Raw genomic sequence first — 278385 nt, forward strand, 5'->3', positions numbered from 1 at the left:
GTTCAAACACGAATGAGTCTCATGACACAAATAGTAGCGAAGATGAGCTCCAGATAGACGTTTATACAGATATGTTGGAAAGACTCTAGCTGTAGAAGGTTTTCTTCTACAGCTAGTCTGTCGTTTTGATAGCAGTGATAGTGATATCGTCCAAGCAACAAGGCGATGAGAGAAAGAGTTCGCATAGATAGCGATTACAACAACAAAACAAAATTATAAAACAAACAATAACAAAATTATAAAAAATAAAATATTGACTTTTTTGCAAATTTCTCGGTTTCAGCCAAATTCATATAAGTCCAATATCATTATAATATGTTAGTTAGTTCCAAAACCATACTAAATAATACGACGGTCTGTAAATGCCCGTTTCTGCCGAAAAGTGGCGCCGAGTAGCTGGTAGCCAACGTCCAGAATGGTTCGGAGTGCTAAGGGTTAATTGATTTCGAAGAGAACCAAGCGGCGCGATGGCGCTCGTCAAGATTGACAAACAAAACAAAAAGAAAAAAAAAGAAAGGAAAGCAGCTATGCGATGTGCTTGCGTCGCTAAAGTTTGATCGCGACACAAGATCTGAACAGCGCGATCGCGCTGCTTGGGACTCAAACGGTTAAGGTATCACGGACGCGCGAGAATTCGTGAACTTCGACGGTCTCTTCGGAACATTTTCGGAAGAGGTACCGCTGTGCAGCGTGACGAGTGTACCGATGGATTTACCGATGCTTGCCATAGTCCTTGACAGGATCAAGCAGAGTCGGCAGGCGGGTGCGTGGACGCGAGCACGCATCCGGCGACCCTGTTTACGTGTTATCGGTTCCCAGTGACCCGATCATATTCGAAATTGGCAAATATTTGCGAATCGCATGGTGCGCGACGTGTTAATTACGGGGCCGGCAACAACTGTCCGGGAAAGCGTTTAATGGCGCTCGTTAATATCGGCCGAAAAACAGGCCATCGCTCTTGGGTCGGGCCGGGCCGGCTCGGGTCGCGTCCCGCTCGCGAGAGTCAGCCGCGCGCGCGACTACACGCATACTTTCAATCTGCGCGTCGAGAGATGAATATTTGAAATGCCGGGGACAGCAGCCGGCGTTATTGTCCAAGCCTGGCCACTGGCCATTTGCGAGCGGGCCGCCGGGATTCGCGGCCGATACGCGTCGGAATGCCGTCGATCCGACGCGGCCCGCCGATAGATAATAAATACGATGAATGCGGGGGTGGTCTGGAGAACGAGAGAGAAAGAGATCGGTGCATGGAGATTCAGGACGGGGGGAGAGATCGGGGAAGAGAGGGAGAGAGAGAGAGAGAGAGAGAGAAAAAGAGAGGAGGAGAAAGCTCGTCGATTCGATGTCGGTCCGCGAAAAAGATCCCGCCCGCAGCCACGAGCAAACAATTCGACGGCTTCCAGTTGAATCGTATTAACTTGCCCGTATAAACAGCCCACCCCCGCTTCTTTGTACTCCTGGCTCGCGGTTTCCACCCCCGCCGATGATAACGCGGAAACGAGTTATTCGCGATGGGGATCTCCTTCTCGGAACGATGAAAAACGCGGCCGACGGAATGGAAAGCAATCAACCGCCGAAGGAAACCGTCGAACATATTGCGAACGCAGCTCTCTCCTCTTCCTCTCACTTTCCCTACTCTTTCTCTCTCTCTTCCTCTCTCGCTCTCTCTCTCTCTCTCTTCCTCTCTCGCTCTCTCTCTCTTCCTCTCCTCTCTCTTCCTCTCTCGCTCTCTCTCCCTCTCGCGCGCTGCGAGAACGCCTCGGCAAACGAGCTCCGGTTGTTAGAGATACGGATGTTTAGATCCACAATGGCGACGTGATTTCTTTGCCGCGTGGAAGATCGAGATTTTCGGCACGACTCCGCGAGGATCCGTCTCCTTTCCCGGACTTTTATGCGAGGGGATCAACGACGGTTCCGTTTTGCGATTACGTTTCGGGAAACAGGAGGGAATAATAAATTCCTCGAGGTTCCGTTCGCGAGACATCGCGATTAACCGTCGCACGGTACTCACTACTAGGCTGCGGATCTTTATGGGAAATACGAAATTGTGTCTGGATGAATTGCGAGAAACATGAGTTGGAGGAAAAGTGCCGTTTCTTATTTAATAAATGTAACAAGTAGAAAATAACGTAATAATATACCGGAACTCTTGTGATGCGTTTACAGTTCTGTATTTGATCTACGAATTTTTCTCGCAAATGCGTAAAATCCGCAGTGTCCACTCATTACGTGCGATGCGCTCGTAGAAAGCGCGACTAGTTGGACTGTAATAAAACGAATGTAATCGTAATTGTTAACTGTTCAAACAGCACAGGGACGTTGTGTAGAGACGAAGCGGAATTTTCGTTGAACCTCATGTTTGCAGGAGAGATTCGAGCTCTAGTTTGGAGATTAAAGGGGATTCAAGGTCTTCCTCCGTCTCTATAGCGATGAAATTGTAAACCTGAGCGTGAACAAACCCCTTGGATTTGTTTTTTAACATTTCAGCGCACGCGCCGGTCGTTCATAAGCCTGGAGGGAGATCGCTGAAGTCGCCGACTTTTTTCTGTCCTTAACATTTGTCCACCGTCGATCGAACACCGAGGAGATTCGGACAGAGTCAGCAATCGATGAATAATCTTGATTCGATAGATCGTTAATCACGAGCCGACGTTGATCGTTCCGAAGCAGTCGGTCAATTCGAGGAATAAATAAAACGGCTAATCGTGTTCCTATCGCGACAGGAAGTCTATCGCAACAGTCGCTTCGGGATCGCGGCAAGGAAGTAAAACGAAATCCACCGTTTAAACAGACAGTGGTCTCCGGTGAGAAAATAGATATTAAAGGGGGATATTCTAGTCTGAACATATTTTTAAGTAACCTTTTTTACCCGTTGACTGCAACGGTTATTAACCCTTCGCGCTTGAGTGGCAACTCCGAGGCGCCACTGAAACTGTTGTATCACGTTCGAAGATCATTTTTGTACGAACAAAGTTTAGATCTAGAGAACTGTTAAAAGCGTAGCTGTCACAACTGAGTCACAAGACCCAATTTCATACGCATAAAATGCCCTTTGTCATATAAGATAGAAATGGTATAAGTTAGAAAAATTGTTCTGGGTTTAGAAGTAAAACATCTTAGGGTGTAAATAGGTTAAAAAAACAAACATTTTTCTTAAAATCTTTCTACAAGTAAAAACCAAAACCAAGTTAGTAGTGCTTCGTTCTTCTAGGCCCTCGAGCCTCCGAGTGGTCGATCGAGAAGGGGATGAAGAGGGGGTGGCGGATGAAGTGGCTGCAACGAGTGATTCCACGACCGTTCACAACCGGGAGGATCGTTTCAATTAATCGCGTGCATATTAAGTGAAAAACTCTCGATGAAAGACGTCGCCGGGGATGCAACGACCCCTCGAGTGGATCTCCGCAGCGTAAAGTCCGCGCGTGCAGGATCGACTGTATCCACTCGGAGTCGCGGGGCGGAGACGAGGAGAGGGGTGCAACGATTAGCGAAACGAATGACATTCGTGACAAAGAAAGCCCGACGCGATAAAACGATTTGAAATTCGAATAGCTTTGATCTTGCCGGGAATACCGGCGGCGCAGGGCTCCCGGATAAGCTCCTTTCGCTAGCGCTAATAGTCTCGTTTGAATCCGCAGACGGTTCCCTACAAACAATTTGCCTGGAATTGCCGTACGTGCGCGATCCGCGGAAGATAAGCACTCGGGAGAGGGAGCGAGAGAACCGGAAACGGCCCTCTTGAGAGACGCGCAAGGCCGTCGTCCCGGTTGCGGCGAGCGTCTTACAAAAATTCTCCTCGAGCGCGTTACTTTGTACACTCGTAAAGCTGCCGGCTGGGAGGGGCGAGGGGAGAGAGAGAATGAGTGAGAAAGAGAGAAAGAGAGAAAAAGAGAGAGAGAAAAAAAAGAAAGAATGAGAAAGAGAGAGGGAGAGAGAGAGAGAGAAAGAGTCGCGAAAGCCGCGACCGTCTACTTAGCTTGGGAATCGTCGAATTATCATCTCCCGCGGCTGAAACGGCCGCGAGGGAGAGCCGATATTTTCACCGGTTTATTTTTCCGCGGTTTACCCGCTCCCTTGATGGGAGAGCAGTCTCTCGCCGGTACTCTCTCGCGCCCACTGCCGAGAGAGAGAGAGAGAGAGAGAGAGAGAGAGAGAGAGAGAGAGACCGCCGGACAAGTTTCAACAAGTACGTCCCCGCGGTTCGTCTCCTTTTCACCGGGCAACTTGCTATTGGGGTCGCGTCCGTTGTCGCTAAATGCCGGTCGAAAAGCACGATTAACCCCGTGGAGCGAAAAGGAAACGGGTCCCCGATTGTTTCCGGTCGCGGGCCCGAGGGCTGCCCGCCCACGCACGGGATCTTCGCTTTCAACCGCCTTCCCTTGGCCGACGACGATGCTCGCCGATTAATCATTCGCCGTCCCTACGGCAGGCCGGGGAGGGTTGGGTGGGCGACATAAATTTCGGAACAGTAGAAATTCATGGACGAGTTTCTCATAAAAAAGCACCGGTCGGTATTCGCCGTAACGCGGCTAAAAATTCCAGCTGCCTTTGAACCCGAGATAAACGCGTCTTTCTACAAAGAGAAATCCTAAAAGTTCTCCCGGTCTGGCCCGTGGCTCGGCTACCCGGCACCACCACCACCACCACCGCCGCCACTACCATCGGCGTTCCAACCACCGTTCTACCATCCACCTTCGTTCCTCGGTGGACGGAGAGTCGTGGAAACCGGCGCGGCGCGCCGGCGAACGCGAAGATTCGGGAACGAGAAGAAACCGGGGATGAGAAGAAATTGGCGAGGAGAGAAACAAGAAAAATAGGGGGAAAACGGGCCGACCGAGAGATGGTAACGACGGAGAATCGGCGAGGCCGAAAGGGGAGGATGGAAACGAAGCAGAGAAACGAGATACATTGGGAGATGAAGGGGCGAGAATGTTTGAGGATGCCGAGGTGTCGAGTCGAACGAGGAGAGAAGAAGTAGCGATGGCCTCGAGGCTTCGCGAGTATCCGATTCAAGAGAACCGGACGGGACGAAGTCCGTGCTTCCGTGACTTGTCTCGCAATCGATCGAGCGACGAGCGTGCTTAACTACACGTCAGAATGACGGATCACTAGTTTTTTAATATACGATTATCCAGGATGCAAAGATTTTGTACGTTTACGTGTATGTACGTTTATCATTTGCGGCATATATTACGATAACACTCGTCCAAAATCAGAATAAGTCTTTTATTGTTACTTTCATAAATTGTTAATATAAAGCAGCTGTTTTCAGTGCTTCGCAAATCTAGCGTTAACCGCTGGCTTATTATTTCTACCGTGAGTGGATCTAAAAGTTATTGCTTCGAGTACCTTTCCCTATCCTTGCCATCCCAACGTGTGCAATACATGTTATATTTATTTTCTGTGTAAAAATGAATATGACGTTCGTTTTATGAACAATATGTTTCAGCGATAATTGCCAGAAATTCGGATGTCCGCGGTTAAGGGTTAAAAAAGTAGAGATCTTCGAAATAAAACTTTTCGGGCGCGGTTCGCGTGATTGAAACTGTCCTCTTTGTAACAACGGTTCCATAATTCACCGATGGACAATATTCAATTAAATCGGGTTCTGTATTTAATTGTACTTCTCGCATACATATTTAATCTACAAGCATATAAATTCGTAATGCAATCGTGAATAATTGGATCATAATCTATCGCAGTGCCGACGGTTAATAACCTTGCAGTTCATGCGAGATGTAAAGCCTAATTTTATCCCCTCGGAACCGTCGGCACATTTAATTCGAATTCTATAAAAACTCGAATAACCAGACGCGCAGGTATTACTTTCATTCACATCCCTGAACCGCGTAAAATTTTGAATCAAATAGAGCGTGGATGAAACCGATGAACGACGAAATATTCGAAGCTATTTCAACAAGTTCGGGCCGATTGGGATTGTTCGAAAGCCAATTCGACGCGAGAAGAAAAAAAGCTGCAAAGAACGTACGATCGTCCCATTTCTTTCAAAAAGTTATCTTGGCGTAATGGAAAAAAAGTATACACCGAACTTCGGCAAGAGATTAAAGTCGCTTTGACTGTCCGATCGTTCTGTTGCTAAAGTATAATACCATGGTCGAATGTGGGTATCGGAAAACGGCCGGGCGAGCGGCTTAAAGGCACAGCTATTTACCGTCGGACGGGCTTTAAATTACGCATTAGTCGCTTTCAGCGCTGGGCCAGGCAAGAATCAGAAATCAAGCCCGCGAATTAAAAGCTCGATCATCGTATACATTGCGCAATCAGTCAACAGTTGAAACCAAATAGAAAGTTCCGGGGCTGCGGAGCGCTCGTTACTTTTAGATAAGCATCGGCCGTATAGAGTGCTCAGCTGCGTCCCGCTCGGTACTCCGAGGGTTAATTCGAGGATCAACGTTTTCAAATTACTTGCAGTAAAAAATCCCCGGGAATCGCTATCGCAGGAGTCCACCAACGAACGAAATAACGCGGCTGGGATCGAAACGACCCTAACTGCTACGGGTATTATCAATTAAAGAAATGCTGCGCCGGGAACTATTTATTAGAACGGTGTTCATTAAGCCGCCCCTATTCGACTACACGCAAGATACAGTCTGGCAATTTTATTCCTCAATTTAACCCCGGACAGCGAGTCGTAACTTTGAAGTCGCACACCGATTTGTCCATGTTCTTTAATCTCGTGAAATTTTTAGCCACAGCGCCCTATACACTTGTTCTGTTGTTTCTTCTTCGCGATCAAGAAGATCGTGCGTCGCAACTTTTCAACCCCTTTGCGGACGGATTTCGACATATCGACGACATCAGGATTGCAAATTGTGTTCCAGAAGTTGGAAGCGTGTAATTCGATTCAACATTATCGAAGCCTTCGATTCGTAATGTAGTTTCCCGAGTTGCACTCTGAAAAATCCTCGTTCACGAGTCTCGTTAAATCTTACTACTACACGCCATCGATTAAAAAAATATGTAGATTCGTTGCGAGTTCATATCTAACAACCGGGTTTCCGCATCCGTTAATTTAAGAACGATGATAAACGCGAAAAATTCCGCGCATTAACGAAAGCCAACGGCAAATTAATTTCCTGCTCGAGAAATTTTCCAGCTTCTCCTCTACCTCAGCCTTTTACGAAATAATCCTCGAAAACGGAGGCTCGCGGAATAAGAAGAGCCGCAATTGTTGAGAAACATGTAGACACAAAATTGAATCTCCTCGCCGATGCAGCGCGGGGTAAGTGCATTCTCGAAACTCTTGCTCGCCCGAAGACCACGTTCGGGAGACCGAGGACTGGATCAAAAAGCGTGGCACGACCGCAGAGCGGCATCAAAGAGGCAGAGGCCTTGCAGCAGCACAGGGTGCGGAGCATCGGGGCTAAACGCATAAGGGTTGAACAGGTCTGGCCGCGTCAGCCGTCAAGAATAGACAGTCGGTCGTCGATCACAAGGGCTCCCCCGGCCGCGGTTACCGGCATCGACTTCCGCCGTGCGACGAGAGAACAGCGGTTTTACTTGTCCATGGGGTGTCTTGGCTCCCCTTTGCACCGAATTGTCCAAGACCCGGCGTGCAGCCCGTGTGTGCCCATCGCTAGGGAAGAGAACAGCGGCGGCGGGTGCAGGCGGGTACGTCGAGTAGACAGACAGAGCGGCAGAGAGCAAGAAGTAGTATCGGCGGAGAAGGAGGGGGCGAGCGATAGAACAAGAGAGATAGAGAGAGAGAGAGATAGAGAAAGATAAAGAGAGAGAGCAGGGGAGGGTACGATGGAGAGAGAGTATGAGAGAAAGGGAGGGAGCGAAAAGGGGGTGAGAGAAGGAGGAGAACAGGCAGAAGGAGGAGGAGGAGGAGATGCCAGAAAAAGACGCGGAAGAGGAAAGCGCCGGAGAGAGACGGCGAAGGAGAAAGAGCCAGAGGAGAGGAGCTGATGGGAGTGAAAGAGAAGCCGCGAGAGAAGAGCGGAGAAGGGAGAGAGGAAAGCGGAGAGAGGTGAGTGGAGAGAGGAAGGGAGCGGGGCCGACCCTGCGCGCAGCCTCCCCAGTCCACCCCGAAGATTCAGTCGTCGTGCGGCAGAGGAGGACCGAGGAACGCCCGGTCGAAGCACGCTGCTCCTCTCTCTGGACCCGTTTCGCTCTCTCTCTCTCTCTCTCTTTCTCTATTCCTCTTTCTCTCTCTCTTTTTCTCAACCCTTCGACCCTTTGTCCCTCTCGCCCTCCCACCGACTGGCTCTCGATTCCTACCCTCTCCGGCTGGCGTCCCCACCTCTCCCTCCTCTCCCTCCGACGGTCGGACGCACGCTCGTTGCCTCCCTTCGGTCGGTGGTGCGTGGCACTACGCTGCGAGTGAAAACGGAGCCTGCGAGGCTGTCGGTGGTGTGTGTGCTCGGCGTCTCGGTCTACAGAGGGAATACTGGTGCGACCACGGTAAAATCACCGGCGAGAACCGAACTGCAACAGCAACCGGGTTGGCTATCGCGCGGAGGTTGCTGCGGCAGGAGACGAGGAGACACCGGGCCTCGAGGAAGCAAACTGTATTCGCCGGAGAGCGCACGGCGACCGTATTCGACGCCGATCCGAACGTCGCCGAACGTCGTCGCCGGTCTGGGGCTCTCTCTGGCTCGGCTTCCTCCTCCTCTCTTGCCCCGTCGATCTCCCCGTGTCTCTCCTCTCCTCTTTCCCTCTCTCTCTCTCTCTCTCGCTCTCTATCTCTTTTCTCTCTCTTTCTCTCTCCCTATCTCTTTACTCCCAACTGTCTCCTCTGCTATGCCTGTCTTTCGCCCACCCTCCGAGGCGACTCTTTACCTGCTCGGTACACCTCTGTCATAGTTTCTCTCTGTTTCGCGTCTCGTCACGGTGAAGGGTGGGTAACGATACGCCGCGGTCCTCGACGCAGTTGTGTGCTGCTGCTGCTGCTGCTGCTGCTGGTGGTGCTTGTGCTTTCCCGGCGGTGTCGGCGGTGCCAGTGGTGGTAGTGGTGTGTTGCCAGTGGTACAACAACGGTTCGGTGGTAGTGACGGTTTAAATTTCAGCCGCGTGCTCTCGGGTTCGCGTACGCGAGCCATTACACGGGTCCTCGGGCACTCTCTCGACGACCCGCCGCGCTCAACCCGCCAACCCTGGCTACACGACGCCGGTCACGGTCCACGGACCGAAATCTCGAGCCCGAATCTCCCACCGTCCCTATATTCTCGTCCCGCGGAAAACGCGCCGGAACGCTCTGGGTCGCGGCGGTTCGCGGCGGGTCGCGCCGGCCACGGATTCGCCGGTATTTTTCCGCGTGCGTGGCATCGGGCCGGCACCGTATAGATTTTATCCGGTCTACCTGCTGGCTGGAAGCTCGAGCCGGAAGCAAAGGGACCCAGCATCGGTCCCACGATCCCTCGAGGCGCCGCGAATCTCGGTCCAGACGCCGCGAGCCGGCCGACGGTTGTCCGATTTTGCTGCCTCTGGAAAATTATTCCGTGCTGTGGCACGAGCGATACGTTTAAATACCGTGAACGAGGCCTGGTGATTTCAGAAGATCGAAGCTACCGAACGTTATCGAATTTGAAACCGCTGTTTCCTGTTTATTACGTTTGAGTATCGTGCCCTGCAACGCGAGAGCAATAGGTCCAAATATCTCGGGATTAAACGATCTGAAAACGAATCTATTAAATCTGAATTGCTTACTTTGAAATGAATGTTCGTGACAAAAACTGGTGGCTGCAATCGAATCCTTTGACTGCGCCAACCGAAAGCCAAAAGCTTTTTGCAGCGCGATACTCGCAAGGCAATAATTCTGGCTGGCTAAAATTGCACGCGATCGAATCGTAGCCACGCTGAAAAAGTAACAATCGCGTTCTTAAGATCGGGAACGCGTCGATACTTCGGCTCAGCTGTTTCATTTTGTCGGAATAACTAACATCGATCAAAATTCTTTGTCCTGCAACTGAAATTTCTCGTTGAAACGCGAGAACATTAACGCTTCGACTGCCGCGTCGATCACATACGAACGACACGATTGTCTTAACAAACTTGGAACTCGACGTTTAGCGCAGTCTATTAAGTAAATCGAAATTAGATCGCATCTACAAGATTCGAGAGTACTTACGCAAGTAATTTCTCTAATAAACCTGGTCTCCTTTGTTCTTGCATTAGGAAATAGCCTGTTCCGACCTCGCGTGACTTTTCTAGACATCGCTGTGCCAGTCGATCGTGTTCGAACGATTTTCTATCGTGTCCACGATCGTTACGCACGCGGCGTGTCATCAGTCTTCCCGCTTTGAATGGACATTACGCACACCAGCTGCGCGATTAGCCTCGAACGAATCGAGAAAAGAAAGATATTGCCTGCCGTTTCTCGCAGCGGATAGGCAAAACTTTTCTATCGCGCGATGATCCGCTCGATCCACTGATCACAATATTCTCCGAGCAACTGTATCTGGCTCGCGCAGGATAAGCACTCGGTCCAGACGAAGGCAATTACCGGAGTGAACCCAGCAAAGCCCGGACGTGGCTTTAAGCCGCGAGCGCGGAGTACACGCGCGGAAAGACGCGACGGAATGGCCATCGCGGATAGAGAACGTCGGGATAACGGAGGCCGACGGTTCGCGGCGGAAGTTCGCGGAAGTATATAGGTAGGTTCGATCAAACTTCCGCCGAGGATGTTTCTGTTTGGCGATGAGCGAGAAGGGGACGGCTCGCGTCGGTTGTCCGAAGTTAGCGATCGCGGATCGTTGAATAGCCCGGTTGGTCCGGTGCCAACGTTTTAGATGAGAATCGTCATAGCTCGTAGGCACGGTCCGACGACCGGAGTGTTGATCTGCCGAGGAATCGGTATTCAACGGTTCCTGGACGGTCGTCCCAGGCTTTCCCGAAACGGCCGTGGAGCGACTCGCTCGCCAAGACACGTTTGCCATCGACGCGGCGCGGCGGGGCAAAGCTCTTTCCGGCTCGAATTGTTCTTTCTAGCTCGGCCTTTTTAGATCGTTCTCCCCGGATTGTTCTTTCCGACTCCTCCTTTCGTGAACGTTCGATTAGACGAAACAACGTGATCGATCACCCGTACGTGGCGGACACTTTCATCGACTTGGCCGGACGGCGTGCTCCCGTCCGAGGGGAAAAGCTCCGTTCGAAAAGCTCTGGGAAGAGAGTCTATCTTATTCGCGGACAGGCGAAACTACGCGAACGCGGTGCCGGATATGCGAGCCGGGTATACGTGGCCCGTTTGAAAGCTTGTTACATTAGATGGGAGTATGGTATCAGTGCTGCCGGTATCACTACCGCCAGCCCCTATCGCCCTCCAGCCATGGGGGAAACGTAAATACGCTATAAACGTTACCGATTCGCCGATAGCCGAACTCGGGCGCAGCTACTTTGCCCAGGGAAACAGGGAAACGAGGATGCGCGCAGGTATACCGGGTGGCCGATCTTCTGCGCGTCGAGATACCGGCGCGATACTCGGACATCTCGCGAAATTTCGTAAAATCTTGTAACCGGTTCCTCGAGGCTTCGCAGAATATAAAGCCCCGTTGGTTTAATAAAAAAATATCGATCCTTTGCGCGTCCTGGGACCGAATTCTCGTCGCAACGTATCCGCTTGAACCGAATTTCCATTGAATCGATCGAGCTTCGAAGAGCTGAACGGCTAATCGGCGGAATGAAGTTTAGCGCCGCAAATTAGCGTGATCTGGTGGAGTTTTTGCGGGCCGTCTCTTCAGGTAACGAGACTTTTCTTCGCGTCGAAGCTAATTTGGTCGTAATTAGACATTGCTTTATTAGCGAACTTTCGCGAACGGGAAACAGGTTAGAGCGCGTGGCACTTGTACACAATGATAATCAGAGCCCCGGTCGTAATGGGACGCATTCGTGGAACGTTGCAATGTCGTACGAATCTGGAAGAGCAACACAACTGGTTCACTGCCGACCGCGTTATGAAGATAAATGAATAAGATTTTCGTAATTGGTCGAGGAGTGGCTCCGTGACATTCTCGCGGCGATAATTGTGTTAGTTTCGTCGGGACTGTGCGCGATACGGTGGATAGATCGCGGGTTTCGTGCTTTCGCCACAGAAACGACCAGGTGACATTCGAGTCTTTAACGAGCTCCTGTTTCTCCGTAATCGATGCGGACAATTTTTATCGTGCTTAGAAATCGGCAGCCTTGGGTTCTTACGTTCCACGAAAGATTGTGGTTTTATTGGCCAAAGAGTAAAATGAATGTTCCGCAACGTTTCTCGCAGATGAATCGATCTCCTCTTCGCAGACTCGGCGAACTATCGTCCCTGAGTGTTGACGGCCGGAAATTAAGAAGTTGATGCAAACTCTTGACAATCTGGGTCGCTCTTGACCCGGCCATCACCGCTCGTTCATTAAAAATGATAGAAAAATGCGAGGCTGTGAGCTATCGCGCACAGATGCAGAGCAAATCGATTCTCTAGCGATACAACAGCTTCGAAAATGAAATTGTTGTTGGTCGATCGGCTTCTTATTGGAACGGAGAGACAATTCGAGGGTCGCCGATTGCACCACATTTCTGCGCAGCTTCTTTTTAATTATCCCCCGCGGTTGTTTTCGAAATTTCGCCGCCAACTTTTCCAATTTGTCCCGCAATTCTCGACTGCGCCGTCCTAATCTCCCGTTTATCAATCACAACCGGCCGGCGAACCGTTCAATCGAATGCAAATATTCGACCGGGGCCGTAAAAGGCCGGATACAATAACGATACCGCGCGGAAAAAAAGAACAGAGCGAATCATAAAATCGTCGGGAAATGAATATTTTCGCGGCGTTCTACAATAATGCGCGCGTACGTGGTATCGACGTTCCCCGTTAATCAACGTTGCTCGCGTTTTTCGGCAGCATAATATTTGTAGAACAGCGAGGAAAAAAGGCTGCACAAAGCTCCGAGGTATCTCGGTGAAATCAGCAAACATGTAAGTATCCGGATACTTTTGAACGCCCGGCGTGTGTTTGCATTTCGAAGTGTCGCCCGACTTTATCGATACAAGTCTGATGTTGACGCCCCATTGAATTTATTGTACGCCGAATTCAGTCGGCAGTTCGCCTGATTTCCGCGGATTTCCTTCGCTTCTGCATTGTCCGTGCAATTCTCTTTTTATTCTCAAAATTCGTCTCTCAATTGTCGCTGATGTTCACGATTTAAACCATCGTTTCAGCATTATAAACTACTCAAATGTCGCAAGTTAATAAAGATCCGCGGTCTATAGGTAAATGTAGGGTTTCTTTTCCAAATTGCTACAAAAAGAACCGTTCGATATTTCTCAAAGTCGTTTGCTTTATTAAAGAGAGTAATTATGGAACACCCGGCCGGTGCATAAACTGCTCGAACAAAAGGAATGGGAAGTCGTGGAACGGCCGGCAGACCTTTCGCTTAATCATTTGTCGGGACGCGAAAAATTCTCTATCGAAAGTGTTCCTCGGAACACGAATATCGCATTGATGTTTAATTAATTGGGTTAATTATCGACCCGCCGACGACGGTAGGAACGTTTTAATTAACACTGGAACCATGGATGCGGCGATCTGTTTGGCCGTGCTCGCACTTCGGCAAAAATAGTTAATTGATTATGAAACTATATTATTCAGTAATTGATTCTGAATGCCGCTCTCGACGAGACGTTGTTTAACGATAATGTTTGCTAAAAGCGTCCATAAAATCGAGCAAATCGAATGATTCCGGCGATGCGAGGAATGGAGTAGCTGGCTCCTGGGGTTCCGGTGGTAAACTGGCCGACGACGGAAAGCCAAGCAGTTATGCGAGCAACGGAATCGTTTCTAAGTCCCTGTTAAAGCTGTTTACCCGGACGCCAGAGAATTACTTTGTCAGATTTAGGTGTTGATTTATCGGGACACGAATATTTTTCAGCAACGCGTTCGCGATTTATTCGCGGAATCACTCTTTGTGTGGTTACAAGAGCAATTGCGCCGTGTGCCATGTAAAATTAAAATTTATCCGTCTAAATTACACGCATCGGCCGAATTGCCAAGATGTAATCGTGATACATTAAAACACAAATCCCGATAAAATCTACAATTTATTCAGGAAATCAAGGCGCAACAATACGCAATATAAGGACGATTATATCGGCAATACCGTAAATGCTGAAAATTTATGCATTTCGTTGGTCTAATTGTCGAATTTTAATCCTGATACATTAAAGTACTAGTATCGGTGTAATTTAAAGCCGAGATTTATTAGAACCCTCTGAAAATATTTGAACATATCGATACACCGCTGTCGATATATTGAGACGGAAACCGACTACGAGAAATTTCCAGTCGCAACAAGATCGTGTTCTCAAAGGAATGCGTCGCTTTCTTCTCGAATTGGCGTTAAGTCCAGAATTATTTACAGAAGACTACACCTTTAATTAATCATTCAACCGAAAGGGAAAATCCATCGATGCGTGCTTCCTCCGGTTAGTCGTCGTGTCAGTTTTTTATTTTTTTCATTTTGCGAAGTTTACGCTGAAAACCGCTTTATCGCGTGATTCGCGCGCCATTAATAATTTTCCTTGTCATGGCATCATATCGCGTCAATAGTCAAATCGGACAGTTTGTTCTGCGGATAGTGGTTGTCATTTCCGTCACTTTGTTCTTATTCGTCGGATATCCCGAACTTCGCGTGTATCACTCGCGAGAATTGTCGCCGTATCTGACATACGTGTTACCAAGTCGCGATCGTTATCATCGGATAATTAAATCGTTCGATCAAGGTTCCGGGTTTCACCAGTCACGCGCGACGCGTAATATCGGTCACAACCGATCCTTATTACGGCCGACACAAGGCCCATCAATATGCAGGCGTGGTCTATCAATACTTTATATCGAATAATAAAATTACACGGCTCGTCTCGTTAATAATTCACTGTTAGGGGGAACTCTATATTCGCTGTAAACGCGCGTTTAACACGGAAATTAAATATTCACAGCGGAACGGTGGGGATTCTACTTGGAATCGGACGGATTGAATAACATTTGTATTTATTAAATTCTGTTCGAAAACTATTCTGCGAGTTCGACGCGACGTTACGGCGCAGGAGGTTAATTCCGGCGTGAGGAGCAAGTGTCTGTATTATTACAAGACTGTTTGGAAAGGATCTGTATGCAAGATCAAAATTCCCTGCAGCAATAACATGGAACATGGAGGTGTTACGGTAGAAAATCATTTGTCCGTTTCAGGATTTTAATAAGACAAATATTTTCAACGACTCTTCGCGTTCCCCGCGTTAAATTATTTGAATAAGTCCGGAATAATTTTCACTATTTTCCGCGTGCACGATTTTGCGATAAATGCCCAACACCCGCAAGTTAATTATTATAACACCGTCGCGTCCGGCTGGCATACCCGATGGGTTATTAATAGACCCCGCTGAGATAATTTAGCGCAGATATCGGTGTTCGCGGCGTGTTTAAATATTTCGAAGGATCGAAATTTTTAAGAAGCTTCGCCATTTTCACCGTTCATCGTTGCAGATGGAACAATATTATTCGCGCGACCGTCCGATGTTGATGGATCACTGTATTTACCGTTTTCGCCGCACTCCGACCCGCCGGAGTTTAATAAAACCGAATACCAAAAATTGCTTCGAAATTTTCTTGTTTTTAACAGTACGATTCAGTATCAGTTACGCTGTAATCAGTCATGCGAATATCGCGCCGCAAAAAGCTGACGGCTCCGTGCCGGAGCGACGCAGTTAAAGGCTTGACATGTTGGCCGCCACGCGAATTTTCTGTTACACAGACGACCTGCGTTCGTTTTATTCGCAGCGGGAGACAAATGTTATTGGCAATTATTATCAATTATCGGATAGCCGATCTTTCGACTTACACCACTATTTAATTACACGGAAACCGTGCTTTATTACAGACCACTCTCATGCTAATTTCTAAAGTGGTTAAAGCCAATCCATTTACCTCCTCGTGCCATCGTTTCGCAGCTTTTCAAGCTCCCTTTAATGCGATATATTAATTTTAATCGATTAATTGTATTCCACTGTTATTATCTCGTCAGCAGTATTATGGAAAATTCCTGTGCTTTCACGTTATATTCCACCGTAACGACTTCGGACCACATCTTTCCCATCAGCCACCCTAGTATTTCTGCTGCTTTGAAGTCTTGCCGCCGGTAATGATATAAAAGTATGCAAATTTTCCAACTTTCTGTCGTTCTTTGCAAGCAAACAACAAGACCGGAAACACGATTAATCAGGTCGAAACGAATGCGCGATATTAAAAAGCGTTCCGACAGCCGAATAATCAGATCATATTAGATCAAAGAGCCAGCTATTACTTTCCACGAAGGTTCTGTCACTTGCGCGTGGCCGAATCTCTCGAAGCAACGCGGCGAGCGAACTGTAAATTAGACCGCAGAGAAAATGCGCAAACTTATGGCTGGTCGTCGAGCGACTGAAATAAAGTTGAATGTCTGGTTGGTTCGGAACGAGGCCATCGGACAACTAAACTAAGCAAACCTGGGTTGGTTCGCGGCCACGCCAGTGGATACGGCGGCCATAATCAGCCGGAATTCAGTAGATCACCCTGTAGACGGACAGGTGTGCGCGCCGCGGCGTGACGACAGTCGGCGTTGTTCCCCCTTTAATCAGCCCAGGAAACTTTGTTATCTTTTCTTCGGGCTTTTATATACGCACGCACACATCTTCACGGTCGAGAACCACGTCCCACACCGGCGCGCGAACGCCTATGTAAACCTACTCGGTCTACATAATATATACGTATACGTATACATCTCGGCAGTATTGCATTATGGAAATCCGCGAGACTTTACGAGTTTTCGAAGATATCGCGTGCATTTCCTTATCTCGGTTTAAAGCTCTCCGGGAAACGTTTATCTCGCCGGCGTAAAGAGGATAGATGGACTCCGTAAAATCAGCAATGATCTCGCCTCCGCGGCGGAACCGCGGCCGCGGCGATGAACCGTGCCGGGCGGTGCCGAGTCGAGCCGAGGGGAGCCGAGCCGAGGCTCCGGTTGAAATATTTACTCCGACAGGGAAAGGTCGAGAGTCGAGAGGAAGAGCGGATTTTTCGGTGGAACGGCAGGCGATAGGATTGTTACGGGCCGAGGACTCCGCGGCGCTCGTCGGCGCGGTGATCAGCCCCGGCCCGTGCTGGCCTGGCCCGACCTGGCCCGACCCGGCCCGAGCACGACCCGCGGCGCGGCTCCCGTGGCCGTGCAATACCGAACCGGGGGATGAATATCGGTAGCAGAGGGATGCGAACACTGAAGCGATTGTTCCACGTCGCGCACCGATGTTCCGCTGAATGGCAACGCGGGTCACTCGCGCACGGTTTCTCCTTTCACGAGCCCTTCGCTCCGAACCAAAGAATCCTCCAGATAAGACAGACCGCCGCTGGACCAACAGTGGGATAGTTTTCTGCTGGCTACACATTTCCGCGAATGAGCAACATCTCCTCGGCGAAACGCGATTAAAGAAACAACAAAGGAATTAACCCTTCGCGCTCGAATGGCCGCTCCGAGGCACCACGTTCCAAGATAATGTTCACGTTATCTTTGTTTACAGTCGGGAACAAATGTACGTGGACACCCTTTAAAACGGTATAACTTTTTTTTTCAAACTGAGCTAAATGACGTGAATCTTTTTGGACGCCTTTTATGAAATAAAAGACCCTTGGTTTTTAACTCTTTTTATCCGAGCCTACGCCGAAAATTTAAAGAATGTATTTTGTAGATCTTGACCGTGATACGATACGAGTAACAAAAGTAGCTCGAATGATTTTCCTTGTTAGAATGACACGATTGAATCTATTTCGATCTCTTACGACCTTTGTAAGATAACGAGCTCGAGTAAAGAAATTTATTACATTTTCCGTAGAAACATCCTTGTAACCTCGGTAACTATTCAATAAAAGATATAAAACGAATCGTTTAACCCCGGCACTGGTAGGTTTGGTGTTAAGACTGAATTTGAGAGATCTCGCAATGACGCGAGAAAAAAATGGAAAATATGAAATATATAATTTGGTAATGCCTGAAACGATATGCAAAGGGTATAGAAAAATCAACCGAACCATTAAAATTCTTGACATCGATGAAAATTTGAGGAGTTCAGTTATCAAAGATGCGTATCACTTTTTGTACGCATTGAACGAGCTGTTGGAAGATTTGCTTTGAAAATACATGTGGCGGGCTTTGAACGCAATGAAGAAGAATGCGAACTATTGAGAAAGAGAGAGAAAGAGAGAGAGAGAGAGTATCCATTTCAATTTTATTATGAAAACAATGGTCGGAAAATTATTGGCTCGTTACAGAAACTCGCGTTATCCAGGAGTCTGCTGCGCAAGAAAGTTCAAACAAATGAGAGACAGCTTCGTTTCGATTCCAGTATTTCGTATAAATTTTATTATGAAAACGTTGGTCGCGAAATGATTGGCTCGTTGTTGAAGCACGCGTTACGTAGGAGTCCGCTGCGCAAGAAAGCTCAAACGAACGAGAGACAGTTTCGTTCCGATGCCTGACCATTTCCGCTCGGCGTGTCCGCCTCACCCCGACCGCCTAAGTGCAGAAGGGTGCAGGGTCGCTGAAAGAGCGGGCGAGGAGTGGCTGAGAAAAATATGGCTCGCGTGCCGGGACGACGAGCTCGTTTTTCGCGCGCGGGTGTCCTGAGATCGTCGACCGTGTCGGATGTCGGTCACTGCAAATGAGATTCGGGGGTCCCCACCCCCGTTCGGGACCGAGACCCCCGTGGCCGCCCCCGCAACGGATTTCTCGCGAGGAACGGTGTTCGTGGCGCGAATGCAAAGCCGATGGAAACGGAGACGGAAGCCGTGGGAAAGAACGGGAGCGCGGCCGGGGAACAGGCTCGTTTGAATGTTTAGACTGCTCCCACGGAAACCCTTTTTTCCTTTCAAGTGGAGCTAGCTCGAGTCGATCGACCGCCGAAAAGGTCCAAAAGGTCCAAAAGGTTTGCGCTCCGGTTCGAGTGGCTCCAGATTTTTTAACGGATTTGCGCCACGGTTTCCAACGGGTTCCCAGAGCGGGAAGATGAACGGGGGTCGCAGCCCCATAGATACGGGGTGATAAGCGATTTTTGACGATTCCGTTCGCTGTCGGAGCTGCTCGTCGATTCTCTATACGGGAACAGATGCTGCGGATGCTCGTCTACGTGCGAACGGAGAGGAGGCTGTTTTCGGCTCGTGTGTATGTATGTGTGAATGGAGGATAAACGGGGTGCAAGTTCCCCCTCCTCGGAAATGGAATTCCATCGCAGCGTGTCGTGCGATAGCCGGATCACGGCGACGACAATACGCGGACGTATCTGGCCGACGATAATGAATTAGATGCTCGAACGAGCCCGAAAGCGCAGCGAAACTTCGAAAGGGGCTCTCGCGACCGCGAGACTATTCCGGATAGATAGCCGGGCGATAAATCCTCCTTCGGTAAATAAATTCGCTATATTAACCGGTCCCACTGCGCCGCCACCGACTCTCGGATATCTCCCGCTATCTTCTACGAGCATCGGATCACCTGGCGAACTTTCATTTTGGCGTTTTTTAATTGAATTTCGATTCATCCGCGGACTGCCTTGGTTACTAGCGTTATACCGGAACGTTTATGGGGTTCGTTCAGGTTGTATTTACAGCGGGACCTTTTATTCGACTGCTTCCGAAATCGTAAATCGGAAAGCGTATTACATTCGCACTTCCATTGCAGTTAACGATATTAGGAAATTGGTTGTACGAGACGGTATTCGATCGACTTGTTTACTCGGGCGCGTGCACAGTAGAACCTCGATTATCCGGATTAAGCAGAGTAACAAGAATGTTCGGATAATGAAACGGCTTTACTTCATTAACGGTGCCGGACTTCATCTTTATTAATTTGTACAGCGAATCGTTTTGCATACAGGTTGCCCCGGATGGAACTGATTACATGTGAAAGTGATTTCCATAATAGATAATTCTGACGTTCGATAATCGAGCTTCTACTGCATTATAATGGGAATCGCGCGAAGTTTTAAGTAAATCCTGTCACTGTTATAAGACAATATGCGTATACATGAGCAGCATTTACGTAATTATAACACTTCCAATTTGGCATATTATTTGAAATATTATTTGAAGGATGAGCGAAACAGTTTAGTGGTATACGAAATGAAAATTAATCCCGCAACGGAGGAGCGAAATTTTTGGCGAAATTGATATCGGTCGAATCGGTGGAATATTTGATTTTATTATACTTTGCACGGCTATAAATGCCATAAATGTATCAAATGTACATTCTGCGTAAAGAATTTTGTATGCGCTTTTATACATGCTAAGCCGGTTATTATTTACTGATGCATACGCGGCTGGTTATTATACCGAAAATCGTGCTGACGAAAGATAAAAAAGAAGCAAACAGTTTGGAACGTTATTACCAATTATCGATCGCGTGTGGGCGAGGACAAGCAATTTTCGTTCGTGAAACTGCAGTTTCAATAAGAGGGTGGTTCCGGCTTAACGAAGTGCCTTGTGTCCGCCAAGATGGGAATCAATTATTAATTTTTTCCGCAATGAGTGTCGATGTTATTACCAGGTAACACCGATAATCTCTGCGCAGAGAAAACTTAATCGCCTTAAATATTACACACCACAATTCTCGATGGAATCTGGATAATCCTGGCCGGATGAAAAAATCTTCGGTTGAATTTTAACGAGAGAGTAGTTTCATCCCAATAAGTAGACTGCAAACTTTTGCGCAAACGAAAAATTGTCCGCATTAATCCCTTGACACTGAATTAAATGAAATTTGCTGCGCTCGAAGATAATCAATTTTTATAAATCAAATATTGGCAGTACGCGGGAGCTGCTTTATTAATAAAATCCAATTATTCATTCATTGTTGATAAAACTCGAAATACCCGCGAGGGAAAAGTCCAATAGTTACAGCGTGGAGGACTATAGGGGATAAAAGATAAGCCCGGTAATAAATTTTGGTTCGCTAGCTGGAATTTCAACAAGACGGTGGACTTAACGTCTTGCACGCGGAGTTAGTAGTCAGTTATTAATTCCTCCGTGATGAACGACTAGTTATCGAGTGTCGACGCTTCCAAGAAAGCGCGGTACTTTGCAAAGAAGATGAAAGTTGCTTGAAGCATTAGATAAATCGATCTTATATGTATACTCGTACGTTATATGAAATCGGTCGATTTTATGCACGCCGGCGTGTAAAGCCGTAGCACGTACATAGAGCTTCCCGTAACTTTTGTCCGCTAAGTTGTTTTAACGTTTCATAAATTTGTACACCGTTCGGACAACGGTGACAAGCAACGAAGAAGACGGTGGTAAAATGCGAAAGAAATGATACGTCGATGTACTTCGAAGAATTCGGGTTTCAATAAACCGTCGATTGGCTTCGCTTCTCTCGAGAGAAACATTCCGAGTTCGCAGCGTTGGCAGTCTGCTAATTTCTCCGAAGCGACTGGTCATCGAGAGGGATTCGCGTGGGAGCGCTTAAAGCACCGCGAGCCGGGGGGAAAAAAACGAGCGTCCTCTACGTGGCAAGAAAAACAAGCCCGAAGTGTCCCGTAAGTGGTCGGTCGACTTTCGTCATCGAATCGAAGCCGGAGCCGCGTGTACGCGAGCTCTCCGACGTAGGCGGGACAAGCACGTGTTCGTCGAGCCAGGTGCGCGGCAAAAAGTTCCGGAAAGAAGCGCAACGTTTCTTGCCGACCCGATCGGTGATTTATCCGTTTCGAGCTGAAGTATTTACGACGCCCTATCGGACGGACCGTGAAGCGCCGCTTACGCGGGCACGTTCGCGAAACAAGATGTAACAATCCCGCGGAAGAATGGCCGGGCCGTGGCCGCGCACGCGAACACCAGCGAATTTCCAGAAAGCACGGGATTGTATGCCCATTCCGCAGAAAATCTGGCCGACCGCTGCGATATTTATTAATATTATGCTTGCGCCCGCGATGCTGCCTAAATACCAGGCCGCGCGGCCGCGCGTTTGCTTGCTCCAGATTGCAAACGCATCTATTTTTTATTTGAGTAATTCGCGATCGTTTCATAGCTGCCAGCGAGCGCGAACATCGTGTTTTACAGGGGCTCGTTCGGCCTCGTAATAATGGACACCTCGGCAAAGTTTTCTATATGAAGATCAGGATCGCGGGCGAGCACGAGCACCGTCGTCCGACAGCCGTCTTTTCACAACTGCTCGTTAATGGAGCTGATCATTTCATTTATTTATTAATTCATTTATTGGGTTGGCAACTAAGTAATTGCCGATTTGTTCAATGAAATAAAAAATTTTCTTTTTACTTGGAACGAAGTTTAATCTGTAATGTATTTTCCATTTTGTTCGATGACCTTCCGCCATCTCTCTGACAACTTGAAAATTCCACGCTCGTAGAAAGTCTGATCCTTTTCGGCCAAAAACTGAGTTAAGTGAGATTTTACAGCGTCATCGTCGTTAAAAGTTTTACCGCGAAGGGAGTTTGTCCAGGGATCGAAATAAGTGGTAATCCGATGGCGCGAGATCAGGGCTATATGGTGGGTGTAACATCAATTCCCAAGCAATATCCATCAATTTTTGTCGAGTGGAGAAAGACGTGTGTGGCCTAGCATTGTCCTGGTGGAAAATGACACCTTTACGATTGACCAATTCTGGTCGCTTTTCCTTCACCGCTGTGAAGGAAATAGGTGATAATAATAATAATAATAATAATTTTATAATATAACATTTACGGATATCATAAAAATGGGAGTGAGAGACATCTATAACTGAAATCGGCAATTACTTAGTTGCCAACCCAATAATTTGTACGGGAAATTACCTATTAGTTATAAAAGTACAGTGGTTTGGAATGATTTTGTACAGAGTATCAAATAAATAAAACAGAATGATAAGATAATCGCAGTTTCTTAAATTAATAAGATCAGTCTCTACGGACTAAAATAACGTTGCGAAATTGTATTGAGTAATACGACATAAATTCTGAGTCTGAAAGAGTGTAGTAGAAGATTGAAAGGATTTTTTAGTTCACCCACACGCGCACGAAAAAAAAACAGGGAAACGAACCTCGAGGTTTCGATCCGCCGTAGTCCTCGACGCGATTCGAGACCGTCTAATCCACTGCACGATTTCCGTTTCAGAGGTGTCTGTCACTGTGGCCGACGTTACGGGAAATGTTTCCAAAAACGAATATAATCGCCGGAATTTAACGAACTGCTTTTACAGAAAAATTCTATCGCGCCGCCGCAAAAGAATTTCGGTCTTCGATTTTGGTTCGCTTTCCGGAAACATCGTGTGTACACTGCCGACTGAATGCGGAAATCGCTTGCCGATTTTCACCGGAATCGTGTTTCTCTTCGCTCCCGGCTGATATTTTCCAAACTTTCGATCTTTTGGTCGCTGGAAAATTCCCGGCGCGCTCCAATATCACCGATTTCCATCTCTATATTTCCCGGAAAAATAAATCCACTCTGCCACTAAGTTCGATTGTATCTCTTCGCAACCTTTCGCTAACGATTAAGCCCTCGAGAAACAGTGAAAACAATTTTGACTATGTATACTTCTATTTCTCACGAAGTGTTCCGATACGCTCCTCGGATATCGTGGAAACGATATCAATGCCTATTTCATCGCATCCTGTACGATGCTCCATTCAAAATTGAGCTGTCGAAAAAATTGCAGAAACAATTATTTTCTGCATTAAGAATTCGAACATGATTCCCACGTCGCAGAAACGTTTCCGACGCCTATATTATTTATATCTTATGCAACCTTTCGCTTACAGTCATGTTCTCAAAATAACGCAGGAACCATTTTTCTTAGTTATTTTCTGCACGAAGAATTCCAATATGCTCCTCGTATCGTGGAAACGATGTGGATGCTTATTTTATTACGTCTTACGCAGAAGAGCAGTGCATGCACTCGCGTACAATATTTCCCGTGATGCATTCTACCGGTGATTCGCTGGGAGATTCGTCTCCGGTCCACGTTACATCGGATCGCTTTTTCCTACGACGATGTACTCGCTCGTATCTGGCGCATTGCTGCCGCTCGGACTCTTCATCAAGTCGCGGATCTTTTCTCCTCGGGACTGCATCTTTTCGGGAATAAACGCTGAAGGTTAACCCTTCCGGTCCGAAGGACTTGAGACAGAATGCGCCCGTTGCGAATGGAACCAAGTACACCACGCTGGCGGGCCAAGTGCTTCGCCGAGTTTCTTGTTCTATAAACTTTTTTATTATGTTCTATGAACTCGCTCGTCGCAGCCGGATCTAGTTCCTTAAATTACTCGATTCGCCGCGTTCTTTGAAACACCTACCATCGGGCCAGTCGGTGGCAAAAGTTTCCCTGCATCCGACGTGTATTGAACTAGATTCGGGAGTCTGACTGGCGATGATGTTTTCGGGCAAAATCTATTAAACATATCAACCCTTAAATGCATGATTTTTTGTTTTGAATTTTGAAAAATCGTTTTTTATAGGAATATAGTCATAGGTTACGTAAAAAGTAAATAAAAAGATCTAGGTAATAATATCGAGTATTTATTTCGAAAAGAAGTTGTATGTAGACTTTTGGCAACAATATGCGTTTATTACTAAAATTATTGTAGACGTAAACAAATGGTCATGTGTTTATATTATCTATTAGTATAGGAATTTCTACATTATTTATAAATGAAATGCAGCAAAGCAATTGCGATTTTTGTTGTGACACGAAGCAATTTTTAAACTCGAAAGAAGAAAATATCTCTCGCACATACTCAGGTTTTTGAATAAAATTAAGTGGAACTGGAATTGGCAACAATATGCATTTAAGGGTTAAATGCATTAAATACATTTTTTAAAGCCGACTCTTTCGATTCAAAGTCATTTGACTCCCGGCGAGGACGTTAATAAATGCCTATTTCGTTTGTCCTAACGATCTCATATTATATTTTATTCTCTTTAATTTCCTTCGTTTTCACATTATTTTAATAACTCGATCACTTACTTAATCTACCATTGTATCTTTTCTTTCATTGTATCACCTCCATTCCTTTTTCTTCGCTTCTTTTTGATACGCAACTTATTATTATTATTATAAATAAACTCGTGAGCCTTTATTGAACATTACACCAACCGAGCACTAAGAGTGACTGGCGCGTGACAACGACTACAAGACTGAATCTATTTAAACTATTCAACACGTTTATAACAACGTTCGGATTAAACGCTCGTTGCCGGTTGTGAACAACTATAAAAACGAGGCGCGAGGCCCGACTTATCCTATCTCCCCTTTCCAAATTGTCCATTTTTGTTTACAAGCTGGGAGGACAATTGGGAAGAGAATGCACTGTAATTCCAGCGACTATAAAATAAAGAACGCGAAACTGGTCGTTGCGAGCGGCTCGGTAGGTTTACTGTTCAAATAAAATATAAAGCAATCCGCGAGAAAGACCAACGACCTTGCCCAGAGTCAAAAAGGCCATATTCCCCGGGTGCATCGACGCGGCAAATATTTGCACTCCGTGTTCTACCGCGTACGCGAGTCGTCTATTTTTCGCGGACACGGCCGAGGTCCCGCAAGGGTCAAGGAACAGGCGAATCCCGCGCGGTATAGCGAGAGGGCTCGGCAAACACAGGAGCGACAGCTCTAATCCATCCCGTCAAGGCTCCATCAGTAGGAGCCGGGCGTTTTCCATTCGTTGGGTGGCAGGCCGTCGAGCGTCTGAGCCCCGCCCGAGACCCGTAGTCAGCTTGTCCGAACAGTGTAAACGTGCCCGGAGCCCAATCCCTGTCCTGTCCGTTGATTAAACCGCGCCGCGGAGTGAAAACGTTGGGGATGGTCGGTTTACACCTGTGCGCCTTGTGCGTGCCGTGCCGGTGTGTCCTTTCAGGAGGAAGCAACGCTCGGACAGGGAGAGGCGGCCAGGAAGCTCTAGGGCGGAGGAGATTGAGCCGGGCTACGTGCACGATGCTGCAGGCTGGCCCCGCGAACTTGTCGCAGCTTGAACAGTGCGCCAGCCCGTCGCAGGGCCGATATTCTCGGGAGTGCGGTTCGCTGTTACGGTTCCGCGCGCGAAAGTAGCGAGTCTGGGCCGAGCTACCGGGCCGTGTGTCGGTGTTTCCCCGGTGTCTTCCGACGCGAGCGAGGCCGGAAATCGAGAGCCGAGCGTGTCCAGGTGGATGTTGACGCTGGATCGCGGGAGAGGACGGTGCGGGGGCGTAGCGTCGGCACGTCGGAAATCAGCCAGACGCCGGGACAGTCGATCGTTCCTCGTGAAAACGCCGCGAGGCTCGCACTCGCGTTCGTGCTGTGCGTGACAAACGACGGCGACGCACCGGATCCAACGACGCCAGTGCCCGCGGACACGCCCGACGTCTTCCTGAAAACAGCTCGCCGTGATTCCCGTCACGTGGACCAGATATCCCCTAAGAGGACTGTCCCCGTCTCCCGTCTGCCCGGCCCGGCCCGGCCCGGTCCGGCCGTTTCCCGGGGCTCAGCTTCGCGGAGGAAACGCGGCCCGAGCTGAAACGAAAAGAGGATGCGGCACACCTTCGGCAAAAGGGAACACGACGTCCGGAGAGGAAGCCTAATGTTTCCAAACGACATGGGGCTGCTAATGTTCCTAGCTGTGACGGTATCCCTCTTGGGCTACTGCCAAACCGACGAAAAAGGTAATGTATGGACGTGCCTTTCGACGGTGACGAAAGAAATGCCAGATTCTGCTCTCTTTCTCTCTCTCTCTCTCTCTTTCACTCTCTATCTTTCTTTTACTGTCTTTTGTTCTCTCTTTCTCTGTCTCTCTGTGTGTGTGTGTCTTTCTCTCCCGTGCGGTCGCTCGTTCCCTTTTCGGACGGCCGTTAGTAAACGTAAATCTGAGAGGGCAGACGCACGTGCTGGAAAACCGGCGAGAACGCCGACAGAGATTAACTTTTATGGTCAGCGGAACGAGTGGCTCTCTCGTGAATGCGTTATACTTATAACGGCGACGCCGCCCTCCGCTCCCGATGATGCCCGCGACGATGGCCAGGCTTTAATAACGAATTGGCGGCGGGTCGTAAACCCGCTGCCGGACATTGTCCCGCCGCCGTCTGTCTACCGAAGCGTTTTCCTTCGCGTTCCGATCGATCCGCGACACTTGTCCTCCCGGCGACCGATGGACGGACGAATTATCAGGGAAAACGCGCACGAAAGTACATAAACGCCGTGCTGCTCCACCGCAGCCCGGCGCTTTTCAGGGAACTCTTAAAAGCGCCGCACCGCCAGACGACGACGTCGCCGTTGCTTCTAACGTCTGAAACGCGATAACGTTCCGCGGAAATCGCGTTACGCCTTGCTTCCGACGGCTTTCTACGCGAAACTCATTTTTACGTTCGGTTTCGTCCGATTCCGATTGCCGTGTCGCTGTTGCACCGCGTATAGGCCGCACGCGAAAGTTCACGCGGCTCAGCTCGGAATTCGGTCGCCGAATGCAACCGATTTTTTGCTCCATTCTCGCGTCGACGATGGGTAACGCGGCGAGAACGTTCAGATTTTATGTCGCTCTCTAAAATCGCATCGCTTAGCGTATTTAGCGAATTTATAACTTTTACGGAGGATACGTTTGCGTGCAACGGAACGAGGAAAATAAACGTAACCGTGCACTCGAAAGTTGGTTTCGTACGAAATCGAAAATACGTTTTCCGATGTACGGCATTTACATTTTACAGTGATATTCGCAGCTTGGACATATGGAATTGAACCTGTTGGAACAATACTAGCAGTTTGGTAGTAATTATTACTAGTAATAATTGCGAGTAATAATTACCAGTAATTATTTGGAAACGCGATATATGAAAGGGACCGATAGCAAACGATGTGCCGGAATGATTCTCTGCGATAAAACAATTCGGCGTAGTGAAGATTTGCGTGTACTTCGAACACTTGCAGTTTCCATGAATCTCGCGATCACTTGAAATCCGACATTACGCCAGTGATAACAATGAACTGCAAACATGAAACAGTGTACTATAATTGTAGCGAGCATGAAAAGCGGCAGATGTAAACGCGTTTATTTCCCATTACCATAAAGATTGCTCATTACGGGCGAACGGTTAATAAAAGCTGATGGCCGCCGGTTGAATTTCTATTGGCAATCGTTTGCTGTTTATTTGCCGATTTCTTGGCGCCTTGCAAAGGTTTTCCTTCGGTGTTGCGCGGGTTTTGTTGCGCTTGTCGCCGGATCGAGCGAAAACCGCGGAAAACCGGGTCTCCGTCGGCGAAGGAGAAAGATATTATTCTGCAGTTTCAACGAAGCTCGTATACCGAAATGGGACAGAAATAATTCATGCAGCCACTGACTCCACAACTTTTATTATATCGCCGTAAAATATCGCTATCTCCTTTCATTAACCGTGCAGAGTCCGTGCAGGCCGTGCAGAGTCCGTGCAGGCCGTGCAGATTATCGAGCACGCCGGTCACGAAAGAGTATGTTGTTCGTAGATTACGGATTTTTATACACGCGCAGCGTTTTGAAACTTTCTTCAACGTTAACGAGCTCTCCGCTCGATATTTCGCCGCGAGCGATCGTTCTCGAAAAAAGAAAATGTTGCCCTTATCACGGTTTTCTTCGAGTTTAACCCCTTGCCGTGCTTTGACCAATCTGACTCGCGACAGAGATTTCTAGCAATACCCTGTTAATTATGAAATGTTATTCCGTTCTTTTTAGTCGGAATAATATTTTGCCCTCTTGCCACGAGTATTTAAGTACTTAAGTAAATGTAGGCAAACGCGACAAACATAAATTTTCTTTTTCTTCTAAGAAATTTTATTTCTTGGAATATTTAAAATAATCGTAGAGGCTTCTAGTTAAAAACGCACTTTAACCTTGAACACACTTATGGTACTATAATACAATAATGGCACGCGAAGCTATCTAACAAGAATGGAGATTGCGATCGTTATGGTCACGCGTATATGTATAAACGTGTATAAGTAATTAGTAATATATGATTATGTATAAGTAATTATAAGTAATTAGCACGGTCGATAAATGTTGCGATTAGTATCATGTTTCAGCAATGATTACAATTGGAAAGGTGTGCTCATCGTTGTAACTCGGAAGAAAATGATACGGCGAGGGGTTAATCTTTCCGAAGACGAAAACTCGCATGCGCGTCGCTCTTCGGATCTCGAAACCGTTTGCTTTCCGTAAAATGTTTGTCAGAGACAGGTGTTCGAACGGAGGAAAGCGAATGTTATTTTCGCTGTAGGTTTACTTTGGAGATTAAATACCGGGACTAGAAAAAATATTGAGCTATCGGAAAAGTTGGAACTCTTTTTTTTCGAGTTTTTCAACCGGACCGCGCGGAGATTCCACGCCCGCGGAACAATGCCGCCTATCCGCAAGATGGCGAGGGATTATCCGTCGGAATGCCGCACATTTGTTTTCATTCTATTATCGGAAAGGTTTAAAATAAAGCTTCCGATAAACGCTCCGGAAGAGTTTGAAACTCTCGCGGCGACACAATGGTATTCAATTCGAACTCGAAAGGACCGAGTAATTGCCGCAAAGTGGCGCGGAATGAAATCCGGGGTACATAATCGGCGCAGGCCATATTTTCCTGCACCCTCGCGTTCGTTAATCAACGGCGGCCCACCGTTATCGCAATTCCTTGCGTGCCGTTGCTGAACTTAAAACTAGAACTGCCGGAGCGGTCGAAACGACGAAGTCGTCGACAACGATCAACCGAGACCGCCGTTTCCAAAATCTTGCAATTTTTCTCAAAAATCTGGGAAACCAACTTTTAGTGCTCGATGATGCCAGATGTTAACCAGTTAGCTGACGCGACCTCCTCGAAAAGCGTGCACGTAAAATGTGTCGCAATATGTAAATGATTGTAGCGACGACTAGCGCGGCATAGCATGTACGCACTCTGTTCACACTGTATACAATTTTTTCATAATAATTATTTCTGTTTTCTATTTGTTCGTTTTATTGTCCTGCAAATATTAAAAAAAAAATTACAAACATACTTTAGTTTCCATTAAAATTGCAATTTACACCGCAAATTCCCCCGCGCGACGAGTACACTTGTCCTAACACGAAATATCGTCATTGTTCCTTCGTGACAAGCATACTAGTCGAGAACAGTTGCGCAATTGGTTAAGAGGCAACGGGAAAGCTAACACAAAATAAATGTAAGACAATAAACGAGCGTTTAACTTGCGAGCGGAAAATAGCGAGCAGTGGTAAAATAAATTGAGAACACAAGAGGAGAACTTCTTTCGGTGAAATTAGCGTGTACAAGGAGAACGATAGCGTCACTTCGACATCGGGAACGTCGAGCAGAGGATCCACCTCGCCGTAAAATAGACTTCTGCCAGCGGGTTCGCCAAATATTTCCGTGAGTGCGCGTCGCGTCGCGTCGCGTCGTCTCGTCAGCATCGCAGGACGGTCGTTCGTAGAAACGTCCGAAAAAAGGAGCGGGCAGAAGAGGCAAAGAAACCTCGGAATGGTCTTTCGCGGGATCCTGTCGTCGGTGGGACGAGAAACCGGGCGAACTTTTTAAGCAAGCACCGAAATAATGAATTTCCACGGCGAAACTAAATTACCTCTCGGCGAACGATCGCGAGGCGCCTCGATCCGCGCTTGATCCACGTTCGCCGGCCCCGGTGTTTTCATTTCGCCGGCGATTCTGAAATTGTTGATTCAACCTATCGCGCGGGAAATAAATGAGGAAAGCAGATTCGGCACGGTCCAGGTCGTGTATTTCCGCCTGATTTTTAATTAGATTCGTATCAATCACCGGCCGGCGAAAGTATCGAGCGGCGGGGACCAGTAAATATCGAGAGGATAATTACAAAATCAACTTCTGACCGATTGACGACGAACAGCCGAAATAAATCGAACCGGAAAGGATTAATGTAGTAATACGAGACGCGGTTGCACCCGGCGCGGTGGGCTGAGCGCATCCGGTGCATCGCGGGTGCAGGAACCCGGCAGATATGCGCTCTCGATCATCTGTAATTGCGACGATACAGCCTCGCGATACCGCGCGCCATTTATTCTTCACAATGTCGTCTTTCCGTTTCACCTCTGCGCCCCGATGCACATGCACACATGCACGTTGCACATGCACCGGGACAGCAGATAGAGTCCGGATTTAACGATCCACCGCGGCGGAACGCATGCCAATTTATACGGCGGTATAGATCGGAACATGTTTCCCTTGAACGACGATAAAAACCGGACAGCGAAAACGAAAGAAACGACCGGAAACCGCCAACGCGACGGTTTCGTTGAAACGACGGCCTCTCATTCTCTCTCTCTCTCTCTCTCTCTCTCTCTCTCACGCTCTCTCTCTCTCTCTCCCTCTCTTTCTCCCTCTCTCTCTCTTCACCCGATAAAAGTCCCGACACCGCTTCGGGTCGAATAAAAAAATATTAGATCACCGATCGACGGCTCGTGCGTCTCTTGTCGGAGTCGATCATCGACGGCGTTGCGCGGCTGCTAATTAATCCGTGTCGATTTCGCGCGGCTCGACTCGATGGCCGACCGATAGCGATACCAACAATCGGGTTATCGATCGCGAAGAACCTGCCTTTTTAAAACGTTACACGGACGTGTATCGTGTTCTCGTCTAACCAACGATCGTAGGTAGTAATTAGCAGGTCCGGTTGCGCATTCGCTGTATAAAGTCTCCTTCCTCGGCACGCAAGTTGTTGCTTGGTTTCTCCGATGATTGTTCGGATATCGGTGGGCGGAGCTGATCGTAATTGTGGTTGCAATTAAATGTGCATTCTCCGCATACGTTTAGACCGCGCCGTGCTCAAACCGTTCATCGAAACGATCCGTTTCGAGATGTTCGTTCTCGAGTCGTTAAACACATTCTTCTCCAATCCGGTGTTCTTAACCTACCAAGCATTAATTCACGGCTCCGTAAGTCTTCAATTCTTACGATTCTTACGTTTCTTCTTCGATTCAGATTCTTACGAACTAAAAAACGACAAGATCGAACTCGGACCTTTTTATCACAATGTATGCTTTAAGAAATTGATTAAATCATTCATTATGGAAGAGTCGTTATAATTCCAACAATTGTAAAACAGAACATCCGGAAACCGATCATTTCGAGAAGCGCGGTAGATTTAACGTTAAATCGTTCCTACACCAGGTGTCTTTCATTTATGCGACAGATTTGAAAACGCAAATGCAACTCGGTCGTACAGTGTCCCACTTAGTCTCTGTCGCAAGTTATATTTTTCTTTCCTGTGTTCGTTTGATTTACAAAGATAGCGGTAGAATGGCAGCGAATTCGTACAATACTTCAACATGAATTTACCATAGGTCTCGAGGCAGCAGAAGCTGCACACAACATGCATTTTGCAGTTGATCTTTGAAACTACGAATTTACCTTTGAATGCATTTTTCAACAACCGCGGTCGAGTGTGTTGTCTTGGGCGCGTACTTTGATGTACCGAACGACCATGTACCAGACTTCAAAGTAACAAACTTCGATGTAACGAACTTCAACGTACCCAGACCTCGAATGTACCGAACTTCCGACCACTTACTCCCAAATGAGACCGTCGAAAAAGCTGATTTGCCGGCTGTACCGCGACGACATATGTAATCACGTTCATAGAAGGCGCTTAGCGGGAGCGTGGGATCGCGAGGACCTGATCCGGGGGACAAAGGAGTCGGCTCTTTTCAGCAAAGCCGTCTGATCCGCGGCGATACTTTTGTGCAGCAGTGCGACTGCATAAACATCCGCATAGTCGGCACCGGGAATCAGGGTCGGCAGCGTTGCGTGAACGTTGTTTCTGTATCGATACGGTCGCGTCGAGCTTTTCAGATCGAACGTCAAGCTTCGTTGGACCGTGAGAAGGAATAGGAAGGCGGGGGTAGCGGAGGAGGGCCAGGGTAATCAGTTTTTCATTCGGCCAGCCAATCCGTCGTTCAGCGGGCATATCGAGCGTCCATGATCGGATTACATCGAGTAGAAATCTTTCGGCGGAGGCTCGAAAACAAACAGGGATTACCTTTTTCGCAAATTTATCGGTACCGATTCTACATAAACCGTTCCTGATTCCACCTCCTCCTCTGCTCGCGTCCCCTCCTCCCGTCGTCTGCCCCCCCCCCCCACACGCGTCCCGTGTTCCAGCGATGCTCGAGCGTCGAGTGCAATCCAGACGAACGTCGAAATACCGCGGTGGAAATAGGCACCGGCAACGCGAGTATAATCAATTCCCCCTTTATCTCGCGTTCCATTTCTCTAATCCATCATTTCGTTCGCAAATTAATGCCGCGCGCTCTCCGGTAGCGGCACGGTGCGGAACGCGTTCCAAGAGAGAAACAGAGAAAGAGAGAGAGGGAGAGAGGGAGAGAGAGAGAAATAGAAAACCACCCCTTACACGCTCGACGGGGTTTTCCAGCGAAAAGGCGGCCACCAGCCAGATTGTGTTAATTAAACGCGGACCCCGCGTCGGCTTAATGGACGAATCGACGCGCCACGCAGCTTCGCCTCGCGTTGGCGAGAAGCGAAAATCTGGGCTCGCCCCCGGCCAAATATTCGGCCGTCGCACGTCGATCGCGGCATAATCGCCGACGCGAAGCCCGCTCCACCGCCTTACTAATGCGCGCCGATTTCGCGCGGCCGGAACACAGGAATCGCCCGCGGTCACTCGAATCAGCTCGGCGATTTTAATTTACCGATTGCAATCCAGTCGCCACGAAAATCTCCACGCCGCTGTCTCCGAAAATCTTTCTACCATTATGCACTTCGATGTCGTACCTACAACATCGAAGTCTCAAATATTTCGCAATTTTTCACGTTTATTTCCCAATATTTTACAATTGTTTGTCAACAATTTTCGTATATTTGCGTAAAATTTACTCGACTACGGCATTGTTACCAAATGACTAGAAAAAACAGCAAAATGTAAACACGTTCGAAAAGAATTTAATCGCATCGCTATTTTCAATTCAGTTTATCGAGATTATTAAAAGAACAAATATATTCTTATCTCATTTCTCTTTCTTACAATCGAGTTAAAAAGTTTTTATTTTGCACGAAGATCCGCAGTATATTTATAACACAGTCAATTTGGGGTTTCTACCCAAAAATCTATGTGGAGATAGTAGGTTTTGGAAACTATTCTACTTATTACTAAACGTAATTGCTAAACCGTAATCGCACGGCGAAGTCGTAAACCGTAATCCTTAAGCCGTGTTCGTTATATTATAATTCCGAATCGTAAACCGTAATTGTGGTCATGTTCGTATCCGTGTTCGTAATCGTAATCGTAATCGTGGTCGTAATCGTATTCGTGAGCATGATCGTAATTTGCATGTCGACGTTCGTCGCGTTCTGCCTCGTGCTCTGCGAGCGGCTCCTTTCATCGGCGCGCTGGCCAAACGTTACGAATCTTCTTTCGAATTTCGTTTCGTTCGACCAGCGTCCGACGACCGCCGATCATCCTAGCAGCGCCCGACTCTAGCCGATCGTCCTAGCAGCGGCCGACGACGGCCGATCGCCCTAGCAGCGGCCGACGCCCGCCGATCGTTCTAACAACACTAAACGCCCAGCGCCCGTCGATCGTTCTAGCAGCACTAAACGCCCGACAATCGTCCTTGCAGCGTTGCCAGTTTAGATCGCGACGCTCACGTACGCACGCACACGTACGCCGCATGGGGTAAACACAAGAGAATTAATGAGAGGTTTAACGCGAGCACCGATCGGCTGTGTGGTAATTTCGGTGGTCGCTCCGAAATCGTAACGCGCTCGCGGACTCTCCGGTCGTCAACCTTCGACTCCTGCATCTATGATGGTATAATATAAATGATTAAAAATTATTAATATCGATTATTAAATTCTATACGATATTAATAGAAATTGCCACTAACGAATGATTCGAACCGCGCATTCGTTTCGTATTGTTGCGTCGTACCTCTTTGGCGCGATGATGCGCAACAGCAACACGATACGGAGATAGGAATCGAATGAATAGGAAGCCTTGCAGGACGAATTTCATCAATGGAAAAAGAACAAACGGGAGAGGACATATTGCCCGCGCGTTTCAATTTGCTAGCGATTTTTAACGGTCTTCCATCGCTTCCGTTTTCGCTTATCGGAGAACGTTATTACAACGAGCGACTTCGTGACCCAACAGCGAGCTCGAATTTCGCAGAATTTGCAATAATGGCGTGCCGCAGGAAGGGAGCCGCGGAGTTTAGCAAGACGTTCGAACGGCCCCGGCGTTACGGGGCACTTGCACGACGAGCTAGGTTACGCGAACGACTCCCGCCCTCTATATACGTGTGCGTTTTCTGCGTCGGTTGGTAGTAAATCGCGGAAGTGGGATACGGAACCGGTGGTTGAGGCTTTACGAGTTAGGCAACAAAGGTGAGAGAAGGATCCCGGCCGCGTTGTTTTACGTTTAACCAACCGTCGAGTGGAAACGAAGGAACGCTCGTACTTGCGAACGTCATAACGAAAACGTAGGCAATTGTTTCGAATTTGTTACCCGATGCTGCTGCTGCTGCTGCTGCTTCGTTTCACTTTTTTCTTTCTTTTTTTTTTGCTGTTCGTTTGCGGTACCGCCGGCCGTAATACAAGGTTACTAACGAGCCAGAAGCGAGCGCCAGGATTCGCCGAGAATGTTTGGCCAAAGTTTAACCGTGCGGTCCACCGATCCTAACGCATCGTCGGCTCTGGCCGCGCGCGCTTTTCCATGAACAGAGTTCTCGAAAAAAGCAATTACGAAACTTCCATAATGATCATCTGGGGAGAACTGAAAAATAGTGGACCCGCGCTCGCGACCGCACCTGCGAACGCCTCGAAGGGAAACGCTCCCGCGACCCGGCCGCGTCGTTGAATATTATTTAATCGACGTTCTGCTAGCAGACCGCATCGAACGATCCCCAATTACGGCGAATCGCTCGCTAGGAAAGTAGTTGCCGCAATTATCGAACTTCCCGGAGAGATTCCGACCGGTGGTCCCGAATGCTCCGAGGATAGATCGACTTTAAGGTATCCTGTTTCTTTTTTACCCAGTTCAGGGGATCCTCGATATCCTCGCCGAGTCGCGTTTAACTCGGCAAACTGGAAAACTGGAGGAGATTTTCATCCCTCGAGTCATCTGTTTACCGACGGATACTAAATTATCATCGTTCGAATCGTTTGTTTCCAGAAGCTCTACAATTTTTAGACATCCCGCAATTTTCTGGTCGATTCTTTTTTTTCGGTTGGACATCGTCGCTTTTTTAACGGATATCGCATTGTATTTTCACAAGTTTCGCAATTTATTTTAACGACAGGATCATTTGGTGGGCTGCGAAATTGTTGCGTCGGGTCCCATCATTTTTCTGCGGGCTTTAAAGTGTACACAATAAATTCGACAATTTTTCTAGATGTCACTATTTTCATAAGTTTATGGGACGCGCAGTTTCTACGTCTTTTTTATAGGCTCTAAAGTGATTGTAACAGGTCCTACAAATTTCTGCCGGCTTTAACACGTCTGTAACGAGTCACATAATTTTTTTATTTGCTCCAAAATGGTTTTCTGGATCCGACGATGTTTCCATGGAGTCTAGGAATATTTTCAGCGAATTCGAACGTATCCTAACGGACTCCGAGCGTCGTGCGAATGCTGTTAATTGTACGGGGAATTTCGGGAAGAATCTCTCGGGTCCCGGGACCGCTAATGAAGCGTTAATGTAGACACTGGCCATCAAAGACTGATCGCTAATCCGCAAGATGTCCCGTCGCGCTATGCCAGACGCGCCAGGAATTTTCGAACGCGTTCGACCGTCAATGAGACGTCGCGTCGCGCCGTTTGCGTTGCTTGCCCTGCCAAAGGGATTGGTTTTGCTTTTGTGGAAGTTCCACCTTTTCACGTTCAGCTCTTTAACCCCGCTCGTGTAAAACCCCCGTTCGAGTGAATTTGCCGCGATAACAAAGCTTTGCTTGCCGTCGCATTCCCCGATGCGGAAATATAGGAATTAATGTAATACCGAACCGTTTATATCGCTGCATTAATGTCTTAATTGGATGTCAACTTTCATTCTGTTCCACGCAGCGAGCATTATCATTAATGCGACGATTACGCGAACACCGCGCGATGATCAAACAATCTGTTTTTACGAAGAACCGCCGCGGCATTATTGTTAATTACGCTAAATATCTGTTCTGTTTCCGTGATAATGGGTCGGATCTGAATGCACCTCGTTCTTACGCAACCTTGAATAGCCTGTCTGCTCATTGTGGTTCGTACAATGAAAGTTCTGGCCAATAAAGACGTTGTTTTAGCGACGATAATTAAAAGCCTCGGTTGCGTCTTCGCGCTCCTGTCCGGGGGCCTTTCACCGATGGCGCATTTTCTCTGGCCTGTCTCATAATCTCGATCGCGTTCCGCGAGGGGCATTTATCATTTTGATCGCTTCTGTACGAGCCTGACAATCGTAAAGATTCAGATCTGCCAACTGCATATTTCACCCATAAAACTTCTATTTTGTTAAACCGAGGATCGTACCGCTGGCCGCGCATGCTTTATTGGTCCGATCTAAAGGATGATACCATGGGAACTTATAGCTCGTCTATAAAACTCTGATTTTATCGCAAACACGGTTCTAAAACTGCGAATACTTTGTGGAATCGATTCTGTGCAAGACTATAACGATGCCCTGACCTGTGGAAGTTTCATTTCATTAAGACTGGCGTTTCAGTACCGTGGTTATTTTATGGGCTTGGTCAAACAGCCAAAGCGCTAAAAACCCAGAATCCTAGGATCGTTTGATCCGTTTAACCGGGTGCGCCGCGATAGAAAATGCCGGAACCGTGAACAAATTTTAACCCTTTCAACTCGAGTTTTCTCTATCGAGTTACTTTTCCGCTGGAGATCGACAATACCAAGCTGGGAATAACTACGTGTAAATTTTCGAAACTGTGCAACGATCTCGAAAATTGGAACTTACGTGTTCCATCGGTTTTTTTCTGTAACCCTTTAAATGCGAGGCCATGTTTGTCATATTGAACATTGCCAAGTTTGACGAAATGCACGGACTTTGTCAAATCTTTTTCGGAGATTCGATTTATAATCGAATGAAATTCGATCATTGCCTTGCAATTTAAAAAAACGGAAAACCGGCTGCGATCTTTTTTCGCAAAGTTACATCACTTTAAAGCGAACCTTGCATTTCATCGATAACTCCATGAAAAATCATCGTACGATAATGAAATTTTTCTTTAAATTCCCGTGCACATTCCCGTGCATAAATAAATAAATTACAGCTTGAAACCTGTACTTTAAGATAATGATTCTGGATTTGAAGTTTGACGCACCCTAATCACTGTAAACCATTGAGTTATGGTCGGTCAAAGTTGGCCAATTTTTATCCGAAATTTGTCTACGCTGTAATTTTTACAATGCTAATTTTGAGCAGTGTACATAGACATATAATATCTAGACATATATTAATAAATATATATTATATTATATTATAATATATAGACAGTATATAGACTTATCGCGAGCTGGCGGACACTGTAAAAATTTGCCGGCTCAGTGGCGCAGGCTGGGCGACGACGAAGTTCGGGCAGCACGTTTCCACGAGTAGTCAGTAAATCGGGACATCTGACGTCGGATCGTTAAGGAGGCCGTTTATCGGCGAGAGGCGGGTTCGGTCGATCTGCCCCGAGGCCGCCGCGCCGCGGCGTTTCAACCGTTTCAGTTCCCCATTATCTCGGTAATTAGCGACCGATGAACACTTCCGATAGCAGATTTTCAGCAGGTAATTGGATAAGAGCCGCGACACCGTTATTTCTAGGCCAGCACCCTTGCCGATAAACGGGAACCGCGAAAATAATGAACGCCGCGCCGCGCAGCGGTAACGGTACCGGTTACCGAAAGACACCGGATGCCCCGGGGCCAGTCTATGGCTCCACGCGATCGAATCACGTCGACGCTTCCCGCGATCCGATCTGCCCCGAACGCGTGTTTACCCTCGCTGGGGGTCGCGCACATCAACGCGCCACCCGTCGTCCCGTGCATACGCAAATATTATAATTTCTATGCTAATACTAATAGGGTGACGTCACCGACCGAAGACACGTTGCGGTATTGCTACCGGTCACGTTATCGCGCGTCAGCACCGACCATCCTTCGCAGTAGCAGTCCTTGGAGGAACAATTACTTTTCGGGAAATTATTATGCCCTAAAAAGGGAAATAGACAAATCAATTCCCCACCGTTCCATTTTTTACGTTCTTTGTTTATATCCGGTGAAATATTGAGGTAACAAAATATGTATATTTGTATAGATTGTTTCTTATTTTATTTATTTATATTTATCTCATTTTATCTTTTGCAGTATGCATTACTACAAAATTTAATGGAAATAATATTTCATTATTTTCGAAAATCATATTATTATTAAGAAAATGAAACTTCAAATGCCTTTTTCTTTAACCGTTTGAGTCCAAAGCAGCGCGATCGCGTTGTTCAGACCTTGTGTCGCGATCAAACTTTAGTGACGCACGTACACCGCATAGCTGCCTTTTTTTCATTTTTTTTTCTTTTCGTTTTGTTTGGCAATTTTGACGAGCGCTCTCTCTATCACGCCGCTTGGTTCTCTCACTTGTCTCAATTAAGACAAGCGCTATCACGCTGTTCGGCATTTATCGAGCGTGTTTTCTGAATAATCCCTGGGACTCGAACGGTTAAACTTTATTATTTCGATATATGGATCGTTTATTTTGAAAGTGGTGCAAGTCCACTTTCTTTCGTTTCGAGAAAATTGAATGTTAGCAGATCTGACAATTAAAAGATATAGGTTAATTGTGTGAAGTCTGGGAATGTTTGTACTAATTTATCAATACGTAATTTGATTATATAAATTTCTTTCAGGCGAATTTAACTAAAATAATATACAATTTCCAGGCTGCAAATGGACTTACACCACTTTCATAATTAGTCAATTGTAAATATTTAATATCAATTTTGAAATAACAAATATTATTTAAAATATATCTCATATTAATCCAATTTTGTTTATAAATAATAACAAGAAATAAAATAGGATTAGCATTTTTTATTTTGAACGCTAATTATATTTATATATTGTTAAACTTAACACAAGATATTGGTATTATTAATTATTTATGCTCTTCGTGTGGCAGTGTTTTGAAATATGCATGATGCACAGGAGGTATATAAGGTAATAGCTGCTGCATATCCTTGTATTTTTCGTATGTAATAGGCTTGGCATCGTGATGGAAATTGGACTTACACCACTTTCAATAATCAATGGTTATGCAATTTCTTTTACCGGCCAATTTTAAATTAAACAAAGCATTGGCATTTTTTAAGATATTAAATACTAACTAGTTATAAACAAAAAGTTTACACTAAATTAAGTATAAATTACGTCACATCTCATTTTTTAAAAAAAAAGGACTTACACCACTTTCAAAATAAACGGTCCATATCTCGGTATTGCATTAGAGCAGCGAAATGTCTCAATGAACCCTCCTGAAGCTTTTCCGTGATGCGTTAGGCTCGTACGACTGGCAATGGCGAACGCGCGAACCCATCCCCTGTTTTTCCCGACCGATGGCCGATCGATTGTTCAGATTCGTCCGTAGAATGAATCGTCGGGATCGGTTACATCGGCACGCGAACCACGTACGAACAGAAAGTTAAGTTCCAGGTTAAGTCGTCGGAACGAAGTACCGGAGGTTTCTTCCCTCCGGCGAGGCGAGGCGGCACCATGGACCGCGCAGCCCCCCGTTACGACCGCTCCTGGAATCCTGTGATTAGTTTCCACGGTGTAGTCATACTTTTTCCCCCAAGTTTCTCAATCCTCCGAGAGAGAAACATTTGACCGCGTCCCGACAATCGGAATCGCCGGGACAAACGACGATTTTCACGACAGCAGTTGCACGACGACCCGGCGTGAATCCCGTCGTTCACGTTTATTATTCGTGCTTACAATTATACAACTCGCCCTCATCGCGAACCTCTTTTTTCCTGCCGGAATTATGGTCGCATCGACGGTCCGGCTGTTTGCGACAACTCGGAAGACCCGAGGTTCACTGAACCGATAAATACTCGGCCCGCAGTCTTTTCTATATGCAAATCGGTTCAACTCGCTGGCCGAACGTAACGAAGTCGAGATGGCAATTTATATTTCAATTAGGAGAATTTCGCTGTTTTATGCGAAATCGGCGGTAGTAGTTTTGACGATCGAGGTTTATTACGGAAATACGGAAAAGAACGTCCATTTTCGAGCGTTACTTCTAAATTTCGCGGCACTTATATTGTTTGCACCAGATTGCCATATGTTAGGTCTACCGGAAAGTTCTGTCCGATAGCGTCACTTCAAGTTTCAATCCATATGCACATGTTAATTTGAGACATATACGACTATCTCTCCTTATCATTGCATTTACACACACATTTAGTCTCATGTCATTATTAACAGCGTGATTTTCTTCCTTCTCTTCACTTTCCTTTCTTTCTATTCCTGTTGAGGTTTCTAGACGCATCGATGGCTGAGCTATTTTTCAATTGGATCTAGTTAGGATTGCTGGAAATTAGAGTAAATTCCCCTTGATTTGCGCTCAGATTGTGCACAAAAGTGGACAATTTGGGAAGAGGAGGTACGATTATTAGAGCCTTGCGGTTCATTTTTATAATTACCGATTGTCAACAACTATGAGAACGAGCTGCGAGGTCTCGAATAATCGTATTTCTTTTTCCTAAATTGTCCATTTCTGGGTAAAATATGAGCGTCAATTGAGGGTCAATTAGGGAGAATTTGCTGTAGGTACTCGATGGTGTGCTCGACGTGCTTCCGATTTCACTTTTCACTTTTTAAACTGTCAATCATTCGGGACAAATGGAAATTGTAATCGTATTATTGCACAGTTTATATTAGGTCTACCGAAAAGTTCTGTCCGATAGTGTCACTTCAAGTTTCAATCCATATGCACATGTTGATTTGAGACATATACGGCTATCTATCTTTATCATTACATTTACACGCATGTACTCTCCTAAATAAACTGAAACAAAGATGTCTCATGTCATTATTAAGTGAGACGCGATCGTGAAAACATGGCTACCGACGATAATGCCAGACCACATGCTGCTTTGGCGACTCGTCAGAAAATCGCGGAGCTAGGCTGGGAAATTCTGTCGCATCCGCCATACTCCCCAGACCTAGCACCCTCCGATTATCACTTGTTTCTCTCTTTGCAAAACTTTTTACAGGGAAAAGATTCAAAACTGAAGCTGATGTCAACCAAGCACTAGTTGAGTTCTTCGCCTCTAAAAATAAATCATTTTTTAAAAATGGCATTTACAAGTTGCCATCGCGCTGGCAAGAAGTCGTAAGTAACGGTGGAAAGTATATTCTACAATAAATATTATTAAGTGTATGAAAATTGTGTTATATTTCAATTAAAAAACGGACAGAACTTTCCGGTAGACCTAATATTATTTGACATTTGACAAGCACAATCATTGAAAATGAAGAGATGTTCGATTCAACAACGCCTGATCATTGTCAAAAATGTATTACAAACTTGGTGAAAGCAGAAGTTGCAAGAAAATTTCGTACAGAATATGAAAGAGAAAACTGTCCATCGAACATGCAGATCAAAAGAATAATTTAAAAAATTTGAAGTAAGTGGTTCACTCGCAGATAAAGTTGGCGAACAACATGATCGTAGTGTTTTCTTCGTGGCTATTCAAGTGTACCGTTTGATCGCGAAGCGTGCAAGAAATACGATCAACGATATAGATCCGAGGGAAATTCGCAACAAGCAAGCGAGATCGACGGACGTTATTCGCGGTAGATGATATAATCCGATTGCGCCGGGAAAGCCGGTGAAAAATCACGTAAAATTTGCACGTTCGGAAACGGCGCGGCGATCGGACGCCTCCGTGGATGTCGGGGCCGTTAATGTCTTCCAGGCAGGGCCCCGGAACGGTATGGCTCGCGGAGGATCCTCCCGAAGTGAGATAGCCGGAGAAAAAGGGGATTGTTCGCGCCTAATGACCCGCACGGTTATTCCACGTACTCGAACGCGTTCTTAGATCATTTACACGCCGCTGGGAAATAAACTCCACGGAGAAGTTTGCTGGTGGCCGAAGGCGCTGCTAAAGAGAGAGAGAGAGGGAGGGAGAGAAAGAGAGAGAGAGAGAGAGAGAAGAGCGTGTTCCGATTTCTCGGTACAATTTGATGCGAGATCTCTCCTTCACCGGTCGTTTGAAGGAGTTGAAGTCGCTCATTCATCGGTCTCGCCGGGCTTTTCAATCGCCTTCTTCTCCGCGATTCTTTTTTTCCCTGCGCCTTCGCTTCCTCTTCGTCCCGTTCGCGATACCGCCGCCGGTTTTACACTCTCACTGGTTCCGAGATCCGCATCCGCTAATGAAAGATATTGTGATTCCGTAACGATCGCCATCGATTCGAAATTGTACCTCGCTCGACCGCGCATCTTGCCGATTGTTCTGCGCTTCGGTGCATCGGTTGACAACGATGAACGCGGCCACATAGACTAACGAGCTCGATGCTTTTCAGGGACAACCACTCTTCGGCGAATAACAGAAAATCATTACCGTTTCTTGCTGTAAATTCAAATGTAACCGAATCGACGAGCGAGAAGACGACCGCTCGTGTAACAGTACGTTCAACTCTTCGCAGTCGGTGCCAATTTAACTCGAAATCCAAAATAGCTTTTCCGATCTATAGTATTTCCATTGTGTATAAACCAGTGCATTATATATATATAATATAAATTATTATAATACTATATATATATTATTTAGTATATATATAATATATAATATAATATTATTATATATTAATATTTAATATTATTTTATTATTAATTTAATTTAATTATATTATTAATATTATTATATTAATATATATATAATATAAAATGCATATATATGAATTTTGCGACTCGTGCAACAATTACACTTTTAACAGATTTTTAAATATAAACAAAAATTCGATAATATTACAATTATTTTGAAACGTGATGTAACAGTTTTTAGCGGTGTCTCGGAGTCGCTGCGCGACTGCGAAGGGTTAATCAGATTCGACGCTGGATTAAATCTTTATTGATCTTTACGGTAGCCTTGTATTCGTACAGATCAATTATTTATTGTGAATATTTAAGCAAGGTCGTGTTTAGCATCGTTTGGAATAGAGATCTTTCAATATATCGAAACATGGTCGCGTTTAGTAGCATCGTAGCGACGTAGAACCATCGGCACCTTGACTCGAATAAAGCAGAGATCGGCGAGGGGAAGCTATAAATTCAGTTTACCGAAATTCTCGCGCAATTTGCCAGCAGAGCGTGGAAAGGGCGTTAAGGATGGCCGGGCGTCAACTATCGAGGCAGCCCGGTATCTTTTTTCGGACGGTCGATAGCTCGCAGAACACGGCGAAGCAGGCGCCGTAAATTACAAAGGCGGGTAGTTGATTTGACAATGCGCGCGGCGGAACGTTAACAACGGGGAATGTTTGATGGGCTTGTACGAGAGCGCGGCTCTGGAACTGTCGTCGCGCGGTATGTAATTCGTGCGGGAGGCAGGCGCGTTCATTAGAGGCAAGGAATTGCGGAAAAATGCGCGCGACCGCGAGGTCCCCCCGCGCCCCTGGCCCCTCGCAAAGGTAAGCAAATAAGGAGGCAGGCGAGCTCTCGCTCCGCCGCGGCGCGCCGTTATGGAGACACACGTAGGATTCGTTTCCGGATGCTCGCGTCCGTCCTCTGCGGTTAACGCGGCTCGTTTATCAAAGCCTTCGCCGCCCTGTTACGCGGAACAGCGCTAAAATTCATCTCGGGCTGCTCCGACAGCCCGCAGGTATGGCGCCAAATTACCTGTTTTCTGTATCACCGACGGCACGTGGCGTCGCACGCCTTGCCATAAGACATCGATGCTCCAAACGAAATGTTACCGTGCCTCCAACCGTATCCTGGACGTTAAACCCTTTCAGCGGGAATTACATACACCGGTCGCATAAACGCATTCCCTGCGCTAAACACGACAACCGTTTCAACCGTTTAATAGTCGCGTGTGTGCATAACTCGGCGTTAATAAAAAATTGTCCTCTCACATTTTGTGGATAGGGTCGATTACTGTGCTCTCCTCCGGGTTAACCGTGGCCTCGCAATAATTTTACTCGTATTTAAAAATAACGTTATCGAATTGAAGATACTGATTTTTTTGGAATTTTTGACCGATCGGCGTCTTTGGTTTGTTTTCGGGCATAATTAACTGCATATTTATCGAATAAGATGTATGGAATTGTTCGATTCAAAAATAAATAAAATAAAAGTCTACAAAAAAAATTGTTTTTCAAAAGTAAAAAAAATACAGGAATAAAAAACATTTAATACCTCTTATTCGATCAATATAGAGCTAATTATGGCCGTAAATAAACCAAAGGCACAGCAATTGGTCACCCTACAGTAATCGGCTACATTTTCCTAGTATAACAGGTGAATAAGGAATATATTGATATCGGGAGACTATCGCGAAACTATTCTCATAGTATTCTTTACACGCCATTTTAATTCATCGTAGAACAAAGCGTTTGTAATGCTAGAAAAACAGCAACGTTAAGCCTGTTTTTTACCAGCGGCTGTCGAAACCAGAAAACTCGGAATTTTTTGGAGCCGTGAGTGGTGGCGGACACTTCAAAAACGGCAGAAATACAACTCCGTGCCACCGAGGTGCGCGAATATCGTGCAAAACTTACTATTGCGCTCGGTGTACAGGCAAATAAAACACGCCGTTCGAGCCGAAACCATTGTGTTGCAGTTACAGAATCGTCGGTATGCAAACGTAAAGCTGTAGGTATTTCGTAGGGTTTACAAAAAAATCCGATCTACGACGGAATTAATTAGAGCAGAAAAGCTCATCTTTCGAATTACAGGAATCTCGTGGACGCGCGTTGTGCGTTCAAAGGATAAATGGACATCGCAGCGAAAATGGCAAGTTTTAAGTAAATTGGACGGCCGCTTTTTCAGACATCGTGTCATCCAATTAGAAAAATGTCGTTCGGTCGTGGACGCGTTTAAAATTTCAACGGACGGTATCAAAGTGCACGAGCGGCGCACGGAGACCTACGGAACTGCCAATATTTCGGCTTTATTTACAATACTTCGAAATTGCACGAGCACGGGGTTTCATAAAGCTGCGCGAAAAATGCGAGTAGCACTTTGAAGCCGCGTCGAGATGGAGAGCTCTTCGGAGAATCTTGGATTTCGGTGTGCGACGAGGACTTTGGCCGGCGGAGAACGGCGCGGCGCGGCGCCGGAATCGATAGGACCTTAAGGGTGCCGTCCTGGATGGCTCGAGGGATACTGTAAGAACGCCGTGAGCGTCCCATGAAAATTCCGATCACCCCGTTCCGCTGAATTTTTAAGTAACAGCTCCGATCGGATTTCGAGCGCGCGATACTCATTATCTTTCGGCGCGATCGCGATCGCCGTGAGGAAACAGGAATTCGGGGAAATTCTAATCCCATCTGGTCGCTCGTTATTTAAAGGATCTGCGCCGCCTTGAAACCTCGCGATTACTCCTTCTTCTTTTTTCGTTTGGAAAGTGGGCACGGCAAAAGGTCTCGTTACTTTACGCGCGGTCGGGCGACGCGACGCTTCAAAGGGACGAGCAAACCTGTATTTCACGCGTCGATGGCCCTGATGCGCGAGAGAATGCGAGAGAAAATGAGAATGTGTGTGTGTGTGTGTGTGTGTGTATGAAAGAGAAGGAGAGAAACCGCACGGAAGGAACAATAAATTTTTGAAATTTATTGCAGTGTCGTTCTACGGGGCGAGCTACATTCATCTCCCGGTCCAAGAAGCCAAGGGTGCGACCGATATCAGCTTCCGGTTCCGAACTCATCTCGCGGACGCTATGCTGCTGTTGGCCGCCGGCAAGACGGATTACTGCCTGATCAAACTCGAAGCCGGCAGATTGAAGGTTCGTTTGCCCCCAATGCTTGCTTCTATTAATAGGCTTTCTGTTTTCGGGGCCCGGCTTGGTCGTTAACCAACCGCACGTGACGCGCCACCAAGCCGGGACCGACTTGGATCGATCGCGATCCAACGATCCTGCGATACTTCCACCGTCGCGTCTCTCTTAGACCGCGAATATCTTGAGAGATCGCTTGCTGGATTGCTGTACGCGAAATCATTTACCTTCTGTACTTCATCTTTGTTGAGCGGTAGCAGTTTTCGTGAAACTGTTCGGACTGAGACGTCGATATAAATTCAAGCGGTTTTGATTTCATTCGCTTCAATTGTTGAACCTATTTCTATTTTACTCCGGTGTCTGGATAGTGAACTATGAAAATTCAGATTCGCAGCTACGATTTATTCGTCGCTGTGCAATCTCTTTGAAAATTGTGCACATTATTGTGATTATACACTTTAATGACATATAATATGTAATTCAGTAAGGATATCAGGGTATATATATCTTTTTTAATCAATCAGCTGTTTTTGACGAGTACACTCGTCAAGAAATGGCAACAATTTCTGTTATGACGAGTATACTCATCATGGAGAAATGGCGATAACAAAAAAATTTTTTGTTATGGCCAGTATACTCGTCAAAAGCAGAGTTAACTGGTTAATAAAGTGGCTACAAATCTTTCAAGTTTTATATTCATATTTTACTTTGAATATAATGTAGCCTCCTGATATTTTGCTTTTAATTACAGAATCGCATACGCTTTTGTGAAACCGAACGTTTCGTGTGCAGCAATCTAGCAAAATGAACGAAACCGAAGAAAAGTTGCATTATAAAATAACTATGAGAAGAATCTACGTACGCTATACATTTCGCTGCGTTTAAAGATTCCGAAGAGTTTCGAAAATCTTGCCAACATCCAGCGGAGATAACGAAATTTTTGAAGATCGGTCGTTGAATGCTCGACCTTGATCTTCGAAGTTAGTCTCGCGCAAACGAAATTTCCTGAAGCAACGACAAGCTGCGCGTTCATTGGTCGCGTCGTTGCCCTAAGCTCTCTGTCTGCTTCGGGTAGCTTCTGCAACGCTGTGCTCCAGTTTGAACTCGCGAAGTAACTCTATTCGTAAATTGCAGTTGCTCGTATTCGAAATGTACTGATTCAAATTCCGGCAAACAATGCGGCGAAGTGACTCGGTCACCGTGCAAGACGAAATTTTCTCGTCGCGGCGGTTGAATAAAGACAATAGCCGCAATCGCCTGCAATATGGAAAAAAAGTGGAAGAGGAATTTCCTGAATCTGACGTTCGGGGAATAACGGGAATTTCCATTACGTTTCCCAAGGAGACACGCGGGTGCATTGATGTGTGATTCTACATGCACATAATCATTTAGATAAACGAGCGAAATGAATAAATATGGCTGCAGCTATAACTGGGTCAAAACGAGTCCGCCGTCTGCTATAAGAGGGTCAAAGCGAAAAGACCATGCTCGCGCGGAACGTCTCGAGCGGGAATTCGTTCGGCTGGAATTCGCAATTTTTTTCATCCTCGAAAACCGCCGGCTTTCAGAACTAGATGAAAAAAGTAATTACTATATGTATAACACAGATGTTTGCATGCTCGAATCCCGTTCGGGCACAGGAATAAGTGGAACATTTATTACAGCAAAATTTCTCGCGGAGAGAGATACCGTGATATTTCTTAAACGTTTGCTCGCAGTTTAAAAATCTACGCACGTCGTAAATGCAAGAATGCCTACAGTCCAGTAATCACGAAACGCCACGGTTGAAAGACAGTGTCCCTAAAACGAAATATTGTGGCCACCGGCTGGTCTTTCAAAGACGGACCCATTGTAAGGGCTGCGTTTTCGTGCGAAGTAGCGCGCGCTGCCTCTTCTTTATATTGTAAAACATACAGACACTCGAGACATTTAAATAACATTCTTGTCGTCTTTGAAATACTACGACGCGTCTGCTAGAGAGAGAGAGAGAGAAATTCTTACTATTATAATTTGTATAGTTCTTTGAAACGTACCCTTTGCACACGTTATCGTCTCGTATCGGAAAATTTCTCGTCGCAAAAATCTCGAACAGAATCCTTAAATATTGTAACATTATTTTAATTACTATCGCGAATATTATTAATTCCTTTTACACCAAAATCAAATTCCATTACTTTCTTGCCAATATTTGATCATTGGATTAAATCTCAGCATACAATCGGTACAAATTTTCTCCCTCCAGATAATGTAAAAGCTTTTAAAAAAATTATTTTAAAACCTCTTTCTCCATAATATGTGTTGAAATGTGAATATTTTTGATATGCTTTATACCGAGATAACATCTCATTATTTTGTTGTCAATCTTTTAGTATTATAGTAAGATCAGAAGAGAAGCACAAATCATTGTAACCATGAAAATAGTCACAAGGGGAAGGATTGACCTTGCAGAACTACGAATTTAAGTAGAACCAGACAATCGTGGTCAGACAATGCACCGAGTCGACTATGTATCTCGAAAATAGTGCCATCTAGAAAAAGTTTCGTTTTCCATGCGATTTTGCTGAAAGAATCGCAAGGGTGCAAGATTTCTACCATTACCCCGTGTCACAGAGTTTGCGAAGCTTTTTTTCGGCAGCTCGATTGCCGAATCGAATGACCATTTTCGAGTGGCTTCTTTGAGTGGCGTCTTTGGAGTGTAACGAGCCTCGGCCACTGGAGAGCCGTATGATCAGCCCTCTCGGTGCTCGAATATCGGTTAACACTTATCGATGCGTATAAATCTTGATCCTGCTGCTAGTTACCGAGTCGTGGAGCCGCGCTCGCGAAGAAATTAGAGTCGCTTTGATACGTGGAAAGGGGTCGAGCGGGCGAGCTGCGGTTAAAGCACGCGACAACGAGTGCTCTAAAAAAGGAGAGAAAAGTGGAAAGTCGAGAGAGAGAGAAAGAGAGAGAGAGAGAGAGAGAGAGAGAAAGGGAGAAAGAGCGAGGGAGAGAGGGGGAGGTAGAGAAAGAGACGATTTCACGCACACGTGTAACGACGACATTCCGCCGGGCGGTTTTATAACTTCGATAAAAACCGTGTCTTGATTTTAACAACGTCACGTCGTTGCGCCGTTTTATTCGAGCCATTAAAACTCCGCGAGTAAAAGCATCTTATTTATGTGCGCCGTTGCCCCGGCGAAGGACCGCCGTGGGATGTGGGGAATGGTCGGGGGTGGCGAAGGGAAGCTAGGGGGTTGATCGATGCGTTTCATTTTACTAGAGAAAATCGAGTTTATCGAGAGAGCGGAAAGCCCGGAATGAAAGGAACGCTCGGCCGGATCGAATCGGATCGGCGTAACCCGTTCGTTCCGTTCTACCCCGGGCCTGTTTGTTTCATTAAATTGAAAGGCAGTCATAAAATTTATTCGCGGCGAGGTTAACGGCACCCTTTGATTCAGCGCGAGGCAATCTCGCGGTGTTAAGAGTTCCCTCGTAAATCACCGATCCGCGCGCTCCCGCATCTACCGCGGCGGCGAACCGTCAACCCAATAATAATGAGCTTCGCCGTGGCACCGTTGTTGTAGAAAATGAACGGGCTTGTGATGCGATACTCATCCGCCGCTAGACCGGCGCGGCGGACGTCTTTCGGGCTCACGAAACTTTCGATCTTGCACCCTTGAACGGCCTCCGACAAGACCCCCGTAATCCAACTTCCTCTGGGAAACTCGCAGCCCGTCAAACTTGCAACTTTTCTCGGCTTCCGCTTGTTTCGAACCTTAGACGTAAGGACGATGCTCTCGAGCGCGCTCTTAGGAAGACGGATTTTTTTTCATTCATTTTCAGGCGAATACTTGATCCATTGTACACCTAAATCAGGGCCCTCCGATTCGGTTAAATCGGCTGGTTTTGCTTTTGCGTTACGCGATGGTAACTTTCTATTTTCTGCATTAGGATTTTAGTATAGATTCGGTGCTTAAAGCGAATTATTAATTTTTCCTTCTAGACACTAGAATCTAGAGGGTCTTTTTGATCGGGTTCCGTACAAGGGGGTTCAAAGAGACGGTTGGTCTGGTTAATCAATTTTTAAGCGAATATTTTATGCATTGAGGAACTAGATTGTGACTTTCTGATTTAGTCAGACTATCAAGTCTTTCTTCCAGAGAGATTTTGATAGGGTTTTGAATAAGAGATTTAATCTCAAAACAGATCTGCCTTTACACTCGTTTGAAAAAATTGTTGTTCTAGTTAACCAATCTTTGCTTGCATATTTTTTCATTAACGAGCTTCATATTACTCTTTCAGTTATGTACTTTCAAGATTGTAAATCAGGGATGCATCTCTAAAATATAGAAAAGATGAATATTTTTTGAACTAGATAAAAATCAGTGCTCCTTCAAATTATATTATTATGAAGCAACCGTCGGGCAATGCGAAGAAACTAAAGCAAAGTGCAAGAAACTATGCAAAGAAAACTAAAGAACATCTTTATACATAAAAATGGGTTAACATCGAATAAGGAAGCTTGCTAAAAGAGTTCAGAATTCCTGTACCTTATCGAAGCAAATAGCTCTAAAGTATGTACGATTAGAAGCCCGAACAATTTGCAAAAGTTTTCCCAAAATTCTCGTCTTCGCAGATGCAGTTCGAACAGCAAACATGTCGGATCACTTTCACCCGTTCGCGATTCCCAATAAAGAGACCGCCACGGTATGAAATATTGTCCGAAGAATTCTCATGTAACTTTCATAAAAGCCGACGTATGCGGTGAACCCTTACGAGTTCCCTTCGATTTCGATAGGGCAACGAGCCGGGCTCGGGCAGTTTGAAAAATAAAATTATGGTAAAATCGGGATCCGGCGTTGGCCCGGCGCGGCGTGGAGGATCGCCTCGCGGGGACTGTTGGATCTCGCTTCGGGCTCGGTCGAAACGCGACGATACAGAGGAACGGGGGGGTTTAGAGAGGGAGGGAGAAAGCCCTGGATCGATATTCGCCGATTCTCTCTCGGTTGTCGCTCGTCTCAAAAATAAAACGCCATCGGACCGGACAGCAGCAGCGGCACACGGTGGCTGCTCGTTGGGTCGTCAGTCGGATCAGGTCGGGGTCGTTCGGGGGCCGGGCCGAGTATTTTTAATTGAATTAAACATGACGTGTTCAAATTTAACTTTCGCGGTGGCGCACGAAATAAAACATTGCAATTTAGTTGGCGCCCGTGCCGGCCGATCTCTCGATGGTTTTTCATTCGGTTCGCGCGGCTCGCGAAAAATGTATTCCCCGTGTTCATTTACATTGGACATCGGTGCGCGATTGAAGCCCCGCTTGTCGGACATACGCGAAATTGTCCGCGTTAGCTCATCGCGCTTGTAAAAACGAATAATAGCGGTATCGATTCCGCTTAAATACGCGTCGCGTTGTTCCGACAACGATCCCGCTATCCCTCTCGCACGCCTCTCTGCCGATCAACAGCCGGCGGCGTTCAAAACACCGTTTTGTCACGTATTAACTCGGGACCGTGTCCCTTCTACCGTTGACTTTTGCTCGTCGCCGCGCGCTTCCCAACGAACCACGGCAAACAACGCGCTATGCCAGCCAAACACGAAAAAGTCCGCGATGCTGATCGACCACCCTGCCAGAAACGCGACAATCTCTGCCGGCAAGATACGCCGCGGGGCCCCCGCTGAAACACTGCCGGATCAACCTCGGCCGCTAAAGTACATGTTCATCGAACGGTGAAACACAGATCTCGTTAACTCTTTACGTCCCGGAGATACTTTAACCCTTAAGTGATCGGGCGGTTTACGACGCGCGATTTCTATCCTCGGATTTAGTATGGTCGCTGGAACGGCGCTACTTATCTATCGTTAGGCGGAGATGCAACCGTCGTGTCCTTTGTCAAGATCCACGGTCTGGTAGGTGACTTTAAGGATAACTTCCCGAGCTTACGTTGCGCTGGCACCGTTTATACTGTTGTTGAGAAAGTAGAACTATCTTGGCGCTCATTTTTAACACGTTGAATGCCACGCCGGTTTTAAAAGAAATTGTCCGTGGCGCCACGATGAATTTTCTTTTATGTGATACATATAATGTTGAAATATTATCTGCAATAGATAAGTTACAGTGTATAACCATGTTTGACATGTTAACTCTTTGCACTCCGCTGTCCCCTCTCGTGGGACATCGTAATTCTAGCATATCACTCGGATGTCCCCTCTCGTGGGACATTAAAGTTTATTAGCGATTACGGGGAATTGAGTTGTTTCAGCGCAACTTTTTCAGACATGCATGTTTCTCTGATGTTGGCCTTGAAATGGCACAAGAAAACAAATCAAAATATAGTAAAATTACTAAGATATATACAAGAAATGTCAGCGGGTTTCGACGAGAACGTGAGAGGCGTGCTCACGACGGTCCGAGCACTTCAAAGGCGCCACTTGAAAAGAGCGATAAGGCAAGTTTGTAGAAGAAAGATCGGTATGCGAACATAGCACGCACTGTATAGTAAGATTTATAATCATAAAATCTGGAGGAAAAGATTTTCAAAGCTGAACTCAGTCTGGTTTAAAGCGTCGAGCGGTATAGATAGATCTAACGAGTGAGAAAATCGGAAAAGTGATTCTTCTCTTGGTAAATAAATTGTTTGGTAAAAGTTTTTTTGGTAAATATTATCTTGCGAGTTAGTAATAACAATTAGAAATTTTCAACCTACGTATTTATTCATATTTTTTATTAGAACAATGGCAAAACGTTCAAACACGAATGAGTCTCATGACACGAGTAGTAGTGAAGATGAGCTTCAGATAGACGTTTATACAGGTATGTTAGAAAGACTAACTGTAGAAGGTTTTCTTCTACAGTTAGTCTATCGTTTTGATAGCAGTGATAGTGATATCGTCCAAGCAACAAGGCGGCGAGAGAAAGAGTTCGCATAGATAGCGATTACAACAACAAAACAAAATTATAAAACAAACAATAACAAAATTATAAAAAATAAAATATTGATTTTTTTGCAAATTTCTCGGTTTCAGCCAAATTCATATAAGTCCAATATCATTATAATATGTTAGTTAGTTTCAAAACTATACTAAATAATACGAGGATCTGTAAATTCCCGTTTCTGCCGGAAAGCGCCGAGTAGCTGCTAGCCAACGTTCAGAATGGTGCGGAGTGCTAAGGGTTAATTGCGACGGGGGCCACTGTTTGAATTGACGATGGTAATAATACAAAATTTTAGATATTGACATTTGTTTGAAATTATATATATTTCTATCAATTTAGGCGCGCCGGTCATCGGTGGCCCCCATGGCATCACCGCCAAGTTAAGTGCCGGTCACCGGTGACCCCCGTGGCATTCAACGTGTTAATACTAAACCTACCGAACTCTAAAAGTACTTGACGTATGTTGCTTTATAACGATGAAAAGAGTGTGTTTAGTTAAACCTTTTGCCATTTTAATTATAGCGTCTGCTCGAATAAAGACATTGATTAAATCGTTTCTTCAAGAAAGAATTTTCTTAATTTCAACGATCTTAAAATAAAAAATGTGAAACCGGTCGTTTGATCAACGATGATAGATTTAGTGTTAAAGATGAGATCTACAGTGACCCACAAAAGTGTTCGAATACCGTTTAAAATGCAATAACTTCTTGAAAACTGAACTAAATAAACTGAATTTTTTTTTAAAAGGTAGAGGGACTAGTTTACTAGTAAATGGCTAAAAAGCTTTTTTCTTTAATTTTGCTATTACTTGGAACGACAAAAAAATAAAAATCTCTCGTTTTTTAGCTGAATACAAAATGCTGCCATTTTGGCGTAACGAGTGTACTCGTCGAAAACAGCTAACAGGTTAATATCGTTGTTTATTCGTAGATTCATAAGATGATAGACACGTTGTGTGGCCACAGGAGGATTAAGCTACCGATAGTGTCATCGCGAACCAACAGCGGTGCGGCACTCAGATTTTTTTTTCATATTGTAATCCAATTTAACTGAAACGACTGGTACACGCATTTATGTGCTAATCAAAATATATTTACGCACCGCGTAACTCACTGCGTTTGCAGTGAACGTGACGTATACGCAACGCCACGATCTCATGTTTCACACGTGAGACAGCCAAATTGTTTTTGCATGGCACTCCTTGTTATTTAATGTCGCAACTAATCTGCGGATTTTTATGTAAATTTCCATTATCACAGATTATATCATGCTAACCGGAATAATGGGAGAATTTATTTCTCCGCCTAAAAGAGCCCTTATGGTTGAAATGAGGTAGAAATGATATTAATGTTCCTTGGCCCGAACGTTTTATTGCGTTCTGCGATTTGCATAAAGGTCCGCCGGCACCGGGGTTTTTCGAATCCCGCGGCTATCCTTTGTTACATTTTTTCATACTTAACAAAGAGGGAGACGCGACCCGAGGAAAGTATTACGACGGTGGGCGTGGGGGGAAAACAAAACGGGGACATAAATCAGAGCCGGAAAGGTTTCGAGCTGTCGAATGACGTTCAAACTTATTCATCGATGCAAAATACATATTTCGCATTCGATTCCGGTCGAAATCATATTTCCCCGGCTCCGGTTGTCGATAACAAATATTTCCAATGTAGGACAAAATGACGAGGAGCAATTTTTACGGGCGGGAGAAGAGGTTCGATTCCGAAGCGAGACGAATTTTCGTATTACTATCACGATTTACGTAAGAAAGAACAAGTATTAGGGCCTCCCCAAGACGTTCGATAATGTTATGGAATCATATTGCACGATATTATCGGCGTTCCTCCCCCCCAAGCAATTCAATAAACGGCCCCCAGACGATCAATAACATTGTACAATCGCATTGTGCGAATCGAAAATCGAATTCTACGATAATTCAGTTGCCCGCAAAATGTAGAGTAACAAGTCGCTGGCGTTGCTTTGGCTTGCAGTCGCCGAGCAAACGGACTCCGCTCGGAAAACGCTCGAAGCGGATATAAGATGTTCAAGTTTTAATTTTAGCCACCATTTTCCAATTAACGACAGCTCAAAAGAGCACCGTAAAAATATTCAATCGAAAACTCGTTGCGTGAAAACTTCTACCGACCGATTCGCGGCGGACTACCGTATTAAACTCGCCGTATTAAAAGCTCGACCAATTTGTCGAACGAAATTTCGATCGTTGGTAAATTTTATGTTTTTAGACAGCTCCAATAATTTCCGCGTTGCCCGACCGAAAATCAGTTTCCTACAGGGACGATTTTCATCTTTAAACAACTATCCGCCGTTTATAATATCCTAAAATGTTTATAGATCGAACGATCAACGAATTTCACTGGAAATTAATAATTCGCACGTTTAAAAGCCGCCGGTGCTTTCGCGGTCGATCCAAAACCCGTAATTTTCTCGAACCGATTGGCGCGACGCGGCGCGGCGCGGCGAGAGTTTTTTAAAAACCGTGCAGTGTATCCGCGGAATCCGCAGAGTCCACCTGGCGCCGCAGTCGTTCGAAATATTTTTCCGTATCGTCCATACATTCCGAGATAAACTGGTCAGATTAAAGCGGGGACACTGGCTCGCGCACAATACATTCGAATTAGCGGTAACGAGGCTGGGCGCGGCGTATGAACCGAGGCGTTTTAATCGTTATGAAGCGGTGTGTATCCCGTGGGCGGTTCTTCTCGCCTCCGTCTCAGTTGCCGTCGCCGGTCGCGGTCGACGATTCTTCTCACGGAATCGTAATTTGTAACCGGGGCTCGTCGACGATTATTACCTAAGAGCAAAGTGGTCCTTCTGGGCCCCGTCCCGTCCCCGGCGCGTCGTTGTTCTTCGTAATGCAATACCCTCCACGCCGCCGGTTTAATTTCCAGCGCAACGAGTGTCCCCCGTTTGTACGGCCTCGTTAATAACGTCCTCGTTAATGCACGCGGGACACGCGCCGAGAGTTGCCTCGATCGCGATCCTTCCAACTCGGATCGATTGGCCGATCAATCTTCCGCAACTGCGCTGGGGAATTTGCTAAGCAACCGGTCCCTTTTCTGGGCAAATGTGCATCCAACCGCGGCGCAACAAGATTCGTAACCATTGTTGAACTGCTTTTTAAAGTTCTACATAGGCATCTGTTTTTTCATAATTTTAGTAAAGTGCAGGTCGTTTCGTCTACACGCAGTTCCCTTTTTATTGCACAGTAATATTACTATATTATTATATTAAAATGATATTACTATTATTATATTAATATAATATAATATAATATAATATAATAATAGTAATATCACTATCTAATATTATATATAATATATATAATATAATAATAATAATAATAATATAATATATATATTATATTATATTATTATTATATATTATATTAAGATAGTCAATAATAAGTAGTAAATTCTCCCCAATAGTTGCCGATTGTCAACAACTATAGAAACGAGCCGCGCGACTCGAATAATCGTATCCCCTCTTCCCAAGTAATCTATTTTTGTTTACAAACTGGGGGACGATTGAAAAGAATTTACTATATGCTGTAGTAACAACAACAACGTATCCGTTTATGCCTGTATCTCGCTCCCACTTGTCTGCAATCATAAATTTTGAACTCTGAATAAGATTCGCCCGACTCAGGCCCTCTAGCAGACAGAATAGAAGAGCAGATCGTGAAGCGAATACATGATGGAAACGACAACAATGATTCTTTTCGTATCAGAAACTTACCCTCACATATTTACAACTATAAATAAATCTAATGTTTGTACGATGCTCACTTGATTCAGACTCTCTAACAGACAGGACAGAAAAATAGATCCTTAAAGGTCAAGGCTACACGCCGTTTCTCCCGGCGTTTTGTTAGCAGCAGTCGATAATCGTGCATGACAAATGACGAAGAAAACGCAGCGTACGAAATGCTATCGCGATGAACGAGTTGTTTCATTACTAAAGGTCATACGTCCAGGGACGTAAACAAATTCTACTATTAACTACATAGTTGTCCATTTTGACTGGTTGAATCAAAAGGTGGAGGATGTTCCAAAATTGTGTTCCAAAGATGTTCCAAAGTTAATGGATGGATGTTCCAAAGTTAATGTTTAATTTAATTCAAATTCTGTTGCTGCAACTTACTAACAACTGCTAAACGTAATACATAGTTGTCCATTTTGACTGGTTGAATCAAAAGGTGGAGGATGTTCCAAAATTGTGTTCCAAAGATGTTCCAAAGTTAATGGATGAATGTTCCAAAGTTAATGTTTAATTTAATTCAAATTCTGTTGCAGCAACTTACCAATAACCGCTAAACATGATACATAGTTGTCCATTTTGACTGGTTGAACCAAGTGGTGGAGGATGTTCCACTTCTTTCTCAAATACACATTCTTTTCTGCGACTTCAATGTTCACAAACACTTCCACTTAGTCTAAACACTTAACCTGTTCACTGGAACTACTTTAATACATCGGTAACACAGTATCACACAGTATCTATTTTCATTAACACTCCAACATGTTGTTCTACTGGACACGTGACAAAAAAATTTCGCGGGAGAATGGTCAAGCTGAAGTTTTCGATCTGTTGACGTTACGTCACGTGTTCGGAGATTTGGTCAGTGCTCCTCGACTAAACAATGGAAATGTGTTAATTATCGCGTAATATCAAACTACCATCCCAGTGTTACGTTTGTATTAAGTGTGACGAAGAAGACAGCTGCTAGCGGAACGTGAACACGTTCAGAAAAAAGCAGCTTGCATCGTATCTATGGACAACTGTACATTGCTGTAACTGAACTTCAAGGTTTTTACAAACCACCGAAAGGTAATGTGTAAAATCTTCAACAATTTTGTATATAATATTAAAATCGTTAAAAAAACAACCATAGCAGCGTCCAACGATAACCTATATTATTTCTAACCTAACCGCAATATTTAATTCGCTCTTGAAAGACAAGAATTTTTAATTTAAAACTTGTTGAAGATTGTGCATTAGCTTTCGGTGGTCTCTAGAAAATTTGCAGTTCAGTTACAGCAATGTGCAGGTGTCCATAGTTGCGATGCAAGCTGCCTTCTTCTGACAACTCGATGTTCACATCCCGTTGGCAGCTGTCTTCTTTGTCACACTCGATACAAACATAACACTGGGAAGCCTAAATCACAGTAGTTTTACATTGCACGATAATTAACGCATTTTTATTGTTCAATCGAGGAGCACTAACTACCTGTTTCAGTTTCCAGTGCCTGCACAGCCATTTTGAAATCTCCTACCACGTGACGTAATATCGATAGATCGGAAACTTCAGCTTGACCTTCTTCCCGTGAAATTTTTGTCACGTATTCGGTAAAACAACATGGCGGAGTGTTAGCGAAAAGGGAATCTCGTGGGCCTCGATTAAGAGATAAAAGTATTTATATTGTGTTATAGGAGTGTCAAAGTATTAGGTCTACCGGAAAGTTCTGTCCGTTTTTTAATTGAAATATAACACAATTTTCATACACTTAATAATATTTATTGTAGAATATACTTTCCATCGTTACTTACGACTTCTTGCCAGCGTGATGGCAACTTGTAAATGCCATCTTTAAAAAATGATTTATTTTTAGAGGCGAAGAACTCGACTAGTGCTTGGTTGACATCAGCTTCAGTTTTGAATTTTTTTTCCTGTAAAAAGTTTTGCAAAGAGAGAAACAAGTGATAATCGGAGGGTGCTAGGTCTGGGGAGTATGGCGGATGCGACAGAATTTCCTAACCTAGCTCCGCGATTTTCTGACGATTCGCCAAAGCAGCATGTGGTCTGGCATTATCGTCGGTAGCCATGTTTTCACGATCGCGTCTCACTTAATAATGACATGAGACATCTTTGTTTCAGTTTATTTAGGAGAGTACATGTGTGTAAATGCAATGATAAAGAGAGATAGTCGTACATGTCTCAAATCAACGTGTGCATATGGATTGAAACTTGAAGTGACGCTATCGGACAGAACTTTCCGGTAGACCTAATAATTCCAGTAAACAGGTTAAGTGTTCGGAACAAGTGAAAGTGTTTGTGAACATTAAAGTCGTAGAATAAAATGGGTGTCTAAGAAAAAAGTAGAATTGATCCACCCAGCGAAAATGGAGATCTACATTACGTTTAGCGGTTATTGGTAAGTTACCGCAACAGAATTCTAATTAATAGTAGAATTTGGCTACGTTCCAAAATGTATGACTTAGTAATGAAACGGCCCATTTATCGCGGCAGCGTTTCGTACGCCGGGTTTTCTTCGTCATTTGTCACGCGCGATTATCGATTGTGGCGTACAGGACGCCGTAAAAGACGCCCGCGTAGTCACGGACCTAAGTAAACACCCTGCCGAAACAATAACAATAACATAGAACTTGAACCCTAAAATAGTGCTCGCACTCGTTGCAGCTGCTTTAGCAAACAGAAAAAATAGAGTAGATTATAGAGCCGACGTAGGACCAACGAATCCCTTATCCGTTCAATTCTGAACCTCGAGTCTTCGTTCGCACGCAACCATAGAAGCATTAATTTTTGCAAATTCCCGTTAGCCATGCAATATTTCCACGTAGTAACCCATCGCAATTTTTCCATGGCATTTACAGCGACTAACATTCAATTCTCGGCACTCGCGGCGTTAGTAAATCGAGTTAAGCGGCGGCATCATTTACGGTGCAAGCTCCATCGACGGCGAAACCGTGTCCCCTTTCCCGTCCGCGATCGCGAGTGGAAAAAGTTGCCGGTTTAATTGCAATAATTTCCGAACGAGCCCGCGGAGCCGCCGAAACGACTCGTCGCGACCCGGCCTGACCCAACGAGAACGAACGAACGAACTATGTATGTAGCTCGCTCGCGCAGATGATTTTTTCCCTGCAATTTTTCGAGCCGCTCGAAAAAATTGTGTTCCGCTGCAGCGACGCGACGCGACGCGACGCGGAAACTTGGTGCAGCCGAGATCTCGATATTTCATCGGGCCGGATTGGCTGGAGTTAATCGACCCGTTCGAACGTGAATCGATACCGTCGGAGCCGGAAGGTGCGCGGTTCGGAAAGAACGCCAATCACGCTAAACTAAGTCTTCGTTCCGGCCCGCTAGACAGATGATGTTTTACAAGTTAATCGCGCGAGAGTGTTCCACGGATCGCGAACGGTCGCCGCTCGTTTCCGATCGACCTGCGTACAACAAAAAGTGCGCCATTATGTATGCGGGCTCGGATTCGTTCGAGTTGATTTAAAAAGGCTCGAAGCACTTCCTCTATGGGAATGTTAAGCGTGACGCGACGCTTTACGAGAAGATCTGACATCGTCCTGGGTGTAGTGAATTATTAAAAGCAAAGCGAGCAGTTGGTATCGCGAGCGATCCGGCGCGCCGGCTGCTGGAAATTTCAGTATCTCCCTGATGCGTCGCTCGTCGCGTCGATATTAATATTTAACTCGGTCGAGTGTTTTATTAAATTCGACTCTTTATGCAATGTCGACGAAAAAGGAGAAAAAAGATTGGAACAGAGATTTCATCGGCACGGCGAGCGGGCGGGAGGAGACAGAGGCGCCAAATAAAAACGCGCGCGCGGATTAATTCGATTTCCTTCGAAATGCGGGGCGGTTGTCAGAAATTATCGACTTGTCGAAAGTCGGCGCGAGATTGACGATGAAACAAAGGTTTTAAAGTTGTCGGTTTCGAAAGTTTTGGTAGACGGAAGGACAGTTCGCGAAGTTCGCTAATTCCTAGCATTTTCGCTAAGAATCGATCGAGAACGGTCCGCGTTCTTCTAGGTTCGAACGACCGGGGACCGGGGTTATTTCGAGGACGGGAATGCGTTTCATTGTTCGGTAAGGGGATGTCGAACTCCTGGGGAAGAGGCATCGACGGGATTTGTACACCTGATAGAAATTCGGTCGTAATCTCTCGGAACTCGGCGAGAGTGGCGGCATCGCTTGATAATTCGTTCGCGTGGGTGCTGGTTCGGCGCGGAACTTCCGAGCTCCTTTTCGTTTGAACCCCGAGACGGTAACTCTCGTAATCCGGTGCCCTGATGCAACGCTCGAATACCGTCTGGTCTAAGTGCATTAGAGGGGGCGCAGGTCGCGGTGCGGCGGGAAGAAAGTGCCGTTTCCCGGTCGGCCGGCGCGAATCCGGTGTGAAAACCGCCCGAATCTAATTTCGCGATGGGCGAAGTCCACGAAGATTCGGATCGGGACAGAGGCGGCGGCAAGTGGTGCCGGTGTCGGAGCTTAATTAAATTTGTTAAGACGATCGTTAAAGAGGATGAGAACCGGATAAACGCCGCCACGGCAAAAAGTGCAACGGAGCGTCGTCAGTCTCTCGCAAAGGCCGAGCCGACCTCGCGTTTTTCTGCAGTTTTGTCCAGCTCCATTCTGGGACTGTTGCAACAGATTGATCACGCAAAGATTTTGCGAAGATCACGCAAAAACCGGGCACGTTCGTTTTAATTACACTATAACAGTACTTAATTTTATGGCGAAAAAATTTAACTTGATTTACATTTGTTCGTTATTCCCCCATTCTCCACGCGCGACTCAAATTCTCATTTTCATTAATCGTTGTCTAAATATATAAAAAAGAGAAAAGAAATCTCTTATAGCGAATAGAAAGTCCTTTACGGTGAACACGGTCTGGGGTCGTTTCTATCAGAGTGGCGCGATTGTTAAAAAAACTTTAATTCTTTTAAATTAAGATCATTAATTCTTTTAAATTAACAAGAATTAACAACTCTCGTTTCGCAAAACCTGTACTCAAGGCATTCTTCCACCAAATTCTATTAACATAAGAGCAATCAGCTCCGACGTTGCATCGTTTTATATTTTATCCGAAGCTTAACTTTGCTAACTTCCCAAATGGAAACGTTCGAGTCGCTGGTAGGAGATCTGAGAAGATTCACCGAGTAAAAGTGGCTGATAAAATTCCGGGATAACGGTAGAACTCTCTTGCGATCGATGCACAGAATGTATCGTTCGCGTAAAGATGCACGATCTACTTATAACGACGGAGAACGGCAAGTGCTCGTTTAACGAGATCCACCGCCAGCGGAAAGCTGCTGTTGACGCGGATCGGCGTCGGTTCGAGCATCGGTCAGCCGCGGAATGAAATATTATATATGTTTGTTTTGCCTTCTTTCGCGGCGTGGGCGTGACCAAAGCTCGTTTCATTCGGCTGGCCATTACACGGTGCCGCTTTATCGTCAAAAAATCCTCGGCGACGCGGTGTCAGCGTGAAACACGCCGTTTCCGTATCCGTCTCTGGCCGCGCCGCTCCGCGCCGGGGCTGAAAAAATGCGAGGTCGTCGCCGCGCGTTTTTCGCCGGTGTAACCGAACCAGTCGAATATTCGATCATTGCTCGCTTTCCAATCACCGGTGCATCGATAATGCACCGGGACGCGCGACCCGCCCCCGTTCCCCACCTGACCCCTCTCTTCTCTTTCTCTCGACCTTCGGAACGTATAGATTCGCGTTTACACTCGGCGAAGTGTCGTGTCTCTCGCGCTTATACATATTAATGGGCTTCTGCATAGTCATCGGACATCGCGCTACTAGCTACCGGCTGAACTTGCGACTGGCAAAAGCTCGCGCCTTTATTACAGGAGCGGATCGATCGCGCGCGGCGTGCGGGGGTGGTACGGACCCAAACCTCCGACACACACACACACACACACACACACACACACACACACACACACACAGAGAGAGAGAGAGAGAGAGAGAGAGAGAGAGAGAGAGAGACAGACAGACAGACAGACAGAGAGAGAGAGAGATGGACACAGGAAAACACGATCACACAGAGAGAAAGAAAGAGAGAGGGAGAGCGATCGTCGTCGTCGTACTCGGCGCCAATCGCGGCCACCGTAATTTCAACCCGTCCCCGCGAACGATCGACTTTTCATTAAGATACGACCACCTTGGTCGTCGACAACGTCGTCGACGTGGCTCGATCGTGTCTATACGAGATCAAGCGGGGTCGGGTCGTGGACGAAGGCAAACTACACGAAGACATCGTGCTATAAGTCTCCGGCGAGGCTCGATTTAGGTCGCGATTAAAGACTCTTTATCAGCAGGTCGAGGCTCGCCTCGGTGGAGCGTGTCGCGCGCACTATAACACCTACGTTAACTCGATAATGCATTACTTGTAGCCCGCCCTAACGGCCTTATAACGTCGAGAGGGGAAGAGAGAGAGCGAGTGAAAGAGAGAGAGAGAGAGAGAGAGAGAGAGAGAGAGAGAGAGAGACGGTCCAAGACGAGCCACCGCCAAAGGGAATAAAAAACCACGGCCGTATAATCCTCGGGCCGTTTCCAGCGACCCGTCGCGTTGCGAAAGACTCCGCGGATTAATAAAATGCACCGGCTACTTTTCCCTGTGACAACTGTTTCATTTTAACGGCGGTCCGGGATTACCGTGACCCCGGCCGCCGCTTTCTTTCCCGCTGCTCCTCTCGGACAGAATCGCCCGCTAAAACGGCGGAACGCCGCTTAAACGGATGCTAATTCTCCGTCTAATTCACTTAGGTCTACTTCGGCCGAACTCTTGCTCAAATAAGGCTAGGGATTAGACAACGACCGGCCTAGATATCTTTTGGGGGATTCGACTTTTTGGTTCACGGTGACCCGGAAAACTTTTCGGGAATCCGATTACCTTCTCCAGCCGGCTGACTAAGCGACTGATAAACGAGCAATCGATGACAGAGAGCGAAAGAGAGAGATCGATATTCGACGTATCCGGGTGCCTTCTCCTCGGCCGGGTTAGAAACCGTGGCGTTGGATCGTCGAGTGTCCCGGTCCCTCTGTCTCTATCTCTCACCGGCTCTCTTCGGGCTCGCTGAAAAATGCAGAAAATATCGTACGAACGAGCCGCAAAGCCCAAATCTTTCCATGGTAACGGTCCAACGCCAGCCGATAAGGATGCACTCGGAATTTCACACCGACCGCGCGGAAAATATCTCTCCATTGAAACCGCTGTCTCTGGCCGTCCCGTCGGTCCAAAGAATAATTACTTCTCGAAAAAGAGATGGTTTCGGGAGGGTAGCGCCGCCGGTAGCCGCGATTCGAAAAGTATTATCGCCGCCTTCAAAGCCCGCTGGAACTATTTGCCTCCGCTCGGATGATTTAAAGAGCCGGGGTTCCTACCGCTTCTCGTTCGCTTCCCCGGCTCTCGTTTTCCGCTTTTTGTCACTCTTCCCTTCGACTTCTCGTTCTGTCGTCTGTCCGCAGGTCCACATTAATCTGGGCGCCGGCGAGAGCGAGATGGCCAGCACCCCGGGCCTCACGCTGAACGACCTCAGCTGGCACGAGGTCAATCTGACCAGGAGAGAGGCGAACATCACGCTGAGGATCGACGTGATACACACGACCAAGTCATTGCTGCCGGGACGGTTCTTCGAGCTAAACATACACTACGGCGTCTTCATCGGGGGACAGGGTGACTTCAACGAGCTATTTCTAGGTAAGTTGAGTCCCCCCCCTCTCTCCCTCTCTCTCTCTCCCGCACTCTCTGTTCCTCTCGTTGCCCGCTACCAGCCTCTCTCACTGACGGCACTGACTCACCCGAATAAATCGTCCCGCCACGTGACCGCAGCTAGCTGCCTAACAAAAACCACGTGCGTCGACGCTTCACGCTTCGGCGGCCGTTTTTCTTCGGCACCGTGCTTTGATTCGCGACACTTCGCCGGCCTCGTGAACGGGGTGTTAAGAAACGTCCCGCAGATTCCTTCGACCTCGTCGAAACAGACTCGCCGAGCATTTTTTTTCCGAGGCACGAACCCTCCAATCTCCTTGCTAATCAATTCTCGTACACTGTATCCTTCGCGCTTGATCCGCAACAATCGTGCTTCCAAAAGGGGCACTTTTTTGCATCGCAGCTCCCGCATCATTCGTTAACCCCTCATCGCCGCGGTCGTACAAATACATCTAACCGCGGCCAAATAACGTACCGCAATCTATACCATTTAATAATAAATAATACCCTGTAACTGTTTTTACCGACGCATTTGTATATTTAGTAATGTTACGTAAATGTTGTATAATGTCATAATGTTAATGTTATTAAGATTATAACATTGTTTAGGGGTTGGAACGAGGGCAACCCTGTAATTGTTTGCCGACGCATTTGTATATCTAATAATGTTACGTTAATATTGTAAAATTAATGTTATTAAGATTATAACGTTGCATTAACGTATACAAAATGTATACGAATCCCGTCGTTGAGGGGTTGAAACCAGGACGATTTTGGTAGATCTTTATGGAAAATAGAAATTATACAAGACGATTTTATAAAACAGATACCGAATAGAAATAAATTGCTTCTTTTACTCATTTCCCCAAGCCGAAAATATAGTACAAATATTATTCAATTCTTCGTACGTCTTCACAATTTTATATTTCAGCTACACGTTTTTCGCATAAATGCATAACATTCGCAGACCAGTCGCGGCTCACCGCGATCGATCTCGACATGAAACAATTTAAAGAACGTTCAACTTTCTATTTATTCTTAGGATGGCAATTATAAAATTAAACAGTATCGACCTATTACAGAATACAGCCTAAAAGCAGACTCGCTAGAAAACTATTGGGATTATGGCTTGGATTATTTCTCAAATGAATATGATATTAATTCTTTTTCTTAAAAAGCTTTATTTTACTTTTATTTGTGAGAAGGTATGTGTACGAAATGACTGAGCGACCAAATTCAACTGAGAGACCGGCAACTTCTTTTTTTTTTGAGGTGGGGAGGCCCGTGCCTGCCAGAAGTTACCGGCTTACCGGGCAATCAAGGTGAATGTTGTCAACAACTTGAAGTGGGTACCCGTAAATGATGACATAGTCATGAGAGACCGGCAACTGAAAATCGCCTGCTTATATACCCTTTTTGGTGTCTTCTCCACCAATCATAGACGATCATTCATCGCGTCTTACATTGTATACGCGGTACTGGGGTCGCTAACAGTCAGAGCGCGGTGTGTTCTAACGACACCGGCGATGGTGTATCGCGGTATCTTTGACATACAGTTTATATCACCGTCGATGCGCGCTGACGGAACCGGCGGAAACGTAATCAGATATTTTCGAATCTCAGTCCAAAGTAAACTATAGATTAATTTTTGTCCGAGGCTAAAGTTTCTTTTTCAACAAAAACCATGTGCTTTTCGAACCGTAACGCTCAAGAAAAATGTAATGCATCATTTTCGTAGGAAACTAGCACAAAAGACGATTCAAGGGGGCGCGTCAGCGAAAGATCATTAGGAAAGCAAACAATTTGCCGCGGAAGCGAGCGAACACCGTTGAAAATAGCTTTCTTCCTCCGACGAGGTTACCCTCGGCAAATGGGCCGCGTACGCGAGTTTCTATATCAAAAATGAATTCCTCGGTATCCGGCTGGGGTCGCCGGACAGATCGTCCGCCTCTTTTCCCGTTCTTTATTCCGCAGCCATGGGAATTTAGCGGGGCTGCCGGGGTGACAGGAATTAATAAGAGGTTCTCGAGAGGCGGGGGAGGCAGCCCTATGTCGTACCATGGGGTACAAATGAATTGTCATGAATATGTAAATTGAATTTCGAGCTGGTCGCCGCGCCGAGCCGAGCCGAGCCGAGCGAGGTCGCGTGAGATGCTCGAAAGGGATAACGCCGGGCCGGGGAACGGGGCGTAACCGGCGCCCCACTGTTTGTACCGATGCTATTCAATTTGGTTCGCGTCACCTCGCTCACATTTCCGATGAGTTTTCTCGCTTTTTCTTCCGACGACCGTACACGCAGAAAATTATTGCTGGCCGCCCCCGTAACGAGGACTATGCTTCTCGTAAAGTCATCCTAATCGCACGTCCGGTCGCTGGACTTGTGAAATCGGTTGCTTGAACCCAGAGTCGGGTATCATTCGAATTTGTTTATTTAATTAATTATTCGAAGGAATTCTTTTCAGTCGATTATTTTATTCGATTACTCGTCGTAAATTATCTACGTACTTGTTCAAATAATCCTTTCGGAAAGAATTTTTGTCTAGGTAAATTTGTATTCGATTGGATGTTTATGCAATAGTATGTCGAATACAATTTTATTCGTTGGTCTTCGTCTCTTATCCGTATCAAATTTTGTCTGATTTTGTCCGAATCAAAGTTTGCTTGAAACAATCGTTGTTCCCTTCTAACGAGGAAATAATAAAAATAACTTTATACAGGGTGTGTTCCACAATTATTTTAACAGCCGAAAATGAGGGGTAGGTGAGGTCATTTGAAGTAACTTTTTCCTTTGGGAAAATGCAATCTGCGGCTTTGTTTACGAGTTATTAACGAAAAACATTGGCCAATGAGAGGTGATGGTGCGGGAGAGAGAGAATCCGCAGCACGAGGCTTTGACAGAAGGTCGGGACGGACTCGAGCCACGTTCGAAGTATTGAACAAGTTACGAAGCCTGAACTTCCCGGATTTTTTTTTACTCCGTAAAAGTGATATTTTTAAGAAATACGCTGTTCACCTTTACTTTAGAACGTCTGAAGAATATTTACTAATTTTTCGGAACCGAAATATATAAACGGTGTCGTACCCTTTGTTACAGTAAGTAATAATATGGTAGCAATCGCGCAAGGGCTGTGAGGTGTGTCAAGATTATTTCAAGTTTATATCAAGGTTATGTCAAAGGATATCTGCAACTGCTCACGGAGCCATCATTAAAATAATTGCAGCGTGTTCAATGAAAAAGGTAGAATATGCCACCAAAATTTTGCAGCAGAGTGTAAAATCATTGGATAGTTCACCCTGCATTCCTTACCGATTAAAATCGAGTTGGACTAGTGTAAACTATCCCCTTCTTTCAAGTCACAAAAAAGGTCAATAGAATACAAATTGTCCACTTAAATAGCAATATACAGATGTGAAATGATAATGTATCTCCTCCCCAACAGGATTAGTAGATTGGTGTTATCATAGTGTAGTAGATACCTCGATCGCTTTGTCTCGGGTCTCGCGAGTCTTCTTGATCGGTACCCTCGATTGGCAACGACGGCGACGCGGTACGAGGATCAAGAAAGTCACTCAAAGAAGGTCTCCAGAGATTCCTGAGGAACCAAAGTAGGTTCTCCGAGATCCCCAGACACCAGGAAGACCCTCGAAGGACTCGTAACAGTCTCTGGAGACACCGGAGGAGGCTGCTGAGAGGGCCTGGGAGATCTCCATCGTTCCTTAGAAATTCTCCAATAGCACCGAAAGATCTGCGAAGGACTAAGAACGCTTGAAAAGGGTAGCGAGAGGATTTCGGAGTGGCCAGCCGCAAAGGGCGCAACCGGGAACTCTTCCAAGTCCCAGAGAGTGGATCTCAAAGGAAGAAATCGAAAGAGACTGAAAATTCGCATTGGCCCGGCCGAACTCGGATAATTCCGAAGCCGAACAAATAGTTTAATCTGCTAACGGATCGCATTCGTTATTAATTCCATGCAAAGTGGGCCGTCGGTGAAGCTTCCCACAAATTTCATCTCTCTCTCTCGCCTCCTTCCTGTTTCTTTCCTTTTTTCAAAACTTTGAAACGTTTCATTATGTAGCCCCGGCCGAGGCGCGTTGTAATGAAGAGCGTAAACTAAAGCGAAGAAAACGCCGCGGAATTATTCAAGTCGGCGAAGTTTGGCTTCCTTATATAGAAGCAGCATGCTGCCGCGAACGATCGGTGATATCCGGCCTCGATCTCGGCGGCAAGTATCCGACAGCTCGTAAACGTTCGTACGTATCGAGCCGGCGAACGAAGGAGATCGATAATTGAACTGTCGATTGCTAGAAATTGGGTTTAGGAACGGCAGACCGGCCAGGAACATTGCGGACCTGTATCAGTGTATATACCCCGCGATAATCTAGCTCGATGACCGGCACCGGTGGTCCCGGCCCGGTGATGGATGGACCAAATATCTCCTCTGACACGCACTAAATAATACTTGGATGAGCCAAACGTCGAAGGTTGCCGCCGCACCAGGTGTAGTCAATCGATAGACGTTGCTCGCAAGTCATTCCGCCGGCTAACGATCGGCAAACAACTTTTTATCGCATAACTAATTCCACGGGCTTCCGTCGCGTAGCGTCGCTTCGTTTCGCGTCGCGGCGCGTCGCGTCGGGTCGCGTCGGCGGATCAAATAATCGCGTCGAGCACAGTGCCGCCCGCGCTAATTTGCGAGTCAACAATTTTTGCCGGCGAGGCGAAGAGTTTCTATTTATCAGAAAACCCGGCGACTCTTTTTCCAGAGCCGGGCGTTTCTTTTTATAAATATTTGCTGGGCACCCGGATCACCGTCTCCCCGTGATTCACCTCGTATTTTTACCCGGCATTTTCAACTGCCCTCTCTTTCTCTCCCTCTCTCTTTCTCTCAGGTTTCTCGGCTTTTGTAAAATTGTCGCAGGACTCGTTAGAGTGCACAGCGATCAGGGGAATCGAAAATACTTGAATTTCTGCAGATTCGATTGCACCAGCACACGGAATAATAAAGCGAAACATCGCGCCGACATCGAGCCCTCCCGCGGTCCACCCTCGTTCCCATTGTACGGGCGAGAAAATCCGGTCAATAAAGTGGGTGTTTCGTCGTAACAAAAACTAAACGAATATTCGATCCTCTTGTTGCGCCGAGATCGCGTAACGCGTGCCCTCACTGCTCCTATCTGCAATCCACGCGCTACGCTGTTGCGAAAACATGAATTTTTCTAGAAGCCCCCAGCGTACACCGATTCCACTCGAGGGCATTCCGATGAAATATTTCTCGTCGAGTGATCCGACATTGTTTTCCCGTTTCGATCAGCCTCGTTCCAAGGCTTGACGCGGATATCCGCCGAATCGTCCATCGTCCGATCGACGGGCCTTCAACTTTGCATCCACCGGTCGATCATTTCCTTATCCGCGAACGGGACAGGACAATCGACTGCCGTCGCTGTCATCCGCGGATCCGGCAACGTTTTTCTTGCGATTCGGGCATTCATTTTCGTATAACTGCACCGAGTCGAGCAGATTTTGCTCATAACAAGTTGAAGGGACGACGGTAATTGTTCATTATCACATAAACGCTGTCTTCTCTGTACCAAATTCTAAAGAAGATTCATAGATCTTATAATATCAGAATGATTATGCTGTTTGTATTGGAACAATGTAATATGAACTTGATTAGGTTGTTGGGAAAGTTCGTTCCACATTCCATGGAGTTCGTTTCATTGACCCCTTGCCGTACTTTCGACAAGTCCGACTCGCGATGAAAATGTCTAGTAACAGCTTTTAGAAAAATTTCGGAGCAAAAGTGGCCCGGAGCCACACACCTATTATTTTTAATTATCTCGAAAAATAAATTTCTTTAATTGTTTACAACTCGATATTTGTTCTTTAAAATTGAAATAAAATTCTAATAACATAAAAATTTAAGCATTCAGGTAAATTTAGGCACAGGATAAACAGCAATTCCCTTTCCCTTCTAAGAAATTATTGCGGTGGAAAAATTTCTGATCGCAGTAACTATGAAAAAAATGGTGCGTCAAGGGGTTAACACTAGGGAGGTACAACTAGCGATGGAACGATCAGCGTTGCGAACGCAACGGATCCGTTACGAGGTATTAGCGCAGCATCGAGACGCGAGAACGTTCGCGCGTTTCCGCGGAGAAAGGACCGAAAAGTGGCCTCTGGGTGACCGAAAACGTAAAATCCACTTAGCACGGTGGCGCGCGGTCTCTCCCGAACCCGTTTCCGTGCGAGGTAGCGCGGAGAAACGGTTGCCTCGCGTCAACTCGAATTCGCTGTGACTTGCTTGCGTTCCCCGACAAGAAACGGCACGGCATTACGCACGCGAACGTGAACGCGGATGATGGAATAGCTGCTGTCCTAATACTTTATGCGCGTTTCAACGTACGCGTTCCGCTAGGGACGGCGAGGAATTATGATGTAGCGCGTGTGCGCGTGTGGCTGGAAAAGTACTTGTCTTTGAAATCCCCGGCATAAGTTTCCTTTATCGAATGACGTTTCCACGACTACGCGGGAAACATAGAGAGCGAGAAACAAAGCGAGCGAGAGAAAGAGAGAAAAACAAAGGGTGAAAGAGAGAAACAGAAATAGAAGGGGAGGGAGAGAGAGTCCGTTGTCCCTGGTAGTAGGCACACAAACGTCGAGAGCCGGCCCCGAAATCAATAAAAGTATATACACGCGCGCACACAGGCGGCCGGAGACGTCGGTGTCAATGTTCTATCGCGGAACATTCGATCACGGTAACGTCCAAATAAATCGAAACGGTCTTGAAAGCGGCGACACGGGGAATTATTTATTTTATGACTCCGTTTCACGGTCGCGAATATCTGGAATAGTTCTCGTCGAACGTTTCCGATATTACTGCCGTCGCAGCGACGAAAAATCGCGATATTACAGGCGAAATATCTGTCGCGCGTCTGCACGCTTTCACGTGTTATCGACGTGATATCCGGCCGTCCAATCCGCGGATACAGCACCGTGCAGTTTCATTATATTAACGAAATCACTGTGGGGCTCCGTACCGCGGGATCGCAATTTTTCCGGTTTTCGGTTCGACCACGGTCGTAACAAAGAACAAGATAGTCCGTAGAAATAAACTTGCGAGTTCTGTTCCCCGCCATTGATCTCGCCGTGCTTCTCCCGGATAATGCCCGGTTAATAAACGCGTTATTATTCGCGTTATTCTGTTCTGCGCTTCGCTCGCGATACACGACGATATTGTGTTCCGTGCATTCGCGGCAAGAGATTTATAACAGTCTGGAAATATTAATTAAAACGAAAGTCTTCCAGAAGCATGTTTACCGTACAGGGAACGCTTGTTCGCGTTATTACGTGGTCAGCAAGCGGAAAACATGCGAATATTTTCAATAGTTCGTTGTTCGAACCTGCGTTACGGAGCCACGTATTCGTCCACGCAGTTTCCGAATGAAAGTAGCGCATCTGTCTCGGTTGTTAATCCCAACGTAGAACTTGAAACGCCGTATTTAGCCTCGAACGAATCGACGTGATGAAGTAGTACGTGAGTCTAGTTTATTCGATGGTTTAACTCGGCGCGAGTTTGCTGATGCAGAAGAAAATCTGACATCTAGAGATCGCACTACTGCCCGGCAACGTCAGTCGCGCGTTATCCGAAAACAACTTCCGAGGCATCCTAATATTATCTGTCATCGCTATTCGATTCCATCTCTCGCACATGCTTTAACCGATCGTTATTCGATGCAGACAACCACTCTGAATCGAATGCGACGTATAATACAATAACGAGCGTAACTGTGAATCGAATACGACGATAGTATAATACAATACCGACCGCAACTGTGAATCGCGGACAATGCGCGACACAATGATCGCATTAATTGAGGACAGAAAAGCGTGGAGTCTTCTCGAAAAAGCGACATGTTCGATCGGCGATTAGGTGCGGCGTATCGGTCGGTTCCGCAGGATTAAAGGGCGGACTAATGACGGGCGCGTGGGAGAACAAACCGTCATTTGTTTGGCATGTAGCTATCCTCGGAACGGTTTCCGGTCGGTGTGATTCGCACAGCGGGCACAGGGTTCCGGCGCGGCGTCGGGTCCTTAAAATCCCCGGGGATACGAGCATAGAGTTGTCGGGCGCTGGGACGTTCGGCGCGCGGTTTGGTCCGTTTAGCGGTTATCCGCAGTATCTTCGGTCGCTTAGGAAAAACCATGCTCGAAACTTCTCCAATTAATGTAATCGTGGCGCGCGCGGCCGGATCACGTAGAACGGTAGCTGTGGCGGGGTTTGCGGGATGAGCGATTCACCGCACTGTGAAACGGGCCCGGTTTATTGCGGCACCGCCGCGCCGGAAAACCGTCCTCACGATCCACGCCGTCTACGTAAACACGCCTCGATTTTCCCTTATGCGGCTCGCGTTACCTTGCCACAGGTGCGGCAGTGGCTCGTCTTCCATGGCCCGGCTCCGTACGGCCCCGCGACAGCCACTGATCCGTCATAGAAATACGATCAAGCCCGTCGGAGCAGCAGCAGTGCATGGAATTCCCTTTACAACGAGGAAACGAAACGTCTGCCGGAGTTGATACGTCGACGCGTCTTACCATCCGTCTCTCTCTCTCTCTCTCTCTCTCTCTCTCTCTTTCTCTCTCTTCCCCTCCTTCTCTCGTTCTCGTTCTCTCCCTTTTGCCACCCACAGGCTCACCGCCCACACCTGTCTGTTCGACGGAAACGTAATATGCCGGCGTAGAGTCCGCCACAGACGAATCCACGGCGGCCTCTTCCACGGAACTGTCTCGGATTAGATAACAGTTTGTTACGGGATTCTGCCCTGAGATTCCATTTTTGATCATGCCATGGCTCCCTCCCTCTCTCTCTCTCTCTCTCTCTCTCTCTCTCTCTCTCTCTCTCTCTCTCTCTCTCTCTCTCTCTCTCTCTCTCTCTCTCTGACACACCTTCAGCCGGAGTCTCTTTACCGATTCACGGCAGAGCAATTTCAGGTAGGACGCGACGAAAGTTGGGCATCAGAATTGTTACGCTTTCTTCGCCTTTACATTACCAAAGGTATTATATCCGAGTCCAAAGAAAGTCGGAAGTACGGTTGGCCTTGGTTGAACAGCGACTTCAGGAATCGAGGGAGCAGAAATTGCAGAGTTGAATAGAGTTTCACCGAGTTCCAGCCGCACAGTAGTGTGTCGAAACGGTGGGAGGAGGGCGTCGCGGGCTGATTAATCCCCAGCCAAGGCTAAGCGAAAAGTATATGCAGAAAGAAAACGCGATTGACACAGGGTTACACGGGTAGAAGGCTCCCGGCGCGGCGCGGCGGCAAGCGCGGTTGTTAATTGGGTGAAGTGGGAGTCGGTGGAATTTCAGATTGAAGATTTTCGAGGGCTGCCGGTTCACCGAGTTTCCACGGAGTTCGGAGCGAGGGATAGGAATAATAATAAGGAATTTAAGTTGGCGGCATATCATTGCCACGAGGCAACCCGCTAACTACGCCGGATCCAATCAGATAAATGAACTCGGGCGCGACGCGACGCGGCGAGGCCGGGTGCAGGCAGGCGTCTCGCAAATCACGGCACCGGGAGATTCGATAGCCTACTTTGCTCGTTGCCAGCCCCGAAACTGAGATTATCTGGCCATCAACCTCATCAAATGCGGTTTGCGACTGACGCTTTCATTACGGGGGCCGGGGCTCCGGCGAGGTCCCCCCGTCGGCAAACGACACCCGGAGGAAAACCCGTGCCAAAGCGTTCTCGCAACCCTCGGAGGGCTAAGAATCGTCCGGTCATCGGGGTTTAATATCCGCCGGTTCGTTATTTGCTCGCGCGAGAACTTCACTCGAAGGAAATTGCGACTCCCGAGAAGCATCGCGGATAACGGCTCGAATAAAACCGTTTATGGTATTGTTCGCGGATCAACGATTATCCCGTGAAGCTTCCTCCTCCTCCTCCTCCTCCTCCTCCTCCTCCTCCTCCCAGATCGATCTCGCCGCTGGCCGTTACGGGCCAGTCGATCCGCGAACGAACTTTCCAATAAAATCGCATCGAGGACACCCGGGGAGTAATATCTTCGATTGAAAAATTGCCCAATGCAAATAGCTCCGAGAATTTTCAACGCCCCATCCGCGATTTTCTCGCGCGACACGTACAACCTCCGGCTTCCTCGCAATCCGCGCTCGATCTTTCTTGATCGCTGGTCCGAAAGCATCCGGGAACCTCGCGTTTGATTTTCCTGCGAAAAGACGCCTGATAACGCGTCAAGTTAAAGGGATTCCTCGAATACTTTCTCGAACCTTTTTCCAGTTGTGTAACGGACGAATGTAATTCCAAAGCATGGCTGCAAGGAGAATTCAAGAGAACCTTGAAAATATCTGCAGAGATTCCAATATTTCTCAAAGCGGAGATGTTTCGGTTGGATATTGTCGATAGTTTCGAATTACTGTTCGATTTCGTTTCGCTGATAGTTACGTCTGTATACATATGTAGATCGAGGATTTTCTAGATTCGTGGAACTAATTTTGTCCTATCTAAGGGGCCCCACCGTAGGATCACCGTAACATTGCCGAAATACGTATTTTCAATAAAATGACCGCGTACTTTTCGAATATGTATCTAACTAATATCGAAATCGATCAGTTCAACGTAAGATTTTCCTAAAATCACTGTGTTTTCTCACTATTATGACAGTCCACCGATGCTTACAAAAGATCATTCTAGCCTAAACTAAATAGCCGATCGAAAAACATTTTGCATTGACTCGAACGATGAAAATATCTCCAATTTAAAACGAAATCAAGCCCTACCCGATGTTGACAATTGAGCAACAAAATAATGATGACATAACACTGAAGAAAAAACGATTGCGAAGGTATTCTACTCAGCCGCAAGTAGTTCTGAACTTCTTTACATGCTCGCGGGGACAAAGAAAACTCGGCGAACATTCCGCAGAAATTCCTGAGGATGACTTTATGGAGAGGAGTGTATCGCGGACGGGGAATAATTTGACTAACGCAGAAAACTATAGGCGTACACCTGCAGTCTCGTGGGATGGGTAGGAGCATGGAGTCGCTAAGAGGGTTGTAAACGTCGGATCCTTCGAGGATCGGTAGTACCGCGAATTCCACGAAGGGACGGGGTTAACAACGGTTCTGAACCGCCCCAAGAAATATTCGTGACACGGCACGGAATTCTCGGCTGTTCGCAGGGCACACGGACTACTTGAGGGGCTGCATGGCGGACATAATCTACAACGGTGCCAGAGTGATACAGTACGCAAAGTCGAGGAAGGGCCAGTCGGAGGTTACGGCGGTGACGTGGGGCTGCTCGCCGGAATTCGACGCGACCAGGAGCACGGAAGTCAGCTTCGTCGAAGACGGCGCGTTCACGGCGATCCCGAGGCCCATTCCCCGTTCTGGATCGAGGTACGTACACCTATGGCGCTCTTTTACCGACCCAATTATACACCCGAGTCACCTCCCCTCTCTCTCCAGCAATCCCACCACCACCAATCTTCTCTCCGTTGCCGAAAATTCTGTTAAAATTGCTCTCAACGTTTTGGAACGTTGTCCGATGCTAATGGAACTTTGGCGATTTCTTTTTATACCATTGTGGTGTTTATTTCTGTTCGCGATTTTTTTCGAACAGTTTTGCAAGTTAGCTGAAGGTGACAAAATTTGTGATCATGTTCTTTCGTTGGTAATGTTTCAAAAAATTGTCACCGCTAGGATGACCATCGGTGAAAGCTGACAAATGTTCTGAGATGGATCGAGAACTTTGGTTATTATTTTCGCATCCCGGCAAAGTTCCTTCCTGCTCGTAATCTTTTAACGAGATTGTTAACGACCTTCTTCCATTAGACAGTGTTATTAAAAATTCTTAGATTCCCAAAAATCGCGAATGCGCCGGCGAATGGAAAAATTGACTCCGCGCGACGAGGACCGACTAGAAAAATCGTTACGGGCCACCTAGAGTCACCGGTTAATAACCAAACGAATCAATAACTCCCGACAAAAGCGTCGTTACCATGTCGCCCAGCCGACCCAGTGTCAATCACACGTCGAAATAATCAAATTTCGCCGGCGGAAACTCCCGGAGGATTTTAACGAGCGACTACAGCCAGCCTTGGAGCCCGGCTATACTCCGCTCCGTAGGGTTCGTGCGACTATATCCAGCCTCGGTAAGGAAAGGGTTAACCGAGTTAATTGGTCCTCGCCGCGCTGATAACAGAAGCAGAATTGCTTCCCGTTGATTGCCACTCGATCCCGCGCAGCGTGGCGCCGCTGAAATTTATTACAACATCGTCCGCCGGCCGGTTAATGCGCGGCCATTGTTTGATCTTGCCGGCATGGCGCGATACGCTACATGAATTCAATGAAATTGTTGCGGCGCGGAATTAAAGTTTCTGGCCTCCGGCCCCGGGACCGGCCGCGCACCGGTTATACTTGTTAATGAAACTGTATTTAACGGGAGACGCGGCCGCGGAGCACGCGAATCGAGCGGGTCGCGGGACTGCGCGGGAGTGGCGGATTGAATTCGATGAAAGCCGCGCGAGCTCTGCGCGAGCTCTGCGCGTTCCTGCGACCGCTCGCAAGAATTTATCGAAACAACTAGCCAGCTAGAAATATAGAAAAACGAGGAGAGCAGGAGGGATTAAAGCTCGCGCTCCGCGCATCGTTTCCGGATCGCGTTCGAAACAAGGCCGCAGGATCGGAGCAGGATCGAAGTTGGATCCCGGCAGGATCCCGGCTGGTTTAACCGAGATCCTCGGTTATCGGCTCGCATTTGCAAAGAGCCCGGTTCCAAACAGTTCTTTAACCCCGCTAACGAACGTTGCTTCTCTTGAGCGCGGCTTCCAACGGCGGAATCCCGCGGGGGCCGTCGTTAAAACGGCGCGGGAAGGTCCGAAACAACAAGCGTAATCGCGTTACGACGGTAGACGCTCGCTAATGGTTACAACGAGCTCTCGTTACGTCCTCGACGGAAGCACTTTGATCCCACTTTTCAGAATAACAAAGACTTTCGGGGCAAGTCGTTCGATTGTCGGCCGGGAATCACAATGGTAAACCTACCGCGGCGTCGCGTTCTCACACCCGTCGTCTCTGCTTCCTACTTCCTCCTTCCTCCTTGCCCCCGGGCCCTTCCCTGTCACCGATAAAAAACGACGCTTGCGAAATTAATGCTGTTGAGAAGCGGAACCGCGAAGTGTCGGCTGAACCGAGTATTGAATAAATATTGAAAGTCGTGGCCGGGCGCTTTCAGGCATTGATCCAGCAAGCTTGATAATAAATTTCGATCCTCCGGATGGCCGCGGACAAATCGCAAACCGATTTTCATTGCTGGGAACTGCGGCGGTGTTTACGGCGGCCTTGATTTTGCACCGAGCCGATCTCGTATTTTGCTACTAATTATTATTATTATTATTATTTTGCTGTTAATTATTATATTAATATTTCCGATTTCTTCGTCGACAGCTCTTCAAATTATTGATACAATTTTCGCGAGACGTTACCGAATGAATTTCTCAATTGCAGCACAGATCGTAATCTTGTTGGTGCAACGTAATGCAAGCCAATCGCTTTCATACGTTATTAACGTGTCGTAAAAGTTTGTTCGGTTCGTAACTAACGAGCACAATGCACGATTAGAATAGTTTTCTAATCAGGCGAATGGTGTGTTTCAGTATGATTAACTGTACACCGATTTTCGCTAATGTATTGCAAGATAATTGCCGACGAACATTTTCTGGAACTTCTCCAACTTTTTCGCTAATTTTGACAGTTGTACTTTATGCTTTGTTTTACACTTATCTCGTAAATCTCGTCGATTGTTTATTTGTTAATCCTAGTGAAAACTCGCGAATCAGCGTCCATTCACATATTTCTAAGCATTCGTTTCTCTCTTCAACGATTGCATTTAGTTGTGCATTCTATGTATTATTTATGTATTTATCGCGCGTTCCTAGCGGGAGATCGCGAATTGCCGTGCAGACGATTAATATTCTCTTCGGCTTTCATTTATTACGTGCAGTCCATTCGTTCTAGTATCATCTTCATCTATTTTACCAATTCATTAAATTCGTTTGATGTATTCATTTTACTTGTTTTATCTATTTCCTTTTATACATGTATATCTTTATATACATATAAATTTAGTTTTGTATCGTCAATTTTGGTCTATCGTTGTTGCTCGTAACGGTAAATCCGAAAAGCGACAGTTGTTTTGCACAAAGGGGTTTGCAGCAAATCGAATCGAACCGTCGAACATTTCGACAACCGGCGAACACAGCGCACTCTCGAATCCATAATCGTGCTAGATTTATTCGCTACAAATGTATACGTTCCCGGTGAATATTTGTCTGATATCATTTTAACATGTAATGCATTTTTAATGATGCAAGAGAAAATTACATAAAGCACTGTAGATTCGTACGATTTTAATATTGGCCCGGCCGGGGGTTACATTATCATAATTCTTCGTTATTAAATCGCGGAAGGAACATGTGTGCGTTGTTCTGCAATTAACATATGTTGATTTATTTGTTCAACAACTTTATTATGCGTGAAAATTGATATTACCCTTTACGGGAATGTGGAATAAATTCCGGAAATCGATTCCCACGGAAACAAAGCTTTTGTGCAAGCAAACTTCAGCCGATTCTGATGAAACTTATATGTAATATGGAACTCGAACCGCCGTCAGCATTTAGCAGGCGAAAGAGGCTTCCGAAAATTAATGAAATATTAAACAATAGGTACAATATATATCCAGAAGTTTTTCTCTACCATTCATAATTCCTGAGTAACTACCTCAACCCCGAGAACTATTTTAATCGGTGATGAGCATTAAATAAAAATCAATTTCGTCGAAGTCCAAACGATTATTTATGAAACACTTTTTCCATCGGGTCGCTGCATACAAAAGCTGGAATTTCTTCTTGTCAACGAGACAATTTTAAAATAAAATCGAATACCATTTGTCGCACACTAACGTTGCTTCGGATTGTTAAAAAGTCAAAAGACTGTCTTCTGCGAATAGATATATAATATAAATTCGTGTAAAACCGTAATGCTTCCGAAGGCTTCGCTTCCGATTCGAGCCGATACACATTTTGGCGGCGGTTCTCGAGCAGTTCCAATTTTAATTGCTAGCCTTTTCGGGGCTGTATGAAAGGCGAAGAGCAAAAAATCAACGACGATTCCCGTATTATCAGAACTAATTGGACCACGATACGGTGCTCCGGAAACGATACGAACGCAAGAGCGAAAGAGAACAGGAAATCGAGAGAGACTAAAGGAGAGAGAAGGTGCGAGAGAGAGCGAGTGAGAGAGAGAGAACAGGGTGGATAGTCTCGGACAATGACAATGAATCGGCGAACAATGCTGGGATTAACAATTAATGCGCGCGATAATTGTGCCGGCGGAACGGCATCGATTATCAATAATAATTAATTACGATTAATCGTGTTCAAACGGTACATGCACAGATCTCGTTCGAGGGCCGGTGTTTCGCGGAAATCGAGCGTCGGCTTGAGCAGCTTTGGGATCATTGCGGCTTGGCCAGGCGAGAAATCGGCGCAGAATCGAGCGGAGTCCGACCCGACGACGCGACACCGAAAGTTCAACGTTAACCGCGGCGTTAATTATGGCAACGCGTACTTTTCGAAACTGCAATATCGCGGGGGCGGGAACGACTTTTCATAATCGGCCGGGCGACGAACTGCAAGCCCGTTACCCACGAGCACCAACTCCATTCCCGGGCTCAGGATAACGAGAGTTTGCTCGCCGCGTCCGTTCGGCTACGCCGCCTTTGTCCTTCGGAAATTAAAAGCCTCACCCTCCCAGATTCTTAATTCGAGGTTCGTTTCAGACACGGTAAACGCCGCCGCGAGGACCTGTTGCGTGCTCGCGGACCAATGTCGAAACAATGCGATCCTCCTCACCTTGACTACCGTTGCCTCCGCCGGCCTTCGAACATCGTTGAACGACCATGCACGCTTCGGGAACTCGGATCCAACGGCCTTGGCCACGGCAAACAGCCCGCTCGAGACGCGGCACCCTCGAAATTGTCCATCCAGGGACCTTCTCCGCAATCTCCTTTATCGCGAACTGCTTTCTCTTCAGCTTCCCCTTCGAAACGAAGGGACCTTCCCCGTTGTACAAATTCATTCGCGGTCCGGTCGCTCGATCGTGATCTTGTTTTAATGATTTCCGCAAGAAACGGTCCTTGGATTTCGATAAGAATCAATCCGGGAATTGACTTTCCGATGGACAATGTACTTCAATGTTCTTCGACCAAGATCGTCTGCATTTTATCGCGAATGTGTGCTTCGTTACGAGTCTTCCGAGCTTGGTTCTGGTTTCAAACAAAGGTACGTCGCAACTCGTATAGAACTTGTATGTCTTCGACTGAAACGATGAGTCAACGTCTTTTCTATAAAATTCCAGTTCCTTTTGTAAAACCGAGTTGCAGCGTATTTTATGCGAAAATCTACGCGAGAGAAGACGTCGTGGTACTATAGCATGGCTGTTCGAATCCGTGCGAGAGTACATACTTCGTCGCATCGGATTCCATTTAACACTGGATCTACTGGATTGCTTTATAACAAAATTACATTTACTCAGACTCAATGTTTGTTTCGATAGCGTAGTTTACTCACAGAATGTCCCCACGGAAATATTTCTATAATACCAATAATCGTGGAGGTGCAAGTCCGGTAGTTCAGATGTCGGTTCGTCCATCGAAGGGATGCAGTAACCTGATTCTTTTTAGGGAAGATCTAGTTGTATTCGTAACGCGTGTGCTGGCTCAGATGAACGATAGAGGTTCGACTCGGGCGTCCTTCATTCGTCGGGCATGCCGCGCCGCGGACGTGTAAACAAGACGTTAATCGCGATCAGAGCTGGCCGGGCAGAGCAGTTTTCGTGGTCCACCCCCGCAGTCGTCTGGAAGTTCGACGCTTGGCGACCATTAATCCGGGCCGAGCATGTTTTCGCAGCAGTTTTTCGCCACATTTGCGCCCCGGGGCCCCGGCCGTTACGTCTAATTACATGGTCCGCGAGTAACCGCCGGCTTTTTCTTCCACGGAAATCCGGAGCCATAGAGGTTTTCCGGGCCCTCGTTACAGTATGATTCATGCCGGAAGCTGGCCGCCTCCCGGGTCGCCTTTGTCCCTTTGACGGGCCGACCCTGAAACTGCTATTATCGGCCGCTATTACGCGGCTTGAATCGCGACCGGTGCCGACGATTTTCGAACTCCTAGGGAAATCGCGGCGTTCTGTGTCATCCCCGGTCAGTCGGTGGACGAAAGTGTTCGGACACGGAAGTTTCCCGACAATGGGGCCAATTCTCTCCAATTCTGGGAATTTCGTTCTGTTTGAACGGGAATCCCGGGAATCAATAGCTCCCACGGATTCGTTCGTAATTATTCAGACAGAGTTTTCAAACTTTCCTCCGCTTTTAGAAAACAATGATCGATGGAGTTATTTTCGTTTCGACCGTACTATCGCCGGATTTTACGCTCGCGACGATTTTACGGGGACCACACCTGTCCGGTGAATGAAAACTTGCGTTTGTTATGATTAAACTGCAGATTATCACGCGAAATAAACATTTTCTTGCTCGATTGCAGCAAATTGCAGTTAAGTAAACATTTAGTTTTATTCTTGACATTCTTAGTCGGTTGAACGTTTTTGGGTATTTGTATACGATCAACTCGCTTTTGTCATAAATGCATAAAATCCCCGGTCTAATAACGATCCTTCTTTGATCCCCTGAATAACGAACGACTTTCATTACCAAGTTGATACATCTCCATACACGGTTGTAGCATTTTTTGATAGCTGTAACTTTTTTGAAAAAGTCTAGCATAGGATTATATCACGCGTTTATTTATTTATTTTTTATTTATTATTTTGTGCAAACAAATTTATAGTATGTATAACAGAGCTACCGTATAAATTTTAATGCGAAAAGGGCATCGTAAACATTGATTTTTTATGTAACGCAGATAATATTCGTACACCAGGAGTGTTCATTCATTGGACAAATCACCGTAGCTTTTTCTGCTCTGAATTGATTTATCCAGATTGAAAGAGACGGGCTTAACGATCTTTTCTATGAAAATTAGCAAAAGGGAAGACGATTCTTAAATATCTCCCTTTGATTCGTTATTTAAACCTTTCGCGTAATTGGCTCTCTTTTCTGCAGACTTTTCGCAAAAGACCCGAAGTTTCTGAAAGCCATCAGGAAAGAATTCACCATCTTTCGCATTCAACCAGTTCCGTATTTTCCAAACTCGGACCGACCTTCTCGCAATTTCCTCTTTTTCCCCAAAATTGAAGGGACGTCTTCGAAACTGGCGGTTCGAAATCAATGAAGACTCGAGGAAGACCGTAGAGAAGTTGGTGAGCGCTCGGGATGATCAATTCTTCGATGACGGCATTCGAAAGCTCGTCTGCCGACGAGCAGAGAATGTGTGAAGTAGGGTGGGAATTACGTGGGGAAATGAAAATGTTGAATGGGTATGCGAGTAAGCGGAAACATTGGATCGCTTTACAGCGGGCTACATCATTAAACGCTAATTAACGACTAAATAAAAAGTCGCACAATTTAAATATCGTACGCTCGATAATTACGCGCGAGCTTCAACGCGTCGGGAATGGATGAAAAAGGCGGACGAAACTGAAAACGTGTAATTGCATTACTCGAAAGTTTCGTGCCGGTGGAACAACGTGTACGTATTTCGATACACCGTAAATTTTTGTAATAAAAAATCCCGACACGCGGGAAAAACCTGTGCCGAACAAAGCGCATATTCGGCGTTATAGATACCGGCGTGATCCAGGCCCACGAACAACATTTGGTTACCCGCGTTGTTGTTACGAAAAACCGTAAACACCGCACTTGTTTATCGTAGCGGCAAGAAATCGGCTGATTAATTTATAGTGGAAACGAACTCTGTTGAAACCTGTTATCGCGATCCACGGCCGGAGCTTCGCCGAAACGATATTTTATCCTGAAAATGGCCGGGCCTGTGTTGGCAATAGAAAAACTGGCCTAGCGCATGAAAAATATCGCAGGAAAATATGATCGGAGCACGTGGACCGGCCTCGTGCCGGTAGTAGTAATACGTGAAATAGAGACCTGTACGCGGACTAATAATAAAACAGGTAACCGAGCGTCGTCGCGAGCCGTCGGGGGATGCGTTTAACGCGGCTAAATCAATTTGGCGTCACGTTTCGCGCGTAACAGCTGAACTTTCCCGGCGGCGAAAGATGCAAACGGCCAGGTAATTCGAGCCGAACAGTTAAGAAACTCCGAATTCCGCTAACGCTCCGTTAACGGTTTAACGGGTCCATTCAGAACGGAGTCGCAACCCGGCGAAGAAGTCAACTGCGAAATTCTAACTCGATCGCGAATACCCCCGGCGGCGTTGTTACAGAGTTTTAGCGTTATTCCCTAATACCCGACACCGTGGCTCGCTCGGCCTGGTTCGGGTCCGGTTCGATTCCATTCGGTTCCATTCCATTCCATTCCATTCCATTCGATTCGATTCTATTCGATTGAATTGGATTCGACTCTATTCGATTCGATTCGATCCGATTCGAAGTCATCCTCGTTCATCGAATTTTACCCGGAGAAATTATTTCGCGGAAGTAATTCAAACTTCAATATTTCAACATTAGAATTCGATTGCGATTACGGAAGCCACGCGTTCGAAAGCCTAGCAAAATCGAAGTAATTTAACTCGTTAGCCGCCACGCCAGTCATGCGTCAGTGACACATCTTCGATCAGGATTGAAGACTTTGTGTCGTGAAATATTCGAGCACGCTAAACTTTATTCAAACGTGGAGCGAGCGGGAGGATCAAAACAATTTCAGTTTTCCCGACCCGTAGCACTTCGATGCTGAAGCGTAACTTTTCAGGATTCCGATTTAACAGCGAACGTGTGACCGAAATCGAAACTGCAGAGTTCATTCTTCACTTCTATTTGGCTCTCTTCTCGTTACTAATTTCGACTCAGCTACAGATCCACCGATCTGCAGCAGGTTTACACAAAGAGATGTCACAAAAATGTACTTTCAATCCTTTGCACTCGAATGCACGCGACTCTGCGACACCAATCAAATTACACCATTCCGTAGTTCCAAACAATTTTTATAGTATCAAATTTGTTTCTGTTTAATGAACTGCTAAAAATTGGAACATGCCACGAACAGACTGCGGATATTACGCATTGACGAAAAACGCGCGCAGCTGTCTAATCGTCTAATCGTGGAGTAAGCGCACAATTCTGTGTGCGAAGAGAGAATAAAGATCGGGAAAGAATAGAAATCTTCAAGATTCTTCGAGTGCGGGGGAGTTTAAAGCTGGGCGCAAAATGTAACGAGACACGTAAAATCCGCAGAGAAATGCACACGATTTCTCCCGGTTAGCGTCGACCGATCGAACGCGACGCAATGTTGCAGCGTTCGCTGTTTCCGATTAGCCGACGATTCGGTGCGAACGTCGAACGATCGCGAATGCAATTTGGTGCTCGGTGGGGGTAAGTGGGGGAACGGAGACGCTAACAAGGACGAGACTATAATTTCTCCAGAGGAACGTCGGAAGTTGGACGGTCTCGCGTCGATTCCTCGACATCCTTTCAATTTTCTCCCGACCCGGTTGTTGCAGATGGGAGTTCGAGTTGAAGACGGCCGCGGAGACCGGCCTGCTGCTCTACAACACCGGGCAATCATCGTACGCCGATTACCTCGGGATCGAGTTGTTCGAGGGTAAAATACGTCTGCTGATGAACAAAGGGAACGGGCCGACCGAGTTGATACACGGCGCGCCGGTAAACGACGGTAAATGGCATCGAGTGGTCGTCGATTTCAACCCGAGCGGAATCGGGATCACGGTGGACCGGCAGGAAAGAACGATCGGTCTGCCGAGCGGCGGGAACCGGTACCTGGATCTAGCGGACACCCTCTACATAGGCGGTACAGAGCTGAACAAGCGAGCCAGAGCCCTCGGCAAGGGTCTCAAGTCCGGCGACCTGAGCTACAAGGGCTGCCTGCGAAGTATGCAGCTGGACAACAAGGAGCTCGGCCTGCCGGACGTCAAGATCAGCCAGGGGATCGTGGTCGGCTGTGTTTGGGGATTCCCGTGCATCGAGGCGGAGCCCTGCGTGCCGGACGCCGTTTGCTCCCAGCTGGGTGTCACCTCGTTTAAGTGCGACTGCGATCAACCGTTGTGCATCAAGCCGAGCTACGCCGAGGATTACAAGGCAAATATTGAACGATCCCCGGGTCCCGAGCACACCCCGCTGCCGTCGAACCGCTCCACCGATCGACGTGTACCCGCCCCTTTATCGCGAAAATATTGTTACTGTTGCCGCCTCTTTCTTGGCCAATTATTCGACGTAAACACCGTAGCCGCGTGTGGTTTATGCGGCCCGAGCTGCCTTCCGTGTTTAAACGGTGTGGACGGAGTTCGATTTGAATCAAATTTGCGACGGGTACATAGTCTGCGAACTCTGTTGCTTCTCGACGACGTAAGAAAGTTCTGTTGCTTTTAAGATCGCTAGGACAAATATTATCCCTGGGCATTTTCTCGCGAGGCTGGAAAGCAATGCAGATCCTCGGGGTATACAGTCTTAATAATCATTTTTCAGCTAGATGTTAACTTGCGCGACCCTTCGCTCCCGTCGTCTGCGAACTTTTGTCGTCGGCAACCTTAAGAACGTCATCGAAATAAGGTATTTCATTCGATTGAGTCAAAATTGAAGAAGCTGTCTTGCTGATAAAAAGGATCTAAAATGGAGTTGGAATCAGCCGACTCGACGTTAACAAGCGAAGGGTTGAGAAGTTGAGGGCTCGAGCGGGTATACAGAGTAGCGAATCACTGGCTCGACATAGAGGGGAGATTTTTCGAGTAAAATTTGTCGCGGAGTTTATCAAGCTGGCAAAGCGACAGGGGATTTTGAAAAGCGCAGGATGATACGCGAAAAAGGATGATCTAGACGCGCGGGTGTGATTGCGCGGGGTGATTGAGATGGCGCGGGGTGAACGCCAGAGGGGCGAAGAGAAATATTTGCATGAGGCGGATTACAGTGACGCCGGAGGGGAGAGGGTGGACAAAATTTTGTAAGCAAGACGACGGGGCTGAAGGATCTGCTCCATATTTAGCCAGCTAAATTTAAGTCGGTGGAGGGACGTGCGATCAGATTGTCTTACACAAAGGGGGTATCGAAAAGCGGGTTCGTCCCTACGAGAAATTTTTCGAGATATAACGAGAATATGGGATCCGTCTCCGCCGTGCATATCGATTTCGCGGAAAGTTCAGAGTATCGAATTTTAGAAAATTGCAACTGGCTCGAACAGTGAACGCTCGGACGAAAAGGAACGCTCTTGAATTTATTAATAATTATTTATCGATGATATTTATTAATAACATTGTATTAATTATTATTAGAACTGTTATCGCGACTTCCGGTTTAAACGAATCAAAGAAGAACCTAACTTCCAGCTTCAACCCCTTCATTTTCTTCGCAATTGCAATGATCAAAAATTTGTCGAGTGTAATCATTTCTTAGAAGACTAAGAAAATATATATAGCCAATATAGAAACCACTATAGAAAAGCTATATAGCCACTATAGAAAATATATAGAAAATATATATATAGCCAACATTTACTCGAGTGCTTAAATATTGACAACAAGGAAACAGAATTTTATTCCTGTTAATTATGGATGCAATTTCTTTTAATTCGAAATAAGATCCTGTTTCGTACCATCGATATTTAAGTGTTTTAATCAATCCTGGCACACAATGTGCACATAATTTTTCTTTCTCTTTTAAGAGATTATTACAATCGAGAAAGTACTAGTTATCATAATTGTGAAAGAAACGGTACGACGCTCCGTAGACGAGTCAGACTCAGAACACGGTGCATTCGATTTTTCGAAATTCAATTCCGAAACTCGCCGTACCCAGGTTATATTATTTGAGGCCGGATTCGTATTATCGGCGGATCGCTTTAATATTGACAATGTCCGAGCCAGTTCCACTGGCAGTATTCGCACTGCACCATAACGATTATACTGCCATCCCCCGCGGACCGTATCTATACGTCACCGTCCCGTTTTTGCGGAAACGGCCTCGCCGTTGCTCGATCGCGCGCACACATATATACACACAGAAACACACATGTTCGGTTCTCGAATTTCGCAGGTGTACTCGAAGGGAAATTTACCCGTGAACCTGGAGATCCTCTCGCTGAGCCCGCTGCTCGTATCCGAGGGTGAACACGTGCCAGTGACGAGTGATAACATTGCCATGGTGTTAGACATCGCTAAATATGGGGTCGAAGAGGACGGCGTTATCTTCACCCTGGTTACGCCGCCCACCTATGGAAACCTGGCCCTGGACCTCCTAACGACCAGAACAGAGCACTCCTTCACTCTCCAAGACATTAATCGAGATAAGGTAATGCCCGACCGCCGAAACACATGCCCGCTGTCGAATTCGCTGGAGGGGGCCACGTGACCGGAATAAAATTGACAACGCCACGGGGATGATCGATAACGCCTGTGCACACGGCGCGCGACTAATTATTAGCGTAATTGATGCGTTGCAAACAAATCCACCGAATATTCTTCGTCTCGTTGAGAAGAACGACGTCGAATCGCAACAATGATACTTTTATAATCTTATTCTTGCTGTTTCATTAAAGCAGACTGCAGACTTTTATGTAAAATAAAAATCGTCTGCATTAATTGCAAGATAAAGACGCTACAAACTATTTACTTTTTCTAATAATTTTATCGAGTTGAGCATAATACGATCGCATTCTTAAATTTTTTAAACTCGTTTTACATTCTATCTACGTGTTTTTGCTACGAACGCATAAAATTCACGGTCTATTTATAACCCTCTACGAACGAATCAATGCACGCGACATAATTATACGTCGTATCGCTGCGGATCTTTGTGCGGAATATGATTAGCAATGATTAACCCCTTCACTGAATTATTCGAAATTATACCGAAATTCTGTACAATCGGATGCTGCTTTTGAAATGTTGGACAAACATGGCGCGGGTTTCGCCGACAGCATCACTTTATGATAATTTTTGGTCGTTCTGCTTTCCGTTATTAAAAGCGCGAAGTTTTTCTGCCGAGAAGAATTTTTGGTATCGCATCGTAGCATCGGTAGGTTCCGGTTACGTTCAGAACATTCTGTTATACGAACAAGTTTTCAGACTTTCATGGTTACACGGGATACAATTAACACACTTTGTCTTTGCCTTTTATAAAGATTACCCGCACATTTCATTAACATTGTTAACAGCATAGCTGAACTTGTTAGAAAGTTTATGCAATTTAACGGCAAAGAAGTTTCCGCCGTGTTCTCTTTATTAATAAGGATAATTGAGGTTTCCTTGTACAGCGAGCATATACGCGCGTTTCCAAAGTTAGCATCGATCAATGTGGTTGTCGATTAGCACCGCTGTCGGTGGAACACGACTTCAAAGAATTCCTGCCGCTTTCGCAAACCTGAACCAACGTTTCTTGGATTTCTTAACTTAGAACCCGCGTAGAACTACGACGAACTGAATACAGTAAATTCTCCCTAATTGACCCTCGCTTGTACACAAAAATGGACAGTTTGAGAAGAGAAGATACGATTTATTCGAACCTCTGCGGCTCATTTTTATAATTACCGATTGTCAACAACTGTAAAAATAATCGTGTCTCCTCTTCCCAAATTGTCCATTTTTGTTCCCAAGCTGAGAGTCAATTAGGGGAAACTTACTGTATTTCTTTCTAGAGCAGAACAATCTCATTAATCGTCCTAAAAATAGTCAACCTTGATAACTCGCTAGGGAACCCTTAAAAAATTCCACCTATCCTTGCGCATAATTAATTTCTTTCGTAACTCGCCCCTTTCTTCTACCAACCGAGCGAAAAATTTACTTCTCGGTATTTTCTCGTTATTAAAAAATTTTTCAGCTTCTCTTGTCTTTCTTTTCTCTATCGCTTCTAAATGCATTAACTTTGAAAATAGTGGTACAGAATAATAGATAAAACGATACCACGTTGCTGAGTGCAAGAGAAGAGGAACATCCAAAGCCCGTAGTTACGCATCTTAACACTGTTCATCCTATTGCATTCAAGTATTTCTCAAACATTCTAAACCAAGGCATAATTCATTTCCCCAACACAGAACTGATCGCAACGATGCTTTTGTCATCTTAATGGCACGCGTGTTCGTGCAGGACAAAGGGCATAATAAGCGATTTAACGACAAATATAACAAGTGATTCATATACAATTGCTGTTGATTTTATCTATAAATAACATTCGTGTGACCTGATATCATCTAGAAGTTCGCGGACAACACAACGGAAACAAGTACACCATGGTTCCCAGTTATTTTATTTGTTACTTCAACTTCTCGGGACTGAAAAAATTACGCTGCAAACTACGCTTCAAAATATTGGTAATAAAACTGGCTTGCCCAAAGAATGGGGGAGACGCGGGGGGGATGGTACACTGAATAAAAAGAGCTCCGCGAGCAAGGGCTCCGCGCCAGAAAAGCTTGAGGAACTATGGCGTGTTCGATGATAATTATTCGAGGAAAAAGGAGGAAGACGATGAAAAACCGCGGTCCGCTCTTCCAGTTCGTCATAGGACTCGCATGCTATAGATAGTTGCCGGTGGAAGAACTAACTTTAGAACCGTGGGGGGGGCCGCTCCTCGTGTCGTCGGACCTCTCGGTTGTCTGTTTCTCTTCTACTTGCACTCAATTTATCCAACGACGGTGCTCTATTTATAAACACCACCACCGCTCATTAATGGTTTTTCGTGGGCTCGCGCTCGGTCCGGAACCGCGTATCCATTAAACGCCGGGGCCCCGCGTTTTACCACCGGGTTATTTCTTTCCCGATACCCCTGCTTCTCCTTTTATTCACCCCGGGAAACCTTCTCCCTTCGGTTTTCCCGTACGAAAATCCCGGCGAAGGAACGCGCGCCCGGAACCCCCGTCGATTCGCTATGCTAATCGCCGATTTATAAGCTTACCGGGGCCGCTGCAATTAATTTTAATTACGACAGACCAGGTGACCGGTGAATTTAACGCCGGTGACGCGCGGTGCAGGGTCCGGCGGCGAATATTTAAACGTTCGCCTTGAAAACGCCGGAGACGTAAACAGAATTTATTGGTTCGTTAAACCTAAACTGGGTGTCCTGGTTTTCGAAGAAACAACTGGTACGCTGGACACGTGATAGATCCTAAACGAACGGTGCAGAAAAATACGGTAATTTGTTTCTAGGTACGCGCTCCATTGAAAATACTCGTACACTTCAATTAACACTGGGTTTACGGAACCGTCAATATGATGGATCGTTAAATGTTCTAATTTACGATCATCCGGATTGCGAAGATACATTTATGGGTTATTTATTCAATATACGTGTGATTGGCGACGAATATTACGATAACACTCGAGAGCTAAAAATCAGAATAAATGCTTCTCGTTACTTTTATAAACGTATAGAAAACAGCTGCTTTTAGCGCTCCGTAAACCTAGTTCCACGGGCGAAGAGACCCGGGGTGGAGTTATACGTTTCTCATGTTAGAAATTAGCGCATAGATAGAGTCGATTTGGTATGCTGCTATTAAATCGCCGGCGAATTTAACGCCGGTGATTCACCGTGTGCCGGGGGTGGGAACTTTTAAAGCCCGTTTTAAAAACACGAGAGATACGAGTCTCGGCGTGTCAAAGAATTTATTGGTTCGTTAAGAAAGTCGAGAGGAAAAAGACCGAACCGGGGAGAAGGAAAAATTTCGATCCCGTGCTGGAACTCGTAAATAAAGTGTAACACGGGAAGGAGTAAATCTTCGTGTAACTTCGAGAGCACCGTGGGCGCTTGCGTGCACATACACCCGGCATTTTTCATCCGGATGTTGTCGCGGTTTCATAAAGTCGCCGTCGCGGTCGTCGCGAGACAAATAATCGCGACGAGCGCGAGACGTCGTTGTCGTTGCCGTTGTCGTTGTTTCATCGTCGTCGACGTCGTTCGAGGGACTCTCGCTCCGCGGCGCACGGCTTCGGGCCTAGATACATCCATATTCATACGTCTCCGCGGAAACATTGTTTACCGGAGTCGCGCATTGTCTCATTATCACGATGAAATCCGCGACAGATACAGTACATGCACGACGGCAGCGAGACCACGGAGGACAGCATGATCCTGGAGGTGACGCTGGTGGCGGGCGCCGGTTACACGTTACCTGGCTATCTCCAAGGACGACTGAGGTTCCCGCTACACGTCAACGTTACGCCCGTTAATGACCCGCCGTTGCTCGAGATATCGACCGCGAAAGTGCTGCGTCTCGCTCAGGTAAGACACACCATGCATAGAACAGCTGGGCGAGACTGACGTTGTACTATCGCGTCGGGGCTCGCTCGGTCTCCTCGCACGAGCAGAAATTTTACGGCAGGAGAACCGACCCGAAGGCCGCCGGCGTTAACGTAATTGCCGCGGATTCGGCCGACACGCTCGCCGACTCGCCACAGTAAATCAATTAATCGAGATTCGACGAGATCGTGGCCGTTCGTTCACGGTCCTCGGCGGAACGGACGGCCGCCGCGTCGCGCCGGCCTCGGAGCGAAATCGATTTAAGTCGCTGCTTCAAACGCTGCCCTTAATTAACCACTTAAGCCAGCAATCTTCTTAAACGAAATAATTCTTGCGCCGTTCAAATTAAGCTTTAACCCCTTCGGGGTTCAAGATACCGACGGAGATCGAGGGCGCTCCGGCCGGTGAGTCGTTGTAATTGAAATGCCCGAGTTCTTTCCGAACCTGGAACAATCGGCCGGCGTAATTAGTCGAGCTGCTAGACCCGGTATGGCCAACAAATTTGCCCCGGGAACAGACAGCCTTGCTCTCCGCGGCAACAGGGAAGGAAGCTCTCGATTTAGCAAGTATCGCAGCGTCGATGATGAAAGCGTCGGGAGTCTTTGTTGGCCCGAGTGGGCGTGGTTACGATGCTCCCGATTTTGACAGGGCTGTAGCAGCGCTCTTCCAGTCTCTAAAAATCCAGCTCCGGAGGCTGCAGCGGTCCCCTAATTTTCCTCTCGCCAATGGAGTAGTGGATTTTAGTTCCTAATGCCGATATCCTGCCTTTGATCTAATACCGCCCTGAGCTGCTCCCGAGGCCGGTATAGTTTACCGTTTCAACAATTGACGATGCATGGCCGTACATAGTTCTGAGTAAATTTTGATGAAGCTAGGTCAGTCGGCCCTGGTCTAAAGGCCTCATGCACGATCGTAGGTCGGGTGTGTTCGCAGAAGGCATAAACTGTGATGTACGATCGTTCTCAGGGGACAAGGAAGATTCTGACGAAAGAACTAGTTTGGGCGATCGACGCCGACACGCCGTCGGATATGCTGGTCTACACCGTTCTGCGTACCGATGCCGACGCTGGCTACGTAGAGAGGGTTACTTATCCCTCGCGACCCATCGACACGTTCACTCAAGCCGAATTGATGCAAGGATTAATTGCATACGTACACCGGGGAAATGGTAACGTAATCATCTTATTCTGGGTTATTTTGCACGGCAGCTTTTCATGCTAGATACGAACTCGTCTTAAGGACCTGAAAAAACGCAAAGATCTTATTCTATATCTCCGTACTTATCTAGCAGCTAAGAATACTTTTTCGCGTACTAGCTGCTTTGAAACGCTTCATCCGTGAATTAATCCTAGATGTTTCTAGTTCTTGGAACTTCTCGAACTCGGACTCGTTCATATTTAAAGCATTCGCGACAGATATGGCCCTTTGATCGGATCTGAAAATGAATTCTTAATCGACAAACCGAATAAGCCAAAACACAACTTGATGAACACAAGGAGATCGATCCTTGTATTTTATCGTAAATGTATCATCTACGCTTATATCGCTTTTTATGTACCCAAAGGGAGCATTTCCAATTCACCGTGACTCCTGGGCTCGAGGGAATCCTCGTCCCTGTAGAATCCGCTGGTTTAATCAAATCTTCGACGATTGTGTTCCCGCAGCGAAACCGAACGCAAAGTTAGACCTCCAGGTGAGTGACGGGATCGAGAGCAGCAAGCCGGCGAGCCTGAGGGTGGCTGCTCATTCTTTGGACATCAAGCTGATGCACAACACGGGGCTGGTGGTGGTGCATCGATCTTTCTCGTACCTGACCCCGGCGAACCTTTCTTTCACCACGAACTCGGACGACAACACTATAGACATCCGCTACGACATTGTCTCGCCGCCCCAATTCGGCACGATTCAGAAGCTGAAGGACGTCTCGGGCAGCTGGACGAACGTCAACTACTTCACCAGCAGGGACGTCGAGCTGCATACGGTCAGGTATCTTCACAACGAGGGCAGCCCGAACCAGGACGAGCTGAAGTTCCAAGCGAGCGTGCGAGAGGTCAGGGCGCATCACACCTACGACTTCAAAATTATGTTCATCGATTTAGAATTGAAAGAAATGAAAAGGGTGTCCATAAACTTCACGAACGTCGCCGATGTCGTCGTCACCGGGCAGAACCTCAGGTACCAGACGAACCCTTTGCTGACCTCGTCCAGCAAGATCGCGTTCACCGTGACGACGGGGCCGAGATACGGTAACCTGTTACTTTCGAACGAAAAGCTAGGAGTCGGGGACGCCTTCACTCAGGAGGACATCGACTCCGCTCGACTCGTCTATCGGCTTTTCAAGCGAGCACACTCGACGATCCTCGACGAGATCGGGTTCAAGGTCAGCGCGCCGCAGTGCATCGACCTGCACGGCAGCCTAAAGCTCAGGCATTACCTCAGCAAGAGCATGAAGCCGTTGGACAGCGTGGAGACGTTGCGCGTGGACGAAGGGTCGCGCGTCAACGTCAGGATCCACAGGATCAACGCTAAGGACTACGGGGTGACGTCGTTGACATACAACATGACCATGCCGCCTCGTCACGGCTGGCTCACCGTCGTCAACAACTCCAGGTCCCATTCACGAAACAACACGTTCTACTTCACGTCCGAGGAACTCGCCTCGCAGAGGGTCTACTACGTTCACGACGACTCCGAAACCCGCGAGGATTCCTTCCAGTACGTGGCGATCGCCGCGGACCCCGTGGACTTCATGTACGTCGGTTCTTTCCGCGTCGAAATTACCATGAAGAACGACAACGTACCGGAGCGATCGGTGAACAAAGTGTTCCAGGTAGTATCGAAAGGGGAGAGGCTGATCACCAGCAAGGACCTGGCTTACGTGGACAAGGACGTGGACACGAAGCCTAGCGAGCTGATCTACACTAGAAGAGACACGCAGAGGAACGGGATTGTCAGAGTATCGAACCCTACCGTGCAGGTGTACGAGTTCAGCCAGCTAGACATCAACAACGGACAGATCCTGTTCAGGCACCAGGGCGACGACCATGGGAGATTCGAGTTCAGCGTCACCGACGGACACTTCTACACGGCCGGTGTCCTCGAGATTCAAGCTAGTCCGCCGTACATCAGGTTGAGAGTGAACAACGGGTCCGTGGTGCAGTTCAACCGATCGGTGGCCTTGAGGCCGAACGAATTCGACATCGAGACGAACGTGTACACGTCCGAGAAGGAGATCAAGTACACCGTGCTGGAGAAACCGAAACACGGGATACTGTTGAAGCCCGGCAAAGAAGCGAACTCGTTCACCGAGGAGGATCTACGGTACGGCACAGTGACGTACAAGCACTTAGGTGGCTCGCTGGCCTGGGACGACTTCAAGTTCAAGGTGTCGGCGAAAGGAGCGGAGGCCGAGGGCGTGTTCCCGGTGAAGATCTACCCGGAGAGCTACTGGCAGCCGCTGATCGTGCAGAGCAATAAAACGGTGTTCGTGGAGGAAGCAACCAGTGTGCTATTGAATCAGAAGAGCCTCGAGGTGATGCACCCGAAGATACCGGCCTCCGAGATCGTCTACTTCCTGAAGGAATGGCCGCAGAACGGATACCTCGAGCTGCAGATTCACGACGAGCACACCGAAGAGGCTCGAGAGGATTACATCGGTAACGCGGTGAAGAGCTTCGATCAGAAGCTCGTGAACGAGGGCAGGGTGTTTTACGTACAGTCTGTGATCAATCAAACGAACGACAAGTTCGTCGTCGACGCGACCAACGGAATCACCTGGTTACACGATCTCAACGTGAACTTCGTGATCGTCCCGGAGAAGCTCTACGTCGAGGCGAAGAGTCTCGTTGTGATCGAAGGGAAGAGCACGGTCCTCGACGAAAAGAGTTTCGTGATCCTAACGCCTTACTACTCCGGCAAGGTGACCGACTATCGGGTCACCGAGAAACCGAAACACGGAACCGTGCTAGACGCGACGAAGAACACCCAGGTGAAGAAGTTCTCTCAGAAACACCTGGCCGCTGGAACGATCCTCTACAAGCACAACGGCGACGAGTCCTCCAAGGACTCGTTCAAGATGGTCCTCGTTGCAGGGGACAAGACCAGCGAACCGTTCGACGTCTGGGTCAACGTGCAACCCGTTAACGACGAACTACCAGTACTAATTAACAGGACTAAGTTGTACGTCTGGCAAGGTGGCTCGATCCCTGTGACGTCGACCAACCTGGCAGCGGTCGATAACGACACCACGGCTCCAGATTTGATCTTCAACATCACCGGCGTTAGAAACGGGTTCATATCTTTGAAGTCGAAGCCGATAGTGGATGTCTATAGCTTTACGCAGGAACAGGTTGATCAGGCGATGATCCTCTTCACCCATACAAGTGAGCAATAAGGATTTGTTCCTAAAATAGTTCTCCGACGTTTTAGAGTTCTTTAACCTTTTAGGTACGGCTGAATTCTGCGCGAGGCTATTTCTCTGGACGGCAGAGTCTGATACTGTATGTACAGGGTGTCCCAAAAATGTCTCGCAATCCGAAAGTGACGGGTTCCTCGGACCATTTGAAGCAACTTTTTCCTTTACAAAAATTTTCTTCGAGGCACCGTTAACGAGTTATTGACGAAAAACAGTGACCAATGAGAGGCGAACTCGGGTGGCGCGAGGCGATCGTGCCAATGAGCGGAACTGGGCTTCGCGCACTGGTTGGCTGGGCCGCCTCGCGTCAGCCGTACTCGATTCTTATTGGTCACTGTTTTTCGTTAATAACTCGTTAACGGTGCCTCGGAGAACATTTTTGTAAAAGAAGAAGTTGCTTCAAATGATCCGAGGAACCTGCCATTTCCGGATTGCGAGACATTTTTGGGATACCCTGTAGACTGTTGTAAATCGATGCGAAGACAAAAGAAGTGTGAAACAATGCATACGAAGACGATTATTTGGTTCAAACGATGAGCGAGTGAGCTACTAGAGCAAGCCACTATAGTGGCGCGTCGTCCAGAGAGATGACATCCGCGAAAGCCACTATAGTGGCGTGTCGTTCTGAAAGATAATATCCGCAGAAGCCACTATAGTGGCGCGTCGTGCCTAAAAGGTTAATTAATCGCACTATGACAAGAGTTAATCGATGCCTTTGTGTAAACCCTTTCCAGATGGATCCGACGCTGAGTTCAACTTCGTCCTGTCGGACGGCGTACACACATCCGAGTCCTACAATCTGATGGTCAGCACGAAGCCGGTTCGGTTGTCTGTCGAAAGAAATACTGCTTTGAACGTGTTCCCCCTGACCAGGAAATTGATTTCGGAGAAGTTGTTGCTAACGAGGTGCTCCGATGAAACTCGGGAAATTAAGTACACGGTGCGGAACGGGCCGCGTCTGGGCAAAATCATCATGGAGACGAACGAGGGCGCATGGTTGAACGTTGATCGGTTTACGCAAATAGATGTCAATAACAGTAAAGTGTTCTACGAGCATACCAAACAATTCATGGACCTAACCGCCAACGATTCGTTCGTATTCGACACGGAGGCGCACTTCGCGGAATCCTTAACCAATCAGGCGAGTATGCCCGTCGTAGATCGGATCTCTGATCATGCGGAACAATGTCCGTTAACTGTTACGTTCCACATTGCAGGTGTTTCAAATAGACATCTCCGTGTCCAGCGGCGGATTGGACAGATACATCACGGCGAAGAACGTGTGGGTGGAGGAGGGAAGTTCCGCTCAGGTGATAATGAACATCTCCGGGATCGTGTCGTTCCTTCAGACCCACGCGGGCATCTCGAACCCAGTGGTGCTCTCGAGGCTGGTTGGTCAACCGAGTCATGGTCACGTGATGATCATGCCGGACTTGAATGTGACCACTTTTTCCCAGCCGCAGATCGAGAGTGGAAAGATCGCCTACTATCACGATCACTCGGACACGTTGGAGGACCGCATCAATTTCTCGTTGTACTTGACGCCCGGCCACATCCTCCTTTGTAACACCAGCATTCCGGTGAACATCGGGCCGGTGAACGACGAGCCGTTCAGACTGGTCACGAACGCGCCGTCCATCAAAGTGGTCCAGAACCAGAACCAGACCATAACCAGAAAGAGTCTGCTGACGATCGACCCGGACACACCTCCCGAAGAAATCGTATACGACGTGATCAATGCGCCTACTTATGGTCGTTTGTTGCTGCTACCGTTCAACGAGAACGTGTCGGAGGTGAGAGAGGTGGACAAATTCACGCAGCACGACGTGGATTCCAGTCGACTGGTGTACGAGCACAACGGGCCCCTTCAGGCGACCTCGTTCTACTTCCGAGTGTGGGACGGCCGTTTCAATCACAAGTACGACGTCTTCAACGTCTACGTTCAACCCATCAAACTGAACGTCACGGTCTCCGGTCCGGTGAGCCTTCAGCAGGGCTCGAACGTCGCGCTCATTTCCGAGAGTAACGTGAAGCTCGACACGAACGCGAGGCAGGAACTGGTTGTCTACGAGGTCACCAGCAATCCTAAGTACGGTGTGCTCTACGTCAGGGACGGCGCCGCGGCCAGTTTCAAGCAGACGGACTTGCTCTCGAAGAGCGTAATGTTCATGCAGACGGACATGACGGTGTCCAACGACAGTCTGGAATTGCGAGCGAGATTGAGCGGGTTCGAGCAGAAGCAGATCAAAGTCGAGATCAAAGTGGCGCCCTTGATGATCATGAAGCCTATGGTGGCGTTAGCCGGAGAAAAGACTCGGATCACTCTGCAGCACATGGACGCCACTCCCCTGGCCAAGCTGACGAACAGCAATCCCGTCTACACCGTGTTGAAGAAGCCGAAATTTGGCAGGATAAAGAGGATCATCCGAAGTTCCTCGTCTTCTGGTGAAAAGCGAGGGTTCCGGGAGAAAGAGGTCGCTAAGTTCTCCCACCAGGAGGTGGTGTCCGGTGTGATGTACTTGGTGTGCAGGAAAATCCCCACCATGGAGTACGACGGGGTGCTAGACAGCTTCACGTTCGTTCTGGCAGCCTCGATCTTCCAACCCGCGGTCGGGGAGTTCGAGTTCCGTGTGAAGCTCGACTTGGACGAGTTCAACATCACTTTGGGAGGACCTATGGATCCGGTGGGCCACGAGGGTGAAATGGCAATTGCGCCGAACATGAGCAACGACTACTTGCTCATCCTGGGGATGCTTTTGGGTGTGTTCCTGCTGGGCGTGGTCGTGATCGTCACGATCAGGTGCAGGCACAACAGATACAAACACGCTGAAGAAGAGAAGCCGGAAACGACGCCGGCGGTGGGCGTGATGCCGCTTCCAAGACCCCCGGACCATTTGATGCCCACCACGCCCCATTTAAAGCGCTTCACGAACGACCATAACAGCGTTGCCGCCAGCACACCGCTGCCGGTATTGCCTACCATGACGTCCACGCTACCTCCGTGCAAGGTAATACCTCTGGGTCCGCTTGAGAGTATCACGGGCTCCGAGGTGGACGTCTCGGCCAGGTATCCCTACGGCGTCGCGGATGGCGACGAATGGAGCAGCTTCGACACGTCGGACCTGCCCTGTCCATCGGCCACCACTCAGAGGACCAACAACCCCTTGTTAAGAAGAAACCAGTACTGGGTCTAGCAAAAGGAGGGCTGTTCGCGGACCCTGCGAACAAAGCCGTAACACTTCCTCCACTCTACGAAAGACTATGTTTTTCTTACGAACTGCGCGAGAACTAGTCGTCGATTATCATGGTCTTAATGTGCCTAAAGAGATGTGACTCTGCGGATACGGGGATATGTGTACCGGAAGCCTCGATTTTATAGCGAAACCGTGGCGGAAGCTCTTGTTTACGGAGCAAGAACACTCGCGAATCTGGGATCAGAGTTTCCGCCAACATTTTTCGTTCTTCCTTTCGTTTTTGTACAAAAGAACAATCTGTTGGGAACGATGACTATACGTGTCCCAAATAGCAGTGTATCTCGTGTAGTACTGTAGCTTATCCGCGACGCGGAGGAGATTGTAATCGGGGCAAAACGATTCGTCGGTCGATCGTCGTTGATCTCCTCGGTATTCGTGGGCAGATGGAATTGTTTTGGTCCGACTATAAAGCAAGTATACAGAACTACTAAGTCAGTCGCTATTATGGATCGAATGTGCCTAAGAGATTACCAAGTCTTGTAAGAATACCTTTTCGTCAGAACGAGAAGACAGGTTCGCTGCTGTCTTTCCTCTTGGTTCGGTGTCGTATCGGAAGCATCCTCTGTCCGGACGCGTTCGTTTCCGGTGCTCGTTTCGACCGAAACTACGTCAATCAGAATATTTCTACTCCTTCGGTGTTCCACGGTATATGGTACTTCGCTTCTCTCGATAGGGAATCACTGCGGTCGAATCGCTGAAAACGGGAACCAACGTTTACAGGTGCGCCGAGTAACGAAAATATTCGGACACAACGATTCTGTTTTAAATTATCACGATTTATAGTCGTTGCTTCACAAATGATTGTTAATCCTTTTATTTATTGAAAATATCGATTGATCATCTGGCGGGAGAGAGAGAGAGAGAGAGAGAGAGAGAGAGAGAGAGAGCAAAACGAGTCTTTATACGCTCCGAGATTTGAATTTCGCACCCTGCAAAGGCGGGAAGAGATTTGAATACTTCCGTTACTCGGTTTAGCTCGATGGTCGGGAACGTTTGTACAGAGTATCAGGCGCAGAAACATTATACATAATTACCTAACGTTTATAAACGAGAAAAAGGGAAATGACTGCAAGGTGGAGTGCGTGTTTGAGATTTATATACACACCCCCGGGAGAAATGTATAGAAATTATAAAGCGACTTTTGTAATGGCGTAAATGCGCGCGTTAGACGCGCCCCGTACAATAGGAACACTACGAGTTTTGCACATATCTTTTTACACGTTTCCCACGTATTTCTACTGACCCGCGACGTACTCTCATCCCTCGATAATTCCCGTTTGCGTTTCGACGAGCCTTTTTCCTTCACGTAATTCTTAACCCGTCGAACAGAACAAAAACAATTATCCACGCTAGAAATATTCGTTCGCGAAATCCGATGACGAGTGCAAACGTTTGAATATTTAACAATTTTACCGGTTCAGATGCTCTATTCAAAATCATATGTACTATATTATGGCGAACCGTGCACCTGTTAGGAGCAAGTGCGAATTCTTGCTTTTTCCCGCGTCCATGTTTTTTCGGAGCGATTCTTCTCATCGTGATCAGATCGTGGGCCAATTTTTCAAGATCTTGAAACCATTCACCGCTAATTAGTCTACTTTCGATTGTGGAACTTCTTTTCTTCGCCGCATTCATCATCTGTCGAACGGGCAATGATTTTCACGGTTTTTCTATCCAGTATTAACATTTAACTTGCCGTACACTCGAACGATCGATAGTATTGTCTCGATACCGAGAACGGATCGATTCTTCTTGCGCTCGTCGATCTTTCGGCGGATATTAACGTCTTCTGGGCCTGCGCAAACTCACAGTGACCTTAATTAACGACGACTTCTTAACACCCTAGGGAACTGTAATTAAGGAAACGCTCTAACGTCGATGTTAATATAGTGATAATAATAATAGCGAAGATTATTATAATATATATAAATATTATATATATATATATAGATATTATATATGTATATATATATATGTATAAATATTATATATATATAAATATTATAAATATATATAAATATACGAAATATGTACACTCCTACATAGAAGACACTGTTTCATGAATTCATAGCATATGCATTAATGTAATAGTTCCGATCGTACGAAAATCGAAGAGAGGCAAATTTTTATCAGAAGATCCATTGTTGATTAATGAATATGCTAGAAACCGAACAGTTAGGCTTTTTTACCATCCCCAAAAAGTGAACCGATCCGAGTGCCAAACTTCTATATTGTGTAATATATAGTTATACATACATAGGACTGTATTTTCCCTGCCGACTGAACGCATTACTCTTGTAATTCAAATAAACTGAATGTGCGATGTTATTTAAAGAAGGTATGTATCATTTGCAACCATTCCTTTTAAATTTTTCCATTCGATCAGTTTTGCTTACCGATAATCGCTCGATCGAGGTTCGGACTATATCGCATTTCAAAAATATTTTCTAATTCGTAGATCGAATTTACATGTCGATATCGTATATAAAAACAAAAGACGGCATTGCGAAACGTAATTAATTGCTCTCTCATGTTTGATTAACCATTATGTCAACTAATTATATTTTGCATTGTTGTCGTTTGGTTTTGTTACACGATATCGATGCAGCAAATTCCCCTGAACAATTCTCTGTGCTCTTGGTTTACTTTTTGCTGCTTAATTTTGCCATAATTAACGTTTTCAAGCGCTCCTACATTGCAGCGATTGTAATGCCTCTTGTGAAGAGAAAGTAAAGCTTAGATCAGAGTCCGTACAGCGCCAATTAAGCTAGTGGCGAAACGTTGAAACTGTTAGCCAAATTATCGACAGTCGACTTTGGCCAACACTTTAAGCGTTTTGCCACTGCACCAAAAAGCTTAGATCGGAGTCCGTACAGCGCCAATTGGGCTAGTGGCGAAACGTTGAAACTGTTAGCCAAATTATCGACAGTCGACTTTGGCCAACACTTTAAGCGTTTTGCCACTGCACCAATTGGCGCTCTACGAGCACCGAATTAAGCTTTATTTTTTTCTCCATAAAAGGCACCACAATCGCCACAATGAGAGGCCGCTTAAAAAACTAATTATGGCAAAATTAGAGTATACAAATCTAAACCGAGGGCACAGAACTGTTCACGAGAATCTATTGCGTCGATATCGTATATACAAACAAATGGGTATTTATGAACTAAGACTCTGCCCTTCAGGTCCATGGGTCAGCCTGTTCAAATTCCAGCCCGCTAAAATTTGAAAATTCCTTCTGTATCTCTGCTCAAGAACGTCATATTTTCGAGAAAATAAAGAACAACCAGATATTTCGGCAAACAAAAGTGTTTAAAAGGTAAATCAATAAACATTCTCTGTAACAATTTCAGTTGTATGTGTTTTATAACGTTCAAAAGCGATAATTTGCTGAAAACAAATCGAACGAGTGAAGCTCCATCTGTAAAATTCGATTATATTTCGTTCGAATTAGCAAGAATGTGGTATGCAGCGAAAGTTGTTACTTCTCAACATGGCTTCGTATGTGCGGTAAGTTAATTATTTTCGGCCTTTTAACCTTCAAAATAACAAAATTGATATTTTCCGGCTGGAAATACTAATTTCGCTGAACGTTCTATTATGAAAAGTTACCAGTAATGTTTACTCTTTTAATGTTTATTTTCGTACCCGAATAACGATCACGCTGACGTGTCCATGATAACATCGTTTTTGATATAAGCAATTTTTTTCGAACAGTACGACACGCGGTGCTACTTTACTTTCGATGATTTCTTTGTAGCATCGATATTGTCCGTCTAAACTCGTTTAACAATGAATTTTGTAATTTAGAAACGTTACAAAGTACGTTCTACTAGGTTGACATAATACCAGTATTTTTTCATACCTCCTTGCTTTTATCTGATATAAAACACTGTAGATGTTCTTAAAACTGATACTTTCGACTACCACCACTGTCGTACAAAAATGTCTCACATATTTAGAAACGTATATTACAGGTTGGGATTACTGTTCTTATTAGTCTGTTCTCCACTCTTTGTGAATGCAGTAAATAGAGACACGTTCAAAACATGTGATCAAAGCAGCTTCTGCAGGTAATATATTTATCCTATATAGCTACATGCTTCTTTATGTAAAGTACGATTAAATATATTTTTACATTGTATCAATAGACGCTGCAGAAAAGTTGAACCTGGAAAATCACCGTATCAACTATTAATAGATACAGTTACATCTAATGAATATAGTGTAACTGCAGACTTGTTTAACAAGGATACAGGTGTTCTTTATGTACTGCAGCTAACTGCATTAAAGGACAATACATTTAGGCTCCACATCAATGAAAAGAATCTGTTACACCCAAGATACCAGCCTGAAAATGCACTTCAGGATCAGCCTCAAACAGCCGAACTAACTTTGGTTGAGAAAACTGTGGATCACGTGACCGTAAAGAGTGGAGCAAATAAAGTTATATTATATGCTTCGCCGTTTAGGGTAGACTTGTATTCTCAAGATGTGCTAGTTGTATCTGCAAATGCTAGGGGTCTCATGAGATTCGAGCATCATCGTGCAAAGCCTAAGTATGTTGTACAAGAATTGTTCGATACGTTGAAACCTATTTAACTAACAATCTTATTTTTACTCTTCAACAGTAAACCGGAACAAGAGGAAAATGCAGAAAATGTTGAAAATACAAACACCAGTCAATTCCCGGGCGACGGAGCAGAAGATGATCCTGGTGCATGGGAGGAGAACTTCAAGACCCATCACGACTCGAAACCTTTTGGCCCGGAAGCGATAGCATTGGATTTCAGCTTCCCTGGAGCGGAACATGCATATGGTATACCGGAGCATGCTGATTCTTTCGCATTAAAATCAACAAAACAAGCTCATCCGTACAGATTGTACAACTTGGATGTGTTCGAATATGAAGTCAATGAAAGAATGGCAATTTATGGAGCAATACCTGTTCTCTATGCTCATGGCAAAGAAAGGACAACCGGCGTGTTTTGGCACAACGCTGCGGAAACGTGGGTCGACATTTTGTCAAGCGCTGATAATAATGTCGTAGAAAGCATTGTAAATTATGTATCCGGCTCTGTCAAACAGTCTCAAGTTGATGCTCACTTCATGTCTGAGAATGGTGTTCTGGATGCATTCTTCTTGTTGGGCCCTCGACCTTTGGATGTCTTCAGGCAATACACCACTCTCACGGGCACTGCACCTTTGCCGCAAATGTTCACGTTGGGCTATCATCAGAGTCGTTGGAATTACAATGATCAAGACGATGTCATGCAAATAGCAGACAATTTTGATACCCACGATTTACCATTGGATTCTATGTGGCTGGATATCGAATACACCGACAGCAAGAGGTACTTCACTTGGGACGCGCGCAAATTTCCTAATCCTATTGAAATGATTCACAATTTGACTGCAAAGGGTAGAAAACTGATAGTCATCATTGATCCGCATATCAAACGCGATTCAAACTATTTCATTCACAATGACGCTACCAAAATGGGATATTATGTGAAGACAAAAGATGGAAAGGATTACGAAGGTTGGTGCTGGCCAGGATCGTCTTCGTACTTGGATTTCTTCGACCCAAAAGTGCAGGAATACTGCATAAGTCAGTACAGCTTAGATAAATTCCATGGAACTACCAACGACGTGTACATTTGGAACGACATGAACGAGCCAAGCGTATTCAATGGTCCCGAAATTACTATGCCCAAAGACCTTGTGCATTATGGTGGCTGGGAGCATAGAAGTCTCCACAACATCAATGGACTTCGCATACACATGACTACATACGATGCTTTGTTCAAAAGATCTGGGGGCACCCTGCGACCATTTATATTAACAAGATCATTTTTCGCTGGGTCACAACGTTACGCGGCCATGTGGACTGGTGACAACACGGGCGATTGGGACCATTATCGTATAACCTACCCAATGTGTCTCAGTATGGCCGTCGCTGGGATGTCGTTCTGTGGAGCAGATGTTGCAGGTTTCTTCAAGAACCCAGATTCAGAATTGTTCATCAGGTGGAATCAGGCTGGAGCTTGGCTTCCCTTCTTCCGTCAACATTCTCACATTGAGACCAAGCGTCGTGAGCCATGGACATTCAACCAGGAAACTCTCCAAATTGTCAGAGAGGCATTCAGAATGAGGTACTCGTACTTACCGTTATGGTACACGCTCTTCCGAGAACACGAAATAAACGGCACTCCAGTTATACGACCCTTATGGGCACACTATCCCACTGAAATAGATACGTACACTATCGATGATGAAGTACTCGTTGGAGACTCTATTCTCGTACATCCAGTCTTTCAACCATCCGTTACCGATGTTAACGTATATTTCCCTGGCGAGGGAAGAATTACTTGGTACGACGTTGACACCATGCAGCCCTATCGCCAGGCAGGATCCGTTACCATCCCTGTGACCCTTCATAAGATTCCGGTATTCCAACGAGGCGGGTCTATAGTTCCACGCAAAATGAGAATACGTCGCAGCACGGTCCCGATGAAGAACGATCCATACACTTTGATAGTCATCGCCGATTCTGATGGCAAAGCTAACGGGACGCTGTACATTGATGACGAGTCTAGCTTTGAATATCGCCATGGAAAATATCTATATTTGAAACTCAGTTTAGACGGAAATAAATTAACGTCGACATTTATAGATAAATTAGCTTCGTATGTAACGGGAAGCTGGTTGGAAAGGGTGGACATTGCGAATCCACCTCGCGGAGTCACTTCGGCTGTGTTAACATCACGCTGTAAGTAATTATATGTCATATATATATGAACTGACGAATTTCATAAATTAAATGCGAACCGTTTCTTTTTTTCTTTTAGCTCTAAAAAAAGTTACTTTGGAAGCCAAATACAATCCAAATAATAACGTATTAACCGTACGTAAGCCAGGTGTAAATATGGGAGAAGAATGGACAATCGAATTAATTTCCTAAAGTCACAGATTTATTCATCGTAATCTTAGTTATTATACAATAATGCCAGTTTTCTTTTTATCCGCGCATTTTTTTCAGCTGTCTGTGATCAAGGGGACATTGTATACTATAATGGAGCAAATACAACTTAGAGATATTATGTAAACAGCATACTTATATTACTTTAGCGAATTAAAAAGATCTTTTCTGTTTAATCGAGTGGTTGGCATGAACAAAAATCATTATACAACCGCTAAAGCTTATAATCATAAACGTCATCTTTGATAAAATAACTAAATGTATTAGAAATAGAAGCGTCATAAACATGTTTCTAAAAAAATATTTAAATTCTTTCTTAACATATCGAATCCTCTATTGCCTATATATTTCGCAATTTTTTCCGTCTTTGTCTATAAATGCATTCCCGAACCAAAAATTGATTTAGTCGTAGAATATTCTTGCACCCAAAGAAACGGTGAACACGAAATACATAGACATGCCTGTGTTTTATTAAAAAAACGTTTTATTATGTTAAACACGTTCTGCCGGTGCTTGCTTATGTGCTAAATACAAAAACACTATTGAAGATAATGCGGATACCAAGAAGATCACGTCGAACCATCTATGATAAAAATTAAATTGTAATTCTCCTAAAACTTGGGTGATTATTATACGATATTCCGCTGGCATATTCATCCGCATTAAAAGTACAGAAGATACAAAATACATACCCTAGAAAGAAACAGAACATAATATTCGTTATCAAGCATTTCTACAATTTATTAGCAGTAGAGAAGATAGTAGTTCTTACCATTATCTGAGCAAGTATAAGTACAATAATATTCGATGATTTACTACTCGATATAGCATAAAAAAACTGAAATAGAAAGAAATAAGATCAGCCGCCTAATAAGAATTTCTAAGACTGATAATCCAACGACGTATCGATACAATGTTAATGTAACATGTACATAACACGTTATACTTAATAAATATCAAAGACCACTCTATCAGAATAAACAGATCTTTCTTGAGCATACCTTCGTAAGAGTTAATAATAATCCGCGGATTGACGTTAATACAATACAGCCAACGAGATAAAATGAAATATGTTGTGACCAAAATGTAACGTCGATATTAAATCCCATCCAGTGAACGGCAATTTCAATTCCTCTGGTCACAGGATCCTTTTTGCCAACACGATCAAAAACGATATTGATCGTTGACTGGAAAATGAAAATTTTCACATGAACAAACTACATACATATTGAAGCATCCCATATAGCCCTTCGATTGATCAATCTTAACACTTACAATAAATATCTTCCAAGTACAATAACCAGAGAAGAAATATCCCAAAACATTGAAATATTTTCCTTGCCAAGTAGCCGCCCATTCCAAACGCTCCCTCGCATTCTGAATATCATGTGCTTCTAGAAACAATTGCCGAGACAATTCTTCTAAAGCAGTCACTTCCGTTTGCAACTGTTTAATACCTAAATGTTCATTCTATTATGTAACAAATTACTCGATTCTTCAAGAATATTAAACCATTAAAAACGTACTTTCTTGATTGCTTTTAGCGCCACTTAAGGGGCCCAACATGCCCCAAAGTCTAGACCGTGCCTCAGTATGCCCTACAACTTCTCCCTTTTTTGCTAGTGCTATCCTTTTTTTCTTGGCAACAATCATATCCATTGTTTGCAGCAATCTTTTCTCTATGGCCTGTACATCGGTATATGTTACAGGTCTCATAAAGTAAGCCATAGAGGTATACGGATAGTTTACAGCACCAAATCCTGATAACAGTGCCATTACAGTAACTCCAATTACTCCGATTCGGCTAACACCCTGTTCGATAGACAGTAGGCCCTTTTTTGGACTAAGAATTGGAAATGGGTCTCCCACTTTCCAGAATAGATACAGATAAAAGAGATACACAACGACTGTTAATGGCCTTATTAATTTCAGTCTTACTGCAGGAAAAACATAGAATCAGTAATAATATCGGTTATCGATACAGATCTCCAAGCTGTTGTGCAGAAACATTCGTAATCTAATGATCGTTCGTAATTAATACATACCAAATCTTATATTACTGATAATAAAGTATGCTATGTAAAATGGAATCAACACGATTACCATAAATAGGAGCATATAGAGACCAGCATTCCAATGAAAATATCTAGAACTAAATGAAATTTGGTATAAAAGATATGATTCTACAGACAAGATAACACTTGCTTACCTAGAATCAAGGACTCCTATTATTTCAAAAATAATTAGCTCAAACATAGTACAGGACAATGAAAATGTCGTGGAAAAAATTAACTGTACTAATCTGTGATGGACTTCGTAATCTCGAAATAATTTCTTTACAAAAAATACCCATCCTCCAAAGAAGAAGATGATCTGGAATGCGTAACATCAATGAATACGGAAAGATCCGCAGACATAAAATTGTTAAACTTGACAATACACAATCTAGTTACACAAGATTAACTGAAAATGTATAGCAGTTTGTAAAATAAACCACACAATTTGAAACCACCAATTTATTGCGGCAGTATTAATACAATCAGCGTAAATTACATGTAAATAGTACAATTTGCAATCTTATTTAATACATTAACGTCGAATTTATCGTAATGCTAAATTCAGTTTGCAGTAAATCTTAAGACCAGTATTAAATATGATTGAACTTTTTAATTAAAATATCGCAGATATTAGACATTTTATTTATAGTCAAAACAATGCATCGTCAAGTGTGACAACGGTTACAATTGTTGTTCCCTCTTAATGCAGAAAATTAATCGTTCATAACCTAATTGTGTAACGTCTATGAGTACCGGCATAAATATAAATACTAGAGGAAATGAATTTACACCTGTGTAACAAGAATCACGAACGTATCCTCCAACAAACCCATGTTTTAACCACGTGGCATACACTTCGCATCGCGAAGCGTCGAATTGCTATCTTACTATTTGACAGAACACAATAATAAAAACAATCCACAGGGCAATGTAATGGGTGTCACGAAAAGTGCCACATGCGACGCACACCCATTTTTCGTTTTTCTAATGTTTCATTCACTGAAAATCAGACTTAAGTTATGCTTAATCAATTAATCGAAATAAAAAGTTTTAAAGCCTAAAAATAAGTAATACATTTTTGCATTTTGTTTTTAATACTTGTATTTGCAAGAAACTTATAAATTATAATAAATATGCTAAATAAGTCTAAAGATTTTGTTTCAATTTCTCTTGTTTTTTTACATATTTTTTCTTTTATAGATGTAATTAATTAATTCTTTGTTTAGAATCCAAACAGCGCCAATTAGCATAGCGGTAAAACACTAAAACTAGTAAACAAAATTACCGACAGTCAATTTTAGTTAACGGTTTGAGCGTTTTGCCACTGGACTAATTGGCGTTGTACAGGAGCTGAGAAAAGTTTCTTGATTTCATCCCAAGAGGCGCCACAATCGCCAGCGTATGCGCAAAACTGGGCCGTTTCAAAAAATCAACCGCGACCAATAATATTTATCGTACTGATTATAATAGTTATAATACAATTATAATAAAATTATTCGAGCTACATATCTTCAGCCCTCATACGAATTTTCCTTCAAAGATTCCTTGATAGTTGTGTTGTTATTTAAAGATGAGATTTGCTGGAAAAAACATAGCTTTTAGTGAATAGAGTTACTGGGTTATTTAAAGGGATAAGGTAAACCCTTACTTCATTTTCTTCAGTATTTAATTCCATCAGTGTTTCTCTATACCTTTGAAGTATACGCTCTGGCGGAGACGTTTTAGCAAGAATTTTAGAATATTGAAAGGTTTTCTTCACAGGAGTCTGACCTATAATTTACAATGAAAATAGCACACAACCTTTTAAATATGAATCAATGAAGAATTAATATATACCTGTGGGAATATCACGATATAAATCTTCAACGAAGAATTTTTCAACTCGGTCACGTATTGCTTGCAATTCTGCAATAATTTTACTATTCTCATTACCGAGATGTAGATTTTCATGATCCAGTGTTTCATTAATTGCGGTGCAAGCTTCTACGAACGCTGATTTCAAACTGTTTAAGGATCTTGAACGTTCGTTACCTGCATTAAAAACTATCGTATATACATCCTGCAAATTATAAACAATAAAAATTTAGGATAAACAATAACAGCATATAATTATAATAAATTTGTATAATGATGAAGCTTACGTTAATTAATGTTAAAATAAGGCTTTCATCTTCTTTCATTTTTCGTTGTATTTCTGTCATGTAATATTTTACGCAATTTTGGTATTTAACTAACGTGTCACAATTATTGTTTAGGTTTTCTTGAAATTCGCTGATTAGTGCTTTAGCTTCAGCAACCGAATCTTGTGATATTCTGCTCATCTATATGAAACAGTATTAAGTTATACAATTAAAAAAATTAAAGTTTACAGATTACCTATGTGTAGATTACCTTCTCTGTTTCTTCCGAGACCATTTGTTTAATTATTTCTAAGTCATTCTGGAGTTTCACTTGTATATTATTTTCTTTCTCTGTCTTTATTTTACATGCATTTGTACTTTCGTCATTTATAACATTACACGTTTCATCAACATTGTTCAATTTATTGCTAATGGATGAATGAATTTCCTTATCTTCGCTTTGTAGCTCGTAGAAACTTTTTTGTAATTCCTCCATCATCTGTAAGTTCGAATCATTCAAAATATGACGTTTCATAAATTTGAAAAAGCACATACCTTTGCAAAGTTGAATTCCTTCTCCATAATACCATTTTGACTTTGTCGAATGTCTTCAATATTTCCCCTAATATCCTGAACAATATTATCTAAACGATGACGCTCATTAATTGACGATTGTGAAATTAAACTTAAAGATCTGATAGCTGTTGTTGTAATATTATCGATTCTTTGAGAGATACTGGTTTGAAAATTTTTTAAATGTTCAGCAATTTTATTGTCTATCACCTGTTGTAGTTTCTTTGCTTTAATGGAACAACTGTTGTTTATATTACACTCTTGCTCAGTCATAGTAGTCACAATGCCAAGTTCTTTTTCAAGGCATTCTTGATATTTCGAACGCTGAAAAAGTATATAATGCGTTCCCGATAATGCAAAACGTATGAATGAATTTCATTAAAATAATCACTTACGGAATCTTCTGTCTGTCTTGTCAATTCATCCGTTACACTTTTAGTTGGAATAATACAATTATCGGAAATATCTTTAAAAGATTGGTTAATACGTTCTTCCAAGAAAAGCGTTTGTTCATCTAGAAACCGAAAAAAAATTATTTTCAAACTGTATCACTTTCCGTTAGAAAATAATACTTACTGATATAGGAACCCAAAGATTGACAGAATTCTGTCATATTTTTTGCATGCGTTGAAACATCAGCTTCAACTTTTCTGCAACGTTCTTTGATACTATGCTTAGTTTGTTGTCCAAGAGAACTGTTCCGTTGTCCTGTTTGCCTATGAACGCGTGCCATTAATTTTTCATATATTACCAGTCATTTGGTTTCTGTACTGAAGAAGACACTTACATTTTCCGAAAAATTTTATCGTGGAGTTTCTGCACGTCTGTAGTAGCCGTGTCTACGACTTCCAAAACTGATCCAACTTGTGATAGAAGAACATTTTCAGTTAATGCGTGTTTTTCTACAAGATGTTTCTGTTCTTCTTTTTCTTGTTCTGAAATCGCAAGACGCGATGTTGCATGCATTAATGAATGCTCCGTTGTTTCTAGCTGATCCTTCTTATTCAATAATTCATTCGCTTGTATCGAATTTTTCGATTTCAAATCATTAAATATTTGCTAAAATAAAAGATTCAATGAACAAATGATAATAACATACGTTTAGAATTTTTGTGTGTACCTCTTTGTAGTGCAAAGTGTCTTCCAGTGCTTTAATATGATTCAATTTTTCTTCTATTTCTCTGTTCTGAAAATCTATCAATGACTGCATTTCGTTATAATCTTCTGGAGCCAAATATACGCCGTTGCGTTCGCGGGTTGCGAATAAATCTTTCCTTAATTTTTCGATTTCCTCTGTGTATTCTAGAAGTAATGCTTTCTTTGAAAATTTTTGATTAATTTCTGGTCGATTCGTAATATTCTTTGCGCGATGTGCATAGTCCAAAGTTGACAATGTCTCTTCAAGATTAATGCTAGCAGGAGACACTGTAGCGATTATTGAGGTTCTGGTACGGCCTCCCAACGATTCTTGAAGCAATCGTGTTAACTTTGATTCTCTGAAGACCATACAATATATATTATGTACACCATAATATGAAGCCGAGGGAGCATTATGTTTCTACACTTGACGATATATTACCGATAAGGAATATGCGGAGTATTTTCTACAAGTGCCGTTATCACTCGTCCTAGGGTTAACAGAGATTGGTTGATGTTGCCCGCTTCTCTTGCTCTTTTATCAACGGCTCCAGATCTTCCAATATTTTCACTACCCGCTAAATCAACTAGATTTAATTTTCCTGTCTTCAAGAGCTCCTCACCGTCAATGGTGTTCTCTTTTATATGAACGGTGATGGAAAATATTGTATGAGATCGACTGAAAATAAATGATAAAATTGTTAGATGAGCGAAAGTTATTAATAAAATTCCATACAAACCTAGAATTAGCGTTCATCAATGTAGCTGCTGTCTGCCGTTTTTCTGATCCTTTCTGAAGGATTTTATATACATCACTCTTATTATATATAGTCACTTCCTCCAAACCATTTATTATCACTGCTCCCTTTTTGGTTGAATCTTCATATATCCTTTTTAACCACAAACAATATATTTAATGAAGTGAAAGCATAGAGAAGTATAGATGATATAGATACCTTATTTTTGCTGCTCCATCATTAACAGATAATAAATCATACACTTCCTCGTTATAGAGTTCTAGGAAACTGACTCTGACCGAGTACTCCTGCACTCCTAAGGTACGGAGTTCATCAAATAAGTGGCTTAAAGAGCGTGGTATAATCCCAACGTTACTATCCTGAACAGATAATATGTATGTTCTATAAATATATATAACAGACAGAAAGAGCAAGGATTATTTGTACTTACTGCTTGCCAATTTAGCATTGGATTATTATCAAATCCTTCCATAGTAAAGGTCTTTCCAGTACCTGTTTGGCCATAAGCAAGTACCGTACAATTATATCCAGCCAAAACTTCTTCCAGCAATGGTCGAAGAACTACATTGTATACTTCAAGCTGAGAATTTGTCATAAATAGCCAAATAAATAAGTCATCAATACTTGTTACATACTTTCAACATCAAATGTATATCAGCGTACCTGCTTTGAAAATGTCCCGAATACTCTGTCAAAAGTGAATTTTTTTGTGCGTTTATCGCATGGTTTTTCGCGGATAACTAATTCTCTATTAGACACCGTGTCCACCACTGTCACTGACTTTCCAGCCCTTTCAGCATCGTTCGTCGGTCTGTCGTAAAACAAAATAACATCAATAGTAACGTTACACTTGTAAGTAAAATATCGCTAATGAACAACAAATTGAAACAGTTACCTGACACGAACGAAGACTTGTATATGTTGTTTTCTCACTTTTTTCCCGTTGCGTTTATCATTCATCTTCAAGGAATAAATGTTTCTTACGTTTCAACTACTCTCTAATTATTTCCATTCACACATTTATTTATTATTCGCAAAATAATACGCTGTCTCGCATGGAAAAAAGCTTCTTCGCGGTGTTAACCGAAAAATTTAAATTAACCTTCTTCGTCCAAATGCCGATAGAGACCGCTTGTATCGCTTTAAAAAAATACAAATGTTTTTAGGCGACCCTGCGTATAGCGCCAATTAGTACGTGGCCAAAATCGACTGTCAGTAATAGGCTAACAATTTGAGCGTTTGCCACGGACTAATTAAATAATAAATATATAATTAAATAATAAATAAGCGCTGTATGAACCAAGAAATAAGCTTTATATTTTCTCCACAGAACTGTTCAGGAGAATCTGCTGCATCGATATTGTACGAAGAAGACAAGTCACAATAACACAAACTATAATTAATTAATAAAATAATTAAATAAACTTCCAAGAACAAATATATAATTAGGTTTTCGCAACGTTGTCATTTGTTCTTTTATATAATATTGACTCTGCATTTTGATAAGAGAGATTTAGTTCGGGCGTTTACCGCTATGTGATGACAGCATTTCATGATGTAATTGTACACACTAGGAAAGGCAATGACCACGAGGATATCCTATATCCTCTTTGTTATCTTACACATGCATAACTGAATTTTTATATATTCACTTCACCTAAATACTTTATGTATTTCAGTTATTGTAAATGAAAAATTAAAATTATTATGATAGTTGAAAACGTTTTTTGCATTAGAATAATGTGTGTGTGTATATACATTCATTTAAAATATCAATGGTTGGAGAGAAAATAAGACATTTATATATTTATCACGATTTTTATTTAATAACACATTAATATTTAATATATAACATTTAATAACGTATTATTTTTTAAGTACAGTTTGTAAAAATAATTATGCAACAAATTGTGATGTGTTATGTATCATTACATATGAAATATTCGTAACTAATGTAAAATGCATTATGTTTCACTTGAAACCTAAGTCTTATACAATCATAAAACAGCATTGATATGCAATGGTCATTTTAATTCATACCTAAGATCTTCTAATATTTTCCCGACTTAAACGGAATATAGTAAATCAATAAATAAAATAGATTGAAAACATGATTCTTGCAACTAGCCATCAAATATTTTTTTACTAACTGATTCAGTTCATTTAAGATTAGAGTGAGAAAATAAAGCTCCTAGTAAATATATACTCCTTATAATATTTTAGTTCTTGTATACTTTCTCGTATATCTGCCAAAGCTCTGTGGCATTGTTGTTTGTTAGGCACATTTTGGTAAGTTGCAGGGCACCATCTCCTGCAAATAAATTTCATATTATACTCAAATAACATAGTTGTAATTAAAATGTATAAATAACATAGATGTGAATAATACAACCTGGCAAGTTCTTTAATCGTGCTTACATCAATGATTCTATGATGTAAATAAGCATTGATTAAGGGCATGTGTTTGTTTAAAAATATACGATCCATGTAGATTGTATTGCCAGCCAATGGACAAACTCCTTTTAGGATATATGTCTTTAAAAAATCAAGTAACATTTTTTCAGCTTCCTTTAAGCTAATTTTGCTTAATCTTGAATCATTTGTCAATCCTGTCTAAACATATACACATAAATCATTGTACAAAAAGAAGTTCAATTAAAATAATTTTGTCTTCTTTTAGATATTTTCTTACTTCCGCATGATGTTTTATGCACCATTCATTCATAGTGTTCAATGTTTCATCCGACTGATTAATTACAACATTAAATTCTTTGCTAATTATGTTTAGATCTTTGTTTGTTATTAAACAAGCAATTTCCAAAATAGTATCTTTTTCTATATCCAAACCTGTTAACTGAGAGTAAAAATATATATATTATAATAAGCGAAAGACTCAAACGAGTAAAGGGTATTTTATGATGTACCTCTGTATCTATCCAAACAATGTAAGTGTCTTCATATCCTGCCATTCGTCTTCTTAAAAATTTCAAATAAAATTGCCTGGTCAGAAGTCTGTTCTAAAATGACTAAAGATTGACTAGAGATTATGTTCCTGATGCGAAGTAAATACATGGGTTTGTACTATAACCTCTCAAATTTCTATTCGTATGAATAAAAATATAAAATAAATGAAATATACATAGAACTGTACGAATAAAAAACAAAAATCATCATAAAATGTATCTTACCTTGAAAGTATAATTGATTATTTACTTAATATTATTCAATTTGCACTTTCCACAATTAAATAACCTAGTGGCTTCAATTTGTAAGCTTAGTAGAAGCGATGTCAGGAACCACTGTCACGAAATACATATCCCTTCTCACAATCACGATATGTATGAGAAACCTCCTGTTAGATTTTGTTTAAATAACGCATTTTCTTGTATCTATCTACACACACATAGTGTACACATTCCACAATATCTAATCTTCAACAGTAAAACGTTTACATCACTACAGTGCTAAATTTAACTACTAAATGCTAACAAATTTTGAATTAAAATAAAATTTATAATAGTTGTTAACAAATATGAAGTGTACATGGTTTATAACAGTTTTTGTCTACGCAAAAAATTTGCAGAACTTCTGTGTAAAAGCAGTTCGTTATATGTTAATAGAATACAAATAAAATCAATTTATTCAAACATGTAATTTTAATAAGTAAATTACGGATTTTATGCATTTATAACATGAATAGATGATATTCAAAACAGCTGTTGTATTGCGCGTTTTGCACATGAACATACTAAGAAAATAAATAAATGTTTGTTAAGAGCTGTTTCTTGCTATGAATACAGACAATTTTCATTTTGCATAAAAATCCGCAGTCTAGTAGTAAGAATTATTACCAATAGTCGAACCAGGAAATGTCTGGAGCAGACACAATATTCAAATAATGCTGATTGTATGATGTTATAGATAGTTGTGAAGAAATAAAAAAAGGAAAGATTTCGGACTGCAAAGGAGTGAAGTTGTACCTAAACATTTATAATTGTCTTTATTCTTTCGTCTCTGTTAGTTCGTCAGTTGAGAGGTAACAAAATAGTGAATTGAGGTACGTTCCTTCGGTAAAATATTGGTGGCCCTGAAAAGGGCCGTTTTTGTTTATGATCATGCTCAGAGGAGCTTAAGCTCTCTCTCCACGAATTCGTCGTGCTAGCTGGATGTCCTTAGGCATGATGGTTACTCTCTTGGCGTGAATGGCACAGAGATTGGTGTCTTCGAAGAGACCAACGAGATAGGCTTCGCTGGCTTCTTGCAGGGCCATAACAGCGGAACTTTGGAAACGGAGATCGGTTTTAAAATCTTGAGCTATCTCACGGACAAGTCGTTGGAAGGGTAGCTTTCTGATCAAAAGCTCGGTACTTTTCTGGTATCTACGGATTTCTCGGAGGGCCACAGTTCCTGGCCTGTAGCGATGGGGCTTCTTCACACCTCCGGTTGCAGGCGCGCTTTTACGGGCGGCCTTTGTTGCCAATTGTTTACGGGGAGCTTTACCACCAGTAGACTTCCTAGCTGTTTGCTTGGTGCGAGCCATCTTGCTGAGACGTGTATCGACAAAGAATCGTAGAAAGTACTCCGCGGAGAATTCAACAGTAAATTGCGATCGGACCCAGAATACGGCTGCTTATATGGCCTGCGAGGTGCCGGCTGGGCGCAGCGGATTGGCCCATTGTAGAATGGAGGGGATAAACCTGCGAGCAGATGGCCCGCATTTTGTAACGGTCGTCAACGTGGTAGGGGAACGCGGTTGTAGGAACATATAAACGGACGCCGGAAGATTTTTGAGTTAATTTCGTTGTTGAACCTCACAGTCGTATTACCTTTCCAATACAACATGACTGGACGTGGAAAAGGTGGAAAGGGTTTGGGAAAAGGAGGTGCCAAGAGGCACAGAAAAGTGTTGCGTGATAACATCCAGGGCATCACCAAGCCAGCTATTCGCAGATTGGCAAGAAGAGGTGGTGTTAAGCGAATCAGCGGCTTGATCTACGAAGAAACTCGTGGCGTTTTGAAGGTATTCCTGGAAAACGTTATCCGCGACGCCGTCACCTACACTGAACACGCTAAAAGAAAGACAGTAACAGCTATGGATGTTGTGTACGCTTTGAAACGACAAGGCAGAACACTGTACGGCTTTGGAGGTTAAAGAATATCGTCAAAAAACAAAAAAATACAATCGGCCCTTCTCAGGGCCAACAAATTGTTTAAACGTATGGCAACTTTCAGTTTTTCTTGTATCAAGTAGATTTTTGGAGCATAAATACAATCTAAATGTGTATAACACGTTGATTAATCCAGATTAATCCAGACCCTTTCCATCCGCTCCTCATTTACTTATCTCTTTCATTGGAATTTGTTTAATTTAATTATGTTATCGCATATTATATATATATAATAATATAATATCGCATATTATATATCGTATATTATAAAATGAATGGTAATGATAAGTTTTTAGAATGGGAATTAAAAGTATTCTTCTAACAATAATTTCGATATGCTTCAAGAACACGTGACCCGGAAATTCTAGAAAACCCTATTTAGCAACAGACAACATATATCAAAATTTATGCAGTTTTGAATGGTAGTATTTAAATTAAAACTGAAATATAAGTGTGAAGTATGTGAATAGATCGTGTTATGTATATTAAAAAAGCCAAAGATTATGTAAGTGTCAGTAACCTCCACGACTCGGGCCACCGAGTGACGAAAAATCAATTCGACAAAGGAAAAGAGAAATCGATTTCTGTCTAAGCATTTACGTCGAGTAGGGAGAAGCCGTGAGAGATTCGATAACGAAAATGGGACAATCCTTTGTTAAGTGGCTGAAAAATCGATTTTCACGAACGACAAATTCCTTATTTCGGAAGAAGAATTTCGGAACGTCGATGTGCCTACATCGTTTGAGAAAATAAACCGGGCCTACCGTTCCCAAACCTCTTGGAACCCCGCCTTATCTTTCCATGTCTCGCTTACATGTGCCCGCTCGCTTCTCTCACTCTTCCTACCGAGACCCTGCATCCCATCCGAGGAATCACTGGCCAATCTGATAATACGACAGAAAAAGTAGTTTTTTCAAAAGTCATCTTTTCCAGAGTTCTCATGGTTCTCCATTCTTTTTATTGCATGGTGTAGCACTGCATTTTATTGCATTCGTCTTTAGAGACGAATAAATAAATAAATATTTAAAAAATAAATATTTAGATATTGAGATACCGACGGATAATAATTTCATATTTCGTTTTCATGTTTGGAGTCAATGGTTATGTCAAGGTCAAGTAAGTTAAGTTGAAAAGTTATAAAAGTAAATTTTTTAAAAATTTGCATTACTAGTTTTATACCCATCTATTGTTTAACAATATGTTTCAAGAAGTTTGATATTTTAACAATTATTATCTCTATTTTACAGAATTTTATGATTTCTTTATAGTATGTACTTTTTTTGTTGCAACTTGCATGACCGAATTCACTTTATGGAGACGGACAGTTAGAATGCATTTTTGGCCCATTTACCCGCAAATAATTATTTAATATGAGAAAAATTAAACAAAAATACATTCCAATTTTACAAATTTCTTCAGATGCATTAACAGATTAAGATAACAAATTATATTTACACGTATCTTACACAGTCATACAAGTTGCAACAAAAAATACATACGAGAAACAGATCATAAAATCGTGTAAAATAATGATATAAAACGACATCGATCATAAATAAATAATAATTTTTAAAATGTCAAACATCTTGAAATATATTTTAAACGACAGAAGTATAAAAGTAGTAATACTTTTAAAAAAATTTATTTTTATAACTTTCCAACTTAATTTTATAAGGCGTTTGAATACTTATGCAGCGTGAAAATTCGATGTTTTTTTATATTTTTTTTTAAACGTTTTATGCTATGTAAATCGAAAGCTTTTCGTATTTCGACATTTATATACTCTACTTTAATATACCATAAAGGACCTTCTCCCTTCAATGTATATTTATTTAAATATATGGCGTAGAAGTCAAAATTATACTAATTTTCGAATAATTTCGTGAACCACTGTAATATGCGACACTTCCGACGCAGCTAAGAAGAATCTATTATTCGTATTTACCCACTATGAATCACCCGAACAAATGAATTTTTGCTTTCACAAAATAAATTGAATAAAAAAACAAGAAAAAGTAAGTGAAAAGGAAACAAAATAAATGTCTGAGAGATAAAAGAACGGAAGTTATTTATAACTCGACCTAATACAAATAGCACCTGTCAATATACGAAATATGTAATCATCAGCATTAATAGTCAGGCACAATACTATCTCTTTATGTTTTGCTGTATATAAGGTGCATGATTCTGGTATCATGTCATTTATTCTGCATAACGATTCGCTATTTCTTACAGACTGAAAATACACGAACAATATTTTTCTAACAATAACGTTCATTAGCACAATACATTTTAAATCAAAAGTTGTCGTATTAAAAATTAATATTTTATATATTAGTTATACAAAACTTTAATCTTAATATTTTGCCGTAAATCCGTTTTGTTCAATATCACCAGTTAACCATTTCGGCATGTTATAAATAATTTTTTTTTAAATATCCTGAATAAGTAGAATCCCATCCTTCTTTTAGTTTAGTACGGAGGTCAGGAAAGAACTCGCGCAGACGGTCTGATGACGGTCAGATGAAGTTTGGAACTACATTTCACCATCAGCCCATCCGTTACACGTCGAGGCCACGTCTGTGAAGCATAGTGTTCTGTTGGTGCGAGTTTTACCTGTGTAAGATACCCAAAAACATGACGGAAGTTTCGTGTTTATGTGTATACAGATGAAGAGGCTGATATTGCCCTTGTGTCTCGGTAAGTGGGAGGGTGACTTTTAAGATTTCGAAAAGACGGGACGTTGTCGACTCCTTATGGTAGTCCCAAAGCCATTAATCACAAGAAATTGTAACAAGGAGAACGACGTCCAGTCGTGTTCCTTCTTTGAAAATGGTCCAAAGAATGTTCGAAATTCCACAAAACTAAATAGGAAAGGACCTTTTGTCTCTACTTTCTTGTGATTTACTCTGTGCACCCCTTACCTTGACAGGTACCGTTGCTTTTCCACCCTCTGTAGTAGGGTGAGTACAGAGTGGACGGATGTATATAAGAAGCCAGGATGCACAGAATTTGCACAGTTCAAGATGACCTTGACAAACGTAAGATCGCTCTTCCTCCTCGTCGTTGCCGTCTCCGTCGGCAGCAATGTGTTGTGCAGTCCGCTGTTGAACAGTTTACGAATCCTCGACAAACCTGACCAAGCTATCAACAACAGTCGTTCGAATCATCAAAATATCAGCAGCCTTGGTCTCTTTTCTGTGCCGGCCGAAGGTATGCTTTCAATCATAAAACAGAGAAGAAGCATTAGGAACCGTAAGAATTCGACTTTATTGTAATCTATTCTAATCTGTGCTGCAATTTTAATTCGCAGAAAATTATTCGGATGACTTGGACACGGACAGGATAACCGGAGGAAAATACGCGAGGAAGAATCAGTTTCCGTTTATGGCTGTGGTCCATCGGTTGATAGGCGAAGGATACGTTAGTCAATGCGGTGGAACAATTATTTCTCGCAGATGGGTATTGACAGCGGGTCACTGTGTTGCCGAAGAACCGCGAAAATTCTTCGTGCTGTTTGGCGTCAACGATAAATCCGGCATGGGCTACAATTACTACCAAGGGCCTGGGATCTCTATGATGACCGAAATAGGGGCACTTCATCCAGCCTACAAGCCAACCATAAATGATGTCGGTTTGCTCTACATGCCGCGGGATATTCCATTTGGACGTAAGAGAGATACAATTTATATCGCTCGTCTCGCTTTTACCAGTTATCTGGCCAATGTGTTCGAGTTATTATCGCTACATTTCAGAAAGCATCAAGCCAATTAGCTTGCCAGGATGCAACAGCATGAACAATGATTTTGCCGGGAAATTCGGTATCGTCATCGGATGGGGGAAAGATAGATCCACAGGCGTGGGAACCAGTTCGTTGAAATACGCCACGTTGCCGATCATTTCGAACTCCGAATGCGTAAAGAGCTGGGCCGTGACGTCGACTAAACACGTGTGCACGGCAGCCGGTTACGGAGAGGACGCTTGTCAGGTAACATTTCGCGTTTTCACCCCGAAAACCATTCTACAGTTTACTAATTACTACACTGCGAAGCTTTTGCCTTCATTATCAATCAGTTTAATTCCGCGAACGGATAGGGGCATTAATATTACTAGGTTTATATCTTGTGGGAGCCCAGAAAAAAATGGGCGTCCAAGGGTTACAAAGGCAGGCTGACAGCCCTTTCTATGGGCCAGGCAGGCGAGTTCCAGGTCCGCTCTCCCAATCCTTTTATATCCTCCCTCCCAATCCTCTCTATATTATATATAGTATAAGTTATTGTTATAGACTCTAACACGAAAGATGTCATTTACAAGAAAATTTAACACCGTTGTTTCCATATTATTTGAAAAAGTATGCTAATCTAGTATCTTATTAGATTTATCTGTTTGTATTAAACATATACTAATTACATGAAACTCTTAATTTTAATAAGTTGAATGTATAACAATCTCAAATGTTTGTGATATTTGTAACGCATACAGATGTTTTTTTCGTGACGCGATACAGACGTTTTTTGAATAATCGGCGTCCGCCAGTCCTGTGTATCGAGCGAACCGAAAATAGATGTTTTAAAAGTTCCCTTTTCGTTCACAGGGTGACAGTGGTGGTCCTCTAATCGTGTACCAAAATAATGTTCCTGTTCAAATCGGAATTGTCAGCTACGGAGACGCGAATTGCCCTAGTAATCGGCCTGGCGTATTCTCAAGAGTAACTGGCTATATAGACTGGATCCAACAAGTCACAGAAGAATACTACTAAAAAAATAAAATATAACAAGAACCATTTTGCAAAACGAAAAACTTTTCTATAACGTATTCATATAAATAAATAAATAAATCAATCAATCAATCAATCAATCGATATATTTGTATATTCCTCCGACTCTTTATAATAGCGTTTCATTGCTACACACATATATATATATATATATATATATATATATATATATATATTCATATATACACTATTAATATATATATATATATATAATATACATATTCATATATATATATTCATTGCGACACAAATCGATTAGTTAAAATAAACGGACTTCCGGGAAATACGAAACGATAGGAAGTTTTGAAATATCGTTGAACGTGCCGCCTCGGGTGATTTTCCCGAATAAACCTTGCACCATAAATGCACAGAATATGCGCGAATTCCTGTCAGTCCAAAATAAATTCGAAAAGAATGATGTTCTTGTAAAGTTGCATCGGTTTGTTGTTTAGTCCCAGAGTTTCTGGTTTTTTAGAGGAAAATGGCCGCGATCGTGAGAAGAATTCGGGTAATGGCAAAGAATATTCTAGACTGCCGCGTATCGCGTCCAGTTTTTTCTATTCTCCTCGGGCATGTAATTAATTTTGCTTCAGAATTTTTGAACGTCTTTCGGGAATTCGTCGAATATGTTTGAGCATTGTGTTCGGCTATTGTAGTCGACTGGAATAAAATAGTTGGCGGTTATTACCGTCGTGGACGGTCAATTCCCTTTTATGGCGGTGGTGCATCGATTATTGCCGGGCGGGGCGACTTCTCAATGCGGTGGCACCATAATTTCCGAGCGCTGGGTTCTGACGGCCGGTCTCTACTACATACACAATTTCCCGCGTAAATTCTTCGTTGTGTTCGGCGTCGTTGATAAGTCTGGGATTGTATACAATTATAATCATGGTCCTGGTGTCTCCGTGATAACGTTGCATGCCCTCGTTCATCCCAAATATTATCATACCGCGAACGACGTCGGATTGCCTGCGTATGCCTCGAGAAATTCCTTTCAATCGTACGTGTATAACATTATTTATTGCTAGAAATTATGGCTCCAAATAAAATTCCTCGAGTCGCTGAAATTTTATTCTGTCAATAATTTTTGTAGTATCAATAATTTATTCGGTGTAGTTTGCGATGCAACGAAATTTTCTCTATCGTGTACAGTTAAATTATAAATATAAATAGATATATAAATGTCAGAGCGTAGTTCAGTCGTAGATCATGCGATTAGCGAACAAATGTTGGACTCGTTGAGCCGGCTTCAACGGACGCTTTTGTTCGTAGAAAAAATTCAACCGATACAGCTGGCTGGTTCGGACGAGGCGAGGGAATCCTTCGTTGACATGGCCGGCTATGCGGTCGGGTGGGGAAAGAACAGGCAGACCAGCTCAGATACAAAGGCCCTAAAGTATGCCCTGCTGCCTATAATCGGCAACGACGAACGCGGTCGTACCTGGCAGATAGAAGAAAGGAACATTTGCACGGTTGGCCTTGAACAGAATGCCTGCCAGGTATAAAGAATTTCGTAGACCGACGCTGCGTTCTTCCCGTTAGGTTTTTAACGACTTGGAAATGTCTAGGGCGATAGCGGCAACCCTCTCCTTATCATAAGAAACAACGTCCCATTTCAAGTTGGCATCGTCAGTTACGGCGACTGATAGACCAACAGTGTTCACAAGTATAACAAATTTTTCGAAGTGGATAAAAAATGTTACTGGAATTCGATACTGAATATTTGATTTCGACGACGACGCCATCTATATCTACATATGTAACTCTATACCGTTTACGTACATGGATTGAACATTTTTAAGCAGTCTTTATGATTTAGTAATAAATATGCTTATTTAATAATTTGTCAAAATGTCATACACAATTGTAGTAATTTGTCAGAATAGAATACGTATACATGTAACTTCATACCGTTTACATGCATGGATTGAACATTTTTAAGCAGTCTTTGTGATTTAGTGATAAATATGCTTATTTAATAATTTGTCAAAATGTCATACACAATTGTAGTAATTTGTCAGAATAGAATACGTATACATGTAACTCCATACCGTTTACATACATGGGTTGAACATTTTTAAGCAGTCTTTGTGATTTAGTGATAAATATGCTTATTTAATAATTTGTCAAAATGTCATACACAATTGTAGTAATTTGTCAGAATAGAATACGTATACATGTAACTCCATACCGTTTACATACATGGGTTGAACATTTTTAAGCAGTCTTTGTGATTTAGTGATAAATATGCTTATTTAATAATTTTTCAAAATGTCATACACAATTGTAGTAATTTGTCAGAATAGAATACGTATACATGTAGCTCTATACCGTTTACGTACATGGATTGAACACTTTTAAGCAGTCTTTATGATTTAGTAATAAATATGCTTATTTAATAATATGTCAAAATGTCATACACAATTATAGTAATTTGTCAGAATAGAATACGTATACATGTAACTCTATACCGTTTACGTACATGGATTGAACATTTTTAAACAATCTTTATGATTTAGTAATAAATATGCTTATTTAATAATTTTTCAAAATGTCATACACAACTGTAGTAATTTGTCAGAATAGAATATTAATTGATAGGAGAAGTACCTCGCAAAATTTAGTGGCTCTGAAAAGAGCCGTTTTAAGATGAAAGTTTACCGTACTATTCAAATCGGAAGAGCTGGTGCAATATCTTATTTTTTATCGTTCCTTAAATTCTGCGCAATTTCTTGTACAAGACGTTCGAAAGATTGTTTAGGAATTAACAACTTTGTGCTCTTTTGGTAACGGCGTATTTCTTTAAGAGCCTTATTCCTTGTCGGCTGTTTGCTCTTTTCTTTTATTGCATTGCATTGATTAGTGCGAGTCATTTTAATAGAAAATACGTCAACCGATCTTCGTCGACGTTTATCCTTCTATTGGAACAGATGTTGGTCGACACTGATATTTATAACCTCGCTACTACACGTTACAGCTGCTCATTGGCTGCCGGCAGAGTGGTGGGGATGAACTGCAGCAGTCATCTATAAAAGCCGGTGAAACCAGGATCCGAGCATCAGAAGTAATCCGTTCTTCGAATCTTTCACATCGTGTCGAAAACACTTCTTAGTCGTTGAAAATGACTGGTCGTGGAAAGGGAGGAAAGGGATTGGGAAAGGGAGGAGCGAAGCGTCATAGGAAGGTACTTCGTGATAACATCCAAGGTATCACAAAACCGGCCATTCGTCGTCTGGCTCGTCGTGGTGGTGTCAAACGTATCTCCGGTTTGATTTACGAAGAAACTCGTGGTGTGCTGAAAGTATTTCTGGAAAACGTCATTCGTGACGCAGTCACTTACACCGAGCACGCCAAAAGGAAGACCGTCACAGCCATGGACGTCGTCTATGCCCTGAAGAGACAAGGACGCACTTTGTACGGTTTTGGAGGTTAAGCTGCATTTCTTTTGGGGACATCACATCGACGTACGATTACAGACAATCGTCAAGCAAAGCAAAACGGCCCTTCTCAGGGCCACAATTATTTAACACAGAAACACGATCAACATTAACTGGAGACCTCGATCCTTTCTGTAAAAATCCCCGTAACATCCAAAGATGTGTAAGAATCATCTTTCATTTAATGTAGTTAGTTTAGAAAAACCTTGACAATTTCTAAAGTGCATTGTAATTTTTATTGCAAAGGTTGACAATTTTATTCGAATGAATGTAGAAATGACGAATTTGTCAGAATATAGATGTAAATAATCAGTTGACACCGCGTGTTTTTTAAGTTTATCCGTCAAAGTTTCATGTCTTAGAATCGCGAATCATGGTTTTAACTTTTCAAATATTGCATATGTATTGCATATTTATTGTATAGTTTGCGCGTAAAATTTTCGGAAAGAGATTGTACTTTTGTAGTATAAATGTTGAATAATTGTATGGCACTGATTTTTATTGCAATATTATTGACTAAAATAGATCGCACGTTCTCAATGAGAGTTAGTAGTAAATGTTCTGAGTTCAAGACCCTGCTTATTTGCGTCTCATGCGAAGTTCGAGTATCGACGAGAAAAGTGATACACGATGGCCGCACGCGACGTTGCCAAATTACGCCGTCTGGACAGTCTCGCACTCCTATCGTGTATTCTTATGGGCACAATGTTGCCAAACGTAATTCTAGCAACAGAAATATATATGTATGTATACTGTGATTTCGCTTTCGTCTTTAAACCGTTAGGTATCGTACAAATCAATAAATTATGGAAGTTATGGAATCAATATTTTCAGTATGTTTGTAATACATCAATCTTATTACCCCGTAATATATGTTGTTACCCTGTAATGCTATAAAACATGTAATCTATATTATATATAGTATAAGTTATTGTTATAGACTCTAACACGAAAGATGTCATTTACAAGAAAATTTAACACCGTTGTTTCCATATTATTTGAAAAAGTATGCTAATCTAGTATCTTATTAGATTTATCTGTATGTATTAAACATATACTAATTACATGAAACTCTTAATTTTAATAAGTTGAATGTATAACACTCTCAAATGTTTGTGATATTTGTAACGCATCAATTCTATAATTTATATATCATAAAATCATAAATAGTATACCTTTAGTATACTTTAATCAATTATACGTGTAAATTAATAGCAAAATGTAAAATCAGATATATGAATTACGTAAATTAAATTCAACGGTTTTAGAGGTTACTATAATCGGTAAGTAAATACGATTCTCTATGTACAGTAAATTGGAAATGATTCCTATGTTATATAAATGGTGGCCCTGAAAAGGGCCGTTTGAAATTCAGGATTGAGATTAAGCTTTCTTCTCTGTCTTCTTCGGCAAAAGTACAGCTTGAATGTTTGGCAACACGCCGCCTTGAGCTATCGTTACACCGGAAAGTAATTTGTTCAATTCTTCGTCATTACGGATAGCCAATTGTAAATGACGTGGGATAATTCTAGTCTTCTTGTTGTCACGGGCCGCATTACCGGCCAACTCCAAAACTTCAGCAGCCAGGTACTCCATTACTGCTGCCAAGTAAACCGGAGCACCAGCGCCGACGCGTTCAGCATAATTTCCTTTTCTCAGAAGTCGATGGATACGACCAACGGGAAATTGAAGCCCAGCACGGTTAGAGCGGGACTTCGCCTTTCCCTTGACTTTGCCACCTTTTCCGCGTCCGGACATGTTGGTTGTTTACTTGACGTGAAGAGAACGTTCGATATCGAAGAGTCTCTCGATTTTAATTTTGCAGTCCGCCGGACCCTCTTTATATACCACCAGCAGGTGTTCGCTCTGTACCAATCGGAGAGTGCCGACGCAAGGGTGGGGAGTACCGCGCTCCCATTGGCGCGGTGGTAGGGTTCCCGTTTCTACATAAAACGAGACTCGAACTTGCGTATCTCATTCGACACAACATTTTCGTATCGAAACGAATTCTCTCACGAAACCTCTATTCGACAATGCCGCCTAAAGCCAGTGGGAAAGCGGTGAAAAAGGCCGGCAAGGCCCAGAAGAATATCAGTAAAGCTGATAAAAAGAAGAAACGTAGGAGGAAGGAGAGCTACGCAATCTATATTTACAAAGTCTTGAAACAAGTGCATCCTGACACTGGTATCTCCAGTAAAGCCATGAGCATCATGAACAGTTTTGTTAATGATGTCTTTGAACGCATTGCGGCTGAAGCATCTCGTTTGGCCCACTACAACAAACGATCCACCATCACATCTCGGGAAATTCAGACTGCTGTCCGTCTACTGCTGCCTGGTGAACTTGCGAAGCACGCTGTCAGTGAAGGCACCAAAGCTGTCACTAAATACACGAGCTCTAAGTGAACACGTTTCACTATTATCAAACCGGCCCTTTTAAGGGCCACAAATATTTTATACGTGGAAAATGTTTCAATCACTCTGCAATCTTAACCCCTTGTACTACTCCAAAAATCATGAGTAATACTTACGATAGTATTTGCAGCTTATCTGAAAACTGTGTACAGTATTTACAGTTGAGAACACTTAAATTATTAAACCATAATTATACCATACATAATTAAGCCATTGCTATATTTGGCTTAAAATTGTTTCTACTGCTAAAAGTTCCGTATTGTTTAAATTATGAGGATAATTTATTTGTATAACCAAAGTAACTGTGTGTAATCCTGTTGTAACATGACTTGTTAAAGTATAAATACGTAAACGTGTTAACTAATGCTCCAATATCAAATACATAACACGAAAAATTCAAATACTGTGTTGACACCCATTCTAAATGAGTTTCAATTTACATATTTCAGACATTCAAATATGTTAACTTTGATATTTGTAAATAAAAATATGTTTTATATCATCTTCTCGGAGGCGCTTTAATAAATTGGGCCATTTTCTATAATTTTGCTAGTCATTTAGAATACTTGTAATTTAGAATAATTGTCCACAAAATAAAAAGTATAAAATACATCAATTTATTTAGCAAGTAGCAGTCCTCATTGCCGTATGCTCATCATAAACTCATTACAAACAAATGTTTCAGAAATACATTTTATTATGAGAAATATTCAACTATGTGAAGCTAAGCCTCATTTTATGAATTTAAGCCTAAATTATGAACTAAATGGAAAGGTAAGATCAAATGACAAGAAAATGACGGTATAAAAGTATATTTATTTTAGTTCTATGTATACAGAGGAAGTATATATATATATTACGAAGCCTAACGATATCTTATAATAAATGAAATACTAACATTAATTAAATTTATTTTTCCAAGTGAAAATATTCATAAATAATAGACGAGAACGTTATTACAAAATCGATATTAGTTTGACTTCGACCTGCAGTCGATACATTATGTACACACCATCAAAACTCTTATATCTAATCGGTATAAAAACAATCTAGATTATGTATTATTTATAATATAATACAGTGCACGTATGTATATCACAGTATATTTCCTACAATAAAGTAATCTTCGGGTAATACTGTTACAAGATTGTCTGAACAGTCGCCGTTCCTTGTCTTAAGGTGCTTTGTGGCCCTGAAAAGGGCCATTTGTTTATAAGGTGATGGAAAATCTGTTGTAGAGCCAATTATTTTTTAGCTGCAGGCTTAACTGCTTTTGTAGCCGCAGTCTTCTTGGGTTTGGGAGTTTTGGTCTTGGCCGCCGGTGCTTTTGCTGTTTTCTTACTCTTGGACATAGCCTTGGTTTCGCTGGAAGCTTTCTTCTCAGCCTTTGGGGAGGCTTTCACAGTTTTGGCGGGAGACTTCTTCGCGGCAGGTTTCTTTACCGCCCCAGTCTTTTTAACTGGTGATTTAGTCGCGACTGCCTTGCGAACCGGTGTCGTCGTCGTCGTCGTTGTCTTCTTTTCAACGGACTTCTTCGCCTTCTTCGGCTCAGTCGCCTTTACCGCCTTCTGAACCTTGCTCTTAGACTCGGCACCCTTTGCCATGGGCAATTTGAACGATCCAGAAGCACCTTTTCCTTTGGTTTGAACAACAGCGCCAGACGTGACGGCAGATTTCAAATATCGCTTGATGAATGGAGCGATCTTCTCTCCGTCCACTTTATAAGTTGTAGCGACGTACTTCTTGATTGCCTGGAACGAAGATCCCTTGCGGTCTTTCAGCTCTTTGATGGCGGCGTTCACCATTTCTGATGTAGGTGGATGAGAAGAGGCCTTATTGGCAGTCTTCTGTGTTGTTTTCGCAGATTTTGTTTTCGGCGTAGTCTTCTTCGCCGGACTGGTGGTACTGCTTTCAGACTCAACCGTTGTGTTTGCAACGTTTGTCTTGTCCTCCATCTTTGTCTCACTGTTATTCACTTCTCTTGTTCTAACACAACAAATTGTTGTCAAATCCGCGTGTCTACCTCGCCTCGACAATCGCTCAAAACCGATATCCACCCAGATATATCACCAACTGGTAGCGTGAGCACGGACCATGGAGAGAATCCCAACGAATATGTTGAGCGGCAAGATCCTCGAAAAACGGTGAAGCGGTAAACGATCATCGGATTATGATCGTAATTTCTTGTTAGTTAGCGTGGATTAAACTAAAACGATAATGCGAACGGACGGCCACGTGTATCTAGTTTTATTTGCGGCGGTTCACCGGCCGATAACTTCGCTAGGGTCTCGAGAACGCCACCATTTCCCGGCGACTGTATTTTACCGCGACTGGGACATGTCGCGGAAAAATACTAAAAATCGACGATTTATCCGTAACTTTTCCTCGCATATCCATCAAAATCGATTCCAATGGGACCGATGCTTCCTATCATAGGTCATTTATCGATAAACATCGTCCTGTATCTTCGATATTACGAGTTTAAAATAGGTGGTGCCGGAATTCGTATCCCTCCACAGAACTAGCACCAATACTGTCTCGATATTTTGCAACGGGATCGTGTATAATAAAAAGAAATTTTATATTTTGGATCGAGACACTATCCGACCATGTAATGGACAAATAATATTGCAAAATTATGCTTAAACAATAATTCGAAGCAGAATCGGCGAGAGGCGTTTGCGGGGAACATGCACCACGAAAGTCATAACCTCATTCGTATCATCGGATCGCGATATTTAATGTTGTTTATATGGTATTTAATATACGAATTTCCATGCACCATTGCTCGAATAGGTTCTGCTGAAAATATTGGTAAGCATAGAAGTATGATAATCATCGAGGAGGAAGTAAATTCGTGAAGCATTTTGGAATGTATCGACGATACGATTGCGACATGAATTCGCGTCGTGCAACTTCTATTTTTATAATTTTGCATAAAATGTCTGTAATCTTGATTTTCATGGACGGTTTGCGCATTGTTCGAAGAAAATAGTCTTTAATTGTTCATGTTGTTAGATATTTGACAAGACTATATCATAAAATGACATGATGTCGCGTTCTACGTTAATAAAGATGGATGACCACTATCAGTTCGCGAGAATGTAAATTGATATTTATGTCGGTATTAATATAAATATTAATACTGTGTCCGCGTAATTTTTAAACAATTATTGTGTCAAATAACAGTGTTAATAGGCAGAATATATGTATAACGGTTTCATGTGAAAAGACGTAGAAAGTAATCGGGACAAATATTTACACGAGACCGATACTCTCATCCGGTATAGTAAACATGTTATTTAGGTGTTGTTTTTGTACACAGAGGACAGATGAACAATATTGTACTTTTGCTGTTACCTCCTTGAATCAAGTTTGATACATTTTCGAAAAAAGGGATAAAAGGAATTAATATCCTTAACGATCTCCCGATCATGATGGCTCATGCGAATATAATTCAAGACGAATATAAGAGTGAATCTCGAATGAATTTTTCTACAATGCATTCTAACTTATGTTGTTACAAGTGTTGCGATAAAATAAGATTAAACAATTATCTAACAAATAGATAAATCAATGAAAAATAATCGTGGGATACAGATAAATAAGAACGGCCAATTGTCTCGCTATTTTCGATTTACAGGTTTAATCTGCAGTATCCGTCTTGTGCATTCAAAGTTTAAGCAATATAAATCGTTCGTTTTATCTTTTTGTAGAAAATTTTACCGTGCGTACTCAGCTTGATGATCGTGCGATATTGTCTCTGTCTGCTTCCTAATTTGTGTATTCTACATATTAGGGGTAAGTCGAAGCGTTGAGAATGATCAAGAAAATAAGGTGGAGCCCACAAAAAAAAGAATCACAAAACGTATCAGTAGCTTAAAAAATTTAGGAAAAATGTTGTGTTTAAATAGGGAAATATTTAAAAAATTGTCTACGTCTACAAAGTAAGATGCTATTTTCATATCGTACGAGACTTTCCGAGCCCCTTTGGAAAGGGGCCTTTAATTTGGAAATGATAATAAACATTGACTGCTGTAATTTAAACAATGATATAAATATCTATAAAAAATAAACAAATTTTTTTAAAATTCTTTTTGTTAATTGAATCTAAATTGTTAGGCGTAATTCTTAATAATTGTTTATTCGAGAAGTGAGTGTAGTATTCGTAAGCCCGACTGTCCTGCACGTCACAGTGGCTACACGCGCTACTACTCCAAAAACAAAAGTCTGAGAAAGAATAAGACGAATTACATGTTATTTTATTTCGTTATCGAGTTTTTTTTATAAATTAATACAACAACAATGGGCATTTTAATAGGACACATTGAGGTTATGTACATTAAAATTGTATCAGCATCTGCATTAAGTCTGGTTTCGAATAATTTTCTGGACATTCGTTACAATAACTAATTGATACAAGAAAATGAATACATATACTAACCAACAGCCTGTATTTCATTGGTTCGTAATCGTAACTGACAGTCGTTCATAGAACAAACATTGAACAAATGCTTTTGATTGCGTCAGTCAATTCGAAAATAATAATGTGACTATAGGTGATTTTATAATCAGGCACGATCGTACAATCATTCGAGGCAATGATTTATCTTAAGAAAAATTCAATCGAATTTATTTGATTACAGAATATGCAATAGGATTCGATACTTTCTCAGAGATAAATAAATCGATCAAGGGTTCAGATAAATGACGAGTTCACTGGTTTATAGACGAATGTGTGCAGCTATCTAAAGAGTCCGACCGTAAAATTTGATCGTAGACAGAAGTGTCTTCGAGCGCGCGAAAATTTCTAAGAGTGCGGCAATAGCCGTGACAAAACGTTTCGCAGCAGCCGGTCTGTTACTTTGGGTGGGGAAAATCAATAGGAAAACCGAGTCGAAATCAGAGGTATGGGTCATTAACGTTTCGCGGATGGAACGCATGGTATTATTTTGGAGCGTGTCCGGGTGCGCGTCCGATGTGTCCTCAGCCGTGGGTCCTTCCCGTCCTTCGCGATGACACTTTCGAAATACATTGTCTGTTGACGCACGCGGCTCCAACGTTCCCCAAGAAGTGATAAAACGACGATCAGTTAACAGCTGTGCTTGATCGGAAGAAAATGCTCAGGAATTCCACAAGCATCGATGATTCTTGACATCCAACTGCGGAGAAGATACTGTGCACCAGACCACGCTTAACCATGACGACATTCGGACAGATTTTGTTGGCTTGTCTCGCGTGGTGTATAGTTTCCCGGGTCAACTATGCTGAAACCACACACATATCGGGCACCTTCAACACGAAAGAATTCTTTCGTTTCCTCATCAAGTTCGGTTTCCAAAAGACCGATCGTCATCGACAGAAGGACTCGTACGGTTACATTTTCGGTAACGTTACGTCGAAGACCAATTTTTCTGTGCCGATCACGTTGGCAGTGTTGGACCGAGGTCATTTTATAGAATATTATGGTAACCGAACGTTGCACGATAAGAGTACCGCTTGTACTCTTATGTTTAATACTTTAAATCAAAGTTCTTACGATGTACACTGTAACGAGGAAGGTGAAGATTTCTTAAGGTATGTATTTCTAAAATTTCATACATATCTTCGTTGACATTTTATTAAAGAATCAATTTGTGTTTTCTTCGAAGGAGAGTACCTTGTCCGAAGGGTAAATTATGTCCAGACGAAGATTCTATATGGAACATTGTAAAGGGACATCAGTTTACGTACGTCATACAAGATTTCTGGCAGCCACGCTTTTGGTACATGAGTCTGGTGGCGTGTTACAGAAACACAACTACTTGTCAGTGGGAATATTATGATAAACATGACGAATTAGAATATGATATTTGGCTGGTAAATGGTAATCCAAATACTAGTGGCCTAAATAGTTTAACTTATCAATTTTCATATGATAGGCAAAACACTATAGAATTGTACTTGCTATTCTTCATGTGCTACATAATACTTGTGCCACTACAATTGTATGCAGTAAGGTTGCAGAAGCATCCTGTGACAAGATTGTTCACTGCCAGTCTTCTGTTAGAGTTTATAGCAGTATGTTTAATTTTGATACATGTGCTAAAGTTTGCTCTTGATGGAGTTGGCTACGAACAATTAGAAGTCGCTGGAGATATTTTTGATATCCTATCTCGGGTAAGCATAGAATTAATTCTTTCTTTTTATATTTTTTAGATTGTAGCAATGTAACTGTTGTTAAATGGCTTTTTACTATTTAGACATCGTTTATGTTGCTGCTCCTTTTACTTGCCAAGGGATGGGCAGTAACAAGAATGGAGTTGACATGGAAACCATTAGTTTTTGCTATATGGCTTTGTTACGGAGTGGTACATATCTTGCTATATGTATGGAACATGGTACGGCTTTGTTTTAGTACATTTACACAGGGATGTAGGATAAAGTAAAATATATACACTATTTTCAGACGGAAGTCGACATAATTGAGGATATTGACGAGTACCAGACATGGCCGGGGTGGTTCATACTTCTATTTAGAAGTGCAATAATGATATGGTTTCTGTGTGAACTTCGAAATACTATGACATATGAACACAATACTCAGAAGTTAAACTTTTTACTCCATTTTGGTGCATCTTCTTTAGTTTGGTTTATTTATCTACCTATTATAGCACTTATAGCTCTTCAGGTGAGCGCATTATGGAGGTTTAAATTGTTATTAGGTAAGTAAACGCTAAAATTAAGGAGGTTGTCATTTTCTCATTCACGATACATTCATAGGTATTACATACTCTGCCGATTGTTTTGCATATTGTGTGATGGCTCATTTACTTTGGCCGACACGGAGCGAACAATATTTTTTACTTGCACAAGGAGCAGATAATGGCGATGAACTCGACGAATTCAATGAAGCGCCGCACGTGTTAAATAATTACGTAGAACCTCCAGAACTTAGTAAAATAATTACTTAATATCAGATCACAAAGGGCAGAGGAACACACAAATCTTTGATCGAACTTTTATGGTTTGATGTTTGCTATGTTTGCCAAATGGTAAAATCATAGAGTTGATAATACTCTGCTATATGCTACTTGAGACTGATATATTCTACACACTCTGTAATTAGAGGTATATTAATAATCAAATTTACATATGTGATAGGGAGTCAATAATTGACGAAAAATAAAAATAAAATGGGTGAGTATGATATGAGTACCTTTGAGTAATTAAATGTTCATTTAGCAGACAAATGAACGTACGATTAAGTTCTAGAATAATCTAGATATTTGTAGATACAAAGTGATAATGTTAATGTACGATGTTCATGTAATATACAATGATGACGTGTAATGAATGTATATTGTAACTTTTACGCCAATGTACAAACAAGTATAATATTTAGCCGACAAACATTTAACATTGCATAACATATTCTAAATAGCCATAATCGAATACACATAGTCTTCTACTGCTTCTTTCAATTTATCTCGTTATTACAGTGTAATGTAATAACTTTACTCATGTCATACTCTTGGATTATATGCAACTAACATTAATAACTCTAATTTAACATTTAACTATTTTCCAGCACAGTTGTGTACATTTAGAAAATTGAATAGTCTACTTATACAACTTTATCTAAAGATCTTTCTAATCTTGTACTATATTACACGTTTTTCATGACACTACTAAATCAGCATTTTGTAATTACGCAGAAGTTGCTCTGTATGGAAACTATTGCGATATATGCTTGGAAAAGTATGAAAACTAAAAATAAAATCAGTGTGACTTCTTTCATGTTCATTTCATATAAAAGTGCAATGTTCGTGAATGAGTGTGTGCATTGGTATATCATTATAATTTGTTCAGTATTACAATGAAATTCAAATATTTTTTTATACATATGTATCTTTTAATGACCAACATTATCACGTTGAAATCTCTTTGTTTATGTAATACCTTTTACTGTTTTATTTTATATTTGTGCATTGACAAGTTACAATATTTAAAATATAAAATACTGAATCTTTACATAGAAATGAGATCTTTTAATATCGTTTTGTGCTTGCACTGAAGTTTCCTATGACATTTTTGCTCAATTTTATAATAAATTAAGTATTAGAATAACAAAGTACATACTTTCTTAGACCTTTATAAGCTGCATATGTGTGTATCGAAATATTGGTGCGATGTTTGTAATGTATTGGTACTGTAGAAATAGGAGATATGATTGATCCGAATGCAAAAATATAATAAAATCAGTACATTTCTTTTGTTTATACAAGATCAAATTTCAGAACAAATTTCAGAACAAATGGTTCTAAAAGAATCACTGTTGTATAAGAATCCTTTTTCTATATAGTTAACAGAAAAGTGTTTAATGTTTGTAGAAATTATACAAATTTTGATGGAATTTTAAAGATATACTTGGGGTGTAGATTAGAACTGAAAGCCTGAAATTCACCCGGCATTGGTATAAGCAATTTTAATGTAGCAGCAATTTTAACAGAATATTCCTCATTAATCTGAATGTTGATTTTGAATGCATCTTGTTTATAAAGTATGTAATATACAATGATGATGTATAGGTACGAATAATTTGAAAAATTGGAATATATAGTATGATGAACAAAGTGTCTTCTAATTTATTTTGAAGTCTTAATTCACACATTCTGTCAATTATACAATGCATCGCTGCTTAAGTTTAAATAGATCATTGTCTTATAAATGCTATATTAAGAATTCAAAAGAGTTTCCGAATTGAATCATATATATTTTCAATATAATGAGATTTTCTAATCTCTGTCATGCTAATCCAACCCATATAGGAAGTGTCAATGACACATATTCAGGTCAAAACCGAACTAATGATTGAGTAGATAATTTTAAATTTAATAATTAATATAACTGCCATATTATTTATTTTAATTGCCAACTATTCATTTTCACTATTTATTTTATGAAAATTTACTTTGGATTTATTTTAACAGACAATAATCTATTTTTATTTAAGCATAGACAAATTGTACCTGCGAATCTATTTTTATTTATGCCATATGTATGTAGCACAGTTAAAACAAAATTTTTTTCATTGATAAAGTAGGAAATTGAGAAAAAATATAAAGATCCAATTTACTACAGATTTATTCTAAAGCTATTAAATAAATGATTCTTTCTACATATTGAACAAATGTAACATGGTAAATCTTTCCAATATGAAATGTTATAAAATTCTCAAATTTGAAGTAAGGCTATCTATGGTGTCTTTTGGTCCTGGTCCAATTCCAAGAGTGGAAATTGTACCAGGCATTAATTGGGTTTTACCAGCATCTTTTATTATAGCGGTAACAAGACCAACATTGCGAGCTTTCTGTGCTAATGCCATTAATTCTTCCTCATTACGTATTCTAACAACAATTTTAGGTTGACCTTGTAATAACCAAGATTCGTACAGTTGACATTTCCCACTGTCCACAGCTTGTCGATAACATTCTACAGCAGCATGTGCGCATTGAGCTGCAGTTTTCCCTTTTCCCATTGTAATGTCTGTCCTCACAACAAGTACCATTTTACAAAGCACAGTATTTGGATACATTACAGTATAATTAAATATACGTTTTACGCGTTTTATAAAAGCTAACATTGTTATAAAGTTAAGGATACTACTTTTCTCGCATTTTTTGGTAAGACTCCATGCACATTCTGAATTCTTTCAATACACCTTGACACTTTCTCCAATCTTGAGTTTCTGCTATACACTCCTGAAAATATGTTTAAAAATTACAGTATTCTTCACATCACGAAATGTTAACCTGTAAACGTATTCAGTAAATTAGTACTTGAACTTGATAATGCAATTCCATGCAGCCGGTTTTTTTTAACATTTCCTCTACGGGATCGATATCATCTTGCGGCTGTGAATCCGAGCGCGGGTGAATAGTCATTTCAAATTTAAATAGAGCTCACACAATATCAATTAAAATTAAGTATATATCTAATAAGGGTACGTATTTGTTGAACACTTGTAGGCATCAGAGGTTAGTTCTCGTTTTTACAGTGTACATACTTATCGCACGCGCAATGATCTATGTGTACATATGTAAAACAAAACACAACATGCTCGATATCCGAATTCAGTTTCAGGGCATGAATGCAATTAGTTAATTCTTCTAAAGATAATTATAACCTTTTGAAAAACAATAATAAAAAAAAGATATGTAATACCTACTGCCTTTCTCTCGCACAGAGAAAAGATTTCAAATAAGAGATAATGAGGTGGTTGACTTTGGCGCGAAATACAATTACCACAACTGATTTTATCTATTTTATAGCATATAAGCATTCTAATATTCTTGTACTATGATTTATAGATATAGAATTCGAGCTGTTACACTTATAAGAAAATGTAAAATTCCAAAAATGGAGTGCAGGACTATATTGTAATGTAATTTACAAGAAGTTCTGCCGAATCAAAATTTATTTTCAATTTTGGAACAATTTCGAAGTGACAGAAAAATTATAAAAATCTGATTGTCTATGGTGGTTCTCTGTTTTTCGTGATTCAAGGATTTATATCCGCAATAAATCCATAAAATCCGCAGTGCTGCATTCAGCGATGGCGTAAGGCGCTAGTTTCGGCATATGGCGGCTGGTGCTCCGAGTTCTCCAGCAGACGACAATAAGTCATGGCGTAGTGAGTTCGGACGCATGAATCGTACAGTGCCTTGATGTGTGTGCGTCACTACCATGACTTATGACTTTTTCTTGTGGAACCATTCGAAAGAGTGAATATTTGAAAAATATACCTGATGTCTGCCTACTTAACTACTTATTCCGTTCAGCTTTACGTCGGGGTCGGGGCGTTAAGCCTGCCGGTCGTCAGTTACAACGTTTTGGTAAGTACTTACCGTGTTTTTACCGTTCTGATGACTTAAAAGACTTTGTTCCCCGTAATACCATGCAATTTAGCCAGAAAATAATGCACTACGAACGTTCCTTGATGATAATTCGCGCCTCCCTTTCATCATTGCAAATCGAAAGATGACACACCATCCCAGAATTCCATAGCACGTGGGCAATACACGCTGTATTTGAATCTGACAAAAGACGATCCTGGTTCTATCGTTACGGTTATATTTTATCTACTACTTGATTGGCATTAATTATACAAAACCTAATTTTTAAACGAGTTCTGGTTACTGAACGCCGCTTAAAATTCAATTCAAGCGAGTGATCATTACCAAAATAAAGTAGGCCACACGACTGCGCTAATTTTTTTTACATAACAGTACTGTCGCAGTTTTTCCTTCTATCGTGACACACGTCCTTGCGCCAGTGACAACAATTTCTGTCGGTCTCGCGAAAAGTCAATTACCATCGAGGCATTAGTGTCATTTATGTTAATGGGTCAGTGGGCATATCTATATCGAGCGTGATAACCGATCCGATGGACAGGGTCATGGGTGCCCTAATTCGAGATAGTTATTTCAATCAGCCGCGCCTTGCAATTAATGGATATTCCTGTGTTATTACAGTCGTAACATGATAATTAGATAAGCCAAAAACACGGACATAATTAAGAATATGTTGTACGCAGAAATTTTCAATTAAAGAAATAAAATAAAGGAATGTCTAAGTTAAAAAAATATAATGCACTGTGTACATTATCAACAATTTATTTACTTGTTTAGTAAAAGTATTCCTGCATTGAAATTATTGAACGATTCAAAAAACATAGAAAATAGAATGAAATTTCGTATTTCCGCGCTAAGTAGTGCACAGCCAGACTCGTGGCAGGAAATTGAACTAACTTAGTTCGCGTATTGCCGCTAGGTGGCTACACGGCTCACCTCGTGTTTCTCGCAAGTGTTCGAGGGTACCTCGATTAGTATATAAGCCCGACGTGAATACTGTACTATCGGATAGTCTGATGCTTCCCGGGAAAAACCACGGGCTATTTACAGATTACCATTAAATGTCCGTTACTCAAGACGTACACCTTTAAACAATGTCATCAAAAAATCAATTGTGTTTACTTTGTAAAACTTCACTGTGGAAGTACCCCGTGGACTATCTCTTTTGCAATTTTTTTTTACGTATGTCCACACACACATAGTATACGCACTTTTTGATTTTATTTATCACAAATATTTATTTCATCTTTCAGCAATGATTTAATAATCTTTTAAAGCTCGAAGAGCAACTGCACGGTTTATAGTACGTTTTTCAATGACAACAGCAATTTTTCGTAAACCAATAAGAGTTTAAAAGCAAGTTGACGTAGTCAAGTTTGAACTGTTCGAATTGTTAGTAAAAATTTCGGTCTTAAAATTGAAATATTAGTACACTCGCAATTGGACCGCGACAATTTCTCGAATACTATCAACATGTAATACTAACAATAATTAGAATTTCCACGATGATTTATTAGCACAGCTTGGATGTACTCAACTGATTTGCGCTGACAGCATTACGTCAATCGTCGTCGCAACGATATTTCAACGCGTCTTTCAATCTCGCTTTATCACGATAATTCAATTACCATTCATCTGAACGTCAATTACGTGTCTGCCATTAATTATGTCGTAAGTTCGAAACTTTTAACGAGTCGTCCGAGCTCGAAGATACGGCTAACGTAATTCAATTAGAACTATACTTACTTCTACAGAATATTCGCCTTAACATTGACAGCACGTTTTCACATTCCCTTATCGTTCAAACGTTATGCAATTTTATACAAGACGATCCAATAAAATGATAACAGACAACTGGTATCAGTGCAAGTACAAAGTATACTGTATTAATGGTGGGATAACTTGGCATTGTGATTTAAAGTCAAACAACGAACCAATCGATAGCGTTGCAAATCGGTGCCAACATAGCTCTATTGCTTATTACCATGAATATTTTGCTGTTCGAGGAAACGCGATTGAATCGAGGTTTTTCCTATATCTTGCATGATAGCTGGCCTGATTTACCTGTTGAAATCGATGCCTGGTTTTGAAGTCGTTGGTATTGCCTGGCTTTAAATCAGACTGAGTATTTCCTCTTATCAACGTTAAATACAGTAAATTCTCTTCAATTGTCCCTTAACATGTCTTTATAAATGTCGACAATCGGTGACCATAAAAACGAGCCGCGAGGCTCGAATAATCGCGTCTCCTCTTCCCAAATTCTCCATTTTTGTTTAAAAGCTGAGGGACAGCTGGAGAGAAATTATTGTACCGGGTCACGTTTTAAAACTACCTTTGGCTGACCCTTCAAAACAATATTACATATAATACTTACGCCTAACCATTTCATAATAAGGACAATAATGTTCACTGTGCAGAGATTTTACACGAATAATCCCCGTTCACTCTTGCACAACATGAGAATGTTCGACATTGATTTAGGGAATGGATACAATTATTACATTTTTAACATACGCCCAAGTAATTCTTACAACAACCGTATCCATAGAAGAATATTTTCTCCGAGGGACGGTAATTTTTCTTAACTCTTTGTGACTAGGATGATGACGCTGAGGCACTACTAAAAATTATCACCGTAATTCGAAACAATTTTAATAATTTAAAAATTATTAAATTAATTATTATTAATATATATGTATATTATTATATATATATAATATAATAATAATAATATAATATAATATTAATATAAAATAATAATATATTATTAATTTTTAATAATTTTAATACTTGTAAAATCGTCGAAGTGCAACATGACTTTGTTCCTCGAATGAAAACAGGTTCGAGTGCAAGGGGTTAAACTAGCTCCACCGAGCAGGGTCGTGAAATAAATCGCTTGCGGTAGGGGGTTCGACGTTGTGCTTGCTTCAATACGATCTCTACGAGTGTTCTTGCATCTCGGACGGACAGTCGTCGACTGAACATTGTCCGGCGTGCGATGAGGTGTCGCGATGGTGATATAATCGGACAGGGCATTAGGTGGTAACACGGGATCGAACTCGCAGAACGGTTTAATTTTAGAGCGTGGTCGCTGGCCATGACTATGAGAGACGATACAGACTCTCCTCGACTAAACGGCGACGAGACGAGACGAGACCGCGCGAATCAGCACACGTAAGAGATACGCGCGACGGTAAGACGAAGAGGGAGGGAGTCGAAAGCATCGAGTCTCGCTCATTCCCTCGGCCGAATGTGTCCGATGCACCTTGTGCCGGTGTGTGCTAATAAACGAGTCCCGCATCGGCTCCGTACCGCTTCAGAATTGACCGAGAACCAATTCTTGTTGTTTGCCCCTAGCGAGGTCTAAGGTTTCTGGAGCAATCGCAGCCGCGAGGTGGGACCAGCCGAGTGGTAATCCTCTAGTTCTCCCGCACAAGCACTGCGAGCAGGGCGCAGCTTTTCGCTAATCCGGGGCGGTTCGATCCTTGATCATGGAGAAAGAGAAACTTAAGGATCCAGAGGAGGAGGAGGAGGAGGAGGAGGACGACGACGAGGAGGAGGAAGAGGAGGAAGAGGAGGAGGAGGAGGAGGACGACGACGACGAAGTTGGCACGATCAACAAAGCTGCCACCTTTCCAGAGATGGAACGCACTCAAACTGGACGGAAAACGAGCATCTTCAAGTACTACTCCTTTGAGGAGAAGGGAAAGGGTGAGTGCCCCCAATTTCACTCGTTATGGTCACCGTCGCATGCGCCTTAGACAACGCGAACGCGACATTTGTTCAATTCAATTTTACCGGGCTTTTAATAGCGTCCTCGAGTTGGATTCTTCTAAAAATTCTTCGTCGTTAACCAAAGAAATGGATAACTTTAAATCGAATCACGAACACTTTTGTGTGAAGATAAATTTGATCACAATTTGAATTTGAATTGAATACACTTCGCGCTTCGATGTGAATATAAATTTGATTTAATACAATTGTATTGGCCTTTTCGAATGGAATGGTTAAAAGTATGGATAACTTGAGTAGGATGATTCTGACGTTCCAGTTTTTCCATCAAGGTTTATCGGTGTCGTTAAGCTTCTGATACGCGATAAGAGAAACTTCAGTCGTTTAACATCGATTCAAGTCCAAAGTTAAATTTTTCCGTACAATCTGCCGGAAGCCGCGGATTCGCGCGATATCGGCAGGTATCGACGGGTTTGATTTCGATTTGAGGTGCAAGAGAGAACCGATCGGGAGGTGTGTGTTCTCGTGACATCACGGTGAATTTGTGATCCGGCCAAAAATAAAAGCGATGACCGGCGACACACCACAAACGACATCCGCACTCTGCATGGATCGACTTGTATCGAGAGGGGGGTATAGTAAACGAAAAAAGTTCTTTGACTCGTTAATCCAGTATTTTCTGCTGCAAGTAGTCCATCTGCTTCGGCAACGCGTTAAACATTATTTTTGCTCTATGCTGCTCGTTTAACAAAATTGATTCTTAGTAATTCAGTTTCACCAGCAAATTTTTATTTTTTCGGATGCGGATGTCTTTTCAATCGCATCTTCCACAAGAGCATGTGGACGTCGTTGCACGGATACTTTTTGCTCTTACTGTACCTACCGTCGTCGGGTAAACACCGATACATTTGTACAGATATCCGGTGAAAAGGTGATACGTGGTTAAGCCTTCGAGGAGGAAAACAGAGCCAAACGGGGCAATAAAGAAACGAAGGAAAAAGCTAATGATGCTTCGCATGTTTTAAACTTGGACTTGGAACGTTCCTGCGAACATGCGTGGCAATTGTTTATACGCCGAGGGCCGAATTTGTATTTAAAGTAAATCGATATTCAAAATAAATCGGACAGCCAGCGCGTGGCTAGCGCTCGTCGTTGCCCCGAAATTAACACCTCGCGACAAGACAGGCCGAACATGTTAGGTAATCAGGGGCAAGGTATTTCTGAAGATATGTATCTGGCGAGACTTGGATTAAAAACGTATCGTGTATGGCCATTGAAAATGAACGAGCCGCGAGCAATAGAAATAATTCTCGGTAACGTGTAGCGAATGAAATCTTGGCAGAACGAATTTTGATAGTCGTCGTTCCTCGAGTTTAAAAGTCGTCAGTTTTAAATATAGAAATATTTTGACAGTGCACGAATTGCGCGTACAAAGCTTTTTTCATTTTCTAGTGTAGTCCATTAAAACATTTGCAAAGTGTGGCGAATAATTAAAGAGATCTCGCGTTCCGTCGCGATATAAGAGAAATGGTAAACAGAGGTGAATGATGCGCTCGCAGATGCGCGCTGCAGCTGCAACGTATCAAAATTCAACGAAAGATAGAAATGCTACAGAAATGACAGATTAAATGTGGTAAATGGCAAATGATTTCGTAATCGGCGGTGACGAAGGGCCACGAGCTGGCATTATGCATCATCGCCAGATGGTGCATAATGCATCGCGTGAAGCATCACGAGATCGGGTTGTCTCGAGTGTGTTCCGTTGTTGAGCAATACGAGAAACTCATTGCAGCTGCATACAGCACGCGGACGCGCGTGTCGATTCATTGTGTGGGTGCAACGGAACTGAACCGGTTTCGTTCAATGGGATCGCGTGGATCGCAAATCTTTTTTCAAACCGACTAAAAATAACGCCGTGCCGGTATCCCCGTACGCGCGTGGAATTTGAAACACGGAAACGATCCTGATGACGACTTCATTAACGACTTCGAGGCCGACGCGACACCTCGCGCTTTTTTCCACCCTTTTCGCCAAGATCTCTTGGGGCGTGCTTTCTTGGAGGATCAACGCGATTACGTATAATCAGAGAGAGAGAGAGAGAGAGAGAGAGAATGAGAGAGGGAGGAGAGAGGGAGAATGAGAGAGAGAGAGAATGAGAGAGGGAGAATGAGAGAGAGAGAGAGAGAGAGAGGAGAGAGAGGGAATGAGAGAGAGAGGGAGAATGAGAGAGAGAGAGAGGAGAGAGAAGAGAGAGGGAATGAGAGAGAGAGAGGAGAGAGAAGAGAGAGGGAATGAGAGAGAGAGAGGAGAGAGAGAATGTGAGAGAGGAGAGAGAGGGAGTATGAGAGAGAGAATAAGAGAGAGAGAGAGAGAGAGAATGAGAGAGAGAGAGAATGGAGAGAGAGAGAGAGAATGGAGAGAGAGGCGTAGAATGCATTCTTGTTTCATGTATTTAGCTGTATCGAGAGCAAATATAAATTTTTGCATTGAAACGAAAGTGCAATTTAAGCGCGATTATCGCTGGAAGATTTAAATCTAGGAAAAATAACAGTTCTCGCAGTTTGCAACTTGTTGATCGATATTTAGATTCGCCCACGTGCGCCTCGCACGCAGCCAATCACAGTTCACGCAATCGATCGTTCATCCCCACGTTCGTTAGCCGGCGTATTCGCACGTGGGAAAGTAATTTCATCGACGTACCTTTCGCTTATCACGGATGTGCGGAAACCCTTCAGCGTCACGACCACAGGAATCGCACCAACACAATCCAATTAATCCGATTACGGAATAAACACGATTTAATACAAGCGAAAAAGAACTGGAGGAAAATGAGAATACATTTTAATGCTGTAGGAAAAGGAAAACCGGAGAGGATAGTTTTCGTCGACTTTCCTCGACGAATGCCCGCTCGTTTATGGCCTTTCGATGGTGGGTTGCAACGTCTGGTTGACATCCTTGTCTACGCGACTCACAACGAACAATAGGACGTTCCTCCTTCGAAGGAACGTTTTCTTGTAGTGGTAACAAGGTCGGCAGAAAGAACGTGAATGAACTGCGTTTGGGTCTACGAGTGGGAGAATGATATTTCTGAGGATCTGTTCCGAAAGAACGATTGGATCGAAGATTCCTGAGGTGTCCACGAGAAACAAACTAGAGGGACCAAATAATAAATTACAGTTCCTCGAACTGACTTCGACTTATTCTTGTGCTTCTATTTGTAAGAGATGTAGTTTAACCGTGACTGCCGCTTCAATTATTAATCGAGTAATTGATTGACTAACAATGAGAAACCCCTGTCAAATTACGCAAAAGATATATTTGTTTTTTTGTTTTTTATTTAACAATAAATAATCGCGTTAAAGAACATCAAGGATTTGTTTATTTAAGAGTTCTGAAGAATGTCATTAATAGTAAGCTCACGTATTTAGTTGAGGATGCATTTGCTGCTTGAAAATGTGGGTCACGATTCACGATGTCGGTGCACTGACTTCGTAAAATGTACAGCTGATCGATGGCCAGGTCGATGACCATATACCGTGCAAGGGATACGATCGGAGGGACCTCAGATTATGAACCGTACAACGGAGTTCACTTTCACAGCAATATCACCGAACACTGACTACTTAATCAGTGACAATTCCAAGTTCTGAACATATATATATTTTCCATATATATTTTCCACTTCTACTGTTTCGATGATTGCGACTTCAGACTACAAAGACAGCGTGGAACGCGGCCGACCGGCTCTGCTATCATTGTTTCTCCGCGTATTAGAGTAATGTCTCCCAAACTGACGCTCAGATTGTGCACAAAAATGGACGATTTGGGAAGAGAAGATACGATTATTCGAGCCTTGCGGCTCGTTTTTATAATTGTTAACAATTCGTAACTGTAAAAACAAACCGCAAGGCTCGAATAATCATATCTCCTCTTCCCAAATTGTCCATTTTTGTGGACGATCTGAGCGTCAATTAGAGAGACATTACTGTACGTACGCGGTTCTCTATGATTCCGTAGAGTGGCAGGGATAATAGTTAAGGCGACTGAATTCAACACTAATAAAATCTATATATGAGCCGTTTATTTTGAAAGTGGCATAAGTCACTTTGTTTTGAAGTCGATATATTTAAGGGTTCGCGTTTTAACACGTTTAAAAATATGGATGCTAACTTTCGAGAAGATTTACTTGTATTTGTTATCTCAGGATACTGGTATTTTTCTCAGTATAAATAATTTCGTATAAACATTAAAAAATCACCACTTTTCATTACGGTAAAGTGACTTATGCCACTTTCAAAATAAACGGCTCATATGTATATTTCAAACGTCAAATAAAGAGAAAACGTAACAGGTAACGATGCTGCTTACAACTGAATATTCTGAGTCTTAGAGCGAGATGTAAATGAAGAATTATGCTCTTCGACTGACTGGATTGGAGGTAACTTCAGAGTGGGCGTGGACTGAAAATGAAACAAGCGGATTCGTGGGTTGCACAGTTTTCGGTTAGAGTAAGGAAACTGTTGTCCTGATTGATTGGTTTAAATATTGTATAGAAAAGGGAAAATAAACGCCCCCAAACTAACTGTATATATGGCACGCACCTTCGGGTGACGCTAGCGAAAAATCTGCGAGTCTCGAGGATTGACCGTAGCAGGTAATAAACTTGACTTGACAAAGCACGAGGACTAGACGATGGCTAAACTTCTAACGACGAGCTGTGAGTCGTAGTGAAATAAAATGTTAAGTGCATGAAACTGCATATGTACTACGGATGAGTTAGTATTGCTTGACGAACAGGTGGAAGGTACTTCAACTGTTTCGTGTTTATCGGATGTACAATTATGGTTGGGAATTTCTTGAGTTGTTTCGGCTTTCGACGCGGAACAATCATTGCGGACCACAATTCCTCGCGAATACAAATTTTGTGACATTTTCCACACTTAGTATTTCGACGGTGTTCGCTCTTTTAAACATTCCTCCCGCAACCTATGCACTGTTTCGCCAGCATTTCCAGCATACTCCACGAACACCCAAAAAATGTGGTATCCTGGGACGCGCGCGAGTACATAGCTGCACGTACATAGTCATCCGACAATTTCCACTCGCGATCTTAACCTGGAGAAATTCGGAAAGTAAATAAAAATCGGTGTCTAGGCTGTGGGTCGCTATTACTATGCCCTTGGAAACCGTGTTAAAGAATTTTGCAACTTTTATCCGATGACACATCTGACGATAGCGTCAGCGAAAACCTAGTTATTCATTTTAAAAAATACATTTTAAATTCTACAATAAAATATAAATTTTAATGTAAGATTCATTTTTACACAAACTGTTTGCAGCTTTGTATAATAATATTTCAGGCAAATTATGTTTTTCAGAACAGGTACACGCTACAAAGTATATGTATATGTACATGTATATGTATATGTATCTAGATCGGCAATAAAATGATTATCGATACTCGCGAAAGCTCTTTTTATCCGAGTCCCAGCACATGCTAGGCCTTTTCGGCTGGTGGCAATCAGTGCCTAACAACCATAAATAATGTTCAATAACTATAAAAACGAGCCACGAGGCTCAAATAATCGCGTCTCCTTTTTCCGATTTGTTCGTTTTTGTTTACCAGCTGAGGGACAATTGGAGAGAATTTATTGTAGTGCTGTAAGAACAAACTCCGTGTTAACCATAACGTTCATGCCCGAGGTTCCTCCGATCGTTTTCCTTGCTCGGTACGGCTATCGACCTGGGATCAGCTATACATTGTACGAGGTCAGTGAACCGATATCGCGAATCCCACATTTTCGAACAACAAATGCATCCCCAACTAATTGGGTGAGTTTACTATTAATGGCATTTTCTTTAGAACTCTTTAACAAACATATCCTTCAAATTAGCTTAAATTCTGTTTGGATGAAATCTGAAATTATTAAAACAACAATATCTTTTGCATAACTTTACTAGGTTTCTTATTGTTAATCTTCACTGTAAACGGCTCAATTAATAATCGAAGCGGCGGTCATGGTTAAATTATTTACTATTTCGGGTCCGAAAATTTAATAAATATTCTTCGGACATTCTAATATAAGAATGAACAGCGTTTTTCTTAAAATTATCACTGTCACGTAGTAAAAAATTTCGGAAACTTTACGCTCCGTGACTTGTTCATTGCTTCGAACCGAAGTCTGAGCGTAGGACTCTGTTTTGTTTGCTGGTTCGACCACCTTGCAGCAAGTTATTAGGGTGTCCCATAAGTTCTTTCCGCGCCGCGCTATTAATGAATCTAACTGGCTGTGTTTATATAAACACGCAGAATTACCTCTTGGCTGTTTAGGGTATCGGTTTCAGTCATCCCAGAGCTCTTTTAGAGTACGTTTCGTTGGTGACAAAGTTCCTTATAAAATTTTTTCTACGCCGTTCAATATGGATAGCCAAAAGAAGCACATTTGCGGCATGTTATGCTTCATTGCTTTAAAAAATGTGATAGGGCAAAGGACATTCTAAACGAGATTTGTACCGTTTACGGTGATGGTTCTACGACTATTAGGACAGTCCGCGATTGGTTTAAGAGATTTAGAGCTGGCAATTATGATTTGAAAGATGAAAACCGCAGCGGCCGTCCAACAACGGTGGATGCGGACTTTATCAAAGATATGCTCGCTGAAAATCCACGATATAGTGTGCGCGAGATTGCGAATGACACTAACATACCCAGGACAACGGTACATAAGCATTTAATCAAGATGGGATATGTGAATCGATTCGAAGTTCCACACCGTCAAATTTTCATCACGACAATGCAAAACCGCATCTTGCGTTGGTCGTAAGACAAAAATTATTGCAGTTTGATTGGGACTCTCCAGACATCCGATTATTACATGTTCTTCTCGTTAAAAAATTCTCTCCGTGAAAAACGGTTTAAATTCGTAAGCAGAAGAAAAACGTACCTTGATCAATATTTTGCAAATAAGCCTCAACAATCTTGAAAAGACAGCATAGTGAGGCTTCCTGAAAGATGAAAGAAGATTATAGAGCAGGACGGTTCATATATAACTCAACAAATCAACCTTAAACAACAAATATCGTGTAATCATTTCGCAGCAGAAAAAAGGAAAGAACTTATGGGACACCCTAATACTTTTCCGGAAGCACCATAATTTTGGGACTCGCTGTATATAGGGATCTTTAACCCGTTATAAAGGGGTCTTTACCCCTTGGCGCTCCATTGGCTCCGCTACGGAGACATCCGTCATTTGTTCCGTAAATCCGACGCCTGCGGAGCTCAATATTTTTAGCATGATCACACTGAAGATGCTACGTTTTTGTCGACGTTGGCAATTGTTATTTGTAGTGAAAACGTGCTTAGCGTGTGTGCCGTTACGATTAAAACATTTTTTGCCCATTTTTATACTTAGCAACATAAAATGAATAAAATCGAACGCTTTCACAAGGACGTGTAATCTTCTCCGCTGAAAATAAGACTTCCCTTATCTCAGGCGCTTTGCTCCAAAAACGTGCCGGAGTCGCTGGTAAGTGGTACTCTAGAAACGCGTGGAGCGCTAAGGGTTAATCTCGCCGAAATTCTAAGGTTTAAAGATGTCGAAATGGTACCGTCTAACTTTTTCAAAACAATCGAGACGCTTGCTTTCATCGATCTCGCGCATTCGACCGTCGATTTCCAGGCGCCAATCAAAATTGTGCGAGTACGAGCGAAAACGTGCGCATATGCGGTCACGATTCATTAAGACGCACGTGTTCTACGGCGTGTGTGTGTGCGCGCACGTTGGAGCGCAATCTGAGCCGTCTTTCGATAGAATGCATCATGAGAGAGCCTGCAGAACGTGACAACGGGACGAGGACGGATTGGTCGGCCTGCGGAGGCTCGTCCGTATTTACAGTCGCGGTGCGTCATTATCGAGCGCTAGGCGCTTACACGTCCCACGAAGGACTCTCTTTTTCTTCGTGTGACGCGTCATCGTCGAATCAAGTTACATAACTCATCGTGACCAGGACTCCTCGCTCTATTCTCCCCGCATCTTCTCTCTTTCCTTCTCCCGTTCGAACCGTCGCATCGATTTTCCTCTTCAACTTTTTAAAACTAGGCGAACGCCGCGGGCCTCCTATATTGCACAGCCAGTTTCCGGTTTAGTTTGAGAACTCTTTCGATTCCGTAGACACTGCATATCCAGAAATTTTGTCAATTCTTTGCACTCGAAGCTATCCTGACTCCGAAACCCAGAAATTTGACAGGATCTGCACATTTCGTCCAACACAGAAGAAATGCATACTCGTGGTATGCTTAAATTCCTTAGCAACATTTTTTGCCCATTTTTATACTTAGCAACATAAAATGAATAAAATCGAACGCTTTCACAAGGACGTGTAATCTTTTCCGCTCGAAATAAGACTTCCTTTATCTCAGGCGCTTAATTATTTAACAATGTGAAATCAATTGCTTCGAGTTATTGTATGCCAATTTTTAGTGGCGCCTCGGAATCGCCGTTAAATTATAAAGTCGTTTAGGTAAGTGACTCGGACGCGAATGATTCACAAGCAAACACGGATCAACATTATTTAAACACGGATGAAGATTTACAGCTGTTGCTGTAAACAGAGTTATATTGTCAAAAAATTTCGTTTTAAAGAACCTTACGCAGACCTCGCAGGTTTCCCACTTAAAGTGTTAAAGACGTTACGGGCTGAGCTTGTAAAGCTTGCTCTCCATTCGAGCGTAACTTGTTGCTGAAAAAGAGTAGAGTCGCATGACTTTCGTTGTAATCCGGTTTCGACAACGACGTAAACTTTCAGACATTCCTGGGATTACTCAACGCTATATGTATTACACGACATCGAGTGGGAGATCAAACACGAAACTCGTCTTATGCAACCCGTTCTCGACGGACAGATAAACCTCGGATTGACTTTGCATATTCGTGACAAATCATTTTTGCTCGTAATCAACTTGCATCACACCCCGAGCCAGTTTTTCCAAATATGTTTTTACGTCCACGTGTTGTTGCCATAGAGAGGCTCTGGTTTTTTGTACATATCTTTTTTTTGTTCGAGGAGAAATCGCATGTAATAATCGTAACCGTAACATCGGCAGGCTCGTCCCGAGCATTCACTTATCTCTGATTTTGTGTCAGCAATGTCAGTATCTAGAGAGAAGAGGGTGGGGGAATAATGAGCCACGAGCCTCCAAATGAGCGTAGACGAATCGCGTTCCATCTGTATGAAACGCATGCTTGACCGTAGTCCGATTCAAAAAGCCGGTTAAACGTTGTTTTTCTCGCGTCGAACTCGGTTTTACTAGGATCGATTGATCAACGACTTCGGAACGTGCCGCGAACACGAGTCATCGGTCCCCCCGGCGGCGAATTCTGCGACATAACTTATCGGGGTCGTCGAATCCACCACGCGCAAAAAGTTTCGCGACAGCCTCCGGCGAAGTCCTTCGAAGTTCTCCAAGTATCTCGGTTATTGGAACTTAACGGATTTATCGGGATTTTCGCGCTTCGTTCGCTCGTCGCGTCTACGAGATTTGGTTAGCTTGACTTGGGAAGATCGCGAACTGCACCAAAGTCTCTTCGCATTGGCGACCGGGGATTTCCTGACAGGAGGAGATAGGCTATCGTTGCGACGGGGAAAGGACACGGTTGAAGTGGCAGCGTCAGGCCTGCTCAATATCCGTGGTAGGTTAGTGGGAAAAGCTTTGGCGGATAATTGGCGAACAATTTCTCGGATGAGTGACTCTTAACGCGTTAAATAGAGCTCGTGAAACACCCCGGGTGTTCCTCTCCCGCAATTAACAGCGTTTTTACCTGCACAGTGGGCAACAGAAGGTAAATATCCGACACGATTCATTTTATCCTCTTCGTAACGTTTTAACACTGCATTTTTATTCCAACGATTCAACTGAATATTTTGCGCTGAAATTTTGTAGCGTTGCATTTATTTATTTATTTATTTATTTATTTACGACTGAAAGAAGCCCGTTAGCTAAATAGTGCATATTATAGTGAGAGACTAAACTAAAGTAGAAATATTACGTAGAGATGATTCGAGTACGGAAGACGAATTATCGAGAAGATTGGTGTACATATGAACGTTGTTGGTTAATATAAATATTTACATATCAAGCAGTTAGAACCTTCTTAACGAATAAAATATCGGTGAATTTCCTTCTGAATAGAGAGACAGGGTTCTAACCATGCGCCAAGCCACTGAGTGAAAGAATTTATGCTGAGCTCTTTGCAGAGAGATAATATGGGAATAGCGATAACACGAGGCCAAATTATAAGCCACAATACAATTAGCTTTAGAGTTCTCGTATCTTTGAAAAATCGAGACGTCCTATGGATAAATCCCAAAGATCTGAACGCACGGGAGATTATGTTCTTATGATGAATCGTGAATGAACGAATGAACGAATGTAGTGGGAAAAAAGAGTACTGAGGTCACGAATCGAGTATGTTATCAAGAGAATAGTTCACGGATCGAATATGTTATTAAAAGAATAGTTCAAAATAATTAAGCTAGAGCTACGGGCAAACCTAACAATTTTACGTTTGCTTAGATTAAAAGATAGTTTGCTCTGTGTACACTAGCAAGAGTCTTAATGCAGTCAAAGATGTCGCGAAAACCAACAGAGATATTATGGAGGATGCATGTTTGTGTCGCATCGCAATTGCACTTCTCCGCAACGTAATATCTATGTGCATGTTACACAATTCTTTCGATCGGTTTCCTGGTATCGTGTTTTTTTCCAGATTGGTCCATAATGTCTCGACGGGACTGCGATCCAAAGATTATGTCGGTTATTTTAAGACACCAATATAATGCCGAGATAAAAGTATTTTAATGAACGCTACCAGCGTCTCCGCGGATCATAATCTGTTTAGAAGTCCGATCGACGTCCAACGTTTTTACGAATGGCAAACAAGCACTAGATTTATTGTTATAGGTTCGCTGTAATTGTTGGACTTAATGAAACTCGTTTCACTCATCCGTGAAGCTTGCTTGGAATTACTGTGCTCGGAGCTATAAATTGCGACCATACAGTTTCGACTTTAGTTCGATCAACGCGAAGGCTCTCGCGGATCAAACACGAGAAATCTTTAAACTTCGATCGCGCCGAGAATAAAGAAACGAAGATCCTCAAATGACGCTGTAAATGATAAATTACAATTTATCCTACTGCTTTCGATATGTTCACTTTAGAAGTGGCTTAACACGTTGAATGCCACGGGGGTCACCGGTGACCGGCACTTAACTTGGCGGTGACGTCATGGGGGCCACCGGTGACCGGCGCGCCTAAATTGATAGAAATATATATAATTTCAAACAAATGTCAATATCTAAAATTTTGTATTATTACCATCGTCGATTCAAACAGTGACCCCTGTCGCAATGAACAAGTCAAACATGGTTATACACTGTAACTTATCTGTTGCAGATAATATTTCAACATTATATGTATCGCATAAAAGAAAATTCATCGTGGCGCCACGGACAATTTCTGTAAAACCGGCGTGGCGTTCAACGTGTTAAGTCCATCTTAACCCCTTGCCGTACTTTGACGAGTCCGACTCGTCATGAAAATTTCTAATAATAACTTATTGAGTATATACGTTATTCTGTCCATAAAAATTTGAATAAAATTCTAATCTCTTGTCATCAATATTTAAGCATTCAAGTAAATTCAGGCACACAATAAGCATCAATTTTCTTTCCCAATCTAAGAAATTATGGTAGTCGAAAAATCTCCAATCGCAGTAACTGCGAAGAGAATGGTATGTCAAGGGGTTAAAGTTTCTCCACGTTACGATGAAAGAGTCACGTTCCAAATGAACCGTAGATGTGCAAACATTCGATGCTCGATTTCGTGGCTGTCGCCAACTCGCGACTCGTTCGACAAAGGCGCGTGCACTGCTGGAATTATTCGTTCGAACTTAATCGAGTGTTGGCGACATGTTTAACTGTCGAGCAGGGACAGCGCTTCCTGTTGTGAGCGATCGTCGCGAGCCTTATCTCGTCGTTATTGCGGCAAGATCGCGGATCGCCGACGATTGTAATGAAGCGCGATAAAGAGGAAAAAAAGCATAATGAAAGCAGAGCAGGCTCTCGACGAAGTACTGGAATATGGTCCGAGCTGTTAGATCGCTGTCTTCGGGACATCGTGCGAGTACATACAAGGCTATGTTCGGTCCCGCGAAATTCGTAAACACGAGTGTGTCGAAGAATAATGCGTAACACAACATTTATCTTTCAGACGCAATGTCGGGCTCGTCGAAGAGGCCAGGCCCCCTTATCGGAGTAATTGATGTCGGCACGCGAACCGTACGCTTTGCGGTGAGTCACCGTTATACTTGGATATGCAAATTATTAAACACATACACCGAACGGTAAATAAAGAGGAACCCCTGTCCGAGGCTGTGTAAATAGAAATTGCAATTAAAATCCGCCGGCAAATCTGTAAGAACAACCGAGAGACAATTCGATGGATGACGAAATGGTAAATCGTAAAGTCAGTAGGTGTTGATTTCATTACGTGTTTACGTTCCGCGTTCGCATAAACACGCGTCATACTTAAACTACAGTTATGCAGTTGTCATGCGATAGCGATTCGAGAACGATTCATTCTCTCCGTTATTACAAACACACCGGTTGCCCGAGGTTCGTCTGTAATAGCGGCTTACCTGCTCTCGAGAGAAATCCTTGCGTGAGAAACAAAGCGCATAGTTTAAAGCTTCGCGATGTCGAAATTGTATATCAGTATCCTCGCTAATTTGATAATAATGACTTCAATCATGCACCAACGTAATCGAATACTTAATTAGATGGACAAATTGTTAGAGAAAACATGACTGTGCCTAGGCAAGAGTTCAATTTACCGACGAGTCGGCGAATTTGTACAATAGCTTGACTTGTCGTACAGGTGTTCAAGGCGAAGCAGGTGACAGAGATAGTCTCCCACCAGATAGATATAGAAGAAATCAACCCTCGCGAAGGATGGGTGGAGCAAGATCCGAGGGAGGTGTTGTTCGCGGTGAAGGCGTGCATCAAGGACGTCGTGAAAAAGTTGGAGGCCCGCAGCCTGAAAGTGGAGGACATCGTGACGATCGGTATCGCAAACCAGAGGGAGACGACTATCGCGTGGGACGCGAACACTGGCGAGCCATTATATAACGCGATAGGTAATGTCAACGAGAGGAAATTTTCGATAGTGTAGTCCCCGGCTTATTGGTACCGTTGTTACAGTATGGTCCGACATCAGGACCGTCTCGATCGCCGATCAGATAATCGCCAAGTTCCCGGATCAAAGTAAGAACCATATAAAGCCACTATGCGGTCTACCGGTCAGCAGTTATTTCTCTGCGTTGAAAATCCGCTGGATGAAGGAGAATGTCACCGCCGTTAGAAAAGCAATATGGGACCAGCGGTGCAAAGTGGGCACCATGGACACCTGGATCGTCTGGGTACGTCGAAGAGTTCTGTAGAATATGTACACTCGTCTTCTGTTAGCAAGAGAGATTGGACGATTGGACCGCGGAACTTTATGCAAATTCTTGTTTTCATAGATCTTTTGGTAAGAAACTGGAGAGTTTTTAACTCGTCGTATGGTTGTAGAATTTAACCGGCGGCAAAGATGGCGGATTATACATCACCGACGTGACCAACGCCTCGAGGACCATGCTGATGAACATAGAGACACTGTCGTGGGATCCCACGTTGTGCAGGTACTTCGACATACCCATGCCGATGCTGCCAGAGATCAGGAGCAGCTCCGAAATTTACGGGACCATAGCGATCGATCCGCTGAAGGGCATCCCCATATCGGCTGTAAGCTCTAGTTAACTTTGAGGTCGGGGTTGCGGGATTTTATCGGTCAGGGGTCAGGGTCGCGTTCGATCCAGAAACTTTTGCGGTCACGATGCTGGTTCGAAGTACAATCGTATGTTCTTTTAGATTTTAGGTAATCAGCAAGCAGCGTTAGTTGGGCAAAACTGTTTGAAGAAAGGTCAAGCTAAGAACACTTACAGGAGCGGGTGTTTTTTGTTGTGTAATACTGGAACAACGGTTGGTATTTCCTTGAAATAGAATTACGAAAGAGTAAAATGTGTCGAGACAGTTTTGATTTGTAAAAAGTATATTTTAGAGGGTGTATTCTTCTCACGGATTGGTCACGACTGTGGCGTACCAGTTCGGCCCGAAAAGTCCTGCGGTTTATGCGTTGGAAGGGTCGGTTGCAGTGGCAGGGGCAGCCATAAAATGGTTGCGCGACAACATGAAGATTATAAAGGATGTCCGCGAGAGCGAAAATATGGCTGAAACCGTTTTCACCACCGGAGATGTATACTTCGTGCCCGCTTTTACGGGTTTATACGCTCCATATTGGAGAAAAGATGCTAGAGGGTAGCTATTATGTTCTGACATTGGTAGTGCATGTACCTTCAAATGTTTCAAGCCGAAAATGTTCGTGTGATTTAGAATTATTTGCGGTCTCACCGCGTTTACCACGAAGCAGCACATAGTTAGAGCATCGTTGGAATCGGTCTGCTTCCAGACCAGAGATATTTTAGAAGCTATGTACAAAGACTGCGGCTTTCCACCGACCAAGTTGCATACGGACGGCAAAATGACAACGAATAACGTTCTTATGCAATTGCAAGCAGATCTTTGTGGTACACCAGTATGTAAGTATGTTTAAAGCACTGTGTACCTACAAGTAAATTGGATTATACGTTAATTGGGTGCTGTTAACAGTTAGGTCAACTATGCCGGACATCACTGCCTTAGGAGCGGCAATGGCAGCGGGTAATGCTGAGGGCATTGGTGTCTGGGAACTAGAATCAGCAGAGGGAGTTGAGACTGTACCAACGGATACGTTCTTGCCGACCACGACACCAGAAGGTGACGCCAGTATTGATTGAAATCAGTATTAGGTACCCAAATTTTTGATAACTTTATTTATTGTTTGCTTCTTATAGAGAGGGATGCTAGATACAAGAAATGGAAGATGGCAGTCGAAAGGAGTTTAGGATGGGTTGAGATTAAGAAATCTGAAAGAATGACAGGTAAAATCCTATGTATCCCCTATGGTTGCAGGTTTAACGCTTTTGCTGTTTAATAAAAAACAAAACAGTGAGCTCCCGAATGCTTTGCCCCTACGACGAACGGGCAGAACAGCGAAAGGGTTAATCGAACTCTTAGAGCTTGCAAAACTGTCCCTGTCCACCTCTTCCTCCATTGTGCTTCCATACTCAATATTATTCCAGATAAGTTAGGTAGCTTTTGTAATTGCATGTTGCGTGTATTCACATATCGTTGCAAATAAAATGATAAATGTGCTATTTGTTGCGAAACTCCATGTGAAAGAATCAAATAGTATGTAATAAATAAAATAATTCCTACCATTTCCTTCCATGAGTACCTATATTGTGGTTTTTTGATTGATGCATGCATGATTTTTACTTTCTATCTGATGTATTTGTACTGAAATTTCTCTGTACTGTTTCAGATGAGAGATATTGCGTTTTGGCGTCAATCCCTGCGAGTTGGTTCTTGATGACAAGCTTTGTCTTGTTACGATTAAGTTATTACGTAGAAAGTCGGTGACAGCACGTTCAGGTGATCGAAGCTCAGGCTCTGTTAGATGGCAGATAGCCTACGTTTTCATTGAAAGCGCAGATATCTGTGTAACTGGCAAGAAAAACTTAATCAACGATAGTAGTCCAAAATACGGTTAACAATTATGCAATTTCAAAAGAAAGAACTAGTACAAGAAACCGCTTCGTTGCGATAGAATCACTTATACTTCCGGTCAAGCTTGGCATGGAAGCACCAAGGTAGGATAAATTAAAAGAAATGCAGATTGACGAAGCGACTCTTCGGCAATTAAACTCATTTCGAATAAAAATTGAAAAAAAAAACTAAAGTATTAGGCACTGACATGCACACATAATAATTCAAAACTGGCACTGTATTTTATCATCTCTTCATTGCAAGATAACGTGATATTTCGCAAAGCATTATTGTCGATGTTCACTGTACAGGTGTAAGTTTTTACAAATAATTTTTTTACATCTATAAGTTTATGGAAGTTAGGTCCTATTAAAGTATCGATAATGAGTGCGATATTTATCTGGTTTTTACGTCCCCATTTTCTTTTTGTATTTCGACGTCTTTGTTACCTCGTAAAACAATTTGTATGTATATTACTTGAGATCATTGTATTATAACAGCGTACACAGAAATACACGTTCGTCTTGTAACAACATCTTTCTACCTTTAATTAATATATTCACAGAGTATAATCCCTAATAATACAAAGTATACTCAAAGTTAGCTAACCTTAGAAAATAAGTTTTATAAGCTACAGTCTGTTGTACTATGCATTGGTCGTTGTAACCAACACATGCGTCTAAAGGAGGTTTATTTTGAAAAATTTTAGCTAGAATCTTGACAAAAAGGTTATAAACATCTAATAGTATGAATCTTAAACATTAAACCCTAAACATCAACTATTAGAGTCCAATTCCTGAGAAATCCTTAGTTTCTGACGATCTTCTCGAAGTTAAAATCATTTGTATTCGAAAATAGCACTAGACCCTCGAAATGTTTATCATACTATACATAATTTGGCGACGAGTAAAAGAACTCGAACGATTTCGCGGGGTTCATCAGTTCTCTGTAATTCGAGAAGTAGACGTTTGAATTTTCCGCGCAATAGCAGCGTCGCCAAGCGTCACGCGACCATTCTTGGAACCATAACGAACGAAGCACGGGCACACTTGGCCCGTGTGTCAGTGTCGATTCGTTGTGGCTGTCCGCTGTTGTCAGTACGGTGTGTAGCTGGACTAGGATGCGGTATCGCGTAACATTATGGTACGTCCGGTGGTCGGGGACTTGGTGAGAAGGTCGTCGAGATAGTGGACGCGTCTCGCTGAGAGGAAATGCGGTATATCGCATCGCGGGAGTGCAGGCCAGGCTAACCTAAGCGAGGCTTGTTTGTTGGTGGTTCTTCTGCGAAGGTGTGAGTGTGGAAAAACGAGTGCGCGGGGACTCGCGACCGAAGGTGAGCACCACACCACCGCCAGGGGAGTCCCGGTGTCGAGGGGATATGCACGCGCACGTCAAGATGTCGTCAGGAGGACACGGCAGTCGTACCAGAGCGGTGCATATAGGCTCGATCTTTCAGAAGCTTCACGGTCGGTTCGCGGACCCGATGACAATGTCGAAACTCTCCACTGACAAGCGAATGCTGGATAAGACCTGGAAGCTGATGGACAAGGTGGTGAAACTGTGTCAACACCAGCGAATGAACCTGAAAAATTCCCCCCCGTTCATCCTAGACATTCTGCCCGACACGTATCAGCGGCTCAGGCTGATTTACAGCAAGTACGAGGACCGAATGCAGATGTTGCACAGCAACGAGCACTTCTGCGTGTTCATCAACAACCTGATGCGAAAGTGTAAACAGGCGATCAAGCTGTTCAAAGAGGGCAAGGAGAAGATGTTCGACGAGACGTCGCATTATCGTCGGAACCTGACCAAGCTCAGCCTCGTATTCAGCCACATGCTGTCCGAGCTGAAGGCGATATTCCCGAACGGGGTCTTCGCCGGGCACAAGTTTCGCATCACCAAGGCGGACGCGGCCGAGTTCTGGAAGGAGAGCTTCGGGATCAGGTGCGTACCCGCCACTCAACCACCCGTTCTTTCCCTCTCGACTTCCGGTTCGCGTCTCGTTTCCTCCGGTTACGATCCCGTAAACAGGACACACCTGTCTCTCTCTCTCTTTCTCTTATTCGAACGGTGTGGCCGCGTGCGTTTCGCGACCCTGACGTCGTCGTGTGCGTAAAGACGAATAATAAACGCGCGCTGTTGCGGACTCGCACGTGCGCACACCTAACCTAAAAACGGCTGCGCGTCTCCCATTGATATTGACATTACCTACCTATCGTGCGACCGAAAACCGGGACGTGTCGGCTCGTGTGCAGCTGACGCCGTATGCGAAACGTATTTCGTCGGCCGGAAGTGTTCTGTTTCATGCGCTGACTCGGGTACAGGCCGCCTCAAAATTGGCATCGCGAAACTCTGCGCGGATAGGAATTTCAAATTTTTACGGATCTCCATCCAGCAAGGCGAGATATCACGAGATCTTTCTACTTTATTAAGCGACGTAGACTCGAATTCTTAACTTTCGTTTCACCGTGCACAACGTACGTGCACTGTCGTCCACAAGCAGCGACAAGTCCATGCTTCCGATACTTGCTAATATTCGCACGTTATAGAAATCTGGAACAAATATTGGAGAATTGGAAAAAGAATAAGCTAGAACTTATGCGAAGATTGGGAATTTTGAACATCTATAGTAAGGGGCTGAAAAGAAGCTAATAGAAGTATCATGATAGAAGAGGTAGTGAGTGGGAGGCTGGACAAAAGGACCTTAGCATGGCCTGGGAGACTACAAAGGAACAGAACGAAGGCAAGCTAGAATAAACCAAAGAATACAAAATTAGAGGAGTTATTAGAAGAGCAATTAGGATCTAAGAAATATAGAGAAGAAGGGAATCGGTGAAAATGGATGGATGATTGGGTTAAGTTAGTATCGTAAGACCACCAAAGTGGTCGGATACTTTTGGATGATAGTGTACGTTTACCAGTCTAACAGGTTAACCCTTTTCAGGACTAATGTTTTCTATTAATCGAAAGATCATATTAACAGGGTACTTTTGATCTTTGAACGAAAATTTATGGTAGCTATTTCGACGCCATTTTTGTATCATAAGTCTTTTGTACTATTTATACGATATATTTGTCAGCGAAGTAATCATTTTTTTTAAATTCTATAGTAGAGCAAATAGAGATCGAGAAGCATAAAATCTACAAAATCATTGTGCAAAGACAACTCGCGAGTCACAACAATGTTAGATCACGAAAATTACTTTCTACACAAACTGTAGTGTCTCTGTATAGGTGTTCGGCGTAGATTTCATTGTTTTTCAGCACGAGACCGGATGCAATAATAATAATAACGCTGATTACGTGCGATACGAAACAAAGATATTCGCTGAAGCCTTATCGTGTTTTAATATTGTTCCAACCGGAACTGTTCGAACACTCGGGAAAAATGTACTTGAATTCGAGTAGCCCTGTCGTACGATTCCCCGAATGTAATTTTGCACACGTTACCACTTTCATTTGGCTACTACTAGGCATTCGACAAATCTGAAACACTTCGTTTTCATTGGTTCCACAGTTGAGCCCTTGACAGAAGCGTGTCTAGCACCTGTAGTCGCAAATAAATCACACGACCATATTAATTCTTTATGCCGAGCCTGAAGAATCTTCGAATTTCATTTCAAAGCTGTTCACATTGCTATAAAAATCCCAAGCTTTTGAGATCAACTGTTTCCCAAGAATCGGTTACCTTGAGGTAGTTTAACCTTTTAGGCCCGACGCGCCACTATAGTGGCTTGCTCTAGTAGCTCACTCGCTCATCGTTTGAACCAAATAATCGTCTTCGTATGCATTGTTTCACACTTCTTTTGTCTTCGCATCGATTTACAACAGTCTACAGGGTGTCCCAAAAATGTCTCGCAATCCGGAAATGGCGGGTTCCTCGGGTCATTTGAAGCAACTTCTTCCTTTACAAAAATGTTCTCCGGGGCACCGTTAACGAGTTATTAACGAAAAACAGTGACCAATAAGAATCGAGTACGGCTGACGCGAGGCGACCCAGCCAAACAGCGCACGAAGCCCAGTTCCGCTCATTGGCTCGATCGCCTCGCGCCAGCCGAGCTCGCCTCTCATTGGTCACTGTTTTTCGTTAATAACTCGTTAACGGTGCCTCGGAGAAAATTTTTGTACAGGCAAAAATTGCTTCAAAGGGCCCGAGGAATTCGCCACTTTCGGATTGCGAGACATTTTTGGGACACCCTGTATATACAGACAGAATATACAGTATCAGACTCTGCCGTCCAGAGAAATAGCCTCGCGTAGAATTCAGCCGTACCTAAAAGGTTAAGGAGCAAGAAAGGGGTGGGGGAGGATTCGAGAATGGAAAAAGTTGGATAACCGTGCACGTCGGTGGTTGGAGAAAACGGGAGGATCTGCGCGGCAGGGGCAGTAGTCAGTCATTCATGAATTGGCTCGAACCGCTCCGGCCGTTTATTTATACCGGCTGATAAATCGCTACGCGGCGGCGGCACGTAGCCCGGCAACCGCGTTATGACGTATTCCAGTAAAAGTAGGTGTGCGTATCGTTTTGTAAAACGACACCGACGGAACGCTCTCTCGTCCACCCCCGTCGCTGCTCGCGATCGCCCTGAGACCGGCCCCGCGGGTAATCAGGAAACGGATCTAACCGAGTTGACTATATCCCGTTCCACGAAATTCTACGGTCAGCCAGACCGCTAATTCCTTTCGTCGTTTCCGCCGAATTCTACCCGAGCGTTCGCGTTCGCAGACAACTCTGCCTTACCCGTCGACCTCATTTTATCGCGGTACCTTCCGGCGACGTTTCAACAGATTTTCAACTAATTTCAAACGAGTCGTCCCCGGTAATACTACCTTCAGAAATGATTACTCCTCGCAGAGGAGAAGATACTTTTTTTTTTCATACAACATGATCGTTAAAAATCTCGCCGATAGGCTTCCGGTAGTTAATACGCATCATCTGGTAATCGTGCATTCGTACGTGTATTATACATAAGTATGACTTTGAAGTAACCTTGGAGTCTAAAATGATCGCCTTATTTCCATTTATCTCTGTAGCAGTTTTAATCGTGCCTCGGTCTAAGTACATACAATAAATTTATAATTTTCATTACGTTCATTTAGCCGGATAAGATTCTGTAATTTTACGGGATTTGCACGACGATTGCTGGTTGGAAACTCGCGACTCGACGGACAACGTTGCCACAGGATCCGGCGGGAACTTGTCGAGGATACTTCTTCCTCGTTTCTTCCGCTAGAACTGATAGCTACCTCCGACGGCTCCGAGTCGCGGCCAATAGTCGGCAACCGGTCACTGACAATGCACCGCTAACGGTGTTCGTCCCGACGATTTACACGGTCCGACGCTCCTCAACGAAGTATAAATGGAATTCCGATTACAACGGAAGTAGCCTCTGCTTAATACACCGACTATCCTCCCGGTGGCGTGGTAGCCAACGAAGTCACGACCCGTTTCTTTTTCCGTATTGGATCTACGAACCGTTTTCAATTTAGCGGAGGCCGAAGGACGAGAAACCGTGACGGTCTTCGGAACGGCTTTCTTTCTGATAGAAACTGCGTTGGTGGCACTTGCAGTATTCGGAATGCACCTTTAAATCGCTATAAGAAGCTAGAGAGAGTTTCTCGTTTCAAAAATTCTCTGAGAGAGAGAGAGAGAGAGAGATTTAAACCGATTCCTCGCTTCCGACACGTGCCACGGCCCTACAATCGAATCGCCAATAACCGAGCAATGGCGTTCGTCTAGCCAGAAGAGCGTGGTGAAATTAGGAAATGCCTGGCTGAAAATAGAATAAGCTTCCTGGGAAACGATAAAATATTAATACTTGATGCTAGCCGCGGCGGAGATCGGTTATATGTATGTATGTATTAGCCACGCGGAAGCCGAGGTGTTTAGCCGCGCGTCACGGCTCGTCCCTCGGTTTTATTTCATTGATTCCGGCGACGTGTTTCCCTCTTCCTTTATCCCGGTTTTCTCATCTTATCTCGCACGAGGTTTCCTCGTAAGAAATAAACGGGAGTACACGCGCGCCGTATTCCGAGAAGGATGAACAGAGCACTGGCGCACAGCGGTACGATACGATAGCACATTCGGCGAATAGCATATTTGATACTTTTTAAAACAAGCGCTTTCTTTCGCGTTGCCCGTTCGGAACTCGTCCCGACGAATTTGTTGCACGATTCGCGCGACACAAGGAAATGTACCTAATCGTACATATTTCTTAACGCATTGTTGACCGGCCACGAGTTAGCTCGTGTTCTCATGTCCGGACGTTGTAAAATTGCCGGTCAACAATGCGTTAACACATTGACCAGCGGCAACCTCAAAAATTCGTTCGATCAAATTCGGATCACAAGAATAAAGTTGTACGATATTGATCACTTTTTGAACGTTCATACGTGTTGCGGATCAAAAACGAAATCGTCGAAATAGTGATAGATCAGCGTGAAAATTAATTTTCACGTTTCAGCAAATAATTCCGAATAATTGACACGGCAGAGAAAGCGTTAAATAGAAGATCTTGTATACCGTATGAGTTCTAAAACGGTTGAGTGGAATCGCATGAGTCCACGAGACGATACGATGTGCCATTAGCACCCTTTTGTGTTTTGTTCGACCGTTCGAGATACTGCGGGACTATAAAATGTGGTAAAACGGTTTCGCGTAGGTTGAAAATAAAAAAAGTTAAGGAAAGAGTGCGCGTCGATTTTCCCCGTAGCCGTTTCAGGAAAATTTAGCGCAGCATGCGACCGAAGCATTATCGGTGGGGCATTCACGTTCGGTACGTAGGATGCGGCCGATTGCAGCGTGATTAACGTGCGGCCAGCCGACTCGATTACGCCGATGCGCGAACTTTCAGTTTCCGGTCAAATGATCCGCGGACATCCGGCCACCGTTCGCACAAGCCCAACTGGCCACCGAGTGCCGTTCTTTTCGTGTCCGTCGCTCGCTAAGTCCCCTCTTTTTATTTCCCCTCTAGTATCCGTCCAGTTGTAACCTGTTTTCGAGGACAATGGGCCCTTTTACCGAGCGATACACGATCGCTGTTTTTCGGCCGGTCGATATCAACGATCGAAACGGATCTATTAGAAGAATCGTACGAGGATCCAAATTTGGAGGAAACACGCATGCGATCGGGCCATGCGCGCGCGAGTCCTTCGAGAGCCGTGTGGCGCCTTTAATTCGACTCCGACGATAAGATAAACCGTTCCATTACGCGATTTATCGCACCAGAAATAATATTTATCGGCGATACACCTACGCGGTATCTCGAAAAAATCAGCGCCGCGATATATTTTTATTCGACCTTTTCGATGTCGTGTTTCGCTTCATGTTGCCGAGGTCTGCCGGGAGAAAGTAGAGCGCGGCTCAAAGCACGGGGTCCGGTTACTTAATTTTTATCATTGCTGGGTTTTTATCATTGCAAGGTTCTTCGTTGCTCGCTTTGTTTATTGTAACAAATTTCACGACAACTCGAACGCGATTGTTTCTCAACGCGTTCCCTGCTAGCGTCACACATTCGCGATCCCGTACTTCGCAAGAAAATAATCAGATTTATGCACGACCATAGTACGCAGCATAGTAATCAGGTAGAACCTCGATTATAACAAAGTGACACGAACGTGCAGATATTGCAACGGTTGCTTAATTACGCCGCTAGATTTCGCGATTTATTAATTTGGACAGTACAATAGTTTCGTTTACGGCCTTTGGCATATCGCCAACAATATTCTGACATCGTAGAACCGGATAATCGAGGTTCTACAGTGTTCCATCGCTTTTTCGTCTGCTAAATTGTTTGAATATTTTACGAAGCGTATCCGCTGCATTTAATGAAACGATTTAACAACGACGAAGATAGGCAGCAGGTTAAACAGTTTATCCGATCAATTAATATATTATACGAATATTATATTCGTATGATAATATATAATTAACATGTACGAATATTTAAAAAAGCGAAACATTTTCAGAGAAATCAAAATACAAACTGATCGAACGCCTCTAAAGGGCGCGCCTCCCAGAACAACGTGGATTCAGATTATTGAAGATTCGAGAGACGCGCTCCATTCTTTTTTTTTTTGTCACGAGATGGTCGCCGGTGCTCGGCAGTCGAACGAATTTAAATTCGTGTTTCCCGTCGAACACGAGCGGCGACCCGCTCCGCTAATGGATGTTTCTAGTGATGAGTGTACCGGAAGTCGGTGGCAAGGGGTGAGCTTTTATCGAAAAAGGAGACCGAAGTCATCTCTATCCGACGCATAGGGGGGCGAACGCGGGGGAGGAGGAGAGGAGAGACCCATAGTTGTGTGTAGCCGTGAAGGATCGTAGATTCGAAGCGGCGCGGAGCGAGCTGGAGAGGCAGAGAATCTTCGCTCTCCTCTCTCTTCGCGATACGTATAACGATATCCGGATGTGGGCTGGGAAAGAGCCGTATGGGAAAAAAGTGGCGAGGCAGAATGGAATTCAACGAGGTTGAGCATTCCGGTTTCTTGTCTCCTACGATTATTTCATTAACGTGTCTTTACTTCCCCCGGTAAATCTAATTGAATTTAGCCCTCGCCTTCGGAGACAAAGTCGGCCGATCTTTGCGGCGGCGCTGGTCTTCTACAGGCTGATCTAAAACTGGCACGAGCTACATAAAATTAGTTAATACCAGGATTACCAGAGGTTTATCAGCACCGAAAGCGTAGAAGTGCTGCTTTTGTGGGAATTCATTCGGATTTCGCATGCTCGATCATCGTCGATCCCGTATAAAATAAATATGTCTGCCCTCTTACGATTAAATCTTAATTTTGCCACTTGGTCGCGTTCGAGGAACACGGCAGCTTCTTAAAACACGTTTCTGGTTAAAGAGTCCGCACTTTGTGCCCGAAGGTGTTTTAACGCCGAAACCAAGACAATTTTGTCCAACCAATGGATATTCACATTTTTTAATGTTCCTGTCCCGCAAAACCGAGCAAACGCCCGTGTCACGCTTGAAGCGTTAGCAATATTATATATTATAATTTTCTTGTATAAATTTAGCAATGCAAAGACCGTTTTAACCCTTTGTACTCGACTGGTGACTCCGTGACACCGCTAACAATTGTTACATCATGTTCCAAAATAATTTGCTATTATCATAATTGTTCATATTCGAAAGACCGTCGCGCGAGCCATAAGACTCAATTTCATCCGCACGAGATCCATCGGGCCATGTGAAACGGAAGTGCTGCAGGTCGGGAAAACTATTTTCGATTTAGAGTTAAAATGGCTCCGAGTGAAAAGGGCGAAACGACGGTAATGAAATGGTCGAACGAGGAGGCAGATTGAAAATTACGAAAATTCCTGGAGCCTCGCGCGTCGGACAGGGGTATCCAAGCTAGAACAAACTAGCGGATTCGATGGTAGCCGATCGATATATTTTGAATTCCGTTCGCAGAGCACGTCGCGTGTTGTACGAGATCACGGCTCGTGTTTATCCCGGCGATATCGGATATCAGGTGCACAGACTGGCTCCGCCTCGGAAGCGAGGCGGACGCGGACGCAATATGTCGCCGGTGAATTCGAATCGGTTCACGATGCAATATAGTATCCCCGAGGTCTCTCGCCGAGCGTGTGTACCTGGCTTGCGCGCACCTCCGCCCCGGCGAGAAAGTATTTTCCACTTCCGAACCAGCCGGCGATGTTTATTTTATCGCGCCTGCATTCGACGCGCCCTTTGAATCCCTTTAATTTTTCATATCGCGCGCCACGCCAGCCCTGTGGAACCTCTTCCGCTCCAGCTTTCTCTCGAGCACGACGCGAAATCCGAGCCCACCGCGTTTCTGCTCGTTTCTCGTGCAGCTCGCGAAAGGTCGGGGCTTCGGATTCGCTTCGTATACACCGCCGGTGTGGCGGCTCAAAGAGAGTTGATCCGGTGAATCGAGTCTTGTTGACCTTTCGCCTGAACTGCAATTTACACTTCGGAACGAATCACCGTTGTATGTATTGTTCCGTCACGTTCCCGGATCGCCGAACGCTCTACGAAGGTTGATCCTCGAATGACCTATAGTCGAGTTTCAACTCGAAGGAGCAGAAAGTTGGCTCGCTGTTTTTAAACAGCAAGAGCCGATAAGTCCCGTGTTACTTTTACGGTCGGCGCACCTCGGAGACGACCTCTGCAGCGAATCAACCTTTCCGTTTCCGCGAAAACGGCCGGCAATTTCCATGCTTCCTCGTTCCGCGTAAAAAAAATCCGACACGAAGTTCTCGCTTAGGAAGCGACCCGGGTCAATTCTCCGGGCGTATCGGTTCGAATTTAACGGTTGTCCGGGCGACGTGGGCGGTGTTATTGGCCGTCTGGAAAGCGAATTCATTCCGGAGGTCACTTTCGCTATATTAATTCCGGTCGGCAGGGGTTGAACGGGCATTGATAGGCGGCCCCGGTGTCTATCTATCAGCTATCCGTGTCTTAAGAGCCGGGCACGAAAAAGCCTCTCTCTTTCTCTCGGGCGTTGCGCGGCGGGTCCCTCCTGCCCCCGTTGCCAGCTGGCGAGTTAAGCTCGCATCCGGACGTGAGCCGAAGAGGAAGGAAGGGGACGTGACGTCGCGATTAAAGCGAATTAAACGAGCGAATTGTACGAATCGGCGTGACCGTGCTCTCGCGACTATCGTCTGCCTACATGCGCCGTTCATCGGGACACGAGGTTGCCGCGGAGATCGACTCGCTGTCGGCAGGCAATCTCCGATCGAAATCGTGCCGTATCTGCGCGGCCGAGCTTCAACGTCCTCCCGTCAACCGTTTCCACGCACCTGTCCGGAGACGTGTATCGGAAATTGGAATCTGTTCCCGACGGAGGATCACGTAATTCGCCCACATGGTTCACCAGCGACCATTTCCCTCTATCCACGGCTCCACACTCCACCGTTAGGAGAGACATCGAGCAATCTTTTTTTTTCTTCCGTAGCGTCGCGTTCCTCCCCACCGCCTCGTGGCGCGACCAATCTTTACGAGGAAAACCAGTCTCCCGCCGTTGCACCCGAACTCCTCTCGCAGCAGTGCTTTCAAAGTCCTGCAATCTTCTCGAACAAAAGCTGTTCGACATTTGCATGCAATCCAGTCGAATACAAACGGCAGATCCTCGCTCGAGATCCAAAAGTTACAATCGCGCATGCATACCGTTCTCTAAAGTCTTCGGATCTTGGCGAGCCAAGGCTAGGCGAGTATCGGCGTCTCTCCTGCAACCGTTTCATCCTCTATGGTGGAGGACAAGAGGCCGTCGAATCTCGAAGCGCTCGGAAATTTCGCGAGCGCAGGGGAGGATTGCACGCGACGGAGGTCTGCGTGACGTTAAAAGCATCGACGGCTCGGTCGAGCGACGACGACGGTGCTCGATATAATGTCGATAATGCGGTTAACGGTAGGCATCGTCGGGGGGGCCCCCCGTCTCACGGGCTCGCATCGACTCCCCGGAGCCTTTGAGACGAACGAAGCATCCTTGAAACGCGGCTCTCCGGTCGTTCCACTGACATTTTCCATCGGTGTATTTTCGCTTTATCTTGCGTAATTGCATCGCCACGCCAGTGGTTGGAAACCTTCCGCGGAAGGCACGATATCCAGCCGAGGCTGGGCTCCCGCAGTCGAACTGTTACCACTGGTTGCCCCATTAGACTGCGCCTTCTTGTTGCTGGGACTCCAATATCCTTTCGATCACCGCGCTGTTTCAACGGTGGTCGTCGATTCCGGCGAACTCCGTTTCGACCAACGTAGAAATAGACGAGCTCGAGACTCCGTTAACAGCGGTCTAACAGATTTGACGAATTTTTGTCTACGTGCACTCTTCAACTAAAATTAGCTCTGCAACGATATCGTATTCTCGATAGTCTCAGATTTATTCCGCATAAATGTCCACAAGTCTCGCTTATCGGATGCTGTAAGTCCACGCGGTGCATAGAGCTCGGTATTTCAGTGTCGCATCCTACTCTGGGGAGCCTTCGGTCTCGGTTTCTGTGAACGTTGGTTAGCATCGCGAACCATGAGCAACGCTGAAAGCACCGGTCGGGTGACTTCAGAAGTCGGGTATTCTTCGAGAGCCAATATTAGAATGCACGGGCACAGGTGTGTACCGCCGGTATCTTCTTATCTGCTGTGAAACTTTCGTTATCTGCCCGCACAGGTATTCGTCATCCTTTATTTTAGAACGTGGCCGTAGCAAGAGGCGAGATAATGTAGTCCATATACGGGTTCTTTCTACGATTTTCCGACTTTCCCCGTTGTGCTGTGCCGCACAAAAGCTACGATGACTCTCGTCCACCCAAACAGCAAGCTTTTGTTACCATAGAGAAACGGACCAAGTAAACTATTTCCCGATTAGTGTGCACATTTTCTCTGGTAAAAAATGAACAAAAGATGTTTGTACTTCCGGCTAATTTACACGTTTTTTTGCCAGCAAGGGTCTGCCAAAAATCGACGCGAGGTAGAATTCCTTGAACCCGTCGTCTTCTCGTACTCCAATTACAGTCGCAACTTCAGGTTACACTCCGGGCCATCTCTTTTGCTACAGGGTGGTTAAAAATCCCGTGAGAAATGCCGCGGGGTTGTAATATTCGATTCGTAAGCGGAGTGTGGCAGACTTTGGCGGTCATATGGAAGACGTCTCGCGTCGCGTCGATGCGTTGGAAAAGCGGCGGATCTATGAATGGAGGCGAGCCTCGGATCAGTCGGCAAGCAAGGACGACTAATTATAGCGTTAGTATCTCTCAGCTTCGTTTTGTACATTAACCACGCACCGTATACGTATACATATATAATATACCTACATGTAGGTATTATATTTCTACATATACAGTAGCGACGTGCTAGCTAACCGTGGCAGCAACGAGAACGAGGTGTGTTCCCTCCCGCGTTCGTAATTCGAAACTGTAGGACGAGATTGTTTAGCCTGAAGTTTCACTTTCATCCAAAGCAAACTTAACCCTTGGTTAACACGGGGTTGACACCGACTATCCCGATTCTTTCCTCGCTCAGCGAGGGCAACGTTTTCTTCGGAAATGAACCCAGATCCTAAGCCAACGAAACAAGCATTTCACAAAGTTTTCTTCCCAACGCGCACGATCGCATTGTCGTTGATTCCGAAACATTTGACGAACTTTCCAATATTTTACAACAAAAGAAAGCACCTTTCTTCCATTTCATCTCCGTCTCGCCAATTGTGCTAATTACAGCGCCTACTTATCCGCGATATTAACCCTTTGCACTCGAATGGCGACTCTGAGGCGCCACTAAAAATTGGTGTACCATTTTTCAAAATCATTCTAAGAGCATCGGACTCGTTTCTACTTGAAAAGAAACTATTAAAATTGCATTGTACTTGTCAACAGGCTCAATATCATGTGCATAAGTCGCAATAAATTATATAAAATAGAACTAGTGTAGATCAGAAATCATGTTTTGGATTTCGAATTCGAATAGCTTCAACCGCAAAGGGTTAACTTTATCGAGTTCCGCGAAGTCCGTTCGCCTAAATCGCGCTCTTAACCTTAATAAGTTCTTAATGCAGCAGAGAGCCACCGCATAAATTTTGTTTCAAAAAGCGCCACCCCATCCCCACGGGTTAAGGGTAGCCATGAAGCGCGCCTCGACGATTTGGAATCGATCCAAGGCAATGGATGACGGTTCTAAACAAGATTCCGAGGAAGGAGTGTTCCGGCCGTAAGATTGCCGGAGCTCGGAAGACCCGGCTGAAAGAAGGACACGCTTCGAACACAGGATAACACGATTTTCCTTCGATTTTACGTCGCCCCGGTCCCGTGACCTCTTCGAACGCGGCGCGTCGGCGAGCCTTGTGCACGTATCGCATTCGGAGCATTGGATTCCGAGACACGGGGGTACTCCTGCAATAGAGGACGCGACCCAGTTTAAACGGTGACGTAAAGCGGCTCAGGATTGAAATTCAGGAAGGACACGCGCCTCGGCGAATCGCTAGTCTTCGCCCCCTCCATCCTCTGTATCTCCCACCTTCTGCATCCCGTTGCTCGGCTGCGAAGCCGAGCCGCGAGTCGCCTACTTTCTTCGAAATATGAATATCAAACGGGGAACACGACAAGGAAAGAAAAGTATTTCGCGCGATGCGGCCCGACCTGGCCCGGCGTGTCGAGTGTTCCGACGTTCATCCTTGACCCGCTCGCACGGGACTCGCGCGGATGCCCTGTAATTATATCATCGCGTAGCCTGAGCGTGCCTGGGACACATCGACCCATTTTCCCGCCGGAGAACCGACTCGTCGGTGCGACTCGTTTCCTCAGACCCGTCCTACTGGGTCACGGTACCGCTCCGATATTTTTTCCAATCGGGCCAAAGTTCTGGAAACTTCGCCGGGGAAAAGTTCCGCGAACCAACCGGGACGAAGATTGATGCCCGCCCATCGCGGGAACCTCAATCGTTGACCTGGTCGCTCTGGAGCCGCTCCTCGAATATATTATTCGATGTGCAAATTCATTCGCGACCCTCGATTGTCCGCTTTATCTCGAATTCGAATATTCTCCGCATCTCGAGAGACTCGGAAAGCGGTCGATTGCTTGGTTGGTCCATTTCGGCGGTTTACCAACTTTCTGTGAATCCACTTTGCCCGGACTCGTTGCTCTTATTGCAATGAGAGAGCAATGAGAGAGTTTATTCAATGCTGAAATAGCAGGCATCTCCAGGTCCTCGTTCGAACAATCCGACGTAGTGCACAAAATTTTCTCTCGCGTACAATGGCTCCAGAAACCCTCGAACGCGATTACACCTTCAGGATTCACTTCTTTTACCCTCGTCGCTCCTACTTCGTGAAAATTAATTATGATAGATACCACCGCTCCCATTCCCTTCCTTGTTTCAATTTGTCATAGTTTTCGCAACTGTTCGGTAGAATCTTGAAACAATCAACGAAAACTCCTTTTAACAATCGTTGAAACGAAAACTTTGAATGACAACGTTCTCGAAAAGTCAAGACGAACATTGTCTAACCATTCGCAAGAGTTTCGAAATGATCAAACAATTCTAATTTAAGGTACAATAGTACCAGGGGAAATTTTTGGTCCATCGAAAATCGGAAATGCGTGCAGAGATTTTCTGGAGTTACTGTACACGAAAGCATTTCAACGCATTGACGACTTCATCGAGGCTTCCACCCTTAAACTCGATTAAACTTGTTGCAGCAGCAAAAGTCGCTTCTAATAACTGCCTAAAGCCTGCGTGTTAATTACCGCTTTTACGAGTAACTTGATAAGACGCCGTTGCCGTTAAATGTCAATTAATGACGTAATTAAAGTTTCACGAGCTTCTTTGCCTTGGTAACGACGGCCAAAGCGTCGAAGGGTGTTGTTGACCCTTTGGTGAAGCGAGTTCTGTACTCAGACGGAAATCCGCTACAGAATTCTGTTGCGAACATCTGGACTGGTTGAAATCGCTCCGACAGGAGAGCCAACAGGTGACCAAATGTATGGCGTAGCGGACACTGGAGGAACTTGTCTGCGGTAGGGGTGATTCACCTACATTCCGGATATTGCGTCGACGGTGTCACCGTCATCCATCAAGGAAAAGAAACGCGACGATATGTTAAAAGTGTTGATAAATTTCCTCGACGCGCCGTCCATTGTTCTCGTTTATGGTCAGCGGGCGAGTGCCTCGCGTACTTCGACGATATGTCACCTCCGTTTATGTTTGTTCGTGACCGGTTCTATTTCTAGCGTCATTAGTGCCTTTCGAGCGAGTCAATTTAATTGTCCGACGATCCCTTCAACGCCCTCGAGACCAAACCACTCTGGTCTAGTCATTAGTAAGAAATATCGTCCGCAAGTAGCGCGAATCTTCTTTCAGTCGAGGCGAGGCTCGCCAGGGTTTCATTAGAGCGATAATATAAAGGAACGCCTAAATTGTCGCCTCAAAAGACACGAAAGTATTATACCGTCTAGAGGCCTCGGCACAATAGCAAACGGCTTGATGCAACAGTTTTACAAATTGCAGGTGCTGCAATCTTTTATTTACGTGTACACGTAGGGAGATACATCGAACATTTGTATTTATACAAAAAGATCTTTAGCAGGCTAACGAGTCACACGATACATTCCAGTTCCGTAATGAGAACAGGAAGAAAGCTTGGAAACTACGTATCTAAATGTGAGTTCTTGGTGTAGGAGACGCGGAAGAGAGTGAATAATTTACATGTTCACGCGATTTCGTTGATTAGCGAGTGTAAAGTCAACACAAACTTAGAAAATATATGTTAACGGAAATTAGAAATATTTCTCAAGATGGCTTTTCAGCTTGCTCGGATCCACGTTGGGACCGTGTCTCTCCACCACTTTGCCATCCTTGTCAACGATGAATTTCGTGAAGTTCCACTTGATAAAGTTGCCCAAGGTTCCTCCCTGCTCCTTCTTCAGATATTTCCACAGCGGATGTGCGTCATCGCCGTTCACGTCGATCTTCTCGAATAGGTCGAACTTTACCTAGAAATAATATCCGATAACTCGTGTACTCTGATTTTGAACTTTACTCCCCCCCACGCGTGACTTTCGTGTTGCAATTTTCATTAATCGTTTTGTATGCGTACTCGAATAATCCTTGACACTGATAGTATATTACCGCTATTAGCACATATATACTGCGTGCACGAAAATAAAGAGATACGTTATCGAAACGTTACCTTTTGTCGGTCGGCGAAGCTGCATATTTCGTCGCTGCCTCCTGGCTCCTGTCCATTAAACTGGTTGCAAGGGAATGCCAAAATTCGTAGGCCTGCAAACGCATTGATTCAATGATCTACGCCTAGTTTTTTCGTTACCATTCGAATGGGCAAATTTTACCTTTAGATTCGCCATACTCGTCGTACAGCTCGTTCAATTCTTTGTAGTTCGTTGCCGTTAAACCGCATTTCGACGCCACATTTACGATCAAGCACACGTGCTCTTTGTAACTGTGAATATATTATTTTTAATGTACCTTTTGCTAATCGTTGACGGTAATTGTAACAAAAATTATCTTACTTTACTAGAGGAACCTCCGCGCCTTTGATGGACTTTGCGGTGAAATCGTAAACAGATTTCGCCTCCTTGTAGTTCTCGTTTCCGCTCATGGCTACTGCTGCAACTGAAATCGATCGGTGTGCTTAGAATCTATTGTCGCAATGGAAACAATGAAATGACGACACATTAATCCCAGCGCACTGTTCAAAAATTTCTGCGGCGTGACTGCGTACATAAATATATAACTAAATATAATAAATATATTTAAATTATATATATATAACTAAATATATTTAAATTATATAAAATAAAATATATATATTGAAATTTTTTTATTTAAATTTCGATGTGTTATTTTAAATCTCGATGTCGCTTAATGCGCAAAACATTAGCACAGAATTACCTGATAGATGCACTGGAAGTAGTGCACTTGTTGGTTCGGATAAAGTGCCCGTATAAATACTACTTTATCTCAGTGTAATAAAAAAGAAAACAAAGATAGCATTAACGAAGTGATAAAAAGCAGAAGTGAGAAATGTTTATTATTAGACACGGCAGCGCTGAAACCAACGCCTCATCCTACTCGAGTCTAGCATTTACAGTCCGCGTTTCTCAATTTCATTTATAATATCTACAGAGGTGAATGAACTTTTTGTCAGAGTGCTAACGAAAGTTCTTGTTGTTCCAGATATAAGGTAGAACATTTATTTTCGAATTGATTCATTCGACTTCGATATCGTAGGACAGGAGAAAATCCAAGTCATGTTCACATGACACACTGGTCGATAATCGCCTGGTGAATGAAGTCGCGTAGACATGACAACGGCCAGGTGGCATTAAATAATTTATTAGATGGTTTCGTCGAGCTAACTGGAAACTCATTTTGAAGCACGTGGAAGTAAATATACTCCTAAGACCTTGTGTGTCTAATTGATCGGTCGATCGATTCTAAAACTGCTCTAATCGACGCTTTTACCATCATACGTTTCTGCAAATATTTTCTTTCATCGAATAAGCTTTAGGTCTAAGAAGATCTAAAAAGCGTAGCCTAATTACTAGACTACGGATTTTGATGTGTTTATGATAAAAATGGATATGTCAAATATACAATAGTCAAAAAACGTTAGAAGAATTTAAAGATACTATTATATATTCTTTGCAACTTGTTAAAGTTAGTAGAAGGAAAAACAAATCTCTGTGCAATACGCACTGTTTGCAATGAATACAGACAATTTTCAATTTGCATAAAAACGCGCGGTCTATTGATCACAAGTCTCTTTGTTATTAATTAATGCATACAGTGTATGAATATGGAATCGAATACGTTGATTGAACGCTTTTATTTATTGTGGGAATTCGTCGTTGTAAAACAGATTAGCGTCGTGCAATAAGTAAGAATAAAATTCCTCCAACACGATCCATGCAAAGATCAAGCCTGCATAAAATTTCATCCTCGGAACAAAGATCTACCGTTATTTTGTTCCCACTCTGTAAGAGGATCACAGGATGATGGGGTAAGGGTCAGTTGTCAAACTTATCGGATTACGTGCCTGCAAAATTTCGGATAACTTGAGTAAAGCCCATCGGCAGCACCAATTTTATAAAATGCATGTCTTCGTAGCGAAGTACGCAGTATGTGCACGATGATGTTCCTGAAACTGTCAGTGCAAACACTCTGTGGTATGTGTATACAAAACTTCATTGTGCAACTACTTCACACGTAGGGATCAGGAAGACGCAGAATGTAACGATAAAATGGCATATACGCAGAGTATTGAGAAGTGTTCGATTTTTGTCTATTTCCATTATTTTGTTAAGATATTCTATAAAATAAGTTCCTCGTGCACACGTTTGGGGATTATTTGTATCCCTTAAACAAACGTCTAGACAGAAATAAATTAGCACTTTTGTATACTCAAAATGTGTATTTATTAAAATCAGTTGAAAATTTCGTTTGCCAATCTATGTATTTATGACTCAGCAAAAATCTAGAATCGACATACTACGGATTAACGGTAAAGTCGAGAATGTGTCGACTGTTTCATCATCTTCAATCTAATCAATATCCGAACGAAGATAAGATTGTAAAAATCTAGTTTCTACTCTTGGCGTGACATTGACACAAAAGAATTAAACTTGATTTGAAATTGAAACTACAAAAACGTGTAAAAATTGTTCTAGCGGTGTGGCAGTTTTTCAAATACGTACTTGTGCGACGTTCAAATTTTTGCGCTCAAAGTGATCGATTGCCATCTACCGTTTATTGCGCGAGTCTCGAGGAAACCGTTGCATCGTGTTAGGCGAAATGTACAACGTTTTTGTGACATTACGTAGGATTTAAACCACGATTATTTCTGCGTACATAATGTAATCATTGATAGTGAGTTTATGATGACGAGTGATACGTTTCGATGACGAATTAAATGAAGCTTACCAAAAATATACTGGCAAATCTCGCAAAGGTGAAGCCGTGAAGTGTTCGGTGGCAGCTCTGCTTTCGCACTGATGAGCCGGCCGCGATCTACTAGCATCTACTATCTACAGTGTATGCACTCACACCGCTGCATACACCGGTGTAAACATATGATGAAACTGTGGGTTCGTTACAGTAGAAAATGACTTTCATGTTTCATGCATCCTAATTTTCCATTAGTCACGTCGAAATGATGACTTTCTTAAATCTTTTCTAGATATTACTTACGGGGTTAGACAACCTTAAATTATAATGTTTCGCTATTTCTTTCCCTAAGAGAATGAAGCTTAACAAAAATTTGGAGTATGGCATTTGTTATATATGCTCTAAAGAATATTTGCATAGTTTTTTTTCTCTTTTTTCCACAAAATGACTGGGTTGGAATTTTTTAAATGTTGCTACCTTTTTTTGTCTTGTTTCTCAATATTTTGTAGCAGGTCATTAATAAACAATTCTTTTGTTTATTTTTAGTACACTAGTTCCATGGAAAGTATTCAGGGATAAGTTGAACGAGGTTCATCCCATTAGTTCCGTACTACAAGCCATGGCACTGAAATCTACGATAGACCTTACGTGCAATGATTATATCTCCAACTTTGAGTTTGATGTATTTACGAGGTAAGCTCTCAACCGTGGGCATTAATTATCACTTGTGGGATAACAAACGAACCAATGCTAATATTGTTTCAATTCTCGCAGGTTATTTCAACCATGGTCTACACTTCTACGTAACTGGCAAATTTTGGCTGTGACTCATCCTGGATACGTAGCTTTCCTTACGTACGACGAAGTGAAGGCACGTTTACAAAAGTATTGTAGACCTGGAAGTTATGTGTTCCGATTAAGTTGCACAAGGCTAGGACAGTGGGCCATTGGTTATGTCACATCTGATGGGGACATTCTTCAAACTATACCTCACAATAAGAGTTTATGTCAAGCCTTACTTGATGGATATCGGGAAGGCTTGTAAGTTCTCTATCTTTTTTCTTTACTACAGTGGAATTCAAATTAATTTTTAATGATCAAATTTTCAATTTCAGTTACTTGTATCCCGATGGTCACAATGTGAATCCAGATTTAACATGGGCGGTGCAACCTACACCAGAGGAACACATAAAAGTCACTGCTGAACAGTATGAACTGTACTGTGAAATGGGTAGCACATTCCAATTGTGTAAAATTTGTGCAGAGAACGACAAGGACGTTAGGATAGAACCCTGTGGACATCTGCTTTGCACTCCGTGTTTAACAGCTTGGCAGGTATAGAAACTAATTCCATTAACTCTATTAAAAAATAACACTATCCAACATGTTTGAACTTCTAACTTTAAGCAAGTATTCCTGATACATCAGGAAATATATTGAATCTATACATTTAGGCGTTCATTTTATTTTTTTGGAATCAAAATGTAGCAAAAGAATTATTGAACTTATGTTAAATGAGGAAAATATAAATCTGACTTGTTCGGATTTACAGGATTCTGAAGGGCAAGGTTGTCCTTTTTGCCGAGCTGAAATAAAGGGAACCGAACAGATAGTCATTGATCCGTTCGATCCTCGAAGAACGCATCGACCAGGAACACATTCGGCTTCCGCTAGTAACGCGTCGACCCCGACACGGGATCTTGACCCGGACACCGAGGTATCCGACTAGGAGTAGCATCTACCCCTCATTACACTAAATGTGCTCTATGTATAACAACTTCTCCCAGCAACACGCCTCATATTTTTTGACGAATGCCTGACGTATTTCACGCGAGATCTCGAATTTTCTACGACTGTGTCATTGTCATATCATTTATAGGAGATATAATCATCGACACAGAAACGTTGCCTCTCGCGGGTAACGTAAATCTATAAACCTAAAGCAAAAAGCAGCAACGACAGTGGTCGCACGAGTGAATGTTTGAAAAGCGAATAATGTAAAAAGGGACCAACTTTCTCGTCTCTATGTAAGCTTTGTCCGAATCATATTTTCTTTTTCCATTATTCTACTATTTTTTATTTCTTCGTTTTTTTATTTGTTTGTTATGTACATAGAAGAACTCATAGAGAATGGCTTGAAAAAAAACGGAATAATTCACGGGAAAACGTTTCACGCAGTTCACGCACAGGCGCGCACGTGTTCGTTTATACTAACACGTTTTCGTTTCTTTTTTTTTTATTTTTTTCCGAAAGAGATCAGTCGCGTTGTCGATACTGAGAGAGAAAGAAAGAGAGAGAAAATATATAAATTACTTGGCAATAATGGAGACCCTAAGGTAGGTTGCTTTCTTGCATTAGACCGTTCAGGGCTTCAGCGTTATACCTCATTTGTTCTCGTTTGCATTTATGATTCATGCTTTCTAGAGTCAAGAACGCTACACATGTCGTTCAGCGTACCATTGATCGCGGCCGCTGCGTACAATGATTTATTTAAAGGCAGACCTATATTGTTTTTCGCGATGGAGATAATGTTTAGAAATAACATTGTAGTTACGTCAAGTCGCGTAACCCGCGATCATCACTATTACGGTTTATCCGTTCTTGTTTTCGTGTACGACAAGAGGAAAAGTCCTCTTCCACACGCGATCAGTTACGAAACGAGCCGACATTTCGCATGCATGTGCCAATTGTGTATAGCTGGCAGCTGCGGCTCCCCTGCAATGTGCATATACGACTGTTGAAGTTAGTGAAGCTTTTGTTTACATACATATACGGTGACACACTATTTCGCCGGACGTAGGGAAACTTGTAACGTTAGGTCAACCCTTTCACAGTCCATGAGTGGGACATGTTAGATCCAAAAGCGTCGCTTCGACTTCTTGATTCTTTTACAAAACTCTAAATCGAACATTTTAGACTGTTTTAGTTTACAGTTACTGAAACAAGAAGTTTCCTTTTTGAAAAAAATATTCAATAGATCTATTTCCAGTCAGGTTCAATAATTTTTAAAGTCTACGATTCATAGCTAAGGAGAAGAGATCATTTAGGAACCTACTGTAGATTTTATGCACTTATAACAGAAGTGAATAAGTGCAATTTGAGACAATGGAAATTCCTGTTTCTCGCAATCAGTGCAGAACATTTTTATTTTTAACGAAGATTCGCTATCTGTCCATTAAGAAGTCGGCGCAACACTTGGGAAGCTTTGCTTATTGGATATCTGTACGCTTGGCTGAAGATTATCGTTGCATACAGTATTTTCTGCTTTAGTTTTTATTTTTGTCTCACTATCTTTGGTTGAAGTAAACGGTTCGGTTTACTTTCTGCAAACAGTACGATATCGGAATCCAGTAAATATTTCGTTGTCAAAAGTACAGTGTTGGCTTTCATACGTACAATTCGATCATTGTTTTACGTTATTTCGATCGACTGCGAAGGGGTTGATGCTTCTTTTAATTTCGATAGTGTTTTTCTGCGTTTTGATAGCAGAATTCCACCGGTTAATTGGTACTTTATCAGTATTCTGTGTAAGCAAAATGGTAAAGGCATAGAGAAACGAATGGAAAAGGTGGTCTTGATAGTGCTCTTGGATAAAAGAGATAGATAAAAGCGTAGTTCTCTTCCGCCGGAAGTAGCGTAGCTTATATCGGGCAACTGAGTGTAGCTTATAGACGGATGGGCACACAGGCCCGTTCGTTGTTTTTCTGATTTTCATTTTTGTATTCTGTTAGAATTAATTACGTACCTGTTGGCGATAGGAATAATGTAATAACAATGCGGCATCTTTACCAGGGCAAAGAGATGTTTATTATTTTCTTTACCTTAGATTATTTATTATTTATTCCGTTCACGCATAAAGCAACAATCTTAATGAATCTTTTTACATCAGCGATCGCGCTGATGGAACACCGAATTTCTATTCTGTGGGGTAAAACCCCGTACAGCGGAACCCCCATTGTCCGATTCGACGAGAGGATCCACGATGTCTTGCCACGTCTTTGCATCCTCTATAGTCCTTCACGCTTCGTAGTGTATTTTATCATGCAAGGATAGACCTTCTCCGTTTGCCAATCCATTCGAGATCGTTTTGTTGATCCTGTTTACGTTTGTAGGATTTTTAACGAGGGCTCTTTTTACTACATTAGTGCACGAGCCCTGTCGCTTATGTTCAAGCGTAATTTAATCTTGAAAATAAATATTTAACGGACGCGTTTACTTTCTAGAGATAATTACGCTTGTACATAATGGACAGGGCTCACGCATCGACCTAATGTAATGATTTTATCCTCTTGTGTTATGTTTCACTTGTTTAGTTTCAGATTGCAGGCGAATGCCTCGTTGAAACAATAGGGTTTCGGTGTGAAAATAATGCTCGTAGAATGGGGGTTCTACTGTATACGTTCTCTCTTATTATACAGACTTCCTAGATCCTATGCGCGCGAACGCCGTATACAAGCCTGGAGCTAAAAGAAAAAAAATCGTACTAGTTGTGTTATTTCCTTTTCTTTCTGTTAGTACGCTTAAGATTTGGCAAGTTGTCGAGATCGTGTTCGTGCATATCTATCCAGCGGCAGAGAAACGAAGAAAAAAAAAGCAGAAACAGAGATGAAAGGATGATAGACAGTTCACTGCGTTCACGTGTAGTCGTTTAGCGTATCTTGTGCGTACAATGAATATAGTGCTGCTGATCGATCCGACTTCTGTTGAAGATCCGTTCGCTGACTGTGTAGACCAGCAGCAACAAGAGGGGTCTAAAATAAATATTTCGTAAACATTTAACCATAGCCTACGTTTTCTCCTGCTCAATGTACATTCTCTGAGGAACCGAGAAGACTCTCTTTCGTTCCTTTTCTCTTTCTTTTCTCTTTATACGTTTATACTTTGTTTGTAATGGAACCATGTCATCGTTGTGCTCCGCCATACGTTTAATTAGTTCTCGCTCTGTGCCTCCTCCATGTTTGGATCACTGTTTCAGCTAACAGGGAACCCCCAACACAAAAACTTGAGCCAAGGTGTTATCGTTATTCTTGTTCGCATGATCGTTTTTTTTACCTTTATTTTCATAACGTTTATCTACTGGGTCCATTGTTCTGCCCGCTGCATGATCGAAAACTAATCGGTAATGTACATAAGCCGACGGGGATAATGCGGCGGTCTTACGTTGCTGGACGCAGGTAAGTGGACAAACGCATTATCAGGCTATTCGCTTTCACGCTTTGTACTTACGCTCGCTATCGATTGTACGACATGTTCTCGCGTGTGCAGGGTACCACGAGCCTATTACTCGAACTAGAACAATTTTATTCTCAACACCCTGCCCCGGTTTTCTTTTAGTCTTTCTCTGTATAAACGCGTTCAATGATCGAAGCTCTTGGATCGTTGTTAAGAAACCTTCAGCTTTTCGTTTCATTCTGGACTTGATAGAAAAATATGAAAATTCTGTATTCGATAATTAGAACGAAACGGGACCTGCCTCTTTCCTCTATCTAGTAATATCGAAAGTTAATGCAATCTCCTGGTGCCCTCGTTGTTTTAGGAAAGCATGGACCTCTGCAATGGCCACTGCGGATCCATGTGCGAGGACTCTGACGAAGACGAGGATTCCAGCCCCACGAATTCACCTGTGTCGACGCGAAGGGTCGTGCCAAGTCCCCCGCTACCTCCACGACGATTGTCACCGTCCCCCACGCCGAATAGTCATTCGAGAAGTCGTCATTTAACTGTACCGAAGGAGAACGCACCGCCACCCCCCTCGTCAGCTGTTAACGCGGTGTTTAACTCCAGCGCTGACAATCAACTGAATAACAATAGTTAGTATATGACGAAGAGAAGCAAATAACAACCGTTCATAATTCTGACTAACATGCGTTTCCGTTGCAGTGAATTCCGAGGCAGGGTACGACATGCTGCACCGAGCGTCATCGCCATCCCCGGCACCACCGATACCACCTGCTCCGTTTCCGGTTAGCAGAAGTCACGTGCGTCGATCGCAAGGAAATCACATATCTGTGGCACAGCCACAGCCACAACCGCCTACATTACCTGAAAAACCTAGTCGTTCGAGCGGCGCGTCTTCGACGTCGTGTCAAACGACGTCGAGCAACAGCGTGCCGCCAGTTCCGCCGCCGTTATCGGTGCCGCGACCTCCAAAGTCCGGCAAAGAGCACAATAGACAGGATCACCACTACGAGAACACGATCGTGATACCCGGTACGAGACAGCACGTCGTGAGGAACATTAATCTGGAAGCGAATACGGCACGATTGTCCGCCCTAATGAGAGGTAAGGACGATCCCACCGGTTCTGCTAAGCCAGAATCCGCGGCATACGAGAACGTCAACGTCGAACACATTTCCAAGCTGACGGCTCTCGGATTCGCGCAAGACGCCGTGATTAGAGCGCTCGTTATAACTAGGAACGATCTTGAAATGGCTTGTGACATACTGCACGAATTTGCCACGAAATCGTCTTGACCAGGTATGCGTAAAAGTGCAAACCTACCAAACAACAAAACCTGTCTCGAGTAACTCATGCGATTTACCACCTTCAATTCATGTCAACCTAAAACGATCAGCGATACATCCATTTTATCCATGATTCTATTAATCAGTAGTAGTCTCTCTTGCACTGTTGGATTGGTAAACATGAATAAACATTGTCGGAGCAATCGAATCCCTTCAATCGGAGATGCAATTATAAGATAAATAGAATATTGGAATTGGCAGAGAAGACGGCAGTTCACGTGCACCAATCTAGTAGAAGCAAATGCCTAAATAGTTGATAAACTCGACATAGTAGAGCAGATATAGTAGTTCCACCCTCCAAGGAGATGCGTAAGTACTATCTCAATCAGTTGATCTTCTTTTTGTTTCAGGGTCGAACACAGAGGGGTCATAACTGGCCTTCCGTGTGCACAGAAGCATATAGAATTTATAAACTCTGAAGCGTGGAAGGAAAGCAATTTCCACCAGCTTAGGAATTCTTGTTCTGTGAGAGCAATACGCATCCCGGAAGCAAAGATACGCAAAAAGTTTCCCTATCAAGTTAGCCGGGCGACGCACGTCCTCGACAGTTTGTCTGGAGAAAATCAACTGCGTGAATTATTTTTGCACGCGATTAAAACAGTGGTTCTTTTAAGTCTCATTACCAAACACTTTTTGTGGGAAAGATGCTCAGAAGTACTAGTGTATCTTTCTTCCTCGAACATACGCAAGAAAGGAAGAAACAAACAAACAGAAAGAAGACTGCTTAAAAAGAAACCGCGATGAGACACTAATTGTAAGTACGAGTGATGATACGTTGAACTTCGCGAAAAAAGTTCACGCCCGCCGAGTACAAAGTATTTCGTTTTAACCGCGGTCGACCGAGCGATTTCACTCGACCATGTTCCCTCGTAGCTTTCAATCTTTCGCATATAGACTAATTACGTATTTCATTCGTATACTTAAAGCGGTATTTAAAACAAGTTGTGCTTGGAGGTAGCGACGCATAGTCAATTGGCAAACCTGGCGGGTCCGCGAACACAAGATCCTTTCTTCTAGTCTGAATCAGAACTAAGGTCCTTGGGGCCCAAGACCTCGCTGTTTGTCGTTGCCTCCAGTGAAACAGTGAGTCGCATGCATCCACATAAGCGTACAATGGCCAAAATATCTACGTAGGTTGATTATAGTTCTCTTTCGCCGATATTCTTGTTTCTCACCGAGTTTATCAATTAAGAAGAGGAATACCTGTTACTTTTTGTTCGAAAGCGAAATATCATTTGAAGTGTACGTGCTTCGTAGAACTGAATTCGCACGGGATTTTTTGTCAATTTCTTCTGTTGCATCGCGCGCAGCGATTAGCGTATTTATCGAATGTGATACTTATGTTAGCGTACGTGTGTACTTACGTACGCCGCTATCCTCGACCGCACTAAATAAACCTATCGATACAAGAGAAACGAGACCCAACAATTAGTATATCTTCACATTTTAGAAGAAAAAATTTAAAAACAACAAAAAAAATATTAAGGGTATTTAAAGTAATCTCGTTTTCTGTAGTTCGATTGAAACCAGGACGAACGAAACGAACTGTCAGAGTCGCGAACATACTCGTAGGTGACTCCGTGTTAATCTGTTTACCGAAAAATCTTTCAGTGGCTTATTTATTTAATCGACGACTGCTAGATTTTATTCGATCAAGTATCGGTATAAACTACGTACATGCGGTCTGTTATAAAATTTAGGTTAACCGGAAAATCAGCTGGTTAACAGATTAAGAATCGGACAACGGAAGATGGTTTTACTTTACGGAACTATCAAGCGGACATGATTTCTAGAATGATTCAAGAATAAAAAATACTCGTAATTCTTAAAGTTTTCTCTCTCACGAGGCGCATTTTAATGTACATTTGCAACGACATCGCCCACGCAATTCCGTGGCTTTCGTCGTGTCGATACATGTGTTGTATTGTTATCGGTCGCGACATTCTGATATACGTGTACGAGACGTTCCTTTCTTTTTTTTCGTGTAACGATAAGTTAGCTAACGAAACATAACTGAGGAAAGTCATACACAGATCGTACATCGAAGCAATTGTAAGTCGGAACCGATTTTATCTCGCCATCATACCAAAGGTACGTTATTGACCGCCGCCTATGGGACGTGAATAATTCGTGAGAGCCTGTGGGTATATTTCTGATACGTGATTGAATCGTTTTAGAGCGGGGGTTCTCGACCCTTTCGCGTGACAAACGCCCGACCATAATCCTGTGGATATATATACATATATTTATCTTTTATCTTTCTACGATCCCGTTAGTGATACGGTTGAGAATCCCTGGCACAAAAAATCAGGGCACGTGTTACAGCGGTACGTTCGTGAGATATACCACTTCGAATGGCCTTGTTTCACATACGAATCGCAGAAATCCAATGAAACACGATTTAGTCGTTTAACCCTCAGAAAACGGATGTTTCTGTCCATCTCATGGTTGCCGGTGCTTGGGTCCCCACAGGCCCTTGCTTATCAATTCTTTTAATCGCATCTTCACCGTAATTTCTCCAGTGTACACTGATCGTGAAAATCAATTCTAAAGATTCACAGAATGACACAAGATTTGGGAAGATGTAAATAACGTACGTATTAGATGGGTCTAAATGGATCCGAGCACCAATTCTAAGGGTTAAATTTAGAAAAATGACCATGTTCGGAGTGAGAGAGAGCGCGCGAGAGAGAGAGAGAGTAAACATATTTCTTTATTTCAACTACTATGAATTTGCATGAGAACAATTAATCCAACAGCGTCCAGTAAAAAAAACCCTTTATTCGTTTGTTACTGAATTTCATGCCCGGTATAGGTACACAGTGGATTTAGCTATCCTATTTTTCTACATTGTATATTTCGGATCAGTGTATATTGTAACAGAATTTTTAATAAGGTAGGAAAATGGAACCGTTCAAGGATCGTGCCCTCGGAATTAGGTATTCGGCACTGCTGCTGTTCTTTGTCACGCACTAGCGTCTAAGAGTAACCGTTCTGGTGCAATATCTAGGGATAGAGCGTAGATTAATACCTTTCTTGATTTAACTGTTCGTTGTAAAAAATTGTTTTACATATTTCCCGAAATAAAAAGATCGACTGTCGTTTATAATATTGAAAGATGTTCAACCCTCGTAAAGCGGACGTTTCTGATACAATGTTTTCAATTACTATGACGACGACAATTCTGTTTGCATTCTTCTATATCTTTCCGCCTCCTCCTCACTAACAGATGGGACCAATTCGTGAACAGCTTCTAAAAAGTCTGCCAGCTCCACGGTGATAGGTTCATTTAAGCCAATCTTATTTGAAACAGATTGTTCCATCGAATTGTTTGGATCATCTTTGCTCAATACTTTACGGGCAGCGTTCAACCACGCATTGGAACAGACTGAATACAAATCAGCCCCAGTAGTATGAGCAGGCATATGGTCTATCAGCTGTGCTAATTCTTCGCCGTTTTCGCGCAATTTAAATTTACGAGTCAATGCTTCTAACACTTTGAGTTGGGCGTCGCGATCGGAATGAATGCCAACGTATAACAACTTGTCGAATCGACCGGGTCTAAGGAGAGCGGGGTCTATGAGATCTGGCCTATTCGTGGCCCCTATGATAAAGATGCTGTTGGAACCATCAAGGCCATCCATTTCAGCAAGTAGTTGAGATACGACACGATCCATTACTCCTCCACTGTCGCCACTGCGGCCACGATTTGGTGCCAACGAATCCAGCTCATCGAAGAATATTATGCATGGGGCCGCTGATTTTGCTCGTTCGAACACTATAAGAAAGAAATACAATGTAGATCATAGGATCCAAGAAGAAACCCAATCTTAGCACACGTAAAATGATATTACCCTGCCTAATATTCTTCTCGCTTTGACCGACATACATGTTCAATACTTCAGGACCTTTAACAGATAGAAAGTGGAGCTGATACTCGGTTGCAACGGCTTTAGCGAGAAGAGTCTTTCCAGTTCCAGGTGGTCCGTATAAAAGTAACCCAGATTGACCAAAACCGAGAGCATTTAAGAGGGGTAGTTGAATACGGCGCATAATTTCGTGCTTGAGGTCCCCTAAACCGCCGATATCTTCCCAGTGCACTTTTGGGACACGAGGTACACCCTTGCAGTCAGTGTATATTGATTGCATATACTCTATTAAATAAATAATGAGAAAATTAAAAATAGTGAATAATATAATTACACACTTTTATCTTCTTATAATTTTACCATAAGCTTTATCGAAGTCTTCTTGAGTCAGTGTCAGCGAATTGAAATCAGTATTCCTGTACTTGTAATGAAATTTGACTGCATGTAGTATTAGTGCATTCAAGTCTGCAAATCTGTAGTCTGAACACATTCCTGCAACTTTCAACAGGTTCGATTGGTAATTTAAGTTCCGTTTGGCAAGCAACCATGAAATCAGATCTGTTCTCTCATCCTGATTTAGATGCTCGATTTGAATTGTTTCGATGAACATTCTGTTTAACTCTGCTGATATGTCGGTTTCATTTGTTGTAGCTATTATGATAATTGGATATTTTAAATGTTTATTGTACAGCGCATTTACTTCTGTTGCAAAAGTAGATATAATTCTTTCATCTTTCTGTCCTTCAGAATTTTTTCCAAATAATTCTATGTTACTTAGACAAAGTACACACGGTATGGATTGTTCAGCATTGTGCAATACGATGCGTAATTTGGCTTCTGTTTGCGCCGATGTCAAAGCCTGAACTTCTGCTAGATCCGCGTAGAGAAAATTTAATCCAATCCTTTCTGCCACAGTTTGTATCAATTTGTATTTATTAGAGCCTAATGAACCCTTAATCAAAAATATTGGCTTTATGGGTAATTGAATATCTACAAAAATTGTAACTTATTATATAGTCAGAACTGAGACAATTATAAGATTAAAATGCGGAATCTTACCATGTTTAATAAATGGCAAAATACAATGTTCTAAATGTGTTAGAAGTTTTGTAAAATTTGGTGGATATGGTTCCAACAATTTCTCTTTGGCATCAAGATAGAAATATCTTTGAGGTAGATAACTATGTATATTTGATTCTTGAATAAGTGTTGTTTCTTCTCTCAAAATGTAACAACCATTCTTTACTGTAGAATTTACATTCTCTTTGATCTTAACGAAATTAACTTTGAAATATATCACAGCCAATGAGGGATTACTGTGTGAATAAAACTGATTTTTTGCGTTAATAGCAAATAAATCATTTTTTCTTAAAAATCGAGGTTCAGAAAAATAATCTTCAAGTACAGCAATAATTAAATCATTTGTGCATTCATATGAATTTGATATCATAGAAATTTTTGCCTCTGCAGCAAAACTAACACTATCATCCTTTATTGGCACTGAAATGAAATAAAGGTAATTATTATTTAAAGGTAATCAGATATTTCTTTAAAATGTTTATTTTGTACTTACACAAAAAACAATTATCAATTGTGCATCGAAGTGCATTTTCTATATTATGTCTAACAAGTTCGCTTACAAATATTTCATTTGTACTTAAATCATTTAGTGGTATAACTAATAATTTGTACTTTTTATAAGATACCTTAGAGCACACATAAAACCAAGTGGGAGTACATATTTTTAAAAACTTTATATTTGCCAGTAAACAAGACTTGCAATCTATGTAGTACTCTGCTTCATTGTAAGATTGTTTGGCTACATTCTGAAATTCATAGTCTGGCAAAACTTTCCACTCAACTCTTGTGTTCATTAATACTTTGAATTTATGAAATACATAATGTATAAATGTATAAAAAAGTATGTACTTGTAATTGTGTTTCATCATTCTTGTTAATTCTCGTAAAAAATTGATATAAGAATACAGAGTGCTCATGTTGCATAAATATTTTCGTTAAAAAGATTTATATACTGAAAAGTAAATATTTAATTAATAATAATGTATCTTGAAAATTTCGACGAGTTGAAGTCTTCTGTTCCATACATAAATTAAAATCATGAAATTTAAACGATGTATTGACAATTAATATGTAGTTAATGTGTTTTAAAATTTATTTAAAGTAGATATCATTATGCATACCGATCTTAAATCATTTATCCAAGTATATAAAGAATATTCAAGAAGAAATAAGAAAGTTTTTTAATCCTTGATAATCAGACCTATATAATGTATAGTGATATTTTTCTTCAAGCAGTGTGAAATTATTTTAGAAACATTGTTGTATTGACATTGTACACAAAAAGGAAATAAATAAAGTTATGTATAACATTTTTAATACATCGTGTTTATTATTCTACAATTAGGTTAGCGGCCCTGTATTGTGCATGTGTAGGCGATTGTAATGTCTCTTACGGAGAAAAAGTAAAGCTTATTTCCAGGCAGAGCTCTCAAGTATCTGACCATTCTTAGAATTTCCATTCAAAGCCAGCAGTGTTGTTCATTGGTGCCTAGTATGTCCAATGGTGTCAGAGATTTTGTTCGGGATCTGCTCCAAGCGGCGGTGAGGAGACCTCAAAAATGGAATTGGACGATTCCAATGAATTGCCAATGGAATCCATTGGTATCATCCAATCCTATTTGTGATGAGTAATTCTGCCACTCGTACGTTCCTTGAAGAAAGTCATGAAGCGGTTAAGTATCTGAGAGCTCTGGTGGCAAAACGCCCAAACTATTAGCCAAATTTAACTGTCAGTAATTTGGCTAATAGTTTGAGCGTTTTGCCACCTACTAATTGGCGCTGTATTTTTATTTATGAATTTCGAATAAGTAAACTGATGTAAACACTTTTAGTATATGTATATTGGCCGCAATTGGCCGTTTCGGAGATTTTATATTATTGATCGAAATTTATATTAACTTATATTTTATAGAATACAATATTCTCTCTTTAAATGACGAAATCTTGTGCTATGCCATAATGACGCGGTGCTATTGCTACGGCCCTGTAATTTATCGATTTTCTCGCTACGCCGATGCTAAGGTCGACGGAATCGGTGAACACGTGTGCTGCGGCACGCGCCGCGGCTCCTTTGACTCGAATTCCCAGAAGACAACTCGTAATATAATGATATAACTTTTTTAATTTTAACATTCTAATGCTGATTTTTTTTTAACATTTTGCTCATAGATTTCTGATTAAAATGAGACCAAACATGATATAGTTTGGACAGATATTTCTGATTACAGTAAAATCAAACACACGATATAATTTCGATTACATTTATTTACCTAATACTTAATGTATAATTCATTTTATTTTATAATCGCTGCGATTATATAAGTAAAATACAATGTCATACATGTATTAATAAAAACTGTACATTAAAAAGCTGTACTGATATTATGCATAATTAGATAAGTGCAAAATTATATTCTACATTCAATTGTTTTGTTGCGCATCATCATTGGAATTGTTTAGTATCGTGGCTTACGGCGATGGTTTTCCTCTGTTTCCTAGTAACAAATAATGTACAAAAAAATTAATTTGAAAAACAATTCATATTTAAATTGACTGCAAATTTTTATTATTGCATGAATACGTACTTATCTCATATTCCTTGCTCAAGAAGTATAATTTTAATCCCTGCGCGAGACATTTTACGTAAGGCGGTGCAGTTGCAGTATGAGATGTTATTCCCTCGATGAGAACACGTAATTCGTTGTTTACAATTTCATTATTATCAAAAGTCATTTCTTGTGGTTCATCTTGCGGTTCTTCTTTAAGTTCTTCCATTTCTTCGTTTTCGTTCCTTCTTCCTCCCTCCTCACAATTTAATAAAAATTGTGCAACATGTGCAGGGGGGCATTGTTCTCCTGTGATGTTAGCTTTATGTCCGCTAAGATTTTTTTCTTCTTCTCCAACCAGTGTTTTCGTTGGAAGAGTCTTCCATACAAGTCCATTTTCGTCCACATTGTACATATTTTCCATACTTGCATTTCCTTCCTCTATTATTTTTTTAAAATTATATATAAAAGCATCTGCCCCATCCTGATCAGTACTTGCTTTCTCCCCGTACATTTTTACTAAGCGTATGCCATGACGTTTTTTAAATTTTGATAACCAGCCACTACTCACTTTAAATCGCGAACATGACGGCAAATTTTCTTTTAATTCCGTCGCCTTTTCTAATATAAGAGCATCGGTTATACGATCACCAAGTGTTCTTCTTTGTATGAACCATGACAATAATTCTTTATCTATTTCGTCATACTGTGGCTTTACTATTCTTCGTCGTTTAAGTTCGCATTTACTTTTATCTGCAAACGCATCAATTTTTGTAGCATCTCTTAGAATGCGATGGATTGTTTTGATGCCAACGCCATATTTCTTTCCAATTTGTTTAGTTGACAATCCTGTTTCTCGAAGATCCTTCAAGACATCCAAGCGTTGCTGCATGTTTAATGTCGTATATTTTTTTCTTGGTGCCATAATATTAATAGTAAAGATATGTGTATGTAATTTAGAGTGTAAAACGATTAAAAAGAACGATTACTAATAACGATATTAATTGCCACAATTTATATATCACTAATTATTAATATCACTAATAATAACACTTGACACTAAAAATTAATAATACTGGTAATAAACTACAATAACACAAAATGGTCACTTTCGGTGCGAGCAAGGAGACCAATCTCAACGACCGTTGATAGTCAAGTCCGTACATTTTTTTTTCCCGTTTCTCTTTGTGTTTGATACAGTACCTGGGTTAGTGATAACCTTCTACCTGTATTTATCTTGAATGGTTAGTTAATATTTGGCTTCTGTGAACATAATTTTATAATTAGTTCATTACATGTATGACTAATAGAATAAAACTTTCAAAAACCTATACATTTGTAGGGGAAGAGATTGATTAGGTGAATTAGTATAGTGTGTGTTTTAGGTTTGTGACAGTAGGATTTGTCTGGTAGTTTTTATTTTTGTTTTCATTGAGATGTTGTTTGGGTCATATTTCTCTATGTTGGCAATTAATGGGTTTGGATGTGATTGTAATTGTAGGTGGTTTTTAGGGTTTTTAGGGAATTTAGAATGTATTGTTCCACTGAAAGGACATTTATCCGTTTGTGAAGGTCTTTTAAATTTCTTTGTCTGTATTTATTTAGTATGATTCTGTGGAATTTGTTTTGTACTACTTGCATTTTTTGGGTTTTGGAGGCTGTGACTCCGAGGTGAGGATTGTTTTGACACATACGAGGTATAGTGTTCTCTTAATTTTTGTTGTTATGGGACTTATGCGACTGATTAGTGGGTATACGAGTCTAATAACTGGCACGGTTTTTTTTATTCTGTCTTGTATGGTTTCGGCCCAGTTGAGTTTAGCGTCTAGAATTATACCTAAGTATTTTACTATATTTGACCATGGGATATCGTAGTTGTTGATTCTGATTTTTTTTTGGTTTTGTGATGCATTTTCTGTGAAAGATTATGGCTTGAGTTTTGTCTTCATTTAGGTTTAATTTCCAATCTTGGAAATATTTAACGATGTCTTGGAGATGGGCTCGCATGTATATGGTTGCTCGTTTAGATTACCAGGATGAGGCTAGGATTGCTGTCATCTGTGCTAGAATTGATCTTTGTGGTACATTTGCTTGTATTTGTTGGGAGTGGAGTACGTGCCATTTATGAAAACTGATATGTACCTGTCTTTGAAATGATTCTGGATAATTTTGATTATGTTTGTTAGAGTCTCGATTGTTTGAGTTTATATATGCTTAATGCCATACTGAGTCAAACGCTTTTTGAAGATCTAATAATAGCATTTCTGTGTACCTGTTTTTATTATATTCCATGATTATATATTCTCTTATTCTAAACAGTTGGTGGATTGTTGAGTGCTAACTCTAAAGCCGAATTGCTCATTGATTCGTATATTATTTTGATTTAGATAGTCTATTAGGGATTTGTATATTAATATTTCGAGTATTTTGCCTAGAATGCTTAGGAAGCTAATGAGTTTATAGCTGGTTGGGAGAGTTTTTGGTAGATTTTTTAATTTGTGGACTGTGATTTGGTCCTGTCCCAGTGTTTTATTACTGAGTTTGATAATTATCTTTTTGATTTGATTCGATGATCAATATTAGTTTTTCATTAGTTGTAATTGAGTTTTCTTGGGTATCTAGTTCTATCATTTGTTGCATTGTGGATTTTTGATTATGTGCTTGGCCATGTATTGATTTAAAGTAGTTTGCTAGTAATTCCGCTTTTTGTTCGTCTATTACAGATTTTGTCTGTGTTCATCAATTAGTCTTTGATCAATTGGTGATGGCATTTTTGATTTTTTGGTTTATATATTTTCCATAGTAAGTTATCTTTGGTGTTTAAGGTTTTTAGTTTCTTTGTCCATATTTCATTTTATATTCTTTTTATTTCTTCTTTGATTTTTCCTGTTATCATGTTTCATGGTAGTTTATAGTAGAGGTTTAAGGTCTTTTGGTATTTGCGTCTGGCTTTGTTTCTTTTTTAGATGAGAGTTTGAGTTTCACTTTGTTGCTTTTTTGTAGGAGGAGTTTATCTTCTCCATTAAGTTTTGAATTTGAGTACCTATTTCCTGTGTGGTTCCAGTGGTAGGGTTTATTGTGTATGTGTTACATAGTTGTCTGTAGTTTTACCAGTTTGTAGCGGGTTTAGTTTGTCTGTTGACTTTTTTTATGTTTAGATTTATTTCAAGAATAGTTGGGAGATGATTAAATGGAAATTCGTTTACTGTATAGTAGTGGGTTGTACATGGGAAGAAGTCTATTGTTGACGATCTGGCATTTGGTTGCTGTATGTGTAAGTGAATGAGTGAATTATGTATGTGTTTAAGTTTTCGATACATTTGTTTCCGTTTCTATTATAGGTTACATTGTTCCAGAGGCTGTGCTTGGCATTTAGATCTCCAACCAGTAGATATGTTTCATTTCTTTTTAGTAGGGAATTTAGGTCTTGGGTTTGTAGAGCGTTTTGAAGGGGTGAGTATAAACTACAGAAATGGGACCTACTCCTGCACGGTTTTCTTACTCTTTAAGCTGGGGCGTACATCCCCACCATTTTACGGTGCATCCAATCCGCAACGGACCCTGCCTCAGCAACGAATCGTCAGCCAATAAGAGCAAAGAAAATTTCTATATCAAGCTTCGCTAACGGATCAAACTGCGGCCTGGAAGTGTGCAGAGTAGGTCCCATTACTGTACCCATTATTATGTCAGGTTTTGTTTTTATTTTAATTTGAATAGGGTAGTTGTAGGTTTTTCTTTGGTAGTAGGTTTGGTTGTGCGACGTTTTCGTATTGTATTGTTTTACATATTAATATGGTTATCCCTCCTCCTTTGGAGTTCCTCTTATGTCTAATGGAATTGTAGTTTTTAATGTAAAGATAGTCAGTTTGTTTGAGCCATGTTTCTGTAACAAGTGGAATGTTTATGAAGTGATAGTCTATATATAGTACAAATCTAAAAAGTAAATTAATAGAATTGGATATGTGTATACATATAATGGCTTTGACTTTGTCTAGGTTGTTTGTGCAAGGCATGTAGTGAATTTGTATGAGGTTAATTATGTTTAAAATGATGTCGAGTTCTCCCGATGAGGTTAGGTTTTTGAGGCCCGACAGTACATTATCTGTGTGTTTAATCTAATTTCATTTTGTGGTGATTTGTACGTAAGTCATGTTTGGATTATGGCTAATTTGAATTGAAATTTGGTTTGGTTGTTGTATTGTCTATAGTATGGTTGGTTTTTCACGGTTTTTTGGGTTTATTTTAGGGTAGTTCGTGTGAGATTTTGTTGTAGTAGGGTTTGAGTACGTATTTGTGGGTAATGTGCTTTTGTGTTAGAAATGCTAGGAGGATTGGGCATTGGCTGTAGTTTGCTGGGTGGTCTCCCTGACAATTGGCACAGGTGGCTTGAGTGTCTACAGCTTTTTTGCAGGTCTTCGTATTATGACTTTGTCCACATTTAAGGCATCTGAAGCTTTTGTTACAATTTGTCGAGGAGTGTCCATGTGCCTGACATCTGTAGCACTGGGTTATTAGTTTTTGGAGTCATATTTTTCCCAGTAAATTTTAATATTGAAGATATGTTTAATAGAGTTTATTTAGGCTAATGTGGTTCCCGGGAGGAAATTTATCTTGTTTACACCTTGTCTGGTGATTCCCATTACAGTTGCTTGTGCTGCGTGCTTGGGAGTCCTTTCAGGATTAATGTCGTAGCTTTCTCATTTTGAAGAAAGTAGGAGTGGAACTGTATATTTTCCTTCCTGTAATCTTCCGTGAATTTCAAGAAGTTGTCCTCTTGGTTGGACTGGATTTTATGTTTGTTGTTTGCCACTTTGGCAAAAATGTATGTGGAATAGATTTGTTTGATTTTTCCTACGAATTTGGGGATGTTGATGTTTTGGTTGTGAACGTAGATAGGGGGTGGTTTGTTCATTGGTGGTGTTATGGTAGATTGTGTATTTGATTTTTAGAATTTTCTCTAAGGGATTATGGATTCCTCATTTGTTATCAAGATGTTTGCCACTACCAACATTTTTATTATGTTTTCTGAATTTGTTTGATTGAGAATTACTGTGTCCCTCCAGTTTGTTAGTGAAAATGAGAGTCTGGTTGTTGTTTTGATTGAATATGGCTTGAATTCCTCATCTCTTCTAGCTATGTGTTTATTGACCCATGACTTTAAGTTATTTGTTTTATTCCCTATTTTGTGTTGAGTTTGTTGAAATTGTTTGGTTACCTTATTGTCCGATTTTCCGATATTAGAGAATTCGTAATTCCAGCTGTGTTGCTTTTTTTCTGTGATGGATTGGGCGCTTGGGTGCACCATAAATCGTAGACCGACTAACTTCACTTAGTTGTTTTTGAAGCTCCGAAATTCAGATATACTTGCAATTTCAGCTATGCAGCTGCTACCTGCACGACCGCTCGTAATGAGCGCACGGTCAAGACTGTGGTATCGATTAGTAGTGAATGAATGAAATTGTAGTGTCCGTACAATCTTTTTTTTTTTTAAGTCGCCTTTTATACTAATTTGGTAGCCAAAGTACGCACCAATCAACGATTAGTATTTTTTGCTATGAAAAAATAACCGAGTCTAGGTTTTCCCGGGGCTCGGGCGAGCGTCGCGTCGGCGGACCGCGGATGACCAAGTGCGACTCTTTACCTGACTTTTTACCTGTTTTCTATAGGCTATTGTCTCATGTTTTTATGGAATTTTACTGAATAGAGCCATCAAGGCAAATGATCTTTACTGTGGTAATTGTTTCATTGTCTTATGAATATTGCCGTTGTTACGGCGTAACAACGATTATTGGGACAATAGTGACGGATCGACTCTTGTCCTCACAGGAAAACGTGGCTTCGGTTCCAGCCCTTGTCCTTCATTGTCACATCTGCAACCCATCCGTCGCTCTATCGACGCTGAGTTTCGAGGACCTCGCGTCTGAACAATGTCGTTCTTCCTCGACGTTCGATCATCCTTACTCCAATATCTCTTAAAATTACAGAGTTGATAGAACAAGTACAGTAAACTGTTCCTTTACACTCTCCATCAAACATCATGTCCTCCAAATGGCATCGAATTGAGGCATTACATCTCTGAATGTCAGACGAACGTGGGCCCGAAGAGCATAAATTCACTAATATTTTCTTTCGAACGACATACATATCTTTTTTTATGTTTTTAATATTTCATATGTTAAGAATCGGTTTTTCTAATGCTTTTTTCACAAATAAAATAAGTTACGTATAATGAATAAATATGGTCTAAAGCATGTCGTGTTTGGTCTTATTTTAATTGGAAAAATCTGATCAGAGTACATTAAAAAAATTGTCATGTATAAAAAATTAGAAATAAAAAAGTTAAGTCATCGTTTTTATTCTAGTATTACAATGTATTCATAGTAATGTACACCGGCATGCTGGCCGCTGCTTTTCCAGGTAGTTTCGTTCTATGTCCCCGCTCTCTCTCACGAGGTGTCTAGAACTGTAAAAGCGAACTATTCTCAAATCTGTCGGTTACAATTCTGATCCCGCATCTTTTAGGAGAGAATACTGTACCTGTAATTTCGTGGCACCTTCTTCAGAGAAAAGATAGGAATGTTGCCATAATTACGAATAGACAAATATGTATTTAAGAATATTTTATTATATAAGTCAGAGATATTTTAGCAACTCTGTACTTATACACGTAAGAAATTGTACATATCAGGTAACAGTTTAGAATTAATAAAAATGTTAATTTATGAAAGAGAATTACTTAACATATATATCTATATATACATATCACATTACAATTCAGTTCTTTTAGACATAATGACTGAAACGTTCATTTTTACACATTAAATTGGGACAAGATTAACCAGTGCTATCAACGATTAAACTCTCATTCTTTTTTTGTAAAGAATATAGTTTATATTATACTAAATACTAGAGTTAAATGTATAATGAACCATCTGCTGGACCCAAATATCTTATGGAAATGAGAATAACATCAATCAGTGTCCATACACCAAGTCCTCCAAAACTCAACAGTTTCCCAATTCCATGGTGCCAGTGACCCAAATAGAACCTGCAATGCATATTAATTAAAATAGTAGTGAAGTACTTGAAATTGCCTTGCGGTGATACTGAAAAATCTTGAAATTATAGTATACCGATCAGCTCCAAAACCTCCTAAAGTAACGCTAAGAATTAAAGCAGTAGACCATCGATACCCTACAGTCCAGTTACACAATAAATTTTTCATAAATTTGCGTCTTCCTAGACAAAGAATGTTGCTATTAACTGTACAATTTGTTCTATAGTATTGTCGAGGAGATGCTACAGAACTACAAGAGTTCTTCTGCTGACAATGGTGCTCCCAATGTTCTGTCTGATAACAGTATCGACATACGTACTTCTTTTGAAATGTTTGATCACCCTGAAAGTGTAATCAAGTCAATTATTACTGAAAAAATAAAAAATATTATATTATTATAATTATTTTGCTTACGACACAATCAATCTGTTCTAAGACTGTACATTCTGCGGTATACATTGATCCATACACACAGTTTGGATTTAAATTACAATTTAGACAGTCTCCACTCAGTTCTGAACACAGGCTACCACTTGGACACAGTTTGGATATCTCCTCCTGTAAACAACATAATTGTTAAATAAATGTTTAATAAACTCCTAGCAGTGAAATAACCTTTTGTATCACCTTTTTACTGCTGTACGCTGGTGTAGAATTTACATTTGCTTCCTTCATCATGTTGTTAACCATGCTCTCTGCAAGGAAAAAAATATTACGAGAAAATACAAGAAGTCAGGAAATTAGGAAAACATTAAAGACTATTGAATTTACCATAACCCATGGAAACATGTTTCACAGTAGTCAGTAGAATCGCCAAAAGAACGAAGATCACATTTCTCATGTTAATGTGTACAATGCCCATTATGAACGATTGTTAATTGATGAGATTTAGTTCGTTCATGTGCAAGAAAACAGTTCCTCTTCTCCAATTTGATCAATTTAAAGTTTGTAAAAATACTGGTCTTAAACTGCTACGAAAATGTGTACATATATAAGTGCAGATATTAATAGGTTAATACACTTTCAAATGCAATTATAATATAATTTCACAAAGAATCAGAGGCAAAAAAATCATTAAATTTGAACTAAACTAAAACAACAAAACGTGTTATTCTAGGGACTAACAATCTCAAACCTTTAAATCGTTTAACGTTATCTATGTTTTATAGATAATACGTTCATCTTCAGCGGTAGGATTCGTATTGTATTACTAACAGAACATCTTCTGGACCGATTCAGTGTTTGAATAACTTCTACCGCAAATTTTTAAAAGTATGTACGTAAATCGTTCATATATCTATCGTTATTCCTATAGAATGTTTTATTGAATATTTATATATTTTCTTTATTTGTATTGTAGATTACAACTGTCTAACTTAAAATTGACATTCTCAGTTATTAGCTTTCACCCTAGGCCAGCCAACGAGTTCTTATCGCGGTGTGTATATTGTGTATATATATTCTGTACATAGTAGGCTTCTAAGCGCAAAGCAACCAAAGGTAATATCACACGACGTTGAGAACTAAGGGTACGTTTATGTATTTCTATGTAACAGTTAATAAAGTTAATTGATGTTAATAACATATATTTTTCATTATCTACTATTTATACGTGGAAAACAATTTTTCAATCATTTATATTAGATGTGATAATTATAAATATTTCTCAGTTGTCTAGGATTCTAGCTTTGAATACCAAATATTAGCACCATATTTTAATGAGCTTACACTTTGTTGTAGTTTTAGAGAGGAAATCTGTATCGCATTGGACAATATAGTTGTCAAAGAATTTATTACGTGTGCCCACCAAAGGCGGCGTCCGAATGAAGTAAATTTCCATATTCTCATCGTGTAACTGAACCGTTATTTTTCACTTGCTCCTTTAACGAAATAAGCAGGATAGAAAATGATAGAGGGGATAGCAATGAGTTGTTAGCATATAGAACTATAGAACACACAGATGCGATCGGAATCGTACTGTAGCATTTTCTTTCAGGCAAATGATAGACGTATTCCGTATGCAACCTGTGCGGTAATAGTTTGTAAATATCGAAAGTCTAAGAACATCTAACTAATGCGCAGAGACAAGTCAGGACGATTTTCTTTCGAAGTTACTTCTGCTCGTTTCTAACGAAAGCGATGTACGACATTGTTCCTCATCGCTATGAAATGACTGAATAGAATGTATGTATTTGAAAAAAATACGCAAAGCAACGAATCTTCGCATAGTTACACTTGTTTCTAACAATCAGCTGACTTCCGGAACTCGTACGAGGACGGGAGACGAAGTTAGTGAGGCCTTTCGTTCTTTACACTTGACACTGCCGCATTTTTACAACCAAATAACACACGTCTTATTTCCCCAGTAAACCTAACAATCAAGGACTGACACGTTCGATTCATTTATACCGTAAGCTCGTCTAAGAGTCAACTAATGTTCAATACCGCCTAATCATTAAACCGTCGGAAAAGTAATTTTAAGGTAAATCCTACTAACACATTTTTTTACCTAGTGAATTCTGTTTCCTTAATTATAGTCTCTTGCTAATTCGTTTATTAGGAATTGTCAGTTGCATTGATAATTATTTTTCGTTCAGTTTTTAATATAGATAAATTGATGCTTTCATTTTTCAGATAATATGAATTCTCAAGAAGGTTCAAGCAATAATCAGAACAAAGCGGAGACAAAAGTGGATGGACATTTAAAGAAAAGTAATAATAATCAACCGATCGAAAGTAGACTATGTGGAGATCAACTAAAATTAAATAATAAGCTAGGTGAGAACAGTGCCAAGAACCTTCTGTCTTCTAAGCCTTCAGTCACATTGGCTAATGGTACAAGATCTGTGCAAGCTGCCACATCTGGTTTCAATAATTCTATGGACCAAGATACAAATCAGGACATGGTGAACGCAAGTGTATCTTCCATATTTTTAAATACCAATAGTATCAAGCCTCAAACTGTAAATTCTACTGTCACAAGTCAATTGAAGCATAAGACTATAATGAACACGAGCGCTTTAAATTTGCCTAAGCCTCAGATGCATTTAAACTTATCTTCCAATCAAAGTAACTCACATTCGAATCACACTTTTGTACCAGTCTCTTACAACACTGGCACCACATCAAATCCGATTTCACATTTAAATAACACAGCATCCGTTTCATCCACAATTCCACCAAACATATTGCTACCTAGACCAAATGAGGACATTGACATGAAGAATAACGTAGATTATGTATCTGGAATTGAAAAATGTCCATCGAAAGTATCATGCAGTTCAGATTCTAGTCCTGAAGTGGACAGCGCCTGGCCATCTAGGTCCTACGTTTCTAAATGTGTATTAAATAATATAGGAGGTAGTGTTGGTTCTACAAGTCAAGGAACATGCTGTTTCTTAAGAGCTAATATTAATGGAAACAGAGAAGTAGCAGGGCCGAGTGGATTACAAAAGGTAAATTTTATTTTACTTGTCTATGTATGATTACTTATTTAATTCTTTTCTGTAGCAAAGCACACAAAGAGAGCAAAATGAGAGGAGAGACTCCAGTTCTGGAAATGAGGGTGATATGTCAGATGGGGAAGATTATTGTATTTACACGTATAAGGGGAACGACGACGCGGTTCACTTAGCTCAAAAAGGAGAGGCGAATCATGGACAATTGGAAGAAGGCGAAGAGGATGGACAATCTCATAGTGGTAGATCCAGTCCAGAGATGGACTTTTTAGAAATGGATTTTGATCCTGGGCCTTCTTGCGAGCAGGTATTGAATGATCCTGATGAAAGCGCAATTCGTTTCTCATAGTAATATCTTTCGCACAGGATACAGGAGATAGCGACTTGGCCTCTATAAACGAAGACATACAGAATATAGCGTTAGACAACGTAGAGCAGGATCCAGTATTAAACGATTTAAGTAGCGGTAAAGTCGTATCTCGACAAGGAATTGCATCTACATCGCAACATCTAAAACAAAGCATGCAAAACGTGAATCATGTAGAACCTCAGCAATGTTCATCAACTAGCCAATCCACGCCAGAACCAAGCGTGAAACCAAGTTATCCTTCACCATGGATGCCAAGTACTAGTGGCGCAACCGGTATACATTATTTCTGGTCTAACATGCGAAGGTAGACTGCTAAAAACAATTGGGACAGATTACGTAAAAATACTATTAACGAAATGCAATATTTGACATGTAAACTTAAATATCGAAGAAAGAAAAGTTTCCTAATTGTTTGGAGCAATGCATATTTTGCACAAAAAGCATATTTATGTATAATTTTGTAGAAAAATGGGACACTGCCGGTTTATATCGCAATACAGGATGCCCGTTACGAGAATCATATGGATATCACAATACAAGTGGAGATCTTATCTCACCCGGTGATAACAGAGACACTGAATCGGAGCTGTGGACGGAATCTTCTATGGCTTCCATTTCAGAGAGCTCTTATTTGAAGCTATTATTCAAAAATTTAAACTCTGGGAGAGTGAATCTCAGTTCAACCCTCTATCATCGTATAATGGCAAAGAAACTGATGCTCAACAAACAGGCTGAATTCAATCAGAGTGGCGACTCGAATCTAGTTAATATGTCTTAACATTATGATTTAAAACAAAATCTGTAGCACTTTGTACAAATATTTCTTTCACAGGAAAGCGAATTATCTAATGAACGATTAGACGGACTTTTACCGGTGGAAAAAGTTATGTTATGGAGCGAGAAGGAAGCTACGGTGAAACAAGTTACCCAAATCGAAACGTCTGCGTGTGGTGCTACTTCTCTGATTAATGCTTTGGTGGGTACAAAGTTTGAGAGACAATGTGTATTAGTGATAAAATATCTAATCGAAAATCGTTCTTACAGTTGGCTTTAAATGTATCATTTTCGCTGGAAGCGTTACTAACCGGTGTGAACACTAGACAAAGAGAACCAGGCTCACCTTTACCTAGATATTTATACAGTCGCTCGGTGGCCGGGTCGACTCACAGAGACTTGGCACGGGGTATAGCTTCGTGTACAAACGGTTCGGTTATCACGAAATTTTTTGCGTTCTATCCGGAAAGAAAAGTTTCCTTGTCTCACTGGTTGCATTACTGGATTTCGAGAGGTATGCAACTAACAAAGTCAATCATCAAATATACTGATCTTTATTTTACAAGTGTAAAATTTCTCTTAAAGGAGCTGCGCCCATCGCGACGTTGAATTTACAACATTGCGGAGAAGGCTGCGATATTCCAGATGCATGGCATCATCAAATGATATTTGGTGTTGGACAGGCAGGAATATATTTAACTAATCCGTTAGAATGTTTACCCGAACAGGTTGGTTTAAATCATGGTAACCTAGTTACTTACATTCTATTGCATTTTGATTCTCTTTTAGTACGTATGGCACCAACTTGTGAGTCCTAGCATTTTGCTTATACGGAGAGCAGATGTTCTGGCTCATTGGAACGCTAATACGGATTTAACACCGCTCGCCACTATGAATCAGAACTGGCGAAAGCTCAATGTTCTCGGTAGGTTTAATTTTCGTATTAAACTGCTATCGAAGAGTGTTAACATTATAATTTTTCAGGGCAAGTTGTAAATGTGGTACGAGAAGCAATGACTCAGCTTAGTAATGCTAATACTGGTACAACTCACATTCGTATTCCTGCATCTTATCAAGCGGGTATTACATTAGTTATGTGTGCAGATTCCGCTGCTGCTTCCGAGTTGTTACATGCTGAACAATTACCATTACTCTAGTCTTGTTAATCAAAATTTATAGAATCCAGGCTGCCCTCCCTTTTTTTATTTGTAATAAACTGAATTAGCAGGCTGGTCCGCACAATGTTGTTTACAATAGTTCATTTATTATGTAAGGCAGCTAGAGAGTCAGGATTGAAATGATTTACTTTTTTGACACAAAAAATGTTTATATTCAAAGAGATTATTAATTGAAATATATTTCAATAAAATATTTCCGTTTTATATGCAGTTATATTTATAAATTCGTGCATTTGAAAAGGAAACTTTCGATAAAAAAGAAATTGTACATTCTTTTTTCATATACGTTAAAAATCTTAGAATATTTTAAAATTCAGATAATCGTACGTAATGTCTTGCAACATGTTGCTACATACGATCGGAATCCATGTAATCACCTTTAACAATGGTAAAAGGTAAGTAATTGTTTCTTGTAGTTAATTATGAATGTTTGTTTTTTCGTTCGTGTTACTTTGAAATCATATCGAACAGTAAAAATTGTTTTGGTGGTGATCAGGTAGGACTTAATGGTACGTTTTGTATAAACATTCCACAACAGTCTATTGTTGGAATTATGAAGAATGTGTGCTTTCTGTAGGTATGTTGCTTACAATATAGCATTCTCTCGTATAATTACTATAACATAAATATTCAATTTATGTACACAGTGCATTCTACCGTTCATCAAACTGACCACGTTCTCCCAGAAAGTTTAAATTCACTTAAGACATACTGGAACAAAAAGAAAGACGTCGATTATCATTACAATCAATAAATTAGCATATTCAAAATTTGTTGATACATTTACCTTTCTATAAGTGATGCTCGCATAGTTGATGTAATTGCAGAAGGGACAGCTTCGTTGAGTTTAAAGACACTTTCGATAACCGACAGTTCTGTTGACGTTGTATCCATTCCACAGAAGGAAACCCAATCGTTTACAACCATTCCTGCAGCTATTACGTCGCTGCCTCTATTTACTGTTCCTGCCTGTTTAGTATAGTAAAAAAATAACTAGATATTTTGCCTGCTGCGTATATTTTATGTAACATAGCTATAGTAAATGATCTTACGGCAAGCGGTACTTGTAACAAAGACGATAACTCATCTTGGTCCTGTATAGATGTTTTTGGATGTACTAAGCCACCCTGATTCGATAACACAGAATAAGAACCCACTAGAACATTACTTGCTACAGTTTGCCTGAATACTTCTACCTTCAAAGTATCAGCTAAAATTTCTTCGGTTTCCTATAAACAAAAATTTGGAACATCATAATAGGAATACGATCTAATCCTTATCGACAATGAATACTTACTCTGTCAAGATCAGGGTGTACCAAAGCTACATGATCGTTACACGCGATGACATTGCCGAGAGCAGAGAGTCTCTCCTCTACTCTTTGGACTTTGACATTATCTGGCAGTGAATTCCGTACATGCTGTAGCTCCGTATCTGTCGTTGTGTTCGGCACCAGAAGACCATTCTTGTTTCCTAATGCGATTCAAATCATTTTAAATTTCTAACCTATCACGGTTAATTGTTTAAGAAATTAATTTTTACTTACCAACGCACAATCTTCCTATAATCCGACATCCTCCTAACGACGCGTGTACGACAGGAATCGTTTCAGCTAATTCAGCCTCGAACACACTGTAATTACAATGTTAGGCATTTTATTAATCGCGAATGTTTTCATTGCACGTCGCGTCAAAGCACGCCAGAGGTTGTAAAAGTTACACGCGAGAACTATAGTAACAGTTTTGAAACTGTTTCGTAAACAGTTTTGAATATTTCACTGTTAAAAATAAAATATACAGAGAATAACGTGCAGTTATCTTATCAATTGTTACCTGTAGAAGTTCTCGGAACCACCAATCGCTACGAGGCAATAAGCATTTGTCAATTTGGAGAAGACTCCGACTTCGTTGTTGTTCTCAAATTGTACACGTACCGCCATGATTGCACAATTTAATTTACATGAACGTGCTCGAGTTTGAAGGGAATTTTAAAAAAGGACGCGTCCAAAGGTTTATCGACAGATAAAATACACACGCTAACCTATATCCGTTCAGGTATCTTTCTCCCGCTACACGAGGCGTAGCGCAAGCGTACGTGTCACGTCACGGGCGCCGACTACATATATAAGTAAAGTCAGTGGTAGAAGTGGTTGAGTTGGTTGTCCGCTTAGAGCACTATGTGTCATCTTTTTAAACTAAAGTTGCGCAATGTTGCATTTCCAGTTGAAATATTCGTTAATAAATTGCAATGAATTATTTAATCTCGAGATTAACTGATGTATTACGGGAAGTAATTCAAATAGATGTTGATTTTACAATTGTAATTGCTTTAATGATTAATTATTACGACTCTTTTGATCGTTAAATAGATATTTGATTGTACAAAAAAAATTACTAACAGGTAATGTCAAGGTTAAATTCTGCCTTAAAAATTTTAAGTTAAAACTGTTATACCGATCTGTAATAATATTGAAACAGTTCATTCGGTAATAATATCGAAGGTTCAGTATTCAGTCACAGATGGCGCTATTGTGGTAAACCTAATGAAACATAAATTTTGCGCCATTACCGACGCAATGTTCTCTACGTCAATGATAGATGACGCCACCACAACTTTACCATCAAAAATCGTTCCTCGGTAAATTGCCTACAAGTTTTAGAGTTTTGCCACAAGATCCAGTGGCGCTGTTTCGATATTTTAATGCGTCGTCATCTAGCGGAGGGAACTGAAACTAAATCGTTGAACGGTTTGAGCATTTTGCCAGTAGGTCTAATGGGGCTATACTGACATTTTCAACAGCAGATGATATGTGCCGTTTTTGATACGGTTTTTAACGGAAGAAGTGGCAAGCATCATGTGTTCTTGTTATTTACAATATAAATAAACTTTTGTTGCGCGATATAGATGCAGGATCCTGAACATTTATGTGGCCCGAAATTACTTTTTCAATCTCTCAATTGATAGATTTTATATATTTTTTTTCATACGCGTATTCTCCTTACGACAAGAATCACATTTGCAGCTATAAATATTCAATTATCGTTACATTGGCAACAATAAATAGACTTTTATGAGTTAATATGGATGCAGCAAATTATTTTGAAATTTTCTATACCTTTCTATGCCCTGTGCTAGATCATTCACACCAATATACTGTATGTTAAATTCTTTTGAAATGATTATTTTGGTTTGGGCGGCTACCGCTATGTGGTGATACTGTTTTTATACCCGTGAAAGGGCCATTTTCGCGAAAATCATAACTAGCCAAAATCATGGCAATTTACGGCATGGATCGGACGCACAGAATTATTACAAGAAATGTCAAAGTAATATCATTTATTTTGAGTTATTGATTTTCGAGTAATTCGAATCTGTTTTTTTCCTCTTTCCAGGACTCCACGCCGTTTGGGGCTTAACGAGACATGTAGCGGGAAATTTGAAAAGAAAAGTAATTTAATGTTAGATCATTTGAATTTTACGATATTTTTGAAATCGTACAATTCCCCATATGATTACCCTAAAGCGATGAAACCAAAATCGTAGTCCCGGCTGTAGTTCTTCAGATAAGTCCAATAAAAAACGAACGAGCCATCCGGAATTGAATTTCGTGATAAATCCAAGTATTAGGGTGTCCCATAAGTTCTTTCCTTTTTTTCTGATGCGAAATGGTTACGCGATATTTGTTGTTTAAAGTTGATTTATCGAGTTATATATGAACCGTTCTGCTCTATTACCTTCTTCCATCTTTCAAGAAGTCTCATTATGCCGTCTTTCCAAGATTGTTGAGGCTTATTTGCAAAATACTGATCAAGGTGCGTTTTTATTTCGCTTACGAATTTAAACCGTTTTTCACGGAGAGAATTTTTTAACGAGAAGAACAAGTAATAATCGGATGGAGCAATGTCTGGGGAGTACAGAGGATGAGGTAGAACGTCCCAATCAAACTGCAATAATTTTTGTCTTACGACCAACGCAACATGCGGTTTTGCGTTGTCGCGACGAAAAACGACGCCGCGTCGATTCGCCAATTCTGGTCGTTTTTCTGCTATGGCGGCTTTCAATTCGTCGAGTTGATTACAATATTTAGCTGAATTGATCGTTTCATCTTGAGGAAAGAGCTCGTAGTAGACTACACCTTTCCAGTCCCACCAAATGCACAAAAGAACTTTCTTCGGATGAAGTCCTGGCTTTGCAACAATTGAGGGACTATTTCCTTTTGACCAAGTTCGTTTTCGATGCACATTTTGGTATAAAGTCCAAGTCTCGTCTCCAGTGACAAGCCTCTTTAGGAAAGGATTTCTTCCATGTCATTGGAGAAGCAAATCGCACGTAGAAACGTGGTTCGTAAGACTGATGTCAACACCTACTGACGGTGTGGAACTTCGAATCGATTCACATATCCCATCTTGATTAAATGCTTATGTACCGTTGTCCTGGGTATGTTAGTGGCATCCGCTATCTCGCGCACACTATATCGCGGAATTTCAGCGAGCATATCTTTGATAAAGTCCGCATCCATCGTTGTTGGACGGCCGCTGCGGTCTTCATCTTTCAAATCATAATTGCCAGCTCTAAATCTCTTAAACCAATCGCGGACTGTCCTAATAGTCGTAGAACCATCACCGTAAACGGTACAAATCTCGTTTGCAGTGTTCTTTGCCCTATTACTTTTTTTAAAGCAATGAAGCATAACGTGCCGCAAATGCTTCTTTTGGCTATCCATATTGAACGGCGTAGAAAAAATTTTATAAGGACCTTTGTCACCAACGAAACGTACTCTAAAAGAGCTCTGGGATGACTGAAACCGATACCCTAAACAGCCAAGAGGTGAGTCTGCGCGTTTATATAAACACAGTCAGTTAGATTCATTAACACGTTGACTGCCACGAGTATTTACAACAAAATCTCCTACAGGCCACCCATGCCGCTATAGGAAGCGTGCGCTGTTAATTCATACCTGTTTCTGTTCCTGCATGAACAGTTGGAATCTTTGCCGAGTACCGAATGGTATAACTTAAAATCTCTGCCCTTATTTTTGTTCAATAATGAAAAGAGATCGGATTGCCCGGAAGGAGAAGCATAAATAAAATTACATCGTCAGATTCTGATTTGGATACTGATAAATATAATCTTAGTGATAATGAATGTCATGAAGATACTATTGACGAGATTTTACGAGAATTGGTCATGGAAGAAGAAAGAAATGTTGATGATACTGAGGAAGCTACAGTTCAAATAAAAGATACGAAATGGACCGATCAGAGGCACGAGCATATCTGAAAAAACAAACAACTTTTTCTCCAAGCTGTCCTGATCAACCTCAACTTTGCAGAGAATGTTTTAATGTTATACACTGCGAATAATTTTTTTAATAAACCATTTTTATAAGAATTCAATAGTTTCATTACCTCCTGTAGAATATTCGTCGAAATATTTTCGGAAATCCTTTGTAAGTAGTCAAATCAGCGTCACCCGAATACGGGTGACGCGGCAGTCAACGTGTTAATAGCGCGGCGCGGAAAGAACATATGGGACACCCTAATACAATCGTTCGTACGAAGGTATTCGCGCAGCGCTGAGAAGCGTCTCGGCGAGCCAGCAGAGTCGGCGAAAAAATCGTGAAAAACGGAACTTTGTCGGAATTGTTGCTAATGAAGTTACGGAGCTAATTGCCAAATGTTTTCCCGTCCGACGGGCGGGCGGTGTATTCGCGCGGAGCGAAAAGAAATGCGACGGTAGTCCCCAATTACAGCATTCACGGCGCTCATCGGTATCCTTTTAACAGCGACGAGAGGACCGTGACGAAGAATCGGCGGGGCCCACGAAACTTATAAACGTCATTACCACCGTGGAGAGGTGGGGGCAGAGTCCGTGATTACGTTAGAACGACGAGAGAAGGGAGGAGGGGGGGCGGCGGCGGCGGCGGCGGCGTGGCGCGGCGGCGACCCGCCGAAGGGGTGTGGGTAGAACGGTGGCTCGAAGAGGAGGCTGGGGGCTTGTCTTCGTCTCTCGTTTCCTCCTTGGTCTTTCTCGTGCGCCACGGAGCCGGTTCGTGGCGAAGCCGGGTTTTAACGATCGGTCATTAAGTCGCGAAGAAAATTGAGACGTCCACCTCTCGGTGAGCTCATACCCAATTGAGTAGCGGCCTTAATACCCCTTATGTATTATCCGGTAGGCGAAGCACCTTGTTAAACGGACCCGCCATTTCTTCTTCTCACTTCGTGTTTTTCCACGCGGGATCAAGCTCGATCGAAAACTCGACACTACCGTAACAGCCTCGCCTTCTCCCTTTTTTCTTCACCTCCCCCCGCCCAAACCCCGCGTTGATTTTTGTTCTCCGCGGAATTCTCCGCGCACCTCGATATTCGAGTACCCTTGTCGCTTTGCTCCGTTCTGTTTCGCGGAGAAGCTTCGTGGCGCGATAGTACCGCGATTATTCGAGCCGAGCAGAGACACACGGTCTCGTTCGGGTGACGGAACGGTTTCGGCGACAGATCTTTATCGATCTATGCAGCGAATCGTTTCGCACGTCGATTCTATTAGATTCGGCTGATGTGTAATTTGTAGCAAAAAATGATAAAAGAACGGATTCGCGGTACGAGTGCAAAGATATTAATATGTAAAAACTAATAATATAATTCTGTGTGATATAGTTGAAAGCAAGGATCTATACAATGAGAGATCCTTGCTTTCAACTATATCTCACACAGAATTATATTATTAGTTTTTACATATTATTATTTTTTAATAATTTTCGTCTCGTTATTGATTATATTAAACATTTAATAGTACCTCGATTATTCGAGCCAAGCAGAGACACACGGTCTCGTTCGGGTGACGGAACGGTTTCGGCGACAGATCTTTATCGATCGAATCTTTATCGATCTATACAGTGAATAGTTTCGCATGTCGATTCTATTAGATTCGGCTGATCACTGTATGCCTGGATAATCTTAACATGTACATCTTAACGTATACAGAGGACGCAGATGTGTAACTTGTAGCAAAAATGATAAAAGAACGGATTCGCGGTACGAGTGCAAAGATTGCGATGTTGGCCATTGTATAGATCCTTGCTTTCAACTATATCAAACAGAATTGTATTATTAGTTTTTACATGTTATTATCTTTTAATCATTAATAAAACAATCGTGGAACCTTGTTCTTCTTCTTCTCTAATCACGTGATTAGTCTGAAGCACGTGGGACGTGCTTGAAATCTCTCCGGAATGCGCTCGCTCTAAACTCCAAATCATGCGCTCTATTTTCTGTTTCTTCGATTAACCCTTCCGCGCCGTTCGCCGCATATATGCGGCATCGAAATGAAGTGTATACAGAAGACGCAGATGTGTAATTTGTAGCAAAAATGATAAAAGAACGGATTCGCGGTACGAGTGCAAAGATTGCGATGTTGGCCTTTGTATAGATCCTTGCTTTCGAATATATCACACAGAATTATATTATTAGTTCTTACGTATTATTATCTTTTAATAATTTTCGTCTCGTTATTAATTATATTAAACATTTAATCGTTAGGCTTTGTAATTATATAAATACCTATGTTACCTATAATTTTGTAAGTCTTTTTAAATGAAAAATGTAAATATACTTGTTACATTAGAGCAATGATTGTTTTATTCGGCACAATTATTATTTAAGACTTGGAACAACATATATACAGAAACCACGCGCACTGTGCATATTTCTGGAGCTAGTTTCCGTTCAGTGACGTAATAATGTTTCTTTTTAGTAGATCGTGCACGAAATATTCATCGCGAGTCTGACCCGTTGTCATGGTTCGAGTCTGAAAATGTAAGAAGACCAAACCCAGAGCAGGCTCGCCAATTAACCCTTAGCGCTCCACGCGTTTCTAGAGAGTACATACTACCTACCAGCAACTCCGGCACATTTTTGGAGCAAAGCGCCTGAGATAAAGAAAGTCTTATTTTGAGCGGAAAAGATTACACGTTCTTGTGAAAGCGTTTTGATTTCATTCATTTTATGTTGCTAAGTATAAAAATGGACAAAAAATGTTTTAATCGTAATGGTATCTATCATCGTGAATTGTTTCTATTATATATATTATATATATTATATTATATTATATTATATAATAATAATATAAATAATAATATAAATTATATTATAATAATAATTATATATTAATATTATTATTATTATATAATAATAATAATAATATTATATATATATATTATATATTCTATGTTTTGAATTCTATTTTGTTGTTGTTATTATTCTTGTCTGCTCGAATCGAAGGCGGTTTTGCCAGCAATTACAGTAATTTCTCTCGCATCGCTCCCCGGCTTGCAGACAAAAATGGACAACCCGGGAAGAGGAGCATAATCAACAACTATAAAAACGAGCCAGCCGCAAGGAATCGAACAATCTTGTCTCTCCTCTTCCCAAGCTGTCCGTTTTCGTTCCCAAGCGACGGGTCAATGCGAGAGAAGTCACCGTGCAGCCGCCAATATTCGATTCCCGCGTCGATGCGAAGGACAGAGTGTCCCAAATGATTTCAGGAAGTCGATCGCGCAACGGTCCGAGTTTCACCGGCGGAGATTACAGCGACCGTTCCCGGTCTCGTCTCTCGTTAGGGTCACCGAGAAACTCGGCTGGCCGTGACACGCGTTTAATCGGCACGTGACGCATATTTTCACCGGCGTGTCGGATCTTTGAGTAATGGGCCTCGAGTATGCAGCCGTCGATCCTGATTACGGATCCTGATTGCCCGCATTAGTGCGCGCGCCGGTTATCGACCATCGGCCGTCATGTAGAGCCGCGAACCCGGCATAAATACGCCACGAAAGACAGTCGAGATGCCGGTAGATCCGCGAGGGATCTCGATACACGTCAATCGATAGAACGCTGCCCGATCTCGGCCGGCTCTCTCGGAGACAGACCCATTGTTCCCGGGCCTCGGTCTGGCGAAAATTCTTCCCGAAATGCTTCGGCTGGCACGTGGTACCGATTATGGCACCGCGAACGGGCCGTTCGGAAATCAGCTGTTCGCGAAATTGCCGCAGAAATCCGGCGGCAGAATGCGACGACTGGACTGCGGATTTTATGCGTACGTGCGGCAACGATCGGTCGCTGAAATATAAAATTGCGAATCATTGTTATTGCAATGAAGAATTCAGTAACATCGTTTACGCTGTGTTTTCGATTTATCAAAATGATTAACTACAGTAAATTCTCCCTACTTGGCGCTCAGCTTGGACAGAAAAATGGACAATTTGGGAAAAGGAGATACGACTATTCGAATTTTGCACCTTGTTTTCATAATTGTTGATAATCTGCAATTATAGAAACGAGCCGCAAGGCTCGATCAATCGTATCTCCTCTTCCAAAATTGTCCATTTTTGTGTACAATCTGAGCGTCAATTAGGGACATATTATTGTAGTTAGATGGGTTTGACGAGTATACTCGTCATGGAGAAGCGGCAGTATTTTGTGTCACGACGAGTATACTCGTCGTGCGTAGGATGTAGCGAGCATTGGTTGTCTAAATTGTAATTTTAGTTTGGAATATTTTGAGGACGGACCAGAAGAAAACAAACAAATAAAAAATATGAATTATTATATGAATAATTCACGATATCGGTATTTACGCGCAAAGTGCTATTATCTATCGTTCCTTGCTTTGCTGAATATAAATTGCTATGGAAGCATTGCTATAAATGCATTATAAGCATTTGATTTTTCCTGCGCTTTTCGTTTAACATGTGCGTAGTATATGTTAATGTTAAGCGAATAAGAAAATATTGGTAATAAAATTGTTAATTTTATAAAATAAACCGTCTTTTTGTTGCAATATTTTAATAGCGACACTTGCTCCGTGTTCGACGAGTATACTCGTCGTGCGTGGAAAGTAGCGAGCATTGGTTATTTAAATTGTAATTTTAGTGAAAACTAAAACATATTCTCAAATTTCAAGATGTTTGGGATATTTTGAGGACAAAATAAAAAATATGAATAATTACATGAATAATTCACGATATCGGTGTTCGACGCGCGATGTGCCATTATCTATCGTTCCTTGTTTTGCTGAATATAAATTGCTATGAAAGCATTGCTATAAATGCATTATAAGCATTTGATTTTCCTTACGTTTTTTTAATGTTAAGCGAATAATTAAATATTAGTAATAATATTGTTAATTTTATAAAATGAAACCGTCTTTTTGATGCAATATTTTAATAGCGACACTTGCTCCGTGTTCGACGAGTATACTCGTCGTGCGTGGAAAGTAGCGAGCATTGGTTATTTAAATTGTAATTTTAGTGAAAACTAAAACATATTCTCAAATTTCAAGATGTTTGGGATATTTTGAGGACAAAATAAAAAATATGAATAATTACATGAATAATTCACGATATCGGTGTTCGACGCGCGATGTGCCATTATCTATCGTTCCTTGCTTTGCTGAATATAAATTGCTATGAAAGCATTGCTATAAATGCATTATAAGCATTTGATTTTTCTTACGTTTTCTTAATGTTAAGCGAATAATTAAATATTAGTAATAATATTGTTAATTTTATAAAATGAAACCGTCTTTTTGATGCAATATTTTAATAGCGATACTTGCTCCGTGTTCGACGAGCACACTCGCCATCCCTTGATTCTCAGAGGGGTCACAGTTAACCGGTCGAAAGAAACAATTTATTTTTATTCAATTTGTATTTCTTACGACTGTGTCGGTAAATTTTTATTTTGCGCAAAGATTCGCGACGACATTGGCCTTCTCGAGATGAAGATTTGTTCGGAAATACAGTAATGTCTCTCTAATTGACGCTCCGATTGTCCACAGAAATGGACAATTTGGGAAGAGGAGACACGATTATTCGAGCCTTGCGGTTTGTATTTATAGTTACGAATTTTCAACAATTATAAAAACGAGCCGCAAGGCTCGAACAATCAAGCTGAAACGTTTCGAAAAGAGCGTCGGAACATTTTTTCACGGATTAAAATAACCTTAACATAGAGATTTGAAAATCGAAAGTTCCCCTTTAAGAACACCCATCGTAACTTGCAGCAGGATTTTTTTCGGTCGTTCCACGGAACAACAACAATTTGTTAATGCAAAGCACACCTTTCGTTGCTCGATACCCGTGTCCGCGGGATCGTTGCGAAGGAGAGGTCTCGATCTCCGTATTTTAAGTTAAAAACAATTTTCGACGTATTCGCACACAGGTGTTTCGATCGGCAGCTTTTTCGAGAGAAAACGTGTCCGCAGTTTCTCACCTGCTCTATTATGCGGGGACATGTTACAAGAAAATGAACGATGAGTTGCAAAAGCAGGAGTTTCGAAATGCGTCCAGGTGCGTTCGTGTGGGTCCCGTTCTTTTTTTCTTTTACGAAATTGCAACGGGCACCGGCAATTTGTCGAAAATCGGAAATTCGGCGTACGGAAATTTTCTGGAGCCGTCGTGTAACGAATTCGGAAGCGTAAAAGCGTCTCGGTAGCGAGGCGCATTAGCGAAGGGGGCATCCGTTATCGGCGATCGGGCAGCCTGGAACAGAGTGAAACCGGTATAAATATGCCGTCAAAGGACAGGTAAGATGACAGCTGCCGTACATATGTAATATTTCATCGCTAACAAGCGGACAACGCGCGCAACTCGGACCTCGGTTATGCCATCCATTGTCGAAGATTACATCGTTATTTCATTGTTTTACCGACCGATTCAAATTCGCTTTTTGCTCGCGCCGGCTCGTGCGGCGTACATGAATCAATATGTTCCGTAATAATCGAGTTATCGCGGGACGCTGTGCTCCTCTCTCTCTCTCTTTTTCTCTCCCTCTCTTCTTCTCTCTCTCTCTCTCTTTCTCTCTCTCTCTTTCTCTCTCTCTCTCTTTCTCTCTCTCTTTTTCACTCTCTCTCTTTTTCACTCTCTCTCTTTCTCTCTCTCTCTTTCTCTCTCTCTTTTTCACTCTCTCTCTCTTTTTCACTCTCTCTCTCTTTTTCACTCTCTCTCTTTCTCTCTCTCTCTCTCTTTTTCACTCTCTCTCTCTTTTTCACTCTCTCTCTCTTTTTCACTCTCTCTCTTTCTCTCTCTCTTTCTCTCTCTCCCTCTCCCTCTCTCTAAATTGAGAGAAAGAGTGAGAGAGACAGGGGGGGAGACGCGCCGCGAACGAGTTCGTTCGCTTTTGAGTTTCTGCTCGAATAATTTTCAGCAGCTTTTATCGATCTAGTCTCGAAACTGGTTCAGGAAATTGAGAAAGATATTGTTCGAGCGACGTCCTCCGCGTCACAAATCGCTGCCGATATCCGCGGAGGTGATTCGTTTTAATTAATTCTAATTCGGGCTGACCGGAGGCCTTCGGATAGGCTGCGGCTAGAAGCGGGAAACGGCTCCTCGCGTAAACAGGTTCCAGACGTTAATTTCTGTGTCCGCTATGAATAGTACAAATTTTGCATAAGCGTAAGTGGATGTCTCGCTTGTTTAATTGATAATTTCGCGGGACAAGTTTCTCTCGGTCGTATGCAGAGCGGATTAACGGATTTTGTTTATTAGAGTCGCGGCGTATCCACGATTTGGATCGACACCGAACGGCGAACAGGCTGCTGGCAAGCATTTTTCGGGCGATTCCATCGAATCGGTAGACGGCGATTAAATATAATCGAAAACGGTAAATCAATTAGCTACCGCGAGTGCCGAGTAGTAAGATCATGTTTCCCCGCAACGAATTAGGATATATTAGCGACGACGAGTAAAAAAAACCCAGCCGCCTCGTTATCGCTGCCATAGCCTTCGGTCGTAATCAGCTAAACTCTCTTCCGTGGAAGTGCATTTCCCAGTTCGGAGCTAATTTCTCGTTTGCCGGATAATTGAAGACAGTTGGATCGGTGTCCTGACGGGTTCAGAACCTTGTTTGAGTAGAACGAGTAGCGGAATAGCCGAGGGTCGAATCGGTAGCGGCGTTTCGCAGCGAGCCGAGCGAGCCGAGCGGGGCGTTCAATTTTCTGGGAATGGCCGCGAGTCGAAATTAATTAGGTCCTTCGCAGGAAGAGAGCTCGCTGCTCGCTGCGAAGGATATCGAGCGTCGGAGGGTGGCGGGGACGAGGCCAATCGTGCGCCTTCATTGCCCTCGACGCGTTTCAGGCCGTGAGCGTTAATTGGCCGGACCAATTAATTCCAACAAGTTCGCTCGGTGCGATTAGTGCGCGTACGTGGTGGTGATAGCGCTCTGTGTGCTCTCTCGCACACACACACACACACACATACAACCGCCTCTGTTCCTCTCTCTCTCTCTCTCTCTCTCTCTCTCTCTTTTCTTCGCTCTCTCCGTTCCTCTTCCTCCGTTTTATCGTCCCATTTTCTCCATGGTGTGCTCGTGCTGTTAGCTCGCAGTCCGCTCGCTGTTCGCTCGCTACGCGGTAACAAGCGTAGAGTCTGCGGACGCCGATCTGGCCCCGGAAAACGAAGAACCTGTTCCACACGCGGCGGCGGATTCTCGCATTCTCGGCTGCTCCCGCGACACCAGATACCGTCGTTGTTCTTCCTCCGCTTCGGGGAACAGGAATCGGACGCAATAACGAAAACACAAATTACGGGAGCACCGAGAGAGCCACCGATCGTCTCGCTGCGATAATCTTACACGGGCTCACGGTGGTCGACACCGCTGATTATTAAAACCCTCTCGCCCATTCCTATCGATCCGATTACCGATCCCTTCTGAATCAGCGTCCTCCACGAAGCCAACAGAGACAATTCCTCGCCCCTGCCTGTCCTCTTTTGCTACGGACCACGGAACACGTCACTCTCGTTTCGCGTTCTCTTTCTGTTAACCCTCGGCCGGCGGTTACCGGGTCTTTTGCGACCCGATTTATCTAAATCGACGGCTTATTGGTCAATTGAGCCGTTTATTTTGAAAGTGGCATAGGTCACTTTACCGTAATGGAAAGTGGTGATCTTTTAATGTTTATACGAAATTATTTATACCGAGAAAGATGTCGGTATCCTGAGATAACAAATACAAGTAAATCTTCTCGAAAGTTAGCATCCATATTTTTAAACGTGTTAAAACGCAAACCCTTGAATATATCGACTTGAAAACAAAGTGACCGACTTCAAAACAAAGTGACTTATGCCACTTTCAAAATAAACGGCTCAATTTTCGGCGATTCAATGAAATAAATGGTTGTTACACTGGGAACGATGGAAAGACTAATAAGTCTACGTGGAATATGTTCAAATATATGTTTGGAAAAATTGTTGAATAAAGCACAAGATTGTTATATACAGGGTGTTCCACAATTATTTTAACAGCCGAAAATGAGGGGTAGCTGAGGTCATTTGAAGCAACTTTTTCCTTTGCGAAAATGCGACCTGCGGCTTTGTTTACGAGTTATTAACGGAAAACACTGACCAATGGGAGGTGACCACGAGAGCCCACAGCACGAGGCTTCGACAGATGGTCGGAACGGACCCGAGCCGCGTTCGAAGTATTGAACAAAAATCACGAAGCGAGAACTTTCCGGATTTTTTTTTTTACTACGTAACAGTGATATTTTTAAGAAAAACGCTGTTCACCTTTATTTTAGAACGTCTGAAGAATATTTACTAATTTTTCGGACCCGAAATAGTAGGTAATTTAACCGTGACAGCCGTTTTAATTTTCTAGTGTGCACGACACCTTGTGTGTAACATATGAAATTTTTAAGCAAGGTGTACAGTGAAGATTAACAAAGTACGTAAATGATATTTTAATTTAAATAATTCCGTGTCCGAACACAGTTCAACGAATGATTCGCAAAGCTAATTTAAAAAATAATAATCGTGTTAAAGGACGTATGGGATACGTTTGTTAGAGAAATATGAACAATAACCTTCACATAACCTTGACATATGAAGGTCATGTCAAGGTCATATCAAGGTTATGTCAAGGTCATATCAAGGTCATATCAAGGTTATGCCAAGGTCATGTCAAGGTCATATCAAGGTTATGTTAAGGTCATGTTAAGGTCATATCAAGGTCATATCAAGGTTATGTCAAGGTCAACATATCAGATTTTTAAGCAAGGTGTACAGTGAAGATTAACAAAGTACGTAAATGATATTTTAATTTAAATAATTCCGTGTCCGAACACAGTTCAACGAATGATTTGCAAAGCTAATGTAATAAATAATATTCGCGTTAAAGGACGTATAGGATATGGTTGTTAGAGAAATATGAACAATAACCTTCACATAGCCTTGACATAACCTTGATGAGACCTTTATATGACCTTGACATGACCTTGATATGACCTTGACATGACCTTGACATAACCTTGATATGACCTTGACATGACCTTCATATGTCAAGGTTATTGTTCATATTTCTCTAACAAACATATTCCATACGTCTTTTCACGCGATTATTATTTATTAAATTAGCTTTGCGAATCAATCGTTGAACTGTGTTCGGACACGGAGTTATTTAAATTAAAATATCATTTACGTACTTTGTTAATACAAAAAAAAATTAAATTGATGTTATTTGTTTCAACCTGAAGTTTACAGTGATTTGAAACAAAATCGCGGGAATTCTTAATTACTTTCATGGAGCACGTGATATCTTCTCACTATTTTAATGCTTGTATTTGATTTTAAAGTTGCAGTTTTTAAAAGAAAAATTTTTTTTAAAAGTTTGAATGTCCTAAAAATGGGACATTGACGGATAATGGATGAAGGATAATCGAACATTCCGGTTGTTTAGGACACTCTAGGACTAACGTCCTTTGGCCCGACTGGACGATTGTCCCAATTATTATTTTGTTCTACAACGACGAGTGAAACTCGCGGCAAGAAATTTGGGCCGAAAACAATAAGCACAAGTCTTGATTCGTGATACAGTAAATTCTCCCTAATTGACGCTCAGCTTGTACACAAAAATGGACAGTTTGGGAACAGGAGATACGATTATTCGTGCCTTGTGCCTCGTTTTTATAGTTACCGATTGTCCACAGCTATAAAAACGAGCCGCAAACCTCGAATAATCGTACCTCTTCTTTCTACATTGTCCATTTTTGTGTACGAGCTGAGCAGCAATTAGGGAAAATTTACTGTACTTCGTTCGGTCCAAACGTAAACAACATGAGCCAGATTCGCGGTTCAGTTGTCCTCGATATTTTCTTACATTAGTTACGACGAGTTGTTTACTTACTTTAGTTACGGCTAAACAGCTAAATCGCTCGACGCGTTGTTTACCTTCTGGTTTATTGTGGTCCGAGCAATGGGGAGTTAGCGGTAGAGCAAGGGGTTAACCGAAGAGAAACAGTGCTATTCGATCGGATTCTGTCCTCCCGGTCTCGATTGACCCACGCCGCTGTACCACGTCCGGGTTTTTTCGGACCCAGAGCTCGAGGCCTGCCTTGACCGGTTGTCGCTTGTTGTCGTCTACCGTTTGTTTATGTTAGAGCAACGACGACAAATACGGAAATAAATGTAGCAAATTACTGTAATTATATACTATAATTATATATTACTATAATATATTACTATATATATATTACTATATTAATACTATTTATAATTATATTAATAGTACTTATTAATATATTACTATATTAATTACTATATTATATATGTAATATATTACTATAATAATAATTATATACTAATTACTGCAGTAATTACTATGTAAAGAAAGTACGGTGAGATAATAATAGTAATAATAATAATAATAGTAGTAATAATACTAATACTACTACTACTACTACTACTACTAATAATAATAATAATAACGATGATAATAATAACAATATTTTAGTTCAAAATGTTTTTGCGCTTCGTGCGGAAGTCTAACTACCGATACTGCGAGGATTAACCCTTTCCTCTCGAGTGGCGACTCTGAGGCGACGCTAAAAATCGGCCGCAATATTTTCAAAATAATTTTCACGTTATCAAATTTGTCTGTATTCGATAAATTGTCAAATAACAGAAGTCTTCTGTAAGCGTATACGCTCAATTTCATGTCAAATAAAAACATTCATACCAAATGGAAATTACTGTAGGTTGAAACAAACGTCTTCATTTTGGAGATAAAATAGTCTCACGTGCAAAGGGTTAAACAGTGACTCGAAGAAGAATACGGTGATATCTCTCTAATTGACGCTCAAATTGTCCACAAAAATGGACAATTTGGGAAGAGGAGATACGATTATTCGAGCTTTCTGGCTAATTTTTATAGTTTCTGACCATCGGCAGCAATGGGTGACAATTTGGGAGAATTTACTGTACATTGAAATACTGTAATTTCTCTTTAATTCACGCTCGGATTGCGCACAAAAATGGACAATTTGGGAAGACAAGATACGATTATTCGAGCCTTGCATTTTATAGTTATCAATTGTCAACAACTATAAAAACGAGACGCAAGGCTCGGAAAATCGTATTTCCTTTTCTCAAATCGTCCATTTTTGTGCGCAATCTGGGCGCGAATTAGGGAGAAATTACTGTAACTGGTTTCCGATATATTCTTTTACGATTTCTGACATTATAGTGATATCTCTATATGAAATTTTTAGATAAACGTCTTTATTCAAGCATACGTTATAATAGAAATTGTACGAAGCTCGAACTGTTATAAAATAACACAGTTTGTAAATCTTGCCACTGTTATAAAATAGTACAAATACATTAGTTGCATTTAGGGCTCGGCAGTTCTAGTGTCAAACGAATCATTGCGATCTCTCGGCCACAGAGGTTGCCTAGAAAATTCCGTGAATTCCAACGTGCTCTAAATTGTAATGCAACGTTTGCAGTGTATTAAATACCTTGTAGCTCGTTTTTATAGTTACCGATTGTCAACAACTATAAAAACGAGACGCAAAGCCCGAATAATTGTATCTCCTCTTCTAAAATTGTCTATTTTTCTGCACGGTCTGAGCGTCAGTTAGGGAGACATTACTGTAATCTCCTGCAGACAGGCAAATCTTTGGGAGTATCCCGCGCGGAGAATCTCATTTCTTCCCTCGTGTTCGTCGATTTTGGAGGAGAACGACGAGCAAGGAATCGATCGGAGCCGTTTAATCAAAATCAGCTCCCGTACAACAATTTCCATGCCGATAAAGGGAGGATCGTTGGCTCCGTGGATCGAAGGACAGCGCTCGGATCCTCGATCGCGGCGCGGTGTGCACGCTCGTCGGCCCCGATGCCTTTTAATCTTGTTTCCCCGAGCGTCAGGCATTTTTCTGGGAACGGTCGGTCTCTCTCGAGTCTCCCGAGCCTTGAGCCTCGAGGCGGAGGGCAGCCGGCTGTCTATTTTCGCCCCTGGCGACGACGACGCTAAACGTTAAACGGCCCCAACACGTTGCAACGGTGACAAACGCCACGGCGAGGCAGATAGGCGGTTCTCGCGGCTCAACTCGAACGGATGCTTGTACCATTAACCGCAGGCCACAGATTGGGATAGATCCGAGAAGCCTAATGGACTCGTTGCAACCAGCCGCGGCAGAGCCCGTGAGCCGCGGGGGAGGGGCGGCCGAAGGAGGGAAAAAATTCAGAAGAACGAGATCTCGTATCTCGTGTCAAACAAATATCCTCGTTCCCACGTTGAAGCTGGAGGGGTGAATGTCGACTGTTTTTCTTCTCGCGGCTAAATCGACCGGAGTGCTCCGATTGCTTGGATCGGGCACGCGAAAGTCTGTTCGTTGACAGCCACTTGGCTCTCAAACTCTGCGCCGTTTGTTTGTTTTTTTCCTTTTATTTTCGAAGCAATTGTGCATAAGAAGGCTCGCGAACTGTGGAAATCAATATTCTTCAAATAAATAGTAGGCGTTTTGGAATTCGAGGTACTTTAATAATAATAATAATGGTTATTGTGTCAACGGGGTGGAGCCTTTGTTACGGAGAATGTTAAATAGAAGTAGTAATAAACGGGATAACGATGAACGGAGATGAATAAAACCGCCAGTGTTAACATAAGAGTTAAGTGAAGAGATGATAGTAGTAATGCGAGTAACACCAACAATAATAATAGCAATAGAAGTAGTAATAATAAGAATAATAAGAATAATAGGAATAATAATAATAATAATAATAATAATAATAATAATAATAATAATAGTGCTAATAATAATAATAACAAGAGTAATAAGAGTAATAGGGATAATAAGAATAATAGGAATAATAGGAATAATAAGAATAATAAGAATAATAAATAAGAGTAATAAAAGTAATAAGAGTAATTAGAGTAATACGAGTAGGAAAAGTAGTAAGAGTAATAAGAGTAATAAGAGTAATAAGAGTAATAGGAATAATAGGAATAATAGGAATAATAGGAATAATAAGAATAATAAAAATAATAGGAATAATAAATAAGAGTAATAAAAGTAATAAGAGTAATTAGAGTAATACGAGTAGGAAGAGTAGTAAGAGTAGTAAGAGTAGTAAGAGTAGTAAGAGTAGTAAGAGTAGTAAGAGTAGTAAGAGTAGTAAGAGTAGTAAGAGTAGTAAGAGTAGTAAGAGTAATAAGAGTAATAAGAGTAATAAGAGTAATAAGAGTAATAAGAGTAATAAGAGTAATAAGAGTAATAAGAGTAATAAGAGTAATAAGAGTAATAAGAGTAATAAGAGTAATAAGAGTAATAAGAGTAATAAGAGTAATAAGAGTAATAAGAGTAATAAGAGTAATAAGAGTAATAAGAGTAATAAGAGTAATAAGAGTAATAAGAGTAATAAGAGTAATAAGAGTAATAAGAGTAATAAGAGTAATAAGAGTAATAAGAGTAATAAGAGTAATAAGAGTAATAAGAGTAATAAGAATAATAAGAATAATAAAAATAATGACAATAAGATCAAGAATAGAGGGTGGTTGCGAAGAGGTAGTGATGGCAGAGTGTTTAACGGGAGCATCAGCGTCGCGATCTAGAGATTCGCCCGGCCATTTCGATCGCAGAACAATTTTGATTCGCCGTCGAAGGGTCCGGGACAGATCATTCCTTTTTGAAGGATCGCATAGCTACGGCACTGCCCTCTCTTTTTCTCTCTTTCCGTCTTCCCCCCCTTTCTCACTTCCTCTTTCTCTGGCGACGTTTTAACCCGTGCGCGGGTCTTCGCCGGGATATCATCTGGAAGGTGAGACGCACCACAGAAGCGCACCCGGTACGGCGGACTAATTGGCCGATAAATCAACCTCCGGCTTACCTTCTCTCCACCGTGCCACCGCTGGACCTTTTAGACTCATAGCTTGACTTTCCGAGTACGTAGGGATACACGCGCGACCCGAACCTAATTTTGAACGGTGCCTCGGATAAGCCCGATCCTCCTCGACAGCCTCTGCGATCGCGAATTCTCTATCGAATTATATCTTTATTGAATATCCTTTGTCCACAGACTCCTCTCTCACCGTTCCTTGGACACTAAACCTTGAACATTCGGTTTTCAAACCGAACTATCTTGTACAATTTGCAACCGAAAGAGTATTTTCAGGGTGTGCCAAAAATGTCTCACAATCCGAAAATGAAAGGTACCTGGTGTCACTCGAAGTAACTTTTCCTTAGCAAAAATGCGATCCGCGGTTTGGTTTACGAGTTATTAATGAAAAACAATGACCAATGAGAGGCGAGCTCGCCTAGCGCTTGGCGGCCGAGCCAATGAGCGCACGAAGCCCAGTTACGCTCATTGGCTCGGCCGCCTTGCGCCAGCATATGTCACTTCTCATTGGTCACTCTTTTTCGTTAATAATTCGTAAACAAAGCCGTGGATTGCATTTTCGCCAAGAACAAACTTACTTCAAATTACCTCTGGAACCTCTCGTTCTCGGATTGCGGGACATTTTTGGGACACCCTGTATATATTATACAATGTATACAGGATTATATATATGTATATATACCAGATTTTCTTTGGCCAAAATAGTATCAGCATACTCTACGGGCAAAAATACGAAGAAATTGTCATATAAACATAGGCCGAGAAATGCTTTATTAAAAAATTATAAGAGAAATACGAAAGAACAACGGACTGATCGGGAATATTTATTATTCTTTTTTTTTTGAAAATACAGCATTGACATCTATATATGACAAATTAAACGGCTTAGTAAACGTAGCTTGGATAAGTAAATACAGATCGGAGAAATGCTACTGACATATTTTTACATCGAACGAAAATCAGTCCGTTGTTCTTTCGTATTTTTCTTATAATCTTTTAATAAAGCATTTTCGAGCCTACGTTTATGTTACATTTTTTCTTATTTTCGCTGATACTATACGCTGACACCGTTTGGCCGAAAAAAACCTGTATATGTAACTTTATTTTTCAGCCTCTGCGGCTAAGAATATAAACTTGCTCTTACACTGCGTTGTTATCACATTCACCATCATGAAATTACTATTAAATTAATCATTAAAAATTACACTGTAACTATCGCTAACTGATCTTTACGTGTTTATTTAGCTCTTTCTGTGGGGGCTGGCTTTGTTTTAATGTTCTTTTTACGTGTCGCAACCGTTTTCCATACATACAGTAATGTCTCCCTAACTGACGCTCAGATTGTCCACAAAATGGGACAATTTGGGAAGAGCAGATGCGTTTATTCTAGCCTTGTAGTTCGTTTTTATAGTTGTTGACTATACGTAACTGTAAAAACGAACCGCAAGGTTCGAATAATCGTATCTCCTCTTCCCAAATTGTCCATTTTTGTGCACAATCTTAGCGTCAGTTAGAGAGACATTACTGTATTAAGTACCTCATCGTTCGCCCTTCCGCCAACTACTTTTTCTATGCCGAATCGAGGCCCATTAATTTCAGGGCACACATCGATTAGATGTTTCTCAGTGTACCCGGACAACAGCTCACAAAGTTTGCATTTTTTATCCTTCGCATCCGATGGAATATTGTATTCCACGAAGACGATCGCGACTTATCCAAGCAACGAACGCAAATGTACCAGCTTGTGTACCAGAATGTGTCCGGAATATAATGGCGTCTGGTGACGGGAATTAAAATATTTGTCTGGTGCATTAAAAATGTACGAACCGTTTGTTCTTCGGCCGCTGATATCGGGTCGGAGCGGGCCGATTAATTTTGTTCGCGCGATCTCGCCACGAGCGGACCGCACAATATATTCGCCGACTTTACGCGCCTCGTCTTTCATGATCCCGAGCCGGAGCTACGCATACGTTCGCGTATTTAATGCACCAATCAAGTCCGGGACAGAACGACGGGAGAGCCTCGAGCATACGAGGACGACGAAGATATTTTATCAGCGAGCATCGAGATCACCGCCGATAGCTGTGGACGCGACGAGGAACCGAGAGGACCGACAGAGCCAAGAGTGAAAAAGAGAGAGAGAGGGAGAGAGAGAGAGAGAGAGAAAGAGAGTGAGAGAGAAAGAGAGTGAGAGAGGAAGAGAGTGAGAGAGAAAGAGAGTGAGAGAGGGAGAGAGTGAGAGAGGGAGAGAGAAAGAGAGTGAGAGAGGGAGAGAGAGGGAGAGAGAGGGTGTGATGGAGAGAGAGGGGGAGAGGGAGAGAGAGAGAGAGAGGGAGAGCCGAGAGAGCCGAGAACCGAGAGCGTCGCGCGTCGACGCGATAAATTCTCGGTGCCCGAGCCGGTCGATTCGTATTTTCGTGAAAATTGTCGGTTCCTTTGTGTCGCGCGCCACCGACACTCGTAAATACGCCGCGGAATCGGCCGCTCGGCTTCTGCTTTCAACGCGTGAATCCGCTCCAGGACCCCGCCGGAATTAACGGCCGCGTGGGCGTCTGAAACTTGACCCCAAAATCGGTTTTCGAAATACGTCCGACACCTCTGTCGCGTCGCGGCCGCTTTCAGTCAATTATTTTCGTGTTAAATCGCCAAATGGATCTTCGCGCGTACACGCGTATTTACAAGTCGATTCGCCGGAATTGAGACAAAATTGTGTTCCGGATATGAGACGTAGATCTCGATAAGCCGACAGAACCATTTGAAAGCATCTCTTCCCTTTTTCTTTCGTCACAGTTTGATTTCAATTATTTTTATCCCCTGCTTATTTCCTTTTCGCGTTAGCTCGACGAATATTTATACGCGCGTGCTCGTTCCCCGATGCAATCAAGGATATTTAATCAGGCTTTCGTTCCCATCGAAATCAACACGGTCATTTTAAAATTCCCTTTTGACTCTTTCCTGTTTGCAGTCTTACACCGGTTTAGCGTCCCTGAAACGATAATGTAAGTAAGTTCCTTTCCAACGCGTCGACCAGAGTCCTGCCATTCGCAGCGAACGTCGCGTCGTAGTGATCGATTTTCTTAGAAAATGGGATTAAAATGACGAAAACAGATTGTTTTCTAACTGGAAAATTGTTGCGTAGTTCGATTTATTATTGTCTTATATATATATGTATCATTGATAAGTTCTATAGGTTTATTTCTGCTAATAACTGAAAAGATTCTAATAATTCAGAATAGTCATGTTTCTTTTCTATCAAATCGAGCACGCTCCCAATTATTTAAAAACTAAAATTATGATTCCAAAAAGGTTTACAATAATAGAAGAATTAGTTGGAGAGCGGTGGAAATTCGTGATACAGTTCAATAATTAGTAATATATTCAATTTGAGTAATGGTAGGTAAATTCTTTAAAATCTGTTAGAACGAATTCTTTCTTGTGGTACACAATGTGGTAATTATTACTGCAACCGCAAAATCAATAAATAACTGCTTAGTTTTATCGGTTATATCGTCTGAAAGCCACAAACAATGTTACGCAAAGCATAATCAAAAAAGTAGACGACAATAACGACGTTCTGGCATTACTCGACAGAATGGATACATTTTGTTGCCCGTTAGTAAATAAATTTTCAACTCGTAATAACTTTTGCGATGATCTTTCAACGGAATCGATCATCATCCGTCGCGTCACGGTCGGGCAAAGAATCTTTCGATCGGGAACGGCGGAATTAACGCGGACGAATCTTTATTCGCGCGCGTCCGCGTCCGCTTGGCCGCAACGAATGAAAATGCAAATTGTGAAAAACGCGGCGCGGGGGTGTGCGAGAGTCGTTGCTTTATTATGCCCGATTTCGCCGCGGTTCCGTTTATATTGTGAAAATGAAAAATGCGCGGCGGTTCGCGTCATCGCGAGCGGAGACCGGATATTATGCGAAATATATTCGTCAGCGTGAGAAACAATTACAGTCGAATTCGCGAGCTGCCGCGGATTTCCACCGCGGAACAGCTCCCTCCTCGCGCTCTCCGCAATCCTGATAACGATATTTCATTTTAAGGACTTTCTCCTTTCCCCCTGTCTCTCCCTCTCTCTCTCTCTCTCTCTCTCTCTCTCTCTCTCACTCTGCTTCACCCCCGACTACCGGTGTAACCCTCTTTACGTTCGAAACACTTTAAGAGAGCCGTGAATCAACCGAGTCGGGAATACGAGTAGCCATCTCGAAACTCTTCCCTCTCGGAACTTCTCGCGGCAGTATCGTTAACAACTCGCGGTTTGATAAATCGCGTCGCTGCTTACCCTTTGTGCTTAAACGTCCGGGCGTTAATTGATGGACGACCATTACCCACTCGGTGATCCCTCGCCTTTGCAAGCCGGCGAAATTTACGAGTGTGTCAGCCAATCAATTAGAATCAGCTTTTCGTCTCACGGCGATCCGCACCTGTCCTTAACTCCGCTTTTCGGCGCCACCGCAGCTTTTCCAAGCCGTAGAATCTTTTTTCCCTCGAACGTCCGAACCTTCATAGACTCCGAAGTTCATTTTCTCCGACCTAGAACGATTTGTCCGTGGTCTCTACAAATTTGTTCACGCTCTAAAGTTTCCTTCACGGACCCGATGCGAGCTGTTTGCGTATCGCTTGAACGCCAGAAGCTTCGACGATTCGCCGAAACGACTGAAACAGCCGTCGTAGCGGCGCGCACAAATCGCGTCCCCCGTGTTGCCCGATCTTTTTTTCGCGAATTCTTGCGTGTCGGCGAGAGCCGATCGGCGCGATGACACGCGCGCTAGCTAAATGCTCGCAACACGACGCGAGCTCTTTCGCGTGCTCTTTCTCTCTCTCTCTCTCTCTCTCTCTCTCGATCGTGATTTCCATTCCGCTCCCCGTGATCCCAATATCAGTGACCCCAAGGCTCCGAGCTCGTTCCCTTCCCGCGAACGTGATGACTCGCCACCGCCGCCATTAGATCTGCCGACTCGAATTTCAGTTGCACCGCTCAGAAATCTACCTTGTTCGGTTCCACGGTCGAACTAATGCCGATTCGAGCCCCTCAGTTCTGCACGGAGCCCATTTCATTTCCATCCGGAGCAGCTCTTGTCCGGTATACGTTTCTCATTGTTCCGTTGCTTCCAGCACGGTCGCCGTTGCTTCCATTATTTTGCAAATAAATTAATTCCACACAGAATGTTCATCCGAGAGTCCATCGAACGGGCGAATCTGCAGATAGCAGTGAAAGTTCGACGTCGTGTGGATAGCTCGTTTAAAAATTGTCGCCGATACAGGGATCGGCCGGCGGAAAAATTTGGCGTGCAGATATTCGAGCGGCCATATTGCCGCCATACTGGCGCCGATTTATACGACACCATCGGAGGCTCGTAGCCGCGGATAAGCGTCGGCAAGAGGTTTACGATTTTACTTTATTGCCAGGACGATGCATTGTCAAAATGTGTTACGGCCGCGGTGTATAGTGCCTAGTTTAATATCCTGTCTGCATTTAATCGTGCCGGTATTAGAGCACGGCTACGGGTGGTCCCATTAACTGTCCGCCATGGCGAACCAGCTTTACTTTACTCGCTGCCCATATATCCGAGCTGCATTTGCGTTATTAGTTCGCGGTAACATCGTCGACATTTCTTTTTCCTCTCTCCTCCTTTCGGGCCTTCTCGCTCTCTCCGGCTCGACCCGCGAAATTGCCGATTAACGCGACGAAACCTTGAGCCTGCGCCGGGCCAACGAAATTAAGGGAGACAATAAGGCGAGGCAATCTCGTTTGTTAGCTGCCTAATCCCGTTCTCGCGCAACATCTCCGCGACATCTTCCGCGGATATCCCGTGTCATCGTTCCAGCAAACATCTTCACCCCGGAACCGCTATAATCGTTATCGCGCTCTTCCGACGGGCAGTAGTTTCGCGAACCGCGGCAGTAGCGAAATAATTTCGTTCGTTTTCTAAATCGCTGATAGAAGATGTTTAGAGCCGCGAACTTTCACTCTCTTCTTTGTTCTAAATACGAAATCGTAGCGAACGTATTTATTTGCTGCGACGGATTTCGCGCGTACTCTCGTCGCTACCGCGGGAAGGGACACCGTTCTCCAAGGGATTCCCGACCGTATTTTTATTCGGTAACACACGACTAAACTCTGCTTCACACTTCGTAAATGCGTACACAGTGTTTTGAGCGCGGGTTGCACGGAGCACGGCGCGGTAGGTGCACCAGATGCGAGGCTGGAACACTATGTCTCGCTCGTAAAACGCGTGCCGCGGTTAAATTTGTATTTGTAGAGCGTTGTAACTTCTCCCGGTGCCATTCGCCGTCCACCGTTTGACTAAAGGGACGCCTTTACCCTTTCCTTGACACACGATCGTGCTCAAACACCGTCGGCTCACGGCGCCGTAATTGCCCGATTATGATCTGGTCCGTCAGTCAACCAGAAATACGGGTGCCAAGGTGTTCCCATAATTTGTTATTTCCATCCTGATTCAGAATTCAGGGCATACGGGATCCTATTATTATCGTCTCCTGTCTCGAATCAATTTCAGAAAGCACGCAGAGAACATCTCTCGCTGTTGACATAATTCCCCGGATTCCGTGCGATAAATCGTCCCGGATCGAATCCCTTGGATAGTCGAGGTCCCGCTGTCCAACAACAATTATTATCTTGCCGGGAGTTTACGGCTGTTTCATGCTGCGTTCCGCACAAAGCAGCTACCAGCGTGTAAAAATATAGCGCCTAATTCGACAGGAAAATAATGGCAGCTATCGCCTTCTCCTCGGCTGGATCGTCTGAATGACGCGGATATCTCGCAGACTCGCCGGGGATCGTTTGTGCTTTTTCGGACATACAAATGTCCACTCGAGCTGCACGGTCGATCCTCTCTCGAGTTCATAGCCGCGGCCATTCACGGCCAGAGACTCCCGTGAATGAGATCGACCCGTGAAATCGCGGACAAAGACCCTCTTGAGCCGGCAACTTCATCCCGAGATGATTTTTGAAAACCGTGGCCTAGTTGAAAAGGGAAGAAACGCGTTCGGATCATAGAAGTCCTCGGAGATGTTCATTCTTGCGGCCGCAGTTAATGAACTCGTCGCGTCGCCGAAAACGCCTGTCATCGCTGCCAAAACGGGCTCCAGACGCTGGCAACTCTTTCTTCCATCCTTGAACGGGACGCGTCTCTTTATCTTCCTTGCATGAATTTCAGGAAACCCTACAGAAATTTGTACACTCTCGAGGTCGCGACGTTCATTGAGGAAGAGAGTCGTTCATGCTTGACTCCATTGCGTCGAGAATCTCCTGGGAGTAGCCTCGAGTGTCGTCGATGCCGATTTTCTAGCGTCATCGGGAATCTCAATGGAAAACCGGCATTCTCGAAGAACCCGGTAGCCTCGAGTTTAATCTAGTTTTTCGTTTTTCATCGTTTCCTTTGGTTCAGCGGATCCGTGTCGAGACTGTAGCGAGCAGACGGGCCTCGGATTTCTCCGTGGAGCAGCGGCGAGAGCAGGAAAGCCACGCCCACTTTGACCTCGTTGCAGGAAAAATTAAACAAACGATCTTTCGACGCTCCGCGACGCAATTGACTCCGATCAATTGACCCGAGATGTTTAAGTTGAAAAGCTCCCGTCCCCCTCGCGGCATTACCGGCGCATTACTTCCCATAAAGTCGTCATTAGGATCGAACGGTTGGATCGAGATCGACAGGGAGGCGGCGCCGATCGGGGTCTCGGCGAAAAATGAAACATCCTCACGGGCCAGTGAGCTTGCCAGCCATTTCGGCCGTTTATAAATCCAACATAATACGGCCCGGACGAGATTATTTCACGATTTATCACCAGGGTCCGCTGAATGCGTAGGGTGGTCTATTAGGTATCGGGAGGGTGGCCGGCAAGATGGCGGCCGGCTGCCGGCGAACAATCGCTCCGTGGACCGATGACAAATGACGCGGGAACCGTCTGCCGCCTTTGACTTACGACTTTTCCTTTGTGCCGGGTCCGCTCGATACCACGAAACCGGCTCAGGTGTTTTCTTCGAGGGTGGATTTTTCACGGGCAACGACCGTGAATCCCTTCCTCCCCCATCCCCCCGATAATGCTGGCTTCCCACGAGTTTCCAGTCAATTTTTAGCTTTATTTATCCACTTTACTCTACTCGCTCGGTTTTCTTGGCGATCACGCTAGAGCCACGCTTCTGCCTGCGTTCCCCGGGTCTGTCTAGACCCCCGCCTCCATTTCCATGACATTACTAAACCTCGTGGTCGACTTGTTCGATCTTGTTCGTTCGAAGGTTGAAAATATCGCGCAACCGCTGTTCGTTCCTTGCGATTTGCAATCCACCGTGACAGAGTGAAACGCGCGGCTCGCGCTATTTGATAAAAGCGCGCGTTATTTTTAAAATCCTGCGAGACCGGTGGTTTGATAGCGGCTGGTAAATTATTAATATCAAATTCCGTTATCGGAATATGACGTGCGCGAATGTTTTGCCGCGGTGATTCAAGGCGTTATGCTTCTGGCTGATTGTGACATCGGAAACGCGACCCCCTATTTTTACCTCAATTGTTTACGACTATAAATGTAACGGACAAGGTAACAACTCCGCGGGGCCCGACAAGCGTATGCAAAGTGATTGCGAATTGCATTAACATCGATGATGAGCGAGCAACAAATCCGACCGCGTTAAATATTTTCCACGACGATGACGACGACGACAACGATAACGATGTTAGATTGCTTAATCCCGCAGCTACAAGCTGAATCTAATGACACAATGACCGTCGTGAATAAACGATGTCGGACAATCATCGAATTAAAATTTCATTCGACCTCGGCTCGAATGAATCGCCGACCGAGCCAATTTAATCAGAAACCGAACAACTCGCTCGGTTTAGAAAGAATCCGAAGAAAATTGCTGTCTCCGATCGACGGTCGTCGAATTGGCAGAGGGTCTCGTTTAACCTCGTGTTCCGAATGTATTAACCCCTTAACGTGCACGCTCGAGTTAACTCGAGCGCGCTAAACTGGCCAAACTGTGCACACTCGGGATAATTCGAGCGGCGTTGTTACTTTATGTTGCTATAATTTTTCACACTCGAATGCAATCGAGAATTGAAAATAACAATGTGAAAGCAAAAAAAGAACAATCGTTTTATTGATATTTATCATTTACATGGGATTGTAAGCTATAACACTTACTTATTCAAGTATAAAATATATCCTTTTTCTACTTATCACTTACGACTTATGTCGTCCTTGTGAGCCGCTTTCCGACAGCGTATTCATATTCAGATTCTGATTCGCTCATTTTTCAATATATATTTTACTAAAATATAATGTAAAATAAAATATAAATAATAATATATATAAATATAATAATAAATATTATAAATACTAGTATTGTTATTATTTATGTTTTAAAAGTATAAATAAATATTTTTACTGATAATAATGTTTATTTTCTGAAATGGGAATTCGAAAAGAAAGATAAAAAAAGTCGATGTGCGTGTAATATTACAATATTCGACTATTTTCTCTCTCTGCAATGTTATCAAAATCCAAAATTGCAATGAAAATTTTGATTATTTTTGTATTTTTGTAATTTTCTTGCCAAGACAACGTTCTAAATTGTGTTTTTTTACATTAAAAAAAAATTGATTTCTTTTGGCCGGCCTTTTTAAAAAAAAACTGTGCATTAAGGGGTTAAACAGCTCGGTTTAAGTTCACACAATTTCGACGCTTGTTTTCCCCAGGCCGAGCGCGTAATACTTCCGGCGATTGTCGATCGATTACAGATTCGATTAGACCCGTGATATAATGAATACGATTGAAATACAATCACTTAACGGAGGGCCGAGGGTCAATGCTTTCTGCCGGTTCCGGGCAGACATTGACATTTGTCGCGCCACAAGCACATGCGTCAATCGCCAGAAGGACGCGAACCGTCGCGCCGCGACTTGGAATCGTTCGAATCAACAACCCATCGTCCCATTAATATCATCCAATTGCCGCCTTCGAAATGTCATAGACGATGTTCAGGATCGAAGTCCGACGACCAGGTTTGCAGCATCGAGCGAATGAATTTGACCGATTAACTCGTAGAAAAACGCGAAGGATGAAATAGAGGCTGCGGATCGTAGCAGGTCAAAGACGGGGGGGGGGGGAGGGGATCCTGCGAGAGGATCCTGCGGGGATCCAATGATCGACCGGTCGAAAAAACCAAGCCGAGTCGAATTTGCCGTGGTTGTGTCGACAGTGGTCGCACGATCGCGCGGCAAGATGGACGAGCGCGTTCCGCTCTTGTTGCTCCTGGCATCCCTTCGCCGAGAGAGGAAGAAGGCCCTCGTGGAGGATAGAGGAAGGAGGATCGGGGGATCGGTGGAACCGTGGGGAAAAAAGACCGCGAGGAGGAGGTGGTAGCAGTAGCAGGGGACAGGCGATATCGCGAGAGGACGAGGGCTCGCCACGGGACGAAACGGAACGAAACGGAACGAAACGAAACGGAACGGAACGAAATGGAACGAAACGAGAGCTGGCAACGAGCGAACACGAGCCAGGTGCAAAGTGACTCTGGTAGAGCTCCCTGAAGACAGAGGAAGAGGCTTGTCCCGCGGAACTGGCCCGAGGAGGAAGGAGAGAACGCCGAACAGAGTCCTCGTATGTCGGCCAGAAGTTTCTCGGAACACAATCGCATATAATACATATGCAATAGTCGCCGCGGAGAGTCCGGTGGCAAGTCGGCCCGGGTCCTGAACGAGTGTCCATTCTGGACACCGAGCCTGGACGTCGTCGTCGGATCGTGCAACATGGCCGCCGCGAGCTGAGCCGAGCCGAGCCGAGCCGCGCTCGATAATTGAAGGGCTGCCCCCTGAATCCTCCCCTGTCCTCGGCCCTCCGCTCCTTCCCTTCTTCTCCTCCTGTGCTCCTCTTCTTTCCCCGTCGCTTTTTTTTCACCCGCTCCCTCTCCCTCTTTCTCTCCCCCCCCTGCCTCTGTCCTCCTTTTTCGACTTCGTTTTGCTACCCACGGAGTAGCGGTAGCGCTGGAATTATGAGTCTCCGGGATAATGTCGCTTGTTATTACGGTCCCTATCGACGTTTCCTAATCTACGGTCAGCCGGACCACCTTAGACCGGGGCTAATTAAGATCGTGGATCGCGGGACGCCGGTCTAATTGAACCCGCAGACCGGGCTCTACTTGCTCCCGGATAGGCTGCGCTCGTTCCTTGCTGACGCGCTTCATCCGCAGGAGACTCTGCTCGCCGTACTTTGCTATACCTCGTAGCTCCGCGACTTTAAACTCGGCTCGTCGATCGCGCGAACGAGGACACACCTCGTTCTCGGAGTTCTCCGAGGCTGCCGACCAATCAAAGATCCCTCACTTTGACTCGTCGAACTCGGATATCGGTAGTAACATCTCGTGCTCGAGGAGGGGGGAGGGCGGCAAAGACGATCTCGCGGACTTCTTGGATCAACTGGATGAAAGAGATTTATCTTGCTTAGAGGCTTCGGGCCTTCTGGCTTGGCTCCAAGACACCATGGAGCAGATAGCAAAGATTGGTTCTCGCGCAGTGCCTCCGGAAGGCTTTCCTGCCACGGAAACTGCGAAACCGGCGGCGAAGATTGACAATTGGCACGTCGGAGAAGGGGCTGCCGGAGTTTCAATTTCTTCGAACAGCAGACTATTCCGAAGTATTTATCGCCTCGCCTCCGGATCTCTGGAAAGTGTATCGCGCTCGGACTGTCACGTTTCGTAAAAGGAAGACGTCGGGGATCGAGTGACGCCGACGAGATCCGCTCAACAAACAACGCTTAGTCACCGATCGAATCTCGATAGCGATTCCGATTTTCTCGCGCACGCGGCCCTGCGAGAAACGACGCGGCGCGACGTCGACGTCGACGTCGACGCGGGGGGACGCCGGGACGCCCTCTCGGATCGCTTATCTCCCGACTTATCGTCAGATACAATAATGGCCCGGGAAAATGTCCCCGGCACACAATAATGGCCTGTTAAAAGAGCCGCTTTCTCTCTCTCCCTCTCTCTCCCTCCCGCCACGTGTGCACCTTTCCAGCCGTCTCTCTTCTTCGGCCTCGTCTTGACATCCCCTAGATCGCCGGAAGCAATGGCGTAGCCCGGGAATTTGTGCTGATTGATATCCGATTAACGATATCGATCCCGTGGACGCTCCGATTTCTTCTTTTATGATTACTAATAAAATCCTCGAGCTGTCCTCGAATTATCCGTTCGAGCTCCGGTTTCCTGGGAGATCGCTGCGCGAAATTTTCATCAAACTTTACGGCGACGCTCGACGTTGGTAAATTACTGAGTGAAACAGTGGATGAAATTCATAGATTTCTATTTCGACCGCGCGGTCTTCGCCCGCCGTACCACGTATTTTCGTATCAAAACGATCGGTTTCAGACCTTTCAATTCGCAACTATTGAAATCACAGAGCTGCCATCGTTGGAAATTATTGAACGCATTCCTTTAATCGAGTACATATGTATTGTTATAAAAAACAGAGGAAAACCCCGGTAAATTTTATGTCGTAATTTTTCATGCCCGGTTCGTGGAATGTTGAAATAGAAATTCGCGGTCGTTGCGCACGCTCGGTGGCTGTTAACACAATGCCGTCCGGTGGCACCATGCTGGTGGCACCAAACTATCTGTTGTATGCCGGTGGTACCATTTTGGTGCCATTTTAGAAAACTGAAATAACATTCGAACTATATTTCTTGGCTGTTAAAAGGCAGCAAACTAACTATGGCATTATTATTATTATTTATAATAATATATGGCATCATTATTATTAATATTATTATTATTTAACTAAGAATTAAGTACGAAAATTCTTGGATGACATATCTTAATTTTAGGAATTTATATTACCGCCATCTTCGAAATTTTTGTTAAAATCTAAAATTTCCAAGCTATTATGCCGGCGTCAAACAAATGAATCATATCTAAGATCTGCGGACGGCGTAGTGTTAAGTGATTATGGCGATGTTGAACGAAAAAAGCGGTCGTCGATGAGGAATTCGGAGTTCATGGGAACCGATATGACAGCGCATCTACCCCCCCCCCCCCTAAAAAAAACATGCGTCCACGCTACCACATTCATGCCCACAGTGAATGGAGCGGTCTACGCCGTTGCAGACATTACACGCGCGCGCGTGTACCCGCACAAAGACCCTGGAAACGCAGTTTCACGCGCCTCGCGCGCGAGAAGGAGAGAGAAAAAGAGAGGGCTGGAACAGAGGGGTTGAAGAACTGCATCCTGCCAGGGGGCTGATTCGTATTACTCGTGTTTGCCGAAGGGATTTCGGGGGTTCGGCGCGAGGGGGAAAAATAATTAAAAGCGTTTATCTTGCGTAATCCCGGGCACGAGCTGTGGGGGAGGTGGCCGGGGGTGGACGGGGGTCGCACGCACCTGCAATTTCGAGACGGAATATGATGGATCGCCGCGGCGAGTCATCGGAAATAAGCAGCCGCGATTTATGTTCCAGAAATGAATTCTCCATTGTTCTGGAGTTTTTCTCGCAGCTCGGGCCGTCGTCTAGCCGTTATTAAATACCGCGAAACACTAGCTATATTGTTTTATAAAGGCAAATAATCGAAATGAACGTGCTGTAAATGTATCGGGCATCGAAACGTTCTGAAAATCATTAGAAAATTCGTTCACCGCCGGGTCTACCGCCTGTTTAAAGACGAAAGCTTCCGTTTCGGAACGATAATCCTGAATTAAAAGCACTAAAATTCATTTTCGGATTTCACGTACAATATTCTATGGTCCATTAACACTCGAAGATTATATTCCGCGTGTTCCTCGGAGCATCGCGCGCCCAACGAATCGGAACTTATTGAGAAATTTATTGGCATTTATTGCGCGCATCATAAATGGGGAACTCTCTCGCCGTTTTCAACCGTGACGGCCGTAAAGTCGAGGATCGACGACTGCCGCCCGAATCGGCGGTGACATTATTCGAGGACCCATCGCGCAATTAACACGCTAATGCGGTGCGCGCGCGGCCATATCAATCCGGGCGAATGTGTTCGCTCGAAATTCAGGGTCTAACGATTGCCAACCACTTCCCCCGATGAATATTTATTAAATTTACCGATCGTTGTCTCTGCGGGCAGGTACGACGCGGCTCGTCGTACACTCTGAACCGGCGATGCTCCCGTCCACCATGCATATGCATAGCGCCGCGCGTTGCTTTAGAAAACAATATCTTCGCTATTTGTCTCTTTCCATAGAACCACCAAGTCCGGCGAGTTCACAGTTTAATAAATTCTTTGAGGTTGAATGCGATTTCCATCGGTTATCGATGGAATTAAAATTGGTAATTCCCATTGTTCCTGCTCGGGTCTCCTCTACCTTCTCCTCGCCCCTCCTTTTTTAAAACGTCTCCTCTTCCCGTCCAGCCGGTCCGTCGCTGACAATTACGGGAACAACGTTTGCCCTTTTTCACTCGCGTCCTCTCCCCCCCTCCCCATCCCCTGCGACGGAACAGTTTCTGGCGAAAATTCTTCGATCGAAATTGCACCAGTATTTCTCGGCTGGTGAGAAGCGCGGGGACACTCGGAATCAATATGCGATGTTTGTTACGATTCTCATTCACGGTATTACCATCGAAGTGTCTCTCGACTCGTTTGAGGAAAAAATATGAGTAACAGCCCCCGGTAATGGCCTCGTAAAGAGGGCTTTACAGTATCGTAACTTTCGAATCGCGCAGCTCGTGCGGCCGAGCCGTAAAAAGCCTATTATCTAAGGGCTCGCGGCGTAGCGCACGGAGTTTGATAATAAATCTGATATAATTATTTCGTCCGCGTCGCGAACTTTACTGTCCGCGCTTAAATTAACTTCTTTCTTCCTCTCGTTACGCCCGCGCGAATAGAACGATTCCCGGGGCGAATCGAAGAGGGAAACGCTCCTTCGCCCGATTCTTTCCTTCCTCCGCTTCCTTAATTAAAAATAAGCGGTTGCACGCCGCGGGTTGCCGTCTCTGGGAACGTTCCTGGAAATGCCCGGGAAGGCTCAATCTTCGCCAGCAATTATGGACGTTGACGGGAAATCGGTTTGCTCCGCCAAATTATTGCTTTTCAATGAAAACTAAGATCAATCGACTGGTTACTTCCTGTGCGGTCTGCCACTGTGGATTTCTGTGCAATAAAAGTCAGCTGAACCAATTGCGAGAAATAGAAGTTGAATAACAAATTAATTCCTTCTTTCAACGATACGTACACGTATTGCCGACAGTAATGTATTAGGTCTACCAGAAAGTTCTGTCCGTTTTTGAATTGAAATATAACACAATTTTCATACATTTAATAATATTTATCGTAGAATATACTTTCCATCGTTACTTATGACTTCTTGCCAGCGCGATGGCAACTTGTAAATGCCATTTTTAAAAAATGATTTATATTTAGAGGCGAAGAACTCGATTAGTGCTTGGTTGACATCAGCTTCAGTTTTGAATTTTTTTTCCTGTAAAAAGTTTTGCAAAGAGAGAAACAAGTGATAATCGGAGGGTGCTAGGTCTGGGGAGTATGGTGGATGCGACAGAATTTCCGAGCCTAGCTCTGCGATTTTCTGACGAGTCGCCAAAGCAGCATGTGGTCTGGCATCATCATCGGTAGCCATGTTTTCACGATCGCGTCTCACTTAATAATGACATGAGACATCTTTGTTTCAGTTTATTTCGGAGAGTACATGTGCATATGGATTGAAACTTGAAGTGACACTATCGGACAGAACTTTCCGGTATACCTAATATAAAGATATTCTGAAATTTGACTAACATCCTCATGGTTTTCTGTTCAATTGTCCAATATCTTGCACTTTCTCACTTTTTCATCTACCCAGATCAACAGGGAAGTCTCGGGTATATTTTTAATTAATACACCCTATGCCGTGTCATTTTGTAGTTAATATTTCTCAAAGGTTCTCGTACACTTTACTCGAAGCCCTGCAACGTTGACATCTCGTTGTGTTCCATCTGATCGTTGTTGCCACACCTGCATAAACTTCGCAATCCAGAAGCAACAAATTCCGAACGTCCGCGCAGAATGGCGCCAACAATCGTATCGACAACGAGAAAACCAGTCCGAAGGATTGAATCAATTGCAATCCGCGGCGACACGATCTTTTTAATAAGGGTTGCACTGTATCAGCAGCGGCACGGGTGCCGCCATTCGTCTCTGCGCAGCGCCATGAAAAATGAAAAACTGGGGACGAAACGAAAAATAGAGGAGGAAGAAAAATGTCCGTGGAACACGGTCGGAGCAGCGGCCATGCCGATATCCGGCCGGCCGCGCGATGGAATAAGCGAAAAGCGTTTTACAGAGACAGAACTCGAGGGGATGGCCTCGCCGAGATTTCGCTCGAAAATAGCACAATAGCTCATCTCCCGGCGTTGATACGGAGCCCTCCTATGCTACTCTCTGACTTATCGAGTGAGGCATATTTAATTTCCGTTCAACGCTGCCGCACCATCCACACCCCCGCACCGACACAACGCCGGGCGCTCGTCGGTGTCCTCGCAAACACCTCCGCGCTCGCACGCCCATTCACACCTACCCTCCGCGACAACCCCGCGGCACCCCTTATCTACCCTTTTCCAATAAGGCTTCCTACTGCGGAATTACCCCTTTTGCTACACGGCACAATATTCGCTTTCTGCGGCGCATTACGCCCTCCGTGTCTTTTCCCTGTGTGCACTTTATCATCAACCGTCGAACTCCGCGTTCCGCGCTGTCTTTTGTGGCCTGCCTCCCATTCTGCTTCGTTTAGGCCAACCGTGCTCGCGAAACCCCGCTAACATCACTTTTCCGAATTGTCTTCTTTGTTGGTATTATGGATCGTGGACACTTTCGAGTGCGCGGATCGAGAATGCATCCTGTTCAGTATATGAGCCGTTTATTTTGAAAGTGGCATAAGTCACTTTGTTTTTAAGTCGATATATTCAAGGGTTTGCGTTTTAACACGTTTAAAAATACGGATGCTAACTTTCGAGAAGATTTACTTGTATTTGTTATCTCAGGGTACTGATATTTTTCTCGGTATAAATAATTTCGTATAAACATTAAAAAATCACCACCTTTCATTACGGTAAAGTGACTTATGCCACTTTCAAAATAAACGGCTCATATGTAGGAACGATCAAGACTACGTTTAGAGACCACGAAATGATATTTTTTGGAATCGTCTCCTCTGTAGGTACATCGAATTCGCATTCCGTTCAGAATACAGTGAATTCTCGGACTCGATGCTTCGAGCCTCGCGACTTGTTTTTATAGAAATTCGGGGCAATCGGCAGAAAAAGGCAGCAGCCATCATGCCGGTATACATTGATATGAATAAAAACGATGACTTCACTTTTTTGTTTCTAATTTTTTGCCACGATTCGAAGGCAATTCGTAGGCCACATGATATGATTCGAAGGCAATTCGGAGGCCTCATGATACGATTCGAAGGCAATTCGGAGGCCACATGATACGATTCGAAGGCAATTCGGAGGCCACGTGACACGATTCGAAGGCAATTCGGAGGCCACGTGATATGATTCGAAGGCAATTCGGAGGCCTCATGATACGATTCGAAGGCAATTCGGAGGCCACGTGATATGATTCGAAGGCAATTCGGAGGCCTCATGATACGATTCGAAGGCAATTCGGAGGCTACATGATACGATTCGAAGACAATTCGGAGGCCTCATGATACGATTCGAAGACAATTCCGAGATCACATAACACGATTCGAAGACAATTCCGAGATCACGTGACACGATTCGGCGGTCACGTACCTAGTACTTACCGCGTACCTCGTAGCTCCGCGGTTTTTCTTACCCGACTCACATCCAAACAAACCATTTTGCGTCGTCTTCCGGGAATACGCGTCGCGTGACACATCACGCGCTTGACTGCCCTCGTCGGCCCTTAATATCGACGTAGCAATAAATTACATAACGACGTAGTACTAGCCAGAGAAAATTCGCAGCAACCCGAAATTTGGCATTTCAGAGAGAAACTATTGTAGATAAAAACGACGAAGGCTATGTTCAGAGATTTTATTGCCGAAAGGACTAAGGACGCGGTGTTTTGTTTAAAACAAATCGAGGCCTCGAGACAATCAATTTTCGGATCCGTGGTCTTTCTTGTGGATACAATTCTATCGAGCGTAGCTAGAAGGCTATGTTTAGAAATTTTATCGTCGCAAGGACCAAGGACGCGTTCCGCGAGCAGATTTATTAGAATCAATAAATCGGGGAAAGTTTGAAGCGTTGAATGTCAGGGCGGTTTTTCTGAAGCGTCGCGACGAGGCCGTCTGGAGCGTTTAAAAAAAGAATCGACTTTAAACGGCGATAATTGAATACCACCATGTCACGAGCAGACGCCTGAATTTCCCAGACTCCCGCCGGACTTTTTAACAGTGCTCAAACGCTTCCCCTCGCGCGCTCACTCTCTCTCTCTCTCTCTCCCTTTTTCTTTCTCTCTCTCTCTCTTTCTCTCTTTCTCTCTTACCCTCGTGCTCGATTGTCCCGTAATGAATAAAAGCACGCATAATGGAGACCTGGGTAAGCGTAGATACGTTCGCAGCTCATTTCCGTCTCGCCGGGAATATTCCTCATTAGTTGTTGCGCGTTTAAATGTCACAGTCCCTGACGTATGCGCTTTTTCACGCGACCACGATAAGAAAGCGTTTAGCGGGAGAGTCGCTTGTTGTCTCTGGCGTGCGTGGCTGCGCTTCGATGCCCGACAGCGATCGTTTTACGTTTCGAGATAATTACCTCGCGTTTAGACCCGAGACCTGGACGTTGCTCGAAGCGAGATGATTTTTCGAACAATTTCGGTGTGCTCCGTTGCTCTGTCGCATAATTTCAAATCATCCCCCGTTGAAATCGGAGCACAAGCAAACCGGACCAAATCGAATCGAACGAACTCGGAACATCCGGAGCCACGGCGAACCCTGGAAGTCAACAGCGTCCGCACACAGAGGTGTTTTATCGTGAGAAAAATATTATTCCAGGATTTCAGCCGAGGGAAAGGATCACCGGGGGAGGTTGGTAAATCCGTCCCTGTCTTCTGATATCCATTTCCCGATACATCACACTTAATCACAGTCATAAGTCCCTCCGGGCTCTCACCCCCTGTCCCGGGCAACCAGATTTCCCCTGGTTAAACCACGGTAAACCATACATAATAGGCAAACAGAGAACGTATGGGGTCCATCGTCGCGGCGCTTGACTTTTCGTATGTAATGCTAGCTTTTATGGGGTGCATAAACGACCGGGAAACTTCTGTCACGCGGCGCCGGCCTCCGTCGAGCGTAGTCGAGTGGCCCGAGTCGGACAATAGTTACCCGCGGATTTCACCCCTAAGGATCTTGTCCACAGATCGTTGGGTGGCCGAGATTCAATTTAGGAGCGCGCAACATTAAACGCTTATTTATATCGTCGACCAGTTTTTATGGACCCTCCTGTATCTACGAATTGAAATGTCTCGGAGGGGTTGGTGTTATCGGCGCGCATAGTATCGGCACGATCGGCCGCCGCCGCCGCCGCGTTTTTCAAGTGGCCTAGCTCGTTGTCTTTATCGCGACACCCTTTTTTTTATCTCGATACCGGTGGCTCTATCTACATCCTTCGTTCGATTTGGGACACGCGGACACTTATTTGCTTCAAACGGCGTTCACGCAACAAGGATTGCGTTGCGTTACGGAATCACGGTTCGGCGACGTTCGAGGGTTGTATCGCGGAAATGAACGTTAAGCGGGAAACGCGCGGTTCTACAGTTGTTTTCTGGGAGAGGCGGCCGCGTCCCCGTTCCATTGTGCGACGATTCCTGGAGCAGCTCCTTTTTCCTTTGTCTCCGAGCAGCAGCCGGCGCGGGGATCCTTTCTCGCCGTGGAACAAGTTAGTAATTAATTTTTGCGAATTACTCGGCAGTCGACGTGCTGCCACCGGTATACGTGCAACTGGAGCGCTATCTTTCCTTGTTCCCGTTGCTCGTCTCTCTTAAATAGCGATGGCCTCGAGGAGGCGACGTTCCTTGCCCGAACTACCCCATCGACTCGACGAAATCTTTGTTACTGTTTTTTCATTGTTCTACGAACAGTGAAATGCATCAGATGCTAATTTCTCGCTTAGTGTAATTGTACGTACAATAAGGCGAAACGTGGTTTCAATGGCAGTATTACTTTTGGATTAGCAGTTAAACATATTTGAAATAAGGGAACAATACAGAGACTAGATTTTGCTAACAATGAGTCTATCTTACCGGCGAAGATTCGCAAGTACAACCGAACAATTTTGAACAAGAAGGCTCGACCAATCATCGTCTGCTCCCGTCGTTCGAGCATCGTTCAGATACACTATAGGTCTCGAGACAAATCCCTTTTTCGCCACTGGCATAAGGGATGGCGCACAGTCTCGATTAATCGCCCGATAAAATGACTTAAAAGACTCTGCGATCGATTCTTCAACCCTTGCCTTCGTCAGATCTCGCAGCGTTTAGCCGCTACAGATTCCGAGACATTGGACAAAGCATCGAGAAACGGTTGATCGAAAAATCGTCGGTCGCCTGCACGACGGAGTCGGGTTGTTTCCGAAAGGTGAAGAATTACGTCGTCGCGCGGCTAATAAATTCTGGCAGAAGATTTCTGCGCGACAAAGAGCACCTAATCGTCGCATCGTAAAAGAAATTGCAGGTCGAAGGTGGTTAAATGAAAAGAGATTGATCGCATTTGTTCGTGCAAGGGGGTGGTTCGGGGCCATCGCGAGCCCGCCGTCTCCGCCGCCCTTCCGCGGCCGTGTGCAGCCGCCCCTTTCCCCGTTTCAGCACAACTCAATTTCTCGTTTCATTCTCCAAGCACGGTGCTATCTCGTTCGCCCGCCTGAGTTCCCCCGACGGCCGCGTATAATACGCCACCTACCCAGTTATAATAATGGCACGGAGGGGTTGGCACCGACACCGCCGACGCCGACGCCGACGCCACCACCGCCGCCGCCACCGCCGCCGCCGCCGCCGTCGGCTCGCTCGCGGCATGGCAGTGCCGGAGCACACGCTGGTATTGGTTGATATTTCCAACAGTTATGTAATTTCCTGGGTATTGTCGGGGGCTCCAGAGAGAGCTCGTAGCTACTCGACTCCGCTCCCTCCGGCTCCGACTATCGTCCGCTGTTCGCGGACCGAGAGGAAAGAGAAGGAGGATGCTGCGAGGCGACGGAAGCGAGAGGGAACGGAAACGCTGCAATAGAAAGAGAGACGAGGAGCGAAGGGAGGGTAGCTCGCCGTTCGACGGTGAGAGAAACGCGCCAGAGGCCGAGAGAGAAAGAGAAACAGCGAGAGAGAGAGAGAGAGAGAGAGAGAATGAGGGAGAAGCACGGAGAACGAGACACGAATACGAACGAACCGGAGAGACTGCGGCGTCGAGAGAAAGGAGACAAAAGCTGGCAGGGAGGAAGAGAGGCCACGAAGATGCTGGGGCGACTCTCTCGCTAGCGACCTCTCAACGTTCCTCCTCAGCCTCCTCCGCAGGGCCAGACCGTACCACGAGACCGTACGACGACTCTCTTCGAGTTCGCTACTCGAGATCGCACGGACAGCCATCCCGTGGCTGTCACGGCCACCGAAGGATCGCAGATAGGAATGTACGGACCGACGAGTGGTTACTCGGTGTCACGGTGATCATGGATACTGTCACCGGCCGCTGCTAATTTGCACGAATGTCGCGGATCCGGATTCTTCGAGCGTTCCGCCACGGCCCGCGATTCCGCGAACCCTCCCCCGTGGCACGCTGACGGATGCGAGCACGGATTCCCGGCGATTTTGCAAAGCCTCTCCGCGCTACTTTCCGACCGCTACTACGTTCTTATTTCTCGATCTGGAAGATCGTCCGCGGTTTGCCCTTACACAAACTACCTGCGAACTGGCGAACCACTCGTTTCTATACCATTAGCAATTGCATTGTACGCGAGCCACCGTGCTACTGGATCTTTTACAGTGGAACCTTGTTTATCCGCATCTCGTTTATACCAACGAATTAATGTCCCACCTCGGATATACGAACTCGTAATTGAACCTTTACCGACGCGCGTTCTTACGCGATCGTAGATAATTACCCCTTTGCAGTCGGAGCCATTTTAACTCGAGATCGAAAATTTAGTTTCTCCGATCTACAGCGTTTCGACTTTATAGGACCTTTGTATGCATTTGATACACATGAGATTGAATGTTGTGGCTCACTCAACGGTTTTAACGTGACACAGTAATGTCTCCGTAATTGACGCTCAGATTGTGTACAAAAATGAACAATTTGGGAAGACGAGATACGATTGTTCGAGCCTTGAAGCTCGTTCTAATAGTTGTTGACAATCCATAAGCATAAAAAACGAGCCACAAGGCTCGAACAATCGTATTCCGTCTTTCAAAATTGTCCATTTTTGTGGACAATCTGAGCGTCAATTAGAGAGACATTACTGTATAAGGTGATACGAGAATTTCTAGCGGTGTCTTGGAGTCGCCACTCGACTGCGAAGGATTAAATCGTAAAACAGAATAATTAACAGAAGAATGAATCGTTAGCGACAGAAAGCAGTAATTTTGAAGGACAACGAGCGAAATAACGAACTCTTGAAAATAACGTTAAAAACGATGAAGATCGAATTGTCGTATCTGCGGAGCAAATCGTAAGGGAAAAGGTGAAAACCCAATGACGCCTAGAGAGAAGATGTCACCGGTTCTCCAGTGTATTTTTGGCGGTTCCTTTCATCGGGGACGAGGGATGTGGACGCTTGAAAGGCGTCCGCGGCGTCTTGTAACAAGAAACCGTATATTAGGCGACGCGATCGCGATGTCCGTCCTAATTCTCACGATCGGGCGTCCCGATGCTCCTTAAGCGACCCATAAAACGCAGGAAATTACCGGGTAGGTACGTCGTGACGTTCTACCCGATACGGACGTTATCGTCGGCGAGGCGGCATCGCTTCCAGCTTCGGATCGGCGAGGTTGCTTCGAGCGGAGGTAGAGAAAGGGAGAGGGAGAGCGTGGAAAGAAGAGGAGCGAGGGAGCAGCTCGAGGAGAGGCGCGAGATAGAGGGTAGTTTCTTCGGGCCTTTCAGCGAACCATCTCACGTGCAACGATTCTCTACTGTGTGTCACGGCTAAGGCGGGTTTTTCTGGCCCCGGGAATCCACGGGCTCCTAATTTCGGAGTCAGGCGATGGAAAGAAATATCGCGGCCGTCCGCTGGATATAAAAGGACGGCGTAAACGTGGCCCGAACCGTTCCCAACTTCCCTTCGACGTCGATGCCCGACCTTTTTAAACGCCACCGGCTCCTCCGGAGTTTTCCGGAATCGATACCGAGGAACCACTGTCCCCGGTCGGGGCGCAAACTCTGCCAAACCGTGTCGCGAATTTGCTCGCAGGTCCTCCGGGGTTAAGCAAAACTACGCGAATCTTGTCTAACCAATTGCGGTTTCTTTCACAACAGCCTCGATCAGCACCTGTTCGTTCTTCGAGTGCCGAAAATCGAACCCTAAAATTCCCACGAAATCAAAGTAATTTGGTTAATGGACCTGATACATTAGAAAGTTAAAATTCATGTGCGTCGTGTTGAAAAATCAGTTCGTTCGAATATATTACAATAAAATTGGTTTCGATACTTAGTCGAAAATAATTACTAGAAAATTACTAGACAACTTTTGTATCTTCTGAGTAAACCTTTGTTCACTTTCATTCATGAACTTTGATCGCAAAAGAATCGAATCTTGTTTCAATATCGACTAAACAAATAGCATTCGTTGAATTCTGAATCGAGCGAAACGAAACAATTGCGGCTACCTGAATTTCGGCTTAATGGCTGTCAACGTTCGTTCGCAGTTCGTTCGTATCGTTCTTGGGTAGGATCGCGAGCCGGCGCGGCGCGGCGCGCATAAAAGTTGCAACAGCCGCGTCGCGTCGCTGGCAAGGGCTCGTTAATTCGCTTTGGTAATTAAACTGCAGCGTGATTAACGACGGCTCGATGAAACGCGTCTGGCTGCGCGAGTCCGCGGGCAGAAAACCGCTTGGCGAAAATATGAGCGAGCGAGTGCGCGAGTACGTGTGGCGCAGTTATCGGTAGCGCGGCGAGAGTTCTGTAGCAATGGCGCGGCGACGCGTAGTTTAATTAACAATGAGCACGTCCCCGCGACGTCAAGCTGAATCCCGGACAATGAGAAGTTGTCAGCGCCGGCTCCGGGTGGGGGCTCCGCCGGAGGAAGGGGTTGCTATTCGTTGAACACGGCTATAGCTGTGCACGATAACGCCCCGGCGACGTTTTGTCCCCGCGGCACCGAGCTTTTCGCCAGCCGCGAGACTATTATTGACCAATTATTTGCGACATCGGCCGCACCCCTCCTGCACCCCACCCTTTTCGATCCTACGATCCGCCGACTCACATTTTTCGGTTCGCGAAGCTGCTGCTTCTCTCGTATCGGATAATCGTCGGCACAGAAGCTGCGTTGTTTCCGATACTTCTAAGAAGCTGTGTATAAATGCAGAATTCTTTTTCTGGCAGGTAACATCGGAGAAGCTGCCAAGAGAACGTTAACGAGATCGTCGACGCGCGTTAGAAATCGGTAGCTATTTAATGAAGCCGGTGGGTGGTGCGATTTGGCGCAATAAAATTCATTCGGTGCGGGTTTTTACGGTGACACCGAAGCCTCGGGGCTGACTCGTCGGTTAATATTGACTGGCAGCGGTTACGCGTGCGCCAAAGTGGTTGCTTGCCCGAACAACCCTCCCATTTTAACTCGCATCCCCCGGGCGCCCCACCAGGTCGACAGCCAGCATTGCTCATGGCGCGTGCTTTTCCACCTTCTATCGCAATCGTTCCCGGCGATACGTGTTTTCCCTGTGATTTAGCTTCACGCCGCCCTTATCTGCGCAATGAATTCCATAAATATCAAGTTAATCGTGCCCCGAAAGACCCGGGAAGCCCCGCAACGGCTACCCTCCGGCCCGATTTTCTCGCGATTCCCCCATCCTACGGGGAGGAGGTCTAATTGCAAAATTATAAGTGTATCTATCGGCGCGGCTTCCTCGGTTGGCTTCTAATTTGTCCGACGCCAGGCGCGATCAATACATCAATTTATGGTACACCGAGCCGAGCACAATTATACGACGCTCCTGACGTCATATCTATCCGGTTTTCCGGGCGAAGACGAAGTTACTATTCTCGACGGCACAATTAACCGGCAATGTGCAAGTGTTCGGCAAAGTAACAGCATGTCTAAACAATCCTGTTATCTTAGCACGTCCCCGTTCCGAACTCGGCCAGCCTCTCTGCGGGCGAACGTTCGCGAAGTTCAAATGGCAGAGGAGCTTGCACAGTAGTTAACGTCACGATAAGCACCGGAACAATTGCGATAACTGCCGGCAAGGCACGTTCGCGTCGACGCGCCCCGAAATTCCCGTGCGTCCGAAAATTCCTCTCTCCGTCCGAAAATTCGTCCCCCCTCCCCCCTCCCCACGCCCGTCTGGCATTTCTTTTTCCCATCGATCAGAGTCCCTCTCGCCGCGCTTGCTTTAAAAAGGTGTCGGCGCCGTTGTTTCCGATCGCGGAGCCGGCTCGCCGAACCGTTCGTTCGTTGAACTCATCGTATATGGGTCCGGAGATCGTGTTAACGGCGATCCCGGGGTTTATTTCATCCGACAGTAAATAATCGGTGCACGACTTCCAGGCGCGAGCGGGGCGCGCACGTCGAAGAATAAATTCTCATTACTTTGCATTGTTTCGCCGCGGGGTCGGGCCACGGGCAATCACAAACAGATAGGCACGCGGCAGATAAAGTTTGAGCCAGCGGCGGGCATTTGTAGCTGCGGGATATAGCTACGTGTCGGGCGAATACAACGATATTCGAAATGTCAGGAGTGCAGTCACGTTTGCGAGAGCTCGCCTTAAACGTGAGATATGGTCGGGCTAATGTGAGATTAAGTTGCTCTCTTATTTCGAAAGGCAACATTTGTTCGGCGAAAAGGCAACCGCTGTAAAATGGCACCCGGCAAAAATACACGGCGAGATGCTTCTCTGCTTCTCCCCCCGGATTCGTGCTCTTTAGATCTCACCGGATCCCAAGGGTTTCGGAACGATCGCGAGAAACCGCCGAAATCCTGCACGAACGATCGACGAGGTCAACGATCGTTCCAACAGTCTCGACGTACAAATTCGTATCATCCTTCTGTTCTAATCCGTCACGAGCAATTGATTGCAGCTGCTTCATGAAAGCGACTCGAGCATCGTTCCTGCCTGTGCTTTCTTGGACGAGCGACTGCTTTAAAACGTAAAAGCCGATGGGGTGGCGAAGGGAGCTGTCGACGTAGTGACGATTAGTAAAGTAATGCGAGCAACTAAACATGCGAGCGACGGCGTGTACGTCGACAGAGTAACAAAATAGACGAAAGTCGAAAATCGATGAATCGATCGCGCGCGGGGGTGAGTCGCTGGGGGTCCGGAGGGAGTCGAGAAACCGAAAAAAAAGCGGGGGCGCTAGAATGCGGGCGGAGGCTGGTCCGCGGGGCCAATTAGAAGGCAACTGCAGCTAATCGAGTTTTCCGCGCGCAATTGTCACGTCGTTTCGCCACCCGCGTCCGACGAGGTGGCCCGAAATTCTCGGCTCTCCCCCCTCGGCGAGGTATTCGCATTCAACTGTCGTCCTTTCGTAATAATTGCTACCGATTCCCAACCGCCATGCTGCATTTCCAGCTTTTTACCTCGGCGATCCCCTTCTCCGGCGGTCCTCCCACCCCTGGCCCTCTCTCTCTCCTGCTCCCTCGTCCTTTCCCCTTTCCCCTTTTGGACCTTTCTCTCGCTCCTTCTTCTCCATCCTCGTCCTTGTCCTCCCCTCTTCCCGTTCCGCTCTAACCAGCGGCGATCCTCTTTCTCTCGCCCCTTCGGCTCGCTGCTCGTTTCCTTTTCACCTGGCGCTGTCCTTTTCTTCGCCAAGGAACATCTTCTATTTACCTCGGTCTTCCAGCCTGCCCCCCACCACGGGCCACCGTCCTCGTCTAATGCACATCCCCTACGCTAGCTCGGCTGTCCTCGTCCTTCGCGGCGCACCGCGCGACGCGTCGTCCTTGTTCGAGGCGCACACAAGCCCGCGTCGCGCGTCGATGCACGCAAGCGAAACCGTGCACGTGGTGAACGCTTCCTCCCCCTCCGTCCCGGGCATCTTCCCTCCTCGTTGCACCCCCGGGCTAGGTAACATGGCCGCTTCAGTGGCGCAATTAGAGGAAGCCTGCGCGTGTGCACGCCGACTACAATATCATTAAGATACGGGTCCCTCCCCTCGCGCTCTCTCTCGCTCTCTCTTTATCTCTCTTTCTCTCTCTCTGTCTCTCTTTCTTTCTCATCCGGCTCCCCTCCGTCGCTCTCTTTCTCTTTGTCTCTTCTGCCACTCCTGACTCCTCGTTTTTCCCCTTTTGCACCACCGGTTCGCCTTTCCTCCTGCTTCCGTTCGCTCCTCGTCCGACACTTTCCCTGTTGTCGCGTCCTCCTCGCTCGCTCGCTCCCTCGGAGAGGATCGGGGCGAGAGGAACGACCACTGCAGCGAAACACCGACCAAGATAATTGCTTAATTGTCAACCCCCGGTCCCGGTCCACTCGTTTCGCGAATCACGCTTCGAGCACCGTCGCGTCTACTCGCACCCCCGGACCCGTTCGCCGGCCAGGTTCATTTCAGCAGATTAATCGAGTAACGCGGCTGTAATTAATCGGTGAACCTGGACGTTGCTCGGTGTTTCCAGGGTGTTTTTCGTAAACGATGCGTTACGCATGATCTCGCCAGCTGTTCCAATCAGATTCGCAGCAGCGTCGACGGCGAAAGACTTTGGACGTCGCGGGACCTTCCCGGGGAACTAATGAAGATCTCGAGATACCGCGGAACCGGAACCGCGATTAATCGAGGTCCTGCTGCATTTCGAAATCGTCCTTATTACCAAAATCCCGAAAACCCCGGCTAACGACGTCGAGGCCGGCTCGCCTTTTGTCGGAGTGTCCCCCGGAGCCCGTCCCCACCTCCCCTTGCCCGAAGCTTTATTCTCCCTTTTCCATCGTCGATCCTCCGCCACGAGGACCACCCCTTTGGTAGAACGCTGGCCTCGCAGGCCGGGAGGCCGACGGGGGCCGAAGGGGGCCGTAGGGGGAGGGAGCAGCGTATCTGCGGGTCGCTGGTATAAATCCTTATAAATTGACAAAAAAGCGGGGATATCAGCTGGCGAGATCTCGTGGTAACCCGCTACCAGGGCTCCCTTAGCTCCCCATGCTAAAACAAAAGGCGACCCACCTCGCGGCACATACTTCGGGGCACACGCACGCGCCCCCATACACGCGTAGACACATGCACGGGATCTCGTGTCCGGGGAACACGTGTGCACGCGCTCGTTTCCAGCGTTTCGTGCGCGACTCGCGGACAAAAGTTTTCGGTACCGGCCAGCGTGTACCGGCTGCGGGGCTGCCGGGTCGTTTCTGACCCGCCGCTAAGCCCTTCGCGATACCCCAAAGTCTTGCCAACGCTGAAATGGCAGCGCTTCATTTTTCGAGTTGGTCCAACGACGCCTTTCGCGAGAGTTTTTTTCCACAACTTCGTTGTGGAAAATGCTACTGGTACTTGAATCAGCGAAGAGACAGACGCGCTTCGATGGCTTGATTTGTTCGATAGATGGATTCGGTATAGCTCAAGGATCCGACAAAAAGAAAGGCTGAAGGAATCAGTAGATCGCGCAAATCGCACACAGACAACGAGTACGCATACGTTAAATACATAATACGTTAATTACGCATAGGTAGACGCCCACCGCGACGTATCCGCTAAAGGTTCATTTCTAACAAGGAAATAGGATATAGTTATTGTTTTTTTGTTCATTATTATTCATTTATTGGAAAAGGAAGAAATGTTGGTGTCTAGAACACGTTTCCACAAAATAAGCATGACGGTCAACGTGTAAAAGACCATTACGATTGCATAATCGGGCGATATCACGCTAGTAATATCGCAATGTTTATTGACTATCGTCTGTAACAGAGTGCGCCAACGTCTTCCAGGATGGAAAAACGACCCCAGTGGCCGTAACCACTGGGTAACCGAGCGACGAAGCTCACGGGACCGAGACAGCAGATGCAACCCGCAGCTCTGAACAAGTCCCCGTTTTTTTCCAGGAGGACCTTCTTTCCCACCCTGTCATCCGATGCCCCTATTAGCATGATACGCGTTTTGCACCCGTCAGGATTTTCTTAGGAAGTTAACGAACCTCGAGCAATTAACGAGTTTTCCTTGCGGATACTAGGAACGAGTGAACAGATGATACGGCGCTGCTCGATTATAGTGTTCGCCAGCACGGTGAAAGGTCCGCGTTATTAAGTAAGATATCAGCGATGCTTTTGGTAGATAGCGGAGGCCGTCGACGGGGGGATATTATGATCGATATGTTTCTGGAGCGGAGAGGAAGAGAGAGAGAGAGAGGGAGAGACAGAGAGAGAGAGAGAGAGAGAGAGCAAAAAAGAGAGTGAGAGAGAGAGAGAGAGAGATTTCACAGAGGCACACGTATTACTGCCTCAGCGATGTTTTCATTTCGCTGATCGTTTCGGAGAAACGCTGAAACGGGAATACGGTGGAAACAGAGGCTCTTTTCTTGTAATAAGCGTCGTTACTCGGCTCCGCTCCGCGTTCCATGCTGATAGCAGACAGTCCCCGGAGTTACACGATAAATCCTGCCCCGCTTTCCTCAATTTATGCGACGAAAGAAGTGCCTCCGCAGCTGCTTACGATCTCCTCGAGGATTCAATTTGAATCGGAGGGAGACCCGCTCAAAAGGCACGATCGAAAGGCTAAGAACCCGCCGTCGTCGTTGCTCGATGCCACCGTTTTCTTTATTGGCGGTGCTGGCTCCGGATAGACAGTCTCTCCTCTCCTACGAATTCGAGATCCGGATCGGCGCGGCGGTAATAACAAGGCATCTTTTTCAACAGCTACTTTGTACATGTTCAACGAGGGCAAACCGGCAGGCTAATTTCTATTAATGCTAATACTATTTCTTGTATTCACGAACGCGTAAAGATCCGGCCATCGCGCTTTATCAGATCGCCGTTCCCCCTAATTACGATAGGGGATCGCAAGAATTAGATTTAGGGTCTGACGCCTGCGTAATTTTTCTGCGTTACGTTCGCTGGAACACAGTTGGAACGTTGCTGGGACCGTTGGGTGAAAAGTGGACGTCGCGGATGCCGATGCAGAGCATCGGGGCAGTGTGGTACGGCCCTGAACGGGCCCCAAGAAGGGAACCGATCGGGGGACCGAGCGGTTCTTGCCGGTGAGTGCCGGGCGTACGAGCGCGGAGAGTAAGACAGTGGCCACGAAATAAGAAACCGGTTGGGACCCAATTTACTTAACAACGGCCGAGAATCCAACACTTACGGATGTCCACGTGTGCGCGCGCGGACGCTCGCGTTCGCGCTCGCGCTCGCGCGACCTCGTTCCTCCGTCGTTGGGGGTAGATTTGTGTGGGTTCGGCCAGCAGCGCCATTACCACCGAGATTACAACCACCAGCACGGCCGATCGTTGCTCGCTACCGACGTCGCCTGTAACTGTTATTACCCCGCTATTAACAATGCGGTCCCGCGTCGCTGCTCTACCGTAGCATTGTTCGCCTGTCCGTGGAACCGCGATCAACGCTCGAATTAGGGGCGTAATTTACAGATCGATACGCCCCGGGCATTTTTACAACGCCACCTTCCTGAAAAACCAGGCGGGACGCGGGATGCGGGATGCGACGACGACGGCCCGGCAGGAAATTCCGCGAACGTCGTTAAAATTCGTCCGGACGATTTATAGAAGAAATCGAACACGATCCAGCGGGTTTTACCACGGAGCTGTTTCCACGCTCGCTATAAAAAGTATTCGGAGAGGCTGTTTTTAGTCTTCTAATGATGAAATCGAATGAGAACCAACGAGTTTTACGACCCGGACCTGTTCTACACCCTTTATAAAATCGTAGTTCGTGCAGCGAGCGTAGATCCGAAACAGCGGGAGAGGCTGTTTTCAATTTTCTGATGACGAGATCGCATAAAGGTCGGTGATTTCTACTACGGTGTACATTCTACATCCTCTGTAGAATGTATCCGAGCTGTTTATTTCCAATCCGCCAACGTTGAAATCGATGCAGCGAGTTTTCCCGCGTAAAAATCGTGCATCGAAAGAGCTTCGGAGGAATCGGCGAGTAAAGGGAAGCGCCGGGTATTGATGCACTCGTTAGCGCAGTTATTAAATGTAATGTAACCAGATCGTGGAGTAAACGGAGACCCGCAGAATTTTCTATCGAAGCTAAAGCTGTATTGAATTTAACAGCGGGACGGAACAAAGAGACGAGTGGCCGGTTAATCAGGGGACTCCATTAAAGCGAAAGGTTGCGGTCTCGGGTGGCATTCGCGGGAGCCGAGCGACGCGTTATCGGCCAATTTTTAAGTACAATTAATTCGTTATTACCGGAACTCCGTGATTGCCGTTACCACGAGGAGAGCGTCGCCGCTATTGGCATTCCGGCTATTAATATTGTCACGTTGAACGACGCGACACATTCTCGGCCCGTGCTACCACGCTCGGAGCCAGAGAAGGCGAGAAACGGCGAGGAACGGTGGCATGGCAGCGAGCTTCCCTTCCTTTCCCTTCCCATTGGCAGCGTCACTACCACCGGTCACCGCGGCATCACCAATTCTCACCACCACGGCCAGAGAGGCGGCCGGGGCCGTGTACGGTAGCCAGCTACTAATTTCGACTTCATCGGCCGAGATAAGGCCGGAATTTTTGCCACTGCCGGGCCCCGAGGGGACCGGCGCTAACACGGTGCCCCGGGACTCCTTAATTTCGCTGCCTCCCGGAGAAACCGTGTAGCCGCTCCGTTCCCGGTAATTAGTAGATTCTATTTTTGTATCATATCGGATCGAGCATTCGGCCCGAACGGGAACCAATAAAGTTATTAAAACAGTTCTCCGCCGCTACCTCGGGCCCCCGTTTCGCTCGGCTCGCCGCTCGCTTGCTTTATCGCCAAATTAGTTTGCCCTCGACGGAACTTAACAAGCACCGCCGATACCGCTTATGAAAATTTAAGGTAACGCGCGGCCTGTTAACGAGCCAGCGATACCGGCCGGGGCGAAAATTAACACCGAGTACGAAACGAGCGTCTTGCAGACTCTAACTCTTCGGCCACTCCAGATTTTGATACGTACAACACTCGCTCCCCAATTGTTCGCCACTTTCCGTGCATTTTTACAGATTTGCACGCGTTCGTTCACACGTTCGTTCATAACAGCGTCATACACGTGCGACGTACACGTTTTTGTATTCCACGTAATGATGAACATCCAAGTAAGTTCGTGACTATAATTATCGAAAATTGTAACAAATACACCCTGATATTTAGAGAATTTCTAGCTTCCGTTCGATAATTTTTCTCATATTTCGTTAAAGAAAAATAAATGAATATTAACCATGCACGCTAGTCACGCCGCTAGCGAACGTATTAACGATAAAGATAATAATTTCTAATGAAATTTTCCGGTCGCTCTAAGGCAACAAAAATGTGTTTTTTGTTGCGAGTCTATAGCATATAGCGTGGCTAATGTTTACTCTTGATCGCTTCGTTGGTTTGCAGACGATCCTTCGATTCGCGCGACGATCCGACGCGCGTCAATAACGGGGATCGAAATGGTCGGTGCTACCAATAGATTTCCAAGGAGAAAAATCCGAGTGGGCTTGCTGGCGCGACGTCGACGGTCTCTCGGATACTGTTGCGATAGTGAAAATTAATATCGGCCGAGACCGTTAACCTTTCCACGATCCGCGGCGAGAGATCTTGATCGAGCGTGGGACGCTCCGTGGCTAATTGACATCCTCGAGATTTTTATTCGCCGTGGATCCCGAGGAGAGTCGCGCGATTCGTTTTGTCAACGGGCCTAACTAGCTATAATTTAAGCGGCTCGGCCGCGGCGCGGGCAAAAAATAAATGAACGTATTAAATTTGATTATTTTATCGCCCCGCCACCGGTGCCCATTCACCGCTGAGGTATCCCCTCTAATTGCCAGCATAATTTCCGGTTTTTATTCGGCCGTGCGGGGCGGCTGGGCCCGCGGGGCCCGCGCGCTACTAATTTCGATCCCATCGATGGAGATAAACTCCGGCATTTTTGTCAGCCGGGCCCGAGAGCCGCCGTCGAATCGCGGACTTCTTCATTTTCGCGGCGATCCCCTCAGAATTCCGCCGGCTCCGGTCATTAGGCGAGCCCTCGAAACACATCGTGATGCCGTGCCGGCCCGTCCTGTTCCTCCGTCGATCCTCCCGGCGTATCCGCGTAACGCGGAATTAGCCGGCAACATAATGTCCCTGATTACGTTCACCGAGGCAGTATCGATAAGATGTGCCGGGCTAACGAGGTATCGAAAATACTTGGTGCCGCTGGGCGCGATTCAATCAACTCGGTTTATTATCCAATGACGTCTCTGCTCCCGGGCTCGTCCGCTAAACCGGAATTGCCCAATAAGCGATCCACGCCCGTTCGAATGGATCCTTACCCGTTGAAGTGGACACTCGATAATCAGATTACACGAACTTCCAGGTTCGCGGGCCGTTCCCCAGAAAATCGCTGTCCTTTCGTTACACCGATACTACAGGGACCATACTCCGGAGAGCGGGGATTCAATGTTCCGCGAGTCGCGCCTAATTCAAGGCGAGAGGTAATCGCGCCTAATTCAAGGCCGAGGTTAATTTGTCCTTGCCATTCTCGAATTTCCTTTAGGGGCGTGAAAGCGTCTGTCGAAGTGGTCCAGACCCGATAACTTCGTTCTAATCGCGGCGGAGCAGAAAACACTCTCGCTTGACGCTGAGGAACGCCTGTTCACCACGGTTTATCGCCGAGTCGAGATACCAGGATCGATGTCCCCGGTCCGAGGAATGCTTCGAACGGATCTATTAAAGGTTCTTCTAGAGGCTCTAGCACCGGCGACAAAAATCGCCGACTTTCCCGCCTCGGAGGACACCGTGGCCAAGAGAGCCTCGAAGCGGAGGCCTAACAGCATTTCCTAACCTTTGCTCTCGGCGGCGCGGCAGCATGATCGTCCGGCAGGAACTCTCGGGGTCCTGCGGGCCCACGGGGTCCCAATCCCGATCCAATTTGATGCACAGTAGCTCTCGGCGAGATACCGCGTAAGGGCCCACGGTAGTAAATGGTAAATAACTGAGCCGTCCGGACACGGGCGGGAAGAGAGCCTAATTAAACGATGTACAATTTATAACACCAGCCGGAAGGTCTAATGGCTCGCGTTCCTGGAAACCCGCTGGCTCGAACGTAGGACCACACCTAGCCGGTCCTGGCCGCCGAGCTGAGAGAGAGAGATTGTCATCGCGTCCACCGTCGAGTGACGCCGACGACGCCGCGCCGCGCCGTTTATTCCATCGACGATCGGCCACGATGGAACTTTATTATCGGATATAAAATTAACGATCCTGTGCCCCGATAAGATCATTTTCTTTTTAATTATGGCGGCCGAGCCTCCTCGACTCGTATGGAAGCCAGACACAATGCCTCGGAAGCCTCTCCCGTTCACAGGATCCGCAGGATCACAGGTGTGCTGGCATTGTTGCAAAATGCAGGTGCATTGGTTACTTGAAAATTTAGAGCCGAAAAAGAGGAGAGTGAAAGCAACGAAGAGGAGCGAACAAGAGGAAGTGGAGGATTCGGTGAAAGCGGAGGGTGGGTGAAAGAAGCCGTGGACGTTGATTGGCTTGTTAGAACGACGAGAATGAATTTATTGAGATCTTTCGACATTCTTTATATTCTTTATATTACACTGCGGTGTTGATAATTTCAATAATTAAATGATACAAAATGTGAAACCTTAACACTAGGTTTGTGGCATCCGTGAAGATGGCGGGTCACTAACTTTCTAATTTACGATCATTCAGATTGTAAAGATTTGTTACATTCATAAGTTATTTATTCAATACATGAATTATTTCTAGCGAATATTACAATAATACTCGTTCAGAATCAGGATAAATCTACTACCGCCGTTTTCATGAACTAACCTTTTGCACTCGAATGGCGACTCCGTGGCGCCATTAAAAATTGTTATGTCGCGTCACAAAATAATTTTATTAATCAAATTTGTTTATATTTAAAGAGCTGTGGAAAGCGTAGCAATATTCAATTTATATGCATGAAATGCATGAAATGCACTAGATCATATAAAATGGAAAAGCCGTGGGTCGGAAGAACTATTTTAAATTTTGCGTTAAATTCGACTTCGAGTGCAAAGGGTTGCTATAAAATAGCTGTTTTAGAGACGAGTCATCGGCGAGTAATCATTACGGGTGCAAAAGAGAGTCGTCGCATCGTCGTCGAACGATATGAATTCTCGTTTCCCGGCAACGTTGCAAGGGTCGGCCATTTTTACGCGAGCGAATCGCGCGTTTAAAAAGAATTGAGAATCTCAAAAGTCGGCCGGTCTGATTTGTCAAAGAGCGGGGCCGGGCGCGGAGCTTTCTCTATTAATTAATCGGCTCGAGCGTTCCTCGTCATCCCGGCCGGCCGTGCCGCGTCGATTATTATTACAGCGAGTTTGCTCCGCTTTAATTATTTCCCGTTTTAATTACCTCACGCCGACGTAACGACATTTAATCGGCAAATTAATCGACCCGTTCAATTACTGGCCTTAATCGCGCGATCTCCCCGGCTTTAATTTTCACCGAACACCGTAAAGAACGCATGACGTATCGGCGGACCTGCGAAATGAAACAACGCCGGTCGTTATTCTGTGTCAACCTATAACTGGGGAAAACGATTAACTCGGCTGCAAGCGCCGAGGAATCGTTCAACTTTGTACAGGCGTTACACCAACGAAAAATAAAACGTTCGATGAACCCATTGATTGAAAGCCCTGCCAGCGAGGCGCCATCGAGAGACTCTGACAACAGAGATTTCACTGAAGTGCCAGTTTTCTTGCTAGTTATTCCATTTGGTGTTCACTTGGGAGCATTCGGGATCGTAGACCGGTCCATTCTACTCTAAGATCCTGCTTTGTTTATCGAGAAATTCTGGCAGACGGTATTGTGTTCATTTTAGACTGGTTCGACGTTTACTTGACCATAAGATTTTAGTGCCTCGGGGAAGAATAGAAAAACCTGCAATAAAATAGTGTAGCCTATATTTGACTGAAATGCCAGTTCTTGCTAGTTGATTCATTTGGTGTTCACTTGGGAGCATTCGGGATCGTAGACCGGTCCATTTTACTCTAAGATCCTGCTTTGTTTATCGAGAAATTCTGGCAGAAGGTATTGTGTTCATTTTAGACTGATTCGACGTTTACTTGACCATAAGATTTTAGTGCCTCGGGGAAGAATAGAAAAACCTGCAATAAAATAGTGTAGCCTATATTTGACTGAAATGCCAGTTCTTGCTAGTTGATCCATTTGGTGTTCACTTGGGAGCATTCGGGATCGTAGACCGGTCCATTCTACTCTAAGATCCTGCTTTGTTTATCGAGAAATTCTGGCAGAAGGTATTGTGTTCATTTTAGACTGGTTCGACGTTTACTTGACCATAAGATTTTAGTGCCTCGGGGAAGAATAGAATAGCCTGCAATAAAATAGTGTAGCCTATAGTAAAACACAGTAGCCTATTGAAAGATACAGCCTAAATAAAAGGCAGCCTATAATAAAATAAATATATAAATAAATATATAAAGAAAGGAAGGCAGTATCGTCTAGAGTAGACCACAGTACCCTAAAAAAAATGAATAAATACAATAGTCTAGAAAGAAAACAGTATAATAGAAGAAACAGTATACATATAAAAAAAAAACAGTATCAGCAAAATATGATGGCCTACAGTGAAATACAGTAACCAAGAAATAGAGGCCATATTGTCTAGCGTAGAATACAGTATACTAGAGAAAAATATTGCACAATAGCCTGAAAAAAGGCAGACAGCATTGGCCAGAGTAGAGAACAGCATCCGACATGAAAATCCAGCAGTTTAGAAAGAGGGACAGTGCTGGTCCGAGTAGAGTAGCTGCTACGCTAGAGGAAAAGACAATGTTCGAGAGAAGAATGGAATGGCCTGGAGGAGGTCGTAGCCAGGTTTTCTTTGGAGAGCAAGGGACACGTCGGTGGCCGGTTCGAAAGTCCGACTATTTAGATGTCTCCCGGTTGAAGAAACGGTTCTTGAAACGTCGGCATACGCTTATCGGATTCCAATTAACCGTGCGATCTTCCCGGTCTTCCCGTAAACGGTTACACCTGTAGTCGTACTTGGCCGCGCGCGGAAGCGATCGCCGCCGAGCAAGAAATAATTAGAGCTTTCGGTCGGCGTCGGCGGCGGCACCGGCGGCGGAGGCGGCGGCGGGGAACCCGGGGAATGTAGGAAGTCCCTTAATGACCTCTGCTTACACGTACCGGGCCCCCGGCCGTTTGCGTGCGCCCGCGCGCACGCGTCCGCCTCGCCTCGCCGCGCCGCGCCGCGCCTCGCCTCGCCTCGCCCGGCTCTGCCTCGGCTCGAGAAAACGATAACTCGGAACCGGTATGTGTCCAAGCGAATCGAAAGTGTGAATCGTGTTTTGCATCCGACACGGACCGCGACGATTTTCTTGCCGAGTCGATTTGTTTTTCTTGCCGGGATACTCCCGATTCGACTCCTCGCTGAACGATTAACGAGCGTTCCGCGTTCCCCGACGGTCACACAGAGTCATCTACTTCGAGGATGCAATCTGCGACCAGAGATTCCCGCTACCAGGACACCGGAGTCGATTAAATTTCCTTTTGCCAGCGAGTGCGCTGCGTGATCATCACCCCCCCCCCCCCAGAAGCGCCCTCGAACGGCGCCCATTTTCCGTGACGGGTCTTACGCGAATCTACGCGCCGATAAGACGAACGGTTGCGCAACGATCGTAGTACGATGCTGACGGAAACAGTGTTCGTCTTATTTTGAATTGTTGCGGGTCTCGCGGCGATCCGGTCTCTCCGTCTCGTCGCGAGAAAAAGGGCCGGTCGTTAGGAAATCGGTATTAATTGGCGGAGGGGCCTGGAAAGCCGCGATCTACGGCGTATTTCTTAATCGCGCGACCGGATTCCACGGATGACGGACATTTTTCGGAGGCGGCACCATGGAAACGAGTATGGTAATGCGTTCCCGCTCCTTCTGTTTGCTTCTCGGGACATTTTCGAGACGCCGCCGAGCGCTTTCTGTATCGGCGAATCGTTTCGGGGAACTTAACGAAGTCGGAGGGAAAATGGTAAGGTTCGAAGCTGCGAGGCTGCGGGGCTGCCGAAAAGACGGGAGGATGCCACGAGACCACCCTGGAATCCGACGGCCTCGTTAAATTCGAGCGCGACGGTTCCAATCGGCATTATCATCTCCGTCGAGAAAAAATGCGCAGCACGCGGTGTCCGCGTAGCGACGCGGCGCGACGCGACGGTATCACCGGATCGAATAACGCGTCGCTCGTTAACCGGTTGTATTTCTAACGGCGTTATCGAAATTAACGAAGGTGGGAACGCCGTGATTAAAATTCTAGACCCGCTATTCTGGTCCGCTATCGCGGTCATCTATCGTTGCACGGGTATCGGAGACACTGTCGAAACCGCTTTCGAAAGTCATCCAACAAAAATCGTCGAGCCGACGTGGACGAACCGGGAACGTCCCGCGGGTGTCTGTTAACAACAACCAGCCCCGATAAATCTTCGCACGGAAGAACAAGAAAAGTTTCTCGCCATCGGTGGCGGGCTCGTCCGAGATTTCGGAAATATTCGAGAACGCCGATCGCGTTCCAATGCGTAGAGCCGTCTCGCCGGAGTCACGGGGGAGGGGGCCCAGGGGCCAGAAAAACGTCGCCAGAATCCTGGGGCAATTAGTCGATATTTTAATGTGCAAAAAGCCGGGCCCTCGTTAGATCCTCGCTGGCGAAGGGCCGGGGATCCGCCACTTCCCAAAGGGCCATTGATAAAAACGGACTCGGTTACTCGACCGGTGCGGCACCTTGTTAGCGCAAGGATTCTCGGGTTGACAGCTCGCAGCAAAAATAACACGGACGTTAACCCGATTCCGCGACGAAGACGGCCAAGACGACGAAGACGATGAAGACGAGGACGAAGAGCCTCCGCGGATCGGTTCTCCTCGGAGGAGCTATTCGTCGAACGGTCGGATCTTCGACCGGTATCGTCGAGATTTCTCGCAATCTCGTCTGCGTCTGCCCCTCTCCTCCCCGTTGTCGCTCCCCGATCCCTTTCTCTCTCTCTCTCTCTCTCTCTCTCTCTCTCTCTCTCTCCTCCGGCACATTTCGCCTCCTTTCTTTTCCATTAATTTGTTCGCCACGCCGACCCGTAAATTTTCGTCCCCGGCCGCCCGTTAGTTCCCGCGCGTAACCGTTTAGCGTTACACTCGCTCTCTCCAATTTATTGGGTTGTTTATGACCACGCCTATGAATATTCAAGCGGCCGGCACCGGATTCGTCGGACCATTTTTACGTCTAAGCACTGTTCGCGCAAATCATTTCGTTAACCGACCCGACAGAGCGTCGCTTTCGGACGCGCAGGAATTTTTCGCGTTCGTCGCCAGTCGGACGGCGCAGTAACATCGTCGTCTTTCCAGCAAATAAGATAGTAAAACTAGCGAGAGTTTATCTATTGGAGCAGCACAGTTCGATCGGGTGTACGTTTAGCAAATATTTGCAATATTTCTCCCCGGGGAGTAAAGTCGTCGATGCTCTCCTCGGGCTGACGCCGTAAAAATCGGAGGCGCCGATGGCGCAGCGAGCGTTAAGGGTTGATAAAGCGGCGCATCGGAGGTCGTGAAATCGCGTTATCGAGCTGGATATTAGAGTTTAGAGTGGAATTCCGTCGTTCCCCGTAATTGGCGTTGGCGGGGGTTATCGTTGCGACGGTAACCGTACAGTTTTCAGGTCGAGCGGCCACCCCCGCGGCCCGATAACGCGTTATTAAGCCCGCGGTGGACACTTCGCTTTGGCGAGCATTTGTATACAAAACGCAGAGGCGGCTGAGGTGGCCAGGAGGCGGCGGTAATCGCGGCCATAACTGTTTCAACGATATTAAACGTACTTTATCTCGTTTATGCCGCATTACCCTCGAGAGTGCTCTCAATTCCGGTGGTTTTTGCCACGGTCTCCCCGCGAGACTTTATAAAACGCGCGCGAAACCTCCTCCTAAATCTTCCCGGCCGCCAATTTAACGTCCCCGCTCGCGGACCCGGCCCCCAGCCCCGGGTCCCAAGGTCTCTTTCTCTCTCTCTCGTCGCGCCCGTGGGATCCCAGGTGCGCCCCGCTGCTTGCTCGCCGCCATTCCGCGGATTTTCCGCGCGATATACCCGCTCCGTCGTTAACGAGGCCGACGGCGTTAATTTCACGTTTCACAGCCGACACGAGCTATCGGCGCGGATCGAGTTGTCGACTCGGTGAACTACACGCGTCCGCTGGCCTCCAATTAGATATGCGGACTACCGTTCCCATGCCGCGATTAATTGCAAGAGGCGGTTTTGCCCGGCGCGAACCGATTCACGCGCAGATCCAGCCCGAGCAACAGCTATGCCGGCGATGTTACCGTTCCGGTCGCGATCGCTCGCCAAATATGTAGTATTTATGAAATATCGAGTCTCGACACCGCCTGCGCCGTTCCAACCAGTCGGGGCACGCGCGAAAGAAGACGCTCGTGTTAGGAGATCACCTCCGGCTACTAGTTGCACTAGTATTTTAATTGCTCGAAAGTAGACTAGATTCCAGGCATGTCGCTCCGCGATCCTCCTTCGTCGCTCTTTCGCAGAGATTCCATGATCTTTCGGTCGATTCGCTGCTTCCAGGGACCTCCGCGAGAACAAATGTGCACCATTTTCTTCGGACAGGTCGGTCTCTTTCATAGAGATTCGATGCCGAACCGCACCGGGAGCCGCAGGATCGGTGGACGCGCGGCGTTGGCGACCACTGGTGACAGCAAGAGTGCCGTTTTCTCTAGAACAGCCTAGCTCCGCGCGCAATCGTCCCTAGAAAATTCCGATCGGGAGCTATGGAGGACATTGGGTGACACGCGTTTTTCTCTCGGCGAGCTCTGGTCACGAGCGTCTGCGGTCGCCGGTGGAAAACGTGGTCTGGGCACCGAGACCAGTTCAATTTGTGTGGAGGTGCCCGGGGTCCCGGTCGGCTAATTGCCTCTCGAATGCCGGGAGTGGTTCGCGGAGAAACACCTATTTAAACTAGCATTCCGCGCGACAATCGTCTTACGCGGCGAGAGAGCCACTCTCCGCGCCGCGCGACCGAGCAAAAAGACACTCTTGTCCGGTCGCTGAGTGGCCTCGGTTCGCTGACAATAATTGTACGGACACATCGGCGATCGGCGCCCGGCTATCTGACAAATTATCGTCGATCGGGCCGAGTGGCCCACGCGAATTCCTTCGTCGGACTCGCAATTCTCGCCGGCGAATTTGTAATTTCGCGTCCCGTCCGCCGATAGCGGCCGGGCCCGATCTCGTAACGATCGTTCGCGACAGTCCCCGGCCGTCAGCCGATTCCCAGAAACGATCTCTTCGGGCCGGGGCTTTATCGTCAAATTGGAATTTTGTTTTCCTGCCGGTGGGTTATGTAGATTTCGCGGCGCTTCTGGAGAAGTTGCGATCTTATCTGCTCGTTGCTGGACAGCACCGAGGATTGGACGGAGATGATTTTACAGAGACATTTGCTGCCTGGAAGCTCGTCGCGTTGCCGAAATTCCTTCGATTTCTGGACGCGCCGCGCCCGCTTTATTGCCACTGAATTTCTGTGGCCGTTCCCGACAGATTCGTACCGAGCATTCGTGCCTCGCGAGAATGATCGCCGATGCATTCTCGTCGTTTGTTCTTTCCAAATCCTTGGATTTGTACACGGAGACTCTAGATTGTCTAAGAATGTAAATACACCAAAATTACTGTGTTTCACACTCGCTTGTTCGTCGGATTCTGATATTCAGAGTGTCCTAAAATTATGTTAATTTCAGGAAATGAGGAATTCCTGAGGTAATTTCAAGTCACTTTTTCCTTAGCGAAAATGCAATCCGCGGCTTCGTTTACGAGTTATTGACGAAAAACACCGACCAATGAGAGGCGAGATCAGCTGCTGTGAGGCGGCCGAGTCAATGAATGGAGCTAGGCTTCGACCGCTCGTTGGCTCGGCCGTCTTGCGCCAACCGCGCTCTACTCTCATTGGTCAGGGTTTTTCGTTAATAACTCGTAAACGAAGCCGCGGATTGCATTTTCGCTAAGGAAAAAGTTACTTCATATGATCCCAGGAACTCCTCATTTCCTGAAAGTAACATTATTTTGGGACAGCCTGTATGCATCTCTAGTCTGATCTCCTTAGTGGAATTATTTATTCAATAAGTTTGAAACTGCTCAGCATCGCTTGGTTTGGGGTGTCCTATATCACTGTTTCATTACAATTATATACCGGTTCACACACACACAACCAAAGCTTAATATCTCTGTAACAATTACTTCAAAGGGTTTTCCCGTTTATTAAGTAAATAAATAAGCTAATTAATTTTTAATTGCATATACACCGCTGGAAAATATTGTAGCATGGAAAAATTTTGGATAAAAATTGGTCAATTTGACCGGCGATAACTCCGCGAAAAAACATCGTAGGATGATGATTTTTATTTTAAATGAAGGCTTGAGACCTCTACTTTAAAATAGTGTTGCTGGATTTGAAATTTGATGCATTCTCGCGACTGTAACCCTCTAAATATGAGGCCATGATTGTCATACTGAAAGTGGCCAAGTTTGACCGAAATGCACAGACTGTAAAATTTTGTTCGGAGATGCCGTTTGCGGTCGTTTTTTGTAGCCGAATTTTGTTCCTTCCCGTTTAGTTAATAAGAAGGAAACGGGAACGTGGCTGTGATTTTTTCCCGCAAAGTTACAGCACTTTGAAGTAAATCCTGCGTTTAATTCTCGATTGACACGAATGTTTCGGCGGTCACGAGTTTAGGAAACTACAGGCTGATTATGGTGGTAGATAATACGTTTTGGCGGAGGGCAGAGGATAACCGGAATCGTGACAAATTGTCGGTCGAAAGGCGGCACGAAGGTTCGTTTCGGGCCCTGTGTCGGCCCGATGACGGCGATCCGAAATTTATAACTTTTTAGGGGTCGTTTTACGGGTAGTTAGAAAGTTGTAATTTAGTTAACGAGGGATAACCTGCCCCCTCCACGGACCGGTTGCATTATGCGGAGATAATTTTTAATTTTATGCCTGGTATATTAAAGTTCGACATCGGATTCTCCGCGGCTGAATAAATTTCGTCGGCTACGAGTCCTAACACGGGCGCAATAAAAGTTTTTATTGCGGGACGCTCTGTTCGCCGGGGCCCGCATAGGAATCCGAGCGTGCACGACGCGGATGGAGAAATTTCGAGGAGGATTCCTCGGATTCCGCCGTGGCTGCTCCGTTCGGCTGCATCGATATACAATATCGAGAGCGAGATTCGTCTTCGTCGCTCGATTCTCGGCGACGATAACAAGCGGCAGCCCCGCTCTTATCACCGCGGTGATCTCCCCGATCCTCCGATTCCGATGCTCGGCGATCTGACCGGGGCCACCTTCCGAAATTACAAACGCGAACGCCCACTTTGAGAATATTTTATCTCTCCTGTTTCGACATTCAGAGATCCTCGGATAGTCCCGCGGCTCCTTCTCTCCGTTTCTCTAGAAGCCGAACGGAGAAGCAGCTTTATATTTATTTCCGAGCCGGCTGAATATTCATATCACCCGGTCCAAGTCGAAGCGCGCGTTTCTCTCTAGTGGCAGATGAATCTCGGGAACAGTTCTGATTAATCAAACCTTATCTTTCTTCGTATCTGGACGGGTCTTTGATGTCGAGTATCTCGCGCGAAACACCGAAGTTGAACGAAATTATCCAAAACGGGAATGCAGAACATGGGAATGTAGTTATCGGTACAATAATGTCTCCCAAAACTGACGCTCAGTCTGCGTACAAAAATGGACAATTTGGGAAGAGGAGATACGATTATTCGAGCCTTGCAGCTCGTTTTTATATTTCTTGACAATTCGTAGCTATGAAAACGAACCGCAAGGCTCGAATAATCGCATCTGCTCTTCCCAAATAGTTCATTTTTCTGGACAATCTGAGCGTCAATTAGAGAGACATTACTGTAATCTTAAATCGTTTGCAACGAAGGATATAAAGGATCAGGATAATAGGTATATAAGGATAAATCTTGCGAAGGAAGAAGGAAGCACAATGACTCAATTGTTTTAGGTCTACCGAGCATTAGAAACATTTGAGATGTTTTGCTTCACGAAAATAACAAAACCGAATTTATTCACACATTTCGCTATTTTTATTATAACTCGATACTTGAATTAAGAAGTCGACTTAATCATCTCTCGAGAAGGATATTTAATGACTTGAACAATTTTAAGATAAGAAATTCGAAACCGAAATTGTGTATCTTTACCTTCGTGACAGACATCTTCAAAAGAATCTAAAGGCACTATTATCTTCCTCGCAACATAATAAAATTAACAGAACGATAAATAAATCTCTGCGCAATACGCACATTTGCAATCAATGCAGAGTACAGTAATGTCTCTCTAATTGACGCTCAGATTGTCCACAAAAATGGACAATTTTTCGACGATTGTTCGCGCCTTGTTGCTCGTTTTTTATGGTTATCGATTGTCAACAATTATAAAAACGAGTCGCAAGGTTCGAATAATCGCATCTCCTCTTCCCAAATTGTCCATTTCTGTACACAACCTGGGCGTCAGTAAGGGAGACATTACCGTATCTGCATTTTGAAGTTTCACCAATCCAGAGAAATCGAACCAATAATACAAATAGATTGAGAAATGGCGAAACCTAAAAGAAAAACCAGCAGGATCTTTGAAGGAATGTTCAACAAAGACTATTCCAAAAGGCCTCGGGAATAAAACAACGACAGTATCCTAAACATTCTAGGAAAGCAAGAAGCAGCTCAGAAATTATGCTCGCTTCCAAAAAAGTGCGGATTCGCAGCACCTCCCGCTAAGCGACGAGCAGAGAAGCCGATGGAAGCCATGGATCGGCTGATCGAGTTGAAGAGTTGTTGAACGACGAATTAAGAAAAGCTCGGAACTAAAGATCTCACAATCAGTGTCAGCGCGCGTAGCGGCTGCGAACGAGGAATTAATCACCGGTCCCGGTTAGGAGACGGCTCGTTTCCGATCTGGTTCTATCGTTTTCGTGCGCGTAAGAACAGCCGTCGCGTCGTACCTAATTAGGAGCACGTATCCCCGCGCGCGTTTTTGAAGTGCTCCGCTCCGCACCGCTCCGCATCGCTCCGCACCGCTCGGCACCGCGCCGCTCCTCGCCGAGCTGTTTGCATTGGCCGGTATTCGCCGCGCGCGGGGACTTTCTTGCCCGCAGAACTTTCCCGCCGTAAACGTTTGCCGGTGTTCCCCGTCGCTTGCTGGAGTCGCGGAGACCGATGACCGAGGCAGAGGCAGAAACAGAAACAGAAACAGAAGCAGAAGCAGAAGCAGAACCGGCGGCTTCGTAAATTTCCTACGAAGTCGGAAACGGGATTTCGTCTCGATTCATCTTGCCGGCAATTACCGGCAACGGCACATGATCCGCGTACCTGCCTACCGATGCGCTCGATTTATGGGTAACGCGTGTAAGCTTCGGGAGAAACGATTACTTTACTTGCGCGCGATTCCCTCGAAAGCCGAACTTGACATGGCGATCGTTCCCGTACGATCGATACCCCTTCGCCTTCGCTTTTTTCACGTTCTTCCCGCACAGAGTCTCCTTATATCCCGGTGCCGACGCGTACGTGCCGCAGCTACAGAGAGCATCCTCGGGCGCAGCGGCGTCTTTTCAGATATATTCGACTAGAAATGATATAATTGTGTGCAAAAGAGACAGATCCGAGTCCCGGGGGCCGCGGGAATTATTCAGGCCCCGTTTCGATCCGCCGTTTCGCCTCGTTCCGCCGCGCTTGCCGCGGCGAGCGCGGCGACGCTTATCTCGCCAGGACAATTAAGAGATCCCCTTCTCCGATCGAATTTGCATCCGCGGCGGAATAATTCGCGCACTCGCGACCGCGAAGCCGCGGGGACACGGCTAGGAAGTAACACGCGTACCAGTTTCACGCGGGAACGATCGCTCGCGACGCGAGGCATCGAAATCGACGCGTGAGCCGGATATCGTATAATTCAGAGATCACTCTCGCGGATTCTTGCGGAGTGCGCGAGCTGCCGTAACATTTGCAAACAGGTGTACGCAGCTTTGCAAGATATATGCGCGCAAGCGTATTCTCGCCCCGTCGAGTTGTCTCCAATTAATGAAGCCGGTATCGCATTTAGAGAAGCTGCGCCGCAAATGGATCGAGTCTAATCGGATTACCGGAACTCATAGATTAGCCCGTCGAATTTCTATGCTCGCAGGAAGAGGCGGACGTTTTCTGCCGGGGTCCGTCGATAAAAAATAATTGCGCGATTGTATGCAAAGTGCCGGGCCACCGATTAAGTCGGTGGCCGAATTGACGACGTTTCGGGGAAGAAATTTCGTTTAGCTCAGATCGACGAATTCGGCGTATCTCGGTTATTGATTCGGGCAATAAGCGGCCTCGGAGTTTATCAAGCCGAGTGGAAGATATACTCAGCCCCGTTTGACGTTGGCATTCGAGCTCGACGGCCAGCCGACCAGGCCGGGCAGCCAGGCGACCAGGCGACCGGCCCGATCAGGCTACCAGGCGACCAAGGCGGTCAAGGGGCCAGAGAGGCAGGGGCCCGGTGGCGGGGCCCCGAAAGGAAGCTTTCCTTCCCCGAATCCACGGTCCCTTTTTCTTCCTCCTTAATTCCCTTCTGGAGGACACGAATCCGAGCATCGGTACACCCGTCGAAACAGTGGCTGGCTCCCAATTAGGAACCCTCTTTTAAGTAATGCCCGCGATCTCCTCTCCCTCTCGCTCGCTCTCTCTCGGTCCCGGGCGGTCGAGTGGCACCTACCTGTCTCTCGGTCTCTGTTGGTCCCCGGCCACTGCCACGATTGACTTTCCGCGGCATCCTCGTCTTTCTCTTGTATAAATTAGTCCCAGCCGCCACATAATGGCGTGTCGATGCGCTACTGTCCCCCGGACAGCGTTGCCTTTTTAATTCCCTTTTTCCCTCGTGCTCCCAGGTAACTTCTTTCTCTCTCCCTCTCTCCTTTTCTCGCTCTCGCCCTCTCTGTCCCGTTTGTGCGCGCGTCTTCTTCTCAGGCCGGCCTTTCTCCTCTCCGCGTCCCGGTCCCACTAACGCGGGGCCCATCGGTCCGTCCCGCTCTCCTTCGGGCCCCAAGACCAAGATCTACTCCTCTCGCTCGGTCTCGCCGCGCTCGTCAGACCGGCCGCTTAATTTACGACCAATTAATTTGGATAAACTGAATGAGGGGAGCCCTGCTTTCGATGCACGCGTTAACCGTGAATTTTTTCCCTGCCCCTGCTCCGTCGACCGCCTTCCGGTCCAGCAGCATACACACACCGCCGCGAAACGGCCGGCTGATCTCGTCTTGAACCATTTCGGGACCCTGGATCCGAATGGATCGCGGTGAAAACCGCCTCTGGATCACCGTGCCGATGACACGGTTGTTATTCCTCGACGGTCGGTCCCCGCTCGGTCGTACGTCGTTCCTACGGTACCCATAAGGAGATCGAAATTCGCGGGTCGACGTTTATTTCGCCCGGGTAATTGGCGTAGAACCGCAAACCAGCATCGCGATCCGAATCGGTATCGCTGCTTTTTGCGCGGACCTCATAATCCCGTTCTGCCTTGTTACCGACCGTTTCTTCCGACTGTCACGATCGGTATTAATACCTCACTCTTTTCTTCGTAGACAGGGAGTCGACGCGGTAAACCTGGTCAAATTGACCTTTCGATTCGGCGGAACAATGATTGGAGGCTCTCAGGGCAACCAACCTGGATCAATCGTCGCTTCAGACTCGATCAAGCTCCGTCGAACACGCTCTTTAACTTTGCGATCGTATCCTGATCTCTTTCGATCGTCGCGATCGGTATTTAGTGCTTCACTGTTTCGTTCAGAAAGCAACCGGAATTGAATGCGGCAAACTTCATTGCGCCGAGCTTTCTTTAACCCTTAGCGCTCCGTTGGCTCTGCTATGAGGACATCCATCATTTGTTCCGTAAATCCGAAGGCTCTGCTGCGGAGCCCAATGTTTTTAGCATGATTACACCGAAGATGGTATGTTTTTGTCGACGTTGGCAATTGTTATTTGTAGTGAAAACGTGCTTAGTGTGTGTACCGTTACGATTAAAACATTTTTTGCCCATTTTTATACTTAGCAACATAAAATGAATAAAATCGAACGCTTTCGCAAGGACGCGTAATCTTTTCCGCTCAAAATAAGACTTCCTTTATCTCAGGCGCTTTGCTCCAAAAATGTGCCGGAGTTGCTGGTAGTGATATTTTTCAGAAAAACGCTGTTCAACTTTATTTTAGAACGTCCGAAGAATATTTACTAATTTTTAATTTAATTTAATTATTAATAGAGCCGATTCCAGTGAAGATTAACAATAAAAAATTCCGGCAAACTCGCGCAAAAGATATGTTTGTTTCAATAATTCCGTATCCAAACAGAATTCAACAGACGATTCGCAATGCTAATTTTATAATAAATCGCGTCAAAGAACATGAGGGATACATTTATTTAACAATTGTGAAGAATATCATTAATAGCAAATTTTCCCATTTCGATGAGAACGCATTTGCTGCTTGGAAATTTCGGTCACAATTCACGATGTCGATGCACTGACCTCGCACAATGTTAAGTAGATACCATTACGATTAAAACATTTTTTGCCCATTTTTATACTTAGCAACATAAAATGAATAAAATCGAACGCTTTCGCAAGGACGTGTAATCTATTCCGCTCAAAATAAGACTTCCTTTATCTCAGCCGCTTTGCTCCAAAAATGTGCCGGAGTTGCTGGTAGTGATATTTTTCAGAAAAACGCTGTTCAACTTTATTTTAGAACGTCTGAAGAATACTTACAAATTTTTAATTTACTTTAATTAGCAATTGAGCCGATTCCAGTGAAGATTAACAATAAAAAAATTCCGGCAAACTCGCGCAAAAGATATGTTTGTTTCAATAATTCCGTATCCAAACAGAATTCAACAGACGATTCGCAATACTAATTTTATAATAAATCGCGTCAAAGAACATGAGGGATACATTTATTTAAGAATTGTGAAGAATATCATTAATAGCAAATTTTCCCATTTCGATGAGAACGCATTTGCTGCTTGGAAATTTCGGTCGCAATTCACGATGTCGATGCACTGACCTCGCACAATGTTAAGTAGATACCATTACGACTAAAACATTTTTTGCCCATTTTTATACTTTAGCAACATAAAATGAATAAAATCAAACGCTTTCACAAGGGCGTGTAATCTATTCAGCTCAAGATAAGACTTCCTTTATCTCAGGCGCTTTGCTCCAAAAATGTGCCGAAGTTGCTGGTAAGCAGTACTCGAGAAACGCGTGGAGCGCTAAGGGTTAATAAACTAGTAGGAAAACAGTCGGGATCGGTTCGGGGAGGTCAATCGATCTCTTCTTCCTTCGATCCTCAAACTCCATCGAGCAGATTTTCGCCGGTGCGCTCGCGACTCTCGCGATCGCGCGAAAATCTTTTCCGTGCTAATTTTTGTACACGTAAGTAATGTCGATTTACAGGCCGGTAGCGGTTGCACAACTACGAATGATCGAACGGGAGCATCGTTCGACGACCCACGATGGTTGGCGCGTCTCCAGAGTATAGCGCGACTTCCTAGACGTTCGTCTAGGAAATCCAACAGTTTAGAAAATCGAGCGGCGTTCGATCGGCGCGGAAAGAAGACGGCGAGACAGCGACGCCGACGACGGCGACGAGGAACGACGGTTAGATGTTGGAGACGGCCGAGGAGCGGTAGCACGAACCAGACATCCGAAGGGGTTCGATGTCGTCGACAGGCCTGCTTGGTATTCCGTTCCCGTCCGGAGGCATAATTGGCCGCCAACTGGCGACGCTCCTCCGGGTATCGCGAAGACAAGAAATTATTCTTTAATTAATTGTCAGCGCTCAATGTGGCCGCATGCGTAGGATCGGTCGGCCTCGTACATAAATTTCATCTATATGGGAGCGGCGAGCGAGCGCGTGTAAGAGTCTCGGCATAGAGGGATCCGGAGAAACGGACCTCGGCTATAGTACGACAGAGATGAAGATAAAGAAAGAGCAAACGAGAGAGAAAGAGAGAAAGTGGGAAGGAGAGAGAGAGAGAGAGAGAGAGAGAGAGAGAGAGGAAGAGAGGGAGTGAGGGAGAGAGGGAGAGCGAGTGGAATAAAGAGAGCCAACAGAGCTTCCGATCCGTGGAGGTAGCAAATACCTGGCGCCTGTTTGTAAACCCTTTAACGGTAAATCGCCGGCTCGAAAGGGTCTCTTTTGCCAGTTCCCTCCTCTCTCTGGCCCGTGTCTCCTCTCCGCCGCGCCGTTTCCTCTATATTTCTCTCGATAGGCTCGCGTAGGTGATCGCCGGCCAACAGTTCCGTATAAAGAGGGGAAAGTCGGTTCACCGGGCCAGGATCGACTCCGAGCGATCGCAGTTTGTGGCCTCTAGTCACGCCACTGACGAATACCCTGTTCGCGGTAGGCGTACCGCCCAGCCAATCCTCGCCTCGGCGTGAAAACGACCGTCTTAACCGAAAGCGAATCGTCGGCTGCATGGAAAGTCCTGGTGAATCGCGAATCCTTCGCAAAACGATCGCTTCCGGCGACCTGGCCCACTTCTAACGACCACGATCGCGTCACCGAAGCGACGACGATCCGTAGCGAACCATCGAAAAGCTGGAAGATCCGACCGCGAAACGATAACTTCCGGCGACTTGGCCCAGTTCGAACGTGGACGATCAGGCTATCGGTCACCGCGGGACGTTTACAACCTTTATTGATTGTCGTCCTGGAAAGGCGAACCATCGAAACGTCGGAGATTCTAGCGCGAAACGATAATTTCCGTCGACCTAGCCTAGTTCCAACGACGGCGATTAGGCTATCGGGACGTTTACAAGGTTCGTCGGCTCGGAAAGCCGGGGCAACGGAACGCTGGAGATTCGAACGCGAGGCGATAAGTTCCGGCGACCTGGCCCAGTTCTAATGACCAGGACACCGGACGCCGCGGTACCAACAATTAGGCTACCGGTCTCCAACGAAGGGACGACAGTTACGAGCGGCCGAGGGATTCAAAGAAGGCGGCGAGGCTCTTTGATCGGACGTGCCAGTGGAACGGATCCTCGGCCTTCTCGTTTTAGCCCGAGAAGGTGGCTGGCTGGCTACCCCGTTCTTGTAGATAGGAGAGGACCCGCGCGCGTATACGTGGGTCCCGCATTGGCGTCGAGCTCCCACTCGCTTCGAATTCGATTCGCATAGATTCTCCGGGAAAGCGAACGAACGGCAGTCCCGCAGCCAATTCCGATCGGTGCTCGTTTTCTTGCGGGTTAATACAAAAATGGTTAACGATATCGATGGTGTACAGTAAATTCTCCCCAGTTGTCCCTCGGCTCGGAAACGAAAATGAACGACTCGGGAAGAGGGGAGAATACGATTAATCGAGCCACGCGGCTCGTTTTTATAGCTGCCGATTATCAATAACTATAAAGACGAGCCGTATGGCTCGAATAATCGTATCTCCTCTTCCGAAGTTGCCCATTTTTGTTTCGAACGCGAG

The 278385-nt window shown here is 43.9% G+C and overlaps 23 protein-coding genes across 46 annotated transcripts; 11 read left to right on the top strand and 12 right to left on the bottom strand.

Annotated features, from left to right (window-relative positions):
- The first annotated feature begins 8055 nt into the window (after positions 1-8055).
- kon (chondroitin sulfate proteoglycan 4-like protein) lies at positions 8056-102739 on the top strand. Its single transcript, XM_033472714.2, has 12 exons — positions 8056-8424; positions 25852-26632; positions 46779-46942; positions 65095-65326; positions 76531-76747; positions 85999-86593; positions 88541-88795; positions 92519-92716; positions 93701-93902; positions 94399-97116; positions 97883-98289; positions 98366-102739. Exons 2-12 carry the CDS (start codon positions 26500-26502, stop codon positions 100340-100342), a joined length of 7098 nt encoding a protein of 2365 aa, XP_033328605.2. The 5' UTR covers positions 8056-8424; positions 25852-26499; the 3' UTR covers positions 100343-102739.
- Positions 102740-103825: 1086 nt separating this feature from the next.
- On the top strand, positions 103826-107560 carry GCS2alpha (glucosidase 2 subunit alpha). The gene is made up of 5 exons (XM_033473079.2): positions 103826-103912; positions 104380-104475; positions 104554-104961; positions 105034-107174; positions 107254-107560. Exons 1-5 carry the CDS (start codon positions 103869-103871, stop codon positions 107364-107366), a joined length of 2802 nt encoding a protein of 933 aa, XP_033328970.1. The 5' UTR covers positions 103826-103868; the 3' UTR covers positions 107367-107560.
- On the bottom strand, positions 107355-110751 carry GPHR (golgi pH regulator). Its single transcript, XM_033473081.2, has 8 exons — positions 110233-110751; positions 109594-109757; positions 109430-109536; positions 108911-109321; positions 108660-108841; positions 108386-108571; positions 108157-108222; positions 107355-108077 (listed from the first exon to the last, which is right to left on the bottom strand). The coding sequence occupies exons 1-8, from the start codon at positions 110272-110274 to the stop codon at positions 107877-107879; spliced, it is 1359 nt and encodes a 452-aa protein (XP_033328972.1). The 5' UTR covers positions 110275-110751; the 3' UTR covers positions 107355-107876.
- A 133-nt stretch (positions 110752-110884) lies between these two features.
- On the bottom strand, positions 110885-115149 carry LOC117221820 (kinesin-like protein Klp61F). The gene is made up of 16 exons (XM_033473069.2): positions 114925-115149; positions 114693-114840; positions 114460-114609; positions 114228-114388; positions 114012-114161; positions 113714-113950; positions 113255-113630; positions 112922-113193; positions 112711-112850; positions 112530-112648; positions 112117-112458; positions 111833-112060; positions 111583-111762; positions 111278-111500; positions 111090-111211; positions 110885-111021 (listed from the first exon to the last, which is right to left on the bottom strand). Exons 1-16 carry the CDS (start codon positions 114987-114989, stop codon positions 110953-110955), a joined length of 2982 nt encoding a protein of 993 aa, XP_033328960.2. The 5' UTR covers positions 114990-115149; the 3' UTR covers positions 110885-110952.
- Positions 115150-115827: 678 nt separating this feature from the next.
- Positions 115828-117608, bottom strand: LOC117221822 (putative oligoribonuclease). 3 transcript variants are annotated; one of them, XM_033473073.2, is made up of 5 exons: positions 117218-117608; positions 116954-117005; positions 116722-116883; positions 116422-116642; positions 115828-116340 (listed from the first exon to the last, which is right to left on the bottom strand). In XM_033473073.2, the coding sequence occupies exons 2-5, from the start codon at positions 116996-116998 to the stop codon at positions 116199-116201; spliced, it is 570 nt and encodes a 189-aa protein (XP_033328964.2). In that variant the 5' UTR covers positions 116999-117005; positions 117218-117608; the 3' UTR covers positions 115828-116198. The 3 variants fall into 3 exon arrangements, with proteins under 3 accessions (XP_033328964.2, XP_033328963.2, XP_033328962.2); XM_033473072.2 differs by having other exon boundaries at positions 116954-117055; XM_033473071.2 differs by having other exon boundaries at positions 116954-117128; positions 117218-117606.
- Positions 117609-118115: 507 nt separating this feature from the next.
- Positions 118116-118642, bottom strand: LOC117221823 (histone H3). Its single transcript, XM_033473074.2, has one exon. It carries the CDS (start codon positions 118567-118569, stop codon positions 118159-118161), a length of 411 nt encoding a protein of 136 aa, XP_033328965.1. The 5' UTR covers positions 118570-118642; the 3' UTR covers positions 118116-118158.
- Positions 118643-118811: 169 nt separating this feature from the next.
- Positions 118812-119225, top strand: LOC117221828 (histone H4). Its single transcript, XM_033473078.2, has one exon. The coding sequence runs from the start codon at positions 118870-118872 to the stop codon at positions 119179-119181; it is 312 nt and encodes a 103-aa protein (XP_033328969.1). The 5' UTR covers positions 118812-118869; the 3' UTR covers positions 119182-119225.
- Positions 119226-121979: 2754 nt separating this feature from the next.
- On the top strand, positions 121980-124050 carry LOC117221821 (chymotrypsin-2-like). The gene is made up of 4 exons (XM_033473070.2): positions 121980-122410; positions 122511-122867; positions 122953-123185; positions 123792-124050. The coding sequence occupies exons 1-4, from the start codon at positions 122224-122226 to the stop codon at positions 123954-123956; spliced, it is 942 nt and encodes a 313-aa protein (XP_033328961.1). The 5' UTR covers positions 121980-122223; the 3' UTR covers positions 123957-124050.
- Positions 124051-124770: 720 nt separating this feature from the next.
- LOC117221824 (venom protease-like) lies at positions 124771-126437 on the top strand. The gene is made up of 3 exons (XM_033473075.2): positions 124771-124974; positions 125247-125473; positions 125543-126437. The coding sequence occupies exons 1-3, from the start codon at positions 124893-124895 to the stop codon at positions 125618-125620; spliced, it is 387 nt and encodes a 128-aa protein (XP_033328966.2). The 5' UTR covers positions 124771-124892; the 3' UTR covers positions 125621-126437.
- Positions 126438-127037: 600 nt separating this feature from the next.
- LOC117221827 (histone H4) lies at positions 127038-127486 on the top strand. Its single transcript, XM_033473077.2, has one exon. It carries the CDS (start codon positions 127096-127098, stop codon positions 127405-127407), a length of 312 nt encoding a protein of 103 aa, XP_033328968.1. The 5' UTR covers positions 127038-127095; the 3' UTR covers positions 127408-127486.
- A 1276-nt stretch (positions 127487-128762) lies between these two features.
- On the bottom strand, positions 128763-129226 carry LOC117221825 (histone H2A). Its single transcript, XM_033473076.2, has one exon. It carries the CDS (start codon positions 129167-129169, stop codon positions 128795-128797), a length of 375 nt encoding a protein of 124 aa, XP_033328967.1. The 5' UTR covers positions 129170-129226; the 3' UTR covers positions 128763-128794.
- A 167-nt stretch (positions 129227-129393) lies between these two features.
- LOC117221599 (histone H2B) lies at positions 129394-130226 on the top strand. The gene has a single exon (XM_033472687.2). It carries the CDS (start codon positions 129445-129447, stop codon positions 129814-129816), a length of 372 nt encoding a protein of 123 aa, XP_033328578.1. The 5' UTR covers positions 129394-129444; the 3' UTR covers positions 129817-130226.
- Positions 130227-130621: 395 nt separating this feature from the next.
- Positions 130622-131884, bottom strand: LOC117221598 (uncharacterized). Its single transcript, XM_033472685.2, has one exon. It carries the CDS (start codon positions 131778-131780, stop codon positions 131070-131072), a length of 711 nt encoding a protein of 236 aa, XP_033328576.2. The 5' UTR covers positions 131781-131884; the 3' UTR covers positions 130622-131069.
- Positions 131885-133610: 1726 nt separating this feature from the next.
- Positions 133611-138440, top strand: LOC117221595 (transmembrane protein 145). 5 transcript variants are annotated; one of them, XM_033472682.2, is made up of 6 exons: positions 133611-133626; positions 134472-135402; positions 135477-135984; positions 136068-136205; positions 136274-136529; positions 136588-138440. In XM_033472682.2, the coding sequence occupies exons 2-6, from the start codon at positions 135026-135028 to the stop codon at positions 136776-136778; spliced, it is 1470 nt and encodes a 489-aa protein (XP_033328573.1). In that variant the 5' UTR covers positions 133611-133626; positions 134472-135025; the 3' UTR covers positions 136779-138440. The 5 variants fall into 5 exon arrangements, with proteins under 5 accessions (XP_033328573.1, XP_076379597.1, XP_033328570.1 ...); XM_033472679.2 differs by lacking the exon at positions 133611-133626 and adding an exon at positions 133964-134384; XM_033472680.2 differs by lacking the exon at positions 133611-133626 and adding an exon at positions 133964-134289.
- A 493-nt stretch (positions 138441-138933) lies between these two features.
- Positions 138934-139450, bottom strand: LOC117221596 (peptidyl-tRNA hydrolase 2, mitochondrial). Its single transcript, XM_033472683.2, has one exon. It carries the CDS (start codon positions 139448-139450, stop codon positions 139031-139033), a length of 420 nt encoding a protein of 139 aa, XP_033328574.2. The 3' UTR covers positions 138934-139030.
- LOC117221597 (uncharacterized) lies at positions 139392-140173 on the bottom strand. Its single transcript, XM_033472684.2, has 3 exons — positions 140036-140173; positions 139647-139721; positions 139392-139568 (listed from the first exon to the last, which is right to left on the bottom strand). The coding sequence occupies exons 1-3, from the start codon at positions 140147-140149 to the stop codon at positions 139470-139472; spliced, it is 288 nt and encodes a 95-aa protein (XP_033328575.2). The 5' UTR covers positions 140150-140173; the 3' UTR covers positions 139392-139469.
- A 323-nt stretch (positions 140174-140496) lies between these two features.
- On the top strand, positions 140497-160726 carry LOC117221594 (glycerol kinase). 4 transcript variants are annotated; one of them, XM_033472674.2, is made up of 12 exons: positions 140497-140702; positions 144078-144431; positions 156721-156800; positions 157387-157645; positions 157710-157927; positions 158079-158291; positions 158418-158528; positions 158608-158864; positions 158940-159145; positions 159216-159362; positions 159440-159526; positions 159970-160726. In XM_033472674.2, the coding sequence occupies exons 2-12, from the start codon at positions 144212-144214 to the stop codon at positions 160065-160067; spliced, it is 1896 nt and encodes a 631-aa protein (XP_033328565.2). In that variant the 5' UTR covers positions 140497-140702; positions 144078-144211; the 3' UTR covers positions 160068-160726. The 4 variants fall into 4 exon arrangements, with proteins under 4 accessions (XP_033328565.2, XP_033328566.2, XP_033328568.1 ...); XM_033472675.2 differs by lacking the exon at positions 140497-140702 and adding an exon at positions 143842-143994; XM_033472677.2 differs by lacking the exons at positions 140497-140702; positions 144078-144431 and adding an exon at positions 153720-154141.
- Positions 160727-161234: 508 nt separating this feature from the next.
- On the top strand, positions 161235-189190 carry Cbl (E3 ubiquitin-protein ligase CBL). Of its 6 annotated transcripts, none has more exons than XM_033472857.2 (8): positions 161235-162137; positions 180104-180250; positions 180332-180598; positions 180673-180892; positions 181110-181274; positions 185094-185367; positions 185438-186034; positions 186432-189190. In XM_033472857.2, exons 1-7 carry the CDS (start codon positions 161572-161574, stop codon positions 186028-186030), a joined length of 2232 nt encoding a protein of 743 aa, XP_033328748.1. In that variant the 5' UTR covers positions 161235-161571; the 3' UTR covers positions 186031-186034; positions 186432-189190. The 6 variants fall into 6 exon arrangements, with proteins under 6 accessions (XP_033328748.1, XP_033328749.1, XP_076379594.1 ...); XM_033472858.2 differs by having other exon boundaries at positions 185438-185839; XM_076523479.1 differs by lacking the exon at positions 161235-162137 and adding an exon at positions 172836-172900.
- Gtpx1 (glutathione peroxidase-like 1) lies at positions 176144-179751 on the bottom strand. 2 transcript variants are annotated; one of them, XM_033472866.2, is made up of 6 exons: positions 179594-179739; positions 178710-178817; positions 177181-177283; positions 177001-177110; positions 176841-176932; positions 176144-176643 (listed from the first exon to the last, which is right to left on the bottom strand). In XM_033472866.2, the coding sequence occupies exons 1-6, from the start codon at positions 179688-179690 to the stop codon at positions 176428-176430; spliced, it is 726 nt and encodes a 241-aa protein (XP_033328757.2). In that variant the 5' UTR covers positions 179691-179739; the 3' UTR covers positions 176144-176427. The 2 variants fall into 2 exon arrangements, with proteins under 2 accessions (XP_033328757.2, XP_033328758.2); XM_033472867.2 differs by lacking the exon at positions 178710-178817 and having other exon boundaries at positions 179594-179751.
- On the bottom strand, positions 188843-199634 carry Pex6 (peroxisomal biogenesis factor 6). 3 transcript variants are annotated; one of them, XM_033472856.2, is made up of 7 exons: positions 198792-199634; positions 192152-192681; positions 191524-191982; positions 191010-191450; positions 190311-190940; positions 189936-190235; positions 188843-189859 (listed from the first exon to the last, which is right to left on the bottom strand). In XM_033472856.2, the coding sequence occupies exons 3-7, from the start codon at positions 191945-191947 to the stop codon at positions 189249-189251; spliced, it is 2406 nt and encodes an 801-aa protein (XP_033328747.2). In that variant the 5' UTR covers positions 191948-191982; positions 192152-192681; positions 198792-199634; the 3' UTR covers positions 188843-189248. The 3 variants fall into 3 exon arrangements, with proteins under 3 accessions (XP_033328747.2, XP_076379592.1, XP_076379593.1); XM_076523477.1 differs by having other exon boundaries at positions 191524-192681; XM_076523478.1 differs by lacking the exon at positions 191524-191982 and having other exon boundaries at positions 192425-192681; positions 198792-199633.
- Positions 199635-200181: 547 nt separating this feature from the next.
- Positions 200182-203017, bottom strand: amx (TM2 domain-containing protein 3 almondex). Of its 5 annotated transcripts, XM_076523485.1 has the most exons (7): positions 202867-203017; positions 202362-202513; positions 201405-201601; positions 201261-201328; positions 201048-201191; positions 200710-200975; positions 200182-200624 (listed from the first exon to the last, which is right to left on the bottom strand). In XM_076523485.1, the coding sequence occupies exons 3-7, from the start codon at positions 201493-201495 to the stop codon at positions 200489-200491; spliced, it is 705 nt and encodes a 234-aa protein (XP_076379600.1). In that variant the 5' UTR covers positions 201496-201601; positions 202362-202513; positions 202867-203017; the 3' UTR covers positions 200182-200488. The 5 variants fall into 5 exon arrangements, with proteins under 5 accessions (XP_076379600.1, XP_076379601.1, XP_076379599.1 ...); XM_076523486.1 differs by lacking the exon at positions 202362-202513 and having other exon boundaries at positions 202867-202885; XM_076523484.1 differs by lacking the exons at positions 202362-202513; positions 202867-203017 and adding an exon at positions 201769-202323.
- LOC117221694 (uncharacterized) lies at positions 202572-206617 on the top strand. 3 transcript variants are annotated; one of them, XM_033472852.2, is made up of 10 exons: positions 202572-202921; positions 203268-204088; positions 204144-204398; positions 204458-204734; positions 204926-205224; positions 205294-205437; positions 205506-205749; positions 205821-205963; positions 206025-206160; positions 206220-206617. In XM_033472852.2, exons 2-10 carry the CDS (start codon positions 203273-203275, stop codon positions 206390-206392), a joined length of 2487 nt encoding a protein of 828 aa, XP_033328743.2. In that variant the 5' UTR covers positions 202572-202921; positions 203268-203272; the 3' UTR covers positions 206393-206617. The 3 variants fall into 3 exon arrangements, with proteins under 3 accessions (XP_033328743.2, XP_033328742.2, XP_076379591.1); XM_033472851.2 differs by lacking the exon at positions 202572-202921 and adding an exon at positions 203000-203115; XM_076523476.1 differs by lacking the exon at positions 202572-202921 and having other exon boundaries at positions 203262-203345; positions 203408-204088.
- Positions 205774-208541, bottom strand: eIF6 (eukaryotic translation initiation factor 6). The gene is made up of 6 exons (XM_033472853.2): positions 208246-208541; positions 207960-208045; positions 207711-207886; positions 207466-207642; positions 207201-207382; positions 205774-207124 (listed from the first exon to the last, which is right to left on the bottom strand). Exons 1-6 carry the CDS (start codon positions 208350-208352, stop codon positions 207115-207117), a joined length of 738 nt encoding a protein of 245 aa, XP_033328744.1. The 5' UTR covers positions 208353-208541; the 3' UTR covers positions 205774-207114.
- Positions 208542-278385: the final 69844 nt, after the last annotated feature.

The sequence above is a fragment of the Megalopta genalis genome, chromosome 7 (assembly GCF_051020955.1).
Source record: "Megalopta genalis isolate 19385.01 chromosome 7, iyMegGena1_principal, whole genome shotgun sequence".
In the NCBI taxonomy this organism is placed as follows: domain Eukaryota; kingdom Metazoa; phylum Arthropoda; class Insecta; order Hymenoptera; family Halictidae; genus Megalopta; species Megalopta genalis.

Excerpts from the sequence above, each read along its gene's own strand:
- kon (XM_033472714.2), top strand. The coding sequence starts at position 26,500 with ATGCGGCACACCTTCGGCAAAAGGGAACACGACGTCCGGAGAGGAAGC. Across the intron at positions 46,943-65,094 it reads TCGAAGCCGGCAGATTGAAG|GTCCACATTAATCTGGGCGC; the intron begins GTTCGTTTGCCC and ends GTCTGTCCGCAG. Across the intron at positions 88,796-92,518 it reads AAGACATTAATCGAGATAAG|ATACAGTACATGCACGACGG; the intron begins GTAATGCCCGAC and ends AATCCGCGACAG.
- GCS2alpha (XM_033473079.2), top strand. The coding sequence starts at position 103,869 with ATGCAGCGAAAGTTGTTACTTCTCAACATGGCTTCGTATGTGCG. Across the intron at positions 104,476-104,553 it reads GATCAAAGCAGCTTCTGCAG|ACGCTGCAGAAAAGTTGAAC; the intron begins GTAATATATTTA and ends TTGTATCAATAG. Across the intron at positions 107,175-107,253 it reads GGCTGTGTTAACATCACGCT|CTCTAAAAAAAGTTACTTTG; the intron begins GTAAGTAATTAT and ends TTTTTCTTTTAG.
- GPHR (XM_033473081.2), bottom strand. The coding sequence starts at position 110,274 with ATGGGTTTGTTGGAGGATACGTTCGTGATTCTTGTTACACAG. Across the intron at positions 109,758-110,232 it reads TCGTGATTCTTGTTACACAG|ATCATCTTCTTCTTTGGAGG; the intron begins GTGTAAATTCAT and ends TACGCATTCCAG. Across the intron at positions 108,842-108,910 it reads CGCTAAAAGCAATCAAGAAA|GTATTAAACAGTTGCAAACG; the intron begins GTACGTTTTTAA and ends ATGAACATTTAG.
- LOC117221820 (XM_033473069.2), bottom strand. The coding sequence starts at position 114,989 with ATGAATGATAAACGCAACGGGAAAAAAGTGAGAAAACAACATATACAA. Across the intron at positions 114,841-114,924 it reads CAAGTCTTCGTTCGTGTCAG|ACCGACGAACGATGCTGAAA; the intron begins GTAACTGTTTCA and ends GTTTTACGACAG. Across the intron at positions 114,610-114,692 it reads TCGGGACATTTTCAAAGCAG|CTTGAAGTATACAATGTAGT; the intron begins GTACGCTGATAT and ends ACAAATTCTCAG.
- LOC117221822 (XM_033473073.2), bottom strand. The coding sequence starts at position 116,998 with ATGGCAGGATATGAAGACACTTACATTGTTTGGATAGATACAGAG. Across the intron at positions 116,643-116,721 it reads GCATAAAACATCATGCGGAA|ACAGGATTGACAAATGATTC; the intron begins GTAAGAAAATAT and ends GTATATGTTTAG. Across the intron at positions 116,341-116,421 it reads ACGATTAAAGAACTTGCCAG|GAGATGGTGCCCTGCAACTT; the intron begins GTTGTATTATTC and ends ATTTATTTGCAG.
- LOC117221823 (XM_033473074.2), bottom strand. The coding sequence starts at position 118,569 with ATGGCTCGCACCAAGCAAACAGCTAGGAAGTCTACTGGTGGTAAAGCT.
- LOC117221828 (XM_033473078.2), top strand. The coding sequence starts at position 118,870 with ATGACTGGACGTGGAAAAGGTGGAAAGGGTTTGGGAAAAGGAGGTGCC.
- LOC117221821 (XM_033473070.2), top strand. The coding sequence starts at position 122,224 with ATGACCTTGACAAACGTAAGATCGCTCTTCCTCCTCGTCGTTGCCGTC. Across the intron at positions 122,868-122,952 it reads GCGGGATATTCCATTTGGAC|AAAGCATCAAGCCAATTAGC; the intron begins GTAAGAGAGATA and ends GCTACATTTCAG. Across the intron at positions 123,186-123,791 it reads ACGGAGAGGACGCTTGTCAG|GGTGACAGTGGTGGTCCTCT; the intron begins GTAACATTTCGC and ends TTTCGTTCACAG.
- LOC117221824 (XM_033473075.2), top strand. The coding sequence starts at position 124,893 with ATGCCCTCGTTCATCCCAAATATTATCATACCGCGAACGACGTCGGAT. Across the intron at positions 124,975-125,246 it reads TCGAGAAATTCCTTTCAATC|AAAAAATTCAACCGATACAG; the intron begins GTACGTGTATAA and ends TTTTGTTCGTAG. Across the intron at positions 125,474-125,542 it reads TTGAACAGAATGCCTGCCAG|GGCGATAGCGGCAACCCTCT; the intron begins GTATAAAGAATT and ends GGAAATGTCTAG.
- LOC117221827 (XM_033473077.2), top strand. The coding sequence starts at position 127,096 with ATGACTGGTCGTGGAAAGGGAGGAAAGGGATTGGGAAAGGGAGGAGCG.
- LOC117221825 (XM_033473076.2), bottom strand. The coding sequence starts at position 129,169 with ATGTCCGGACGCGGAAAAGGTGGCAAAGTCAAGGGAAAGGCGAAGTCC.
- LOC117221599 (XM_033472687.2), top strand. The coding sequence starts at position 129,445 with ATGCCGCCTAAAGCCAGTGGGAAAGCGGTGAAAAAGGCCGGCAAGGCC.
- LOC117221598 (XM_033472685.2), bottom strand. The coding sequence starts at position 131,780 with ATGGAGGACAAGACAAACGTTGCAAACACAACGGTTGAGTCTGAAAGC.
- LOC117221595 (XM_033472682.2), top strand. The coding sequence starts at position 135,026 with ATGACGACATTCGGACAGATTTTGTTGGCTTGTCTCGCGTGGTGTATA. Across the intron at positions 135,985-136,067 it reads TTTTTGATATCCTATCTCGG|ACATCGTTTATGTTGCTGCT; the intron begins GTAAGCATAGAA and ends TTTACTATTTAG. Across the intron at positions 136,206-136,273 it reads TGCTATATGTATGGAACATG|ACGGAAGTCGACATAATTGA; the intron begins GTACGGCTTTGT and ends CACTATTTTCAG.
- LOC117221596 (XM_033472683.2), bottom strand. The coding sequence starts at position 139,450 with ATGTTAGCTTTTATAAAACGCGTAAAACGTATATTTAATTATACTGTA.
- LOC117221597 (XM_033472684.2), bottom strand. The coding sequence starts at position 140,149 with ATGCTTATATGCTATAAAATAGATAAAATCAGTTGTGGTAATTGTATT. Across the intron at positions 139,722-140,035 it reads CTCTGTGCGAGAGAAAGGCA|CCGCAAGATGATATCGATCC; the intron begins GTAGGTATTACA and ends TCGGATTCACAG. Across the intron at positions 139,569-139,646 it reads AATTGCATTATCAAGTTCAA|GAGTGTATAGCAGAAACTCA; the intron begins GTACTAATTTAC and ends ACATATTTTCAG.
- LOC117221594 (XM_033472674.2), top strand. The coding sequence starts at position 144,212 with ATGGAGAAAGAGAAACTTAAGGATCCAGAGGAGGAGGAGGAGGAGGAG. Across the intron at positions 159,146-159,215 it reads TCTTTGTGGTACACCAGTAT|TTAGGTCAACTATGCCGGAC; the intron begins GTAAGTATGTTT and ends TGCTGTTAACAG. Across the intron at positions 159,363-159,439 it reads GCCGACCACGACACCAGAAG|AGAGGGATGCTAGATACAAG; the intron begins GTGACGCCAGTA and ends TGCTTCTTATAG.
- Cbl (XM_033472857.2), top strand. The coding sequence starts at position 161,572 with ATGCACGCGCACGTCAAGATGTCGTCAGGAGGACACGGCAGTCGTACC. Across the intron at positions 180,893-181,109 it reads CGTGTTTAACAGCTTGGCAG|GATTCTGAAGGGCAAGGTTG; the intron begins GTATAGAAACTA and ends TCGGATTTACAG. Across the intron at positions 185,368-185,437 it reads CAATCAACTGAATAACAATA|TGAATTCCGAGGCAGGGTAC; the intron begins GTTAGTATATGA and ends TTTCCGTTGCAG.
- Gtpx1 (XM_033472866.2), bottom strand. The coding sequence starts at position 179,690 with ATGCTAGTAGATCGCGGCCGGCTCATCAGTGCGAAAGCAGAGCTGCCA. Across the intron at positions 178,818-179,593 it reads GATTTGCCAGTATATTTTTG|TTTCAGGAACATCATCGTGC; the intron begins GTAAGCTTCATT and ends TTGCACTGACAG. Across the intron at positions 176,933-177,000 it reads CGAGTATGGCGAATCTAAAG|GCCTACGAATTTTGGCATTC; the intron begins GTAAAATTTGCC and ends ATGCGTTTGCAG.
- Pex6 (XM_033472856.2), bottom strand. The coding sequence starts at position 191,947 with ATGAGCACTCTGTATTCTTATATCAATTTTTTACGAGAATTAACAAGA. Across the intron at positions 191,451-191,523 it reads AATTGATAATTGTTTTTTGT|TGCCAATAAAGGATGATAGT; the intron begins GTAAGTACAAAA and ends ATTTCATTTCAG. Across the intron at positions 190,941-191,009 it reads TTTGCCATTTATTAAACATG|ATATTCAATTACCCATAAAG; the intron begins GTAAGATTCCGC and ends CAATTTTTGTAG.
- amx (XM_076523485.1), bottom strand. The coding sequence starts at position 201,495 with ATGGGCATTGTACACATTAACATGAGAAATGTGATCTTCGTTCTTTTG. Across the intron at positions 201,192-201,260 it reads CAGCGTACAGCAGTAAAAAG|GAGGAGATATCCAAACTGTG; the intron begins GTGATACAAAAG and ends TGTTGTTTACAG. Across the intron at positions 200,976-201,047 it reads TAGAACAGATTGATTGTGTC|GGTGATCAAACATTTCAAAA; the intron begins GTAAGCAAAATA and ends TTACACTTTCAG.
- LOC117221694 (XM_033472852.2), top strand. The coding sequence starts at position 203,273 with ATGAATTCTCAAGAAGGTTCAAGCAATAATCAGAACAAAGCGGAGACA. Across the intron at positions 204,735-204,925 it reads AAGTACTAGTGGCGCAACCG|AAAAATGGGACACTGCCGGT; the intron begins GTATACATTATT and ends ATAATTTTGTAG. Across the intron at positions 206,161-206,219 it reads GCGAAAGCTCAATGTTCTCG|GGCAAGTTGTAAATGTGGTA; the intron begins GTAGGTTTAATT and ends ATAATTTTTCAG.
- eIF6 (XM_033472853.2), bottom strand. The coding sequence starts at position 208,352 with ATGGCGGTACGTGTACAATTTGAGAACAACAACGAAGTCGGAGTCTTC. Across the intron at positions 208,046-208,245 it reads GGTTCCGAGAACTTCTACAG|TGTGTTCGAGGCTGAATTAG; the intron begins GTAACAATTGAT and ends TTGTAATTACAG. Across the intron at positions 207,887-207,959 it reads TATAGGAAGATTGTGCGTTG|GAAACAAGAATGGTCTTCTG; the intron begins GTAAGTAAAAAT and ends GAATCGCATTAG.